The sequence below is a fragment of the Microtus pennsylvanicus genome, chromosome 7, assembly GCF_037038515.1.
Source record: "Microtus pennsylvanicus isolate mMicPen1 chromosome 7, mMicPen1.hap1, whole genome shotgun sequence".
NCBI classification, from domain to species: Eukaryota; Metazoa; Chordata; class Mammalia; order Rodentia; family Cricetidae; genus Microtus; species Microtus pennsylvanicus.
In genome coordinates, this window is record NC_134585.1 from 95,331,747 (window position 1) to 95,583,179 (window position 251,433).

General features: G+C 46.0%; 5 protein-coding genes and 1 non-coding gene across 6 annotated transcripts; 3 read left to right on the plus strand and 3 right to left on the minus strand.

The window, feature by feature from the left end:
* The first annotated feature begins 8,915 nt into the window (after positions 1-8,915).
* LOC142854033 (uncharacterized) lies at positions 8,916-20,096 on the plus strand. The gene is made up of 5 exons (XM_075979170.1): positions 8,916-9,008; positions 15,877-15,958; positions 16,228-16,847; positions 17,343-17,479; positions 19,390-20,096. The coding sequence occupies exons 1-5, from the start codon at positions 8,916-8,918 to the stop codon at positions 19,478-19,480; spliced, it is 1,023 nt and encodes a 340-aa protein (XP_075835285.1). The 3' UTR covers positions 19,481-20,096.
* On the plus strand, positions 17,164-17,248 carry Trnar-ucu (transfer RNA arginine (anticodon UCU)). The gene is given in 2 exon segments: positions 17,164-17,200; positions 17,213-17,248. It is a non-coding gene; the product is annotated as a tRNA-Arg (tRNA).
* A 5,856-nt stretch (positions 20,097-25,952) lies between the features above and the next one.
* On the minus strand, positions 25,953-34,599 carry Dnttip2 (deoxynucleotidyltransferase terminal interacting protein 2). The gene is made up of 7 exons (XM_075981475.1): positions 34,391-34,599; positions 32,019-33,616; positions 29,643-29,781; positions 28,882-28,977; positions 28,535-28,699; positions 27,129-27,238; positions 25,953-26,223 (listed from the first exon to the last, which is right to left on the minus strand). The coding sequence occupies exons 1-7, from the start codon at positions 34,457-34,459 to the stop codon at positions 26,130-26,132; spliced, it is 2,271 nt and encodes a 756-aa protein (XP_075837590.1). The 5' UTR covers positions 34,460-34,599; the 3' UTR covers positions 25,953-26,129.
* A 6,741-nt stretch (positions 34,600-41,340) lies between these two features.
* On the minus strand, positions 41,341-59,445 carry Gclm (glutamate-cysteine ligase modifier subunit). The gene is made up of 7 exons (XM_075981476.1): positions 58,931-59,445; positions 49,921-49,986; positions 47,401-47,485; positions 46,117-46,176; positions 45,370-45,572; positions 43,288-43,402; positions 41,341-42,054 (listed from the first exon to the last, which is right to left on the minus strand). Exons 1-7 carry the CDS (start codon positions 59,054-59,056, stop codon positions 41,885-41,887), a joined length of 825 nt encoding a protein of 274 aa, XP_075837591.1. The 5' UTR covers positions 59,057-59,445; the 3' UTR covers positions 41,341-41,884.
* Positions 59,446-99,507: 40,062 nt separating this feature from the next.
* On the minus strand, positions 99,508-224,580 carry Abca4 (ATP binding cassette subfamily A member 4). Its single transcript, XM_075981478.1, has 50 exons — positions 224,450-224,580; positions 211,838-211,931; positions 210,339-210,480; positions 209,241-209,380; positions 205,657-205,784; positions 199,451-199,648; positions 186,904-186,993; positions 183,609-183,849; positions 182,197-182,336; positions 181,228-181,344; positions 180,371-180,568; positions 164,586-164,791; positions 163,858-164,034; positions 161,966-162,188; positions 157,793-158,014; positions 155,821-156,025; positions 152,107-152,172; positions 149,286-149,375; positions 147,568-147,742; positions 145,134-145,265; positions 143,192-143,331; positions 142,513-142,650; positions 141,861-142,054; positions 140,689-140,773; positions 137,128-137,333; positions 136,746-136,794; positions 134,320-134,582; positions 133,254-133,378; positions 132,700-132,798; positions 131,713-131,899; positions 128,648-128,742; positions 127,268-127,300; positions 125,045-125,150; positions 124,843-124,917; positions 124,442-124,611; positions 122,893-123,070; positions 119,346-119,461; positions 118,266-118,413; positions 117,229-117,352; positions 116,728-116,857; positions 114,372-114,492; positions 113,904-113,966; positions 113,330-113,436; positions 111,231-111,372; positions 109,052-109,186; positions 108,135-108,238; positions 107,964-108,056; positions 105,622-105,871; positions 102,998-103,084; positions 99,508-99,866 (listed from the first exon to the last, which is right to left on the minus strand). Exons 1-50 carry the CDS (start codon positions 224,513-224,515, stop codon positions 99,744-99,746), a joined length of 6,936 nt encoding a protein of 2,311 aa, XP_075837593.1. The 5' UTR covers positions 224,516-224,580; the 3' UTR covers positions 99,508-99,743.
* A 6,351-nt stretch (positions 224,581-230,931) lies between these two features.
* On the plus strand, positions 230,932-231,617 carry LOC142853840 (glutathione S-transferase P-like). Its single transcript, XM_075979003.1, has one exon. The coding sequence runs from the start codon at positions 230,997-230,999 to the stop codon at positions 231,588-231,590; it is 594 nt and encodes a 197-aa protein (XP_075835118.1). The 5' UTR covers positions 230,932-230,996; the 3' UTR covers positions 231,591-231,617.
* The last annotated feature ends 19,816 nt before the right edge of the window (positions 231,618-251,433 follow it).

Genomic DNA, 251,433 nt, shown 5'->3' on the forward strand with positions numbered 1-251,433 from the left:
TTCTTATCTATACTCATGGATTCCGAAAGCCACTTGGCTGCTCGGGTGAAGGCCTGTTAAAATAGGTGATATTAATTCCTGTGACTTTTAACCGTCTGTCCACTGTTTATCCCAGCCGGCGTTGGTTCTACACGGGAGGAATTTTCTAGTGGCAGAGTACAAAAGTCCTCCCCATCCAGTTTACGTTCCAGTGTGGAGTCCGAGACAAGCCATGAAGTAAGCATGTAGTGTGTTTGATGTTGCTAAGTGCTGTGGAGGATAACCAAGTGGTTGGGCAAGAAACTACAGTTTTAAATAGCGCAGGGACCCTGGGAAACAGGTCGCAGCATTCTGTAATGGTTAAATCAGCCTCTAAGTGTTAGCACTTACAACGGTACCTGGAATTCACTAAGTGCGAGAGAATGATTGCCTATTGGGCACTGACAATGGATACGAGATGTTTTTGTAAAGAGAAAAGCAGGGTCTGGAGAGATGGCTGCTCTTCCAGAGAGCCGGGGTTCAAGTCCCAGAAAACAATTGCAACTTCAATTCCAGGGGATCCCTGTGCCTTCTCCTGGCCTCTTTGAGCATGAGGCATATGTGGCACACAGACATACCCACAGTCAAAACACCCACCCACACACATAATAAAGAAGAATACGAACTAAATCTTACAATATTTTTAAGTCAAAAAGGACCAATTAAGCCGGGCGATGGTGGCACACGCCTTTAATCCCAGAACTCGGGAGGCAGAGGCAGGTGGATCTCTGTGAGTTTGAGACCAGCCTGGTCTACAGAGCTAGTTCCAGGACAGGCTCCAAAGCCACAGAGAAACCCTGTCTCGAAAAACCAAAAAAAAAAAAAAAAAAAAAAAGGACCAATTGGCTTATTGTTATAACTGGATTTTTCTGCAGGTTGTCCATGGGAAAATGGCTTTGCTAATCAGTTCAAGCTAAGGACCGTTTTCCTTGGTCATCTCTCCCCATCTGCTATGAAGCCCATCTGCTTATAACTATTTAAATACATATGCCTAGTGAAGTGTGCAGTTTCTTTTATCATCCCATCGCTCAGAGACCTTAGTCCTTTACTAGTTCTTTCTTCCTTCCTTCCCTCCCTCCCTCTTTTCTTTCTTCTTTATTTTTTTCTTCCTTCCTTCCTTCCTTCCTTCCTTCCTTCCTTCCTTCCTTCCTTCCTTTCTTAAGATTAGGGGACTCCTTGAGAGGAGACGGACCCTTCAAACATAACCTGTGTTGCAGAATGAGCCTTTGCAGTGGATAGAGGAGATTCAGACATAGCTGACAAAGGTAGTTCCTTGAAACCTGAAAAAGTTGATCCCAACCCAGAACATCCTCACACACGTGAAGCTTACGGCGGCACAGGAGAACTGAAATTCCAGCACTTTCTGCAGAGATTGGTAAGAATCCCAAAATACACCTTTTTCTACACCCAGAAATTCTGCCATCAAATGCGGGCTTCCCCACAGAAGCAGTTCTGTAGGTCTCAGCTTGGTTTCCTACTATTTCAGTTTGTTCTGGCACAGCCCTCAGGTTGGAGGCTCAGCCTACACACACACACACACACACACACACACACACCCTGGTCACACATCCCAAGTGTCTCAACTCTTGGCTCACCAGGTCTAAATCAGGGTTTCCCACGTTCCCTTCCTCTGGCTCGGGGAAACACTTGGCCTACTATTAATTCAGTTACAATAGAGAGTACAGCTAATGAGCAGTCAATTGACAGAAGACAGACAGGGCAAGATATCTAGCTGGGCATCTACGCCCTCCTGGGCACATGCCCTCTGAGGCCAATAAGCCCAGATCAATGAGTCAGCTTATCTCCCAATGTTACGGTAGTTCTGTGATGCAGGCATGGCTAGATGACCTGGAGTTCACTGGTGATTGAGCTCAGTTCAAGTCCTACCTAAGAGTGTAGGGGACGGGGCTGAGTGTTGTAACCTCTAATCCTGTGATTGGTTCTTCTAGGGAGCATCTTAATGTACATTCAGTCATTCCTTCTCCAGTCACACCTCATTAACATATAGAAGATCCCAAGTGTCTTACAAGTGTCAGATACCAGGAACCAAGTGGCACAATAAAAGAAGCCTTTAGCACAAGGCTCATGCCGAAACCTATAAGAGTTTTAGGAACCCTAGGGGGTGGAATGAAGGCCAAACGGAATATTTGTTATGTCACAGTACCCACCAGGCGACTGAACCTTCTGATTGCCATCTGCTTTGTGGGGTTTTTTTCTCCTTCACTGAGGAGTCTTTGAGAATTCCCTAGACATCCTACTAATCTGGATCCTTCCAAGTTCAGAGATGAGAAGAGTCTATGTGTATCCTTCAAGGACCAAAAGCAGAGCCTCCTTGATTTCATCTAGTGACCAGAAAGGGAAGCATGGACAGGCATCTTTAATTTCTTTTTAGAGACAGCCCTTAGGTAGAGATGGAGGCCAAGAAGGCCGCAAACGGGTCTGCAGTGTCCGTCAGGCTGCCTGTCTATCCTGAAGGCCAGTGTCCTAAAGGTCACAGAGGAGGCTGTGGTGAGCTCAGTGGCAGAGTACTGGCCTAGCACGCTTGAGGGTTTGGGTTAAGTCCCCAACACTGGAAAGGTTTAAGTCCCCAAAAGCAAAAAAAAAAAAAAAAATTATAGGGTGTATCTTTCAGTACACAGATACAGAGTGGTGAAAATGTGAAATATTTACAAAGTGCTCAAAGGTCGTGGAGCCTCCTTCTGGAATGAGGCTGCTCTGTGCACGCGTCAACAACTGCCCCTCTGTGGGAATGCTAATCATAGCCAAAGATGTTGCGGTGCAATCCACTACATTATATGCTGAGTAAAGTAATTAAAAAAAACAGCAAAAATAAAACAATTAAGTTGGTCCTATTATTATTAATATACTCACTTTTATGGTCTTTCAGAAAAAATCAGTTTGCTGAGAGCATTTAAAAATTTGGCCTGAGGTCACCTCACTAGTGGGTCTCAGAGCCAGAATTTCAAGCAGGGGATTCATTTCTGACCGTGTCTCACTACCACCTTCCCTCACTACCGTTGGGAAGGCGCCACATGCCTGACTGGACATCACAGGTGGGTGCTGTTGATGAGGCTGAGGCTGGAGCCGCAGGCAGGCACCTGGGGTGCCTTTGATGTCTTGTCACAAAGTGAGATTTCTGGTGCGGACACCTGTAGCGGACACCTGTGATGGCCTCACCGTTGACTTCCTGGCCAACAGAACTTTTTTTTTTTTACTAATTTATTTTTATTTTTATGCGCGTCAGTGTTTTTGTCTGTACGGGTGTCTGTACAGATCCCTCAGAACTAAAGTGACAGACAGTTGTGAGCTGAGTCCTCTCTCCAGCCCCCCACCCCCGCCATGGTTTTTAAAACAGGAAATATACACTGTTCTTGTCCCTTGCTTCGCTGAGGCCGTCATAGAGAACCTGTCCCCTTGCCAGTGATTTAGGAAGGTTTTAGGGAGCATAGCTTGTGCTAAAACCCCTCCTCGGTGGTGGGGGGGGGGAGCAAGCAATGCCTGCCCCGCCTCCCACCGACAAAGTTTCACCTGGGGGAACCAATGAGATGGTTAGGGTTACTTCCGTTAGGGTTACTTACAGAGCAGTGGTGAGAAGATACAGGCAGGAGCATGGCTATCCTTAAAATAGTCGCCCTGGAGTCTGCACCCAAGCGGTGATGGCTCCCTGGCGGCTGCAGACTAAGCCCCTTTCCTTTGCCCTTCCCCACCTGCAACCTTTAGCCCCTCCCACAACCGTGCGCAATTAGGGCAGAACTGTGGACTACTGGTTGGGAGATGTGGTTGGATATTCAGAGGAGGCATCCTCCGCTCTTCTTTCTTCTATGAGGAAAGTCCAAAGCAGGACCAGCGGGTCTCCCAAAGACGGTGGCAGTTTGACTCACAGGCCAGTACTGTCATACAGGCAATTTCCTGAGTACACGGGGACAAACTACCCAACCTCCTGCTAGGCCCTGTGACATCGGGATACAGTGACTACCTGGTAAGTGACAAAGTCCAGCCTAGGAATGCCAGAGCCAGAAGCAGGAAGGGCTTGGACTCCTGGCTGTGAAATCACGGATCGCCCGCCTCCTGGGGGTCATTTTCTTCAGGCTACATCAAGAGCAATGGTAAGTGTCTTCATGATGGGGCCAACTACTGGAGCTTTCTGTTTCTTGTGTTTTAACACATTCTGATCAATTCTTCATCCAAACATTTTTAATCAGAGAGTTCCGGGCTGAGTTTAGCCTGTTCTAAAGCTTAATCCACAGAGAGACAGTAAAACAACGGAAGAAGCTGCCGGAAGGAATAAGGTTAGGAGGCAGTCCTGGGTGGACAGACAGACATCTGAGCTCTTTCCTTCATCCTGGGGGATTTGCGTCTGGGAAAGGGTAAGAGCAATGCACACAAAAGTGATGGGCTAACCCTAGCTAGTCCTGCCATGCCAAGTCCTGACTGTATTTCTGCCCAATTCTTTGCCATCCAGACTGAGCAGACCTGGTTCCAGGCAGCTTTGATCAGTTTGGGGGGATGAAGAAAAACAAGCAGCTGATTGAAGATGCAGAAAAAGTGTCCATCACCCCTCCTTGGAGGGTGACCAGGACTACAAACTTGGGGCTGCGGTGTGGCTCAGTGGCTGAGCACTGACCCAGCATTTGTGAGGTTTGACCTAGATTTGATCACCAGCACTATTTACATAAAAATAAGAATCTCGGCAGTAACGTTTGCCCAGCGCGCAAGTGGGCTTGCCCCACCTCCAGCGGTCCCCCTCAACACCATAGTAAATACATACATACATCTACACATACATACATCAGAGAGATGGGGCCTTGTCTGCTCCATTCCTAGTACTCAGTCAATGGATGCTTGCTGAATGAACAGATAGTCACTGTACCATCACCCCAAGCTTAGTCTTTGCCCTCCCTCCTACCTCTCAGCTGAAGAAACCTTGCGCTTGTGGGCTGTTTAGCGCACAGCCAGGACTCCCAAACAAGCTCTGTGGAGGAACCAATTTCCCTCCTGGCCCCTCCTCATCTCCCTGCTGTTGGCATCAATCGCTAAGGTGCCCTGTGGCAGTTCTTCCTGAGGCCTTGATGGTGCCCCCTCGACACACTTCCATGATCCTCTCTCCCTTTGTTTGCCCACTTCCTCCTGGCACAGGCCCTTCTTTCTTCAGACCTGCGCGATCCCACCTACCTCCCCCCCCTCCCCGCTTCCTGACTATTCCTCCCAGGCTTCTGTCACACTAACCTCATTGTCTTCTGAACTCACCCCCCTGTGCGCTCTGAGAGCCCAGAGTGCCTCCCAAGGCCCTTCCTCCTCCTCCTCATTTCTTCTGTTTCATTCCCCACCCCCAAAAATGCACCTAGTCCAGAGTCAAACATGTTTCCCTGGCACTTGGTTCTGTGTGCCCAGGTAGTCTGTGGGCAACCTCTTTCCACAGGAGAACCCTCCAAAGCAAAGCTCTCTGCTTTGTGGGCTTAACTGTGGGCCACATACCTGGGTGTGCTCCCAGCCATCAACTCCCTCAGTTCCCAGCATCCATCAAAGCTCTTAAGAGCCCTGCGATCCCTCTGGGGTCTAGCCAGCTCTGGCACAGAGTCTCTCCGGGAAAAACGAATGCATGACTTTGTCTCCACACACAAGAGCTGCAATTATGGCTCCTGCTAACCTCAGGACTAGTCTCACTTCCAGGGATGCCACCCTTGAGTGTCCACCTTAGACAGCAACCCTGGCATTGGAGTCAGCCTAGAGGGCCTTGACCACACAAGGCCATGAGAATCCAGTCCATCCCACCATGCTCTGCTATCAGGAGCTGTAGGGCTTCAGTTTCCCTCCCCTCCTTCCCTCCTTCCTTTCTGAAAGAATTAGTGAGCACCGGAAGCTCTTTTCTCCCTGGTAGAGAGAAGCAGCACATTTAAAGATTAGGCCTGGGGCTGGAGATGCAGCTAAGTGGTGGAACACTTGCTGAGCAAGCACAAGGCCCTGGTAGAGCCTCAGTACTTTGCAGGCAGAAAGGATGATACATCAAGTCTCTGCAGAGAGAAAACCGGGGATTCGCCAGCATGTTTCTTGCACGGAAATGGAATGCTAACAAGGTCTTGCTTCTCTGGCTCTGCCTTCTCTGCTTACCCTTTACCATGAGAGTCAAGATGTTCCTTCCGTGAGTCTGAGCCAAGCCTCCACACTCTTCCCCATGCCCAAACCTTTAGAGGCAGTACCCACCAGATGGCACTTTGCCAAACAATTTCAGGGCATGAAAGCAGGGAGTCACCTCAGGGTACAACCTTGTTCTATCCTTTCTTTGTCATATTTCTGCTCAGTTATCCTGGCCTCTCTTCATCTGAGCCTATTTGGGGTTCCATATCCCACCCAGGAGCCAGAACCTGGAACTAAACAGCCAGCATTCAGCTGGGTCCTTGTCATCATGTCATCTCCCAGGCTCTTTCCTCCTCTCTAGGACCAGAACTCCTGACTTAGCTGGGCAAATAGCTGCCTGGAATGATGGTTACGTTTCCAAGGCTGTTGCCTCTGTGGCTAAGTTCTAATCTGCAGTCTGTGTCACAGAGGGATCACAGGCAGCCTCGGAGAATCAGCTAACAGTGTTGATTCTCAAACCATCCATCCAGTAGGCACTTTTGCTTGGCACATAGGGGAAGTGGGAGTTATGCTGACATTGTGTGTCCTACAATGTACAGGACAGCTTGTCCAAGGGGACAGGAGACACATATCTTTCTCCTTCCTCTGTACTATTTATTCAGTGTGGATATGATGGTTGGAATCTGAGCTGCTATCTGGGACCATGAGCTAGAAGTCACATGTTAGCAATGGGTAGGGGTCTAGGTGTCTGACGGCCCTGAACTTCCACACCAGTGATGAATGGCTTACTTCCAGACTACGTACCCTAATCTAGAATAAAGGTCTAGTTTACATATAGCTGAATCCCATACATCGCTCTTCCTCTCACTCTGTCTCCAGCCTCTTGCCTACTCCACTCTGGCTAGTAGTCTCTTCTTCCTTTGCAATACATGCAGGTTTTGTTGATGAACTACATTAATCTGTTTTCAGTCTGATCTACCTTGAGTTCTTATTCTTGTCCCAAGACCCATCTTACTGCATCTCTGAGATTCCTGTGTTCCAACCCTTCAAGATTCACAGCCAATCAAACTCTTCCCCTTCTCCCTTAGCGAATCCTATATCAGTAAGCCAGATCAGATTGGTTTCAAACATTTCTTTGTAGTCTGTCTTGCAATGAGGACCCGCATGAGGGTCAGCCCAGCAACACAGAAGCCTGTGCAATACCCACCAAAACAGCTTACCTGAGCTAATGGGAGCTCACCAACTCCAGCAGGACAGGGGAGGAACCAGCATAGGACCAAACTAGACCCTCTGTATGTGAGTGACAATTGTATGGCTGGGGCAGACTGTGGGGTCACTGGCAGGCAGGGGCAACAGGATTTATCCCTACTGCTTGTACTGGCTTTTTGGGGAACCCATTCTCTTTGGATGGATACCTTGCTCAGCCTAGATATGGTAGGGAGGGCCTTGGACCTTCCCCAAAGCAATGTGCCTTACCCTCTCTGAGGACTGACTGGGGAAAGGGGGAAGGAATGGGAGGAGGTGAGGGAGTGGGAACTGGGATTGGTATATAAAATGAAAAATGAAAAAAGATAGTTTTTTTAAAAAAAAATAAGATAAGAAAAGGAAGCCTGTCCAATAGAAACTGATCCTAGCCCCTGTTTTATATGAGTATCCTGCCAGCTAGGTATCAGCCTGGGTTCCTTTGTACTTAAACTAATGAATCCATCCATTTGGTCAATCCATCATCATCTGCATGAGTCAGATGTAGTAGTACTTTCTCATTAGGACCGCCAGCCCCCAAATAATGACACGGAGACTTATTATTAATTATGAAAGCTTGGCCCTAGCTTAGGCTTGTCCCACTAGCTCTTATAACTTAAATTAACCTGTTTATTAATTTATGTTCTGCCACATGGTTTTTACCTCTCTCCCATCCTGTATATCCAACTTGCTCCAAGGCTTTCTGGTGTCTCTAGTGTATCTAGATTCATGCCCCTGAGCTCCTCTCTCTCTCTCTCTCTCTCTCTCTCTCTCTCTCTCTCTCTCTCTATCTCTATCTCTATCTCTATCTCTCTCTCTCCAGGAAGTCCCACCTGATCTCTTCCTGCCTAGCTACTGGCTATTCAGCTCTTTATTAAACCAATCAGAAGGCACCTTGTCAAAGACACATCTTCACAGTGTACAAAAAGATTATCTCACAACAGTCATGTTTAGGCTGGAACAGGGAATGTGTTAGGATGGTATCCTGGAAGTCTTTCCACTTTTGTTACCCTTGGCTACTGTGAAAGATCTCAGGACAGCAGGGGAAAGGTTGGTCCTTCCATTGCTGTCCTGGAGAATTTGATAGCAGACAGCTTTTTTCTTCCTGGGCCTTTTACACCTACTCCTGTGAGGAAGAGTAAAGAGGAGGCCTCTGTCTACAAATGAAGTCAGTGATGCAGCCATATCAGAAGGAATTGAATAAACCATTGTACTCAAGTATGACATTCTAGAACACAGAAGGCAACTTCAGCCAGCATGTCTGCTACTGGTTGTGACGGTCTAAACTGATATCTTAAAGAAATAATAAAAATGTAAATGGAGGGGCTGGAGAGATGGCTCAGAGGTTAAGAGCATTGCCTGCTCTTCCAAAGGTCCTGAGTTCAATCCCCAGCAACCACATGGTGGCTCACAACCATCTGTAATGGGGTCTGGTGCCCTCTTCTGGCCTGTAGGCATATACACAGACAGAATATGGTATACATAATATATAAATAAATATTTTTAAAAAATGTAAATGGATTATTTTAAGAAGAAAGTGAGAAAGTCCCGATTAAACAAGGAACATCCCAGTACGTTCCATGTCCTTCAAAGCAACTGAGATAAATGCTAAGTCTATGCCCAAAGTCCGAATCATGACTATGCCTGATATGAAGATGGATGCTTCCAGCTCAGTAAAGTAATTAAGTGTGGGGAAAAAAATAATCACTTCAACTATCTTCCTTTTCTGTGTGGGTATGGATTGGAGAGAAGGGAGAAGCATGGAAATGCCGTGTTCTAGAAGGGCAGGGGCTGAGCTAGGAGTGATGGCGCATGCTTGTCACACAGCACTGAGGCCCGAGTCTTAGGCAGTAGAACTGTGAGGCTGATACTAGGGGGATACATAGTGAGACCTATCACACACACACACACACACTCACACACACAGAGGTAGGATCTAACATTATAAATACTGAGGAACTCGACCTCCAAGATTGACCCTAATCCTGCACCTGCTGGCATTCACAGCTTCTGTGATGCCCCCGCCATACAGTGTAGGTAAGAGGGAGGATTTATGACTTCTGAGGCTGTCAGAGTATAGTGCACTCCCTCACTCATCACCCGCCCCCACGTGTGTGTGTGTGTGTGTGTGTGTGTGTGTGTGTTCTGTGTCCCCACATCCCTCTAGCAGGTAAATCTCTCTCCTAGACCCAGCCCCTACAGTACATTTCATATGACAAGGAGCTGAGGCCCCCTCCCTACAGCACTGAAAATCATCCTGGGAGCAGATCCCCAGCTCTAGACAAATCTTCAGATAATTACAGTCCCAGACAGTTTCCCAAGGTCCCCTGAGCCAGAACCCCTCAGCCAAGCTGCTCTCTGACCCGTAGTGATGAGGATGACACATTTTTATTGTTTTAAGCTGCTAGGGCCTGGGATAATCTGTGAACCAACAATAAATCACTATTAGTAGATCTAGTGTGTCAGCATTTCAAGTTCAGCCTCCTGACAGCCCTGAGGAACAGAAATGATTTTCTGTACCCAAGCATGGCAACACGAACCTGTCATCCGGGTATTTGAGAAGCTGAGACAGGAGCATAAAAAGTTCAAGGCTAGCTTGGGCTACATGGTGAAATCCAGGCCAACTTCTGCAACAAAGAAACCCTGTCTCAGAAAACAAAGCAGGGCAGACAAGATGGCAGTGGACAAAGGTGCTTGCTGAGCAAACCTGAGGAACTCAGTTTGATCCCCAGTGGGAGGGAGAGAGGAAGAGAGGACAAGGTTTCTCTCAGAGGTGTGAAAAAAAAGTTAATGTCCCAGCGTCATGTGACCGCTTCCAAACCCACCACTTCCGGTCCACACCCAGTCCCTGCCCCCAGCCGTGCATGTCTCTCTGAAACATCCTCTGCCTCTCCTCCCTCTCTCAGAGACCAGCCAGCCTACCCCACCAGCAGCTGGTCTCAAATTTAATGATAAGATGCTGTGATCAAAAAAGAAGATGCTATGATCACAGGGTGCGGAATGAATGAGGTTATGAAAACTGACACTGCCTGCAGTTCTCCCATAACTTGCTGGAACTTGGTGGAGACAAGGGAAAGCAAATGGCATTTGGAAGCTAAGGCAAATGCGGGCTGAGGGTGTGGCTTAGCTGCTCAAATGCTACTTGCCCAGCACACGCACAACACTGGGTTCATCCTCAGCACCAAGTACAAACGGGCCTGGTGGTGCAAGCGCAGCCTGTCTGTCATTCTAGCACTTAGACGGTGGAGGCAGGCGCAAGGCCATCTTTGTCTACCTAGCCAGTTTGAGACGGGCACAGGAAACTATTAAAGACACATAAATAAACCAGAGAACAGATTCTTATAAAGCAATAGCAAATGCAAGAAGGAATTAAAAATAGATGCTATTTCCAGTGAGATCAAGAAACCTAATGACAAATAAAGAACCTGTACTGGGACGAGGGCTTGCTGGAGTCATCTGTGGGGTCGATGACAGAAACGTGGCATAGGGAAACAACTAAGGCCCTGAGAAAACAGACACTTCCGGCTCTAGGGGCATCTTTATCCATCACCTTGCGAGCCCGGGTATGGTCATAGTCTGGTTGACTCATAATGGAGCTGCTGTTTCCCTGGACCAGTACACTAACGATGGACTGAAAGGTTCTGGTGAATATCATTAGTGATACACTTTATACCTCCCTGTCAGGGTCCAGCCTCAATGGGGTTCTCATGTTCCAGGGCAGCGGCAGGTGGATTACAAACAGCAGGCAGACAGAGCAGATATACAAAAGAAACAGAGACACAGAATAGAACCAGGAGGACAATCCAGTGGACACTGGATTCGCCCATATTTACTTTCCATATGCTTATATATCCCAACCTAAAAGGGGGGAGGCTGGGAGAGAGAGGTCAAAAGACTGCTTTAACATAATACAAAGAATACACAGAGCAATTGCCTTTTTAATACCTGAAGCATCAAGCAACTATACCCTGAGTTAAGTGTTCTGTGGTTTAGGCAGGACGTGCGGCAACCACACCTCAGGCCAAGCCTGCTGTAGGCAGTCACTCCCTGGGTCAAACCTCCTTGAAGGAGCAGGAATATGCCTGAACTCTCTGACCTTTAGCCAAGGTGGAACGGACAGACACACTTCTGTGGTCTCCCACACTTCCCCAGCACACAACCTCCCTCCAATACACAGCAGGCCACAATTACTCTAACGCCATGGAGGGGCAGCAGGGAAGATAATCAGATTAATTCTGAGATTGGGGATGGAATCTTGGGATCTGCTTAATACGGATTTAAAGCAAAGAAGAGAAACCCTAGTGAAGTAATGAGTTTTAACACCTAAACCCCCGAAGCCGTTTCCTGTGCTTATCTATGCTCTTTTGTCTGACTTTGCTAGTTCGCAAGGCTGGGGAGAACAAGGAGAGTACTTGTCTCTTTCATCAGTGTTCCAGAAGACCGTGCCTTGTGTAGTGGCAGTATACCGTCTCCAGTGAACTTTGTTCCTGGCAGGATTACTGTTAATTGAAATCCTTTCCCAGGGACCAGTGGACATATGTGCCCTCTGGTTTGTTTGAGTACGATGTTTGCCCAGCCTGGAGGACCTAGGTCAGTCTGGGCCTTTGTCCAACCTTCTTGGCAGCAGAGAGGCAATTACCACTTACAGCCTGGCCCTGCGTCTCTTCTGAGCTCTGCTAGACTCTGAAGCCTGGTTAGCAGCCATAGAGTGCTAGCCGTGAGGTCGGAGACTGGTACGCTGCCCGATTCAGAGGGGCTATATTCTACACTTGCCTCAGTTTCTCTTTGTGATGAGACCCGATCTATCTGAGACATCCAAGGAGTTCTTCCCCAACCCTTCCCTTTGTGGACTGGATGCCACCCTCTTTATCCTTAGCTTTTTAAAAAATAAACTGATGGCACAGAACCAGGGAAGTCATCCATCCCACCTTTGTTATGACAACTCTAAACCTTCATGACCTTCTCTGCCAGCTGCAACCAGGGATAAGTCCATAGCACCCTTCCCACACTGTGCCTTCAACGCACAGCCTCTCCCATTTCCCTGGCTGTGTGCCCTCATCTTCATCACAGCCCTGAGTCTGTGAACCACACCCCACCCAGCATGCCCTGCATATAGATCTGTCCTGAGCTCGGTGGCTCATTTCAAATCAGCCTCCGTTCCTAGTCCCCCTTGTCAGGATGCCATCCACAACCCCAGATCTTGTATAACCACACCGGTACCTCATTTGAAGACCATTACCTTTCTTCACTGCTGCCCATGTGGCTGCCATCCCTTCTTTTAGATATAAACCAAGCACATAGCTTCTCCATCTTTGTGTGCCCCTGACGTCACTAATGTGCCAACTAGATGCCCTATCACTGTTTGCTGAAGGAATGAAGAAATTATAGACAAACACTAACTATAATAAATGGAGTATACAGCCTCACTGGCCCTCTGGCCACACCCTACTCAGCTCACGCTTCACCTCCTATACTATTCCCTCTAAAGGACAGAATTTCCAGTCGTTCCCGCTGCCTATTGCATTAAGTGCACATCTCATCTGACCCAAGCCTGCTCCAACTCCTCTGCCGGGCCTGGCCTGTACTCTGCCAACAATATCTTCCTCCTCCTAATTTCCTCTAACTCCTACCCAATACCTTTCACAAGGATCCATTCACCTCCATTTTTTCTGCTCCTTTTATTTTTCTGTCTTGATGTCTAAATTTCTTTGAAAATTTATTTTTGCATGGTGTGTTGTGTGTGTGTGGGGGGGGAGTCAGGGGTCAGAGGACCACTTTCAGAAGTCAGTTTTCTCTTTCTAGCGTAGCGTGTGGATCTTGGTGGTTGAACTCGGGTCTTCAGGCTTGACAACAGACACCTTTACAAGGTGAACATTCCCTCTGTCCCGGGTCTACTTTCTTCTCCTTTGAAACTTGTGCCCTCCTTCACTCCTATCTTGGTGCTGAGCATAGTCGAGTTATCTACCTGGCTGGAACTCAGCACCTAAATACTTTGGGGTAAAAAGTCCTGTTCCTTAAATGTTGCTCCAGATTTTATCTGGCAAGACATTTGTCTTCAGAAGTCCTTTCGGGGTGGTCTACACACGTGTTTGTGTCAAGCGTGTAGTTGAACAAATAAAAACAATCAGCTGTCCAGACTTCCTGTGGGAAAACCGTGGGAAACCTCGAGGTTCAGTGCTGAGGAGACAAGTGATACCAAGCATGGCACATGGTGTCCGTGCTGTGTAGGGCAGGGTAGGGAGGTGAGGAATGTTGCTAGAGTTGTAGCAAATCCACTGTTTGTCTCCAGGACTGAGAGTTCTTTATTTCTTTGTTGAGAGACGTTTGCTAATAACAAAAGCCGGTTGTCATCTTTACCTCATGCCAGGACTGAGATAAATCCTCACAAGCATTACTCTTCAGAGCACTGAACGGTTTCTCAGATCAGGAAAAGGCGGCTCAGAGAAACTAGGAATCTGGTCTTGACACTAAGAGGCAGAGCCGAGATTTGAACATCAATCCAACTCCATCGCCCCTAATCTCAAACCACTACTGGATATTTTGTTTATTTCTGTTTTCTATTTTTTGTTAGTTTGTTTTATTGAGACGTCTATTTTCTAAAAATCTATCCTTTGCAAATTTCTCTTGTGGTATATTTTACAATCAGTACAGTAGTCTGTTTATTATTTGGGGGCGTCAGACAAAAAGACGTTTTACTGCAGATACCCAATTGCAACTTGCCACTTTTTCATATGTTACCTTGCATTACGTTCATATTGCTTCATATCCATAGGCCACAAATTTCTCAAGAAATTTTCAGTGTCCTTGAATATGAAAATTATGTTTTAAATTTATACTCTACCTCCCACAGTGGGCCTAACTGTATTATACAACAATACTCACCAACATTACACTCTAGAGTAAAGCCAAGCTAATAAAAATGGTTAGGAATATAGAATCTTAGTTTCTGAGCAGTGCACATAGCAACTTGGAAATAATCCTGTGGAGCAAACATGGAAAGTTTTGCTACAGACCCCTAAAGATCCAAACTGGCTTTGAACGCCCAAGCAATGTCCTATATGCTAGAGCATTCTTGTCTGGGGAGCTCTAGGGAAGGACAGAGTAGGGCTCTGTGGAAGGTGATGATAACACATGCATTGGCGCCCTCTGCTGGCAGAAGAGGTTGTTTGCGTCTTTGCGGGAATTCTTGGTTCAGGTGTGTAATTGCTTATAGTATCCAGCCCCAGTCAGTTCTTAGTCTATAAAGGAGAACAACCCCCCACCCCTGAATCTTTCTCCTTTTGAAGCAACCAAATACACATCCCGTTCTTGTTCGAGGGCAGCACATGTGTCCCCGAAGCCAGGCTCTCTGTACACTGCTGTCAGAGAAGCTCCACATACCTGACACACATTCTTGCCACAAGTACAGCCTTGATTGTCCGCAGCACTGCACAAAGCCTGGTTTGCCACGGACTCCGCTAATGCTGGATCGGTATTGTTTGTCACAGATTAGAATTTTTAAGTCTCAACCTGTGAAAGGAATCAAATATCTACAATTCTTTGGCTTGTTCAGTTGAACTAATTACTGGCACATATTTCTTAGCATGTGGTCTTCTCTATTTCTCTTTCTCAGAACTTTAAGAATATGAGTCATAATTGTTAATCATGTCAATGCCTCCTCAAAATCTGAGATTTGTGCCAATGCCGCCAGGCAAAATTCTTCTGCGCGGTTTTCCCACAGAGCACTGAGCATCTCTTTCCCTGCTTGAGTTGTGAATCACTAGAGAACTTAAAATGTCACCCTCGCATGACACACAGCAACCCTTATAAAGATACTACTTATAAATGGCTGGTTTTATTTTATTATTCTATTTTAAGGGGCATCGCCGGTTTTCAGAGGCATAACAACATTTAAAGTCCTTGTTGTTAAATTGTCCATATGGAATGGAATGGGCCTGGCATCGGGCAGGACTCCGTCACTTACTGTTTGTGAAGACAATTCACCAGCAGTGCCCGTGCACGCTCTCGTTGGTGTGCCAAGAATGTAAGATTGATCACTCTTTCTTTGGGTCTTTTTTTTCGGAGTTGTGTTTGCAAGGAGCAATTTTGAGAGATGAGGTAATGTCTCTCTGTGGAACAAAGAACAGGCTTGCCTACTGCTTGCTATAAAACATAGTAGTTTCCGAGCTCAGCATTCCACGCCTATAATGAAAACCGTTTTGTGTTCAAGCATGCATCTGCAGCCCATATGCTTTGTTCAGAGAAAATCCGAGTTCAGAGAGCCAACATGAACATGCTGACCCTCTGGCTACTGCTTTTGTTGTCAATAGTCCACTCGTGTTCTGTCAATATCGATAAAGCTGCGAAAGATAAGATATTTAGCCTGCAAGGTAGAATAAAATCTGATTCTCCACACTTCGCCTCACTAGCTGGGGCCCCAATGTGTATGATTTAACTTAAGCTGCGGTTTTTCTTTCTCGAACGAAGATGCTGGTACTTGTCCTTTAATAGAAAAATGCCCTCCCCCACTTGAAGCTTCCAGAGAATTCCCTCTCCCTTTAGTGCACCGCGCTAGGCAAGGACCTGTCCCTTGATGCCTGCTTCTGCCTGGCAGGGACCACCCTGTGGCCGCAGACTGATGCGGGTTTGGTGTAAAGGTGTCAGCGTCAGGTCGCGCCACGAGAGTCCTACGCAGGCGGGGCCCGGAGAGCCGCACGCTGATTGGAGCCCAAGCCGGGGCTTTTGTCTGGCAGCGGCCGTTGCCTAGCAACCGGGGATTTATTTAGCTAGTTCTCTCCGCGTGGCGTCGGGGTCGCTGTGATGGAGATTTGGGTGGGTGGGGGGCACTGGAGACCCACTCCTGCCCACGCCGCAGCTCCGATTCACGGTGAATCCCAGTCCTTCTGAGCAAAGGTGCCAGGTCGTCCGCTGTCCGCGGCGCCCGGGAGGGAGACACCTCCACCACGCTTGGCCGCGCTCCCTGCAGCCGCGGCGCCCGCACCCGCGCGCTCCCACGCGCGCTCCCACGCTCCCTGTCGGCCTCCGGAGGCCGCCCACTCCGACGCGCGTGGGGAGCGCGCGGGCATCGGCGGCTGCGCGGAAGCTCCTCCGCGGAGGCAGAGCGGACCAGATCCCGGGAGGATGCTTCGGTGCGGGGCGCGTCGCCCCCCTCAGGCCACCAGAGCCCGGATACCTCAGAAATTCGGCTCTGGGTCTGTGGGGAGCGAAATGCAACCCAAACCCCGTTTTCCCCGAAGCCCCGCGCAGATAAACACGCACAAGCACGCACACAGACGTCGCCGCGGCCCGCACTCGCAGCCGCGAGGTCCCGGCGTCAGGGAAGGAAAGAGCCCGGGGCCCGGAGGGGTCGCCGGCTTCTCCTGGCAGCCCCGGGCGCGGCCGCTCGCCCTCACCGCTCGCAGGGGCGACGGAAGCGCCCGGCGTCACCGGCCCGGAGCAACGGCGCAACGGCCGGTCTGGGCCCGCAGCCGCGGCGGCCTGGGCGGGGCGGGAGCAGCCGCGGGACACAGCTGGTAGGCGGGGGCGCGGGGAGGGCGGGGAGCCGGGGAGGGACGGGCGCCACCGGCCTGGAAGGGCGGGCTCCCGCTGCGCTCTCCGGACCCGCGGCCTGCAGCCGCCCTTCAGCCGCCGCGAATCCCGGGAGGTCGGGCGCCCCCCGCCCTCGCCTGGCTTCGCCGGTACTGCTGGGGACACGTTGGCGCGGCAGCCCGGCTCCGGAGACAACCGAGACTGCGGTGGGCCGGGCGTGGGGCCGTTGCCTCTGGTTGAATAGGGCAGAGGCCGTTGCCTCTGGTTGAATAGGGCAGATGCGCGGAAACTCCAACAGGTGGCTCCGTGGCGCAATGGATAGCGCATTGGACTTCTAGAGGTTGAAGGCATTCAAAGGTTCCGGGTTCGAGTCCCGGCGGAGTCGGAGTGTTTTTAAAACGCTCGGGAAATTGTTTTTGATTTCTGCTTTTATTCTTTTTCGGCTGTACAAACAACTTCTGCTCCCTGCCCGGACACAGGACCCTGCGTGCTGCAACGACAACCTCGAGCTGCAGTTCCCGCGGTCACCCTTCCTCATTGCAGGCCGAGTCGATCTCAATCGGAAAAATGGGAAAAAGGGGGACGATAAAGAAGCGGGCGCTCGCTGTGGGCCTCGGTGAACGTGGGGCAGGCTTGGGTCTCGCGTGACATCCCACGTGTGGAGCTAGACAGTGCCTACCAGCGGGGTAGAGGAAGCGCGCTGCCCAGGCTAGGCGGAAGGCATTCTAAATACACGCCTCGCTCCCCCTCCCCCGAATCTCGAGGGGACCTTGTAAAAATATATATATACCTCAGCCGTCACTTCAGGATGCCATTTCGGTGGATGTGGAAAGAGGCCCAGAAATCTGCATTTCTGGGGTTGACTGCTTTCTTAGTCCACGATTTTGGTGCAAAGCAAAGGGTTGGAGTGGTCACGTTCTGCCTGCCAATTCGAAAGGGGAGTAAAAGTCTTGTCCCCTAGTGACAGGTCTAACTTTGCACAGGGTTAGCGTTCCACTTCGCCAAATACAAATAAGCATAGGAATGAAGGGAGTTTAAAAAATGTATTGTGCCGACAAAACCGTAATAGATGCAAAACATAGGAAATTCAAAACAGTCGGTTAAGGTCCAAGGAAGAGCACACACCCTTGTTATTCCTGTATCTGAGGTTTGAAATTCTCACAAGCCAGTAGTAATCATGTTTTCAAAATTTTTTTGAACGCAGAAGTTAGCACTTTGTGTACATTGCTTAGTATTGCTGGCCATGTGTAATATTATAAAACACACTGCAACATATTCCACCTGTCTGAGCTGATACAGGTAGAACTGCCTTGTGCCATTGTATCCTGTTGATTTAATAGCCCCTAATTCTTAGACATTTAGATGTCCATTATATCCCGTGACGATGCTTCAGTGAACTGCCTGTTCTCTGTGCACAGTGTATCTTTAAGGTAGTTCCCTAGGAAGCTGTATCGCTGGCTCAAGGGTTGTTCCAGGATTCCTAATCTGTGCTTTCACTGACAAGGTTTGGCAGTGAAACCCCTTCCTAGGCTCTTCACTTTACTCTCCCAGCCATTTGCGAGAAAGCTAGTTTTTCTGCAGGCCATGCTACCAAACACGTGGGAACTAATCGTAGCTTTAAACTCAGTTTTTATTGTTATGCATGACTCTGAGCACTTTTCCATAAACAAGGTAACCTGTTTTCCTTCTCTGCGCTTTACCTGTCCTTGTAGTGAGCTCACTCACCTTCCTATTGTGTCGTTCACACCTGCCTAGGATGGCTATAATATAAAAAAAAAATGTTTTATTTGTTTGTAGTTCTTTACCTGTAAGAGAAAACAGCTCTATATTTTCAATCAATGCTATTTTCCAGTCCACTTGTGCTGGTTTTATTTATAAACTCTTATTTTTCTCTCAAAGAAATTCATCTATTGTGATCTATCAATGTTTGCTAGCTTCTAGATTGTTAAATAATTCCCTTTAATGGTTTCATTTTTAATCCTCTGCTCCATCTGGAATGTCTTTTGTAATGGAAGTTCTGGCCCAGCCTTGCTGGTGATGAGCCCACTGTCTCTTCCATACTAATTTGAAATGACACCTTTATTATTGTCTAAATTCCTGCATACACTTTGGTTTCTGGATTTTCTAGTTTGCTGCATTGGTCTGAAATTTTTACGTGCTATTTTATAGTCTAGTAAGGTCAGATGTTTGCTATTGTTTTAAGAGATTTCCCCTTCCTAATCATAAATTATTCATTAATGTAATACTTACTAATGAAGCTGGGGCTACACCTCCTGTGGTTTACAATTATAAACTGTCCACATGTTTGATAGCACATGAGCTGTGGGGAAACAGGCCTTCTCACACATTGCTGGGGAGACTAAAACCATAGTCTCTAGTTGGGACGTCAGAGATCTTTTTGTTTCTGTGACAAAATATGATAGATTTAAATTTATTTTGACTCAGTGATTTTGAAAAGGATCCACCAACTTGTCTGTCCAAGGACAAGAGGCAAAGGCTGGTGCCTTACCTTTGTGTTCATTACAGGCATGCTCTCAACAGCTTCTTCATAAAACACCAAACTACAAAGGTCAGAATGTTTGCGGAGCTAGAGCTTCCTTATGACCTCATCAGCTGAGAACTAGCCGGAACTGAGGAGCTTCCATGTGAGGAAGACAAGGAGAAACTGTTACTAAGGTAAAATCTTCATCCCCAAGACTCCTTCAGGAAGCCTTCAGATCGCCTTGGCTGCCAGCAGGTGGCTTCATTTACCCCTAGTTGACAAACTCTGGGAATCGCATGGCTGAGCAGTATGTATTAGCTAGCTTCCTGTGAGCTTATGAGAAATATCACCTCCAGCATGTGGGTCATGGTAACAGCTGCCTGGGCTACTTTGCGGAAACTTGAACTTTTGCTAAGACGGATTCTTCACTAGAGTCCACAGTACCAGATGGAGAAACGTGATAAAAGGCTTGGCACGGGATTTCCTACAGTGTCTGTCCATTTTGCCGTCTTAACTTCCGGGTCAGCTCTATGTAAATGTTCATCGTTTGAAAAAAATGTTTTGTCCAAGACTAGTATAACTTGACCTGTTACCAGTGTAGCTGGTGTTTGTTCTACCCCACCCTCGTGCTTTCGAGACAGCTTACACACCTACAGCCCCTATAAACCATGACACTAGACTGTTTCACAAGAAACTCAGCACTTTCTGAGCAAAGCTGACTACTCATTAGCCCACCAAATAAAAGGATTTTGTGTGTGTGTGTGTGTGTGTGTGTGTGTGTGTGTGTGTGTGTCTTCTGCAACCATGTTAGAGCTAATGAACAATGACCAAACAATAGCCCATCCGAGAGGAATCAAAGTCTGCTGTTTCATCTTGTGAAGTGAACAGCCCAATCAGTATTAGCTTCCCTCTATTCTTAGGCGGAAGAGCCAGTAAATGGAGCCTGGAGACACAGGTTTAGAATCTGAATTACTCTGTATTATATATATTTTATAAAGAACTTCTGAAAACCAGCTGCTCATTCTAAAGTCTTCTCTGCTAAGTTCCTACAACATCAGAGCATGTACACTGCCCAGAAATCCCAAAAGCAAATATCACAGCTTGGTCTCATTTCTGTTGTTCCTAAGCCATAAATCCTGCTATCCAATCTCAATTTTAGTCCGTAGTTCCTTGACTTGATTGCTTTGGTGTCTGTATTGAGACAGAGCATCATGATAGGTGCACACGTGAAACAAAACAGGACACACCAGCAGATGGAAGGCAGGGTAGGGGTAGCAGACGCAAGATAACAGACTTCCTAAAGACATGTTCTCAACAAGGTCCTAAGTTTCCACCGCCTTCTAATAGCCCATCAAAGAATTACCCATAGATGCATCAAAGCCCTCTATATGCAGGCCTCAGTGATAAATTGGCCCTTTGGAAGCCTGTCTGTGAATTACTAAGCTATAAGGGCCCACCCGATGCGCACCTGTAGGAGCCCCTGTTATTAAGAACTGGAGACGCAGCTGGGTGTGGTGGAGTACTTTGATCCCAGACTTGGAAGGCAGAGCCTGGGTGGTTCTCGGATCTTGAGGACAGCTTAATCTGTCTAGTGAATTCCAGGACAGTAGCGACTGCATCATGAGACCCCATCCAAAACAAACATGAACGAACAAAGCCCCAAACGTTACGAGTCCACCCAGGACCATATTCCAAATGTCGAGCGTGGACTTGACGGCCATGGGGAAGCGCTGGACAGTTAGCTGGGAAGCGGTATCATGGGTTTTAGATCATTCCTCTGCTGCAGGGTGGACTGGACTAAGGCTACTGATGACACCAAAGTAAGAAGGTTTTGAGAGCTGGGATGGGGAGGTGGTTGAAGAGGAGGCCGAGAATGGAACTGGACCTGTTTCCCAGGACAAGCAGGGATGCAGGAGAGAGCAGAAGCCGCTGGAGTGCCAGAGCGTGACTGTTTGTACGTGGGCCAGTGGATGCATGCTGACGTAATTGAGACAAAAAAGAAAAACGCAGGAGAGAGAGTATGAGGATAAGTTTGGGTATGTGTTGACTCTGAGGTCTTTGGGACACCCTGGGGATTTACTGTTGCTACTTAGACACAATGCTAAGCCCCAACAAGTTCCCTGTGAATGTCTACGTGGAAGGGCGTGGCAAGACCAAGCTGAAGGCATGAAGTGACGGGAAAGCTAGGACTAAGGAGACGGATGCAGGGTTTGGACAACCTTAACTGATCTACTTCACACCCAGCTGTAGCAGCCCGACTTTGGTAGTCATTGAGCCTAAACTAATAATTGTTGAGTATAAATTAAATTCCGTGTATGCTCACCAAACCAAGATAGTTTCGTCCACTATTCAAACACCGATGGTCCCTGACAAGTCCGCCTCAGAACCGACTACAATGGAGAGAAAGCCACTTGTATTGAGCAGAAACTACTTTTCCTGGGCTAGTGATGATTCTCGACATGCTTGGCCGATGAGATAATCAAGGTATCAGATTGTGCAACTGCAGACTAAGGCATTTGTCTGAAATGTTCTGAGCATTTCAGGGAAACTAGGTAAGGGCTGTATTTGGTACATTAGATCGAATGCATCTTCAACTTAGACTACTTTCACCTTAAGCTCCGTGAACCCGATCCTAAATCGAAGTATGCAAGTATTTCTAAGTTAAGATGACAGAAACCAAAAGCAGAAGTTCCAGGCAGATAAGATGTGTGGTGACATTTTGTGTCTTAACAAGTAAAGTCTGCCTGCAAATCAGAGCGCAGAGCTAAGCCACTAGAGGCCAGGCATTGGTGGCATGCACCTTTAGCACCTTTAATATCAGGACTCGGGAGACCAGGCAGATGGATCTCTGTTCAAGGTTGCCATGAGCTACAAAAGACTGAATCTGCCCAAGAGAGAAGCAGAGCTCACACAAAGGTGGTCCCAGCACTTGGGATCCCACGCCTTTAATCCCAGCTCTAGGGAGGTGGGGACAGAAGTGACATGGCTGGACAGAGAGGATATAAGGTGGGAGGAGCTCAGAGCAGTCCGGACCAGCAGTCTGACGACAGGATGGCCCCTTTGCTTTAAGCATGGTAGAGGTAAGAACTCTAATGTCTGGCCACTCCCCTCTGATCCTTCAGCTTTCACCCCCTGACAGCTGACTCTGAGTTGTTATTAAGAACAATTAGAATTCGTGCTACAAGATGGGTTAGTAAATAAAGCCTGTGGCTGGATTTGGTCCCTGGGACCCACGTGGTGAAAGGGGACCTCGCAATTGTCCTCTGACCATCGTACAAGTATATGCACATGCCCGGCACACATACACAAACAAAGAGGTAATAAAAAATCAGCAGTTCCTACCTTTGTAACAGGACCCCAGACTTAACACAACTGACGCCATGATGGAAGCGCCATCCACACCTTAGAATCCAGCATGGAAGTCGGCAGCAACACCTGCCAAAACGAGAACAAAGACCATAGTTCTGGGAAGTCCCTAAATGGACTATCCCTGCCTTTTGGCTTCTGTAGTTCCACATCTGACCAACTGAGCTGTGTCAACCCAGGGTGTGGTTTTTATGCTTAAAACCCCAGTCTGAGAAAGGCTCAGGACCGCACTGGGTCCCAAACACCAGTGTGGTCACCAGTCGGCTAATACAGGCTTTCTGTTGGCTTCAACCTTCGGTGTTATGCTTTACAGTTGGGAAGGTATTTGTTTATTGGGACATTGCATATAAAACAAATTATGTAGTTGAAGCAATTTTCAATGTCTGATGCCCCTGCCTCCACTTCCAAGGTGCTGGGATTTCAGGCTTGTACCATTATTCTGCTTTGAAAGAATGAATGTTAGGTGATTTCAGATTATTTTTAGTTAATTTCAGTTTACTTGATGGAAGTAATTATTTTGTTAAACATTCCCTACTTTATACAAATGAAGTGGAAAGGGGGCTAGAGAGATGGCTCAACGGTTAACAGAATTGCGTGCTCTTCCAAAGGACCCGAGTTCGATTCCCAGCAACCACATGGTGGCTCACAACCATCTGTAATGAGGTCTGGTGTTCTCTTCTAGCCTGCAGGCATATATGCAAACATAATATTGTATCCATAATAAATAAATAAATATTTAAAAAAACCAAATGCAGTGGAAATGAAACTTTCCATGTGGTAACAGAATTCCTGGTGTCAATGTGAGTTTGTTTTACAGGTTGTCATCTGTGGTCACTTTGGTGTTGTAGCAAATCATTTTAAGGTGTGTGACTTTTGTTTATGCTGCATTTGTTTAACTCTGTGAAGCTGTGATTCTTTGTCTAAAACACCTGATGACGGTCTAATAAAGAGCTGAATGGCCAATAGCAGAGCAGGAGAAAAGATAGGCGGGGCTGGCAGGCAAAGCATATAAATAGAAAGACAAATTGGGAAGAAGGAGCAAGAGAGAACAAGGAGAGTGAGATGTCGGGGCCAGCCAGCCACAGAGTAAGAGTGAAAGCAAGATAATACACAAGTAAGGAAAGGAAAAAGCCCTGAGGCAAAAGGTGGTCAGGATAATTTAAGAAAAGAAGGTAAGAAACAAGCCAAGACCAGGCATTTATAAGTAATAAATAAGCCTCTATGTGATTTATTTGGGAGCTAGGTGGTGGGACCTCCAAAATACAAAAGAGCAAGGAGCCAAGGAGTAAGGAGTAAAAAACACCACTTTAGGCCCATGGCAAGGAAGTCCATAGCAGGACAGCAATGGTAGGACAGCCACCCATCTCATAGCTGCAAATAAAACGTAAAGTAGTCGGGTCCAATCCCCATTTACCTTCACTAGGGCCCGCCTCCTAAAGGACCTCCCAAAAGTACCATAGGCCTTTGAGGAATATTTAAGACAAACTACAAGTTGCTTATAAAAAGTCAGGTGGTGGTGGTACACGCCTTTAATCCCAGCACTCGGGAGGCAGAGGCTGGGGGGGGGGGTATCTGAGTTCAAGGTCAGCTTGATTTACAGCTCAGGACAGCTAGGGCTGTTACACCGAGAAACCCTGTCTTGAAAAACAAAAAGTTAAACCAATGGAGACAAAACAAAAAGAGCACGTATCAATGGAAATGTAACTATGAATAAATACTGAAAAATACTGTTTGGAAGCAGAGAATTGCTCAGTCTGTTCTAGCATTCACGGGACAGATCAAGCAGCAGTTGCTCCTTGAGCCTTAGTCGTGAAATGTTTACTAAGAGTCTCCTGGAGGGTGGGTAAAGAAACTCTTAATCCTCCTTACTTCTCCCACATGCAATCATTTTATCACACAGAGGACACATATATTATTGAAATAGGTTGTCTTGCTTTTTTTTTTAAATAAAAGGAAGCATAGAAGCTAGGTTGCTTGATCCCAATATAAAATGTAAGATTTTATAGTTACTCAAATAGGGGTTCAGTAAATAATCTAAAGGAGCTATAACCAACAAGCTCTAATAGGAATGATCAACACTCTTGGTTAGGCTAGGTGCTAGCTGAACCAGTGGATGAGGAAAACTGGGTAATTTGATCTACTGGCCAAGTGAAAATCCTGTTTAATCCTGTTTTGCTTAGAACTAACCTTAGAAGGAATCAATCCTCCCTTCTCAGTTGCTAAGAAAAAACTCGAGCCCTTGCATCTTCCAGTTTTGTCCCAGACTTTCCAGAGAGGCTTCTGTATCGCTTCTGACATATTGAAGCTCCCGACATATTGAAGCTCCCTGAGCTGTTTCTGCGCAATTTCATGACTGCTCCTGTAACATGAGGCCTGCTTGTTGGGGTTTCTGTCCTGTCCAGTTCCCACAGACCTTAGGTTCCAAAGAATCAGAAGTCTACATAAGTTATAAAACTTATTGGCCCCTTAACTCAGGTTTCTTATTAACTCTTATAGCTTACATTAACCCATTATTCTAGTATATGTTAGCCACATAGCCCGGTACCTTTTTCAGCAGGGCAGCACATCCTGCTTCTTCAGTGTCTGGACAGGACTCAGGGAAGAGCTTCCTTCTTCCCAGAATACTCTTGTTCTCATTGTCCCGCCTCTACTTCCTGTCTGGTTGTTCTGCCTATACTTCCTGCCTGGCTACTGGCCAACCAGTGTTTATTTAAAACATAACTGACAGAATACAGAATTGTCCTGCACCAGCACCACTTCTCCGGGAACACTTTTCTTACCCCCACACTGTAGTTGTACGCTGGGAGATGCAGGGAAGCAGAAGCCTTGTCTACACCTTCCACACACCACAGAAGCAGGTAAGCAGAAGCCATGTCTACGTCTACACCTTCCACACACACCACAGAAGCAGGGAAGCAGAAGCCTTGTCTACACCCTCCACACACCACAGAAGCAGGTAAGCAGAAGCCGTGTCTACACCCTCCACACACACCACAGAAGCAGGTAAGCAGAAGCTGTGTCTACGTCTACACCTTCCACACACACCACAGAAGCAGCCACACACACAACGGTAGTTTTCACATTAAAACAGTTTTGATCACTTCAAAAAATACTCTGAACATAACAGAACACACTGCCTATTTATGTTCTAATTACATTTTCCTTAAATAACCAATACCAAAACCTGGACAAACATAGTGAAATAGTTGATTTTCCCTTGAACAATTACAATCAGATGTATCATTATACACACACCTATTTTTATTCCAAGAGGCACATGACTGATTTTGTCAAAATAAAGTCAGCTTTATTTCCAAAAAGAAATCACTAAATATTTATACATTATTTATATAAATTATGTGATGACCTTCAGCAAATAAAGGGGACCTATAAAATGTTACGGCTTGCATTGTAGATTTTAATTGCGAAATTTCTTCTTTTTCCGGAACTTCTTTCCTGCTGCATTTGCTGCTTTTTCAGCCATGATTTCTGAATACTTCCTTCGGTTAAATCTGAAAAGAAAAAACAAACTTTATCTCTAATGCACAATAATTTAAGAGGTATATCAAGTATGAGCAGTTAATATAGCCTTAGGGAGGCACTAACTCTCACAACGCTCTGCGCATTGTGTAAATTGTCTTGTGTAAATCACATTGCTACCAAATGTCAGGAGGCTGAGGACAGCAATGGTCTCTGCCCTCAGGTGTGTGTGTGTGTGTTTTAAGGTTTTGAGATGGTGTCTTGCAGTGGCTGGCCTTGAACTTCCTAAGCATCCTAGGCTGATCACGAACTCACAACCTTCCTTTCTCAGTTTCCTATGCATTGGACTTACAGATGTACACTGAACTTCTCAACCAGTTTGTATTTACCAGGTGGTGTTGGATCTGGGTATAAATGTGGCATAAAACCACAAAAAAGACAAAGCAGAATAATTTCTACTTAATGAAAGCAGTATTAACGACTTTTTAGAAGCTCAAAGCCAGGTGTACAGGCACACTTGGGAGGCAAAGGCAGGTGATTTCTGATCCAGAACAGCCACAACTACACAGTGAGAGACCCTGTCTTAACTGCCTCCCACCCCCCCATAGGAAAAAAAAAACACCTTGGAAAACAAAGAGTTATGACTTTCAAAGTCTGCTCTCCAGATCAGAGGTCTGCTAGGTAAGAAGTATTTTCACAGGAACACTAAGGCATTAATTATCCCACCCACCTCATTCTCATGAGGCTACATGTGCAGTTTAAAGGATACAGGACATATGGTTTGGCAGAAATAGATGAGAATCTAACTTTAACTATTCCAGACACTAAATTATTTTTGCTTTGTTATTCTCATAAAAACAGTCACCAAAATGTAATCTGAAAACCTATAAACTTACCTGTATTTTAAAAAGGCACACATAAAGTAAACTGTTATTACCTTCTGAACTCAGAATCAGCCAGCAGTTCTTCCACAATAGTCTTTTTCCTTTGTTTCTTGGGAATTCTTGAATGGTAGAAGTCAGCTGGATTATCAGCGATGGTTCCAACCTAAGAAAATTGAGAAATAATGTAGCATGTGGATGTTAAGTCGCTTCATATGTCACTGTAGGTCTAAAGGTTTTCTGTGAAAGGATCAGACAGCACAAGCCCCCATCACGCATGTCTTCGTCATGTAGACCACCCAGGAGCCAGTACACTGGTGCTACGATGGCATTTCCCATCAGAGCACGGTAGGTCCAGTACTTCAGTGCTCAACAGTGAATTCATGATGAATAGCACAATGTAATATAAATTGTGCTTTTTAATTCAATAACGTACATATAAATCCTATATGCCTATTTTAGAGGTTAGCATAAACACTGCCAACCTAGAACCTGGTTAGTAAAGGTTCTCCATTTATTCTCAACTGACTGACGTTTACAGGACTACTATGTGCAGGCACTGTGCTTAGGTGATGGGAAAACAAGGCCTGAGACCGTCTAGTCCATGCCAGTAAGGAACCACAATCTTAAGGCAGAAACTAAAAATCATTACAGTGCAAACAATACACACAGACAAAAGACTATACTCTGGAGACCTAGTGACCAGTTTTACCGAAGGAGGTAAGAATGACAAAGACAGTACTTTAGCTTGGCTCTCTACAGGTAGAGTCAAGTCGGAGAACAGTGAAAGCTGGTTCATGTTCTGAGAAGGCTGAGCTTAAGAGGGCTCAATAACGTAGGGGTGGCAAGCTAGTTTGTGTGCAGAGTAGCTAGTGTTATAGTCTGTGATTTCCTTACATATTTGTTTTCATGTTATACTTGAGAAACTTGAGTAATTCCTGGTGACCTTTGGGTAGTCTGTATCACTTCCTTTGGACCTTCTTACTCTGCATCCACACTAGCTACATGGGGCCAGAGGGAAAGAGACTGGGAAACGTATAAGGAGCCACATGAGCAGAAAGGGCTGAAGAGTGGAAAGATGACCAAATTGCTCACTCATTGGGAGACACGGAAAAGCAACTTTTGAATGACTTTTACCATCTGTCTGGGGAAAAGGAAAGGAACGGAACACAGAATTTCCTTCTTGTCTACATGCTGCATGAACTCTTGCACTTAGGTTAGTACTAGCAATACATCCAGATACAAAAATTGGGTGAGTTTAAGAGAACTACCCTTGATCCCAGCTACCATTTTAACCCTGTCCCTTTTGAGGACCCATTATAGAACGGTGGCTGGCTGAGCTGCGTTGGCTTCATGATAAAGCCTAAGCAGACGCGACCACCGGCCTGCTGTGCATATGTAAGCTCTCGTTTACTTTGCTGTGCTGTTCCCACACAACATAACCAGTACTCTGTCTGTATACCTGGAAGTACTTAGGGAAGCCATCTCTGTCATTTTTCTTGTAAAACCTTTTTGGGTCCATGCTTGCTCTCATCTTCAGCGCTTTGAGATCATTTTTTAGTTCATCTGTCAGTTCTGGAGCTTTCATGCCAAACCAACCATCACCGGCTGTCTTCTGTCGCTCTTTCTGAAATACAAGTTTTAAAAATAAAAACCACATTTGATGGCCCTTAGTATCTAAGAACTCTGGTCCTTTCTATAATAGATGAATACATAGCCAGAGCTTAACTGCACGATCACAGCATTACACACCCTGGAAACAGAGGGGCAAAGCACGCATGAGCAATCCAAACAGTGAGTCCTACTTACCCTGCGCTGTTTCTGAATCTGATGCTTCGATTCACTATATGGTGGCACACAATAGTTTTTTTCAAAGTCAGGTGTAATGACAGATTTCTGCAGAAGCTAAGAAAATACAAAACTATTTTTTATCTTTCTTTCCCATTTAAACGTTTAAAATTTAGGCTTTTAAATTTTGTGTAGGCAAATCTACTACTATATTTCTGAATGTTTTTTGCACTTTAAAGAGGTACTTGTTGCCAAACCTCCTGGCCTTGCTCTTGCTCCCTGGAACCCACAGGGTAGGGACACACAGCTACAGCAGATTGTCCTCTAATCTTCCTCTGTATACCACAGCATAAATGTGTCTACACATACATGCACACAAAACAAAAAAATAAATGTTTAAAAAAAATACAGCAAGAAAATAGGACCCTAAGTCCTTAAATGGTGAGTGCAAATAATAATAATACACTGATCATAAATTATTATTTCAAGTATCCTCCCCCTCTCCCTCTCTTTCTCTTTTGTTTTGTTTTTTCAAGACAGGGTTTCTCTGTAGCTTTTGGAGCCTGTCCTGAAACTAGCTCTTGTAGACCAGGCTAGCCTCAAACTCACAGAGATCCGCCTGCCTCTGCCTCCTGAGTGCTGGGATTAAAGGCGTGCGCCACCACCGCCCAGCTCAAGTATCCTCTCTTACAGATAAAACTTCTTCCATAAAAAAACAACTATTTTAACAAGATGGAAAAAGAGCACAACAGACAATAAAGTTTGACATTTCATAAGCTTACCTCGTTTTTCTTTTTCTCCTTGATCTGTGTTAGGGTTTTCTTTTGAGGCTGCAGTTTGTCTACATTGAAATTAATATACAAGCCACCCAACTGCTTGATATTTAGTCCAGGGTCTATGCTGCTACTCGTCAACTTCAGACTGAAAGAGAAAGTATCACTTAAAAGATCAAGTAAGACAAAATGGGAATGAGAATGCATGGTAAAATCACACATGTACACAGAGTTCCTTATTTACAGTGCAGTTCCTGAAACACTCAATAAACGTGTATCTCATACATTCACTCAGAATAAAGTCAAGAATGAATAATAAATCAACACCATTAGAGAAGATGCCCAGATTTTCTAAGAGGATTAAGCAAATAACATGTACACAGATTTCATAAAGAACTCGAAGAAAAGCCGTTCAGTTGACTTCACACACGGGAGGACACAGCTCAGAAAGACACAGTGTCTCTACGAAGAAAGACTAGCTCTGACTCTAAAATTAACAGAAATTAATTCCCAATTCTAGATTCTTTCCTAGGCAGACCAAGTGTGGTACAGGACTATAATCTCAGCCTTCAAAGGACTGAGACAGGAGGATTGCACATTCTGGTCTACAGTAAGCTACAGAGAGATCATGGGTGAAAGAAAATCGACTCCCTTGCTGGATGAGTTAATGGCAGTTTCTAACTACATCTCAGGTGGCAATGAGCACCAAGCCTGGAGAAGCAGAAAAAAAAGACGGCATACTCCAGACCCGCCCCTTCCACATCTGGTCTCGGCTCCTATCCTATTTTTAAAGTGAGAATTTTTACCTTATATAACCAAGAGTCCTTTTTATAAGCCAGTTTCTTCTCTGATCATTCCCATAAACCATGTAGTATAGTTCAAAGTACACAAGCCTCCCCTGAAAAGTGGAGTCTTCCTATTACAGTGTCTTGACAGTGGTTCTTATCATGAATGCATATTGAGTTTAATGTGGGAAGGAGTATGTTTTTTTAAAAACAAACAAAAAGAGCCAAGCAAACAAATTAACCAGGCATGGTGTTGCACACCCTAAGGTCCCTTAAAACAAGAGGCTATCACCACGATTCTTGATGGCCTCCCACGAACTAGATGTTAAGACTCTACTGCTGGTGGTGACACAAACCACTAACCCAGCACCTGGGAGGCAGAGGCAGGCAAATCTCTGTGAGTTCGAGGCCAGTCTGGTCTACAGAGCTAGTTCCAGGACAGCCAGGCACACAAAGAAACCCTATCTTGAAAAATCAAAAGACCCTACTGCTGTAAGATCTCACAGGCTTTGGCTATAGGACACAGAAATCAATCTGAAACTGAACTGGAATCCTGTTGGCTAACTTCTATAGTGTTGGAAGACCATACAGGTTGGGGGAAGTTATCAATGGTCTGACCCAGCTGGGGACTGTACTGCTGACTTGCCAGAAAAGCTATGCCTGCCTACTGGAGCACTGTTAAAGGGGTAACCAACCACTTCTAACTGAATTTGAGGCCCACTTACAGGAATTTATACTTGGTTCTGTACACCTCATCAAAAAGAAGCCTGTGATTGGTCACAGGCGCTAGTGAGAAAGCTACTACTTTTTTTTCTAGACATGCTTAATTCATTAAAAAAAAAACCTTCTAAATATCTAGGTTTATGTTCAGGTATGGTGAGATGCATTTATTTATTTATTTATTGTAGTGGGTAGCAGTTACTACTAAGATTTGGAACTGTTCAAAGTGCTAAGAATCTCAAGGTGCTCATTTCTACATGGGACATCTATACCTCCCCTTCCAAAGCTCAGGGAACACTGCAGAAGAGGGGCATGGAGCATCAACATGGAATACTGTTCTCTGGGTATGACATGGTAGTTGCACCAGGAACTGATAGCAACTCTTGATCACCTATGGAACACGACTGGACCAGTCAACACTCTGAATGGAGGGTCCAGGAACTCATGATGCCCCACCTCTCCCTGAGGACCTCTAGGCAGTAATGATTACAGGCGGAGGAAGAGGCATTTTTTTCAATGGTACAGCACTAGTAAGCTTCCCACAATCCTTTAAAGAACCCCTCACCTATACTATTAATTATAAGCAATTAAACTCATTGGGTCACCTATGTCCCCAAAAGTCACTAAAGCAGAAAGAGACTAGCTGGGAAAAGGGGTATCAGTGGGAATGAAAGGGGGATGAAGAGTACAAGGGGTAAATTACACTTCAAAACTCACTGTATACACACAAGAATGAAAACATCATAATGAAACATTATATATAATATATACTAATAAAAATTATCTTGGGGGTTGGGTATAGCTCAGAGGCAAAGGGCTGCGGCCACAGGTTTAATCCTCAGCATGCCCTTGCCTATTTACTTTTAAAGGCAGTACTTACAGCTTTGACTTTGTGTTATTTAATAAATCTTCCTCATCACTAGACTCATCTTTATTTTCATCGCTGTCTGATGATCCTTCGCTATTTTCACCTTCTTCTTCCTCCTCCTCTTCTTCCTCAACAGCAACTTCACTCGGGGCCTTGTCTTCCAGGTAAAATTGTTTGTCAGCACTCAACCCTGGAGTTCTATCAATTACAAAGAGGGAACTACCACATGCGGTGTCTTCCAAGTCTTCGCTTGAAGACTCCTTCTGGCCACTGTTTCCAACGGAACACACAGAGTCCTTCTCGTTCTCGCTGTTTTCAGACTGCTGGCTTTCATCACTGCTAAGAAATAACAGAACAGAACTACCTACATCCTGCGACACGCTGAGTTCAGACCTGCAGGGTCTGGTATCAGATTCAAGACCCACGTCACTTTGGCTGTCCTTGTTCTCGCAGTCACCTGCACTTGTGGACTTGTCGTTACCATCCCCGTGATCACTGGATTGGGCCATGTCACTCATTTTTAGGCTGCCCACTCTGCCTTCATTCAGTCTCGCTACTTTCACAACTGCAAACTTGTGCTCTAATGATTTCATTAGAGTCTCACGTTGGGGACTTGAAGGCTGTGGTGTGGCTTTATTGCTTGGGGTGCTTGAATGATTCTGAGAAACTGACTGCCGAACGCTGGTGTCTTGAACTTCAGAAAGAGTCAACTGGGAATGCTTCTCAGTAATTTCTTTGTCTTCCATTATTTTGGCGTCCTCTTCATCCAGACTCTTAGCATTCTCCTTCCTAATTTCTGTAAGAGATGCAACACTGGCTTTTTCTTTTTGTATATGCAAACGTTGGTGATTTTGTGGTGTTAGCTTTTTTTCTGAATCTCTGGGGATGGAATCATCAGTCTCATTATTAGAGAAATTTGGCCTATCAATCTGAGAATGTGTTCTCGCTGGCAACTGAGAGGCCTGTCTAGTGTCCGAGTCCTCTGAGTTCACAGAGGTACCCATGCTTTGCTTTTTATTTCCTGGTATAAGCTCAGCACCTTCCTTCTCAGCTTGGGCCTGTAATTTCCTCTGCGTGCTCCTGGCTGTTGTCCTGGGTGCGATCCCAGATGATGAAATGCCTGAGCATGACGACTCAGCATCAGAAATGGCTTCTGCCTGTGACTGTGGGCTTGAATCTCGCTGAGATTTAGCCTTATTTCTTCTGCTGCTTCTTTCTGTGGAAGGCACAACCATGGAAACTCCTGAAACGTGAGATTCTGCTTCAGAAACCACTCCTTCATCGAGAGATTCATGCTGAGGGGTTATTTTCTGCCTTTTCTTAACACTGGACTTTGGCGTGGGTGCACTTATGACCTGCCTCTTCCTAGTTATTCTTATAATGGGCTCCTCGACCTCAAACACAGAAGTAACCCCCGAAGCATGAGACTCTGCTTCAGAGACCTCTGTATCAGTAGCCGGCTCTGTTATCTCTCCTGGGGGGCCCGGACTTCGACTTTTCCTCTTTCTGGAGAGGACTGAACTTTGTTTCTCAGCTGTCTCTGAATCAGCAATACTTCTGTCATGTTTCTTGCTTTCTGGATGCGTCTTGATTCCTTGAGGAGTAGAACCCTGCAAACCAAAAACAAACACAGTATAATTCAGATACGGCAGGGACAAGAGCAGACAAATGTAGCAGGACCTCAAAAGGCAATACTTAATAAGGCACGAAACAAAGCTAAACTCATGATGAAATCATTTTTTCCTTTACTTGCCTCATCCTAGACTTCAGAAAGCAAAACTGAAGAGAATTTTCTCCACTCTGAGGGGGAAAAGAACCCAAATCACTTATAGAGGCCCAGGGGGCAGGGGAGTTAAGTACTAATTGCACAGATATAGTGTATATACACTTAGGAGTGTATAAGGGAATTCTGTTTGCCTGGGTTTTTATGTACAGGAAAGACTGCGTTACATCCTTTACCACACGATCTAAAGAGTGTGGCAGCAGGAGACAGCCAGAGGCCCTCAGAGACGCCACAGCCGCCCTGAAATACCAGAGGAGTTGGTGCGGGGCCACTGCCAGTCTCCCCACGTGAAAAAGATGCTCCCTCCCATCCCCAATGAGGCACGGGAGCGGGGGCAGGAATTAATCTTCCCAGGTATTGTCTCAACAGGAAGCTTAAGAGGACTCAGGTGCGCGCAAGGCAAGCAACCCACACGCTCGTAAGTGCCTTGAAAGACCCCGAGGCGCAACCCGGTTCCAGGCTGGCACAGCGCAGCGTTTTGCGCACAAGGCTCGTGCCACCCTCACCCTCCTCCGCCCCGCCGAGACTCCTCGCTCTCCTCCACCCGGCAGAGCCCCTCCTGCCCAGCGGTGAGGAGACCCGGGGAACATGGGGTCCTCACCTTGTGGTGGGAGCTTCCTGACGCGACTGGGAGCCAAGTCCGACACCGCCCAGACCTGGTGACTACCATGCTTCCGACTCTGTATTCCCGGCAGCCAGCGCGGCTTCCTCGGCTCCGACGCTTCGGAAGTGCGTCAGACCCAAGGGTCTCGCTTACGCGTCCCCGCGGAAACTGCGGCTCGGGAGAATGGTTCCTATCGGTCTCCCGTGCCGTTCCTGTCTAGATCGCCGCCGCCGGCCTCTGGTTCCGCGCGTCCTCCACCATGCTCTCCGCGGCGGTAGAGGCTTGCGTTTTACACAAAATAGGAAGTTGCATTCTTTACCCTGCTTTCCATCGGTCATTGTAAGATCTTTGGCATGAGTCTCGACTGAAGCCAAAGGGAGACTTCATTTAGTACTTTTAGAAAACACTTAGCATTTGTGAAGTTAAATAGAAATGAGACTTCGAGATTTGATTGGGATATAAGGATGTGTGTCAAGTGAACCCTGGATCTCGGAGAATAATTAGAAAGCTCGGGATTAGCTAAGATGTCTCCGGATTTGAAGTAATCCTTTAAAAAAAAAAAGAAAAGAAAAAAAGAGAGATAAAACTTTTTTCCCCCCCAACGGAAAGAAGAGACTGACTGCCCCAGATCGAAAGGGTTTTAGTTTAGTTTGTTTGTTTCTTTGTTTGTTTTGCAAGGTCTCTCCACACAGCCCTGGCTGTCCTGAAAGTCACTATGTAGACCAGGCTGATCTCGAACTCAAAGATCTACCTGCCCCTGCCTCCCAAGTACTGGGATCAACGGCATGCGTCTTCACACTCGATTGAGGTGTTCAATTTTGTTTTGCAGATGAAAGATGGAGAACTAGAATATATTGAGAGGCTACAAAAGCAATTGAGGAAGGGGTAAAGGAATTAATGTTGGGAGCAAGAAGAGATGTGGTTCCTCAAATCTATTTTCCTTTACTTTTTAAACACAAAGTAATTTTTCTTAAAAACATGCATTTCAGTGGGTACGTTGCTTCTGAGTTAAGTAGCTCCTCTTCCTGCTCCTTGGAGGCAGGTATGCATAGTGACCAAGTTTGTTTTGTTTTTTGCAGCCCTGGGTATCCTGAACTCGCTCTGCAAACCAGGCTGACTTCAAACTCACACAGATCACCTCTGTCTCCCGGGTGCTGGGATTAAAGACTTGTGCCACCACCGCCCAGCCATGACCAAGTTTTGATTGCCATGAGGATGCAGCCTGTGCTTTGGGAGTCACATACATGTAAAGAACAAGAACATGTGTTTCTCTAACTGGGACTTGAGTCAATCTCCTGTCTTCACACTCTTTAAGACAGGCGAGGCTTAGTGAAAACACTGGCAACAATGAGAGCTGTTACTTTTCAGTTTAGGTTTAAAAGAGTTCTGTCTTGTTCTCTGAGCCATCTGGGGACAGCTCACAGCACCATGTGAGCTGTGCTAGGGTGAGGCCTATGAGGGAAGGAAGTTTCTGGCCAAAATATCCAGTGAGACCTTCAGTTTGATAAACTAAGAGTGGAATGGTGTCATATGCTAAGTGTACACTTGATTTCATAGGAAATGCCGAAGTCAGGGATGGTGGTACATGGCTTACAACCTCAGCACATATGAGTCTTAGACAGGAGGACCCAGGCCAGTCTGAACTACCTAGCATGGTCGTGTCTCGAAAACAAAAACAAAATGAAGAAACGCCTGAGTATTTTCCATAGTGGTGGTTTCGGTCTCACCGACATCTGAGAGCTACATCTGCATCGTGTTCTCACCAGCACTTGCTGTTGTAGGTCTTTCATCATTAGTGACATCTCATTATAGTTTAATCTGCACTTTCCTGATGATAATGGCCAACATGTTTTAACAGTTGCAGGGCCCTGGGTTCAATCTCCATCACCATTGAAAACGAAGACAGAATATGAAATACATTTTCAGAGAAAGAACCACGAAGTTTACTGCATGTGCTAGTCGGCTGTCCGTTGCTATGTCAAAATTTCTGGCTTAAACAACTTCAGAGATTTATTTGGGCTCAGTTCAGAGGTTGTAGTCCATGTCTCTTTTCTCTGTCCTTTTAGACTGAAGGCAGGACAGAAATATGGTGGACACTATGTGACAGCAAAGTTGTTCACCACATGGTGGCTGAGCTGCATAGAGTGGAGGGGCAGGGCCCTCTTCCCTTTTCAAGAATTCCAATGACCTAACTTCTGCCAGACCCCACCTCCCTAAAGTTCCTCCCAAGTCCCTGCAGCACTGCTGGTCAAAGGCCAGGCAGCTAATATATGACCCTTTGCGGGGTCTTTAAGACAAAGATGTTGGTGAAAATTACTAAGGATATAAGAGAAAAGGTGAATCTGATGAGTATAGTACAGGAATCAGGACTGAGCAAAGACAGGGAAAAGAGCTGACTCAAAGTAATAAGACATGGGTCATCTTAAAATGATGAGAGTTGGACATACCGAATCCATATATGAAATACATGAAATATGAAAAACACATTCTTTTAATTTTCTGGCAATGGATATATAACCATACACTAACTGGAGGGGAGGCGGTGACAAGCTTTATTCTCTTTTATACAATGTGACTTTTCCAATACACATGCATTCACAGACCAGAGCACAACAAGTCTTTTGTATGTGTGACTGGGGGTTTCCGTACTTGTGTGCTTACAGCCCAGACATCTACTTCACCGGGTAACTTTCTCTAGTACATACATTCCACCTTATCTGAGATAGACCTGAGTGTGCCAGAGCTTGCTGATTGGTGGAGCTGATGGATGCTCCCAGTGCTGGGATTACCAGGCCACAGCCATGCTGGGGACCCAAACTCATGCCATTTGATAAAATATTTACAAATCAGGCAGAGAAAGATCTGCCCACAATGCTAAGTACACTTTGTTTCGACCTGACCCTCAAAGTTAATTCCTTTAGTTATGTCTTTCTTGTTCTGACCCTCTACCCACAGCCACTTTCTTCCACATTCCCCAACCTTGTCCCCGATTCTCTGCCAACCAAGACAGCTCTTTCTCTTCTTCATTGCCTGATTGCCTCCCTGGGAATATATTGTAAGCTCTTTATAGGTGAGATTGTTTATCTGTGTCCATCTGTAGCATCTGGTGTAGCACACAGCATACATCTCTGCTGAGTGAATGAATAGCTTTATGGTTTAGGTCTTTGTCAAGTAATTCACAATTTATTTTCAAATCATACTGTTGGAATTCAAATGGTTCAAAAATCAATGTGATGTTTTCAGATGTTCCCATTTTCAAACAACTCAAGTAAAAAACAAAACTCACATTAATATAAGCAAAATAAAAATTACCTTTAACAATGCCTTATATTTGCTTTAGTACACTACAGGTGCATACTAGTTATTTCCATTTTCTGTTTCATTCAATCCAAAAACTATAAAAATATTGTTACATATTTTTGCAAAAAGTCAAATTCTGACATATTCCTTCATCAATTTTATGATGAAAAGAGAGGTAATTAATTTTGGAACATTGGACATTAGGGTTGGAAAAATAGGTTTAGAATCAAAAGCTGGTGTGCTTGAGTATAAGAACAGACTGCACAAGTGATTTAAATTCTTTGAAAAACTTCACCATTCTCTCTCCACACATCTGGCAGAAGGATGAGCTGCCAGCTGCCCACATACACCAGTGACTGGGTGCTTACACCTCAGAGATCAGAGTACTTGCTGGATGACCTAGGAGGAAACACTTAGACATAATTAAGATGAGCCTTACAACTTTTGTCCCTCAAAAGCAAGATCCTAATTTTGGTTACTACTTGGTCCTGGTATAGGAAAGTAGGATCTATTCATGTGAAATAGACAAAATAGCTTTATGGTTTTCACAGAAAACCTGAACTGCTTGTGCAATACAGAATAACTTAGGTTTTCGTCTTACATTTATATATTTTTAAATAATTATCAAATCACACTTTAAGTTCAAATAGTTCAATGCTTTAGGTCCAAGATGGTCCCATCATTGACACAACCAAAACAAAGTATACAGCTCACATGTCCAGATGACCATTCTTCAGAACTGAAACTCTATTAGCTACTTGTAACTCATGTTCCATCAATGGTCCCTTTAAAAGGATACTGTATCAGTATTCTATCTTTTTTTTGTTTTTGTTTTTCAAGACAGGGTTTCTCTGTAGCTTTGGTGCCTGTCCTGGAACTAGCTCTTGTAGACCAGGCTGGCCTCGAACTCCCAGAGATCCGCCTGCCTCTGCCTCCCTCCCGAGTGCTGGGATTAAAGGCGTGCGCCACCACCGCCCGGCTTGTATCAGTATTCTAGCATCTATATGGTCTTCAGGGGCAGGGCATGATGGCACACACCTTTAGTCCCAGCACTTCGGAGAAGTAGAGGCAGGCAAATCTCTTTTGAGTTTGAGACCAACCTGGCCTATTTAGCAAGCCCCAGGACAACCAGGACTACAAAGACACTGTCTCAAAAAAACCAAAAAGGGTCTTTAGAATATATAGCACATTAATCTAACTTACAAGAGACCTTGGTTCTTCAGTGTCTAGAGTCTCCTGGATGGAAATTTAAGGTAATCTCATGGAATAAACCCCACGTAAAAGACTGCTGCTGAAAAGGGTGCCTGTTGATTTTGGAAATGTAATAAGCTAAAAATCTTTGTGTTTACTTTATAAGAAATTACATGCAAAATCTCTCTACCTTGGCTCACTGCATTCAAATATATCTGTACACACTACTGATAACAGCTTTCCATTTTTAGCGGCTATTTGGGGAGTATTTTTGAGATTTGTGTGTACCATGTGTGTGACTGGTGCCTCCAGGTCAGAAGAGGACACTGGATCTCCTGAAATTGGGGTTACAGGTGTTTGTGAGTCACCTTGTTGGTGCTGGAACCTGAACCTGGATCTTCTGCAAGAGCAGCACATGCTCTTAGCCACTGAGCCATCTCTTCAGCCCCCAGAAGACTCATTTTTAAAGGTTATCCAATAACTTAAAGATTTGGAGTAAATGAATGTTGTGGAATATTTTAACTGGGCAAAGATGTGTTACATATGTTTATGCTGTGGAATATTACTTTAACTGCATAAAGGTGTGTTCCTTTGATTATGCTGCATTTGTTTAATTATTTAAAGATGTATTGCTTTTGTTTCACCTTGCCTGCCTAAGGCACCTGACTGGTCTAATAAAAAGGTGAATGACCAATAGCCAGGAAGGAGAAAGGACAGGCAGGGCTGGCAGGGAGACAGAATAAATAGGAGGAGAAATCTAGGCTCAACAGGAAGAATGAAAAGAGGAGAGAACAAGGGGCATGCCCAGGGCACAAAGTCAGGCAGATGCCAGTCAAACATAGAGAAAATAAGATATACAGAAGCAAGGTAATAAGCCACGAGGCAAAAAGGTAGATAAAGAGAAACAGGTTAATTTAAGTTAAAATAGCTAGCCAATATGTGCCTAAGCTAGGCTGAGCATTCAAAACTAGTAGTAAGTCTCCAGGTCATGATTTGGGAGCTGGCTGGTGAACCAAAAGAAAAAGCCTGGTACAAAAGAACAATGGAATCACGTAACGATTCCATCCATGAATATTTTCTTCTGCACATGATCCCTTCACAAAGTGAACCCATAATTTGTGCTTTATTTCCTGTTGGGAGTAGAACAGAAGAGCACAAACAAGCTCTGGCTAACATCTGGATACATCAGCAAAGAAAGGTTTCTCACATTGTCAAACTCTTCAAAAATCTAGGTTTTAAAAACAATAAAGGTGATACCAAGTTCCCCTCAGAGTAATTTGGCCAACTCACTGCACAAACTTAAAAACAACATGTTGTGGGATGTCCTTCTGTATATATGTTGCTTTTATTGGTTGATGAATAAAGCTGTTTGGGCCAATGGCTTAGCAGAGTAAAGCCAGGCAGGAAATATAAACAGAGATATATAGAGAGTAGGCAGAGTCAGGGAGTCGCCATGTAGCTGCCGAAGGAGACAGATGCCAGAACCTTAGTGATAGGCCACAGCCTTGTGATTATACACATATTAATAGAAATGGGTTAATTTAAGATATAAGAGTTAGCTAGGAATACGCCTAAGCTATTGACCAAACAGTGTTGTAATTAATACAGTTCTGTGTGATTATTTGGGTCTGGGCAGCTGGGAACAAAAGAGCAGCCTCTGCTTACAACATTATAAATGTGATTTATGCCATATGAAAACACATACATTTCCAAATTTAAGTTACCTATATATTTAGCATTATGTACAATCAGTGTAATTATAGGCTTTTAGTTTGAATTCTATTTAAGTTTTAGCAGGCAACTCAGTTGGTTTCACATAATTCTAATTGAGAAAGTCATCCAGTTACCATAAAGACTTACGTAGGATAAAGGTCTACTGTGTTGACTTAACATAGACAATAGTTTTAAGTTGAAAATCTCTGAGCAAAATGTTTTACAAGGCCTATGTTTAAGAATACTGACATACAAGATCTCTTTTAAAGAAAAACCAAGACTGGGTAACAAGCACAGATTTGCAGCCTAAGACCCTTTGGTGTGCTACAGGTAAGCAGCATGGCTTCTTTGCAAACTTTCAGTTTTTACACTAGTATAAAATTAAACTGAATGACTCCCCTCAGTCTTTCCTGGCTTTATTCTCTCCTCGTCAGTAATAGGTACAGACAACATGCTTTATTTAGCTGACTCTCATCGTCTCTCCAGGGCCACAGTGTCAAGTACAATGGAACTAGTGAACGTTCTTGAATGCGCAGCGACACAGAAAGAATGCACTAAGAGCCCCAAAGAATCTGAAGATGACAGTGGTTCTTTTTCTAAACTCCCTAACAATACTGCCAAAGCATCAAGCCTCTTTCTCAGATACACTTTGGCTTGCCTTTGTAAATAATAGGTGAAAAGAACATGACACAGAGCACATGGTCAAATCCCAGTTAGTATGAACACACAGATTAAGTTTCCACTCATGGATCAAAGAATGAATTTTATTTACATTACTAGTAGATTGCAGCTGCTGTAGTTACTCTGAGATAGATTATTTTGCCAATGACAGGAAAAAATATCTTCCAGTATCTTGTTTAACAACTGTAATTTAATTGCTTAGTTATAGAGTATAGAGTAAGAAGCAATTAATGAATCTTGGAAATAAAAAATATGTATATATCACCCTGATGCCCAAGCCAAAATATATCTAAAAACAAATTTTCTTGATTTCTATTACTCATAAAAATAAAGGAAATATATTGCAAGTACTTTTCTTTATAGACAATTTCAGTTAGAAAACAATAGTTTAATGAAAACAATACAGTGGTTCCCGTGAGTGCTGAGGCAAAGGCAGAAGTATTCAAACCTTGACAACACACTGCCAGACAACTGAAGATAATGCCTCAACGACACCTGTTATAGGCAAGAGCTAGATTTTTTTACACATCTCAATTTTCTCTTACGAATTTTTTATCTTATGTCTGAGATAAATACAGGTCAATAAGTTTTGAGCTTGAGTTGTAGTTAAGAACCCCTTCTTTTGGCTTGCAAAATGTAACCTTTTGACTTGATAATTCCTCTGCTTTTCACAATGACGGAGTATCTCAGCAGCCACAATGGCACCCACTCCTGGGCTTCGATGTCGGGGATGCTTTCCTGAAGAGCTTCTTGGAAACTCGCCTCAGAAAGCAGTTCTAAAACAGCAATCCCAACAAGTCAGGTCTGAAGACAAAAGCTCTTGACTATGTAAGTAAGCATTTCAACAACAAAACTGAGTACAGGGTCAGAAAGTTAGCTGCTGGCAGCATGCTTGCCGAGAGTGCACCTGGTATTGTTTGCCCCACCCACATAAACCAGCTCTGATGGCACAGAGCTGAAACTAAGCACTTGGGGGTGGAGGCAGGAGGATCAGAAGTTCAGGTCATTCTTGGCTTTATAGTGGCCTCCAGGCCAGCATGGCTGCAGGAGACCCAGTCTCAAAAGACGAACAACAAAACTGAATATAAAATACACGTATCCTCTAAGCTGAACTACAATATTAAATGCCATCAGTTCTTTTAAAACACATCCCTGCACCCCAGTTTCTTTAGTTCATAACTTTTGGTTAGGGAATCTGGAGTCTGCAATTTTTGAAGATCTCCAGGAGATTCTAATGTACAACCAGGGAAAATACAAGAGAGTCCAAAGGGAAAAAAAATCAATCCTAACCCTATTAATAGCATTTCTATTACTGTATATTTCATCAGGATTTTTTTCTAGTATGTGCTCATCTACACACACACACACACACACACACACAGAGAGAGAGAGAGAGAGAGAGAGAGAGAGAGAGAGAGAGAGAGAGAGAGAGAGAGGATGATTCGCACAATATTATATTTAATTACATGGGAAAATAATAACACAAGCACAAAAAGGTATAACTACAGAAGAATTTAACTCCCCATTAGTATATCTGGTATATATCATAACATAGTCTTCAGCACTGGCAAAAAGAAATCAGTTTTACTCTGACCTTTTGCTTTGGCCACAGCACAATATCTAAGTACATTCATCAGAGCATTACTCCCATTGCTTAGGAAAAAAAAGAGAAAACAAGTGGTGTCTAGAGAAATGGTTTAGTTCATTCCCATGCTCTGGCATAGGATCCTGCCAATTGATTTACAACTCCACCACGGCAGAGACAAAACTAACACTGTATGTTTTAAATTAACAATAATATTTACATTTAACAACACTGTACACTTATCATAGCACATACTTAAGATTTCAACATTTGTTTTCTTTTTGTGTTTCTAAAATTTGTGTGCACAATGTTGGGATCAAACCCAGGCTGTGTGCATTCTAGGCAAACATTCCATCATTGGCCTGAACCCCCAGCCCCCAAACAAACAGCTTTTGTTCTCCATAAGAGAAAACATCAGGCTTACCTTTTGGGTCATTATGAGTCAGTAGCTGTATGTCAAACTGTTTAGCAAATGCCGTTAAATCTGGTGGCATCACACAGCAGGAGGCAAGATTAACTTGATTACTATTTGGTTTTACCTAAAAGTGGAAATAAAATGAACTGTATTAAATTATGTCATATAGAACACAGAAAGCAGAAAACTAATATTCACAGTAGCTAAGAAACAGAACCAGTCTACATGTCCATCAACAGAATGCATACAGAAAACATGATCCACAAACACCATGAGTTCCAGTCACCAGAGAGGAAAGGAAACTGTGACACTGGCTGGGCAATAACCAGAAGCAATCACGTGACTGAAGTAGGCTGGGCACAGAAGAGTCCTCTGCACGTTCCCTCATGTCAGGCTCTGTGGACACCTGTGTATGCGTCTAGGGCATTACTTAGAAAGTGGAGGGAGAGCTCTTGACAGGGTGAAAGAGAAGAATGGACTTCAGGGAGGAGGAAAGGAAGGAGCCCCCCAACGAAGTATGGTGAGAGGGGAATTAATTAGAACTTAGTATACTGACATATATATATGAAAATGCTATCATGCTAGCCTATTGCTTTGCATGCTTAGTTACACAATTTTGTGTCTTCGTCTGCACATGTGTGTAGAATGGTGCATGTGGAAGTCAGAGGTTAGTATCAGGCAATTTCCTCAGTCACTCTCCTCCATATTTTTGGAGACAGGGTCTCTCACTGAACCTGGAGCTCACTAGTTCAGCCAGACTGGCTAGCCATCCATCGATCTCCAGGGAATCTTCCTGTCTCTGCCTTCTCCAGGAGCTGGTATCACAGGTAGATGTTACCTCGATAGATATTTTTAATGTGTGCTTTTTTGGGGTGCTAGGAATTGAACTTAGGTCCTCATGCTAATATAGCAAGTATCTAACTAAGTCACTTCCCTAGCCTCCACTTTTTAAAAAAGAAAGCAATAAATTTTAGAACATAAAACCATATTTGACAATTCTTCACTAATAGAATACTTTTGCATGACTACCTGTATTAATATATGCATTCCTAATCCATGTTAGTGATAATGAGGAAAACAGTTCCAGGTTGAGGGAAAAACGAAAACATAATTATACTTACCAGTAAGATTCAAATTAAAGCCTGCTGGAATAATTAATAGTCCAGTACATCTGACTCTGAAGCAGTGATTCTAAGTGTAATGGTTTTAGCAACAGGGAATCTCAAGATATAAACTGTGGCTACTATGGCTACTACTCAGGCATTTAAGGAAACTCCTAACTTCCAGCAGCTGTACTGGCTAGCTGTTATATCCTTCCTAGATCACTTAGTCCCCAGCTGTATCTTGGCCACATACTGCTACCAAGTCAACAAGAGAAGGAACAATGCAATCATCCTGCTTGTCATCAACTCTGAGGAAGCAGCTGAGAATGAAATAAAAGAAATAGAGACAAGATATAGGAAATAAACGTAGGGTGTGGGTAACCTCCCTCATAACTTTGTAGGTTCACAGAGTGGAGAGATGGCTTTATGATTTCTTCCCCAAATCAGGTTCTATAGACTAAGTCTAATACCTCTTACTTAATAGGAAAATACTGGCCGGGCGGTGGTGGCACACGCCTTTAATCCCAGCACTCGGGAGGCAGAGGCAGGCGGATCTCTGTGAGTTCGAGACCAGCCTGGTCTACAGAGCTAGTTCCAGGACAGGCTCCAAAACCACAGAGAAACCCTGTCTCGAAAAACTGCAAAAAAAAAAAAACAAAAACAAAAACAAAATACTGTTACATTTATTTCCTTACCTAAGAAATCAGAGCCATAATGCCCACAGTGTAATATTTTCACCACATGTAAAACTGACTGAATGGTTTAATTCACTTGCTCTGAACACTTAGCATTTAGTGTTTCCTTCTTCCATTTTAAGCAGGATGAATACTCAGTTCAACAAGACATACCCAACTCCAAACCTAAGCTCCTACTGCCTTAGATAAAGCCCGTCTCCGAGCTCCCACGTGTAGAGTCAGCCACAGTGAACATGCACTAATGCACGCTGCTCCACAGCTGTAGCAGGTGTTGGCATGCAGACGCCCTCTACCTGTGCCCACTGGTACAGCTGCTCCAGCTGTGTTTTGTCGAGGTCAGAGGTGCCGATAGCAACAATTTTCTTGCTCTGCACTAAGTTTTCTAGCTCCTCCCAGTAAGGCTGCAGATGCTCCAAGGAAAGGTTCACTCCATCTTCAATGGGAGGCGAAGCAATGATGACAGAGTCCAGCTGCGCAACTCCAAGGACTGAGCACGCTGACGGGAAGGAAGACATGGACAGGACAACTGTGTGTTACAGGCTAGAAACAAGTATTACCGTCTTCAGCAAAGTCCGCTGAATTCCACGTCATGAACTAGTTTTCTGTACAGTAGATTATTGCACAATTTACCTGTCATTTACAACAGGTCTCTAAGTGCCCATTCACCTACTTCTCTGTGCAGCAGACAAGAAGTCTCTGACCTGCCCTCTTCCTTGTAGTTTTCCTTCTTTACTTTTATCTAACCAGGTGCTGGAAATGAATCCACAGTATTTGTACTCTGATTTTAGTATTTTATCTATAGTATAATATTTAAAGGCCTAATGATGATTACAAAGAAATTTCATCCTCAAGCAGAGAACATTAATACATCTTTTACACTTCTATCAAAATATCACTGTATGTAATTAAAAATTAGTCCTATGCAAGTCTTTAAAGTTTGGCTAGAAGTTTAAATGGTAAAATTGAAATCATCTTATCTTCTTTATCTAGATTAAAATAATTAAAGTCCATTTTTATGAGAGGGATAAATTTTTGCTTACCCATGTCAACAGCACTTCTAGTTGATGATGAAGAATTTGATCCTACAATGAACAGCTTTGCTGGGTAACAAAGAAAAAGTCGATCACCCCATGTATCCACACCTCATTATTACTTATGTGTCCGCATCCTACTGTGCTCTCCCATGGCTTGAGCATGTCTGAGACCTCAAAGCCCACCTCCACAGTGCCACACTTGCTCTGACAAGGCCACACCTACTCCAACAAAGCCACACCTCTTAATGGTGCCACTCCCTATGAGCTTATGGGGCAAATTACATTCAAACTACTACAGCACTTATACAGTGACTGGCGTTCAACATATGCAACAAGTGTCCTTGTGCACTTGTTTATCTGTCCCCTCTTTTCTACTACCAGATCTTCCTAAAACATCTAGGTCCTGTTGCTTCTCCTGGCAAGCAGCCATTGGAGCTCCCTTAGCAGAGAAGTCCAGCGTTAGAGTCCACGATACACGCTGAAAAACTTTCCCTGGTTGAGGTTCAGCTTGATGGTAATGCATTTGTATCACGTGGTATTATGATTGGAACGAAAAGGCCATTCCTATTTTATAATCCCGTCATACGTGTCCCTGTCAATGTTAGTAATAACAGTTATTCTTTACTACTTTGTGGCAAGCACTGCCCTAGCTATGAGCCTCTTTTGTTCTTTCATCCATACTATAAAGAAGCCTGTAAAACAATTGAATCCCATTGTAGAGATAAACAAACTGAGGCTCAGAGAGGCTGAACACTTGCTAACCCTAGACTATTCTAGTCAGTAACCTATACATCCAGGAACTTGAATCTAGGCAAGCTCAGGAGTTACTGAGCTCTGCTACGCTGCCTGTAAGCTGAGGGCAGAAAGTGTTAGCTTCCCACCGCTGACTCAGCAGGCACGGACACTGCTGGATGTACGCATACATCACTCTCTCCACAGAGCTGGCTGCCCAGATTTCCTTCTGGACTCCAGGCAGTGTCTGCACTGCTCACCAACACCCAGGAAGGGGAGATCTGTTCGCTCTGCAGACACTGTTCCTAACCATCCCCTCTCCTTTCCATTTTCTACTTGAACCTTTCCACTGCTGAGTACACATAAATCACAAGAAATAGAAACATCAGCACTCCATGGTCCTCAGCTCTGACTTCCTATAACCCACTCCTCAGAGCTGACATTAGACTGGCCTTCGTCTGGTTTCCTCACTAATGACCTGGCTGTCAGGAGGAAGGATTCGCTCTCATGTCCCTCAGTTCACAGCATGGGAGAGTGACCGGTAAAGGGGGCGCTTACCAGACACTTTCATTTCTTCTCTTTCATCAGGGTTTATCTTCTCAACTGCATGGGACACGGTGCATTCCAAGACATCTGGAAACTCCTGCAGGAAACACAAGTTCAATGGACATAAAGCTAGTCCTACTGGTGGTAAAGTCTCTGATTGTCCTAAGCATTTCAGACGCAAAGATCTTTTTGAGGTCTAATGAACTTTCTAAGCATAAAGTGCAGATGTTGAGAGAGAGAATTTCTATTTTCTGGAGAAAACAGAAGAGTGTAGAGTTATGTGAGGTGTTAGAAGAGAATTTTACTTTAAAATCAATGAAAATTACCTATTTTGAATAATGGCATGTTAAAATCTTTTAAAAATCTTTGATATACAAAGTGTCTTAGTTGCTATTTCTCATTTGTAGTAGACCAGTCTGATGTTTTGTGTGAGAGAGATCAGGATTCCTTCTAACTAAGTTATGCAGAGGACTGGAGAGTTGGATTTGTAAAGGTATACTGTCAACTGAAAGCACATGCTCCTGGTGGTTCTTGCAGACAGCTACTGAGAAAAGGCATTTGCTGGATCCATAGCTGCACATCACTAGGAGATGTGTCAGTCCGCTCAAGTAAGGCTACCGAACCTTTGGATTAGGAGGTGTGGCCTTGTTGGATGAGGTGTGTCACTGGGAGTGGGCATGGAGGTTTCACAGGCCCATGCCAGGCACAGTCTCTTGCTCTGCCTGCAGCCTGTGGATCAGGATGTAAAGCTCTCAGCTACTGCTCCAGTGCCACGCCTGCCAGCTTCCTGCCATGATAGCCATGGATTACCTCTCTAAAACCGTAAGCAGCCCCCAATTAAATGCTTTCTCTTGGTCATTGTGTCTCTTCACAGCAATAGAATAGCAACTAAGACACTTTGTATATCAAAGATTTTTAAAAGATTTTAACATGCCATTATTCAAAATAGGTATTGTGCAGATACCAAAGCATAGACTGTAGGACAATAGTATATTCAGTTTTGTAACTGCAAATATTTTAAGTTAAAATAGTTATTTTCTGATATGGGATTCCCTTATGTTTGCTATGAATATGTTTTATTACCACTAGTTAATAAAGAAGCTTTTTTTGGCCTATGGCAGAGCAGAAAGTAGGTAGGCGGAAAAACTAAACTGAATGCAGGGAGAAAGAAGGTAGAGTCAGAGAGACACCATGTAACCACCGAAGGAGTAACATGCCCACATCAGTAAGCAACAGCCTACTGGCAATACACAGATTAATAGAAACGGGTTAACTTAAGATGTAAGAGCTATCTAGGAATACGGTTGAGCCATTGGTCAAACAGTATTGTAATGAATATAGTTTTTGTGTGATTATTCGGGTCTGGGTGGCTGCAAAATGAAAGAACAGTCTCTGTTTACAGTCTTCTTCAGTATAATTTTTTAAATGGCAAGGACCACTCCAATACATCACAATGAATAATCTATTAAGATAACAATAAAAAGATAGCATCTATCAGTCAGAAACATACTGCCTAAGATTTAACAAAACAAATAATGCCTTCCTTGTGGCTCCTGCACACATTATGATATCCATCACAAATCAGTACAAAGCATTGACAAAGACAGACACAGATAGCAATGGTTATTTCAGATAAACAGACATTAACCATTTCTGTACAGCACTTAGATGGTTAAAAAAAAAGAATGTCCAAAAGGAACCACTATATATATTTGTTTAAAATAGTTTTGCTATAGCCCACACTGGCTTCAAACTCAATTCTCTTGAATGGAGTTTCTCAAGGACTGGAGTCATAGACATGTGCCTGGTTGCTCTTCCATGCTTCTAACTAGTGCATGACTAAACACAAGTCTTTGTCTCAGCTGGATTTTAGAGCAGATGTAGATACTTACCGGGACTGGTAACTTCTTTGGAAATGGCCAGGTACACTTAATGAAATATAGTTCCTTACTGTTTCATGAGAAACTGACATTTAAAAAGTTGTTCCTAGGGGCAGGAGAGATGGCTCAATGGTAAGAGCATTGCCTGCTCTAAGGTCCTGAGTTTAATTACCAGCAACCACATGGTGACTCACAACCATTTATAATGAGATCTGAGGTCCTCTTCTGGCCTACATGCAGGCAGAAAACTGTACAAATAATAAGTAAATAAATCTTTAAAAAGAGTAGGTTCCAAGACAGCAAAGGCCACACAGAGAAACTCTGCCCCAGAAATAAAAAGTTGTTCCTAGCTATATTATTGGGGTGACATTCTACCAAAGCAACCTACCAGCCAAGGTGGGCTGTCATTCTTATACTAGACCGAGACACTGGTGGGTGAGGAACTAAGCAGGAAAAACCAAATGGGGAAGCAACTGTAGACCAGACTTCTGCTGGATGCTCGGCCCCGTGGCCGCTTCAGCAGAAGAGCACAAAGGGCTGGCTTTATGGCGAACTGCCTACTGGACTTCACTCACCAAACTGAGAAAGTCAACTTCCTGCTTACACCACATCTGCTTAGGCCTGCAGATTTCTGCATTCACATTCCACTTACCCGGATCAAATCGGGGCTGATTTGGGAACTCCACTCATTCAAGGTCTTTTGGATACAGTCTCGAAGCTGCAAAAAGCATCATTTTCAAGGTTAATCAACAGCTCTCCATACCCAGTACTCAGTAAAGATGCATTAGTAAGTGAAGGAGGGGAGGAGGTGTTAATAGAAAACGCTAAGCAACCCAGGCTTAGTCCTCTAAGATTTTTGTCTCCTACACTATAAAGTCAAACCTTGCTCTTATTTAGTCATTCATTCATTCATTTATTTTTGAAGCAGAGTCCACATGGCCCTGGCTATCCTGGAACTCACTCTGTAGACCAGGCTGGCCTCAAACTCACAGAGATCCTCCTGCCTCTGTTCCCGAATACTGTATTAAAGCATGTGCCACCACACCTGGACCTTGATTCGCTCCTGGCTGAAAGTAATAATCTCATTATTTTGATGGTGATTTTGTACCAGTGAAACTTTAAGACATTAAAGTATTTATAAGTAAACTACGACTTTATTTCAAGAATAAAGTTATAAAAAGACGTGGGCCAGGTTGCAGAGCACAAAACTCTAATTCCAGCATGTAGGAGGTGGAAGCAGGACAAGCTCTGCATTAAATAACTGAGCCTTTGGATCTAAGCGTGGAGTGTGAACAGAAATCACGTAAGTCCCTGTCCCTACGCTACGCTCCTCAAAAACAAATACTGTGCTGCCCTGAAGGCTCAGCAGTTACGAGCACTTGTCGGTTCCCAGCACCTACATCAGGCAGCTCACAACCAGCAGTAAGTCCAGTAGCAGGGAACTAATGCCTGCTTCTGGCCTGTGGACAACTGCGTACATGTGCATACACAGACAAGCAGCACAAAAACACACATACACATAAATAAAAATAAAATTTTAAAAAGTAACAAAGAGTAAGTATGGCCAGAGGAACTTCTAAATTAGATTTACCTGAGTTAGATTATTATAAATTCAAACCTAGGGCTGGAGAAAAGGCTCAGTGGCTAACAGCACTGGCTATTCTTCAGAGGATCCAGGCTCAATTCCCAGGACCCATTCTGCAGCTCTCGAGTGTCTGTTACCCTCAGTTTCAGAAGAACCAACACCCTCTTCTGGCCTCCACAGTATCAGGCACCAAAGTGGTGCACTGACATATATACAGGTGAAACACACATATACTTTTTTTAAAATCAATCTTGGTTCAGGGACACAGTGCAGTAACAGAGCAGCTGCCCAGCATCCCTGAGGCCAGCCTTTGATTCAGTCTCCAGTACCAAAACATGTAAACATTCAGACTCCGAGCTCAATCATGGATCTGCCAAAGAGTCTTAGAACAACCAGAACTTTCATTTTAACATTCCAATTGCTACATAATTCTACAGCCTGAAAAGCTGTCAGCATGAATCACCTCGCATCATGACAATGTGTAAATCATCTCCCAACACACAGGACACTTCTTACCTTATCTCCAGTGTTTTTATAATTTTTATACTAAATTAAAATATGCATTTGTATTTACCTCAAGGTCAGTGATAGTGGTCTCATATAAGATGTATATTTATTTAATGAGCAAAGACCTAGATATACATAACAGAAAAAATTAGAAAATGCTATTTATTACTATATTCTAAGCATGTTAGTGACATCTATTAAAAAAATATGCCATTTCATTATTCACTAAACTTACTTTTTTTTTTTTCAAGACAGGGTTTTTCTGTGGCTTTGGAGCCTGTCCTGGAACTAGCTCTGTAGACCAGGCTGGTCTCAAACTCACAGAGATCCACCTGCCTCTGCCTCCCGAGTGCTGGGATTAAAGAAAGGCGTGCGCCACCACCGCCCAGCTCACTAAACTTACTTTTAAGTTTTTATTAGATTTACTAATTTTATTTTATGTGTGTTTTGCCTGCATATATGTATGTATACCATGTGTGTGCATGGTGCCCGTGGAGATCAGAAGGCATTGGGTCCCCTGGAACTGGAGTTACAATGGTTGTGAACCACCAAGTGGGTGCTGGAAATCAAGCCCCAGTCCTCTGCAAGAACAAGTGCTCCCAGCTGCTGAGCCATCTCTGTAACCCCTCACCTAACTCATTTTTAAAATGTATTATATTGTTTTATTGTGTATTGACAGGCAGGTCTCTCCTACAGATGTGTGTCAGGAGTAGGTCTCAGGCTGTCCTGCCTGGAGGCAAGCACTGCTGAGCCACCGCATGGCCTGGCCCTGAACTTACTTCTGATCACTCATTAACCAACTCCGCAGCGAAAAGTCACCACTTTAAAGCCAGCCGAGGGTACAGAGGTTCTGAAGCCATGGCGATCAATGGAAAGGGAAATCAGTAACTAAAAGCCCGAGTTGCAAAAGCATTTTCTGAATGGCAATAGGGACCAAACTTTGGAACTCACTATTTCACCTATGACTGCTTACGATAAAGATTAATATGACATGCATTTTACCACTTAGTACAGATAATTACAAGAGGCAAGAGGGTACCATTCAAGGTAACAGAGCCACTTAGGTTAATATTTGTGCCACCCACAATAACTCATCTAGATTCAAGTTACAAGATCTGTATTGTTATGCAAAGCATAATTAAAGTCAGATGAAAACTATCTGATAATCTTTCCCACACAATTACTATATATATTTCTTTTTTTTAAGTTTTGGAGGCTTTTATTTTGTTTTTTAGCTTACAAAGAATTAAGTTTCATTTCTGTGTTTTTCAGAACAGAATTTGCTGTTCCTTTCCTCCTTATTCCCATTCCTCCCCTTCCCTCACACCCTCCTTCCTCAATTCCTCTCCACTTCTTGCTACACACGACCTCTGCCGTCTTCAGCACCTCCTGTCCTCCTCATGGCTGTCTCATTTTAGCCTATCTTCTCTTGCAGCTCCTTATTTACACAGCGTATGTATAGAAGAAGTCAATGTCCTCTTATAAACCAGTGAGCGCCGACACAGCAGGACGGATTAGAGGTGAACAACCGATGCGCAGCGCTTTAGCTCCCATCTTGAAGTATTTTAAGGTCCTTCCCTCTGGGAAGACGACTGGTTCATACAGTAAGGCCCTGCTGATGAATCCCCCAACCAAACAAGACAAACTCACCTTTAAAGAAGTGGCCTCTTTTCTGAAAGCATATTTGCAACAAGTATTTAGTAAATGGACACCAGGCCCAGATACAATACTAAAACCTCCTGCGCTTTGAGTTGTCATTCTAGAAGTGACAAGAGTTAAAAGAAATAAATTGTGGGCAGTGTGGGAAAATTCAGAAGAGCATAAGGAGTGTCCGGAGGGCAGGAACTCTAACTTAAGAGAGTGCACAAAGACTTGACTGTGAAGAAAGACCTCGGAGCGGAAGTAAGTGAGCAGAGAAGTGATGTGGAAGAAACTCGGGTAGATGAGCAGTAAGACCGAGTACTGAGGTATAGTCTACGCGGGGAAGCAGTGTGGGCTGCACTTGACCGGCGCACAGTGGTCACAGGAGTGGGAGCAGGCAGACAGAGAAATCTGCCTGTGATTCCTTGTGGCTCCTGGAAGCTTGGTGTATTTTTAGGGGGAAAGTAGTATCTCTCTGACTTAAGCTGAAAGAGATCTATCTGGCTGTTCTATTACAATCCACTGGAATTGTCCAAGATAAAGTAGGAATTCCCACCAGTAACAGCAATTCAAAAATAGTGATGGCTTCCCCAAGAGCCATAGCAGTGGAGGGAAGCAGGAAGTCCCGGAAGTGCATTCATGGCATCAGTAGGGAGTTGAAAAGTGACTCCAATTACCTAGTCCAGGTGACACAAGCCTGTAATCGTGGGGAGTCTGAGACAGGAATGTCATGATTTTGAGACCAGCCTGGGCAACGTATTTGAAGACTCTGTTTCAAAGAATGAATGACGAAATGAGTAAGTAAACAAACAAAAGGGAAAGGAGGGTGTAGGGGAGGAAAGGAGAGATGGAAGAAAGCAAAGCAGAAAGAAAAGGAGGAAGGGAGGGGAGAGAAGAAAGGAAGGAGTAGAGACAGATTATATTGCTTTTAGCCACAGCTGCTAGGTGACAAGTACCACCGAGATGGGAATAAAGCATGAAAAAGAATTGCAGAAGTGAGTTTTGGATATATGAGGCTGGTGGTACCTATGGTTCAATCCCACTCAGAACTCAGACAGCTCAGGCAGGGCGTGCTGGCGCGTGGAAGATAGTGGCAGCAGATCTCTAAGAATCTGAAGTCAGCAAGCTCTGTATAGTGAGTTTCAGGCCAGTCGGGTACACAGTGATTCCTTGTCTCAAAAACAAACAGAAAGTTACTGCCGATGCCCTGAGTAAAGAGTGGAAGGGTAATAAGGTGTGATCAGTGGTGGGGATGGCAAATGAGGTCTCTTCATGAAGCAGGCTGTCTTGATCTTCATCAGTGTGGACATGCTGTTGAGCAAGGGGCATTCTTACTATAGACCGAGGAGAACTGCAGCAAGAAAGCGCATGTTTGGGGTGCATTCTGGATGCCAATTTGAGCGTTCTCAACTTGGATATTGGAGAGAGAGAGAGAGAGAGAGAGAGAGAGAGAGAGAGAGAGAGAGAGAGATATTCCCCGACTGCCAGATCCTACTGTGCTGCGGCAGTTGAGGCCCAAAGAGCTAGCAGAGCCCTCAGCCTTCTCAAGCCCTGTGAAGATGAGGTCCACTAACGCTGCCATAAAGCCCTTAAACAAAGAAGGCGAGAAGCACCCACGGTTCGCTATCTTGTCATTCTACCTGGAACACAATCACCAACTGCTCTGAAGAAACGATAACTAGGAAAAATGAGGCTGCAGAATACACTAAGCTTTTGGACAAGAGAATGAAGAATGTCAAGGAATAACATCAGGGACAGACTGCCAAGACATGCAGGCTGTCCTCGCTGAGAGCCTCTACTTCTGAGTCTGGACAAAATAACAATCTCTGAGCCTTCCTTCCTAGCCCATCTCCTTTGTGCCCACCTCTCCTGCAAGAGGCCCTGAGAAAAGGAATTTAGTTGAAGCACAAGACAAAGACTTGAAAATAGCAACTGTTCAAGGACCTTAAAGAGGACGTGAGTAAATGTCTTAAAATGAAGAAGACTGTTAATACACAGCTGAATATGAAAACAGTACAGAATATTAAAGTAGTAAATGTCTGAATGAAGAAGATGGTTACTACACAGCTGAATATGAAAACAGCACAGAACATTAAAGTAGAACTGAACAAAGAAGTAGAATCACTAATGACAACCCAGACTAAAATAAAACTCAAAATGAAAAATGAAGGCTATCACACAAAGCTCTTGGCGATGAGCGCCTCGTTCAGCTTACCTCAGAGCAGCCACTTCTGAGAGCAGATGGGAAGTAACAGACCAAACAGGACAATGTTTACAGAGTACAGACTTGGAACCAGAGCCCTAAGTGATGACTTCACCTTCTCAGAGCTCAGGGATCTGGGCAGAGGTGGAGAGACTGGAGGAGCCAGAGGGACGGGCGACTCCAAGCACACACAGTGTCTTCCAGGCACACACATATAAACACTCAGACCGTGGCAGCACACAAGACCTGTACAGGTCCAAGCCAGACGGGTTCCCAGCACTAGGAGAGGGAGTGGACCTTGAAGCTATGTGCAGTTGATACCAACTGGCAAAGAGAAAAACATCCATCAACCCAACTCCAGGGCAGGCCCCACAACTCCTCGGCTTTTTTTTTTTTTTTGTGAACTGTTTTGCTTTGTCTTGTTATGTTTTGTCTTACTGGTCTTTTGTTTGTTCATTTTGAGGTTTGGTGGGCTTTTCTGTTTTTTGAAAAGAGAAAACAAAGTTGGATGGGTAGGGAGATGGGGAGGATCTAGGAGCAATCACAGAGGGGAAATATGATCAAAATACATTGTTTGAAAAAATAAATAAAAAATATTAAAAAATTCAAAAAAAAATAAGAATCTTTAAAAGTGAAAAAAAAATTATCAGGCCTTGAAAACAATAGTGGTTCTTTATTGTTTTCCAATTTCCTTAATCTCATCAGTGAAGCAGAACTGTTTCAAACAACACATTCTTTATGCCAAGCCTGAGGAGACGGCTCTGGAGGTAAATACCTGCTGCACAAGCGTGAGGACCTGAACTCACATCCCAGCACCTAGGCGAAAGCCAGGCGTGGTGGTGGGGGCCATAACCTGTCGGGGGGGGGGGGGCATGATGGAGTGAGACAGCCTAGTCTAACCAATCTGTGAGCTCTGGGCTCAGTGTGACACCCTGTCTAAAAATCAAGATTGAAAGTAATAGAGGAAATTATCAGGCACCAGCCTCTGAGCTCACACACAGGAGAGAATTCTGTGTAGAAACAAAACACATCCACCGCATTCTAACGAATCTGCTATGACTTCCTCACAACATGCTGACCTTCTAGGGGCTTCTCCTCAACATGTTCAAGTTTTAGCTTCTGTCCGACTCTTCTGAAACATCCTGAGTAAAACACTATAGACCATGACAAATCCCTCTGAATAGTGCTTTTCACACTGCACATGACTGCACTTAAGTCTCCATCTTTAAAGAGCTGGAGGGATGGCTTGGTGGTTATGAGCACCTACCGCTCTTGCAGATGGCTCAGATTTGATTCTCCACACCCATAAGGCGGTTCCCAATCACCTGTGATTCCACAGGGATCTGACACACCCACATGCACAAACACAGAACATAATTTAAAAGTCAATAATATTTTTATAAATGGCAAATAATGTTGAGGAATAAGAGTCATTGAATTAGCTGGGTCACTTTAGCCCAGGTTATTTATTTATTTGCTTATTTGTTTTTGTTTCTTTGAGACAGCGTTTCTCTGTGTAGCCCTGGCTGTCCTGGAACTCAATCTATAGATCAGGATGGCCTCAAACTCAGAGATCCCTGCCTCCAAGTTCTGGAATTAAAGGCATGTGCCACCATGCCTGGCTTAAAAAAAAAAATCAAGTTTTATAAAGTTCAACAGGATTGAAAAAACATCTACTATACAGTATGCAGGGATTAATAATCTTTTGTGCAACCTGTTCCTAATGTGGGGATAAACACACATATTGTATAATGTTTTATTCTTTTGTCTTTTTGAGGGGCCCACCGCCCAGCTCCCAAATAAATCACACACAGAGGCTTATTCGTAGTTATGAATGCCTGACCTTAGCTTCTTTCTTGCCAGCTCTTCTTAACTTATGTTATCCTGACTACCTTCTGCCTCTGGGTTTTTATCTTTCTATATTTCTGTATACCTTTCTTTACTTCTTTCTCCCTGGCTTGCTGTGTAGCTGGGTGACTGGCCCCTGATGTCCTCCCCTCCTTGTTCTCTTATGCCTTCTCTTTCTCAGTTCTCCTATTTATTCTCTGCCTGGCAGCCCCACGCCTTCTTACTCCTGCCTGGCTATTGGCTGTTCAGCTCTTTATTAGGACCATCAGGTGTTTTAGACAGGCAAAGAATCACAGAGTTAAACAAATGCGGCAAAAACAAAAGTCACAAACCTTAAAATATTCCCCAATGCACATAGAAATAGAAACCTATGAACTGAATAGATAAAATTACTTATTATTCTCAGTCAAAAATTTTTTGAAAGTCTCTCTGATGATGATTGAGAGAGGTACTGAAATTCTCGCAGAATAAAACATTAAAAAAATTGAAAGTCACTAGTGTGTTATGGTCAGATAAGGTAAGAGAATGTTTCACCCAGTACATTGGCACTCATGGCAAAATGCCCTACTGAACTCTGGGCAGGGAGAAATGAGGGCGCTCTATACCAAAGTGCAGTAATACCTTCCGGAGAAATAGGTAAAGTGGGCAGCTTAAACAAAACATACAAACTTTCCTGGAACCTGAACACACACGGCCTAGGCAAGGGTCTCAGGTTCCTAAATCTGACTGTGCAGGCTCTCAGCTTACAGCAAGAAGGATGCCAGGTGCCGCTGTATACTCTGTCTCATTAGAAGATCCGGGGCTTGTCTCCCATCACAGACACTAAGGTTACAGTATGACATCACTTCGGAAATGTATTCTTTCCTCAGGATGTGTTTGTCTTTCTGATGGTGTGGTTGATTAACCGTCTGAGGATTTGCATATACCATCTTTCACTTCCCACAACTCGATGACAGGATATTACTCAGGGTTAAAGTTACAGACAGGAAGACGCTCTCAAAATCTACAGCTCCTAAATGTCAATGTTTTGTTTTTAAAGCATTCCTATTTATCTTATTTAGTTTCTGAGACAGGGTCTCACATCGTAGCCCAGGCTGGCCTCTTGCCTCAGCCCATTAGTCTGGGTATCAGAGCAGCGCACCATTCCCAGCTTATTACTTCCAACACATAACTGCACATCGATTTTGTTTTAAGTGCAAACGTGTTCCATATGCAATATGCCTCTGCAATTAGTTGCATGGTCCATGGAGAACTTCTACATTAAACTGTCACTTCCAGTAATCAGGGTTTACTGGGGGAGGGGGTTAAGACAGGATTAGCCCTGAAACTCGCTTATGACCAGGTTGGCCTCGAACTAAGAAACCCTCCTGCCTCTGCCTCCCCAGGGCTGGGATTTAAGGCGTGTGCCATCGTGCTGTTAGTTCTGAAGTAAATAAAATGTTAACTTCCAGTAAGTACCCCAAATCCTAACTCAGCACAATAGATAAAGAAACTAATGTCAATGATGTCAAAGTCCAGAGTACTTGTTGGTTCATCTATCGGCTAAATATTCCTTTAGCTGGCTAGGGGAGAGGGAAGGACGATGAGGATGCGGGGCTGCAGTGGCTCTGTCCAACTTCCCCAGCCAGGCAAGGGACTCTGTGAGCTGGCGAGTTGGGAGATGAACCAAGAGATTGGCGAAGGTGTCCCTCGCCTCTCGCCAAAGTGCAGTGGCACCTGCTACCGCGGGCTAGCACCCAGCTCACCGCGGACCCCCACCCCCACCCCGGGGACAGGCTCCGGGGCGGGCCGAGCCCGTCCCCACCTGCCCGAGGCCCGTGGGACGTCCCGCAGCCCCCGCAGCCCCCACTCCCCGGGGCCCGGCCCCACCGCGCTCACCTCCTCGCTGTGCGTGGACGGGCACTTTTTCCGCAGGCGGCCCCAGTTGAGCAGGTTCCCCGTCTGCAGGTGCAGAGTGCTGGCCCGCGCCAGGAGCGCCCCGGCCGCGCGGCTGTCGGTGCCCATGGCAGCTGCCGCCTTGAAGGGGGTGGTGGGGGAGACCGGAGAGCGACTGGGCCGCGGAGGGGGCGGGCTGGGAAGACTGAGGCCACGCAGGGCGCGGTGTCCCAGGCCCGAGAGGCGAGCGCGAGGCTGCCGATTCCGCGCGGCCACAGCCCGGTGTGTGAGCTCGGGCCCGAGGAGGCCGGGCGGCGACCGAGAGGCGGTCCCGGAGGGAGGCGCTGGCGCGGACGGCCGCTGCGGCTTCGGCGGCCACCGCCGCCAGGAGGGAGCTGTTTCCTGGAAGACAATGACTAAGCAGAAACCGAAGCCGAGAAAGTGCTTCGTAACCGTTACTCGTCCCGCGGCGGCCCAGGGGCGGGGCGCGGAGGGCCGGCGGGGCGCAGGCCCGCGGGTGACTGGCCCTCGGCCTGCGGCGGGCGTGGCGCCAGGCGAGCGGGGCGCGGGCGGGAGGCGCCGCGGGGAGCGCAGCGCGCGGAAGGGCGCCCCCTGCCGGCCAGAGCGCGGCGCGCGGCCTACGGCGCCGGCGCCTCCGGAGAGTTCATGGCCCCCGGGAAGCGCTCCCCAGCCAATGGCTGCCGCGCTGCCGCTCTGGGCACGGCCTCTTGATTAGACAGCCCGAGATCCATCTTAGAGGGCCCGCTTGGTTTTATGTCTCCTAGGCGGGTGGGCACGTGCCGGCGTCCCCCTCCCCGCGCCCTGCTATGGTTTTGTTTTGCTTTGCTCAAGAATCTTTCTCCCGAACTGGTGACTCTATTTGCTGGTACTGTATGAAGTCAGAGAATACACTAGCTTTCCCTTTCAGAAGCCTATAGGCCTAAGCCCACAAAACGTTAAATAATAAGACTACCAAAGGGCGGTTAGTTTCCAGATAAGCAAAAAGAGCAGATGATGACAGAGAAAACTTTATCACCCACACTCTTACAGGCTGTGATTCTTCTCCATCCCCTTGGGGTGTAGACTGGATATCCTATCAAATGGACCGTTTATAAAGCTTCATTCAAGAAACGTTCACTTCTGTTGACACGGGTCAGGTATGTTAGAACCACTTGAGGTTTTCATTGTAAGGGGGCAAAATCTTCTAAAGGGAAAAACGGATCGGAGTTGGTAAACTTGTAAGAAATAGGGAAGACAAGATTAGACGATCCAGAGAAGGTGAGGCTGAAGTGGATTAAATATTTGTGAGCCCAATGAACAAGAATCCGTGGATGAAAACAGGGTTATGTCGGAAGCCAGGCCTAACATGACCTACTTCATACATAGAAACACCTGCCTCTTCTGCTGAATTTGCTGAGATATCGTATTTCACTTTTTATGTATTCTCTTAAGTCTGTGTAAATAATACTTGGTTAAAATTTAGTAGTCATATTCCCTAAACTGTTAGTTCTCTCTCTTTCCTAGGATCTTTTTTTATTTATTTTTTAAAATCTCTATGGTTTATTTAACTTTATTTTATGTGCATTGGTGTAAGGGTGTCAGATCGCTGGAACTGGATTTTCAGACAGTTGTGAACTGCCATGTGGGTGCTAAGAATTGAACCCGGGTCCTCGGGAAGAACAGTCAAGTGTTCTTAACCGCTGAGCCATTTCTCCAGCCCCTAGGATCTTTTTTAAAAAATCTGATTAACTTATGTCTTTGAGGCCAGCACTTTGGAGCCAGAGGCAGATAGATCTCTGTGAATTTAAGGCCAGCCTAGCGCATATATATATATATATGAGTTCCAGGACAGCCAGAGCTGTGTAGAGAGACTCTGTCTCAAAAGAAGAGAAAAAGGCCCAAATAAAAAATGTTTCTTTATGCTTGTGTATGTTTGCCTCCATGAGTTTGTGCGCACCATATGTGTTCAGGGCCTCTGGGGGCCAGAAGAGAGATCCTCCACGTGGGTGCTGGGAACTGAATCCCGGTCCTCTGCAAGAGTAGTGAGCTCTCTTAACCACAGAGCCATCTCTGCAGCCACTTTTCTCCACCAGTTTATATTAATACAGCATGCTGTTCAGAAATATCGGCTTCTAAATCTCGCATCAAGTACCATCTGTGTTATTTTACCTGAATTTCAGTTTCACTTTCTCCAAAGCAGGAAGATGGTAACTTCAACTATCACAGGACTGTCGATAGCTGTAATAGATCTATGCTTCTCCCATTTTCCCAAATAATATTTCCTGCATCGGGTAGGTGTGATGAGTTAATAAGGGAAGGTCTAGGGAATTCTTAGTTCAACACTTGGCTTACAGGAAATTCTTAGGAAGTGGGAATTATTCTTTGTGGCACTGGGACACAAACCAGGACCTTACCCTCATTCCTACACCTCTAGCTCGAGAGTGGTGTGGTGTATTTAGTGAATCAGGCAAAGATGTGTTACATTTGTTTCCACTGTGGACTCTTACTTTAACTGTGCAAAGGTGTGTCCCATTTGTGCCTGCTGCATTTGTTAACTGTGTAAAGACAGGGTGTATCTATTTTGCCTTGCCTGCCTAAGGCACCTGGTTGGTCTAATGAAGAGCTGAAAGACGAATAGCTAGGCAGAGAAAGGATAGGCAGGGTTGGTGGGCAGAGAGAAAGAGAAGAGAGAACGGGGAGGACAAGGGCATGCCCAGGGTCAGCCAGGCAGCTGCCAACCAGACACAAGAAGCAGTAAAATATATGGCATGCAGAAGGAAGAAAGGTAAAAGGCAGAAGGCAGATAAAGAGAAACAGGTTAATAAATTAAAAGAGCAAGCTAGAAAGGAGCCCAAGCTGGACCAAGCATTCTAATAAGTCTCTGTATCATGGTTTGTAACTGGTTGGTGGCCCAAGAGAAAACGCCTGGTAGACACACACACAAAGTCTGTTCTCCTGCCACAGCCTGGCTACCACAGGTTGGTAGGTTCAGAACATGAGCACACAGCAGCCATCCCACTGTTGTAGCAAGACTTCCTTTGGACCACCAGTCCCCAAGTGACGACACGGAGACTTATTATTAATTGTGAAAGCTTGTCCTTTTGTTTAGGCTTGTTCCCAACTAGCTCCTATAACTTAAATTAACCTGCCTCTATTAATCTACCTTCTGCCACGTGGCTTTTTAACCCGCCCTCCATTCTGGATGGGTGTCTCTCTGGCTTCTCTTGCTGAACCAGATACTAACAGTCAGTCTCTCTCTCTCCCTCCTCCCAGGCCCAGCCTCTTCTCTCCTGCCTATCTATTGGTCATTTAGCTCTTTAGTAAATCAACCACGATACACATCTTCACACAGTGTACAAATATCCCATAACACATTATGTTCCTGAGAGGTACGTGTTTAAACTCATAGCAACTCTTAGAAACTCAGTTAAGTGACTTGTTGAAAATTCCCAGTGAGCCCTGATCCAAACCTAGACCCTTTGACCAGATGTGGCAGCACACACCTACAATCCCGCCACTCAGCAGGTCGAAGCAAGGAGGATCAGGAATTCAGTGGTAGCCTGAGCTACATAATGAGACACCTATTTCAAAACAAACAACGACGAGGTTGAGGGGAGAACCAGGATGCTGCCTTTTAAATTCTTTACTCTTCCATATTACAGGTAATTTAAATTCTTTTATGTGTTTGTGCATGATTTATATGCTTTAAATGCCTTACATATTTTACTTAATGATACTGTTGCTGTAACACCACAGCTTGGGGTGGAATGGGGGGAAAGAGAAATGTAATCTTCTAAATTTATTCTGCATGCAAAGGAAGGAATACAAACTGGAAGAACTTGGTTGCTTGGTCATTGTGAATCTTTCTTTTGTCTTGGGGGGGGGGTTGTGCTCACCATACGTCCTCCAGCAGGTGCACCACAAGCTTCGTTTTCAGGTTAACAGGGGCTGCTCCACCAGCAGAGCTGAGTAAGCAGGAGTCACTAACACCCAGGGCTGTTCAGCGCTTACGTTTTATTTTCCTTGACATTGGTAGAGCCTGGTAGCATTGTTTGCGGTTTCCTTTCAAACCTCTTCCTTTTTTCTGGGCCTGTAACAATCTCTACCACATCCACAATGCGTGGAAGATGGAGCTCTTTGGGAAGTCCAACAAACTCCCAAGTTCTAAGTATTTAGATCAAAGGAGACAAGAAGAGAAGTTCATGGTGAATGCTTTGCTGGAGAAAGAGATAACGTTTTCATCTCTAGTTTTTTGTTTGCTGATTTTGTTTGCGGGGTTTTTTTTTGTTTTTTGTTTTGCTATATAGGAGAATAAAGAACATCTGAAAATTAAATTTCTTTTGTCAAACTGGTATAAAATTCAAGTGAGAATCTTTTCTATCTTGCAAACGTGGAACGGTGGTCACCTTTTTTGTGACCCTCCAACTTACTTCTTGCATTAGAAGCTACCTGATGTGTTTACTCTTTTTTTTTTTAAGATTTAATGTTATGTATATAGTATGTCTTCCCACCAGAAGAGGACATCAGATCTCATTATAGATGGTTGTGAGCCACCCTGTGGGTGCTGGGAATTGAACTCAAGACCTCTGGAAGAGCAGTCAGTGCTCTTAACGGCAGAGCCATCTCTCCAACCGATGTATTTATTCTTATAAAGTAAAGTAGATTTAAATTCTCAATTTTTATTTTAACTCCCTCAGTGACCTTGTGTTTATTTATCGTGCTCAGGAGTCACCGAGTGACACCGCCTTCAGGATGCGGTCTGTGACAGAGCTAGATGAGTGCCAAGGAGTCGGTCTGGACTGAAGATGGGAGGGGTTGCCATTCCCTTCATCAGTGTGAACTAGAGTATGGCTAACAGGGGAGCTTATGAAAAGGAGGCTTTGGGTTTGGTGTTTGAAGCACTGGGGAGCCTGTTACACTTGAGGAAAGCAGAGCTGACAGAAATCAATCAGCAGACAAAGCATCTCTATTTAAAAACACTACTCAGTAGCTGTGTCTCAAGTGTCCAGAACTGGTCAGTATGAGGCTAGTAGGCAAAGGCTGCGTGAGCATGCACTGGTCCCTCTTCTTTTGTAATGTGCAACCCTTTAGAGGAGCCTGGTGCTAGTAACAGACTAGAAGCAAGGCAAAATTACACAGTGGTTGCTGCTACAGAGAAAGGCGCAAACATATTAAACCCACAAGTGACTTGTAAAATTATAGGAGGGAATGCTGAGCTGGAGCCCTGCAAGAAGACTTTGGCCATTATCTAACGTGGCTTAACCAGAACCATGGTGATACAAAAGCTAAGACGATGCACCAAAACAGTGTGTGTGCCTTCACTTTGCCCTAGTTAGAAAGGAGAAAGTAACGTTGCCATGACGGGGCTGAAAAGCACTATGATTTAGACCAAGCAAGAGAGAAGACAGTCTATTTTCCCAAGGATCACAGCTTCAAAGGGGGAACGATCCAAGAGCACAATGTGAGAGTTGGGATTAAAGAGGAAAATTTGTTGATAATCCCATATGTTTGAGTATAATAAAAGTCATACCAGTAATAAATGAATCCATTGTCAAGTATGGTCTTGTAAGATTGACTGGAGAGCTGCTATGTTGTAATAGTTGGCAGCATTAAGGTGGTGGTAGCTGATAAAGGAAGGGAATAAATCTATTGTTTTTGTTTGGAGCTGCACCAATATTTTGGCTCCAAGATCAACACTTTCCTCTAAAGGCGGTATGGACACATTGTTATAAATGGAGGTATGGTCTTAGCAGTTCTTATATACTTTCTTGGCCAGTTAATTCGGAATTGTAAGCTTTTATTATTGGACTCACAAAGAAATGCTTACTTAAAGTTATATTTATGGCACGTAAATCTTTAAATAATTTTGGCATCAATTGATAGGAGGTGGATGCATGACCATCGGAGTGTTTTCCAGTGTGAAGGATGCCTCGATGTTATTAAGGTCATAGGTGAATACTTTTTATGGTGTGGCTAACATGTAGTGGAGATAGAGGGTCATAACTAGTATATTAAGTTCTGCTAGGATAATAGTGAAGCTAGATCATCACATTGCTATTGAAGGATGTAATCTGTAATAGACAAGCTGGTAAGTACAGCCTGACTATGGATTTGTTCACAGTTTGAGTTTATGAGACAAAGCAATGAGAGCTCATGACCATGGGCTATCAGGACTGAGGCACCATAAAACCTTAATGATGTTTGACTAAGAATGACTGCAATTACCTCTACATGACTTGGCAAACTCATGACTGGGGATTTTCAGTCTGTTTGGTGGGAAAGAGGAGAGCTTGATATTTGTAGAGCCCGAGGACCCTTCATTGGGATGCTTTAAGAATGAATACGCTGTATGTTCTGTCGGTGTTTGGAATGATGGTGATTTTTACTAGGCTGTAGCCTCCTGTCTTTACTAGTGATGCGGCTGCAAGAATCGAAGAGGGAGTAACTGGGGCTTGTATGGGTGCTAGCCAGAGCAGAGGCCGTGCAGGGTGTTTTCACTGTGACTGTTATTGTACTTATTGATCATAGGAGACTTAGATGAGGAGCTTGGTAACTCAGGAGTAGCTTGTCAAACAATGTGGAGAGTGTTCTGTATAGATTAAACCCCGAGTAGTCAATCGGTGTACAAGATAGGAAATGAAAATCCTGTCTAATCATCCAGTTTGGCTTCCTCAGTGAGTGATAATAATTAAATTAGAATTAGTGTTGCCTCAAAGAGAATATAGAATAGGGTTAGATTAGGGGGTTTTTTCGGCAATAAATGCCATGATTAAAAATATGTAGAGAAAAAAATTGTGGCGATCTCTTGGTGGGCAGTGGTGCTACACGTCTTTAATCCCACCACTTAGGAGGCAGAGGCAGGCAGATCTTTGTGAGTTCAAAACCAGCCTGGTCTAGAAAGGGTGTACCAGGGTAGCCAGGGCAGTTACACAGAGAAATCCTGTCTCAAAAAACAAACAAACAAACAAATATTTGTAGAGAACTCTTCACAAATTGATAGGAATGCTGGTATGTAGCTCTGTGCAGTTGATGGCTCTGGGCAGGGGTGGGAACAAACTCAGTCTTCTTTCAGAGGCTGGCCACTGGGAGTTTGAGCATGCCCCAGTAAAAGTGTACGGGAAACACAAATTGGACTTGGTATATTTTTCTTCTTCTTTTCTGGGGAAATCACAAGGTTGAGGTTGGACCTGGGAGGACTGGCAAGTGAGGGTGATCAGAGTGTATTATGTGAAATTCTCAAATAACCAATAAAAATATTATGTTGGAAAAGTTAGTTGTAGATGTTGGATGTGGTGGTGCATGCCTGTAATCCTAGCATTTAGGAGATGAAGGCAGGAAGATGAGGAGTTCAAGATCATCTTGTCTCTGTAGATGGTTTGAGGCCACTGTGAGAAACAAGAGAAACGTGAAACTCACTTTCAAAACAAACAAGCCAGGCATGGTGACCCGTGCCTTTAATCCCAGAACTCTGGAGGTTGAGTTCAAGGCTAGCCTGGTCTACAGATTGATTTCCAGGAAAACTGGGGCTACAGAGAGAAACGCTGTCTCAAAAAACAAACAAACAAATTGAAGAATATTTGCAGAGTAATTAATGTCAATTAATAATCAATATTGAGTATTTTTGTCTTTCATTGCTATAGAGAAGAGAAAGATTTCTGGGTATAGTGGTGTATCCCTTTAATCCCAGCACGAGGGAGACAAAGGCACTCAGATCTCTGTGAGTTCAAGGCCAGGCTGGTCTACACAGTGAGTTCTAAGCTAGTCGGGGGTACCCAGTAGGAATCGGGGAAAGACAGAAGGAGGGCGGGAGTGATTATTACCATTGACCATTCGAAATTGGTCAAGGAATATGGAAACCTGGATTCTCTATTGATCGTTCCTAAATAGGACTTCCCCTCAAGATGAATATAAAGCCAGAAAATATATTTGCCATTAAACAAAGAATCATCATCATCCATCAAAGAGAACCCCAGGCTGCGGGGACCAGAATCCAGAGTCACAGCAGGGGCAGAAGTGGCAGATAGCAGACGAAGCTCAGGCAGGCCGGGAATGTTCAGAGTCTCATTTGTGAAGTGAAGAAGCTGGATACTACTTTCCATGGCTAGCTTACTTTCCCCAAAGAATCTTCTCAATAAGTGGCAATTGAGAAAACAAAATTTATAAAGGGGCTATTTTCAAAAGAAGATTAAAATATATAAGTTGTATCCCAATATTTAGAGGTAAAATGAGAAATTGTTCCCATTAGAAGGTTGAGTTGAGATATTAATATTCACATATTGAACTAATCCTGATGTGGATTATCAAGTATAATCTGAACTATTAGAAACAGACATTGGCAGAATCTAGGTGGATTGTTTTAGCTTTTGGAAAACAAAGATTAAAAATCTACTTTTAAAACAAGTCTGCTGGTGTCTCTTATAATCTCTGTAATTTGAGAACCATTGATCTTGCGTATATATAGTTTTTTCCTTTGACACCCAGTCACAGATTTGTTAAGGAGTCTAATTGTCTTGCCCAACATTTCTCCTTAAATACATACATATATATCTTCTGAGTCAGGTGTGGCAGTACACGCCTATAATCCTAGCTATTTGAGAAGCAAGAGGACCACTCGCATTACAGACAAGCTTAGGCAACATAACAAGACACTAACTGAGAAAATTTAACTTTTAAAATTTAGTGTGGGGGGGGGGCGTTCCACTGCACATGTGGAGGTCAGTGGAAGTCAGCGGACACAGCTTTCACGGACCAGTTCTTTCTTCCACACTTCACACGGGTCCTGGGGATCAAACTCATGTCACCAGGCTTAGGTGGTAAATGCTTTACTTGCTGCGCCATCTGGCCTGCCCCATGTTCCAGTTACAAAATAATCTAATTTTATTGTAACATCTGGAATGTGCAAAATAGAAAGAAAACCCATCAACACATTTCCAAGACAGCCACATTTTAAAAATACCTATTTTTCTGACAACTGTCCACAGTCTTGGCAACTGCATTTCTTCTTTTTAAAGTTTAACATCTTGACAAATCATTTCTCATACACTATTAAAATTATTCTTCAGTAACGTTTTTCTTTGGGACAAGGTCTTACCGGGTTCTCCATGTTGCCCGGGCTGACTTTGACCTCACAATTCTCCTGTCTTGGCTTCCCAGGCATGAGGGACTGTGCTGGAGATATGCCTCATGGGAGAGCGCTTGCCTGCTATGCTCCAGGCCCCAGTTTGAACCCCAGAACTGAGTGGCTGGGATGAGCAGCATCTGGCTTTACATTAGTAACTGTTAAAGAGTAGTCTCCACAGACTACTCTGAGGGGATGATGACTGGGTAATACCTCGACCTCTATCTGCCTGCTAAGATTTCTGAAGGATCCACTTTTCTTAGGAGAAAACTAAGGTCTATTCTCTACAGAAAATATGAAGATGAAGGCAAGACCGAGAAAGTAGAGCAGAACTCTACCCTAAGTGCCTTTCCCTGGAGCCTGGGTTTTGCTGATTAGACTGACTGGCCAGTGACCTGTCCGAGAGGACAAGTGCCTGTCACTACACCTGACACTTTACATGGGTGTCCAGGATTGAACTCAGTGTTTGCTTTCATGATCCCTTTGCTAAATGAATTATCTCCCTTGCTCCTCCTTGAGTTCTTAGCAGGTTAAAATGAAAGCTTAGATGTACTTAAGGGATTGGGAGGCAGCCCTGGCCCTGCTTTCAGTCAGAGCAAGTGGTGTTTTTGCTTGTTTACACATCTCGGTAATGGTTTAAACAAAGGATTCCTCAGCCAAAATGTGTTTGAAAATCATGGGTTCAGATGGATTACAAAACCCCTTTCCTCCTATTATCCCGAAATAATAATCTCCTGGGCTTTTTTTTTTAAGGAGTTTTATTGGCCTTCTAAGAAGAGCTATTACATGCTGGGAAATTTTCTTCCCCTTCAGTTTCTTTAAAAACTGACATTTAATCACAGGTCTGGTGGGTTCCCTGAGGTCTCTTGACATGGACTCTGGATGTGCACAATCCAGTTTGTTTATTGTCCATCTCACACTGGCTCTTTTCACGCTGAGTTTGCTGGCTGATCCTACAATACAACCCCGTGGTGAGCTCAGCTTGAAGATCAGCAGACTGTTGGAGGTTGGAGCCAGGCCCAAACTTGCCTTTGGTGAGTTTCATGGACGGAGAGGAGCCAGGGAGGGTTGGCAGGACCCATCTGAACATCGGCCATAAAAGCGGTGTTCTTTAAAGAATAAAAAAATTAGGGTGCAAACTGAAACTTACTACATTTAGGTATAAATGAGAAAACAATTATGAGCAGGTTTTTGTGTGTAAAGCACTGTGGTGGGAGAAAAACAACAGCCACACTGTGTCTCAGGGAGCCTGGAGTGAAAATCTTCCAAGGAACAGGGGAATTAACCTGCTGTTTGAGAACCATATGTGCCTGCTTGCCACTGAAGACTAAAGAGAATGTGTGAGCCATTTGGACCTTGCTGGAGATGAATGAAGTTTAGACTTGTTCTTTGACCCCTAAATCTGAATTCTCTGTGGATTATGCATTAGTGGTTCAATGGATATAGTTAGTGTCCTGGTTTGAATATGAAGTGTCTTCTACAGGCTCGTGACCTTGCTTGGTCCCCTGTTGGGCATGCTGTTTTAGGAGGTTGTGGTCATTTGTGGGGGGTGGGGACTAGCTAGAGAATGTAGGTCATCAGGGGCAGGCCTTTGTAGGCATCTTCGTCCCTTGGACTGAACCTTCTGGAATCATGACATAAAGGGAATCTTTCCTCATTTTCAGCTGTTTTCTAAGGCGTTTTAGACGCAATGACAAACAGAACAGAAAGCACATTACAAACTTGTAGTCGGGGTTCCTAGTGACTTGCGATTAGTACAGACACACCATAGAAAGCAAGCATTCTTTCTTCAATGTCTTTGCAAGCAATCTAGAACATTCTTCTCCCTATCATTGCAGACCCTTCCTATTATTAACTGATTTTTTAAAACCTTGTTTAGGATGAGAATCTTTGGCAAGCCTTCCTAATTCTAGGTGAAAAATGCCTCTTGTGTTCTCCTAAAACATCTATTTACTGTTGCCAGAAGTGTGTGTTCCTATTGTGTTAGTCTGCTCAGTACTGCTAATTTCTGCTATGTCACGGTGACCCCACAAATGACTCACTTGATCCTAACGGTAAACATTGATACGCTTTGCATATGTAAACGTAGGTGGTTCCTGTCACCAAGAGAAAGGGACTGCTGTCACCTCTGCAAAGACACAGAATGATATACCTAGGGCCATACATCTTAGCAAGCTGGAAAACCTAGCCAAAGTCTGCAGTGTCAAACCACATGGCTTTCCAAGGCAGAGCTGTCTTAGAGCACACACCCCAGTGGGGTGATTTGCTTGGCACTTAGTAGGCATTAGTGCATATTCACTGGAAGAGTGGATGGAGCCCAGGGCACCTTACGAGACTTCAGTATCACGGTTCTGTCACAGAGACCCAAGGTCTGCAATCAGGCGGAGGTTTGAGGAGGCCAGTTCCTGGGCTGATGGTCAGAGAGGAGCAGTAAAGTCCTGCTGTCTGGGGCTCAATGTTCCCCCACAAGACTTCATGGTTGGAACATTTGGTTGACATTGAACCAATTTCGATGCATCTTTTTTTGGATCTTGAACAAGATACTCAAAAGACGGTGCTTTTAAGAAACTATATATTTGATTTGTAGAAGTTTATTTTTAAAAATTGCCAGATGGTGGTGGCAGTGCACATCTTTAATCCCAGCACTCCAGAGGCAGAGGGGGGAGGGGATCTCTGAGTTCAAAGTCAGTCTACCAAGTGGGAGTTCCGGGATAGCCAGGGTTACACGGAGAAACCACATCTTGAAAAATCAAAAGGGTTTTTCTTCAAGAGTGACAAAATGAAACTTGAAGCGTTACCTGAACAAAATGTTCTAAGTAGAAGAAAAGATCATTGTCTCTTTGAAAGAATATTTGAGTCTAAAGCTCTTGCATAGAGGAAGTATCAGGAACTGGCCCAGTTTCCCACGCCCCACACATCAGAAAGAAAGTGTAGAGGCTAAGAACACATGTGGGGACCACCTGCCTGCTCTGCCGCTCCCTCCCCTTCTCCCCGAGGCTGGGCCAGGATGCATCCAGGGCCTGCCTTCATACAAGCTGCACTAGGTCTGAACTTACACATTAGATACCTCACAGCCGAGATGTCAGAGTCTCTTTCTTTGCAGTCTCTTTCCCTGTCTGTAGGTTCCTGCCTTCTTCCCTTCCTGTGGTCCCTCTACATCCTTCTCCTTGACTTACTGAACTTCATGAAATCTCCACCACCCACTAATCTCCTCATTTGGGAAAAACGTAGTAGCCTTTATGATCTGCACTAACTCCTTCAAGGTAGTATTGTACAACATGCTCTGACATCAGGTCATGGGACTTGGGACCTCCGCTTCTGCGAATTTGCTTTTATTATCTCGCCCTTCTGAGCTCTAAGTTCCCTGCAGGTTATGGAGATCCCAACCAGCAATTTTGTGGCACGGGGTTGTTTGTCATGAGGGTAACTAAAGAAACCTATGTAAGACAGCAGGCATGGTGGTGGGTACAATGACAAACACACCAAGCCCCTCCTCCCAGCCAGTGGCACACAGCAGGGTTCTAGGAGTCTTCCCTTGCCTCTGAGTCTCCATGGAATTGCCCTGGTGACCTCGGATGGAGTTGAGAGTGACTTTGCCAGGCACCCTGTGCAGCAGCCACAGCCATGAGGCTGGCTGGAGACTGCAGTTACTAATCTAGTCTCTGTGTCTGCTGGCAATAAGGAAGATTCTTTCTGGGCTGCAGGATAGAATGTGCCAGAACAGCTTAATCACCGGCTTATTTATTAACCGAGTCAGGAAACTTGAGCTGAGGACCCTAACTTAACATTTGGGGCATTAATCTTCCTTACCCTGTTGCCAGCTCCATCTGGATCCTTTAGTTTATTTTTTTGTTTTGTTTTGTTTTTTTTCTAAATACAAAAAGACAAAGCCAAGTTCATTGGCCCCAGTGCTGGCATGGACAACTGAGGATCTGCCTCTTCATTCCAGATGCCACCCATTGTCACATGTCCTGATGCTGCTCCCAACTTCCTGATATTCATGCCCCAACCCCCAGGCTACAGGGACTTTTTTTAAACGAGATTAAAATGTAACCATTGCAAAGGTTCTGCTCTGAGTAAGCAAACACTTGCCAAGGCAGAGAGCAGACTTCAGCCAGGGCCTTGATGAGGGCAGCCTGATGGTTGAGCTTGCGCTCCAAGGGTGGAAAGAGACCATAGGGCTGTAGGGGACCTGGAACTTCCTGTCTGCCACAGTGGTCAGGGGATGGGCCAGTCTTTTTATTTTTAATTGTTTTTATTGAGCTATATATTTTTCTCTGCTCCCCACCTTGCCTCTCCCCTCCCCTCCTACCCTTTCCCATGGTCCCCATGCTCCCAGTTGACTTAGGAGATCCTGTCTTTTTCTATTTCCCATTACATGTACACTAGATCCGTGTATGTCTCTCTTAGGGTCCTCTTTGTTGTCTAGGTTCTCTGGGATTGTGAATTATAGGCTGCTTTTTTTTTTTGGCTTAATATCTAAAAGTTTCCCATTCTGTGGGATGCCATTTTGTCTTCTTGACTGTGTCCTTTGCTTTACAGAAGCTTCTCAGTTTCAGGAGGGCCCATTTATTAATTGTTTCTCTCAGTGTCTGTGCTTCTGGGGTTATGTTTAGGAAGTGGTCTCCTGTGCCAATGTGTTCAAGTGTACTTCCTACTTTCTCTCCAATGAGGTTCAGTATGGTTGGTTTTATGTTGAGGTCTTTGATCCATTTGGACTTGAGTTTTGTGCATGGATCTATTTTCATTCTTCTCCATGTTGATATCCACTTATGCCAGCACCATTTGCTTTCTTTTTTCCATGTTATATTTTTTGCTTCTTTGTCAAAAATCAGGTATTCATAGATATGTGGATTTATATCTGGGTCTTCAATTCAGTTCTAATAGTCCTCCTGTCTGTTTTTTTTTTAATATTTATTTATTATGTATACAGTATTCTATCTGTGTGTATGCCTGCAGGCCAGAAGAGGGCACCAGACCTCACTACAGATGGTTGTGAGCCACCATGTGGTTGCCGGGAATTGAACTCAGGACTTTGGAAGAGCAGGAAATGCTCTTAACCATTGAGCCATCTCTCCAGCCCCCCTCCTGTCTGTTGTTATGCCAATACCAGGCTGTTTTCAGTACTGTAGCTCTGTAGTAGAGTCTGAAGTCAGGGATTGTGATGGGGATGGGCCAGTCTTCGCAGAGGGCTCTATGTCACCCTTTTGTAACTGAATTCTTTGTTATCTACTAAAGGTAGTTAGAACTGTGAGGAGGGAAGGGTGACATGAAAAGACCTGAATCCTGCACTGTGTGACCAAGTCTGGATAAATCCTGAGTGGCAAAGGTACATGAGAAAAGTCTTCTGAAAATAGACCTAGTGGTCTCAGGCAAGAACTTCAGGATGTTGGGGGTGAGGCAGTATTCAGTCAAGAAGTAAATGAGCAGTAAAGGTAAATACAGGCAGAAAAGAAACACCCCACACGCCCTCTCCTTCACTTGCTGAGAGAAGTCAGAGCTAATAAATGCCTTAGCAGTCAAAAGCGTGCTGACTCCAGTGTCTTAGGCAAGAAGTGAGGGTTTCCTCCAATGTAGAAATCCCAGGGACTCGGTCTCTAGGCTACTGACATAGTCCAGTACCTGGTGCGGGTTATTATTTGATCTTGGGAGAAACATGGCCCAAGTAAGGTCTAAACTTCAGCCAATGAGGTCAGGGGGAAGCATGGTTCCCTTTCCTTCACATTTTAGAGGAAAGTGGTTCCTACACGACCTAGAATTGATCATTTATAAAAAGCACCAACTGCAAGGACCTTTGTGAGATTTTGCACTGTAACCCAGAACGTGACTGATTCAGAGAGCTTGTTTCAGGCAGGGGTATTTGGATTGGGCTGCACCCATGACTGAGCCGAGGGTTCAGCGCAGGGCCCTGTGTACTATTTAGATAAGTCAGTTTTCTTCTGCCTCCCCTCTTCCCAGGGTCTTAGCCAGCTAGTCACCCAGCCCTGAACCTTACACTGGGGACATTCAGGCTTGCAAGGTAGCAGGATTTTCACGGTTGCAGACAAGAACCTCAGTCCCCAAACCTATTTAGCTGGGTTGTGTAACCCTTATCCAGCTCTGGTAGACTGACTCTCCAGTCTCAGGACCCCAGCCAGCGTCTACTCTTCCCGTGTGCAAGTTTTCAGAAAAAGTCAATTGAGTAAGTGTGCACTTGTAGGTGGAGAGGCAGGGAGGCGAGTGCTATAGCCATGGCGGTTCTGCTCCAGACTTGACAAGGATGCCGAGAGCAGCTAACTCACTCAGTACACATTTTCTGAGTCTTTTGCCCAGAACCAGAGGCAATGGTGGTAAACACTACAGCCCTCCTCAATAGCAAGGCAGCAGTCTATTAGGGGTCATGGCAAGCAGTCAGGGAACCATTCCATAGGAATGTTTCCCACCATAACCCCCGTGGGTGCGGGGAGGAGAGCTGAGGGTATTTAACTCAGAGGCTATCCAGGGAGAGGACTCTGCAAAGGGCAATGACACAGAGGTAGTAGGAAAATGAGGCACAGGATAGGTGTGGATCAAGGAACTCCAGATTGCAAAATGTTTACTCCTCGGTTAGTGGTTGACCCGAGAGCTGGGAAGGAGCACAGGAGGGGTAGGGAGGAAAGTGGAACAGACCACATTAGCCACGGTCAAGACCGGATGCTTTCATGACAGCAGTAGGGCACAAGCCTGCATTCCATCTCTTGCAGCCTAAGTATACGTGAGTGAGAAACTTGAAATCGCATGGGGGCTACTGTGTGAGGGTGTCTGCTCAGAGTTCTGGAAGCAGGTGTCTATGCTAGAGATGACAGCTCTCAGCATGGCACCTCGCCATGGTCACCAAACTAATTTTTGTGCTTGGGTATGATTGCATTTAAGACCCTGGAGCTAGGGGAGCTTGGGAGCCTCCTGCTGCTTTGAGCTTCATTCCTCTTCAAGGGTCTGCCATGCCCTACATGGCACAACTGTGGGCTCCTACTTGAGCCTTGCTGCAGGGAAAGGCTCAGACCCAGGGAGCAGAAGCTGTAGCCTGAGTAACTTTTGCCTTCTAAATGAGACTACCTTCTTACGCGTTATATGAAAATCATACAAATTCCTTATACAAACTCAGGCAGGGGGATTGTGAGTTCCAGGCCAGTCAGGGCTACATAGCCCCTATCTCAGGGGGGAAAGGAGGGAGGCCATTTTCCTAGGTCCCTACAGCTGTTACATTGAAACATCTCCTTACGGCTATGTAAAACACCTGAATGTTTCCTTTTTCATTTTATTCCTACAGCTCCTCAAGTCCATGCACATCTAGGTACATGTGGCTCAATACACACACGCACATACGTGCATACATCACACTAGCACCTCCACACACAGACAGTCCATATCAAGGCATTCCAACCAATCAGGATCCAGCTGGTGGAGGGGCAAACCTTTTAAGCACAAGAGTAAAAAGGAATCCTGAGGAGTGTTTAGAAAGCAAATGGATAAATCTGGAGAGATGGCTCCATGGCTAACAGCATTTGCCGCTCTTCTTAGAGGACCTGGGTTTGGTTCCCGGCACCCATATTAGTCAGCTCACATTGCCTGCAACACCAGTTCCTGGAGACCCAACGTCCTTTTCAGGCCTTCGTGGACACTGCATGCAAGTGGTATGGAAGCATATACCTGGGCACATGCACTTGCACATCAATAAATAAATAAGTGGTTTTTCGAGACAGGGTCTCTCTCTGTGTAGCTCTGGCTCTTCTGGAACTCACTATGTAGACCAGGCTGGTCTCAAACTCACAGAGATGCTCCTGCCTCTGCCTCCTGAGTATTGGTAGCAAAGTCGTGGGTTACTACCCAGGCTCAAATAAATAAATAAATCCTAAATCAAGAAAGAGAAAAGAAAACAAAGGGTCTCAGCACAGCCTCTGGCTTATTTCAGCCCTACTCACCTGAGTACAAGGCGATAGAGTGGGTCGGTCATAAGACAGGATTCTTACAAGATTACAGGTGATCTACCCTGCTCTGTGAACCTAGGACCGACTATCTATTTAGACAGTGTGGCTTGCTTTCAGCAAACAGCTTTAGGAAGGAGAGAAACTTGGATTAGAGACTTCAGGAGAGAAATGTGTTGCAACAGTTGCATTCCTAAACCTCACCTCACCCCTATAAAGGATCACAACCGGCTTTTTCTGTTGACAGATCCCTCAGCTTCTGAAGGGGCAGAGACTGGCCCTCACTGTAAGCATTAATAAACACAGTCCCGCTTGTTGAAGGTCAGACGCCTGCCCTTCTCACCTTCTGTCTCTTTACACTGTCTTAGAGATCTAATATGGGGAGCCAGAAAAGAAGGCTCTCATGACATGACTCCTGCCTTTTGAGACTGTAGAATGTGACTTTCACAAGTGCCCAGCTTCAGTTGAATCATACGAAGTTGGGCTGTGAGCACTGTCAGACCTGGAACTTGAAGGGAGTGAAGGCGGAAAGAATCTAGCAAGATGACCTTCACCTGCCTTCTATGCCATCAATTGGTGTCAAGTGGCCTGGGTTTCTCACAGGGGAGTGATCAGCTTAAAAGAAGGCCCATTTTGTGAAAATCTAACTCCATGGCGTAGGCATGCAGACTGTGGCCCATGGGCTGCTATGAATGTAGCCCAACACAAAACTGTAACTTACTTAAAACATTATGAGATTTTTTTTTTGCCTTCTATTTTATAACTTGATCACATGGCTCTCTAGTGTAAAATTCAAAGATAAGTCATGTGGCAAAAGGTTGAAAACTCCTGGGATGTAGTTTCAAGGAGTAGACACACAGGCTCTTGGTTGGAAAGCCATTATTGAAGCCAACACAAAACATTCATCAGTATATTCAGTCATCATAAGCAGCAAGAAACGAGACTATGTTAATCCAAGTGGGTTCAGCTCTCTAACATGACATAGTTGGTATTTCAGGTTAATAGCTACATGGCCTGTGCCCAAATCCCCCCTGGACCTGCATTAACAAACACAGGTTCTGTCCTGCCAGGAGTTCCTACAGCCCAGACTAGACCAAACAGGGATCCATGCACCCCATGCTCTGTGCTCCAGTATGTCCCATCCTTCAGAATCCAGAATCCCTTCAGAGAACAATCCCATCCCAAAGCTTTCACAACCAGTACCTTCCGCTGTCTATGTATTATATTTATACTTGGAATATAAAAGTTCTAAATAAAAAAAAACCAGTTCAAGACTGCTCAGACATGGTCTTCTGAGAGGCCTCTTAATAGCAGATTTACGTTCAGAACCCACTCTGAGCTTTGCAGCCCCTGGGTCACAGAGGGTTACTGGAGGACTATCAAAGGATTAGGGGCTTTGTTGAGTGAGCAGGGACAGGGGAACTGTCTGCTAGTGCCTGTTCTGAAACGGAGTTGATCCTGCTACTCTTTGAGGACTCCATGTCTCCTCCAGCTGTGCTTGGAAAGTTAGCACCCAGCCATCTTCTGCATCACCCTGAGGAGGGAGGGGCTGCGAGAAATGCAGATTCTTGGCTTCTCTCTGACCGGCCGAATCTGGACTTCTACATGCAGAGTTCAGGGATCTACTGCTGGAGATTGCAAACTCCCCTGTGTAGTGTTCCCCTCAGTACAGCTTAAGAAGCACAGCACCGGGGGCTGGAGAGATGGCTCAGAGGTTAAGAGCAGTGCCTGCTCTTCCAAAGGTCCTGAGTTCAAGTCCCAGCAATCACATGGTGGCTCACAACCATCTGTAATGAGGTCTAGTGCCCTCTTCTGGCCAGCAGGCATACACACAGACAGAACATTGTATACATAATAAAAAAAATAAATAAATATTTTAAAAAAAAAAAGAAGCACAGCACCCCGTGGGATAGAGCCCAGCTATGGAACACGGCATTCAAAGCCCAGCAGGATGTGCTTCTATTTGTGGGTCTATCTTGTTGGGTTTGCTGGAAACATCTATGAAACCCACATCTGTGTCTAGCCACACTGATGCAACTCATAAAACCTGTCCGAGAGTCTTACTCACCCTTGTGGTTTTAATGCCCTCTGTGCCACTCCCCAGTTCCTACCTTCCTTTTGGTTCTTAATAACCAGCTTAACTATCATTTCCTTTGGATTAGGTGTATCTTCTCCTCTTATCTCTTGGTGGCACACACATGGAATCATAACCATTTGGTCCTCCCTCTTCCTCCCTCCCTCCTTTCCTTCCTTTCTCCTTTTGGACTATAAACCCCACAGAATGGAAACCATGTCTTATGCTTGGCTGCATCTTGGTCCTGAGTTGGATCTCAGAGACAGGTGGGGATGAATCAGATCTTGTTAGAGGCCCCAGAGCTTTGTGTCTAGTTGGGTTGGTTATGTCTCCTCGGTAAAATATTTATAACAGTGATTTCAAACTCTGGTCTTTAAAAGACAAGGTACCGTTAAACAAAAAAATAAACACAAGCTAGGAGAAAAACCATGCACAGTTTACTAGAAATGAAGCTGGGCATAGTATATGGCATAAGTGACAAAGAGGGCTGTGGTTGGCGATAAAGCCATACTCAGGGCCAGTATGGCACTGGTGGAGATGGTGAGTGGGCTCTTCCCATTATACTGGGAAGTGGGATTGAAACTAAGAGAGCCATCCTACCCTAGGACCTCCAAGAAAAGAGGAGGCAAAGGGCGGAGGTCTGGGTCAGCGTCGGTAGAGGCAATGCCAATTAAAGTTTGCGGGGGTCGGGGGACACAAAAGGATTCTCCTAGGTTGTATGACTGAACTTCTTTATCATGGAGAGGTGTAGAGCCAACCACAAGCCAGGTTTCCATCCTGTGGGCTTGTAGTCCTATGGGGGGGGGGGGAGAGAGAATGCCAAATGGCTATGGTTCTGTGTGAGTACCATCTTGAGGTCAATATAAAGCAAGTCTAATCCAAAGGAAATGGTAACTAAACCAGTTGTTAAGAACAAACGAATAATAGCAAGAGGGAGGAGGGGAGGAGAGAAAGGTAGAGGGGTGTCGTAAGCAATGGGAGAGACAGGTTTTATGAGAGAGGGGCAGGTTTTATGAGGTGTATCGGCTTGGCTAGAAGTGGAGAGATGCAGGTTTCATATATGAGGTTCAGGTGAATGAGAAAAAAAAAGAAAGGGAAGGAAGGATATGGCTGCTCCTAGGGATGGCGGAGGAGAGAGTTTACTGTAGACGTGAGGGAGAGCACAGCCAGAGGCAGGAACTTCTGGGAGAATCAAGAGTGGTCATGGCCCTGAGCCATGAAGAGGGGAGAGGGGAGAGCTGGATCAAGAAGCCAGGAAGGGAAAGATAGATGAAAGAGCCAGGTAACCAAAATGGTTGGATTGTGTAGGGAAGGGCAGCCGGGGGAGGGAAGCCCAGCCTAATACCTAGGCTGGAGAACTTGAGGGGACGGGAGGGGGTGTGCCAGCCAGGAAGACCCTGTAACAGGTAGGGACTGAGGGATGCTGGGAGAACCTGGCAGCCAGGTCAGCTTTGGTTTGTTAGTAGGCACCTCAGCCAGTTGACCAGATTTGAGATCTAACAGCAGGTCAAAGCCAGTGTCTTAGGCCACTCTGAATCCTTCTGAAAGTCTTCCAATGTCCACCACCATATCAGACTTAACATCCTTGTGACTACCAACATCTTTAAAATGCGTTCTAAGGAAGCCACCGTTTTCCACAGTTTTGCTGTAAACCACCTACTGTGCCTCCCACCCGTGTATTCCCCAGATCACTTGATCTATGACTTTGCCTTGTTAACTAGTGAAATCTCTCATGAAACCTCTCCACTGTGAGCGTGGTGTCTAGGGAACTGGAATCCTGGGCCACGATCACTTCTGTTTGGCTCCAGAATAAAATCTTTTATTCCCTACAAGGTGTGAGTTGTGAGTTTTTGTTAGTTTATTTATGTATTTGCCTAAATAGTGTCAAGGGGCTGTGCTTCTAAGACCATTAATTGTACCAAGTCCTAAAGCAGAGAGTAGATTCACAGTTACATAAAACAGCGTTGCCAAGGGTCGGGAATCAAACAAAAATCGTGCCAAAAACAGTGAAGAATTGGACAAGGCAGGACTAGCACTGCTCGGCAGGGGCACCTGGGCCAACTTAACACACCTCATTGTGAGGCTTTGGAATGAAGGCCTTGTTTGGGGCTGTCAATAATGGACCGATCTGGGTGTGCGTTCCTGGCAACACACACCTTTGGGAGGCAAGGCGTAGAGGTTAAGAAGCTCTTGAAGAAACCCACCAGGAGCTAGAAAACATCATACTGAGTGAAGTAACCCAGACCCAGAAAGACAGTTATCATATGTGCTCACTCATAAGTGGTTTTTAAACATAAAGCAAAGAAAACCAGCCCATAAATCACAATCCCAGAGAACCTAGACAACAATGAGGACCCTAAGAGAGACATACATGGATCTAATCTACATGGGAAGTAGAAAAAGACAAGATCGCCTGAGTAAATTGGGAGCATGGGGACCATAAGAGAGGGTTGAAGGGGAGGGGAGAAGCAGGGAGGGGAGCAGAGAAAAATATAGAGCTCACAAAAATCAATTTAAAAAAAAAAGAAAAAACCCATCCAGTCCCCACTCTCTGATCTGCTATTGGTCAAGGTCTGTTATAATTTACAAAATGGTCGCCACCCCTCTAGCTGCTCTTACTGACCATAAACAGCCATTTCTTTATCTAGGGCTTTCTCGAAATGAAGTCGGCCCGTGCTGTGTAATGATGGCCCAATGAGTTTCTTACGTGAGGTCTTAGTAACACTTCTAAAGCTATGAGCCTTCTGGATGTTTGCAGGAGAGAAAATATCCCAATGATCTTCCCAGAAGGCCGCCTCCTTCTTTGTTTTTCAGGCTTTTCAGTCTTAGCTAGACAAAGAGCCTCTGCCCGCCCTTTCCAAGCAGGCCTATCTGTTCCCAGAGGCACGGGCAGCCACGGTTTACACCAAATGTCTCACTTCTCCTTATAGCTTTTGTAAATCCATGGGTCTTGTTTCTGCACCTTGGCCTGTATCTACAGGTCTTTTCACCCCACGGAAAGGTCGATCGAAACAATACTGACTCCTTGGATTACTCGTGGAATTATGAAGTTGGAGAACGCAGCAAAGGCCTGGGCTCTGGTCCCGCCTACTCTCAGAAGCAGGCGCCTGCGCCCTTGGTGCCGGGTTCTGCATTGTATCCTCTCCATGGAGGCTGCTTCCGCCTTGTTTCAGTTTAGTTATCCATGCCACCCTAACCTTCCCGTCCCAAAGTTTGTCTGCTCCCAGCTTTGCAGGCCCTGCCGCCCTACTGGCTCACCTTCCAGCTCGCGCTGCTGTAGAATTGCCATGCTTTCTTGAAGCACTTGATTAGTACACACAGGTAGTGTTGGCCCGGCTCACTTCCGGCCTGTGTCTGCCTCTCTTTCTCCTGAAAGGAGAGCAGGGTGTGAATGCAGGCTGGAGACAGGACTGGGGCTGTTAGGACCTGAGTCCAACCATGGCTCTGGTATTTAAGTTTCCTGATGCCCTCAGGTTAGCTCTGCAAACATTTATTTATTTATTTACTTTTACTGGCTCTAATTAGTAGCTTAGGTTGTTTCTTGAGAACATGTTAAATATTGCCGAAAATGCTAAATATTGGAAATATCTCCTTAGCTCCACAGATGTGCTCTTTGTCAATTTCCAAATTCCTTTCTTCATCTGGTTTTGTAACATCCAGGGCCACAGACCCCCATCTGCCATGGTGTGAGTGCCTTCAATCAGCCAATTCACCTTTCCATAGCGAAATAGGATCATCGGACACGGGCTTTCATTTGTTGTGGCTGTTAAAAAAAAAAATCACAAGCAAATCCAAGAATGTGGTTACGAAAGCTGAGGCCTGTTGCCAAAGGATGATTGTGTATGTGTGTGTGCTGCCGGTAGGTCATGTGCTCTGTTATGCAATATCTGACCGTTGATCCCTGGATGTCGTCCAGTGAGTAGTTAGACGCCTAGGAAACTGCTTGTAGCCTCGGTGGGAGCCGGATGGATGGCTCTTTGGAGTTTTGATCCTGTTTGCAAACACTCTCTCTGCTGGTACAATCTGACAAGGCCCAGTTCCAAACTGGGCAACAGGATTCTGGACATTCCCAAAGATCTCTGTGATATGCTATAGCGCAATGTGTTTTCAGCGTGGCACCTTCCAGCTTGCTCTGCTGAACTTCAACAAATTAGGCCGCTCATTAAAGAAAAAAAAAAACCTTAGGCACATTGTATTATAGCACCATGTTGAGCAGAACAATAGATTCCTTTATATCAGATATTGCTCTGAATAAAGCAGTTTGGGGAGTTCTACTCCACAGTTTGGGGGGAAAACAAAAGCGGGTACAGGGAGGCAGCCTGCTCGGATACAGGTTAGCATTTGCTCTATTTGGACATGTTCACTGCTTGGCAGTCTATGGTTGACTAAAAACTCCTCTACTATGATTGGCAAAGACTTGGCTACTTGTTAAAGAATATAGTTTCAATTAGGTTGTGGCTTGTCTGCATATTGCAGAGTTATATTTTGCTACATAAGAAGGCATTTTGGGCTAAATGTAATGTATCATTTGTCCCTCAGTTTTGAGAGAAGGGTCAAGACCCTGCGCTCCAACACCGTTTTCCCTCACTGTCCTGATGGACTCATTTTGTTTCAGTATGGAGTAAATGTGAATTTATAATACCAAATTACTGGAACAATCCTGTATGTTTTCTTCGTAATTTTATGATTCTAATCATAGACATCATTGTTGAAAAAGGATGGTGGCAGAGAAATCTCCAGGATTCTCAAGCTTGAGTATGACACATCAGGGACACTAAGGCAGGAGGGATGCCTGAAGTTTGAGGCCAGCTGGGTTATATGGTGTGTTCCAGGACAGCCTGACATGCACAGTAAGATCCTATCTAAGGAACAACTAAAAAGAGGGGGGAAGCCCCTGGGAACTCTATGAGAGTATTTCCCTGCTAAAGGAATCTAACATGCTTTCTTCTCTTCCAGGCTTGGCTATGGACAGTGGTGGGCTCTGGTTATAGAAGTATAATGAGCCTCACCTTCTGACCCTTCAGTCAATGATAGGCCGTGTATACGATGGCCCCGTAGATTAGACTGGAGCTGTAGAATTCTTGGCACCCAGTGACCTCATAGTGATGGTAAGATTGCCACAAATATACATGACTCACATATTTGTGGTGATGCTAGTTCAAACACCTCCACCGTGTACCCGTCAAATGAAAGCAGAGCACCATACTTATGTAACGTACATAATACTTGACAATGATAATAAAGGACTATGCTACTGTTTTATGCATTTGGTATAATATCCTTTATACTGTTGTTTTTACATGTGCTGTTTCTATATTGGAGGGGAAAAAAGCTCCCTGTAAAACAAGTGGGCCATGTTAACTCAGCAACAGCATCCCGTGTCTCCTCTGATCTGTATCTCTGCACTGCTGTAGTGTCCACTGTGCTTGATTTAATCTTGTATTGTTCATCGGGACTCCATGATCCACTGCTAATTTCACCAACAAGAGACCAACAGGGAATGGTAGTCTTGGAAACAGAATTAGAAGCAGTAAGGATGACGTAGGTGGGAAAGCAGTAATGGTTACTGAGTGCCCAGTCAGTTATGTGCCATCAATCCCAGTTACCATCCAGATGAACAGAAATAAGAGCAATGGAAGCAGTTATGTAATCTGCTTCATAGAAGGCCATGAGACTAAGAAAATTTTCAGCCGGGCCTCTATGGCTTATGGAGAAACTCCAATGATCTGGACTAAAGACCAGGCACAGAAGCATATCCCTGTCAGCACTGTAGCAATCAAAACCAAGGCACAAAGGTTGATCTCATTGAAAGAAAAGGCTGAACCAAGCAATGATGTTGGGTTTGCTATTAGTCCTAGGTGAGAAAAGTGGTTAAGAAAAGATTCACTTTGTGATGTGTAAAGAATGCCAAGTCTCGGAATACCAATGTGAAGACAGCTAATGAAATTCTGGAAACTCTGGGTGAGTTCACTTCGGGGGAAAACTACTTATTAGAGCCAATGTTCAATGTATAAAATTCCCCTGTTCTGTGATGAATGCCTAAGGGGACTCTCACCTTTAGGAGGGCAACTCAATGCTGGATTTAAGGTTTCCACAGACAGATCGTGGCTTGAGGGTGCTGATGCAGGCTACAAGTTGAAACCCTTTGTGACCTGGCAGAGCGAGATCCCCCAAGACTTTCCAGTGTGCCACTGTGCCTACACGGCCAGCATGCAACAGAAACAGTAAGTCATGGTAACAGCTTGGGAGCATGCATGTAAGCCAGCTCTCTCATGATGCTGTCTTGAGTGGCTGTGGCAGCAGAGCAGAGAAACACTGCTTGGAGAGAGATCTTTAAGGATTTCTGTACTGTTACTGATGTTACACCCATCAGCCCTTTTGCTGGCCTTGCAGTCACGTCCCCAATACTGAAGTGACGTCTTCCCTCCAGCCACCGTTCTCTGCTTTGCCCAAGCCATTGCTGCAGCAGAAAGACACAGATGTAGTTCTTTGGGGATGAAAACACCCATGACTGTGTCAAGACCCTAGCTTGGATTTGAGGTGATATCACTAAGGAGTGTCAGGGTGGCGACTGAAAGAAGACAAAGGTGTTTGCCAAGGATGCGGGACTTGCAGAATTCCACAAGGCTAAGCTGAGCTGGCAACGAACTTGACCTGGGTGTGGCTGAGGATGATATCTAGGAGCTCCTGAGGAAGTGACTAATAAAGAGTCGTCAGCCCAAAAAGAGAGGACATAGCTGGAGGAGAGAGAGGAAAAAAGAAACCGAAGAAGTTCAAGGAGAAGGCCAAGAAGAGCCACAGAATTTAGCAGAAGTTTCTAGAGCCTTCAGTAATCCTCAAAAGCTTGAAAGCATGACCCCAAGAGCAAACATTTTCATGAATATAGGAATATCTGAGGCGAGCTGCCTGTTTACAAGCACATCTGTGATGAAAGGGGTCCAGCCAAGCAAAGCATCATGGGCTGCAGTGATGTCATTTTTCTGTTACCACAGTCGCTTGGGCAGAGCAGAGAGTGGCCTCTGGAGGGAAAATACCACTTTGATATTGTGATGTGAGCACACTGTCAGCAAAGGGCCAATGCATGGGCACATGAGCAACAGTAAGCAAAAGCTTGAACAATCATTCTCAAGCATGCTTCTCAACTCAAGTTGGCACACAACTCGAGAGTATATCTTGGGAGAAGAGCTGAGTCACCATGACATACGGTTCCGGCTGCACACTGAAAGGTCTAATGTCCCTCGATAAGTGTCAAGGCCTTCCTGAGAGAGTCCAGCAGAAGACACTGTTGGCATAGGGGGTGACAGCTCCGGGTGAGTTATTCCACTGAAAGCCTTCTAATGAGAAGAACGGAGCAGGTCAGGACACTGCGGTTTATTCCATGTAAGCTTGTGTTTTGATCACTAACCAAAAAGTTTTCGAAGAAAAACAGTTAAAGAATAAAAAGTTTAGTCGGATATGGTAGTTTATGCCAGTAATTCCAGTGCTCAGGAGATGGAGGCAAAAGGATCAGGAGTTCAAGGACATAAACTACATAAGAGCCTGGCTCAATTTTCTTAATAGAAAAAAGTTTAGCTAATAAGAGTGTAAAGAAACTATTTTTATGCAACTATATGAGTTTGTGCTTTTAGTAGTGTTCTGAAAAGTTTAAAAAATAGTTTGGTGGCAAAAAGCTACAGTATGCTGAGATGAAACTTATTGAAGAAAGAAAAACAATAATAAAGTAAATCTAGTGTAAACCATATGTATGGTGTCTATAAAGTCCACATGGGTGCAGAATTCCTGGGTCTCCACATTCATCCACCACTCAGTCACCAACACTGAAGGTTTGGCAGCCCTGTAGGGACTCTGGCCCACTCACTCGATTGGTAGGCATGGCTCCGGCAGTCCTTGCCCGTCTCTCCCATTCACTCTGCCTTGCTAAAAACCATTAGATTACATTCCTAAAGCTAGCCACCAAGGTCTATTCCCTTATTTGGTCACTTCCTCCTCCTGAGGTTGATCACATGGGTCCAGCTATCAAAGTATTGAAGTCTAACAATCAAAAGCCCCCTTTGATTCACCAATTACTGTGCCACCACTGCCCGCCTTCACACCCAATTAAAATCAAACACCTCATCCTAACACAGGTTTTCTCCTTATACCTTGATAACCTGCCATTTTCCTATGTGACACATCTCTGGCCTCTCTATCCAGAGACAGTCCTTTGTCCCCCACCCCAAGACAAATACCCCTGTCCCCTTTCTTTTTTCCCTCTTCCTCTATACCCTGTCTTTGCCCCTTGTCCTTGTCCTCTGTCCTTCTGGGGCAAATAAATATGCTTTGTGCTGAGAACTTGGTCTTGGGGGTCCTGAGATAATACTTTTCCTTCCAGCCTCTATGACTGTTTGTTGTAAAATGGTGTGAGAGGGACCCGAGGGCTGTGTGGTGGGTGAGGGCCGGAGGCCTCACTGCAGGCAGGAGACAAAACACTATACAGGCAGAGCTTTAAAAACAGAGTTTAGTGAGAGAAGGGTAAAGGGGAGGGGAGAGGGAAAGAGAAATCCAGAGAGGAAGAGGAAGAAGAGGCAAGGACCAGCCTGCCTCTTCAGAAGAGCAGTGGGGAAGATAAGGAGAGGGTGGAGCTTGACTCTTTAGGGACCTTTATACTTGCATAGTGACACAGCAACCATAGGACCCTGGGCTGGCAGGAGTACTGCCTGGCTTCACCCTGCCAGGTGACAGGGGTCAGCACAGTTCCTGAATCCTAACACTGCTGAGTTCCTTCAAGTTTTAAATAGTTTCCTCAGTGCCTTTTCTGTTTGTATAAACAGACCCTCCTCCTGTGTTACATTTGCCTGTGGTAGTGATATAGTAACACGCTGCACATTTTATAGCCGTGAAAAGAGAGGCTAGCCCATGTTTTCTTTATAGGCTATACTATGTAGGTCTATGTAAACATGCTCTATGGTATTCATACAGTAATATTGTCTACTGATGCATTTCTCAGACGCTATTCCATTTAATACCCGACAAAACACTTCAGGGAAAGTAACGGGAGAGGCAGGAGATGCGGTGTGGAGGCAGGATAGGGGAGAGAATGTTTGATCAGAGATAGGTTAAAAATTGTTTACCTAGGACTCCACAAAGCTCCTGGGCAAAGTCCAGTGAGAAAAACCACTTTCCCATAGCCCCTGTATGCTGCAAGGGATCAGAACCACATCTAGTGAGAAAAACCAAAAAAAAAAAAAAAAAAAAAAAAAAAAAAAAACCAAAAAAAAACAAACAAAAAAAAAAAACAAAACCCAAAACACGAAAATAGACTTAGTTCAGTGCACAAGAGATCCACCCCCACCCCCCCAATATCCCAGCTGTGGGCTGGGCTGTGGCTCAGTAGGAACCATTTGTCTAGAATGTGCTATGCTCTGGATTGGATCCCCAGCACTGAGAAAGAATAATCAAATAAAACCCCAACATAATTACTACCAAATATAGAAAACCTATCCATGATACATCTATAAAAGATATATTGAATCCAGGTGGTGGTGGCATACACCTTTAATCCCAGTCCTCAAGAGGCAGAGGCAGGTGGATCTCTGAGTTTCAGGCCAGGCCAGTCTATAGAGTGAGTTCCAGGACAGCTGGGGTTATGCAGAGAAACACTGTCAGGAAAAAAAAAATCGAAAAACAAAACAAAAATAACAACAACAGCAGAAAAAAAAACCCAAAAGATACATTGTGCTTCCCAGCAGTATATAACCAAGACCTGAGAGCCGCTGTTGATAGTTGAGTAATTGCTTATGTAATCACTGGACTGATTTGGTTCTTTCTCATTATGTGAGCTTATGCACCATCATCCTGACAAAGGCAACAAAGAGGCAGTCTCAAACCCAACATTTTAGATGGAGATGGAAGGTGGCAGGGGAAGAGTTTCAGGGGTTGCTAGTCTACTGACTGAAAAGGGCTGTTTGGGTTTTAGTGAACTTCCCACAGAAAGCAAGGATTTGTTAATAAATCTTTACTGTTCTGGTTCCCTGTTGACCTTTCCAAGCAAAGGCAAACAAGACTGACTTCTTCAGAGATTCTCTCTTTGTAACCCTGGTTGTCCTGGAACTCAGAGACATCAGCCTGCCTCTGCCTCCAGAGGGCTGGAATTAAAGATGAACACCGCCATTTCTGGCCCATGATGATACTTTTAGCATGATTCAATCTCTAAATGAGCAAGACATCTATTACATAAGTCCTGGTCTATAATTTTTATGCATAAAGTTAATCCCAGAAGACTGTTTTGATTAGATAAACCTATTATCAAAATGTACCTAGCAGAGGCGTCTGATGGATCTGAACTGGCTAGATATTGGATGTAGTTCATTCTGTACCCAGTCGAATTTAAGAGTTGCTTAATTCAATCCAAAGAACTCAAGACACTGATTTGAGCCACTGCTCTGAGGTATGCTGTGTTTGTGTTTCTGAGCATGTCTGTTCCACATACACCATGCCACCCAGAGACACAGGGCCCTTCCAACTGTGCTCTGGCATGCTGAGTCTTTCAGGATGTTTTTATGGCTGAAGCTGGGCTACTGGGTTACAGAACTGGGAAGGTGGATCTGAGGGGCTTTTCTGCTCAGATCTTGCACTCATTTTTTTGACTGGTCAGCCTAGAGGGAACGCGTAGTGCAAGTTTCAGAAATGTAGCTCTTATGTGGGCAACTGTGCAACAAATCGTACCCTATTCTAGGAGGAAAATGGCTGGGCATCACACGGTAGCAGCCTTCCCACATCCTAGCCTTTTAGATCACTTTCTTCTGAGTTGTGACCTCAAAAGCAGCCACTGAGGAGGGGTGGGGCTGCAGGAATGTGTGGCTGTGGAGAGACAAAGGACTCAGAAGACCCTGTACTGAAATTGATGCCCCTCTATCACCATCTTCAAACCCTAGATAACTGCTCTCATAGTGTCCCTTTGCACCACGTCCAACCAATTATGCATCCAATTCTGCTCGCTGGTTTCCCCATTAACATTTTCATGCTACCCACTTACTATTTACTGAAAATCTATTATGTAATCAAAACATCAGAAAAGAGATATAAACAGTGGAGGCTACAAAGATGAGTAAGATTCAAGGTCTAGGATCTTGCAATCTAGTAGTGGAATGAGAGCAGTTGTGGAATATTCCACCTCTACACTGTGTGAATAGATATCACTCTGATTGGTTTAATAAAAAAACTAAATAGCCAGTAGCTAGGCAGGATTGGGAGGCGGGGCAGAGAGACTGCTGGGGAGAAGGGTGGCGTCTGGGGTAGTCACCAGCCAGACTCGGAAGCAGCAGCAGGAAAAGTACACAGATGGTGTAAAAGAACCTTGGGACAGCACACGGATTAACATAAACGGGTTAGTTTAAGTTATAAGAGCTAGCTAGAAACAAGCCTAAGCTATTGGTGAACTTTCATAATTGATAAGAGTCATTGCGTGGTTATTTGAGAGCCAGCGGTCCAGATGAAAAACTCCACTGACAAGAACTGGAATAAATTGTCACTCAGAATAGTTTACAGAGTGTTTACGATGGCTCAGTGGATGCTTACTACCCAGCCTCATGACCCAGATTTGATTCCTTGGATTTGCATGGCAGAAGAGTGTTGCGGGAGGTCCTCCCACTCCTCCAGCCTATCGCCGCTGAGATACCAGCCCCTTGGGGCGTGGTCTCTCTCCCTTTAAAAAAGCGGCCACTTCCCTCTCCTCTTCTCTTCACTTCCTGCTCCACCGGCGACTAGACTCCTGGTTGCGTTGCGTAGAGGGCCGTTGCCTGGGACAGTGATCTGTAAGTTTTTTCCCCTTTAAATAAATATCACCCTATTAATCATAATCCCACATTGGTGTGGCATTGTTTGTGACTTACGCCTTCATTTTGGCACCCAACGTTTGGTTTTAGAACCTCTCACGGCTCGCAGCCGCGAGTTCGGCTTGGCGGCCGCAAGTTCGGCTTGGCGGCCGCAAGTTCGGCTTGGCAGCCGCAAGTTCGGCTTGGCGGGAGCCCTTGCTTCCTCAGCCGCTGCCTGTGCCTTGCAGCGGCGGCCTTGGCCTCCCGTGGTTTGCTCTTTTCTGAGTTGTTTTTAAATCTCCCTTGCAAGCACAGCTCTTAAAGTGGCTCGAACCAGAGCACGCGGTTGCTGAAAGCTGCAACCCCTCAGGGTGACTCTGTCACATGGAGGCATAAGCAGCTTCCAGATTGCTCTTCTCTACCCCTGGATTCTGGGTTTCTGGTTCCATCTCTGGAATTGATTTAATTACATTTACTTTGTTGAGAAACTTGCGTTTTCCAGTTTTTAACATCTACTAAGGCACTGAAACAGGACCATGTTTTCATCGCGATTCTGCAACAGCGCCACCTGCTGGACAATAGGTAATATGGCAATTTTCGTTTCTAACGCAAATTTTACTGCTTTGTTTTCACTAATACAATGGATTAGTAATTTTGTATTTACTAATACAATGAATTACATCATACAAGGTCTATATGATTATGGGATTACCTTAATTTGCTTGTTACTAGGCTTCAGTTTTCTTTTCCATATTCTATCATTAAGGAAGAATATGGCACTCCTAAGAATGATAGAATCTTTACGAACTAATAATGAACAACTAATTGACAGGATTAAAATTATTGAAAATCAGAGGTTATCTGAACAAGTGGATACTATGACAGACAAAATTGATTCCATATCCAAGGGTATTAGAAAGTTACCTGAAAGGGTTCAGGCTATTGAATTTGACCTTCAGAGTTTATCACAAAGTTTTGATAAGGTAACAGACAGAATGTACCTCCAAGATGGGAATCTACATGATATACAAGAAAAGTTTAAGGAGGACATGTTATCTTTGAAGGAAAAAATTAAAGCTTTGGAATCACAGGTGCAGAATGGGGACCAAAAAATTGATACCTCAGTGAAATCACTGGAAATATATACAGGTCAAGAGATTCAGGATTTAAGAGAGACAATGATAAAAAGATTTGAAAAGATTGGAGAAATTATTGCAGCTGGTGAACAGAGTAAGGAGGCACAAGGACAGGATACAATGCCTCCACCAGCTATTAGAACTGGCTTACCCAGGGTTCTAGCGACATACCCTATACTTGATTCTGACAAAGCCTCAACTTCTAAAGGCTCAAAGGGAGTCAGAGAAGCTAGATGGACACCAATAGCAATGAATGATCTGAAAGAAATTAAGCAAGCTGTTGTTAATTTTGGCTTGCACAATGCATATGTAAAGGAAATGATAAAGACTTGGGCTTCTAATGCTAGAGCTATCCCCCATGATTTCCATCAGTTAGTGTCTGCAGTTTTAGATAAGGGACCTTCCTTGATGTTTGGAATTTATTTCAGAGAAGAATCCAAACATATGGAACAGCAAGGAAGAGCAAAAGGTATTGAGGTTTCCCAAGATCAAATTCTTGGTGCAGGAGAATATGCTGATCCACAGGTCCAAGCTCTTTATGACGATGAAGTACTGTGTCTATGTCACCAAGCAGCTTTAAATGCTTTGAATAGGATACAAGATCCAGCAAAAAGGGTTGAATCATATACCAGAATTAGGCAGGGACAGAGAGAACCCTTTATTGACTTTTTGCAAAGATTGATTAAGGCTCTGGACATAGGGGTAACAGACCCAGAATCTAGACGAATACTTCTTGAATCTCTAGCTTTTGAGAATGCAAACATAGAATGCAAAAAGATAATTGGGCCTTTAAAGTCTAGATCAGCACCTATGGATGAATGGATTCAGCATACGATGAATGTTGAAACGTTTAGCTATAATGATGAATCTTGGGTAGGAGAAGTGATTTCCAAAGCAATGAGGAGACACCAAACTGCCAGGTGTTTTAATTGTGGTAAATTAGGACATTTACAAAGGGATTGCAGGCAAAGAATTTCTAGGAATAATATCTCTTCTGGGAATGACAAAAATAGGAGACCTCGACCTTCAGGTATATGTAGGAGATGTGGTAAAGGCAGGCATTGGTCCAACGAATGTAGGTCAACAACAGATAGACGGGGCAATCCGATATCATCGGGAAACTCCATGGGGGGCCTCTCGCAGGCCCCCAAGCCAACAGTGGCCCAGTCATTCCCAGTCACAGTGGAGAACGTGCCTCACCAAGAAAATTAAAAGCTCCAATTTCTGCTGTAAAAAGTAATACTGGTCTAAATGATGAATTACGTGTGGAGGATGAGTCAAAAAACCCAGTAGGACAGAGTAAACGTATATTTTGGCAGACTTCTATTAATGATCAAAGACCAAAGCTAAGAGTCTGTATAAATGGCACTTTTATTGAAGGCTTATTAGACACAGGTGCGGATGTAAGTATCATTACCCCAGAATCTTGGCATCCGAACTGGCCTCTTCAAGAGGTAGATGTTCAGTTCCTAGGAATTGGAACCCTATCTCGTGTAAAACAAAGCACAAGATGGGTTGAATGCATAGGGCCCGAAGGGCAAATAGGAAGACTAAGGCCATATATAGCCAATATTGCCATAAATTTATGGGGCCGTGACCTGCTACAGCAATGGAATACCCAGATTAACATTCCTGTATTTCCAGGAATTCATAATTCGGGGAAGGATATGATGAGGTATTATGGAAAAAGGTCACCAGCCATTCAGGCTGTACAAGAACATACAGCAAATACCAAACCTTTAGAGGTACCAACAGCCCTACCTTTAAAATGGCTAACTGAGAAGCCAATATGGATCAAACAGTGGCCTCTAGCTGAAGATAAACTACAGGCATTGGAACAGCTGGTACAAGAGCAACTAGATGCTCACCATATTGAAGAATCAACCAGCCCTTGGAATTCTCCTGTGTTTGTTGTAAAAAAGAAATCTGGTAAATGGAGAATGGTGACAGATCTAAGAGCTGTCAACAAAGTAATTCAACCTATGGGCCCACTACAGTCTGGAATTCCTTTGCCTTCTCTGTTACCAAAAGGATGGCCTCTTATAGTTATTGATTTGAAAGATTGTTTTTTCACTATACCATTACAAGAAAAGGATAGAGAAAAATTTGCCTTCACAGTGCCTACTTATAATAATTCTCAGCCTAATAAGAGATATCAGTGGACTGTCCTCCCACAGGGTATGCTCAATAGTCCTACACTGTGCCAATATTTTGTAAGTAAGCCATTGGAAATAATTCGTAAACAATTCCCCAAGTCCATCATTTATCATTACATGGATGACATCTTGTTATCTGATTCAAATAAAGATACTTTAGAAAGGATGTTTGAAGAAGTAAAGAAAGTCTTGCCTAGGTGGGGATTACAAATTGCCCCTGAAAAGATTCAAAGAGGAAATTCTATTAATTACCTAGGTTACAGAATAGGGTTAGAGAAAATTAAAACGCAAAAGGCACAAATTAGAAGAGACCGCTTAAAGACTCTTAATGACTTCCAAAGATTGTTAGGAGACATTTCCAGTCTACGACCATCTGTTGGGATAACACCTGATCTAATAGTTCATTTAAACAAAACCTTAGATGGTGATAAAGATTTGAATAGTCCAAGAGAACTGACAGCTGAAGCAGAAAAGGAACTGACAATGATTGAGGAAAAATTACAGGAGGCACATGTGGATAGGGTGAACCCAAATCTTAGATGCATCCTAGTCATATTGCCTTCCAGAATTTCTCCTACAGGGATTCTAATGCAGAGGGAAGATATTATTTTAGAGTGGATATTTATACCTAATAAACCAAGTAAAAAATTAAAAACTTATGTGGAAAAAGTCTCTGAATTAATTATAAAAGGTAAGCTGAGACTTCGTCAACTAGCAGGTATAGACCCAGCAGAAATTATAGTGCCTTTTACTACTGAAGAAATAAAAAAGTTATGGGAAGACAATGAACCGTGGCAAAGAGCTTGTGCTAATTTTTTGGGAGAAATTAATAGCAACTATCCCAAAAGTGGTAGACTTAACCTCATAAAAAGAACTTCTTGGATTCTTCCTAGAATTGTACGTGATGCTCCAATAACTGGAGCCCGTACTTTCTATACTGATGCAAATAAATCAGGGAAAGCAGGTTACAAGTCAGATGAATTGAGTAAGGTGGAACAAAGCCCTTATAATTCTGTCCAGAAGGCAGAATTATATGCCATCCTTATGGTGCTAAGGGATTTTAAAGAACCTCTTAATATAGTTACAGATTCACAATATGCAGAAAGAGTTATCTTGCATATTGAGACAGCTGAATTTATACCAGATGACACAGAGTTGACTTCATTGTTTATCCAGGTACAAGACATAATCAGGAACAGGCTTTGTCCGATGTACATAACACACATCCGGTCCCATACAGGTCTGCCTGGTCCTCTAGCCCAAGGCAATGCTGAGATTGATCAATTATTGATTGGAAGTGTGTTGCAGGCCTCAGAATTTCATAAGAAGCATCATGTCAATAGTAAAGGCCTAAAGAAAGAATTTTCCATTACTTGGCAACAAGCTAAGGACATTATAAAGAGATGTCCTACTTGTTCTTTCTATAATCAAACACCGTTGCCTGCAGGGAGTAACCCAAAGGGCACTAAGAGAAATGAAATCTGGCAGATGGATGTGTTCCACTTTATAGAATTTGGTAAATTAAAATATGTACACCACACCATAGACACGTATTCAGGTTTTCAATGGGCTACTGCCCTGAGCTCAGAAAAGGCTGATTCAGTAATCACACATTTATTGGAAGTTATGGCCATCATGGGTATACCTGCGCAAATAAAGACAGATAATGGTCCAGCATATGTATCTAAGAAAATGAAATGCTTTTTTGATTATTATAATATAAAACACATTACAGGTATACCAAACAATCCTACAGGTCAGGCAGTTATAGAAAGATCAAATCGTACTATAAAGGATATGCTGAACAAACAGAAAGGGACTGAAAATACCCCCAGAAATAGATTACATAATGCTTTATTAACCTTGAATTTTCTTAACGCTAATGAGAAAGGAACGACAGCAGCAGAGAGACATTGGATAATGGAAAAGTCTGCTGAACTAAATCAACCGATTTATTTCAAAGATGTGCTGACCTCTCAATGGAAGCCAGGAGATGTGCTACGTTGGGGAAGGGGTTTTGCTCTTGTTTCCACAGGAGAAGAAAAATTGTGGATACCATCAAAATTAATAAAGTTTCGATTTGAAGAGGAGAAACCTCTTGGAAAGGAGAAATGACAACTTATCTACAATGATGATATTCATACAGATGGTAAGAAAAACATATAGAATGGGGGCAGGGTTCTGTTCTTATCTCCACAGGAAAACACTCATCTTTGAAAAATTCAAGGGACCCTGGATATTTGGATGCTGACAGATGGAAAAATACCTGCCCAATAGGAAATATCAAGAAAACTGAAAGGGTTGTGTAAGTAATATTAAACCATATTTCTAAATTTATAAAGCTGGTTTTGAAGTTGGACTCTGGCTCAGTCCTTCTCCAATTCCAAGCCTGTTAGTAAGAGAAAAACCCAGAGTTTCTGGAGTTTCTGTCTCATGTCAAGAGCCATGATATGGGACAGAAAGAAATATGAGTTTAGAAAACATCTTTGCTTTTCTTCATATCTATCATACTTTTCATCGAATATATCTATCATGTCTTTCATTGAATATACATATATATATGTCTATATGATTAATGCTTAAGTTTTTCATAATGAACAATGAGTTTTTCCTGAAGTGACATTTGAAGTTTCCAGGAAGAAGATGGGGCCCCATAACAACAACTCCACCTGGTTGATATGACGTCATGATACTGATAGCGCTACAACAAGACCTGCTTTGGATACCAGCTGCACAAGACAGTTCCAACTTGGTTAGCTGAAATGGTGCACATCTTATACAACATTTTGGCCAGACCTGCACAAAATACTCAGAGACTATTGGCAATTTTAAAAGACATTGATCTTGAAATTTAACCATCATTTTACTTTCACAGGATCCCCCAGAAAGAACGTCGCCCCTATGACAGCTGGAAGTAATTTTAGAGGACGACATCCCCTCTCCCAGTAAAGTTTGCCCTTGGGTTTAGGGACATCATTTAGGGGTTGATTATAATTAGTATACGATTGAGGGTTAGGGGAGGAATTTTATAAGCTCAGGGATCATTTTGGAAAAAAAAAAAAGAGGGATGATGGGATAATAGATTTGTAATTGTGAGTTACTGTTGTTAGACAAATATATTGATATAGATTCTTGTATATTGATACAAAGTTAAACTGTATTGACTATTGTATGCATTCATGTTTCTACCTCTGTTTAAAACATTTTTTATGTATTGACATATATTGTATTGATATATATATATATTGTATATATTTACCATATTGCAGTGTACATTTCTACCTCTGATTAAGATACTTATATAATGTTTGTGTATTGATATATATTTACCTACTGCAATGTATATTTGTACATTGTTTATATTTGGAGGTCATTGTCCTCATTTGTTTCACAGTCGTTTATTGTCTTAGTCTTTAAGTTAGATAGATATTGAGAACTATATAGACTAATAGTCATCTAAGTTTGTCATTTATAATTAGACTAATCAGGTTCTTTAGATATATAGAGATTATACTCAGTATAGATAGATAATCTTCAACTTCTTCAAAGAGCTGTAGAAAATGGCCTTTAATCTAACTCAGAGTTTTGTGGTAGTGAGACACAATTGCTCCTGGCAACACCACACTATTCCCGAGAGAATGTTGAGCACCAAAGACACTCCACCTGGAGCATTTCTTTTTGGCAGAACTGGCCTTGGGGCAAAGAAATGCCCATACCTCAACCACTGACAAAGATACAGAGCGTGCATCAATGGATAAAACAGGGCTGTCTTATCCTGCCAAGACAGGGTAAGATAGTTTTGAAAAGTTGCTTGCCTTCGAAAATGGTGTGTCAGTTATGTTAGGCCTTAGCCAAAGTTGGTTGCTTCAACGCTGCTAATGTGACTTTGGGTGATTGCCTAGGTAGCTAGTTGTCTCTGTGATTTGTTGCATGTTTTGGAAGTTGTTTTATTGAACTTCCTAATTAACCAGGTAACATTATTTCCCTTCTCAGATCTTTGATGGGGTTGAAGACTATATAAATGTAGTTACTTTCTCTCATGACTTGGCCAAGTTATTTATTATACAAGACCTAAGCTAGTTAGAATAGGATATTTGTACTTATTGTATATAATTTCATAGTAGGTTTAGAACTCTCTTATTTAAACAGAAGGGGGAGGTGTTGCGGGAGGTCCTCCCACTCCTCCAGCCTATCGCCGCTGAGATACCAGCCCCTTGGGGCGTGGTCTCTCTCCCTTTAAAAAAGCGGCCACTTCCCTCTCCTCTTCTCTTCACTTCCTGCTCCGCCGGCGACTAGACTCCTGGTTGCGTTGCGTAGAGGGCCGTTGCCTGGGACAGTGATCTGTAAGTTTTTTCCCCTTTAAATAAATATCACCCTATTAATCATAATCCCACATTGGTGTGGCATTGTTTGTGACTTACGCCTTCAGAAGAGAACCGACTCCATGCTTCCCTGAAACCCTCATACAGTAAATGACTCCTCCCGTCTCCTCCTTGGGTAGTCTTCTCTTGCATGATCTCAGAGTTGTTAACCCACCTCTAGCCAGGGTGAACTAGAGACTTGGCCAACAGTGCTCACTATATCCCGTGTCTCTTGTCAGCGGCAATTACTGGGCCTCAGCGTCTCTCCCCCCCAAGCCCTCCAGGGCTCTGGAGAACAGCCACACCATGATGTAACCTGAGAAGCACTTCTGCAGAGAGGGTTTAAACAAACACCATCTGTAGCTCTGACAGGGAGACCATCTTGGAAGAAATCTGCTCCCTTTCTTCATCCTGGTGTTTCAAAGTTTGGATTAAAAGAATTAGCTTTGCCCAGTGGTGGTGGCGCACACCTTTAATCCCAGCACTTAGGAGGCAGAGGCAGGTGAATCTCAATGAGTTCGAGGTCAGCCTGGTCTACGAAGCGAGTTCCAGGACTGTTAGAGAAACCCTGCCTCAAAAAGCAAAAAAAAAAAAAAAAAAAAAAAAAAACCTATAAAGAAAAGGATTAGTTTCTAATTCCTGATGCTTTGTTAGCCATTGTCTTCTAATACCCCTGCGGCAGATACACTCACCAGCACCAAACGTGGTCCACGACGGAAGCTGAGGGAGGAGATTTCTGAGACCTTGTGAGAAAACGCCAAGGGAACGAGAGTCTTGTGATCTGTTTCTCCTCAACACGGGTTGTTCTTGAGTGTGCTTTCGTGCCCCTCGCAGGTGGAGCGGGCAGGAGTGAGTTCACTTCAGATGATTCCTTACAACTGTCTACCGTTACTTGTTTAGGTGCCTCCACGGACAGACATGTTTCTGCCATGTGTGGCTCGTCCTTATGATTGCACAGAGATTGAACTCATGAGAACTTTTCTCAGGTGACCCTTCTTAACCCTCAGACTTTAATGGTCTCATGCTCTGACTAGAGTTGGCGGGCCGTTACATGAGACTATAGTCCCCTTCATTTTCAGGCCCCCTCCCCCAGGTTCACACTGCCAACTAGAGCAGTGAACAGAGGAGACCCAGCATTTTACAAGGACATGTTGTTAGGATTATGCTGGCCTGCCCCGTCATCTGACAGGATGTGCCCAGGCAGTGCCCTGGCCAGCCCAGGGTCCTAGATGCTAAGACCCCTTTCGGCTTCTTCCCTCCAAGGAAAGCAGGTGTTGTCTTTTTGCTTCTCTCTCTCTCTCTCTCTCTCTCTCTCTCTCTCTCTCTCTCTCTCTCTCGCTCGCTCGCTCGCTCGCTCGCTCTCTCTCTCTCTCTCTCTCTCTCTCTCTCGCTCTCTCTCGCTCTCTCTCGCTCTCTCGCTCTCTCGCTCTCCCTTCCTCCCCTCTAGACCCTCTTTTTAATAGAACTTCGCACTCAGTCTGCATGACATATTCGTGTGTCCCCTACCCATTGCGGTTTGAACCTCACCCACACGCCATGGGACCTGCAAAGCTTTCACTACCACCGAATCTTTCACATGGGAGGTCTAATAATCCTTAAAAGATTCGGCCCTGCTCATTCACGTCCCTTTGTGCCCTGTCCTAATTGTACCTGATGAGAAGGCACGCAGATGTGCTGATCAAAACAAAACAAAACAAACAAAAAAAACCCCAAAAAACAGAAAACAAAACAAACTTTACATTCGGATAGTGCACACTTGCGCTATCCAGTGGGTGTTTTTCTTAAACCCTGTGAAGACTTTGGATGTGACATTACAATGAGCCCTTTCACTTCCACGCCAGTGTTGCAAGATTTTGCCATGGCTAGTGTGGCTGTGTCACCGACTCTCGTGGGGCTCACAGTGGTTGAGGTACACTTACCCTCTGAGAAAGGTTGAAACTATATAGCATATGCTGAACATTGGTGAGGTCGGGGTTTAGGGGGCGATTAACGAGTAGTTCACAAGGAGAGCGCAGTTTATTCCTCCTTTCTATCACCCCCACACACCCACTCTCCTCCCACCTTACAAAAGCAGAGCCCCTCAGAGTGAAAGTGGCCCTAAACAAAGTCACTGGGCAGGGGACTGCTCTGATGGATTGGATGGAAAGGCGACTGCCTTCGGGGAGGTCAGCTTTGCCAGCAAGGATTCCGGTGAGTCGGTGAGTTTGGGGTTCTTTCTGGAAGAGCCTCCTTGAGTTCACTGTGGGCGTATTGTGTGTTTGCCTTCTGCTGCCGCAGGGCTGTTTTCGTTAACCAGTTGTTCAGTTGTTCCCGTGGGCAAAGGCTCCAGAGTTTCCGGCTGCCCAGTTTTCCCTTCAAGCTATAGGAAACAACGTAAGAAGAATCAGCCTGAGGAAGGTCAGCGGGACACTTCTCGTCCTGGCTTTCTGGAGCAACGGAGTTTTAGGTTTCAAGGTGCTGCCTTGGCAGTCTCTGGAGGAAGCTCAGCTGTAGGGACTAGGAAGGTGTCTATTTGACTGCCGAGGTTCTGGGCTGCCTTTAGGTCTTAGCTGTGGAGTGAGCAGACCGGATGCGGTCTAAGGTCCACATTTCTTATAGAGATTTACATAAGCTATCCCTAGGTGTTCTTTCTAGTGGTTGTTTTGGAGACTACGTTCCCTACTCCCATGCTGGGGTCCAAACCTCTATCCTTATAGTATAGGACAAGGACTTCTATCATTGAGCTAAATTCCCAACCCTAGGCGTTTTTTTTTAAATAATTTAGTTTTATTTTATGTGCATTGGTATTTGGCTTACATGTATGTCTGTGTGAGGGATTTAGATGCACTGGAACTTAAGTTAAAGACAGTTGTGAATTCCCTGATGTGGGTGCTGGCAATTGAACTCCGGCCTTCTGGAAGAGCAACCAGTGCTCTTAACCACTGAGTCATCTCTCTAGCAACCCCTGGGCATTTTTTTTTTAACCCAAGAAAGTCACCATCACCTTGCTGACTTAAAAGCTAAGAAGCTATCATTTAAGCTCAGCCCTGAGTCTAGACTTCTCTTTGTCCAGTCCATACAGACATGGCTCCTGGGAAGAAAGATCCTTTGACTGGTATATATCTCAAGTGAGAGAGATTCCAGGGGAGTTCATGGTGATGCATCCAGATCAAACTTGTGTACTAAATTCAAGGTCCTGGAGAAAGAGACATTTTTCTAACTCAACCTTTCTAACTAGAGGTACATAATCTCTAATCACAAATGCAGGCTGTCTTCATGATCCAATACCAGCTGTGGGGTAGGGGTAGGAGGTGGGGGGAAGGAGAGGGTTGGAGGTAGGCCTTTCTAGTCTATGTAAATTTTGACTTGTTCAATTATCTGGTTGAAACACAGATCTCTTAAGAAGTAGACAATGAGATGTAGGGATGAGAACAGGCCCTGAGATGGTACCAGTATAGTGTAGATAAGAACTCAATTACTATATGTTTTATGACAGATTTATATATAATACCATATAAAGAATTTCTATAAACTTTTATTGAAGATGGCATGTCATAGATCAGAGTTAGATTTTTGAGTAAAATATTACAATAGTAATAATGTAGCCAACCTATTACAGCAGGTTCAAGTGACAAACACAATAGTACCATGATCTTAACCAGTCCAAATCACAGATCATGGGCACCCTGGCCTGGTCCTAATGAAGCTGGTGTTAGCCCTGTGTGAGGGACTGTGCTGCTGGCAATGGCAGCCCACTCTTGCAATTCCAGCACTTGGGAAGCTGAGTCGGGAAGACTACGGCTTTGGAGCCAGCCCGGACCACACAGTGAGATCCAGTCAACAAACAAGATAAGGAGTATGTTGTGGTATGTGGAAGGGGCTGTAGTTGTAAGTCACAAACAATGCCACACCAGTTTGGAATTATGATTAATAGGGTGGTATTTATTTAAAGGGGAAAAAACTTACAGATCACTGTCCCAGACAACAGCCCTTTGCACAACCAGGAAGGGAGTCTAGTCGCCCTCGGAGCAGGAAGTGAAGAGAGAGAGGAGAGGGAAGTGGCTGCTTTTTTAAAGGGAGAGAGACCACATCCCAATGGGCTGGTATCTCAGCGGCTATAGGCTGGAGGAGCGGAAGGACCTCCCGCAACAAGGTGCCACAGGTAGTTCTTAAAAATAATTTTGCTAACTATGTGTTCTCTGTGATAACAGGGACTCGTGACCGTAAATGATTCTCAAAGAATATTTTTAGCCTCTATCAACAGCAACTGCGAGATCTAAAACTGAGAGACAGTAGTCAGAAGATTGGTAAAAGGAAGCTGCCCTGGACAGGCACCTTTACTTGGGCATTCTGGGCCCTCTGGAGGGTGACAGATGGGGAGACAAAGTTAACCTTTGCCAAGTAACCATGGGGTGGAGAATTCTTCATTCCAAGTACGGCCTTGGAAAGACATGCCCTGCTTGCTCGTCAGTTGTGTTTGACTTTTATTGCAATCAAGAGATTTTTGGGAGGAATGAGAAGTCTATGGAAAATAAGGCTTTTCACATGTTTTTCGTTTGTTTGGTTTGGGGTTTTTTATTTTGTTAGAAATACTTTGAGTTGATTTGATTTGCTGTCCAGTGGTCCAGACAGAATGGCGGGGTTTTTTATCCTTGTAAAGAAAGTCTCAGGCTTATGCCATCTGGCCGCTGGCATGGAGCCCACTCCTTTCTCTAGATTTCTGTCCTCCTGGGAAACCAGGACGGGTGGGTGTGCTCCTGACGCAGGCAGGCGCTGTGCTAGGGCAGGACTGGAAGTCCACCCCAGGCATATCTTGGTCCAGAATTTGCACTTTCTATCATTTCTTCCTTCACTATCTTGATACTTCTGTGAAGAACCCTCCCCAAACTGGTCCAAGCCGACTCTAACCAGACATGTCTACCATTGAAAAAGAATGCCAGCTAGTCCCCATCTCTTTAAGATCAAGGGTGTGACCAGGAAGTGTTGTCAAGATCCCAACGATGAAGATATTTCAGTATTCTCTCTTTTCCTGTTTATTCCTAAAGCTTGAAGTTTGGAGATTTTTTTGTTTGTTATGCTGCTAGCAAGAACATTCAGGCAAGTTCCTTTCAGCATAACCCTCGGGCCTGTGAGGTGGCATCACTGGGTGAAGGCATGCACCTCAAGCCTGACAACCTGAGCTGGACACAGACACATGCACACTCATGAATAAATGCCTTTAAAATGGGATTTACCCACACCGTCCAAATGGTTTTCAGATTACAGAAGGAGCCACTCAGCTCCTGGGTAAAGTCTTCAGCGGAGAACTGCTCTTAGTGGAGAGTGGCCGGGATCAAGCCAGGAGGGAGGCATGTACGATATGGACCGTGGAGGTATGGCTTGGGTGCTTTCTGCAGAGACTCATCTGAACCTCGGAGCCCTCAAGCCCAGTGGGTCAGCGAGGCCCCTGCACTGAGGCCCCTGCGCTGAGGCCCTGTCTAAGCAGTGACTAGGAAAGGGCGCAGGACGTACCTTGGCTTGCCAGCTGGCTCCAGCAGCTCGAGGGTGTAGAGGGAGGTCATAAGTCTCAGTCTGCTGTTTAGCAAAGCTCACAAATACCTGCGGGCAAGAGAAGAGAACGTGGATGTTTCCAGAAAGATGGGACTCCATATCGTCTTCCTGCTTTGCTTCGTTTCCCACAGTTGACGGGCAGCCCTGCAGGTAGAGTTTGTTTCCTTCTCTAGCTTGCCGCAAGCCCACACAGCAGTGCCCTGGACCAGGCTTGCTTCTTAGACTCCTGAGCCAAGGGAGTTCTTGCTAGAGGATTCCAAGGGCCGTGGACGTGAGAAATTGGGATAACTAAGGCAGTTGGCAGAGTCCTGGCTCTCCAAAAACAGAAAGCAAGCAAGGGCAGCTGCTTTCTGCTGTGTTCTTTGTTCCGCAGGCAGTGTGGCCTCAGTTCCTGCGGAAGGAGTCCGCTGTGTCTGTCACCTGCCTAAGGGTGGCGAGAAAGGGCAGATAAGCAGGTGAGTGAGCTTGTCTAGAGGTAGACACTCACTTAATTTCGCTGCTTTATCAAATGGTCTTTAAGGGTGTTTATGAAAAACAAGAAATTGAAATAATAAAAAAAAGAAACCAACCCCCAACAAATCAGGAAAAACTCAAAAGTTCACTGATGAATGAATGGGTAGGTGAGTAAAATACAGGAATACTTGGATATTACTCAGTCTTAAAAGGGAAGGCAATTCTGACACACGATATGGTGTGTGACTGAGCCTTTGGGGACATGAGGCCAGTAACAAAATGACAAGTGCCATTTGATTACACTTAAATGAAGTATCCAGAGTAGTTGGTGTCATAGGAAGCAGAAGGACCCAAACAAGGACGCCAGCAGTAGACATGGCGGATGGTGGGGGAGCTCCAGAGACCTGGCCCTACCCAAAGAACGCAGATACTTATAGATTTAGGAATGTGCATCTATATCTATCTATCATTTATAGTTGGTTTTTTAAAACTCTTTTGGGGGGGCCTGCAACCCAGTTCCCAAATAATCACATGGAGGCTTATTCTTACTTATGAATGCCTGGCCTCAGCTTGGCTTATTTCTAGCCATTCTGTCTACTTTTTGCCTCTGGGATTTTATCTTTCTCTAGTTCTGGATACCATTCTTTACTTCTTACTCCATGGCTTGCTATGTGGTTGGGTGGCTGGCTCCTCGAGCCTTCCTCTCCTCCTCTTTCTCACTCCTTGATCTTTTCTCTTCTCAGATTTCTCCTCCTATTTATTCTCTCTGCCTACCAGTCCCGCCTATCCTTTCTCCTGATTAGTTATTGGTTATTCCTGTCTTTATTAGATCAATCAGGTGTTTCGGACAGCTTCACAGACGTAACATAAAAGAATACAACCTGTCTTTGCATCATTAAATGAATGTTTCATAGCCTAGACAAATGTAACACATCTTAAAATAATATTCTACAACAATCATCTATCTATCCATCTAGTGATTGGTTAATCCATAGAGATAGATGGATATTAACAGTTTTAAAGAAAGAAAGTAGAAGGCGCCAGACATGGTGGCACAAGGCTGTTGTCCCAGCATTTGGAAGCACACAGTCCTGGGTTACATATAACAGACCCTCAAAATAAACTGAGATGGCACTTGCCAGGCACTGCCAGGGGAGAGAAGAGTGGAAATGTGGAGTTTGGTAGAAAGCGTTTCAGGGACACACGATGGGAAGAGTAAAGATGGGCTATGGAGACAGCTCGGCCATTAAAGTATTTAAAATGCTCATTGCGCAAGAGTGAAGAGCAGAGTTGAGATCTTCAGCACCCACATAAATGCCTGGTATGTGCGGTCCACTACAGTTCCAGCCTTGGAAGGTGGACCCAGGAGATCCCTGGAGCACACTGGTTTGCAAGAGTAGCCAGATTATTGGAAAGCTCTGGGTTTGACTGAGACACCCTGCCTTGAAGAATAGGAAGGAAGAACAATCAAGGAAGATTCTGACATCAGTCTCAGGCCTAAACATGCATATTCACACATGTTCGTGTGTACCTGCAGACATGCAAATACACACACATGAACCTCACATTCATAACCAATAAATAAACACCTACATAAAGAATAAATATAAAGACTCCTTGAGCCATACAATTAAAGATGTCTATTTTGTTCTTTGTAAATTATACATGAAATAGTTGATTTGGAAAGAAGGAAAAAGCCAGCCACCACCATTCACCAGCAAACATAAAATAACTCATAAGAAAAGAAGGAAGGCCAGGTGGTGGTGGTGCATGCCTTTAATCCCAGCACTCAGGAGGCAGAGGCAGGCGGATCTCTGTGAGTTCAAGGCCAGCCTGGTCTACAAGAGCTAGTTCCAGGACAGGAACCAAAAGCTACAGAGAAACCCTGTCTTGAAAAAAAAAAAAGAAAAGAAAAGAAAAAAACGAAGTAAAAATAGTCAGTGAAGTTTGTGGATGACGAGAAATTGTTAGAACATTATCTGTGAGATGCCAGATTTGCTCTAAGGGACAGAGACCAACAGTGTGTAAGAACTGAAGACACCTGTCTGTTTCCATGTCACCCATTACTCATGTCAGGTGCTGGAGTGCAGCGGGCACAACCTCCTGCCACTCAGTGCCCTGGGTGGACTTGCCTGGTCCAGCGTGGTCTGAGTGACGGAGTACTCCTCGATGAGGAGGCTGTCCTTGTGCGACAGGAGCAGCTGGAAGATCCTGGCTAGGGAGGAGGAGGAGACCTGGAACTGGAGCATGCTGTGGTGTCTCTCCCTCTGCACGCTGCCTGGGAAGTTGCCCTGGAAGAACTGCTCCACTGGATTCAAATCGGGAAGCAAGTCGTCCTTTGGGGATTTAATTTTCATTGTGACAATGTAGCCGTCTCCAAACCTAGCAGGTGCACACAGTGTACAATACTGTTAGAGCTAAGACAATCCCCAAAGAGTACTCTCATAGGGCATAACAGGGATTCAATGCCCACAGCCTTGACTTTCCACGCACATTTAAAACTAGGAGTGAAAAAAATGTTTGACATGTTTCTGGAGGTCTAAATAGCCATGTGGCAAAGTTGGATAGACATATTTGCTGAAGTTCAAGGTGGTTTTAGCCCCTTGTAGAGATCCTAGCCCTCCTTCCCCGCAAAAGGACATGGCTGGAGCGCTCAGATGTGGGGAAGACTGGATGACTTTTATAAGACTTGCCAGGGAGAGGCAGTAGCTTAGGAAGGCTCTACTCCCTAAGAAAAGTTCCTGAAGGAAGTGGAGCATGTGGTTTGGCTATATCTCCTGGAGACTCGTGTATTAAAGGCTTGGTCCTCAATGCAACACTGAATAGAGGTGGGACCTTAGGGGTGACATGATCAGGAGGGGCTCTCACTCCATCCTTGGATGATTTCATTAGAGGTGGGGCCTAGTTGGAGGAAGAAGGTCATGGGGACCCGTGGTTGAAAAAGGTCTCTCTTTCTCCACCTCACCCCCGCTGGCATCTACTGAGGTATGCCAGATCTCTGGCACATATTACCACCACCACCACCACCACCACGATAGTCTGCCCCAGGCCCACAGCCATGCCCTGACCAGCCTTTGCTCCTTGGTGTGGGTTATTCTCAAGTATCTTGTTACAATGATACACAGCAGGTGAACAGTGCTGCTTCTCCCTTCTCCTTCTAGATCTGCTGGTCACCCTGTGTGGGTCAAGATGGTCCACCAGAAAGAGTATGCGTCCTAGGCTGGTGATTGTGATGACCTCCGTGGGGGGGTACATCATGTCACTTCAAGTTACTGTCAGAATTCCTCTATGAACCAGAGCTGTCTCTGCCTGTAAGATGCTATTAGCCTTCCAGTACCAGGAAATCAGCCATCTCTTTACATGGGAGCATCTTCCTCGTTGTCTCCACTATCATGAGGAGATTGAGGAATGAGAGGGAAAGTGGGGGGGGGTGTCCTTTAGCATTTGGGCATGGGGCATTGGTGACAGGGGTCTGGTGACCTCACAGGATGATATCCTCAGAGCTGTCTATGTAGTCTCCACAAGGTGGCTACTGAAGAAGTCAGGGCCAAGTGCCCTTTTGTCAAATGCCCCTTACATATTAGATCATCCCACTCTGACGCACGTAAAGGATAATGCTTTCCATGTAACATGCTTCCATGAACTCCCCAAGATTTGGGTCTCAGATAAGCTAGGTTCTCTGTCCTTTTCACTGGCTGGCTTCATAGCTTATATCCTGGGCTCTTAATAAGCATGTGAAATACCCAAGTGAGAACTATAAATCAGGCTTTCCCAGGCATATCAGGATTCAAGGAAAAATAGCAATGTTACAATAATCTCATTTTAATGAATTCTTAGCTTTATCCCACGAGCTATAAATAACAAGGAATTATCTTTAACCATCTATATGTTTATGGATACAAGATCATCTTGCTCAAGATTACTGGTATTAGTTTGTCATACAACAACATATGGTCATTTGTTTTTAAACAACCAGATACAATATTCTAGAAAAGAAAATTGGTTCTCAAGCTGTTTGGTCTCTTGTTTGTTTGTCTTTGAGACAAGGTTTCTCTGTGTAGCCCTGACTGTCCTGGAACTCACACTGTAGATTAGGCTGATCTTGAACTCACAGAGATCCACCTGCCTAAAAGCTGTTTGGTCTCTTAATCACCTCTGCATTGGTTGTGGGCTCTCATAAAACAGGTCATGGGTCCTGGATTTGCAGGGAAATGTGGGTTGAGACTAGATCAGTGACAGTGGCCTTCCTGCTTTCCAGCTAGGCTCTGCCCCAGTAAATGCCCCAGTAAGGACTCTCCCATCCAGAGACTCCTATGAACTTCTATAGTCCAGTATAGAACATCCATATCTGGCCCAGCCATCGTTGGCCAATGCCTGTGGAATGAAGAGGCAATTTTACCATATGTCCATGATGAACTGAAGGCCTGGTTGAACCCACAGAATGTAGTGAAAGGCATGCCCCTCCATTGCTTACTTGTACTTGAGGTGTTGAATGGTGCCCAGACACTGAAAGGTGCCCTTCACCATGATGGCCAGTCGTGTACACAGGGCTTCACATTCTTCCATGCTGTCGAGCAGGAGAGAGGAAGTGAGAACGAAAGTAAGGGGTGCTCCCACTCCCTCCACCTCCCTGGGGATCTCTTGCCTGTGGGAGGTGAGGACCACAGCTCTCCCATCTCTGATTATGCTGATGATGGTGTTCCACAGCATGCGGCGTGCCTGCGGATCCATCCCTGTTGTGGGCTCATCCTGGAGAGTAGGAGAGAAAACAGGGAGATACGGACTCGGAGCTGGTCTTTCTCCATTGCTGCATCCTTCCTGGGCTAACGGACATGTGTATAATCACTTCCCAGCAAGAAGGAAGACAGAGCCACGAGCTGTTGGACATAAAGACAGGAGGGAAATTGGAGAGTACAGAAACATGGTGTACACCTATAGATCTATGTCAGCTGTGAGTAAATTATAGTTAAGACCACAGGAATAAAGAAACTGTATAATGATGATGATGATGATGATGGAGGAGGAGGAGGAGGAAGGAGGAAGAGGTGGAGGAGGAGGGAAGGTAAGAAGGAAGGGAGAGAGAGAGAGAAAGAAAGACAGACAGACAGACTATAGAATTAGAAGGGGTCAGGGGAGGGAGATAGCCCAGGTAACTATTCCAGTCCTCTCTATGTCTTGTGTCCTCTTAAAACTTAGACTGTGTGGACTCAGGGACTGAGGTCAGCTCATAATTCATGCAAGGGTCACCGGAGCCCCTGACTCAGGTCAATGCTCCTGCCCACACAGACCTTCTCACCCTGATTTCTAACCAGATATCAACACTCCCTGGAGCTGACAGAGCTTTCCCATTCTTAGCTGCTGACTCTCAAGAGCTTTCCTGGGCATTGAAGGACAAACTGTGCTGTAACCAAACACTGGGCTAATTTGCTCCAAGGGGGTAATATGTGAGCAAGTCCAACCAAAGCTAACTGTTATCTTTTCTAAAGCTGCAAGCCCTGAGCTAATTTCTCCAACCCAGAACGTGCAGCAATGGTTCAACTCTTCAGGGTAGGATGCCCTCACCAGCAGCAGCAGGGGTGGGCAGCCGATGAGCGCTATGGCCGTGGAGAGTTTCCGCTTGTTGCCTCCGCTGTAGGTGCCTACCAGGCGGTCGGCATAGAGAGACAAACCCAGGCTCTGGATACCCCAGTTGGCAACCTAGGAAAGGGAAAGAAATTTCAGGGGGCGGATGATGGACAAGCAGATGCCCCAGGCGCCAGCACAGGGCAAATCTGTGTTCTCAGAGTTCATCCTGCCAGCCCCAGATCTGCGGCAGCAGGGCCACCTGCTGGATGGTGTGCAGGGATGTTTCAAGGCAAGGTCACTTGATCTAGTCTTGATCTTTGGTTTCACCAGTGTGGCTTCCTCCATTCTGTAACCCCCTGAGAAACAGCCTGCAGCCTTCCAAGGTCTGCATTTCTCACCAAGAGCTCTAAGGTCTCTTTGAGAATACAGTGTACTCCCAAACCACTGGCTCTAACCCCAAACAGTCCCATCTATAAGCTTCTTGTGCGTCTAACACCAGGGAAAGTGCTCCGAGGCAAGCTCTGGCTCACTTCCCTCCTCCAACGCTATACTTAGACATCACTTGCTGTGAGCTTTGGCCTGGGCTGGCCTCTCTGCCGACAAGCACGATCCTCATCCCAACAATTGTCCCCTGCTTAATTTTCCTCTCAGCACTTGCTTCTCTCTAACTCAACTCACCGGATATTTTACTTAATCTGTTTCCTATTCTCCCACAGGCGCCATTTCAAACCTGTTGTTTGGAAATATAGTTTCAAGCTCTCTGCCCCCACGCCACCCCCCAGGGTGTGTATGTGGGGTGGTTGTGCACATTTGCCTCAGCACACACGTGGTGGACAGTAGATGACCCCCAGCGCTGCTCCCCACCCCCTCCCACCTTGTTGAGACAGGGTCTCTTTGTTCACCGCTATGTATGCCAGGCTAGGTGGCCGTGAGCTTTGAGGATTCTCCTGTCTCTCATCTTGCTGGTAGGAGCCCTGGGGGTTACAGACATGCTTCACCACATTGAACCTTACTGGGGCTTCAAACTCAGGTCCTCTCAACTGCACAAGGGCTCTACCCATGTGGTCATCTTTATAGCCCTCATTGAGTCCCGTTAGCCTCCTGTGAGCAGTAACATGTGATATTAAAGACATATATAGTCCTTCCTTCTCACCTTCTTTTAAAATGAATATTATTTCCTTAGAATTTATCTTATGTTTTTTTTAATGATAAGATTCAGGTTGTACATTGTCCACCAGGAGTCTACGTAAGTGAAGCTGGATCTAGGTATGATACTAGAGTATCTTATCTGGGAGCATTCTACATGACATTAATTTTCACCATCCAATTAACATGTTGTTTAACTTATTTTCTTTTCCCCCTTTTTATTGTTTTTATTGATTTATATATTTTTCTCTGCTCCTCTCCCTTCCTTGCCCCTTTCCCCTTTTCCCTCTCCCATGATCCTCACACTTCCAATTTTCTCAGGAGATCTTGTCTTTTTCTAATTCCCGTGTAGATTAGATCCATGTAAGTCTCTCTTAGGGTCCTCTTTGTTGTCTAGGTTCTCTGAGATTGTGAATTGTATACTTGTTTTCCTTTGCTTTATGTCTAAAAGTTACGTATGATTGAGTACATATTATATTTGTCTTTCTGGGTTACTTCACTCAATATGATGTTTTCTAGATCTATTCATTTGCCTGCAAATTTCAAGATGTCATAATTTTTTCTGCTGTATAGTAATCCATTGTGTAAATGTACCACATCTTTTTTATCCATTCTTTGGTCAAGGGACATGTAAGTTGTTTTTAGGTTCTGGCTATGACAAATAATGCTGCTATGAACATAGTTGAGCATATGTCCTTGTGGTATGATTGAGCATTCTTTGGGTATATGCTTAAAAGTGGAATTGTTGGGTCTTGAGGAAAGTTATTTCCTAATTTTCTGAGAAATCGTCATATTGATATCCAAAGGGGCTGTACCAGCTTGCAATCTCAAAGTTGTTTTGATTTGCATTTCTCTAATGGCTAAGGATGTTGAGCATTTCCTTAAGTGTCTTTCAGCTATTTTAGATTCCTCTGTTGAGAGTTCTCTGTTTAGGTCTGTACCCCCCTTTTTTTGGATTATTTGTTTTTTTGATATAGAGTTTCTTGAGTTCTTTGTATATTTTGGAAAGTCACAACAAACTGTTTTTCACCTTCTCAATGTCCTCTGCTGGCACACCCCGCAGCCTGGCATAGAGGTAAAGATGTTCTCGGCCTGTGAGTAGGTCATCAATTGCATCAAACTGAGGACAGTAGCCCATGTTTTGATGGACGTCAGACATACTGGTTAAGATGCTGCAAGAAGAAAGAACAATTAGTGAGTGTCCTTCCTAGAGGAGGTGACCAGGGAGCAGGAGCCAGGAAGTCTGCTGCCATTGGGCCAAAACCTCCATCTTAAAAACACACATGGAATTCGAAAATCCAAGTGGGGATACTTTAGTTGGAAACACAAACTTCATCAGGAGTCCTGAGCTTTAAAACTAGTCAAATCCTCCTGAGTTTCAGGTCTAAGACAAACGGCCACTCGAATGGTTAGGTTGGATCATCTGTCTTGAGGCCTTAAAAACAAAGGTTAAGAAATGATCAATGGATCATCAATGGATTCTGATCCCTTTCAGATATCTAGGGAGTAGCTTGGAAAAGGTGGCTACCTCCCAGTGGAAGTAAACTTCTTCCTCTGTGTTTATTGGCAGACAAAGAGAGACGATCAATAACCACCGGAGCAGGAGGCTGGCCAGCGGCAGAATAGGGTTCTCTCTTCCCCATCTGATGAATCCATTTAGATACCCCACTAGGAATGTATTGACTTAAGCAACAACAAAAAACTCTACATAGATGATTTTGTCAAATCACCTTTGCCCAACCCTTACAGCTTAGGGCTTATTAATAAAGGGTGGCTAGACTAGGGTGGGACATAGGGAGTCCATTGCAATTCCTCACTGTGAAAAAGGTTATTCAAGGTATAGGTAGGTCAGTTGAAAACACACGGGGGAAACAAGGAAGCAACCATGGCAAATTCACAGGTGTTAATCCCACCCAAGCCACCCCCTTTAAACCCTGGCTTTCTTTCTAACTTGCAGCTCAGTTTTACCTTAGACCATCAGGCCGTGTCTCACCTTTACTAAAACTGGTGTCACCTAATAACTTGCTATCACATCCCCCCTCCCCCACTGAACCTTTTCTCCATAACTCCTATTGTTACCACTTTGAAGTCACTTGCCTGGTGACAGCTAGCTGGGTGGAAGATGAGATACACTCAGCCATAACCTGGCTCTATCTTTGTAGTCTGTTTGCTTCAGATCCACCGGGCACAACCATGTAAGGCTGGGACCCCAGATTCATCTTATTCGAGTCCCAGAGATGTGCTCAGGACTCTGGCTGCCCATTGGGCTGGGTTGAACACTACTTTTGAGTAAAGGAGGGGGGTGGTCTTTGTCAAGCAGATGTTGGAGAGTTGTCAGCAGTGTCTGTATCCACTTACAAACCGGGGCAGAGTGCTGTGAACCCTCTCACTGAGTGACAACATTGCTGTTCAGGAGCAGCCAGCAATGAGGAGGCCATTCATCCTCCTCCCTGCCCTGCCTCGTAGAGGCCAAGTCTGTTTAAAACCACAATATTACAGAGGCCGACAGTGACTCTCCAGAAGCCAGGGCTACAGGCCAGCTTTCTCCTTCCCAGCTTTCCTTAGTCTGATGAGAGCTAGGATGGGCACACAAACAGCCAATGCCGAGAAAGTCCTCCTGTGGTCCCTTGGATGAGGACTTCTATTCTGAAATTCAACCCAGAGACAGGACGTATCATCCCAGCAGTTCTTAGCCTGGGATTTAGAGGCTACGGGGGATCATGGGTGTACCCCAGGGCTCAGTGAATTCCTTGAACCTTTATAAACTGTCAGGAAGGAGATAATGGGAGGCCACAGAATATTCTTACAGAGGAAGAGGACACAGGGCTCCTGGGTTGCTGGAAGCAGTCTGTAGCCCAAAGAGATGAAGAAGCCTTGGCTTGGTGATTCCCAGAACTTTCTAGGAATCCATACTATAAGCACTCTTTTCAATACAGTTTAGCTTGGTTTCCCAGCGTGCCTCTGTCTGGTGTATTTGTAAATGACATTCTGTGGGAGAGCTCCCTCCTGCACAGGTCTTTCTGGGTCTCAGAGTTGCCCTGGCATATGACTGAGAACGACTCTCCTTATGTTAGCCCAAGGATGTGACCCCTGGGGAGCACCCTGCAACAGGAAGGACAGAGCGCTCACCTCTTGCCTGCTATGGTAGCATCACCCGATGTCACTGTGGTGTCCCCAGTGAGCATCTTGAATGTGGTTGTTTTGCCAGCACCATTCACTCCCAGGAGACCAAAGCACTAGGAGGAAACAGAGAACAGGTACTGCCCTAGGGACTAAGGAGGTCTTCACTGCCAGACCCCAGGCCAGTGTAAGATCTGGGAGTCATTTTACACATAGACTGCTGTTATAGAGATTAATGGCTATGTGTTGGCTATGACTACCAACACAAAACACATCTAATCTTAACTGACTTGGCCACTAAGTATGTAACACTGGCTTTGAAGACTTAGAATAAGAACAACAAAGAAAAATGAAAAAAATGTCTCAGTAATGTTTTATATTAATTGCACATTGAAATAATATTTTAGATATATTGGGCAAAATAAAAACAGTAAATTTAATCTGTTTTTCCTCCCTGCATCTTACTAGAAAGTTTGGCTTTCATTCATTTTCTACTGTCCTGCTTTGCTCAGAGGGAGAAGATTCATGGTTAAGGGCTGGTCTTTCTCAAGAGTTATTTCATGGTAGTCTGTATGGTACCCACCTCTCCAGGACGGACTCCGACACACAGCCTGTCTACTGCTGGACTGGAAGAGCCCGAATAAACCTGTAAGATTCAAAGAAACTGGGTTGAAGACCAAGATAGGGGTAGGGCAGGCAGTGGAGCCTGAGTCGAAGGCAGCAAAGAGAGCTTTGGGAGAAAGACACCAACATGAGGAGGTAACACATTAACACGGCAGCAGACAAACACAGTGGTGTCGGGACTGAACCGCACCGTGCACCGTGCACCGTGCACCGTGCACCCGCAGAACAGAGAGCAGATGCTGACGCTCAGTTGGAGAAGCTCTTCTGGGGGCCCTGCAGTACCCAGGATGACCAGCAGGGGCAGTACCATGGGAAATGGCTGCTCCGGGAAGGCAAGTGACTTTACGGAGGTGGCATACATGGTCCTGCGCCATGTGTGCGCTCAGCTCGCACCGCCAAGATAGTATTGCCCACTTGTGCCCCTCACCTTGGTTAGTTCATTTAGCCATAAGATGTCGGTTTTACTTCCCCCACTAGTGATTCTTTGTCTTTCTTCAGCCACATCGTCATCTTCATCAAAAATGGGCTCTCTAGCCGGCTCAGCGACCCTAGAGGAAGGGATGTGGTCAAGATGGGGCTTGGTGTTCAGTAACTGTCACACGGTTTCCTTCCACCTAACTGCTATCCATTCCCCCACTTTTACTCCCCTGGGCTTCTTTCCTCTAAGTCCTGACGGGAGGGGTACTAGGCAAGAGGTCAAAGGCCTCTGCTCAAATCAGCCCTGCCTCTTAATGCACAACCTTGTGCTTGCTGACGAACCTCTCTAAGCCTTGCCTTCCTCAACCACGTAAAGGGGAAAGAAGAAGGTCGTCTCGGGGATGTGTGAGGATGAACTCTGGATGATGTCTGGTACAGAGTGAAGGCTCGGGATCTGGGAGCTAGTATTATACTGTTAAAATCTTTCCACTCGGGGCTGGAGAGACAGCTCAGTGGTTAAGAGCACTGGTTGCTCTTCCAGAGGTCCTGAGTTCAATTCCCACCAACCACATGGTGGCTCACAACCATCTGTAATGAGATTTGGCGCCCTCTTCTGGTCTGCAGGCATAAATGGAGGCAGAAAGTTGTATACATACATACATACATAATCTTAAAAAAAAAAAATAAAATCTTTCCACTCTGGCAGATGAAATGTCAGTGGGTTATTATCTTCTGCTTTTCTCTATCACCGCCCGATGCCTCCGTCCCTATCCAGCTCACTTCATATCCAGCTCTTTGCATATCATCACGGACTCCTATCTCACCTCTCAGCCATGGTAAGATCATGAAGATCATGGTTAGAATACCCCAGGGATTTCACGCTGCTTGTAGCCTTGAATCCCAAGTCATCCAGATAAGGAGTATTTCATGACCCTACCCTGTCTTCCCCTTTGCACCCCTTCATCTTCCTGTCCCATGGCTACCTGGAAGTCCTTTTGTTCCACTTATCACTTACTCTCTGGGGCTGCTGCACTTTGGTGTGGGCTGTGTCCCCTACCAAGAGGATATCTTTTCTCCCTTCCACTCCCTTTGCTTGCTAATTACCCGCATGAGTGTAGTTGTTGAGTGTCTGGAACCAGGCCAGTCTGATCCTCTTTTAGGACTCATTCAGTTCTATTGGTATCAGAGTTTAAAGCTAAGGACTTAGTTTGGGCAATCAACTCTCTTCCCCTCTTCTCTTTTAAACTGTACGGACAGCACTTCCGAGGGGTCTGCGGACAGCTGAGAGACCCGCCAAGAGCTTCTCACAGTCTGGCCCATAACTAGAAGCACTATTGACTGTTTACTTTACATGTGTTGATTTTTTTTCTCAGCCCTCTCAACCCTGAGATTAGGGAAGCAGATCATTTGTAATGTGTCAGGCCCTGGAGTCCTTTTATTTACATCTTATCAAACTCACCCTGAGAGGAGGAACAATAACAAAAAAAATGTCATAAAAATCCTTAGGGAGGGCCTGGGTGATTGGGATGCATGGCCCTGGGTGTGGCCCTCTGAAGGGGTTATACTTCAGAAACCAAGCTGGGGTCAGCATGAGGCAGGCAGGGCTGGGGAAGTATGGCTGGGCAGGAGCATAAGCTGGTTGAGCTGCCCCTTGAGATGTCCTGGGAAGTCTAGGGTTGGCAGAGAGATAGCTTGGCTATGGGCATGGAGGTAGGGCTGCTTTCTTTCACCTCTCCCTAGGCCCCTGGCTGCCCTCACCCAGCACAAGGTCCCAAGGTTACTCCTGCACTTGGTGTTAAAGACAGCAAGGGTGTTTGTTCTGTCTCTCCCTTCTCATAGATCAAAACCCTGGTTCCTTGTATTTTAGATAGTCCATAATTATTTTTATTTACAGTGCTAGCACTCAGCTTAAGATAAGTATGTGGTAACTACACAGAAATTTAAATATTAGTAACTGAAATGGAAAAAAAATGTATTTCTAAAAGTTTGAAGCTAAGACTTGCCTCAAGTTCTAACAGGCCTACTTTAAGCCTTCTCTCTATAGCAGAACAAGCTGGGCCTTAAGAGTGAAGAAAAAGATCAATGAGGCATGAAGTTTCTGAACCACGCTGATACAAAGGCCAGGGCTAGAAACACTTGTGACCAGATGGCACCTCGGAGTGCAGTAAGACACACCACCAGGTGCCAGGCGGTGGTGGCACATGCTTTTAATCCCAGTACTTGGGAGGCAGAGGCTGGCAGATCACTGTGATTTTAAAGCCAGCCTGGTCTACAGAGTGAGTTCCAGGCCAGCCAGGACTGTTTCAGAGAGAAAAACCAAAACCAACCAAACAAACAAAAACAAAAAGCCCAAAACAAGAACATACCACCGGGTGAAGAAAAAGTGGTACTGAATGAGGAGTGTCAGAAGGAAGTAGACCACCCCTTCTATTGCCATAGCAACCAGATTCTTCCCAATCAGGTCCCACTGGAAGGGGTTGGAGGAATATTCCTCCCCTGGGGATGGAAGCAACAGTACATTAGGAGGCATAGTCTGCTTTAGGGTTCCCAGGCTCACCCACAAAGACCCGACTATGACCCAGATGCCCAGGTCTGGGGGAGAGGCTAAATGAGACCCCAAATCAAGTTCCTCTTGGCTCCCCATGTCAGAGTGTAGGAGTGTAAGATCCGGCCCTTTGCCCCACCTGTGGCTCCCAGCCATAGAAACAGAGGCACCTTAATTCCTTCTAAATGGCAGCGTAATTCCTGACCAGAATTTAGGTCCCCCGCTCCAACCGCTAGGCTGGAGGTCTGACGTAGAACCCTTGTAACTTTCCCAGTCTGGATAGGTCCACGGTTGTGACCTACAGACCTAGGATGTTACCCACCAAATTGGGCATAGACGTCTGTCACAGCTTGGCTCAGTGCCAGGTCGACGAGGCCTCTGCCCAGGCAGAAGTGCGGAAAGACCAGGAGCAGCTTCCTCAACATAGCATTGAGCCTGAGCAGCGGCTAAGAATGAGAAGGGAGGCGGTTGAGGGTGGAAGCTGAGGCCAACTGTCCCCTTGTGAGCAGGTAGGCTCCAGTGCCTTCACAGAGCAAGGCCGGGCATGCTGGTCCTCTGGCAGCGCCCAGTGGCCACCCTCTGAACTGAGAAGAACTAGTGAGAAAGGGCAGGCTAAGGAGACACTTGAGGACACAGACCCCGCCCCCCAGGGAGCTGGATTGCTGGGAGGACGGTCAGAGCATGGGGTAGCCTGAGCAGGACGTAACCAAAAGGAGTGAGGGATAAAGACAGACCTGCGGCCACATACTCTCCTCCTTTTAAGGGTTCTGTCTGGCCACCCCCTCTGGAGAGGGAGAAGTCAGGGGGTGGGCCTACTAACTTGTAAGATGGAGTCATTCAGCACCAGGATTTCCTAATCCTGTACTCAGGATTTCTTTGGGAGCAGGGAAGTGTATGCTAGTATGTTGTCATTTGTGTATATGTAAAAGTTGGAGGAAAACTATGTGTTTGTGTGTCTTCAGAAAATGTTAGGAACCACAATAAGTGGGGTCTGGATAAGGGAACTGGGGGAACCAAAGTGGGGAGGGAGCTTTTTCATTATGGCAATCTTTTTGTTTCTTTTAGATTTGGGAGTCACATGAACAGAAGCTCCTGGGGCCCATTCAGTTAGTGTGTGGTCCTTATATGAAGTCACCTGAATATGTCATCGTGGTGTGTGTGTGTGTGTGTGTGCTAGTGCTCAGAGCACATAAATCAAGAGGCAAGAGTAGGGAGCAATGTTGAGTGAGGGTAGGGGAGGCATCCTGCTCACCTGTGCACACGAATCTGCACGCACAGTGTTTGCCATGGCTCTGGGGACTGGTACATCTGCTCTACCATCCTACCGATTAAACCAAGAAGCTAGAAAGTTCTGCTCACCTGGTTATTCTCAAATAGTTCCAGGATGAAGGTGATGGCAGTGCTGTTGATGCCGATGAACAGGTTCGCACAAGACAAAGCCACATAGGCGGTGCTGGGGACGTCAAACAGGAAGGATGCTGGGTACATCATGGGGATGACTGCCCATCTGTGAGAGATGACAGAGCTCAGGGAGAGAGTTCCAAGATTCATCCCATCAACTCTGTATCTAGATACGAGGTGACATATCTGAACTGGCTGGGGTCCCAGGGAGAGCAAGGAGACACTCCATTCCTTGGCTTTCGTGCCTCATCTTCAAAAGGAGATCACGATGCCTGCCCTGACCATCGCATGGGTTTTATGAGGAGCAAATGAGGCAGGAGCTATGTGTGAACTTTATGAGCCCTAAAGCCTGGAGGCCACCCACAGTAATGCTCTCTGCTCCGGGTAAAGCAGAACTGAAGGTCCCAAGAGTTCATCTTCATTATTTCATCGTTCACAGTCAAGCCGGTTTCTGAGTCCATTTTCAAGAGGGATTAATGGAGGCCATTGTTCTGGGATGAATGGAGGCTGTTGTTCTACTAAGACTCTCCTCTCTTTACAAGGACGGGCCAGGCATCATTCTTTTTTATGGATGAGGAGTCTGAGGTCCAGTAAAATGAATTATTTGTCCACAGTTAATAGGCCTGGGATACAATGCTGCATGCTGTACTCCATAATTTGACTGGATTTCGTCTCTATGTCATCTTCTAGCCTGATGTGGGAGTGGTGTTATGGCTTGGAATTGGTGTTATTGGCAAGCTCAGAAGGAGACACTACACTGCACAGTTTGCCCACAGAGGGGATAGACATCAGAGTAGAGAGTGACCGAGTCCCAGGCTTTTTTCAAGGCCACAGTTGGAAGTGAAGAAGATTTAGACTATGTGGCATTCATCTCTGTACCGACTAGGGCTCGGACTTCAAGGGCTGGAGTGAGCCAGACAGGTTTCTGATTAGCTACCGTGGAAGTGTCTGTGGCTAAACCTGCACATGCTCCCACTACAAGAGGAGCCAAGTTTGGTACCAGAAAATCTACCTCCTCCCCTGGCCCGGATGACTTACCCATACAGCATGAGCAGAGCCACGAGAGCAGGAAGGTGATCGGGGGATGTGTAGGCTTTCTTCTGAAACCCAGCAAAGATGCCCGCCACCAGTCCTGCACTCACAGCATAGTTCATCTTAGAGAGAGGAGACAAAAGTCACTGAAGCTCTATGACCCGGGGACCAGGCTCCTCCAGCTCTTATGGTCTGGGATTGAGCCCGCTTGTCCAAACTGGTTTTTCTTAACGTACAGAGTTAAGATATCAGTTAAGCTGTCCATAGTTCTCTTACAACCTCTTTTCTACCCCTGTTCAAAGACTATCAGTCTGGATCTTTGAAACGACAGATATAAAATTCTATGTCATCTCTTTCTCTCTCACTAATTGGTCATAAAGCCCTGGAGGTTATTCTTTCTATACATGTTTCCAGAATTTGGAAAAACTTAAAATATAGTCCTTGGTCTTGAAAAGGTCACATGGTGGGGGTAACTCTTCTAAACAGTGTGGTTCTGAAGACATTAGGTTAGGCTTGGAAAAATAGACAGCTTGGTAAGATTAGATCTCCACCACGGTGAACCCTGGTAAGAGTGAGGAGGGCATTGGAAAGCACGCCAAAGGCCCTGTTGAGACAGACAGGCATAGGGAATAGCTTAGCAGACTGGGCTATACACACATCTATCTCCAAACAACACACCCACAAACTTGTGAGCAACTAAGGGCTCCCCTCTAAACCAAGTGCATGCACATCTGTTTGAAACAATAGAATAAGTTACTCCTTTTAGCAATCCCTTGATATGCCCCATTCAGATTGCAGACTCCCTGGAACACAGTCTGGGAATTAGGTAATGGACCTATTCAGCCTAGACAGGGTAGGGGTACAGGTACCATAAGGCAAAACTGTATCCCCAAGTAAACTTTTAGGGGAGATTCCCTATCTACCATCTTCTGCCTATGTAAAAGTAGGTATGCGTATGGTTAAGAGCAGGAGGGGCCTTACAGAGAGAGAGAGAGAGAGAGAGAGAGAGAGAGAGAGAGAGAGCGGGAGGGAGGGAGGGAGGGAGGGAGGGAGAGAGAGAGAGAGAGAGAGAGAGAGAGAGAGAGAGAGAGACTTTCAACTAACTCAAAAGGTTTTAAGCTGTGCTTGCCACGTCTATGGGTCTAAGACAGCCTCAACATTTAAAAGAAAAGCAGATGACACATACAGGACAGGAATTTCTAATGCCACAGGTGCCCTGAGTATATGATATAAACAGCTAACTGTTAGTTCAACAACGACTTCCCAGGCATGCATTGTCTTTTTGCCACGGACTAACTAGAGTAATGAGCTCTTTAATTCTAGACTACAGAGCTCAGAGTTCCAGCAAGCTATACATTTCTGCAAGGCTGTAGCCAGCATCTTCCGGCCCTTGAAAGAATGGGCTGCTGTCTACCTTGCTAGTGCCACTTCTACCTGAGATGCCCACCCCCTCCTTGTAGCCATGCCTTTCTACAGGCTCCAAGACCTCTCCTTGTACAAATATATGCACAGGCCAGTCCCAAATGTAAATTATGTACCTCATCTTTAAAACAGTAACAGCTAGAGTAACAGCTCAACAGTCAACAACATTTGCTGCTCTTGCAGAGGACTCAGGTTGGGTCCCCAACACCTATACAGTGGCTATCAGCTGACTGTAACTGCAGTTCAGGGGATCTGATGCTCTCTTCTGGGCATCAGGCATGCATGTGGTGCATGTATACACATCAGCAAACATACATACCTAAACACACACAGAATAAAAATATATCTAAAAAAAAGATCCCAGGCTCATTTCAGCTGGGTGATAGCAGTGGCAGTAGCCACCACCGCCCATCAATGGGAGCAGAGTCAGGCAGATCTGTGTTTGAGGTTTGTTGAGGCCAACCTGGTCTACAGAGTCGGTCCAGGACAGCTAGGATTGTTCCACAGAGAAACCCTGTCTCAAAAAACAAACAAACAAACAAACAAACAAAAAAACCCAAATAAACTAAAACTAAAAAAAAAATTAATTAAAAAAAAAGAAAGTGAACACTTTTTAACAGTTAGCTTTTTAACTCCTTTCCTGCTGAAAATCACAGCACGAAGAGAAGCCGGTAGCCCCCCAAGTGCCCCTTGCACCTGAAGGTGAACTTTTATGCAAGCAGAAGAGAAAGGAGATAATTCAGTTTTCCAGTTTTATATTGTTAAGTGATAGCTATATAATAAGTTGAGTGAGTTCAAAGGAACTGTGGCATGGAGAATCTTTGTAGTCAGATTCATTAGTAAAAGACACACGGAGAGGGAGGGTCATTTGTGCTGGTCTCCATGAGCCAACATGTTTTTATCATCATGAGAGAAGCCTCATTTCGTTCTTGTAATGTTGAGATAAAACAAAGATCTCATGGACCAGGTGTGGTGGTGCATGCCTTTAATCCCAGAACGTGGGTGGCAGAAGCAGGTGGATCTCTGTGAGTTCGAGGCCAACCTGGTCTACATATCCAGTTACAAGCCAGCCAGGGCAACATAGTGAGATCCTGTTTCAAAAAAAAAAAAATACTCATTATTCAAGACACCAAGAAAAGATAAGTTGGTGTCACAGTGACCCCGTCCTATCATAAGTAGACTCTGTTAACAGTTCCTTTGATCCTGTGACCAGTAGTAACACACACAGCATTGTGATCCCTCTCTGCCCTCATCAACATGGATTGCTGTTTGCTGTTGATCTGATTTTTTTTCTTAATTTTCCCTAACATGGTAGCGGATCTAATACATAATAAATATGGTCATTCATTTAAAATAATTACCGTGTGAGTGTGTGTGCATGATACATGTGGGTGTACACGCTACAACCACACACATGTGTGAAGGCAGAGAACACGTTTCTGCGGTTGCTCCTCTCCTTCTACCTTTATATTTGTGCCAGGGATCGAACTCAGGTCGTCAGGCTTGTGCGGCAAGCTCCTTTACCCGCTGAGCCATCTCTCTGGCCCCTGGTTACTTTGAAGAAGTAAAATAAGGCTTCTGGATAATATTCCCAGATTTGGCAAGCTATAATATGGGACGCCCAATTAAATGTGAATTTCTGATAAGCTGCTAATAACTTTCACTATAAATATGTGCCATGCAATAATTGAGGTGGCATATACTAAATATTTATGCTACAAATTGTTCATTGTTTATCCTGAGACTCGGAGTTGGTGATTAGACTGTATTTTTCTGATGACCCTATCACAAGGAAGTTCTACCTTCCCCTTTGGGGAGGTTGAGGCAAGACTTAAGACAGAGACGATGGATGGAGAGTCCTTTTGGTATTACCTAATCAGACCCCCGCTACTCACTCATCTCTGGCATGTAGAGATCCTGGGGTGCATTGAAGCCTTCTTGGTGACAGGCACAGAGCGCCCCTACTCAGTGGCTATTAATTGTGCTCTGTGGTCTTCCCAAGGTTTAGTTCCCACCTGCTTTTTTAAGAAGGTGCCAAGGGGTAGCAGCCACAAGACCATTTTCCCAGCAGCCATCCCCACTGCCAGTCCCTCTCTGGGCCCCGGGAAGTGAGCGAAGGCCTGGCACTCACAATGTCCCAGAGGAAGTTGGTCAGCCAGTAGGTGGTAGGGCTCACGCCACTGATAAGCTGCAGGTGCTTGGCTTTCGTCACCCTCTCCTGGATCAAATAAAGGACAAAGCTGGCTGGAATGAAGGACATGGCGAAAATCACACATATGGCAATGACGACATCGACGGAAGTGGTCAGCCTGCAGCAGGACCAGAGAGAGGGAACATCAGAAACCAGGGAAGGCACACCGGAGGCTCCGGCAGTCCTTACCTTTAGACCCACATCCCCAGCATGAAGCTCATCGTCTCACAGGATTGTCCTAATCGAGGCAAAGTGGATATTTTTATATGTTGCTTCTCTGAAGCATGAGAACATTCCAGACAGCCTTTCTTTTTATTTCACTCCTACTTATTTATTATGGTGTATACAAATGAATGTTTGTAGCAATTCCAAATTCTACTTAGCTCTGAATTTTTCTATAGACTCTTGAGTTTCCTGCAGGCACAGACAGACTTCTATTCTCTGAAATCACATATCTCAGAAATGGTCACGGGGCTAGAGCTCAGTGTTTGAGAGCACTGGCTGCTCTTCCAAAGGTCCTGAGTTCAATTCCCAGCAACCACATAGTGGCTCACAATCATCTGTAATGAGATCTGGTGCCCCCTTCTGGCGTATGGGCATACATGGAGGCAGAATGTTGTGTACATAATAAATAAATAAATCTAAAAAAAAAGAAACGGTCACATGTAAACTCAAAGGATATGAAGCTAGTTATGTAAGGTTGGTCTCTGGAGCCACATGGAAGGCTTTTGGCTTGGGAGTAGACACTGAATCTTTCCTAAACCCTAGGAGGTTCCAGTAGCTTCCCAGAAGTTTGCACTTACAAAATGCTCTTCCTAGCCAGGCAGTGGTGATGCATGCCTTTGACCCGAGCACTTGGGAAACAGAGGCAAGCAGATCTCTAGCTCAAGGCCAGCCCGATCTACAGAGAGAGTTTTAGAACAACCAGGGCTACACAGAGAAACCCTGTCTTGAAAAACTTAAAAAAGAAAACCCTTCTCCTAAGTTCTTCTCTCTGTAGGCCTCAAATAGAGCAAATGGTGCCTCACACATGCAAGACCCAATCAATGTTCTTCCTGCCTGAGGCTCAGATATGAGAGTCCAATCCTGAGGAACGCAAACATGGCTATCCAAAGCAGGGCTATCTGCGGGAATTACCAGAATCCACAACTCTGCCAGGGAAGTGAAGGAGGCTCCCTGAACCTTCCAGGTCCTGGCAGGTTCTTCGTGTCCTGGCAAGGAGGTTAGTGGTGTAATTCAGGAGGAACTTGTTATCAAGGGCCCCAAGGGAACAGCATAAAGTGTTCATTTACTTCCAAATAAATGGAGATGGGCAAGAACAGCCAAGCAATTTCGTGCAGGAAGCATTTGAAGCTGGTACATTCCTATGAGCCCAATTAAACGTTACTGCTCGGGCCTGCGCCTCACAACACTAAAAAGATTCTCTTTGGTTTCCAGTGAGAGAATAAGACAGGGAGGGGGCTGAGAGCCTGGGGTGGTGGCTGCTCACATTGTGATCTCTGAGAGCTGCTCCTTGGTCAGGTTCAAGGGCTGGCTGATGACCGTGATTCCGTATTCCTCAGGGTCCTTGTCCTTGGGCAGGCTGGCCCGTAAGATGGCGTTGTGGGCCACGTTCAGAAAGCTGACCAGGGCATGCCAGCCCTTGTTGTTAAACCATACCTAGGAGGGGCAGACAGAGACAGTCTTGACTGGACGGGTTGAGCTACAACCCAGGCTCCAGAGAGGGGACACAGACAGGTTGCTACCAGCAGCAAAGTGAATGTGGCCAAGAAGGAAGAACTCGGCAGCCATTTCTCGCTTGGTTTTAGCAAGTGCAATGGAATTTAATTGAACAGGGTGAAAGCAGTCAAATTATGAGCCCACAGGAGTTTTTAGCTTCGGATCAGTTACCTTAATGTTGTCTTTGGTTTCAAGATGTTTGAGGAAATCTAACATTTCTTTAGAGGCCTCCCTGGTGACAGGACCCTAGAACAGCATAACAAAGAAAGAAATGTTTCTTCTTCCCCGCTTCTCTAGTATGTAGGATAACTTCCTTCTCTTCATATTCAAGTAAGTCAAAAATTCGACTCTGAACTCCAGTCTGTTTACCTACCCCGCTCACATTCATCATCTGGCCAAGGTCACTTAAAAAACCAACAAGTGCTTCCCCTGTGACGGGGATGGCAGGGAGCTTCCCTCCGATGGAGATGCCACCATACCTGCAAGGCAGCAAGAGAGCCTCCTGTCAGTGCCAAGATGCTTATGCTTGCCAGACTCATGCCCACCAGGGTGATGTCAGCTTCTGCAGGGTGTGCATATGGGGGAATTGCCTGGTCTATTGAGCAACACTGTCCAACTTTACACACCTTTTCCCTCCTATCTCTAGACCTAAAAGCTAATAAATCCACGCCCTAGATTCCACATCTGAGATTAAGTATACATTTGACTTTCTAACTCCGAGCGATTTTGATCTCTGGTTTCATGCCTTTTCCCGAGAATGGCATGATTTCATTCTTCTCTATGGAACATATAAAACCACACACGGCATTTTCTTCGGTGGGCCCCTAGGCGGATTCCTTCGCTTGGCTGTCGCACACAATGCTGCGGTAAACTTAGGTGTGCAAGCATGTATCTGTTGTATATTAATTTACGTTCCTTTGGAAAGACGTCAGGTGTGGAATAGATTGAACATCGCTCTGCTTTTAGTTTTAGGAAGAACCTCTGTACTGGTTTCCATGGTGACCAAATGTACAGTCCCATATATGGTGCTTACAGGGTCCTCTCCCCTCTGTATCCTCAACAGCACTTGTTCTTCCTTACCTTCTTCTTGTCAGTTCTTCTGACCGGGGAGAGACGGAATTCCCATGTAGTTTTGATTTATATTTCCCTGGTAGCTAAACATGGTGAGTATCTTTCATGTATTTATTGGTCACTTGTATTTCTTTTAAGAAAGGTCTTTTCACTTCATTATTCATTTATTGGTTTGTTCTTTTGGTATTTAACTTTATGAGTTCCTTATATATTGTGGATATTAGTCCCTTGTTGAATGGTTATCTGGTAAAGATTTTCTTCCATTCTTGTGGCCATCTCTTTCCTTAGGTAATGACTTTTTCTGTTTTAAAGAACCTCCAATCTGCTCTTATTTCCTGAGCTGTTAGAAGCCCTGCACCTGTGCTTATATCTTGATGTTTCCCGTTGGTAGTTACAAAGTTGCACGCCTTCCCTTAAGATCTTGGATCAATTTTGATCAATTTTGTTCAGAGTGAGAAAGGGGGAATCTAGTTTCCGCTGTCTACATGTGGATAACTAGTTTCCTGGCATCATGTATTGCAGAGGGTATCTTCTTTCCAGTAGTTGTTTTTGGCACCGTTGTCAAGAACCAGGTGGCTGTAACTGTGTGGGTTGATGTGTGAGTCCTGTCCTTTACTCCATTGGTCTATGTGTCTATATTTTAATTTTTTTATTTTTGAGATTATAATATAATTACATCATTTCCTTCTTCCCTTTCCTCTCTCTAAAACCTCCCAGGTGCCCTCCTTTCTCTCAAATGCACAGCCTCTTTTTTCACGCATATGTGTGTATGTGTGTGTGTGTGTGTATATATATATATGTGTGTGTGTGTGTGTATATGTGTGTGTATATATATATATATATATATATATATATATATATATATATATTTGAGCCAGTATACAGACTTTGAAATCTGAAGTCAGATGTTGTGATATCTTCAGGTTTGCCTGTTTTGAACCAACCATACACCAAATGCCTACAGAAGCACAAGGTGCCGGACAGCTGAAACCTCCAGGATGCTCTAGGAACAGGGTGGATACAGGAGCTGGATCATCTCCCTTGAAACTTAAATGAAACAGGCCAGGGAACATCTACACTTAGAATCTAAGATTTGAATTCGTCATAAAATAGTACCTTTCCAGGCATGGTGATGCATGCCTTTAATCCCAACACTCGAGAGGGAGAGGCAGGCAGATATATCTGTGAGTTTGAGGCCAGCCTGGTCTACAGAGTGAGTTCCAGGACCATAAATTTCTGGTGTCTGCTTCTCTTGAAAGGCAGGACCTCCTACAACACTGCTTTTTGAAAACTTTTCAGGCCACTGTAAAAACCGACCCTGAGGAAAGAGTGCCACCTACTGAACTGAACGTCCCAGCCTCAGTCAGCACTGCCCTGACATGGTTAATGCTTTAAAAAAAATAGTAAGATTGCGGTATAGTGCGTGAAATCATTATCTTTTCCTTAGCACGAACCATTTTAATGATCTAGCAGCCATGTCTATAAATTAACTATTTCAATCGCCCCTCCCCCAGGAGTTTCTTACCTCTGCTCATTGACCCAGAATTTGCTCTTTAAGCTGGAAGTCAAAATAAAAGCGAGTGATAAATACCATCAGGATGGCAGTCATGTTAACTTTCCTTCCTACTCACTGGGGTGTCTCAGAGTGAGAAAGGGGGTGTTCCTGCATGTCCTGATATCTAAGCAATGTAGTATTTGCCAGGTGAATCTGCACGCAGAGAAAGGGCTACTTCGTTCCGACTCCGGCTCTCCCAGTTGTCTCCTGCACACTGGACTTTCTGACTAGCCCTTTAGACAGACCTCATGCTAGACCTAGAAACCATGGCAACAATCATGAAGTGAAGCTTGAAGCCCTCCTTCTTTCACAGTCTAAGAAATTCTAATAATCACCTGTGTCCTTGGGAGACGTTCTGACTTACTCCTCTGCGTTTGATAAGACAGACTTTTGAGCATTTGGAGGTAAGATAACATGATGGGGAAACTCTAGTCCCCAGAGTTCAGGCTGACTCTGAACTGTCCTTGTCATCAGCCATCAAGTAAAATTCAAAAATCCCATTATGCAAATATGCTACTGAGTCAGGTTTAGGGTGGTTTTGTTTATTGGATTAATGAACAAACTCACCCCCGCCCCCGTTTCTGTCTTTGGATTGGGCGGTGCTCTTGTCCTCACTACCAGACTGGCGCTGCCCTCCCAGCAGCTGTTCTGCCTTCTGCGGTGCACTCCAGCCCGTAAGGTCTATTCATCATTTGCTCGGACTCTACTATGGAAGGCCGCCTTAAGTACTGTTAAAAACTAGGCAGCGTGTGTCATTTGAAAGCCGTAGAGCACCTGGAGACTGGCTCACACTTCCTTAAGGGCCTTTCTGGCAGAATGCTTTTGTCAAGCTGCTGAAGGCCTTCCCTCACAATCTGCAATCCGGGCTTGATAAGGACAGCCACAGAGCTGAGAGACATCAAAGTGTCTGCGGACGTGTTCGAGGGTGGCGGTAACAGGTGATAACGAGTGTAGCAACAACAGCCCCAGCCAGTGCCTGACCTGGCTTGTACCCAGACGCTGTCCCTGCCTTCCCCTTCTCAATCTCCTTTTGTTTCTCCTTCACTCTTCCTCCACTTTCGCTCCTCAACTTCCCCCACTTGTCCCCCCCACGCCCTACAAACTGTGTCTCTCTTTCATAACTCCTTAAGAGATGCATTTTTTTCTGACACTTGCAATAGTGCCTGGGATAAACACCCGCTGCTCATCTTAAACAGAGGAACAAGCAAGAAAACTGACCTCAAGATGCCCCTTATGCGTATACATCTCAGTTACTTTTTCTGCTGCCCCCCTCCCACAGTTAACGATGGGAAACTGACTTTCTGCTGTGGTTAGTGTTGTCGACAGGCAGCCAGTGACAGGATCGCCTACCTGCTTCTTATGAGAGCAGGATACGTTTTCACCAAGTAGTCGGAGATGTTCCTGCCCGTGAGGTCTTGCAGGACTTCCATGCTGCGCTGTGTCCTCTAGGGCGAAGTGACAGTCAAGATTTCGGGATTGAGATGTTAGGGTTCACGGAACTGCTCTTCCTCTCCAAAAGTTATTCAGATGCTGGGAAACACTGACCACGACCCTGACAGCGCTCCAGTTGCTACATCGTGATGTGGGAGTCATCCTGGATTCCCACCCCCCTTTGTCTCACTCCATCCATGACTTAACTACGAAGCAAATCTCCAGTGGATCTGTGTCTCCCATTCTGAGCTTGCCACCCCAATCTAAGCCACCACTTAGACCTCGCCTATGCCTCTACAGAAACTTCCATACTGTTTCCATGGCTCCACTGCCCTTGGGTCTCTGCACTCTGCTCTCCACCCCCCGTCAGACTGATTTTAAAGATGAAAAGCATCCGTCAGTCACTTTGTGTACCTTGACAGCACTCATCTCACAGGAAACATGCCTTTGCCTGCATCCACTCCCTGCCTCTACGCTGTCCCGTGTACAGCATCATTCTGGGAAAGCAGAGGTCTTCTCTGGCTTGTTGGCTTTTCCATCCCCAGTACCCAGCATGAAGTTGTCAGATAATATATTGGGAATGCAAATTAAATCATTTGAATAGTACTTTATAGCTTACAAATCACTTTCAAAATATATCTAGGAGTGGAAGGTCAAGAGATCCAGAGGATCTCAAAAGTGCTAGACCTTGGCCACCAGGGGGCAATGTCACACAGAGCTGAGTTTCCAGGATCAGTTAGCGTATAGAGTGCCACACAGCAGAGGCTGCCGGGATTCAAGGTGGCAGTAACCACCATCAGAACACATTTATTTTTCATGTTTTCCACATCCCTCCCTTCCCCCACCGGATTCCTCCCTTAGTTCATTCTTCACCATCCTCCCTCCCTGCTAGGTGAAGCAGCAGCCCCTGGCAGGGACAGTGCGACAGACAGCGTGCCGGGGACCGTGGTGAATGTCCTGTATACACGATCCCACCCCGCTGCTCTCACTAGAGAGAACTTTACTACGGAGAAAGGGAGGTTAGGAAAAGAGGGCCAGCTTGCGTGTGGTTGGCCTAGGATCACCTGCGTCTGACTCCCCTGCTGTCTGTCACCTGTTCCTCGACATGACCCCAGTACCTAACCAAACAACCCTGGTCGCAGGCTGGGACAACCGCTGAATGCATGAGGCAAGGTTGAGACAAACGTTTTCTAAAACTTCTGTCATCGACAACATTTCTACTTTATCTCTGCATAGAGTAGAAGTCAGGGATGGGGCGCATCCGTCTCAAGGCCCGCCACCATCGGAGCAAGGCCAGAGCAGGAAGGGATGCTCCAGGGCATGGCCTCTGCTGCCCTGGTGATCCAGACACTGCTGTCCCCACCTTCTCTTCGCCGCCTCTGAACCAGGGCCCTCCTTCTGCTCTCATCCCTCGCTGAATGGGAAGGTGCAATGTGAGGGTGAGTGGATGTGGATGCACACACAGGTATGTGTACATACATGTGCACACATGTACTTGTGTGTAGGAGATGGGGGCTCTATTGAAGTGCGACATTCAGTTCTGCTCCTAAGGAGATGTGAGTGCTAACGAGGACACTTGGGGAAACTAAAGGACTTCAAATGTCTCCCCATGGGCCGAGGGCCATGCTACACTGAAGGTAAGCGTCTGAGTTAGACAGGCAGCCTCCCGCTCATTTAGGAAATGAACTCCTGTGTATCAAGGCTCGACTTTTTCTTTTCCCAGCCCAAATCTTAAGGAGCCGGGGATACCTGCAATGCTGCAGTATCGATGTCGCCTGAAGAGAGAATATTTTGCTTGAGAAATATAAAGGCATATGCTTTAGAATTTTTAAAAAAGAAAAAGATTGACACTGGAGCAGTTGCGAGCCAGCAGCCGTGACAGACGCGACGGAAACACATAACACATTTATTTGTCCCGTTACGTCTTCTTCCTGCTGCTATTGTTGTGGCTTTTCCCATGGGCACAGGCTGTGCAGAATTAAAGTGACAGTCCCTGATCTCTCTCGATGCTGGGTCCCGTCCAGTGACAGGGAAGTGGAGGGGCTATGCAGTAGCTTCTAGAAGTCTTCCGTGCACACACTTAAAACGTGCGTTGTTATCTTTTTCTTAATCTCATCTACCCGACTGCCTAACAAAATAGTTCCTAACACTCTGACTGGAGAGCCAGAGGTCTGGGCAGCTCAGAGGAACAAGAGAAAAGAACACGGTAGGCCATCCATGCTATCTTTCGCACAGGCAAGAGGCAAGCAGTATCTCATTTTAGCCACTGTTAGGTCAGGGCTGCCATCCCTTGAGCTGATAGTAATCCTAAATAGTTCGTATCTCACATGTTTCTGTAAATCCTCAAAATGCTGAAAGCTAAGTGTAGTTTTCCTCACCCCCCAGAAGAGAAAATGAAGACAGTTCAGAGGCCGAGAGACCAGACCATGCCTCCCCGACTCCCGTGCCTGACCCCTGCTCCTGCAACACCCTGCCTCTTTGAGAATCATCCGCTCCTTGAGAAATAATGAAAGATCATCTGTCCAAGCCACCTGGCAGGCTGTTATCACCCAGAGAAAAGGTGGGGCTCTCCCGCCCTGGAAGGCACTACCGAAAACCTCCAGGAGGGCTTGCTATGGTCAAGAGCACACAGCTCTAGACAAGGCTGAGAGTCTTGCAAAAGATAAGTTGCTAGGTGTGTGTGTATGGATGTTAAATACACGGTGCACAGGCACATAGATTATCCCTGCCCCCTTCTTCCTTTCTTGTAATGAATATCAAACCCAGGGCCTTCCAGCATGCTAGACAGCCTACCGCTGAGTTCCACTCTCGGTCCCCTAGTAGGCTCAATTAAAACTGTTAATCAGTATGTAAACATAGAAACACTTGAATACACAGCAGCACGACATTATGTAGAATGGAGAATCTAAATGATCAACCATGGGAAATGATTTAGAATCGACCGACACACAGGAATAGTATGCAGTTGTTAAAAAGGGCGGTACCTGCGGGGGTGGGAGCCCTCCAGCGCCCTCGGGGCACTCGGGCAGCATGGTGAGCTTCTCTCGGGTGCTGCACTTGCAGGACGGGGAGGGATGGGCCGTCGTCCATTTCTGCTTCTGGAACAGGTGAGTGATGTTTGGGGACACGGACGGGGTCTTCCAGGAGGTTGAATTGCCACAGGGGTACTCCCTTATGGAAAAATGAGAAAATATTCCACAGTCAATCCCACTGCTAGTATGTATGTATGTATGTATGTATGTATGTATGTATGTATATATATTTCCTAGAAAAGAGGAATCATGACTGGCTCTCTTCTTCTCTGCTTTTCTCTTCCTTGGAGTCAGAAAATTTCCCTGCTGGGGATTAGAGTCTGCTTAAGGAATATCAGAACTGGGGTCCTGCTCGTGACAAAGTATAAACTAGAGAATAACCATCTAGTTTGCAGACTGTTTTTTTGGGGGGGGGGGCTGTGTGGTTGTTTGGCTTTTTTGTTTGTTTGCTTTTGTTTCTGTCTGGCAGTTTTTGTTGTTAAGAGATGAAAAAAAACCAGAAGAATCTGAAATGTGTCCGTTTTGCTCTTAAGCAATAGCTTTGGGGAAGACGGATGAGAGAAGATGCTACAATTACGCTGAACTCTAAAGATACCTGGTGGATCAACTATGGTCTACAACTCTGTTTTCTATAATTACAACAGTGAGTGAGAGCCAGCTGGCCATAGAAATAATTCTTGTCATTCAAGGTCCAATTATACAACAACATATCCTTTGTCTTCTTCCATACATAGATATCGAATGTACAAAATTTCTAGATGGGGACATAGAGCTGTTCATGATGGAGCTTTCTAAAATACAAGTTTTGCTTAAAGAAGAAGTTGGGTCGAGTGCTGCTTAGAGACATGGGTGTGATCCATATAAGAGGGCAGGATCGAGGGGTCTTTCCCAACACTTCCAGGCTGGTTTGGGGGTCTCCTGTGTTAGTGCAGGACTTACAGAAGCCACTCTTTCTTTAGACAACGGTTGCCAAAGCCCGGCTTGTTCAGGAGGACGTCTGCCAGCACTGTGAGGTGTTCATTGCTGGGCTCATCCATGCTAGAGAGAGAGAGAAAGATATGCTCACGGGATAGACTAGATCAAAAACGACAATGGTCACTAACATGCAGATATAAGTGTTTACTGAATTCCATGACATGCATGCATATGAGGCCCTGAACCCTGCCTGACTTGGAATGGTTGTGGGGCTTCTGGAAGTAGAGTACCCTACCATACACACCTAGAGCTCTGATGATTGATTATCTACGCCTCAAAAATTGGAATTTTGATGCCCTTTTACAAGTTTCATATCCTCTTTCCTTATGGACCTTCCACTGGGTATCACATTGCTAAGCAGTGACCGCTACATTAGCTTCCCTTCTAAGAACAATCCCAGGACCCCTTTGACCTTGGTGATGATTCCAGGGAAGCGGGAAGGTCATGTAGCAATCATGTGGCCCAGGAATGTCACATGTCAGAGGATAATGGTGTCCCACAGGGATGAACCTACATACCTGAAGAAGGTGTATTGATGCCCGTACATCCAGGGCTGAAGGGTCAAAGCTGGAAAGTCACCAAACGGAGGCACAACAACGGAAAGCAACAGAGCCAAAAACACGAAAGTGGCAGGAAGAACAATCTGTAGGAGAGTAGCCACAGAGGCACGGGCTGAAGTGCGAGATGACACGCATGCACAGGAAGGCAGTCAAGGCATGAGTGTGTACCCATAACGTGCACACATGAGACACACACATTCTTTAAAGCCTTTATTCCCATTTCACAATCCCATGCTGGTAGTGAAGGACAGGCTTCTGGGGGAACATTACAGGCAAGTGTACATGTAGAAGGAAGCCGAATGTTCCTGCAGTCACAGAAAAATCTGAATGTCTGCCATGCTCAGCCAGAGCCTAAAGGGACGTTTAAAGAACAACCACGCTACTTGCTTCTCCTTGAACCAGAGTTCTTTTTTCTGAATGAAGAACATAGAAAGGGGGTTGGGCACATAGCTGAGCTGGTGTAGAGTGTTTGCCCGGCATGCATGAAGACCCGAGTCCAATCTGTATCATTGTATAATATAGAGCTTAATGGCACATGGCTTTAATCCCAATCCTCAGGAGATGGAGGCAGGAGGACCAGATGTTCCAGGTCATTCTTAGCTACATAACAAGTTTGAGGCCAGCCTGGAGTACATGAGGCCCTGTCTCAAAATAGGACAATGGCTTTGAAAAGCGAATGAATTCATTAGAGAAATTAATGAAATACATAACTTTACCTTTCGTTATGAGAATGGAAACAATATGGACCAATGTGGTACTATCCTATTTTTTACTCTAAATGAGGCCCAAACCTTTCAAGAAGGTTTGCAAAACTCAGAATCAAAATAAAGGTTTGACAAGGGAGGAGTAGAGCCAATAGGAGCTGAAGAAAGGGTTTCTGGGTAGCGGTTGAACCCATTCCCAGAGATGCACCCAAGTAGACCGAAAAGCAGGACCAGTCCTAACGAGCCGGGGGTGGGGTGAGGGGGGGCGGGAGTGGGGAGGGGTGGGAGCCAAATCAAGCCCAAGCTGGCCACAGCAGTACCTGAGCCAGAAAGTCCTTGTGGCTGCGGACAGCGTGGTGGAATCTCTTGATTAGCAGCGCCTGCACGTGTTGAAGAATCAGCCGAGCGCCTGTGTAGAATGGGGGGCCCAGTTCCTCTGGCCTTGGGGGAGATTGGCCCTTGGAAGGATCCACTTGTCCTGGGGAGCAGGTGTGAGAGCCCTGGGCAGGTTGCCTGACTTTCTCAGTGAGAGCAGAACGAGGGTGCCGGAGATCGACATGTTCTCTTTTTTGCTGCGTGCTACCTAAGGGATCAAGAAATTGAAAAATATAAACATAGGAGATTATTATATACATTTCCCCCCCCCCACACACAACATCAGTTACTCTTCATTTAGAAAACCACGGGGCATGGAGGTTAATAATATTTTTGTCATTGTTTGGGGTCAAGCCTCACTCTAGCCCATCCATACTTGGTCACCTGTTCTGTGGGAGATGGGGAGGAATGGAGGCTCAGAGCCGGGAGAATAAGATCTATTAGTGTCTGTGTGGCTTTAGGTCGTGTCTCAGGCTCAGTGAACTCAGGTTCCCCAGATGGGTCAGGTCCCTGTCCTATCTGCCTCATGAGGTTATCCTGCTATTAAGTAATACAATGCTATCAGGTGCTTTGTCGAGTATAAAGACCATGTGAGCCTGAAGCAAGAGGATTTGGAAGCGTTGCCTTGAGGCTCTTGCTAAATCTCGAGTACAGATCACATGCTGTGTAGACTTGGCATGTATTTATTTAAGTCTCTCAATGACTTTAAAAAAGTATGCCGGGGCGGGGGGGGGGGGTGTTGGCGCACACCTTTAATCCCAGCACTTGGGAGGCAGAGGCAGGTGGATCTCTGTGAGTTCGAGGCCAGCCTGGTCTACAAGAGGCTAGTTTCAGGACAGACTCCGAAGCTACAGAGAAACCTAACTCAAAAAAACAAAAACAAACAAAAAAAAACCCAACGAACAACAACAACAAAAACCCCACCACCACCACCAACAAAATCCTAGAATATTATTATTGTTATTATTATTATTTTCATTCTCCACATGGGGAAACTGACATATGAAGAGACTCAGTACCTTGCCCAGAGTCACTTAGGTATCAAATGATGGAGCTCAGGTTTGATAGTTGTCTACTGCACTCTATGGTTAAATTCTGTACAACCTGCTCTTGATTGCCTCTGAAATGCCCACCGCTATGCCCCTGCTGACCCTTCTTCAATGTCTGACAGGCTAATTACTAAAAAGGAGCATGCTATCCAGGTACAGGTCTCTAACTTCTAATTCTAGCACAACTTGTGCTCTAATTTAAGTGCTTTCGTTCTCGTCTCGGTTGATGTGAATCTTTGGCGTTGAAGGAATTGAGAAAATTCAATTGCTCTCTGCAAAAAATTTAAAAGAGAACCTGGGTCCCCTGAAGAGATCTCATCCCTTCCCCTTCTGCAAGGATGACGGCCTCAGTGGTCTACCACATGACCTGTACGGGTGAGCAGGAGCGCACATGGACCGGCATACATGGTCATTGGCAATTCTAGGCCCGACTGATATGTTTGATCCCTTAGAAGCTGGGGGAGATACACATTATCTTAGGAGGTGGGAGAAGTAGCAGAAATGCCACAGGAAGGAAACACTGCATAGGAAGACAGACATTGCAAGGTGCCATACTGGGCAGGAGTGGGGGACGAGGGACACAAGACAGCAAAAGAGAACTGCCACCATCTTTGCCTCTGAGCAGGAGAGAGGGTGCCTTGGGTCTATTTCAGCAGAGTGGGGACAAACCTCTTGTTCTATCAGAAGTGATTTGTGCTATGGAGACAAGTTACCGTCCCGATACTTTACATTCCCTCTGCAGTAAGTACACAATACTCATAATGCTTCTTGTGGCCATGAAGAATCAAGCAAAGGACCCAGGCTAACACATACAGACATGAGAAGGCCAGAATTCACAGGAATTTCTGTGCCCGCCATTTCACAGTCCACAGGTTCCTAACTGAGAGTTTGAGAGTTTTTATCTTGATCTCAAAGGGGCCAGGAGACTGCAGCAGGCATCTGGGTTATACTAACTGTCATTATTATCTCTAAGGACTCTCTGGAAGCTATCACTCCCGCAGACAAGAGTGGACCAGAAGCCTGGTGGAGAGGAGAGGAGATGGAGATACAGCAGAAAAAAAAAAGACCAGAGGTGACATTTGAAGGGGGGGGGGGATCTACCAATCTGACAGTGGTAAGAATCCCCATTCATCCAGAATGTCCCTACCCAGCCAAATTCAGTTTCTCGATCCTGTCACCCAGTGGCATGAAGAACACAAAATGCATTACTTGGGGCTGTGGCACTAGGAAGGGAGGAATGGCTGCTTTGTTACTCTCTCTGTAGATTTTTCAAGACCAAATCTGGAGAAATATGGAATAGGTCACAGGGTCCAGCACCATACCTGCAAACATAGAGCTGGAGTCGGAGTCCTCCGTGACCTTCAGAAAAATCTGTTGAAACAAGAAGAGAGAATTTGGTTCAGGCTATTCCTACTTTCGGGAGAATCTAAACCTCCATTGTGTTGGGCACTGTTACACCAGGGGAAGAAATACGCGTTAACTGCCTTAAGAACATGGTCTATGAATGAAACGTGTAAGCAGATGGTGACCACAGCTGCAGAAAGTATGCAGGCACTGGGACTGAGGTAGCAGGAAGCCAGCTAACGATGGAGACGGCTGTACACTGGGTGGGAAATACTGGCCTTTTACTTTGGTAGGATTTTGTTTTAGTGTTAGACTTTTGCAAGAACTGCTGAGATTAACTGTGACCTCTCTCCGTCTTACCTCTTCCAGGGGAGTGTCAGAAATTCCAAAGCTGCTGAGCCCCAGGTCAGACAGCGTCTCCTCCAGCTCTCGGAAGAGGCTAGCATATGCTCTCTGCTTGAAATCCTTGTTTGGAAGGAGGAAGATAAGTTCTTGACCAATGCATTCCACCAGCTTTGCCTCTGGAACATGGTGGTACACCAAATCCGTCAGCTCCTTCACATCCCCTAGGACAAGGAGAAGGACTGATATCAATTCCACCCAACCTTTCTAGAACCTGAAAGACCTGGGCCTCCTAGCCTATTCCACCCCTGCCTCTCCCCCTCCCCCTCCCTCTCTTATTTGAGAAAGGGGTAAGGAGCTGCCACCATCCTCTGCCTCTCTCCCTCCCCACTTCTCTCTTGTGTGTGTGTGTGTGTGTGTGTGTGTGTGTGTGTGTGTGTTGAAAGAGGGTCTCACGCATCACAGACTGGCCTCAAATCCTTTATGTAATTAAATCTGATCTTGAACTCCTGATCCTGCCACCTCTATCCTCAAGTGATGGATTATAGAGATGTACAAATCTATCATCTTTAGCAGGGCACACATCTTTATCCCAGCAGTCTGGAGACAGAGCCAGGTAGATATCTTTGAACTTGAGGACAGCCCACCTGTGATTTAGTTTGGTACAGGCTGGCCTTCCTGAGTGCTGGGATTAGAGGCATAAACCGCACACTTGGCTCTTGGCGTCATGACATTTCTTTTAGACTTGACAATCAGTGAGTCTGTTTTTGGCTTAGTGGACTCTGGGACAAAGGTCCTCCAGGTGGCTAGCTGTTCAACCTGAGGGAGGGCGTGTCCTCCATTGTTCAGTCAAAGGTGCTATCGCCTCAAGGAATGCTAAACTCCCTGGTTCCTCATTTGTGAAAGGGGAAAAGAACTGGGCCCACTTCAAGACTGTTTGTGGGGACGGGGAGTTAATGTACGCACGGTGCTTGGGGTAGTGCCTGGCACAGGCTGGCTGGCACCTAGCGGCTGTTGCATTCCTGAACATCAGCCCAGGGAAGAAAGCCCATCGTCATTACCACTTATTCTCATGCGTTGGAAAGTTAGGAGTTAAGTCAGGGTTGTTTTCTTTCTCTCCCGCCTGGCCCAAGCAAGCTGTAGGGGACTTATCCACACACAACGCCTAGAAAGGAGGCTATCCTTCCTAAATCACACCCATGTGGGTTTGTTTCTTGGAGGGTCACACCATTTTCCCCTGGGCTGTACCCGTCCTCTCATATAGGACAAGATTCACTAACCAGTGGCCGCAGGAGGAGGTTGAGAGAGGATGAGGACGGCGTCGGAGGCAGGAAGCATGGTAGCATGATAACTTTGAACAGCCAGAACTGGATTTTATGGACAAGCACATATTACTTTGAAATTGAAAGCCTAACTTGATAATTAAAAAAAAAAAGGTGGGTCTTGCTTTGTAATTCAAACTGGCCTTGAACTCATAATTCTTGTACAGTCTTCTCCTGAGTGCCGGGATGATAGATACGTGATACTCTAATCCCGGTGAGTGTTGATATTCAAGCCGCTTTTCTTAAAGGGTCAGCATCGCTAAGGAAAGTCTCAACTTTTTTTTTTTTTTTTTAAGAAAAATGACATGGTCCGAATATTTCCCAGCTCGCCATTAAGATCCTGTGCTGAGCCTGAGCTTGGGTGTCACACCTGCAAGCAGCGTGATTGTCTTCAGTCCTGGATGAGCTCATACTGGGACCGGGGAGTTCTTTACTGGAGGAAATAGCTCTGCCCCAGTAACTTGTAGGGGTCACGCTCATTGTTCTCCGTAGGAAGGAAGTGAGAGCCAGTCACTGGATTCCCAGGGACTGTGTCTTAGATGTGTGTGTGTCAGCCTCTCAGAAGGCTCCATCTGGCAGGGAGGTCTGTGAGTGTGTGTGTGTGGTATGTGGAGCGGGTGGGGGGGGTGAGTGAGAAGCCAGCCAAAGAGGTAACTGGGGATTAAGGGATCGCTCCTCCCTAATTGGCCGCATCCCCACCCACTGCACTTGCCACCATTACAGCATACCACGCTATACAAAGAAAGTCTTTTCATGGACATGGAGCCATACTTTAAACGTCATGCCAGCCACAGACGTACACATTCCAACTTGATTTTGAGGGACTGTAACAACTAAACACGGTTAATATGGATTTGTTTAAAGAAAGCATCAATGTCTGGACCAAGATTCCAAGGAGAGACTTTCAGCAGCACAGGGGATGCCCACTACGAGATGAGCAAAGGTCCAGAGAGGCAACACCGAAGAAATGCTTCTGTCCGGCACAGTCTCTGCCAGCACGGCGAGGAGGGGAGCAAACCCCGGTGATGGGACCCCAAGCATTGCCTCACAGGCTTTTGTTGTCTCACTATGTTACCCTGGATGGCCTAGACTCCCTATTTAGATCAGGCTGGCCTAGAAACCACAGAGATCTACCTACTTCTGCCTGTGCTGGGATCAAAGGCGCATGCCAGTGCACCTGGCCTTCCCCCAGCCCAGGTTTTAAGCAGAGCACATCAATGTTGTCAAGCGTCCTTGTTCCGCCAGATTTCACTTAATGTTTGGGGGACTGTTAAATAGGAAACTTGGTCTTTGACAAGCACACACTTTCCTCTGTTCATAAAGCAAGGTCAGCACCTAAGTTTAGTTTTGCTTTTTCACTGGATTTTAGGGTCTGGGGCACTCCACTTGCAAAGTCATCCTCACGAGAGGCACGAAGACGGGCAGTCGCTGAGAATGGAAAGAATTGCTGGCAAGCTCTGGGATCCTGAGCTTAGACCTGACAGGAGAACAGTTGCATGTAGAGTGAGCCTATTTACTGCACCTCTCTGCAGACGGGGAGAGACCTCTGAGAGATAATCCACCCTGAAATTAAAGGGAGGCTCACTGGGAACTTAGGGATGTGGGATATTGTGCAAGGATGTCATGTACCCTCTCCACATACAAGCTCAGATTCTCCAAAAGTTCCCTGGAAGAGAGGTGCAGGGACGGAGTGATGGCTCCGCAGTTAAGAGCACTCGCTGCTCTTATAGGGACCGTGGGCTCAGTCCATGGCCCTCCATGATGGCTCACAACTGTCTGTAACTCTGGTTTCAGAGGCTCCAATGCCCTCTTCTAGCTTCTGCAGGCACTGCACATACATGGTTCACTATCATACATGCAGGCAGTCATACGCATAAAATAAAAATAATAAATAAAATGCTAAAAGGAGAGAGAACCAGAGGGTACCTTGGCACACTTTTAGGAGTGGATGTGCCCACATTCTGTTAAAGGGCAGGAGGACACCAAGGACCAAGGCTTAATATGAGCAGGGGTGGAAAGTGAACAAACACTGGACTCCTTATTAAAGAGAGAGCTCTTGGCTGCACGACTTTAAAATCACGTTAGGAATCATGTTGGGAGGAGAAACAGACTCAAGAAAGAGACGAGCAATCATAAGACATTGGGGTTCCAGTACACCGTGCGTCCTCTTTGCTCGAGGGCATCGCAACAGAGCACAGCCAAGAACGTGGAATACGGTCATGAACCAGGACCAACGTTCAGCCTGCCGGGCTCTTACCATCCAACACTTGTTCTTCGGTTATCTCATCCACTCGGGCTGGACACCTGGTGGGGAAAGCCTTTGATGTACAGCTGCAGGCCCCCTGCAACCGAGAGACAGAGATGACTGATGGGGCGCACCTCATCCCACGATAGCATCTTTGCGGTGCCAGCTGCTGTCACCACTGTTCTGTCTCTCGTCACCAACCGGGGCCAACCTTTTCTTCTTCTTCTTCATCGCTGTTTAATCTGTTAATTCATCTGAGCGTTTTGAAGGTGTAGCTGGCTTGATTTTTATCCCAGAGGGGATGTGAGTCAGGCAGAGAGAGAGAGAGAGAGAGAGAGAGAGAGAGAGAGAGAGAGAGAGAGAGAGAGAGAGCCTCAAAGCATCCCTTTGGATTGTCATTGCTTGTGTGGCAGCTGGAGACATTCTGCTCCCCTCCCAACCCCTGTGGACACCGGGCTGTGGAAATCTATGTAGGACAGGAACACCCACTACAGCCACTTACACTGGAGGTGTAAATGACACAACAGTAGAACACTTGCAGCAATTTGAATACGAGGGACGCCTGTTCTCAAGGAGCCCAGGCAACACTCACAACCCTTTATCTCATTTGTCTCTTCTCTGTCCCTACAAGGCCGAAGCCAACATCATCATCTTCATTTTCCGTGTAAAGAGAGGTAACAGGAAAGAATAAAAGTCACCTGCTCAGAGTGACATAGTAGACTCGCCAGTCCCCCTGGTCCTAAGGGCGTGCTCAGTGCTCTCTGCTGGCTTCTCCGTCCCCGCATCATTGGTGATAGTTCCCAAGGATGTCTTTCCTTAGGTCTCATTTACTACCGGAATTCAGACTTAGGGAACATGAATGTTGGGATGAAGGAAAGATGCTTAAACAAAACAGTCTAACCTTGAAGGGCAAGGTGTTCCCATGGTACACCGTACTACATGTGTAGTGTGGGACACTGGTGTATAGTATTTCTGGTTGTTTAAAATAGTTGTGTCTGAGTGCCTGTTTGGGGCATCTCTGCAGGGCATGTTAGAACGTGATTACTAAAATCTACAAATAGACCCAGAAATAAACTGATTCTGACAGCTAATGGCCGAGAGGGTAGAAATAGCTAGAACGGCAGCCCCCCCGCTGCTTGTCCCTTCCCACCCAAGCTGGGCCCCTTCCCTGCGCAGACACGGACCTCACAGCCACCTCTTTGGTTCTGGATGTTTTTCATCTTGCGAACCAAGGTCAAGTAGAAGCCTGTGCCAAAGCAGTTCTTGAGGAAGAGTGGTGTTCCACAGCAGTAGAGCCTTCCCTGGAAGAGGATGGCGATACGGTCGCCAAGGAGGTCAGCCTCATCCATGTGGTGAGTGGACATGATGATGGTTCTGCCTGTGAGGAAGCCGTCGGGGTTGTCACCAGACAAGCCCTGGAGAGGATGCACAGCAACCTCCAGGTGATGTGGTCCCCAGAACCAGAAGTTAATAAATAAAAACAAAGTAGCTAATTCTCCAGCAGGTGTAGTGATGTTATAGCGACTGATTATAAGCATGTACTACCAGGCCTGGTTTGTGTGGTGCTGGGGTTGAACGTGGCGTTTTGTGCAGGCTTTGTAAACACTGTACCAAATGAGCTCCCCTCCAACCTAGCCTTCTAGACTATTTCAGCCTGTTTGTGTTTATGTAAATACCTCAGGAGGCTCTCACTTGAACTTGGACTTCACTAACAGTCTCAAGGGAGCACAGTTACGGCTGTTAGTGGACTTTGCTATAAACTACTAGGTGTGAGAAAAACGGGATTCCAGGAAGAACCTCAATGAGATCACAGGGTGCTGAGCACGGAGTATTCACCGGATCGATATTTCAGGAGCAGGTCCCAGATGGAGCGCCTGGAGTAGGGGTCTACCCCAGAGGTGGGTTCGTCCAGGACCACCACCTTGGAATCTCCCACAAAAGCAATGGCCACAGACAGTTTCCTCTGCATACCACCTGGAGGCAGAAGGAAGACGATGGTGGCTTATCACAGATACCTTGACACAGGGACAAGAAAAGCCCAGGACTGGTGGCATGTGGAGGCTCTTCAAATCCGACAGTTTGATAACTGCCACCTTAGATATCCCTGCACTGTCCAAAGTCAAAGCGGCATTGAGGCTTCATCAGTGCAGAAAGGCCACCCTTGTGTCCTGGCACCTGCTCATCTGAAGACTGGATCTTTAACTTCACAGAATTATTAGGAGCTCACCCCGGTACAAGGCCCTGCCCAGTGGTTCCCAACCTTCCTAATGCTGCGACCCTTTAATACAGTTCCTCGTGTTTTGGAGACCCCCCCCTGAACCATAAAATTATTTCGTTGCTACTTCATAACTGTAATTTTGATACTGTAAAGAATTGCAATGTAAATATCTGCTATGTAGGGTTGTGACCCACAGGTTGAGAACCACTGCCCCACCCCACTCCTCTTCTGAGGTGCACCAGGAGGGAAGCGATGGCTGCTTTAGATGAAGACCTGTCTCTTTCCAGTACCAAGCACCTGAAAGGTCCTGTGCCTCCTCGTTTCTCTTGTGGTGAAGGCCAGTGTCTTCTAACATGGCTTCCATCTCCAGCTGGGCCTCCTCCCAGGACTTCCCTTTCAGCTGGGCATAGAACAGGATATGTTCAGCCACTGTGAGACTGTGGGGACAGGACAAGGAGAAGGGCAATGAGCTGAGCAATTCCATTTCTAGCAATTTAGCTTAAAAAATAAAGATGAAATCGGGTGGTGTTGGGAGGCAGAGGCAGGCTGATCTCCGAGTTCAAGGCTGGCCCTGTCTCAAAAGAAAGAAAGGATGAATATAAAGAAATAGCAATCAAAAATTTCATTCTGGTATTATTTATGATACAAAAGTAAAACAACATTGGGATCGTATATTTGTACTTATAAACATTAGAAATTCCTTCTTAAAGAAATATGTAATCACATGAAGAGACATTCATAACACCTTAAGTTCAAAAAAAGCAATTACGGAACTGGAGAGATGACTCAGTGGTTAAGAGCATGGGCTGCTCTTACAGAGGAGTTGGGTTCAAGTCCTAGCACCCACATGGCATCTCACAACTGTTTGTAACTCTAGTTCCAGGAAATCTGGTGCCCTCTTCTCAGGCGCTGGGCACACATAAAGTGCACAGATATACAGTCAGGCAAAGCATCCATGTACATAGTAAGATAATTAAAGAGCAAGCGCCCTGTCAAAAAGTCAGGTGACAAAACTGTACATATAATTTTACTCTCCTTCATAACCTGCAAGTCTGCAGACACGTCTGCGCGTGCAGAGGAATTTCTCAAGAACCATATCTAGAGGTGTTGACAGCGATCGCCTCTTGGGTGGTGGAATGACTCGTGACAGTTTTGTTTGGTTGTGTTTTTCTTTGTATTTGACTGTCTTCTCTCCTTCAACCCCTACCTTCCTTCTACAATGACTAGAGTCAGGACATAAAATAAGTTTCGGTTGGAAAGAAAGAGAATGGGGTGAAAGAGAATGGGGTAAAAGAGAGATAAGGAGGACGGGGGGGGGGGAGAGGGGAAGGAGAAGGAAGAAGGTGGAAGTAGAAAAGGAGAAAAGAAAGAAACTCAAGCCAGCCAGCATGAAGGCCCTCTGAAAGGGCAATCCTTGGCACCAGGGCTCAGTGTGGAGAAGGAACGATGCTCCTTTTTCTGGCTCCTGCCCAGAAGAATTCAGGGCACGCACTGGGGTGGGCGTCAGAAAGAAGCTGCTGTGACTCCTCTAGCAGGGACATCACAGCTCTGAGCACTAGAAGCACAGTCTCACATCTGGAGAGACAATTCTTACCCCAGCAGGACAAGGGCTTTGAAGGTGGGGACCAGACTATAAAGCATTGGGCTGGAGAGAAGATGTGAGCTGGGGGCAGGAGAGGAAAAGATACCGGTAGCTTAGGGTTCCTGTCGCTGTGATGAAACATCATGACCAAAGCAACATAGGGAGGAGTGGGTTTGTTTGGCTTACACTTCCACATCACTGTTCATCATCAAAGGAAGTCAGAACAAGAAAGTCAGGGCAGGAACCAGGAGGCAGGAACTAATGAAGAGGCCATGGCGGAGTGTTGCCTACTGGCTTGCTCATCACGGCTTTGCTCCGCCTTGGCTTATGGAATCCAGGACCACCAGCCCAGGGGTGGCACCATGCAAAATGGGCTGGGCCCTCCCCCTCCCCCAGCAATTGCTAATTAAGAAAATGTCCCACAGGCTTGCCTACAGCCCCACCTTATTGGGGCATTTTCTCAATTGAGGATCCCTGCTTTCCAGTTTCTCTCCCTGTGTCAAGTTGACATAAAAGTGGCCAGCACTGCAGGGGGCGTTTCCAATAGACTTTCTCCTAGTGCCGGACATGGAACCCAGGGACGATGGACATGCCAGGCAAGTACCCTACCACAAAGCCCACCCCTGCCCTGGAGAATCTCAACTCCAATTCACTTACTGGTGGAATAGGATGTTATGCTGGGGACACATGCCCAGGCTCTGGCGTACTGACTCAAGGCTGGTTTCAATGTCTTTCCCCCCAATGAGCACAGTCCCTGATGTTGGTGGCAACAGACCTGTCAAGATGGACCTGCCAAACAGAGGGTTAGGTGTCAGAAGGAAAGGGCTTTAGGACTCACCAGGGGAGGATGGCAACCCCACTCCAGGGTCAGAAGGATGCCTGTAGTGATTCCTGCCTTAGCTCACTATTAAACTCAAACCTACGTCAGCTGAGGGGCCTTGACATTTTCTATACAAGGCTTACTTAGCACCAGTGCCTACATTCAGGTCCTGGTACCCAGAACCACAAGGGCCTTCTTTTTCTACTCTTTATTTCCTGTGCTTCCAGACCAGTTTTAAGAGCTTTGGGGATTCCCAGCCTCAGACACGACATCATTCACCCATCACTATAGTGGTCAGTTGTACTGCCCACTGGGATGGTCAACCATAGTGGTCACTGTCATGGTCAGTCATGTGGTCACTGTGATATTCACTGATACGGTCAGCCATAGTGGTCACTGTTACGGTCAGTCATGTGGTCACTGTGGTTGTTGTTCACTGATAGGGTCAGCCATAGTGGTCACTGGTGTAGTGTCCACTGTAAAGGTCTGTCATAGTGGTCATCCGGTGGCTAGCCCTTGAGGTCACTGTCGTGTTGTGGTCAGTTAAAGGGGTTGAGAACACAGCCCACTGCTTTGCCTGGGTAAGCAACCCTGACTGTGGAGAAACTGGCTGTTGCCTTTACAAAGCCCAGGGAAGACGGCAATGCCGGTAGGAAGCTGAGCCCACCTGTGCGTTCACTGTGTGTCTGCTGATGCACTGACCCTGACCGCAGTCAGGCACAGGAATTAACCACTCACAACTTCAGTTTTGGATCCCTAACATAAAAAGCCCATAACTATGTTGTGATGTTTCCCCCCTTTCTTTAATAAAACAAGACATATTGACTCCTGCCTGCTTAGGTAGATGTCTGGGTTTAGTGAGTCAAAAGGTACTTTAGAATAGAACCAGTATGAAGTGAAACTTTAAGGTGTTATATTATTCCCGGTGTTGGGCAGTGTCGTGTTTCAACTCCAGGGGAAGTTGAATCTCTGCACTTAGTGAAGTAATGTGTTTGTCTTCAAGAGGTCCTGGGGTCTTGGCTGGAGCTTCCTGTTCCCGGACTACGGGAGTTCGGGAGTTCGCCAGGGAGATAGACCTAGACTGCCACACCCAGCCCCGATAAAATCGCAGGCTCTCAGAGCCCGTATTTAGAAGCCGAAATCTTTGTTGATCAACCACTAGAGGGAAACAGTCCCAAGCACAATGGCCCGGGCCCCACATTCCGTTCGCACTGAAAGCCCCAAGAGCACATTCCAGAACAGGGAGTTCACCGCTGTTCCTTCCCGGGGCCCTGGAAGCCAAGGATTTGACGGCAGCCGTCAGGCGGCTTGGTGACCCCCCCCACCCTACCCCTCCTCCACCGCCCCCCCAGCGGAGCTCTGCCTAGGAACCTCAGCAGAAGGCGCTCAGGCCGCGGCGCTCAGGCCCCTGAAGAACTGTAGGACCGAGAAGTCTACCCAGAGATCCAGATTTTCCTGCACCTGGCCTTCTGCCAGGCATGTACTCCGCCACTGGTCTCTCTACACTTCCTTAGAAATGTAACCAACCCCCAACAGAGGTCCCATGCCAACTGAAGCACCCTGGTAATTGGTAGGAAAAGGAGTGCTCCTTAAAAACAGAGGTGTTCTACAGACCCTGGACATAGACAGCCAGGGCTTTATCCTCACTGTGGATGACAGGGATGGGGATTAAGGAGGGGACTAAGGGTGTTAGGGACAGGAGGCGACTGTGGCAAGAGGATCTGGCTAATGCACCTACTGAGCCCATCAACTCAAAGGCGTCAGGAAAAAAATCACTCAAACTCTGTGAACGTCCATTTCTGTGACAGGAAGGGGGCTATACACTTACTCCCCATTCTCTCCCTGCTTCTTAACGAATATTACATGTACTCGAGTGGGCTTTGAATACTGCAGCATTCTTAGGAGACTTTTTTAAACTTTTATTTATTACTTAATTTTATTTTGCAGTGTTTGGGAGGGGGTTGCATTCAAGACAGGATCTCACTATGTAGCTCTGGCTGTCCTGGAACTCACTCTGTAGACCAGGATAGCCTTGAACTCACAGAATTTACCAGCCTCTGCCTCCCAGGTGCTGAGATTAAAGGCATTTAGGCCACCACACCCAGTTTGCTTTGCAAATTCTTGGGACCACAACAAGGGTGTTTTATTTATTTGTTCATTTGTTTCTAGCACAGTTCAATAGGGAACCACAGGCTGAGGATATTGGGGAGAGGGAAGCCGGGGATGATGGACGGGATGGGATGAGGACAGCCTCTTTGCTAGAGAACTCACAAGGTGGTGGTTTTCCCTGCTCCGTTGTGACCGAGGAATGCCGTGATCTGGCTCTCATAGAAAGTGATGGTAAGGCGGTCCACAGCAGGCCGACTTCCGGGTTCGAAAACCTTTACCAGGCTCTTCACGCACACTCCCGGCACCAACCCTGGAAGCTCGCGTTCGAAGAAGGAGTCTTGGAAGGAAAAGCACATTGTAGAAAGGGCAACACTCTAATGACCGTGCTCACTGAACACAGTGCCTTCTTCAATCCTGTGTTCTGCCTGTAACTTCGCCTGCCCGCACGCCTATAGCTTTGTAAAGAGGATCAAAATAGTCATGGTAATAATGGCGTTGGCCATCGCTTTAACACTTATTGTGAGTTGGGTACTGTTTCCGGTGTTTTCCAAGCATGACCTCATTTCACACTCTTTTCAATCGGTTAGAAAGTCCAGGACTGAGAGGCAGTGAGTGTTCTGTTGAGGTTACACGGCTTGTAAGTGTGGGTGTGAGCCCAGAGTCCATTCTCATCTGAAACAGTCCCTGCCTGCATATTGAGTTAACCCCAAGCTCCATCTTTGTGCTCAGGCTCAGTCTCTAGGATTCTTCGTGGGTTTCTGGCACCAGCTCTCACCCCTCAGCGCTCCTGGACAGCCCACTCTTCCTCATCGTGGCTCCTCCCTCCCTATGCTTCCTGTCCCCTTCATGTGGACCCACCGACTCTCTCCCTCCCCTGACCCCTACCATATCTTCTCTGCAGGACACTCTACAGGGCCAGATTAATTATCATCAATTAATTCCAAATATCTGCTCTCTGGCTCTGTCCCTAAATCTGTTGCTTTGTCTCTCTGTCTGTCTCTCTGTCTGTGCCTCCCAGTCTGGCCTAAAGCTGAACCAGAAGCCCATCCTCAGTTTCACTGCCTGTCATTTCAGCTTGGTCAAACCACTCCAGGAGGAGGGTCTTCCAGAGGCATCCCCATCTGCAAACCAACTCCATGAGGATCCGGGTCTCCAGCGTCAGCTTTGCCAAGCGGTACCTGAGGGGCACCTGGAGGCTGGACCTTCTCACGCCAACATCAGGCTAAATTAGAGCCCAGGCACCTCCCTAAACCCAAGAAATACATACGCTCCAGGATGAGAACCCTTACAAGAATTAGATCAAGAGGAAGATGGAGCAACAAAAGCCAGGGACCCAAGTCTTATGTAGCCTGCCCATCAGCCCAGGAACGATTAGGTAACCTCCACAGCCAGGAAAGCCTTCTGGTGGTGCTAGTGAATGGACTCAGGGTTTATAAACCTTGAAGTGCAGGCAGTCAGCTCTGCTAGACTCTTTCCCCTGACAGCACTTATTTTTGTCTTTCCTTATAGCTCATATCCGCTTCAAGTCCCAGTGACCCAAGTCATTGTTCTGGCTAAATCCTCGGAAGTCAGCACATTCGCACAATTCACTTGGGATTTGCCTAACAAGGGCACAAACACACTACAGTCTTGGGATTTGCTTTCTCCAGGAAACATGCACTAATGTCTGGGTTGGACCATTCATGCCCGTCATGCGCAGCTGGACATCAGATTTAACATCAGTCAAGAGAGGGAGGCAGCTTCCTGGCCTTCTTCATTCCACCCATCTTGTGGTTTTGCTCGGGCACTGCTAGTGCTACCTAAGCTTCCTAGCTTTTTGCCTAGGCTCCGCTCTGCCCTTTTCGGGGGCTGGGGAGTGGGGGAGGGGTGGCGGGCGTTACCACTCATTCCTTCCGGGTGCTCCGGATCCTCCATTTCCTCTGTTAAAGGTTCAGTCTTTTCCAGGGCCCTTTCTTCTCTGGTCGAACAACCTGAACCAATCAGAAGCCTATGTGACTCTTCAGTAAAGACAGGCGAGGAGAGGAAGGGTAGAGGGAACAAGAGAGTTCCCCACCACTAGGGGAAGACAGCTCCCTCAACAGCCAGCATTGCTCTGAAACCAGCCTGCTGCATGGCCTCAAGCTCTGACCTGCTGCCAGGCCACGAGATTCTCAAATCTGGTTGCACCATCTTCATCAGGCCCAAAGGGACTTTTGTAATTGGAGCCTTGGAGCTGAAAGAGTTTCTATTTACTCTGGTGTTTGTTTTCAGGGGGAGCTGGGACTCAAACTCAGAATTTCATGCATGCTAGGCAAGCGCTCTCCCACCCGCATCATTCCCAGCCCTCACCTCTTCCAGTTAATACGCTAGGCTTCCCCTGTCCGAAATCGTGACTGAAAAACCCAAACCAAAAACAGACATATAAAAAAAATCTGCCCAAGAGTTAAATTTAGAATGGGTTAATTTTCTTTAGCTTACCACCTGGTCCTTTTTGGCTCCAACCTACAACATGTCAGTCACAGAAACCTTGAGCAAAAATTCATCTATAGTGATAAGATAGGTAGCCAGCGTAAATCTAAGTTTGAGAAGTAGCTCCCTTGAGAAAACCACCTATTTGGGCATTTAAGAATTCTGAGGTTAACACCAGAGTGGAGCCTGGTATATTCAGGATTGTGAAGGGTGATATCACTCACACACACACACCACGGTTTCTTTTTTGTGTGTGTGTTTGGGGGGGGGGGCTTTTGTTTTGTTTTGTTTTTAATCGGCATTTGGTCTAAAAGGGTGTCAAGGACATCCTGGAAAGGGAAGAAGCAGAAAGGCCTCCAGCCAGAGAGGAAGCAGGAACCAGAGGAAGCCACCAGCACCAAGCCCTTAGGGCTCTGGTTCAAGTGCAGATGGGCCAGCATCTGCGCTGTTCTCAGTGTCTGCTCACCAGGGCCTCTCCGCCCTCAAGATGGGAGGGAGCAGCAGGCTGAGGCTGAGTAGTAGCGTTGTGCTGCCTGCTGCAGTCTGACTCCACTTCCTGGAGCAGTTTCGAGTTCATTCTCCAGAATTCCTGAGGTCAACATTCGGGCTAGCACACTGTCCTCAGGTGGAATAAACCAGCCAGAACAAATGTCTTTCTAGATAACCACTGCGGTGGCTGACTTCCTCGCCGGGAGATGTTCTAGTTTCTGTCGCTGGTGTCCACTGGGATTTCTGTAACAAATGGATGTCCTAGAACTCCGTTTCTGTGTCTATGACAAGAGGAGCTGGGGAGTGACTCCTCTGCCTTCTGATCCAGATAGAGCGAGAGATTGAATTTTGTTCAGTTTACGAGACAGGTGAAAAATATTTCCCTTCTGTCAGCAAAAGTGTATGTGTCTCGTTTTCAAGAACACATTTCTCGAGATTTTTTTTGTTCTTTGTCTTGAATGGCAGAGCACCTCTTGGGATAACAGAGGGGGGCAGGTGAGCAAGAGCGCTGGCGTTCACTGACATTGAGAACACTCCAGGGGCACCCCTGTGTTAGACACTCCCATTTATGATGGGTCAATAACTTGATCACAGGAGACACTTGAAAGTTTGTAGATACACACGACACACAAAACAATGGAATGGAAAAACACTGGGCTGTCAAAACACTGCTGCTTGAGCTATTAAAAATGTATATAGAGAAAAATACTTGGGAGGGGGGACCCTCAAAACGTCAAACAAACAAAGATCTATACCAGCCTTTTAAAGACTCAGATTAAGCCTTAGAAAACTAAACACCGCATCAGTGCTTAAAGGCTAGAACCCGGCCCCGGTGTGGTCATCCACATTGAAGCATGGGTAGGTAGAGGTGAGGTCGAATATTCGAAAACATTTTTTTCCTTCCTGAACCTCCCAGTTCTAGGGGAGACTATAGCTCATAGCTCTAGAGTTCCTCTGCCGCCCCAGAACTCAAAATGATCTAAGGGGTTCTTATGATTTCCAGAAATCACTTGGCCTCCTGTTTGTTTAGGAAGAAAGATAAATTGTGTTTATGAGGCATTGTCAGCAAACGTCCATTTGACTTTCTTCTCCGGCTGCAGAGCTGCATTAGTGTTTGCCTTGGGGGTCCACAGCGCAGTTTCTGCCTCATCTTCAGAGAGTCAATTACTGTGCCTTTCCAGACTGTGGAGAATAAGGACAGAGGAGAGGGGAGGCAGCGGAGCCTGACAGCAAAGCTCCCTTCATGATTCCTGGATCTCTGCTTTAAAAGCAGGAAGAAGATATTTGACTCCTGAAATGGTGCGACCCCTTTTCAACAAGTGTTTAATCCCCAGACACAAACTGTCAATTTTCTGCCTTTCGATCTGGCTCTGTGATTCACCAGAGGTAAGCTTGTGCAGGCTGTGATGCTGGGCGGGCTGCTGGCCAACCGCAGGCAGCAGGAATCGTGACTTGACATAAAGGGCCACCTTGGCACCTTCCACACCTCTTGCACAAACCCCAAGGAATTAGTTTCAATCCTGAAGTGTTTCTGGTGTTATTATTTTGTTTTAATTTTTTTTTTGAAGATAGAGTTTCTTTGTGTAGCCCTGGTTGTCTTGGAGCTCACCCTGTAGACCAGGCTGGCCTGGAGCTCACTCTGTAGACCAGGCTGGCCTCGAATTCACAGAGCCTCTGCCTCCTGAGAGCTGGAATTAAAGACGTGTGCCACCACCACTTGGCTGTTTTAATTAAACAAACAAACAAACAAAACACCCAATTTACCTTCACCTCCAAGCCAGTAAGACTCTTGTAGAAGGAAGTACCAGGGGAGTGGCGTTCCATAGTCTCCTGAGAACAGGAAAGTAAAGAAAGAGAAAACGGTGAGCGTCCCCCTCCCCCATCACACAAGCTCTACAGTATACTCAGTGTAAATCTCAGATTATAGCAACTGTTGATAATCACAAGCCATTGTGTAGTTACCCACAGGTTATCAGGCAGAGTACTTCTTTCAGTAAGTTTGTAATCAAAATGCCATGGGATTTTTTGGGGGGGTGTTACCAGCAACACTGGCAATGAGGATCTTTGATGACATCAGTTTCCCAAGAAATAAGTGTTATCAAAGAATTAAATCATGCCATTTTTTTTAGCAGTTAATCAGAAAGCAATAACATTGGAGATCACAACTATTTGCTGGACTCTATTTATATACCAGGCGTATTACATACTTCCCATGTGTGACAGCAGTGTATTCTGAAAACCCTAGGAACCGGGAAGTAATATGAGTCTGAAGGATGCAGACATGGAGGTGCACTAACTTGGAGCCACCTGCCCCATGAAATGAACATGCGAGAATCCTAATGCAGGCAATCTGGTTCTAACATCACCAATTCTCAACTCCCCACATTCGACTGGATTCAGCTGTATTTTAAGGGGGTAAAAAAGGTCCCAACTTTCTGGTTCAGTTCTCTTTGCAGGTCCCAACTTTCTGGTTCAGTTCCCTTTGCAACTTCACATCTGGGTATTGCTCACCAGAAAAAAGAGATGTGCAAAGAGCGATCTTTCAGCCCAACCTCTGCTCTCCAGGAAGAGTAAGGGGCTGCAGACCATTCCAAACCTCAGGAAGAGGATTTAAAGAGATTCTGGGCTAGCAACCACCTTTCAGTGCTGGGAGGGGATGACCTGGAGAAGGCAAGGAAGCTCCAGGCCATTCCATTCCCTCACCTTATGACAGTCCTTGAGTCACAGCCATTGCAATAAAGCCGCAATCGAAAAGAGAGCGCTCTGGTAGTGTTAGGTTCGAATGGAGGTCTTACAGGATTGTCCCTAACTGGATAGTCTCAGAGTGGAAATAAATGGTAGTGACAGGGAAGGGGACAGTGTTTGAGAAAACACACCTCTAGTGTCCTAACCAGAGTCCCAACCTCATGTCTCAAAATGTGGCATTATTTAGAAGGTAAATGTGCTTAGTTAAGTTAGGTGGGGTCATACTGGAGTAGGGTGACCACACACAGGCCTCATGAGATAGTCACATGAAGACCGGCACCCAGGGAAGAAGCCACATGAGGTGGAGGATTGGAGCAATGTGCCTGCAAGCCAAAGCATCAAACCCCTCCAGAAGCTTGGTTTCATAGGCAGCATGACTTTCCCAACAGCTTCATTTTTGATTTCTAGCTTTTTAAAAAAAATCTCTATTATTTTAAGCCATTGTGATAACAACTCTGGAAAACACATTGTCCTTCAGGAGGGACACGGACCCAGGCTGCTGGACTCGGCCATCTTTTCCCATTTGCCGTTGCTGCACACCTGTTGCTGTTTGATTGACTTGGTTCTTTGTTTGTGACAGGATCTCACTGTAACTCAGGCTGCCCTTGAACTCACAGCCTTCCGTACCTGGTCCCAGCTGCTTATTTCTGAGGACCATGAGCTTGGTCTCCCAGGCCCATCCTCACCCCTCCCTCTCTGCTTTGGCCAGGGCATCATGAGCTAGACCCAGATGTCACTGTACAGCGAAGGCTGACATGGAAGCCATCCACGTGAAGAGGGGACTGCTCCAGCTATAGGAAATGCTAATTTGAAGGAAAATCTACGTTTCTGCAAAGTGGATTATAAAACTTCGTAAACAGCTAGTTTTGACCCAGTAGCTGATTTTCTAGGTTGCAGGTGTATTAGATAGTGATTCGGTGCCCATGAAATACTAAGTTCTAGTCGGGGCTTCCAGGCTGTTGCTGCGAAATAAACAGATCATAATTCTGCTCGCGTGGGGCTCTCCTGGGAAAGATGGTAAGTCAATAAATGCATACATAAGGTTGCATCACTATTGTGAAATATTAGAAGGTGTTATGTTTGTTTATGCTTGTTTAATGATGCAAAGATGTGTTGTATTCTTTTATGTTGCATTTGTCCAACTCTGTGAAGCTGTGCTACTTTGCCTGTCTAAAACACCGTTTGGTCTAATAAAGACGTGAATGGTCAATAGCGAGGCGGAAGAAAGGATAGGTGGGGTTGGCAGGCAGACAGAATAAAAAGACAAAAAAAAAGGAGGAAGAAGCGAGAAAAGGAGGAGAGGAAGATACTAGGGGCCTGCCACCCAGCCACACATCCAGACATGAAACAAGAAGGGGCAGGGGGAGGGAGACATACAAAAATAAAAAAAGGTAAAAGCCCAGAGGCAAAAGACAGATAATTTAAGTTAAAAAAAGCTGGCTAGAAACAAGCCAAACTAAAACCAGGCATTCATAAGATAAAATAAACCTCAGTTTGTGATTTATTTGGGAGCTGGGTGATGGCCCCCCCAAAAAATAAGAGTGAAAAACAAAACAAACAAACAAAAAAAAACAACTCCACATCATGTCAGACGGTAATGAGCACTTAAAAAAAATTAAAAAAAGTAGGGTAAAGGTTAGGGCCACACAGGGAATATTGGTCATACAAAGACAAAGATCTAGTACTCTTCAGTCTAGAAAGATCTCTGCGATAAAGTGACATTTGAACAGAGACCTGAGCAGAGTGAGGAGCCGAGTCAGCAGATCGGAGGCATGGCCCGGGAAGAAAGGCATTGCTAGTGAAAACAGCAGGTGTGAGGGTCAGCCCAGGAAGTGTGCTAGTGTGTTGAACATCAGTGGGGAAGAGTGTGGTGGCCTCAGCTCAGAGACTTAGTGTGGAAGGGAAGGCAGGGGGTGAAGCCTGAGTCGGGACACTGGGTTTTACTCTGAATGAGGAGAAAGGACCATGAAGGGGTTGGAACAGAGTGTTGACACCATCTGGCCTAGATTGCCAAGGCTCCGCCTGCATACCGCGAGTATGGGACCTGGCTGTAGGAAGTGTCGGTGGAAGGAGGCTTGGAATGGGAAGATGGATCGGTGGTGGCAGGAAAGCCAATTCTAGACCTATTTCCCAGTATCCTCTCTCCCTGTCCCTGCCATGTGTGTATTTACATGTGTGTGTTTACATGTGTCCCTGTCATGTGCGCACGCATGTGTATATGTACACATAGGTACACATGTATGTGGGTAGACATACTCCTGAGCATGCTTGCCAAGGCTAGAGGAGGTGCCTTCCTCTGCTGCATCCACCGAGTCCTTTGAGGCAGGGTCATTTGCTGAACTGGCAGCTTGTTGTGCTGGCCAGGTTGGCTGGTTAAAGGGTTCCTGGGATCCCCTCGTCTCTACTTCCCAACACTAGGGTTACAGTCTCTTGCCGACATGCCCGGGTTTTATGTGGGTTGTGGGGATTCGAACTCAGGTCCTCACACTTGCATAGCAAGTACTTTTGCCAACCAAGCCACCTCCCCATCTCCAAGTCTAGACCTGCTTCTAAAGTGGAGACAATAATTGGTTGGTGGAGTTTTAACTTCTAGTTGTAAATTCAGATGCTGGCCCTGTGAGCTTATGTTCAAATAGCTTAGGGAGCGATCAAGTTTAAACTAGAAGACTGGGCCAGACAAATCTCATTCCCTTGACCATGGGAGATAAAGTAGCCTGAGTCTTCCTTGCTGACCTGGAAAAACCTGGTCGAGATACCAGGCGAGCAAGCCGTAGAGAGCCGCATCAAGAAGCATCATCTTCATGGCCAGCAGAAAGCTGAACTCGTCCCCTTCCACAGGACTCTTGCCAATGTTGTCCCACTGCAGCCCCAGGCCTTGCTCTTCAAAGCGGACCAGGTACTCGGTGCCAAAGCCAAACGCCACAGGGGAAAGCAGGCTCTGCAGAGCGGAGAAGGGGCAGCGATGGAGACAGAGGACAACGGAACCCAGAGGGCCACAAGACAGGGAAGGGAGGGGGGCCAAAGAGGGTTTGTGTCGTGTCTGAGTGTCAGGCTACTCAGGGAGGGCTTACGGTGGTCCTCTCAAGGAAAGAGAGTTCTGGAAATGCTTGGCAGGCCTCAAAAATTTCCACCTAATGCCTAGTGAGCCTCCTCTCGCCTGCTCAATAGGATAAGCTAGACTGTAAAGGGGTGTAAGGAAGGGGCACATAGTAAAGGCTCCAAAGGAAGGAAAGTTCCCCTGGTGTCCTCCTCCCTCCCCTCGGCTTCCACTCTCAGAAGACCACACAGTTCTGGGCAGAACAAACATGCCAAATGAAGCCACTTTGTGAGACTCCCACAAGAAGGGGGCTTGAAGTCACCATTTTCCTGTGGTCAGCAAGGATGCTAGGTGGCATCTTAAGTCCTCTGTGCCAAAACTAGCCCACTGACTAGAAAATGTGGAGCAGGCATTTTAGAAAGTGACCCGCCAAGTCACCACGGGTGGTCCCTGACACATCAGAGCACACTTGCCTTTGCCAGGGGTTCCCTGTAATTTGGAGGATCCTGGACAGAGTTCAGACTATCTCTCCCCAAAGCAAGAAACCCTTTTGCTATATGTACACACACACACACACACACACACACACACACACACACACACGCATACATGCACACACGCATGCTTAAAATGAACTCAACCCGGCTCCTATCCGTAGTTGCCAAATCTGAAGCTTCCCGGTAGGTCCAAGAAGCTGTGGCTTCCCAGTACCACATAACAACCCGACGATTACCAAAATTGCCCAGCTCTGCCCACAGCCTGAGTCACTACAGTTTCTTACTATTACCCATTGTGACTGTCTTAGAAAACTAAGTGCTATAAATAGTGGCAATTAACTTCTTATTTAACATGTGAAATAATAAAATGCAGATGCTCCAGAGCTGGAGTCCCGAGAACAGGTTCTTCTGGTGGAGAGGCAGGCAGGAGTCCTGGGACTACTACAGAGACTGGGAGGCTCTGGAGGGCCAGAAAACTGCGCCCTTTGGGGCTGAGGCTGATTAGCGCTGGCTAATGAGAGGGTAGAAATGGCCCACTTGAGAACAATTAATAAAAAGACCTATATTTATTTGGGAATCCCGAGCTAAGAGGTCTCTCAAGCCATCAAAAGACAACTTCTAGAGTCTTCTCTTGGCCAAAGAGCCTAGTGGTAAGGGCTCATTTCTGCATCCTTTTCTTTTCTTTTCTTTCTTTCTTTTTTTTTTTTTTTTTGCAAGTGCTGTTAGAGCACAGGCAAGACAGGGTGTCACTGATCCAATTTCTTTTGGAAAAATGAGCCCCATTTGAACTGATGCCACCCTCTTTCTGAGCAGACAGATAGTAACGGGGAGGGGCCAAGATTCCTCTCATCTGACTCTTTTCAAGCAGGAAGAAAAGAAGGGTGAAGGAATGGGTCGGCAGGTTCTCCTCTCATGCAGAAACAAAGGAAGCTAGCTTGGCTCTCCAGTCCTTTCCTAGGGCGCATTCATCAAGCCTGTCTGCATTGCTGGTGTGTGTGGAGGGTTGCTTTCACTCTGACTCCCGAACCTTTGAGCTTGGTATTAGTCTTTCAATCATACAAACTCTCAAGTCAAAAGGTAAAGGGGAACCTTCTTAGAGAGCAGGCCAAGAGGCCACCAAGTCATCAGAGGAAATCTCTATCACAGGCTAGAGGGAAGCCCTAAGGCTCACCACGACCGTCTTCAGGTCAGATGTCATCCGGTCCTGCCAGGCAAAGCACAGAACGTGAGGTAGGTAGAGGGTGAAGTAGATGACCCCACTGCAGGCAGCTGCGAGGCTGGCCTTGGAGAAGAAAGTACTAAGCAGGAAGCATTGCATGATGGTTGCCGTGGAGAAGGCCAGCAGAAACAGGAAGAGGATGAAGGGATCGCTGTAATGGAGGATTCTCCCATGCTGAAACCAAAGAGAGTGTGTATCAGTAATTCCCAGCCATGCCCAGAGACAGGGTCCTGTGTGTAGTGATGCCTTCTGAAGCCTTCTGCTGTCTTAGAAGGGGCCCCTGCAGCCGGTTGCTAGTGCTTAGACTTCCACATGCACACTCAAATGTGCAGAGTTCTGTCTTCCCCATGCCCATTAGGCAACACTAATGTTTTATTTTTAAAAACTTAACTGGGAAACCACTAGACTGAGCCAAAAATTCCAGCGATCTGGACTCCTATACCAGTAAACCAAAACCCAACTGCCAAGTAATTTAACCCAGTCAGCAACTGCCTACTAAGCTCTAAGTGGGGACTTTAAGCAATCAGGATTTTCTTTGTCACGTTTCCTCACTCCTTCGGTGGAGTCCTGAGCCACTTGTGGTCTGGCTCATGAGCCATTGATGGTCCTAGAAAGCTGGTCAAAAGCCCATGATGGGGTGATAATAAGCCCCATGGTAAGAAGCTACTATCACTTTCCTAAGACGTCATTTTTATCAAACTGCGTTTGAAATACTTCTGTTTGTACCCATAGATGTGTTGCCTTCAACTTTGTGGTCTGAGAAGCTTCCTTCGCTGAGGGTAGCGGTTAACACAGCAACTCAGAACTGGTCAAAGTGCCAAGGATAAATAGCTCTGAGTTCTCAGCTGTGAGTGAGTCAGCTCTTAATCTCCCACCTTCTGAGGTGCAGGGAACTTCATGGTTGAGGACATGTGAGGGACGGAAGAGCTGGCAGATGGAGAGAACTGTGGCGTGTCCTCTAGACATGTGGTTGTGGCACACACAGCAACTGTGGATACCTATATAAGGCCCAGGCAGCCAGTGTTCCAGCATGGACGGAAGGGGACCCAGAGAAGAGCTATTGGCAGTTGAGGGATACTGAGGGACCCCATCAGAAGATACATGCGCATGGATGTGTGAACATCCACTGGAACATGAACAACCCACGAGCAGTCAGATCCCTAAAGGATGGTGACTGTCCTTCCCCTAGTATCCCTCAACTTCCCATAGCTCTTCTGATGGGGTCCCTCAGTATCCCTCAATTGCCAATAGCTCTATGGGTCAACTCAGCAAGTTCACAGTAGGAAGGACATTGTGTTCGGGCAAGGGAGGAAGACCTGTGTGTTAGGCCTTGCAGTACCACCAGCACCCTGCAACCACAAAGAAGGGGAGGCCACCCAAACAAGCCTGGCTCTTTGCCTGGGGCTCAGCCTGCTGACTGACCATCAGCACTGGCTTCCTGAGGCTCGTCACTCACACAGGTGGGAGTATCAGTAATGGATCCAGAGTGTTTGGAAGCAGATTGGTACTCCTCATCCATGAACGCTGTGCTTCTCATAGAACCTACGTAATGTACAAGACTTAGTATCTTCCGTTGTCTATATATAAAATAGGAACAAACTAATGACGCTTTCTGAACAGCTGCTGCCCGATTACACTGTAGGACAGACTGAGATGTTCAACTGCATTAGACCTTCCTTATCTCCATCACTACAAGCCCCATAAAGAGGCCAGCATCTTTGTTCCATCCAAATTCTGCATCCCCAAATACTTATAGGTTAGCCCATTCTTTCCTCAGGAACACAAAGGTACAAGTAGTAGATATTGGGAGAATGTCTCAGGCTTCAGAGTTGGTACTCATGTGGCCACCTCCATATATTCAATGGGACATAGTTGAGTTCTCGTGTAATGGGGAACACAGACATGTCACACAGCACAGCGTTCCCGAGACCAGAAGTCCTCATGCTCTCCTTTCTGCCTTTTTCTCCGCGTTCCCCCATCCTTTGGAACTGCCTCAATTCATGAATGGGCTCTCTACAGGTAGGGGCTCCCTGAATCACTGCTTTTCTCTCAGTAGAAAAGAGAGAGGCTAATTAATGACATCTGTTTTGCACCGGTGAGAACCAAGTGGAACTAATGGGCTCCTTATCTGCTCCAGCCACCGTTTCTCCTGCATGCTCTCGTGCCTGTTGGGCATTGAAGGAACAGATTGAAAAACAGATGAGGGGGAACTACGCAAAAGGGAGGGATAGACGGGAGCCACTTAAAGTCAACCTATGTCTGAGGAAATCTAAATAAAGGTCACAACTGGAGAGTTGTTACTGTTCTCTGTAGAATGAATTCACGTCTTATCTGAGCCCAGAGCAAAGTCCTGCGAACATCTAGACTGTGGGCTTTCTGGTGGCTTTCAAACAGGGTTGCCAGTCATTCAGCCAGCCTCACCACTTCCCGGACCCAGCTTCCTCCACTGGCCACTTTCCTTTCTGCTCCTTGTAGACTGAAGAACAATGGAACCTTCCCATTGTCCCTGCTCCCAGCTTCTTTCCTGCACAGTGGTGCTGGGGAGGAAGGGCCATGCGAAAAAAGGGGAGTCATTCAAAGGAAGACCTTATTTTGGTGTGGAAAAGCTCTGTTTCCGTCATTATTGGAACAGTGTCCTGGTTCCCACAAGGAGAAGCTTCCCTGGACTAGGAGCTCTCGGTGAACATTCCTTACCTCACATCCTAAAAGCTTTGAAGTCCTAAAAACCCATTCTTAGGGAGGCAGATCTCAGGGCCACTTATCAGTAAGAAGTGAGGGCAAGCCGAGGCCATTCATCCTCATGTTTACTCACTGAGTCTTTTAATTCTAAGGGTCCAAAACACCGACTGGGAAAAGGCACAGGCTGAGGGATGGGCAGAGCAGAGGGCGCCTGGTGGATAAGGAGGGAGTTGGCGGCTCCTCTTACCTCGGCAGAGCTTTGGTATCCTTTGTAAACATCAAGCTGGGTGGGGTGAGGTTGTTTGGGTAGAGTGACCTCCACCTCAACGTTGTTTTGGAGGGGATTCTAACATGGTGTTTGTGCCCCACTATAGCTCACCGGGTCATAGTATAACAACAGCAAAGATAGGATTCACTAGGTTGAGAGGTGGAGGATATTTTAGTAGAAAATAAAGGCAGGATTTGGATTAAGTGGATATGTGCCTGTTGGTTTGGATATATGATGGGACAGTCTTAGATCAGGTAGCCATGATCTGGTAGCCATGATCCATCAAGGGATGGGAGACACTCATGTCGTCTGGCCCACTGCACACGTTGCTTCATGCACAGTGGTACCCGATATGGTGGCAGTGACAAAGTTGAACAAGCTTGCTGAACTGATATCAGAAACCGACTTCCATCCATAAAACACCAAAAAATATCAAATGTGTGTATTCATATTTCAACAAGTCCAAAAAAAAAAGCTTCTTCTGTGATGGGACTAAAAATATTTAGGCTAGCAGTAAATTGTGAAACATGTTTCATTTTCAGTTCTGGCTTGCAGAGGAGTCACAGACTTGCAGAAGATTGAATGACTTGCTCTATGGCAATAAAAACTCCTTATCACTGAGAAAGGTCAGGCTCCAAATTCCATCCTTTAAAACAGAGTCCTTGGAGATCTTTGCAGGCAGAAGGTTGTCACTTGGGGAAGCTAATGCTCTGGTCATAGGAATGGTTGATAATTTGTCCAGATCTCTTCCCCTCATACCATTGGCAGTGTTCGCTCATCCTAACTCTAGCTGGATATTGGAATGGAAATTTTAAGAAACACTCTTTAGACTCATGTCTGTCTCTGAAAGAAGAGGCAACCTTTGAACACACAACAGTCCCATAATGGGCTTTGGTAATAGCAACCTATCTACGTGGTCATGAAATGAACTGGAAAATCTTTATAGGCAGTGAGTGAGTTCCCTTGGGCTAGTAGGGGAAGATGGGAGGATGTCACCACAGAACGGCTCTTTTAGGGAGGTTGGGGGTGCTGGCTTTCCAAGTGTCCTGCCTGGCTTGAAAAGCTGGGGTGCTACCTTTTGTGCTCAGATAACTAGCCCAGGCACACAAACATTAACAGGAGGAGACCAGGAACAATGGAACCCTTAAAAATGTCAGGGTCTGCTCCACCTGGCTTACCATGATGAAGAGCGTCAGGAGGAAGATGCTCATTGACATGATGGAGAAGCTGTCCAGGAACCAGGTACACCAAATCACAGCATTAGAGACACCCTGGTTCTTCAAGGTCTCCTTCAGCCTCAGCTCCTTCTCCAAGACAATGCCCTTGACAGTCATGGAAACAGAATAGATCCACGCCAGCACCATGAAGATGGGGAAACAGCGGTTCAAGATGATCATAAAGCTAAAAGGGGGGAGGGGAAACAGAACAGAACATTCTGTACCTGGGAGAGATGAAGGAAATACTTATCCAACGAAGAGTTGAGAATGAAGTCCAAAGGAAAGGAAAGCAGAAAAATAAATCATGGGACCTATGCTAGGTTGAACTTTTAAAAATACCTTTCACACTTGCCACCTTGTCTTTCCAGACCACCCAGATGAACGCTCCCTAAGTGCAGGAATAAAACTATACCACCTCTGTCGTATAGGATAGACCGTGACTGCAAAGGATTGTGGGAAAGACTGCAAACCGGTTGCCACAGGTTGTGACTGGAAGAAATCAGTGATTCCATCGTCACTGCTTCCATCAGCCGGGCACAAGTGGAGCAGCTCCATCCTGGGATCCGATCCCAGCAAGCGAGATGCATTTGACACGAAGAACTCAAGTTAGGGTGAGCTTTACAGGTTTTCCCTGGGAATGGCGCACTAGTAAAGCCCTTGGGATTATTATCTATTGAAACTGTTGGGTGTTGTCACAGGAAGGGCCCAGTGCCAGCGTGGGAGGATAGTTTCACTCAAAATGGCCCTAGGGAAAGAGCCAAACAACCGAAAAGCATGCACTTCTGGGGTTAGCCGCCAGAGGACTCTCCCGTACTGAATGACCCCGAGTCCCACCCACTGCCTCTCCACACCTACCCGGTTCCCTGCCAGCCCCTCCCTCTGTGACCTGAAAGTGGACCTGGGTTTTTGCCCTTGGCTCCACTTCTCATCTCTGCTTCTTATCCAAAGGAAAGCTCACGGCAGAACAGCCACTGTTATCTCGGCCGTCTTCCGCCGTCGAGCTGGAGAACTGATGGGGCCACAGCGTTGAGAGCGGCTTTCCTGTGCTCATGCTGGCCTTTATTTTCTTTCCGACCTCGCCATCTGGTAACTGGACTCTCCTTCATGTTCGGCTGTCTCTGCTTCCTGAACCCCACAGCCACACGCACGGGCTACAGTGACTTTCCCAGTTTTCCCAACACCCCAGGACCTAAATCCCTAAACATACTATAGCTGAGGGAGTGTTTCTGATTCATCTATCATGGTGATAAGCCTCTGAGCACCTCTTCTTTTCTGTCTTTTTCTCCAGCACTCCGAAAATCCATTTTCAACAAAACAGTGGGCTGTTTGCTGCTTAGCATGCTACTAGCCAACAGAAGGCCCCGCTTTAGGATGGGGGCGGTCAGAGAAGGTGGCCAGAGCTCATCTGACACATTCCTCTACCTTTCCCCCAAACATACATCATAGGAATGTTAATTAGGGAAGGAGCCGTGTGATTCTGAGGCTCCTAGGAACCAGACCTACTGGCCATGTAGCCCAAATGTGCCGATCTGGCAGTCAGTGGGCAAACGCTCCAACCAGAACCTTCCACATAGCAAACATACCGCAAAGAGGAAATTTAAACAGTGGGCATCTCCTCCTCCAACTTCACTCCTAATGCTCTAATCTCTGAAGTCCCTTTTGTACCCCCACACCCTCCCATTTTACTTTCTCCTCTGCTTTTGTCTGGAGCTTGGAGCCAGCAGCTTCTCCAGTCAGAAACCTAGTCTCCCCTGTCTGGTCCCAGTCCCCGCCATTCCTTTGGGAGACACTGAAGCCTGGAGAGCATCCTGGTTTATTCAGCTCAGGGAGGAAGATAGGGGCCTGGGACTCACGAGTCATCCACGAAGCAGGGATAAGGCATCTGCTGGAGATAGACTCCAATTGGAACGTCTGCCTGGGTCTGGCTCCTGGTGATTCCTTGTTCAACCATGTCCTGTAGGTAGGCAAAGCCTCCCCAGATGTACCGCAGGTCTTCGACAGGATCAGCCCTAGGACCAGAATCCCAGTACCTGAAAAGGTGTAGGAGGAAGGGAGGAAGGATGTAAGTGCGGATGGGCAACCCACTCATTTTACAAGCAAAACTTACCCTAGAGCTCAATCTCTTGAAACATTCTCCTCAATCAATGGTTCTTGGCCTTCCTAATGCTGCGACCCTTTAACACAGTTCCTCAGGTGGTGACCCCCAACCATACAATTATTTTTGCTACTACTTCTTAACTATAATTTTACTACTGTTGCAAATCATAGCTGATATCCAGAATATCTGACCTGCAGCCCCTGTGAAAGAGTTGTTGTGCTCGCGACCCACAGGTTGAGAACCACTGTCCTCAATGTTCCCAGATTATCCAGTTTGGATCACAGGAATAACTCCAGCAATGTCTGGGAATCACAAGGTGATTGCTCCATCTACTTGGGTCTTCTCAAATCAATCAGCCCTCCTCCCATTCAGCTTATCTTCATTGATTTATGGGCTGCGTTCATCCTTAATCCTTCCGTCTCTACTGAACACAGTTCACTGTGGATGGGGAAGAAACCCCTTGAGCCCTGACTGAACCATCACCTGTCTTTGATCTTATTGGTCTTCTCCACCACATCTATGTCCATCCGAATCTTGTACTTCACGTGGGGAGGCAGGGAGCTGGTCCAGGGGTACATGTCAGGGAATACCACTCCAGCCCAGAACCTGTTTTCCTCCAGGAGAGACAGGGCTCGCTGGATGAGCTGAACTTCATCATCATAGCTTTCAAACTTATCCAGAACCAGGCACTGCGGAAAATCACACAGGTGGAGAGAGTATGAGGCTTAATTGCAGACAACGAGACAGAAGAAACGCTACTGGCCAAGAGATAGGTTCCCCACAAAAAGAACTATGTAGCTAATATTTGTGTAACTCCAGGGTCTGGCATTAATTTCTTCATGAGCCTAGGTTCAGGGGTGCAAGGGTCCTGGAAATGATGGCAGGCCCTTATCCCTGAAGAGTTAACAGAGACCGTGCTACCCAGCTGGCCAAGGCGGTCCAAATATGCAAGGCCTCAAAATGACACAAATCCTCAAGGCTCTCACTCCCCAGCGTGGGGAGGCAAGGGAGTGGGGTCACGGTGGACACTGGCTGCTTTGAAGATCAGAACGCCTGAGGATAAAAGAGCTTTAAAGAGAGAAACATTCCTGGTGTTGAACCTTCCTGGCTCTCTCCAAACACACACAGGCTAGCCAGCTGAGGGACGAACCAGGAAGAAGAAAGCAAAGAAGCAGGCGGCCAAAAGGATTTCATCTGAGAAATTACTGCCATTTATAACTTTATGATGAGAGCGGAATTATCCCAATGTCCTTTTTCTCTTCTTGGGAGAAAGAGAGAGAGAGAGAGAGAGAGAGAGAGAGAGAGAGAGAGAGAGAGAGAGAGAACTATAAAAGAACAAAATTAAGAATTTCTTTTAGATGGATTTGGGGTCCCCACTTGTAGAGACTTACTGAAGTAATTATATTGTACTGGTATTTGTTTTACACTGGGGGTTTTGTGCCCATGATTCTTAGAATGTAACTCACAAGAGGTCAGATGGCCTTGTCTTGATTAATTTGTTCAACGAATATTTACCGAGTGTATGCAACATGCCAGAGCCTGCCTGGCTCCACGGGTACAAGGAGAAAAGATAACAATCTCTTCCTGAAACAAACTCAAACCTGATGAGGGAGAGATTGTCGTAAACCAAGAAGTGCAGGGTGGAATGACAGGGAGGGTAGCCTGAAAGACTCAGGACTTCAAGAGGAGGACCAGGTCTGGGAGGGACCCAGGAAGGCTGCCTGGAGGAAGAGGCCTGAGGAGGAAGCAGATAGAAAACAGGCAGAGGAAAGGAAATGGAGGCCAGCTTGACCACAGGGAGCAGTACTGGGATCTCTGGGGACCTGCAAGAGCAGAGCAGTGGTTGCCGTCCTCTTTCAAGTTTTGGAGCACTGGCTAGCTTTAAAAAGATGCCAAAAGCTCTATTTCAGAATCTTGAGAGGCAAGGCCAGGGCACCAACATTTTGATAAAACCCCAAACCAAAAACAACAAAACAAAAACAAAAAGAAAAACCCTCCCCAGATAGTCGCAAAACACAGAGAAGAGCACTGGGCAAGAAGTGGCGAGTGCTTGGGTCCAGATCCTTTACTCTGCTGGATTTTGGGATGTTGCTGGCCAACTGAGGGGTTTCTCAGGACAGGGACTGAAGGCTAAAACCAGGAGCACTCCAGACAATCCCTAGAATACCATAAGGCCGCTGTGGGGTTTTAAGCAGAAATAGATCAGAAAACAATCGGGACACGTCAGGGAACACTAGGTTACACCGCTGAGTGCATTCAGACTCAGTTAATTCCAGGGGAGCCGGAAGTCAGATGGAACCTTTCCCGTGCTGTGGAAGAAGCTGCAGAGATGCTGAGTTAAGGGTAGAACCACGGTCCAGCTCCAGCCCAGAGTGCCTCCCTGAACACCAGGGCCCAGAGCCTACACTGCACATCCAGCATGGTGTGGCTTATGGAGGGAGTCTTCCAGGTGCTCACAAGAGTCCTATAAGTGGAACAATGAATATTGTTTATCCTCACCTGGTAGCCCAGGAAAGTTAGGCTCTAGAGCATTGGTTCTCAACCTGTGGGTCACAATCCCCTTGGGATTGCATATCAGATATCTTGCAAATCAGATATTACAATTCATAACAGTAGTAAAATTATAGTTAAGAAGCAGCAATGAAATAATTTTATGGTGGGGGGGGTCACCACAACATGGGGAGCTGTATTAAAGGGTTGACGCATTAGGAAAGTTGAGAACCCCTGCTCTAGAGCACTAAAAACTTCCCAGAAGTGGTAGGGTGAAGCATCAAACCCCTGTTTATTTGATTAAGGAGAAATTAAGAAACCAGAAACACAAAGAGCTTGTAGCAGAGAACCAAGCTCTACTGCGTTGGCAAGGAGCAAGCAGACTCCGTTCACTCCTTGTAACCCCTCCTATCCAAAGCCTACCCCAGAATATGAGAGCACAGCACAGAAGTCTCTTATGAGGGGGGTGTATCTGAACCCCAAGGTGTTACAAACCTACCATCCCTGGGTTTTCTGAACTCCTTGTCCTGCCTAGGCTCAGTGCCCTGGGAGAGGCTCCCATGGGATCGTCTCAGTGTTCTTGATAAAAGTGAAGAAAACAAAACAATCTATTTTCTAACTGATAAGGGCCTGGAGAAACCTGGGTGGGTGAGAATATCAACAGGGCCAAGGCTTAAAGAACTCACGTGACTGAAAAGGAAATTGGATTGGTGTTTCTTTAAGAAATACAAGTAAGAATAGATACATCACAGAGCTAAAGGAAATAGGTTTTCTTCAGTCAATCATTGCCTTGCAAACAGGACTTAATTGCTAAGATTAACACTGGCCAGTCCTAAAACAAGACAAAGGACTTCAGTAGATCACACACCAAGGAGTCTTCGTTTCTTCCGGGCAGAAACAGCTTATATTATTCAGTTTTGTGTGTGCGTGTGTGGTGTCTAGTGCATAAACTCTCTGGCAGCGGGAGAAGCCAGTCTGCAGCCATTGGTCAGTAATTAACCCAGCAGCACCACTATGGGAGACAGGTTTGGCAATTGCTGTTTGAGCAAGGAGGCTTCGGGACTGAGTTAATAGAATATAAGTGTTTACTAGCTTGGCAGTGGTGACACACTTTAATCCCAGCACTCAGTAGTCAGAGGTAGGTGGATCTCTATGAGTTCGAGGCCAGCCTGGTCTATAGGGTGGATTCCACGAGAGCCAGAGCTACACAGAGAAACCCTGTCTCAAAAATACAAACAACAACAAAAAACAAAACCAAACCCCGGAACACATGTTTAAATTTGACATGTTTGACAAAGATAAGCAATAAATAATCCCATTCTGGCTGTTTGTCAAGTTAACAACTGGCGTGTGTTTAAATAAGATAAACTAGACACAGGCAAATGTCACATCTTCACACTCACTGAGGGGACTAGTAAGTCAGACCTGCATAAAAATAAAATAGTGTTTGCTAGAGACTAGGAGCGCGGGGGGGGGGGGGGGGGGGGCTGGTGTAGGAGAAATTAGGTACAGAAAGAAATTCAATATGGAGTGCCAAAACAGAGTGGAGGATTTACTTTGGGCTTTCTTTCAGCACAGTAGAGTAATTATTGGTTAAGGCAACCTGTGATGTTTCTCACAGTGACTAGGGGAGAATGGCATTTCCAACAGAGCAAAGAATAGTGGTTGAAAAGGGAGAAATGTTCTTTCTTATTATGGTTCTTATACATTGTAGACTATGTTACTACCATAAAAATTTAAAAATATCATCTTAATAAAACAAACAAACAAGCCAGGCAGCGGTGGTGCACACCTCTAATCCCAGAACTCGGAAGGCAAAGGCAGGCGGATCTCCGTGAGTTCGAGGTGAGGCCAGCCTGGTCTATGAGGGCTAGTTCCAGGACAGCTAGGACGTTATACAGAGAAACCCTGTCTCCAAAAACCAACCAAACAAACAAATGGCAATTAGAATCATCTTGAAATTAAATTTCTAAAATAAAATCAAAATGATTTGGGGAGATGAAAGCTGTTCTAAGCATTTTTTTTTTGTTTTTGTTTTTGTTTTTTAGCAGTGGATATTACCCCGAGAATGTTCTTAGCAATTCACTAGCTTCACAAAGCCCTGGGATGAAATGTCTTCAGTCTTATGGTCCTCTGTCCTTGCTTTATCAGAAACAGATGGGACCAGAAGTGTGGAGAACCTTGCCTTACATCCAACAGAAGTCAGAAGCAAATCTATGCATGTCCTCAGGGTGGAGTTTGCAAGTTCCCGCGCAGGCATGGCTGTGCCCCACGGTTCTTTGAGAGTATGCCATAGGCCGTCCACAAAGTCCTGACGTTAGTGGAGGACTCCTGCCCGAGAGCCACACAGCCTAGAGAAATTTTCTGCAGACTTGTTCTCTGTCTGCCCTGCCCAGCATGGTGGACAGTGATCTCACATAGCTATGGAATACTAAAGATATCACGAATGCATTGTAAGCACAAGTTTTAAATTTTATGGAGCTGCTGGTAGCTATGGGGGCCAACAGAGCTCTAGTGGTAATAAGTCCTTTGAGGTTAGGGCCGTGCTGTGTTGGACGTGGTGTCCGGTACAGTACTTTCTCCTGCTAGGGAGTCAAGAAGAATTTTCTGAATTGGTTTAGATGTCAAAGCCCCGATGGGCAGATCTAGCTCTATGCTTTGAACAAGATTCTATACATCATGAAAAACTAGCAGCAAGTTATAAAACGACTTCGTTGTGATGCACTTTGGGAATAATTCTTGGTGTGTGTGGGGGCTGATATAATTAAACACATGACTAATAACGTGACTTCCAAGGTTATCTAGCACATTCTCTTTGAACCTCATGTCTTTATATACTGGAATAAACAGCTGATGTTTTCAATGACATTGTTGAATCCTGTGATGACGTGGGCTCCATCCTGGCTGTTTTATCAGGCAGCTGATTCATGGTCATGTTTCCTGTCATGTTTCCCTAGATGGGGACCTTGGTACTCTGGAGTACACAAAATTTAGCAGGTTCTCAAATGCTCGCTTCTATTCTAAAACATCTGATCCATTTTCTTCCTCATCATCACTTTGGGAGGGGGCACAGTGGAGTGTGGGGCAGTCCTCTCTGCCATTCTCTCTTCCTGTTTCCTACCCGTGGCTTCTGATGTTCTTACTGGAATTTGAGCTGTGCCCAATCTCAGAGGTTTGTTCTAAGGGCTCATAAACACATGAGACAGTGTCTGTAAAGGCCTTAGTCGGTGCCTCACTGAAAGACTAGAAAGCCAGGGGTGTAGCTCAATGGTAGAATGTCTACCTAGCACGTACAAGGTCCTGGGTTTATTTTCCAACATTGCAAAAACATAACAAAAAAATAAACACCAACTACAAATACTGATGGTTTACTTCATGCCCCAAACTGGTCTAAGGGGCATGTGTATATAATATATATATGTATATATATATTCATTTTTGTATATATGTTCATCTTCACACCACATGAAGGTTTGTTACAGTGGTCCTTCCAAGCCCAGTTACAAGATTCACTGAAACAAACTTCCTCCGGGCAGAATCCATTTTCAGCCTCTAGAGCACACTGCGTTGTCCGATGACTAGAGAAGCCCTTATAAATACCATTTTACTGTTGCTTTTGTAAAATATCTCGGACATCAATAATCAAACGACTTTCAAGTTCCCGCCAGGTTAGTCTTCATTCACGACAGTTGTTCATCAGGGGAGAAGCACAGTCATTTGCTTCCTTCAAAGAGTCTCTTTGAGGACACAAACTGTCCTGAGTTGATCCATAGTTCTCCACCTGGCCAGGACAATGCTATGGACAGAAGCCAAAGCCGCCTGGGCCCTGGGAGCTGGAGAGATGGTGAGTTTTAATTACTGTCTATTAGCTGTTCACTGGCCGGTAGTTCAGATGACGTGGCATAGAGGAAGGTCTTATAAAACCAAACATGAATGTCAAGTACCCCTCACCTCAACTTTCTTACTGAGGTGAAGAAGGAGAAACTGCTTCAAATGTGAGCCAAAGGCCCCCAAGGGACCATCTGAGGTGTGGTTCACAGTATAGCTTTGTCTTCTCATGGGGAGGCCATTTACCTCACAGCAAGTGACCTCCTTCCCCCTGATACTTACACTAATCCTGGAGTTAAAATCCTGGCTGATGGGCATGTATATTGGAGCACGTATGTGTGTAAGAGGCAGAGCTAATGACAGAACCCCCTGCCGAGGGCCTGGGTTGGATGTTTTTAGCCTATTGTGACAAGCCTGTCAGTTACAACATACTGGGTTCTAAGAAGGTCACGAAGCCTATTTTTAAATGCTATCTTGTTCTACGATTCTGTGCCATCCTGGGGGTTAGGGAAGAATGTAGGGCAACAAGATTGTCAAGTGTAAAATGCTGAACTGTAAACCCAGCACAGCTATTGGGAAAGAATAAAGCCAGCGTCTTAAGCCCTCAGAGGTCAGTTTCCAAGCAAATGTCACAGCAGGAGTTCAGAATCTCAGGAAGAACCACAATGCTCTCTGACAGCCAAGAAAGCAGTTACAAGCCTACAAAGGGGCCTCAAGGTCCTTCCTGTGTCTTGTGTGTGTGTGTGTGTGTGTGTGTGTGTGTGTGTGTGGTCACTGCCAGAGTCTGTCTCCCACCCCCACCCCATCTTCCTGAATAGCCAAGCCACCACATACAGGCCCTCGGTTCCTTCCCCGCTGTCTTCCCAGCTCTGGAAACAGCCCACCGTGGCGGAAGGGAGAGCTGCTGGAACCCTCTCCCGCACAGGCAGCTGTGCCCCAACCCTGAACAGGAGACACTCAGTCGCTGACACAGCTACACAAAACACCTCGGAGGAGACGCTGCCGGGCTAGCAGGCTCCCTTCTTCAGCTGTGACCGCTCCAGCTCATACACATTAAGTCATAGATTCGTAGGATCATCTATTAGGTGGTAAACTGTGGCTAGAGGAGGCAGTAGGGAAACATTCTTCTTTCCATTTGAACTCAATATCAAAGGGCTCTGGTGCACCGTGCTGACAGCTATGCACTAATAGACATAGTTTTGACCACGAAACCCCAAAGGCATCCAGGTCAGGTCTTGGGAGATAAGGGAGGCGTTGAGGATTTCTAATCCTGCCTCCCATCTTTTCAAAAACAGCCGATAAACGCTAGCGGAGGCCTCCTGTGGTCCCGATGGTATTCATGCAGACACCTGGGCTTCTTATTTTTTTTAAAAAAGCCAAACAAAACACCAGGGGATGTGGGCAAACATCCCAGAATTAATTTCCTGGCAGATGTAAACTGCAACCTTCAAGATTTATTTCCAGCTCCATGGAAAAGCCAGGGCATAAAAACCACTTTGGGCTGTTTGGGTTGTTTGGGATGGTGAATTAGAGGCAGGGTGTTGTAATAAATAGTATTGTGTGCACCGGCACTGTGAACAGACTTCTGACACCTTCACTCCCAAAGAGAGAAAACACAGTGCCTGGGTGATGAAGAGGTGGGAAATGCATGTCAGTAAAGAATAAAGGTAAGGGGCTGGAGAGATGGCTCAGCGGTTAAGAGCACTGAGTGCTCTTCTAGGGGACCTGGGTTCAATTCCCAGCACCCAAATGGCAGCTCACAACTGTCTGAAAATGCAGTTCCACAAGATCTGACACCTTCACACCAATGCACATAAAATAAAGTTCAATAAATCATTAAAAAAGTTAAAAAAAACTTAAAGAAAAAGAATAAAGGTGTTTCTAAAATAAATAAATAATAAACGCAGTACTGAAACAAATAAAAAGGCCAAGTTGGAACAAAGACTCATAAGGGGTCAACGTTTTCTAGTCGGCTAGTTCCAGTGAAAGTTACCGTTATGTGGGTAACAACCTAGGGCACTTGACTCCCCCGGTGTCCTGTTCCATTGTTTCAACAACACCTGGAGGTGAGGGCTACTGTACTGGATAATAACAGGGCTGTGTATCAACCTGTAAGACCCCTCTATGTCACAGGCCCTCGGCTCGGCCTCACCAGTAGCTGTCACCCAGACAGCCTGGGTTAGCCTCATTTTTCAGATAGAGGTTTAGCTCTGCTGTCCCAAGTAGCAGAGTCCATACAGAGATGCTGAAGAGCATCTTGCTGCCCACAGTGTGAAGCTCTCACCACCCTTGCTGGCTGACTCCAGACACACCAGTTCTGTTACAGCCACCCTTTGTCCACTAGGTCCATACCTCTGTGACTCATTTAAACTTTGCTCTCTGCCCTAAATTGTCTTTCCGATTTTCTGAACCAGTGGATCTGACCCTTAAGACTCAACACAAGCATTAATTTCTGCTGAGATTTAGCCCTTTTTGGTATCTGCTTGACGTCGCTACAGATCTACTCAGGAAAGCTGAGAATGCAAAAAGAAAAACGTGTTCAAGTTTTAGCCCTTGATGTGGTCAGGTCAACGAAGGCAGGGAGAGGGCTTGGACAAGCTGTGATAGGGCTCCCATGGAGGGAATACAGTGTGGAGAAAAAGACTTGGAACTGCTGGGTCCTGACGTGTAGATGTGGGCGTAACCAGCCAGTGGAGCAGAGCGAGTGTGAGAAGGAGACACTGTCCATGCTGGGAGGTCTGGGGCCGTCTCCTAGGACGTGAAAGAACTGTGGAGGCTGCTTACCTTCTTGGGGATGAGAAATTCTGGAGGAGCGGTGAGCCTTATGTCAGTGTGGGCTTGGGTTTTAGAACTGTCTCATTGGAGAGGATATGGGAACTGAACAGAAGCAGCAAGAACCTGAAAGCCTAGTGAGGGGCTAGGAGAGACAGAGCAGGCCTCTGGAAGCATTTACGAATGAGAAAGAAGAAAGCGAGAAGGTGGAAGGACTGGCAGAACTCAGATGACTTGTAAATTTGATTTTGTATCTGTAGAGGGTGAGGTTATGGGGAGTCAAGGGTTAGCAGTAACTAATTGATATCTCAAGCTCAGTTCATGCAAAGACATACACAAAAGAATGAACTCCAACCTTTATGAGTTCTCATTTTCATCTGATTATTTTTAAGCAAAAAAAAAAAAGAGACCAACTCATATCATTATCTCGAGTACTATAAAGCGATTACTTCCTTTATTGGGCTCAGTATGTAATGAAGCAGATGACACTTGCAGAGCCTCTGCAATCACCTTGCACCTCACAGGGAAAAGAGCTTTTTCACTGGAGACAGTACAGACCTGTGTTAGATTCTAGAGTCCCAGCCTGGAGGAGAGATTTCAATCCCAGCACTCCAGAGACAGAGGCAAGGGGATCTCTGCAAGTCTGAAGCCAGTCTGGTCTACAGAATGAGTTCCAGGACAGCCAGGGCTACCCAGAGAGACCCCGTCTCAAAAAATAAATAAAATAAGTAAAAATAAAGAGCAAATTCTGAAGCCCACTTATCTTCTGTGCCCCACTGGGAAGTCGAGCCTCTTAGACTCTTTGCTTTAAAGTGAAGACAATGATGGCCATGATGGCCAGCAGGCAGATGGGACAGAGTGCAGGAAGGGATGGCAAGTGAAAGTATCCAACACAGCAAGGCTGGCTCCCCAAGGCAGCAGAATCCATCACCCATGTCCCCAGCCTACCTTCCACCTGTTTTCTCTGGCTGAGTTCTAGATTGCCAAGAGCTCAAAGAGGCATAAAATACAGCGATTGCCCGTAAGTTGCTTAGGATCTAGTTCACAGCCCTTGAAATAATAATTGCTCTTGTGGTGTAGACTTCTGTACTCAATCCAACTCTTCTAATGATACCGTCTTGAGTATCTGGGGTCATTGTATGAACAGAAGAGAGCAACATGGGTAACCAGCCAATAGCTCCACAGCTAACTCCACGACACGTTACACAATCCAACCTCATCTTTCCTTCTTATTTCCTCCCTATGTGAGCCTGAAAAATATATTTCCTGAGAACATCATGGTTGGATGGCGGTGGCACACAGCCAGAAGTACTAAACATACCAAAGAAAAGTGGTTTAAGAAAACGGACACTGATAACTCAAGAAAATAACCGCCATCTAGTTCATATAGCGTTATGTCCACACACTAGCTGAGCTGATAGCCGAGGAAAGGCAGTTAAGGAATGTGTGTTTTCTCAAGCCTTAGCAAAAGGTAGCTGTTACTGGTGAAAGTATAATTTTATGCTCTGATTAGTGGTATTTTCATATTAACGTTTGGCTGAATTCAGCTTCCTGATATGAAACTCGAGGCCTGAAATTCAAATGTGCTAAGCGATTCAAATCCAGTGTGAACTGTAAATAGTGTTTGATTTATTCCAGGCCAAACCTTTGGCTGCTCAAAAATTTGAAGAGGAGAGGAATCTATGTTTTTTTCAACTAGGAGGTAAAGAGAGGGATAATTAGCTAACTTTTATAACTGTCTTTTTCTACAGAAAACATGTGTATAGAGACAAATATAGGTTATGAATAAAATGTATGTGCATAAGAATTTAAGATATTTACTTAAATATGGGCCAGCAAGATGGCTCAGAAGGTAAAGTCACTGGATATCAAGTCTGAAAACCTGCATTCAAGCCAATGAGCCCACATGGCAGGAGAGAAATCACTCTACAAGTTGTCTTCTGGCTTCCAGACTTGCCATGGCACACCCTACACTACCCTCCACCACACACACAAAGTAAGTAAATAAACCAACACCTCCCCCCACACATACATACATAAGTGTTTACCTATGAAGTCCTGGCTCACCTTCAGGTTCCCTAGGTTTAGAGAAGCGGATGGTGAGACAATGTCTGGGGATAACTTTTCCACATGTGGGAGGGGTGGAGGTTCTCAAATGTCACTAGCATCCCTGTCCCAAACCATGGTTCTAACCGAGAGGCCTGTCTCACTTTTACCCTTATTTCTCAGGAACCTTAGCTATGCGGTGAGGGATACTACAAAGAAAGCTGTATTTGACGGATCGTCTGAGGATAAGAAAGGCTCTCAGCCTCGGAGTCACTGTCCGCTCAAGTCCGGCACCCCAGAGCTATCCTCCTAGCCTTTGGGATTAGACTCTAAGCCTGTTCACTAAAGCTAACCCAGAGTTCAGCATGACACGCCTTGACTAATAATGTTCAGGCAGTCTCTGAGTGTGAGAAGAGGTGCACTCTTGACTTGGCACATGGTCCAGGGCAGCAGCTGCCACGTGTGCATGTTCTCAAGTGAGCCCAGAGTGGCCATGTCATCCCCACCCTCTAGATGAAAAGTCCCCCTGTCTAGCATTTACACATAGGTCTGGCGAATGTGTTAAGCGCTCTGTGCCTCTATGCTTGTCTCTCATTCTGTCCTTGTATTGTTACTTAGAATTGTACAGATTTTGTACAGAAATCAAGCCATAGACGGTCACATCTCTCAGAATGACTAATAAGAAGCAGAGGTTGTAGCCCTTGTGGTGCAGGTGGGACGGTCCCATACACGGCTGGTTAACCTGGACCCACAAGGAAATACAGGAGAATGGACACCCTTCAGGTTGTCCTAGGGCCTCACCCTAAACCGGAAGGAAGAAATTTAGCACTTCTAGTTAATCCCAGCACTCAGGAGGCAGAGGCAGATGGATCTCTGTGAGTTCGAGGCCAGCCTTGTCTACAAGAACTAGTTCCAGGACAGACTCCAAGGCTACAGCGAAACCCTGTCTTGAAAAACAAAACAAAAGCAGAAGAAGGAGGAGGAAGAAGAAGAGGAAGAAGATGAAGAGGAGGAAAGGAGAAGGAGGAGAAAGAGAAGGAGGAGAAGGAAGAAGAAAATCTACTTAATCATTCTCACTTTCCATTGTGAGGAATTGTTCTTAGAGCTTCTGTTGTTTTCCAGTCTCACAACTAAGTGTCCAATTGTTATGGGTAGCAGAATTCATTTGCCTAATTTTCCTTAAGTGTTTTGTTTGGTTTCTGTTTTTAGAGTAGACATAGACGTGGGCACCTAGATTGGCTCATGAGGAACTTTTCCAGTCTCCCCATTATTGGAAAGGAGGTACCAAGCTGGCCTTCTTAAGTAAGGCAGAGGTGGTAACAAACTCACTGGCTTCCCTGACCAAGAGAAACCTTTAGAACCACCAGAGAGGGGTCCATGGCAAATGCACTACTCAGACATTCTGGAGTGGGGTGGGGGAATTTTTCAAGGCTCCTGCAGATGGCCCAAGACACAAGAGCAGATGCAGAAAACTCAGGATGGCCTGTAGGGGCTCTGCCCTTCACTGCCTGTCTTCCCCTACTGAACCTCCTCCTTCCTGTCCCCAAACTACTTGTTTCCCCCATTCCCAGGAGCGAGATGATAAGAAACTGAGTCATCACTGCTGCTGGTGTTCAAAGCCTCATGGGGCTCCCCATGGGGTGGCCACTGACCCTTGGCCACAGTGGTCTGCTCTTCAAAGCCCTGGGGAAGTCCCAGTGTCTGAGGAGCTAGCTATATGGTCAGTAACTTCATGAGCTTGACAGGGGCACCAGTTGGGGGTTTGCTTCGACTTAGACCAGGTTTATTTGTGTTTTGATTAACATTTAATATTGATTAATGCTTCTTATATGATAGCGGGTTGCACAAATTGGTTCATTTAATTCTCAGAACAAGCCAAATATTAGGTAAATGCTCCTCAAATCCACATTTCACAGATGGAGACAGAGGAACAAGCAGTAGAGAATTGAGTCTAGGAAAGTCTCAGCCTGTAGGCTTAATTCTTTATATTGTTTTGTTTTGTTTTTGTTTTGCTTTGTTTTGTTTTGTTTTGTTTTGAGGTAGGGTTTCTCTGTGTAATTTTGGAGCTTATCCTGGGACTCGCTTTATAGACCAGGCTGGCCTCGAACTCACAGACATCCACCTGCCTCTGCCTCCTGAGTTCTGGAATTAAAGGCGTGCGCCACCACCACCCGGCTTTAATTCTTAACTGTATAAGAGACTAATACCCATTAAGCATCTATTGCTACTATGTTAAACACAAGACACTTAGGAAAAATAACTCTTTTAGGGCTGGGGATATAGCTCAGTTGGTAGAGTGCAGAAGGAAGGGAGCAAGGGAAGAAGAAAGGAAGAAAGTTTTCATATCATGATACATCATGATACAAATGTCAAGTCAAACAAAGACAAGAGTTAGTCTTCATACACCTCACAAAAACATCGTGAGAACCACTATTAGAAAAAAAAATACCCCTGTGTCCACACACGCCCATGCACAGGCCCTGTACGTAGTAAGATTAAGACAGCAGTGGGGGCGGGGGTGGGCCTAGCCAGGGATGTGAGATCAGTTGGGAGCTGTACGTGAGAGCAGCAAGCCTCTTCGGCCTAGTCTAATAGATCTGTAAATATGCATGGGACACCAGGGCTCTTCTTTGGAAATTCTGAGTCAGCTGGTCTGGGTTGATCCTCAGAATGGTTTCTAAAAAGCACTTGAGGTCATTGTTGTCTCCTGGTAAGACAGGAATCGCTTCAGCTCTGGTCCTGCCGCCACCAATTTTGTACTTCCGGCGAAGCTACATCAGAGCGTGGGTAGGGATGCCAATGTCTAGGATTCAGGAGAAGGAGCTTCACATACTCTAGAGAAATGCTGGGGGCTCTAGGGCAGCAGTGATCCTCAAGAACACATACAGCCAGGCCGCTTCTCGCTAGTGAGTTATTATGATTCGCCATCTGGGATGGGAGAACGCTCTCCTGTGGACCTCAGATTAACCTCCCTTCCTATTTCTAGGAGCACCTTCAAACTTTGTTGTTGTTGTTGTTGTTTTGCTTTTTGAGATAAAATTTCTCTGTGTAACAGCTCTAGTGTTCCAGGAACTGATTCTAGACCAGGCTGCCCGCGAATTCACGGAGATCTGCCTGCCTCTGCCTCCTGAGTGCTGATATTAAAGGCGTGTGCCCAGCGACCTTAAACCTTCCAATGGCCCTAGATTTTTGAAGGTTGAGGCCCAGCCCATTGGGTGTGATTGGCCTTTAGAGGCAAAAGTCCCTGGGGCTGAGGTTGAGAATCTGAAGATAACTAAGATGTGCCCACGGATGCCAGATAGCTGTTCAAGCCGGAAATGGAAACACAGTACTTAAACAAGAGCCTGAGGTGTATGAAGAGAGGGCAGCAGACCACGGGAGGGTGAACTTTCCAAGCTTATGTGAAAGTAGAGTGAATCCTTGAGGGTCAAGCATCAAGGAACGGATGATTATGTCTGGGGAGTTGCATCTCCATGGTAGCACCTGCCTGGCATGCATGAGACCCTGGGTTCTATCCCCAGAACCACAAAGAAAACAAACAGAGAATTAACAGGTAAATGGTGGCAAAATGAAAAGCCCCTTCAGGCTTGAGCAGATACATACACATTTCTCCTTTTGAGGAAATTCTCCCTCACTTCATAGGAATCTTGCTTAGAGTAAAGTCCCCCATGGCGGCCGTGTGTGTTCCAGGCCTCCCGGTTAGAATCACTCCCTTCCTGAGGCACTAAGGCCCCCAAAGCCTGGTGGAGCAAGGGTCCTTTGGGGAGTATTGTTTATGCTGTGAGAAAGGCGTTTGTACCCTCCTTCCGTGAAATCTGTGGTGGAAGGATGACCAGTGAGGGCTGCCAGCAGCTGGGGCACTACCAACGGAGAGCAACAGGCCAGATGCTTTCTGCTTGAGTCACTGAGACTCGAAGCATTTGAGTGATGCAAACAGATGTGTGCTTGGAATGTGAGGCCGGTGTCTGTGTAGAGGAATGCCCGGATTAGCAGAGACTGAACCCTGGAATCCAGGGAGAAAGCTGCTCAGACAGGCTGGTACAAGGCCTCTGGCCCTCACAGAGCCTGGCGAGCGAGCAAAGGCAGACTTGAGGGATTATTGAGGAGTTGGAAAAGAGAGACACTTTGACTGGGTGGGGCAGGGGGGAGAAGGAGGTCATCAGGGCTGGCTTTGAATTCGGGCACACCCATGTTTGGACTCTGCTTGGTACTCCTAATAGCCGGGATCTTATTCAACTTCTTTAAGCCTTGGCCTCTGCATCTACATACAGACAGTGATAACGCTGTACACTTCATGGCATTGCTGGAGGATGAGATAAGGCAGGGAGAGACAAAAACATGCAGCCCAGACATGGGCACCAAGCAACAGTGTAGAATCACTCTTTCACTGAGAGCGGAGAAGAAAGAGAAGTTAAAGATAACCCCGATGTTCTCAGCTTGAGAATCTGAGCAAAGGCTATATGGGATTAATTGGTTTAAGAAGTGCAGGGGTTGGGGGCTGGAGAGATGGCTCAATGGTTAAGAGCGCTGATTGCTCTTCCAAAGAACCTGGGTTCAATTCCCAGCACCCACATGGCAGCTCACAACTGTCAGAAGATCCAGTTCCAGGGGATCTGACACCTTCACACCAATGACCATAAAATAAAGTTAAATAAACCATAAAAATATTTTTTTTAAAAAAAAGTGAAGGGGTTTATTAGGAAAACAGGGTGTAAGTTTGTTTTGAGACTCATTGAGTCTTATAGGCCCTTAAGACTTTGGGGGGAGGTATGCCTGGCAATACCTGAGGCTCACACTCAAGGTTTGGGGGACACTAGCCAATAGAAGGTCATAGGAACAATGACTACAATGGCAGGTGGGAGAAAGTTGAAGATGGGTGTGCCCTGAAAGGGAGGAGGAAAGAACCAGAGGAGTCAAGAAGCTAGCGAGATGTGAGGAAACCTTCATCAAGTATAGAGGAGCCCTCCCGAGAAGAGGACGTGTTAGACGGCCATGGTACTCTTACTTTTTTCATGGGAAAGATGAAAGACCAAAGCCAACACCAGCTGAGTGGCTAACAGATCTCTAGCCTTACCCATGAGATTATCGTTAAGAGGCTCACTGTGGCCCTCGAGTGGATTGATGCCACTTACCTCCAGGTATTGGCTAGCCAGGTGTAAGACGTGATCTGTGATGTTAAATACATCCCTCCAGTCAAAGTCGGGCATGCCCTCAGCTTGGGTCTCTCTGGCACCGCTAGGGAAGAAGTTTAATATGGCTTCAGTGGTAACACCTTCTTCTCCAAACTGCTGATTTATAAAGTCTTTCACTGCTGGGTGTTCCAGGGTATCCTTGGGAAGAAGAAACATAATCACAGAAATTAAGAATTCCATAGGCTCTTTGGTCTTATTCTTAGAGCATTTCCAATTTTTCATGATTAATGACGGAGAAAATAGGCTCACTGAACAAGCTGACAGGGTTTCCTCCCATGACAAGGTATATGCACTTCTGCCACTTTGAGGAGAGACAAGATGGAGGGTGGGAAGGGTATTCCTGAGCATGGAAAATGATATGGAACATTTTCTTTTTATGGCTCTCTGTTTTGTTCCCATTTTAATTTCCCTGCTATTGCGAACTCTTGCCTCTTGGCTTTACAACGTTGCGAATGAGGCCATATAGACCTATGTGACCGTCTTGGTAGTATAGAGCGGGCCTCTTCAGAAGACACGCTTTTGAACCTGAGACCTTCAAGTGAATTCATGGGAAAGAAACTGATCTTGTGATAACTTTTAAATCCCCCTCCCCCTAGAGATTAGGACACAGATTTCCCACCTAATGCCAGTGACTCCACTTGGTGACAGTTTACAGACTGGTGCTATGGGTTCTGTTTGTTGTGATCTGACTCCAGTAGTCTCTATGGCCCTTCTCCTTCTAACCCATCCTATGTTGTGCTGAACTATCTCTATGGCCCCGCTCCTTCTCATCCATCCTCTATTGTGAGCATCCTTACTCTGATCATGGTCATTTGCGTGCTCTTATCAAAGAAGTACCAGATCTGGGACCCCACTTCTTCCCAGGCTTTGACCAGCTTCCTAACTCGGTCCAGTTCTTCAAAAGTTGAGTTGGCCTAAAAATAGACACACACAGAAAAAACATAAGAAAAAGTGAGAAATAACCTTTAGTTCTATCTTCTGCCTTTGCTAGAAACATTTAATGGTTGGGCAAGGTTCCTCCTCCTCCTCTTCTTTTTAGCTTATTGTATTTTTATTTTAAGTATATGGGTGTTTTGTCTGCATGTATGTCTGTGTACCACATGCATGCCGTGTACCCATGTAAGCTAGAAGGGAGGATCGGATCCCTGGGAAATGAAGTTAGAGACAGCTGTGAGCTGTCATGTGGATGCTGAGGATCAAACCCTGATCCTCTGGAAGAGTTCTCTTAACAGCCAAGCCATCTTCCCAGCCCACAAGATTCTTCTTGGAAATGCCTCCCCCCCCCCCCCACTCAGACACTGGCATTTCTCTGACTCCAGGATTGACAGAATCTGATTTGCTAGTTATCTCAGAGGTACATGTAACACGATGCTATTGTTTCCAAGTCTCAGGAAGTTATATTTGGGATTCTCGTGAGCAAATATTCATCCTCCCCATCTTTGCCTGTTCTGGGAAGCCAGGGATCAGAGAATGGTGAACATTTCCATTAGGGATGTAAGTCACAGAGTGAGAAAGAAGCTCCATTGCAGGCTGCTTCGAAGAGGGTGGGCCCAAGCAGGGGCACCAGAGGGAGGCATTCCTACCATGACTGTGCATGGAGGAGGAAACCCAGCAGTCCATTTAGGGGGAAACAGCAGGGGAGTCACTGGCAAGAGCATATTTAAACACACAGATAGACACAGACAGACAGACAGACACACACACACACACACACACATACACACACACACCACTGTTTTAAGGGACTAGACCATCTGGGACCTCACATTCTTTAGTAGCCTTCGCACAGCAGGGGAATCTGGAGTAAAGAGGATTTTCCCCATCAGCAGTGGCTTTGCCGCCCTCCAGGCTATTTTGGTTAAAGGGTTTGACTCCAGGCTCTGGATCAAGGCATTACAAAAGGATGCTGTCAAGAGAGAAGGGACACATTTTTCAAAACTCCCCATTGCTCATAGCTAAACATAGTCATTAGTACATCAAATCACATGTTTAACTCTCATTCAGTCCCACACTGGAGGGTTTGAGAAATAATTTAAATTATTAGGCTGGACCCCCCCCCCCCAATAACAAGCTCATCATTAGTGACAGAAGGCCACAGTGCCCCCTGATAATAGCCTCCACAGTGCCACAAAGAATGGGGTCTGCCTTGTGGTTTATTTGCTTAAAAGAAAGAGTTGAGAAGCCTGCTTGTGATTTTTGCAAGGGACCAAAGGGAGTGAAAGACCCTACAAGCCTCCCCACACTGGAATCTCAGTTTCAGTCTCAACTAATTCCAAGTCTCCTAACTTGCTTCTCTTCTCTGTGTATGTAGCTGTCTCAGAGCCCAACTCCTTTTGCTGTGTCTCTTGCTGTCTTTTTGTGATTTCAGAACCCACCCTACCCCAAAATAGTGAAAGTGAAGCAGACGAACTGCCGGGGGCTTGCCAGCCCTGTTGATTTGTGGGGGTGGGGTGGGGGGTGAGGGGTAAAAGGTGGGGGGGGGCTTGCCAGCCCTGTTGACTTGCCAGGACCCTATTGCCTTGAGCTTTGTTGTAACCAACTCCCCGTGGCCTCCATATCTATTGCTCTTCTCTTCCTCTAGAACTTAACCCCAGTTCCATTACTCAGTGGGAAATGTCCAAGTGGGCTTGGGTGCTTTCCATGGCTCCACGCTCCTCTACTAGGGGAAAGAGAAGTTCTGGGAGAAATCCCCTTGCCCAAGGCCACTTAGCAGGAGCAAGGAGAATCAACCCCAAGACTGCTACCCCACCCATCACTTTTCATATTAGTGCTTGTAGGTATGCGTGTGTAAGGATATGTATGGAGGCCATAGGACAGCCTAAGGTGTGCCATCCACCTTGTTGTATCACTAGCTTAGAACTTGGTAAGTAGGCTAGGTCAGCTGACCAGCAAAGCCCCAATGTCTTCTTGTCTCAGTCCTCTGGTGCTGTGATTACAAGTGGGCACCATCATGTCTGGTTCACTCTTCCTTCTTTCCTTCCTTCCTTCCTTCCTTCCTTCCTTCCTTCCTTCCTTCCTTCCTTCGTTTTTCCTTTTTCATTTTGGTGGATTCCAGGGATTGAACTTGGGTCTTGTGTCGCATAGCAACTGAGCCATCTGCCCAGCTTTCCCCCATCCCCAACCCACCATCTTAACCCACACCAGAGGCCAGTTTGCATACAGAACTCCAAAAACTTACTTGTTCTTTTGTCGTAAGAATAGGTGGGGTCTTTCCTTGTGAAATCAATCCCCAGGAAGGCTTTATAGTTATTGTCTTCATACCAGTTAAAGGAGAACACGCGAGAGCCTCCTCCTTCTGGGTAGCCACACAGGAGGTCAGACAAGATGCTCATCAGCTGGGTGAAGGTCTCAGGACCACTGTTCTGTAGGACAGGTCTGGTTACCCATAGCAAGTCTTGAACACTTGGCAGGTGAATAAACTAGGAAAAGGGAAAGACTTTGAATAATCCTTTTTAAAAAAAATTATTTTATTTCATGTACATTGGTAGGGGTTTTGTTTTAATTTTTATTTTATTTTATCCATTGGTATTTTGCCTGCATGTCTGTCTGTGTGAAGGTATTAGATCCCCTGGAACTAGAGTTACAGAAAGTTGTGAGCTGCTACGCAGGTGATGGGAATTGAACCTGGGTCCTCTGGAAGAACAGCCAGTGCTCTTGAATGCTGACCCTTCTCTGCAGCCCCGACTCTGAGTAATCTTAAAACAGACAGAACCAAAGCTTCCTCATGTGTGTGTTTGATGTCCACATTTAAAGGAAACATATATATTCTCAGCAATTCTTAATCCGCCTGCAGTAAGCAAAATGTGTTGTCATTTATCTGGGGACAAACATGAACACAAAATATATTAATATGTCTGCTTTCCTTTGTTTGGGTTTCTTGGAATTGTGTCCTTGGGGAAAATGCAGAGACTATATCAGCATAAGTTAGTTGTTATCCCATCAAGATGGAAATGCTGGGGAAAAAAACCTGGAAAATAAAATAATAGAGAAACCTTTGTTTCTGGAAATGAAAGACCATGGCAAATTCCTGTGGTCAAAAGTTTAGAATTTGGTGTTCTATATTTGTAAATTTTTTTAAGATTTATTTTTCCTTGTGTGTATGTGTATGTCTGTGTCTGCGTCTGCATGTTGTGTGCATGCAGATGACCGTGAAGACTAGAAGGCCGTGTCGAGTCTCCTGGAGCTGGGGTCACAGATGACCGGGAGCTACTATGTGAAGCTTGTTTCAGCTACGTGGATGCTGGGAACTGATCTCGAGTCCTCTGCGAGAGCAGCCAGTGCTCCTAACCACTGAGCCACTTCTTCAGCTCCTCAAAACATCTTACTAAGTTTATTTTATCACATGTGAGTTCTTCCATTCAACTGAACAGTGTGGCTTGTTCTCCCCGCATCTGCACCCTCCTGCCGTGTGCGTGTGTGAGAGAGAGTATGTTTTAAGATTCAAGCAAAGAGCTGGGCGTGGTGGTGCACGCCTTTATTTCCAACACTTGGGAGCCAGCCTGTTCTAGGAATTGAGTTCCAGGACAGCCAGGGCCACACAGAGAAAACCTGTCTCGGAAAACAAAAACAAAAAAGCAAACAAACAAAAGAGACTTAAGCAAAGAACAGAAAATGTCTCCCTTATGGAAGAAAGTTCCAAATTCTGTGTCAACTAAGAGGGGCCTGGTGTCCCTTGCCCTTTCTATGGTGTCATCGTACCCACGGCTTCATCCTGAAAAGGTAGATCTGTGATGCTGAGGACTAGACCAAGAGACACCGGCAAAATGTCCCAGGGACTTGGTCCCATGAGGCCACTTGGCTTTATTCTAGGGAAAATATAAAATAAAAACAATGCTATGTTTATTCCCTGACCACACCTTACTATTCACATTCTAAGGAACTTGGAAATTAAAAAACAAAAAAACCCAAAGCCATTAGGATCCAGCCAGGCGTGACGGAAAACATTCTCCCACTTCTGTCAGCGATGTCGACCTGTGCTCTCTCTCTTTGTACACATGCCAACACTTGCTTTCCGAAACTGATGAGCACCGTGTGGAATCCACACAGTGAGTCACGTTTATAATCACCGTCTATGCCTCAGTGAGAAAGTCAGAGCCTTAAACCGCTTCAGCAACCGCGGTCTTATGACCAGAAGGGGTTATTATTGTTATTATGTTGCTCATTTAATCAAAGCGCTCAGAAATGAAGGGCTGCGTTGGGGGTCAAACAGTCTGATATCAGTTAATGTAAGCTGGGCCGTCTGCTTTAACCTAGTTCACAAGCGCTTAGACCTCTTATCTAAACAGGCAGAAAATATTCCGGGAGGTCCACACAGAATCCAAAGGGTTGATCTGCTTCAGGAAGGTATTTACATTCTCTGTCGACTTCACCGCCGTCATACGAACTTGAGTTCTTAAAATGCTGTGAGGAGAAATATGCCGGAGACTCGGCGCTGCAGCAGGTGGCCAGCAGGACGACGGGCCCTTCTCTTGCTCTGCCTGCCAATCAGGGCTCCTGCTTTGCCCCGATTGAATTTAATTTTATAAATACAGACTCCAAGCATGTTATTTTCCAAGTTGGCTGAGCCTATGGTGGCTGGGAAAAATCAAAGGGGAAAAGCCCAGAGAAAATCACCTTTTCCATTTCGCTTCGCCTTCCATAAAAACTCATCACACTTAAAGAGAGTTGGCTGTTTCGTGCTTCTCATCTTGGTTGGCTGTGTATTCAAAAGGGCTCGTGGCCGTGGCTGTCTGTTCTCTCCCTTTCTCCATTATCAACCAGCTCTTAAGTGGAGGAAGCAATTTCTGTATTTGAGAAGTCTTATATAAGCAGATGTTAATTCAATTGTGTAAATATTTCATAAGACAACAGAAAAAAAGTCACCCTGGAGGGGTGAGGCGACTCCATGGAGGTAAAGCACTGAGAATTGTACCTGTTAGTATCATGTATGTGTTTGCTATTGTTGCAGGCCCTAGGAAGCCCTACATGACTTTACAAGTCCACAACGAGCCATGCTACTGCAGACAAGCTGTTGGTTCCAGAGATCCTTAGGTCTTGATGTAGCATCTCAAAGATGGTTATTATTATTATTATTACATTATTATTATTATTTGATGGTCATTTTATTTTCGCCTTCTACCTAGGAACACAGATGGTTTGGAAGATGAGCAGATGCCTTTAAGTTGCTAGACTGGAAGAATAAATGAGTTTCTCCTTAACAGGTGAGAGGTACGATTAAAGTCCTTGTATAAGTGTGATTGAAACGGTGTAAAGGCATGATAAGGGCTGGAGAGTTGGCTCATAGGTTAAGAGCACTGGCTGCTCTTCCAGAGGACCCAGGTTCAATTCCCAGCAACCACATGGTGGCTCACAGCCATCTATAATGAGATCTGGTGTGCTCTTCTGGCATACAGGCATACATAATAAATAAATAAATCTTTTTTTTTAAAAAAAGGCATAATAAAAGCTATAGTTAATGACATCGGGCCGCTTACCTTCTGCAATCTTGGTGACATATCAGATAATACTCCTGCCCAAAATCGCAAGTTGATACCTTGAGAACTGCTGTCTAGGAGTGTGGGAAGCTGGAATCAACAGAAAAAAAAAATGTTTTTAATGTAGCTACAGCGTCGAGGAAATGGCTTAGTCCGTCACACAAGCATGAGGACATGAGTCTGACCCCAGCACCCACATAAAATCTTGGCTTGATGACACAGACTTGTAACCCCAGGGCTGGGGAGCTAGATACTGGGGAATCCTCGGGACTTGCTGCACAGCCAGTGCAGACAAATCCAGAGAGGTGTGTCTCCAAACACAAGACGAAGAGCAGCTGAGGAAGACGTGGGATGTCAGCCTCCAGCTGTACACGTATGTGCACACAGACACATCTATACATACACACACACACATACACACACTATCTGGTTTTGTGCATACTGGTAAGCCATTTTTTCCCTCCCTAATTGTACTTCTGCAATGTTGCCTTCAGAAACAAAATTCTTTTATTCAAGCTCCTATTCCAAGTTTCCCTGCTGAGCTAGTCAATCACAAATAGTCTCCTGGTGACAGCAAATACACCAAAGTGACTCTGATTGCTGTTTTAATGACACCAAACAGGGCTCCCAGGGGAGGCAAACCAGCACAGCTGGTGGAGTGTGAAGACAGGCAGTGTGGAGGGCACACATCTGTTCACCTCCAGACTCTGCAGGCCCTGCTAGGTTTTCTTCACCACTTATGACCCCTTTGTGACCTTTCTGGACAGGTTGTCACCCTTCCTCTGTTCACAAATACTCTCTCATGGAAGATTCCACCAATTCCACCACTTTTCTTACAAAGCTAGTGCACACGAGTGAGAAGTTCCCCGGTCAAGTTCTCTAGCTGAGAGCCACATCTGGCTAGGGCTTGCCCGTGGGATAGCTCAGAACAGTTTCAGTATTTTCCACCTTGATTGGGAACACTAAAGTCCTCAGTTTTGTTGCTGGCAAGTCTTAGAGCCTGAAGCAAACCCCTTGATCACCAAGTTCAAGTCCTAGTTGACCTTATTCGCCAAGGTTTCAGAATGGAATTGACTCACAGACAGCCCGAACAGTCTTTCAGGACTGAGTTCTAAATGTTAAGACAATGGGTTTCAAGTTCAAGGGAGCACCTTGAGCGGCCTAGAGAGAGGCCCCGACAAAGCTTGAATTGCATCCTCCTTCAGGTATGTGTAGATCACCAGCCAAGAGCCTCAGCACTTTCATTTTGTAGGGTGGGTCTCCTGAGTGATGGTTGGACTGGTCTGGCTTGCATCAAAAGTTGAGAAGCAGGTAGTTAAACGTGAACCATTGAGTTCTTATCTCTGCCCTGTATCCTTGCCTTTCTTCCCATGGGAGGCAGGCTTTTTCTGCTCTGCTCTGACCACTGGGATGAGACACCCATCCTGCTGGGACTTCTTTTCAAATTGCTTGTAAATAACTTTGATGGTAACAGATGCTGGGCAAGTCACTTTAGTCCCTGTTTTTGCAATGGGCTGGTGGGATTGAGTTTAGTGGGTAGGAAGGGAGTAAGGATGTGAATAGGTCAAATCACATGTCAACAAATCCTGTCACTAATCTTGTCCATCTTCTCTCCTAAAAACCATGAGAGATAAGAAGGGACACACTTTTATTATTATTATCATCATCATCATCATTATCATCATCATCATTATTGACGTTTTTTTTTTTCTTAAGACAAGGTTTATTTTGTTTCTTAAGACAAGGTCTATATAGCCCTGACTGTCATGGGACTCACTACATAGACCAGGCTCCCCTGCCTCTGCCTCTCGAGTGCTGGGATTAAAGGCGTGCGTCACCACACCCAGCTGTCTTCCATTATTTCTAATGTATCTGTCTTTCCATTAGATCAGTGGTCTGCAACCTGCAGGTCATGACCCCCCCTTGGGAGGTCACACATCAGATATTTACATTATGGATTCATTACAGTGTGGCAAAATGACAGCGATGAAGTAGCAATGGAAATAATGTTATGGCTGGGGTCACCACAACATGAGGGACTGCATTAAAGGGTCGCAGCATCAGGAGGGCTGAGAACCAGTCACTGCCCTAGATTATGAACTCCTTAAACATAGCAACAGGCTTTAGTTTTACATCTTCAGCTCGGGTACACATGACCCAAGGATATGTGTTGCATTAATGAACAGTAAACTAATCTTGCAGTGGAGAGACAGAATCTCCTGGGTTTTAGGTTCCAGGCATGGTGTCTCTGCCAGGGAAGGAGAAATTGGTTCCACTACTGGTGGCTGGGAAGGTGACACTTGAGCTGATAAAGGGGTGCAGTGATTGTGGGGATGCAGGAGGTATCTGTGCACTGAAGGGTGTGGGGAGTCTGGGATTCCAGGTGGAGCAACGAATGTGAAGCCAGACTCCGAGAGTCAGCCTGGATCTCTAGCCAGATAAAAACAAGAGTAGGAATCTGGGGGAGAGGACGCCTAGGGCCAGGGCATGAGATGCATTTGTGTGTGTGTGTGTGTCTGTATCTGGTCAACACTTTCTTTTTTGATCTTGCTAATAATTGGATAATATCTATCTACCTCACATTTGCTAAGCCCTAGTGTGCATGGTGTCCTAGCTGTGTTTTCTTTCCTAGTTCTTTTCTATAGGGATGATAAATAACGAGGAACTTGTGTTTTGGAGAAGCATTTACATCCCAGAATGATGCCTGGCTCCCAGGCAGCCCCACTCTGTATCTGTTCACCAACTTTTTAATTGATGTTGCTATAAATTATAAAATAATTTCCCCAGGGCTCACTTCTTCCTTGAATTCTTTTCCCATTATCAATACCAATTCGTAAGACCTGTTCTTGCCAAAAGAGCCAGAAGAGGCTGCAACTTTATTTGAATGGAAGTGTGGAAACATTTCTAGGGAAACGGGTCAGGAACCAAAATGGCAAATAATACTAATACTATGCCGCACATCCCAGACTCCTGTAGCACCAAGTTCTCTTAATATTTTCATTAAATAGAGAAGGAAAGAGAGAGGGAGGGCCGGGTGGTGGTGGCGCACGCCTTTAATCCCAGCACTTGGGAGGCAGAGGCAGGCGGATCTCTGTGAGTTCGAGACCAGCCTGGTCTACAAGAGCTAGTTCCAGGACAGGCTCCAAAACCACAGAGAAACCCTGTCTCGAAAAACCAAAAAAAAAAAAAAATATTTTCAATAACAAATAACTTCATGTCATAATTGGGTTTGGGACTGATAAATTGAGGTCAAGGCCAAATTAGACTTGTTAAGGAAGACTGGTTATGCAGATAGGGTTTGTGGCAGTGCGTGTCTTTGTTAATTGTGGTCCCTGATCAGTGAACCCTTACTTAAGCGATATAAGGTCCTCATCAGGGGCTCCTGAGACCTCTCTGTTAAGATTTTAGGAGGACAGGGGCTGGAGAGATGGTTCAGTGGTTAAGAGCACTGATTCCTCTTCCAGAGGACCCAGGTTCAATTCTCACATGACAGCTCACAGTTAACTGTCTGCAATTCTAGTTCCAGGAGACCCAACACTATGGCAAAAACACCAAAGTACATAAAATATAAAAATAAATATTTTTTAAAAAAGATTCTAGGAGGACAGGGGCAGGAGAGGTGGCTCAGCAGTTAAGAACACTACCCTTCCAAAGGTCCTGAGTTCAATTCTCAGCAACCACATGGTGGCTCACAACCATCTGTAATGAGATCTGGTCCCCTCTTCTGGCCTGCAGGCCTATATGTAGGCAAAACACTGTATACATAGATAAATAAATCTTTATTTAAACAAAAGATTCTAGGAGGACAAAATACATTCCTTTCCCTTAGAATATGCAATCTGTGTACCAGTATAAAATAAAAGCATTATCAACTCCCTAAACATCCTGATGATATTTACTGACTCAGTAGCAGTAACTCCACCAGCACAGGAGAGGAGTGACCCCTATGGTTGACGGGGTTTTCCTAACCCAAAGGAGCCAATCTGGAAACAATATTCATTTCGAAGTTGAAGATATACTCAACACACGAGTAGATTTTAAAAATGCCATTATGAGAATAACATGGTTTCTGGGAGCCACCGAACGATTCTGAAGTCAGGGGTGGGTAGCCTGTCTTGAAAGCATCTAGACCAGAAGCTAAGGGCAAGTAAAGCCATGGACAGACAGCCCCGGGCTGTTAGGTTCCTTTTCCCAGCAGCTGCTACAGGAAGCCCAGATTTATCCTGGAGGGAAGTTGTTGCTGGGCAACTGGAAGACTGTGGATTTAAAGCATGTTTGTTGCAGCCTGACAGTTGTTAAGCATGGGATAAAAAGAGAGGAAGCTGCTTTGGTGCTGAGGGGGCAACCAGGAGAGGCGCCCTGCGTGCTAGGAAATGCGTCATGAGTGGAGAATTCGGACTCAGTCACAGGAGGGTGGTGGACATGCCAAACTGTCTCTACTGGGAGAGGTCATCCAGACGTGCTGTCTCCCGGCACTGGAAGGAATGGTGTCTAAAGGTCTGAGGCAGAGGGTGGGCTCTGGGGTACGCGAACAAACGAGTTAGGGAACTTCCTCGTTATACATCAGAAACTAGGCCTCGTCCCCTCCTGATGACTTCTGACTTCTGTTCTAGTGTCTGTTTCTGAGGAAAGCAGAGCTGAGCTTGGAATCCAGGGGGCAGTGAAAGGTCATTTTGTGAGACAGAGCTTCCTTTGGGGTCAGAGGAAGGAGCGGAGGGACCACTGCAGAGCAGATTGTATTGTCTTCCGCCACCCTCCCATTCTGTGTGTGTGTGTGTGTGTGTGTGTGTGCGCACGCGCATGCATGCATGCATGTATGTACAGGCCAGAGTACAACCTTAGGGGTCATTCCTCAGGCACCCTTTCATTAATTAATTAATTTTAGAATTTGAGACAGGGTCTTGAACGGGTTTGGAGCTTGCTAAGTATGCTAAGCTGTCTGGCCAGGGAGCCCTAGGAATACACTTTTCTCTGTCTCCCTAGTGCAGGGATTTATAAGCATGCATCATCATATACGGCTCTTTTACACAGGTTCTAGGTATAGAACACAAGCCGTCATATTTGTGGGCTAAACACATCACTGACCGACCTAGCTCCGCAGCCCATGACTTCACTGTGGTATAAGCAAAATGTGTTTGGTTTCAGAGTCTATTTCCTAACTTTTCTCTAATACAAATTTCATCCAACCTACATGAATAAGAAAGGGTTCTCTATAAAAATCAGCAAGTTGGGTGTCAACCCATAGCCAGAAATCAGTCTCTGGGCCACTAGAGGATGCTTGTGTGTGCCAGCAGGTTGCTACAGTCAAGAGCCAATGCTGAGGCGTTATGAAAAGAGCCAAGGTCAATGCCAGCGACCAGCATAGCTTTTTACAACCGTGCCTCCACCCAGGAGAGAGACACACGTGGCTGGGGCTGAGGCCAGACTGCAGGCAACAGGGCAGGGTCCTGGGAGTCAGCCAGAGGGAGGAGGCTGCCTTGGTGCTGAGATGCTCATGACACAGCTAAAAACTGTCCTGGACCCCAGATGGGAGGGTCACATCTGCTGGGATTATCTATCTGACACCCCTGACATGGGGTCTACCTTATGACTGAATTCTGTAGGCGTTCTAATTTTGTAACGTGGAAGTGAGTTTTCTGCCTCGTGCAGCTGGGTTTTAACTGTAAGTCCCTCCTGTGCCCAAACACAGACAGTGTCACTACAGCTCGGTGTCTGCCCAGTCTGAGCCGTGACGCGTGTATGTCGTGTGGTCCTGTCACTGTCCTGAGGGATCTTGGCCGGTGTGTAATAGATTCGGTGTGCATATGCATCCATGTAAGTGCTTCTGGGAGAAACAGACTTCTGTCATCCATGTTCCCATTTCAAATTTTAGCATGCCTTTAACTCATTGCATATGAGACCCACTGGGGTATTTTTGTATTAGTGGTAGGTAGGAAGACATTTTAACCTGGGGTCTGGCTTCAGTGGTTCCATGAGTCCCCATACCCTCACATCTGTGGGAACTTACACTCCCTAGGGAAAGGCTTAGAGCTGGTGTCAGATTCCCAAACATGATCCTAATCCATAAAAACAGTTCAGAGTCTCTTCTGTGCAGAACGATGAAGTATCAGGAGCCAAACTCCTTCTGAGAGTCCATCTACACTGGAGAAAACCTGTTATCTAACATGTGGGTAACATATATTGTAAGTACGTGACCTATACCGACTGAACACAGGCACGGACGCCAGGGCCGTCATCTGAACTAGCACCCTTCCCAGGGGCTGGCTTCTGTCCTGGGTCACTTTATCTTTGACCAGTTACAAATTCTTTCTTCCTCAATCAATAAAGTTGCATCTGGCCTGTCCAAGAAAACAAGTTCTAGCCTACTGTATACAGCTGGAGCCTAGAAGAAATCAAGACAGACCAATGATGAGACAATCAGCCTAGTGTGTGTGTGTGTGTGTGTGAGTGTTTAAAAAAGAGCAAAAAGGCCTCTGTTCTTCTTTATTGAAATCTGTTTGCCAAGGGGACTGCCCAATAATCACTGACTTGGTAGATGTAGACAAACGCTGTAAACCAGATAGACCTAGTGTGACTTCATGGTTTTAAAACCCCATTTCTGGATGAGTTTTGTTTCTGCCTGCCACCCCCCCCCCCACACACACACACAGTTGCCTGCACTGTGCTTCGATTTCTTTCTTCCTAAAGAAGTAGAAAGTTATAGGAACACAGCAGTGTGTGGAGGGGAACATGGAGGTAAAGTCACTCAATGAGACGTTACTGTAAAACCCAGGAGACATGGGGTTTTCTCAGAAAGTTGTAGGTAGCAAAAAGCCACTTGAAAATTGGAACACTTAGTTGAAATTTAACAACTGCAGCCAGTGACCCCAGGGAGCAGAAAGCAGGGCCAGCTCTCACCAGGGGATAGGCAGTCCACCCCTGTTTATTCCCGGTGACTCAGGAATTCAGCGAGCAGAGCCAAGAGTGAAGCGGACACGGACAGGAGCATGTAGTCAGGACCCCCAAGACTGGGTCTTTTCTTCTCAGGAATGCAGTGTTCAGCCAGGACACAGTCACAGGGACACGAGTACAATGGAGTCAGAAAAGTCACAGCGGCATAGAGGGCGAGGGAGAGGGGAGAAAAAGCCAAATTGTGCTACAGCAGGAACATTTACAGAGGGGAAACCGTGAACCCCAAAGCCAGCTTTCCTCCTCCGCACACAGCCATGGAGAAGGGGGAAGGGAGGAAACTCAGATTTCCCGGCCAGCCGGCTGAATGGCAGGTCTTAGTGCCCACCTCAGTTCCACAAATAAACATTCAAAGCTGCCGGGACAGACTTGCTTCTCAGCAAGATTTCAAAGCAGCGCATCAGAGCGGGAGAGAAAACAGGAAGGCTGGGGGTTGGGGCCAGAAAACGGGATGGAGGTAGGAGAGACGGAAGGGGCATGCGCAACCTGGGCCAGATCAGATGGGAAAGCGCCCAACCCCTCACCCGAAACTGACTGGAGTACTAAAGTGACGCGGGAGGTTTTTTTTTTTTTTTTTTTTTTTAATGAGGTGCGAACATTTCAGGTATGCTGGCAGTAACGATGCCCTGGGCCCAGCTCAGCTCTGAGCTTTTGGGTTTCAAGTTGCCAGCTGTTAGCCTGAAAAAGCCCCAGGTGAAGATGAAGAAAGTCTTCAGGCTTCAGAGTTGGGGGTGAAACCAAGAGAGGCTACACCTTGGAGAAAATCCAACCCCCTGATTTGTTATGTTATTCCTCGCCCACCTAGGTCACCAGCCATGTGTGCGTGCATGGGTTCATGAAAGAGAACGCGTGCAAACTGTGTGTGTGTGTGTGTGTGAGAGAGAGAGAGAGAGAGAGAGAGAGAGAGACTCTGGGAGTGGGTCGGGTGGAGAACTACATTCGAATTATTTGAAGATGACAACATTTAGTTCTGACCTCCAAAGGACAGAGGAAAAACACAGCTGGTCCCAGTTGGTGCTAACTCCCACTAGGTTCCCTTGGCTCCGCAGATTCCCAGGTCTGGAGGTTGCTCCCACCTTCCCCCACCCTCGCTCTGTACCCAGCAGGGGCAGGTGCCTTCACAGTGGTTTACTGAAATTTTTCCTCTTTCTTTGTTAATGAGAACTGACTTGGCATTTAATAAAACCTTATTTATATAAGGGCTACGTGTGCACAAGAAACAGGCCAGCAAAGGGGCCGGCCCAGCACTCCCACGCCAGAACACCAGTGGCTGGGCGCCAACCAGCTGCAATAACAGCCAGGCCACAGAGGCTAGCCATGCTCCTCCAGGGGGCCGCTGGGGGCTGCCCAGGCCACCCTGTGCCTGCCTGGGGATCATTTTCCTAAAACCACTCCCAGGATGGGTACAGGAAGCAATGAAAGCCAAATCTCATTTAATGCTTGCTATTTCTTTTAAGTTTTTTATTAGTAATTTATTTGCTTTTAATGTTTAGCTGCCCTGGTCATTTGTCCCGGGAAAGGCACACTTCAAGGGCACCAGATGACTGCCGAGGTGTTTGCTCTCTGCTAGGAGGTCACGTGCTCTGTTTCAGTCAGTTCATTCCTCACTAGGGCCAGAGCAGGGATGAGGAGAACGGCTGAGCAAGGAGGTCTTTGAGGCGGCCTGATGCTGCCCACTGGGGTGTGCTCCTTCGGCCTCTGCAGCTCTCTTTAAGAGAAAGAGCAGACAGAACATCTCTACAGCGCTCTGTTCCTGAAACCCAGAGGTGTTTGGGGTACGAGGATTACTGTTTGGTCTACAGAAACAGAGATTGTAAGGCCAAACTCTTTTGTTCAAGGTTATAATTTTTGACCCTGACCGGACTTTGGAATTATCTGGGAAGTTCTGGAAAATACTGAAGCACGCAGGTTGTACTCTGTGCTAACTGACTCAGGATCTCTGGGCTCGGAATTGGGGGCTAGTTTGAGATAGTAGCCTTTAGTCTAGGCTGGCCTTAAACACCTCTTGGAGCCAAGGGTGATCTTAGATTTCTAATCCTCCTACCTTCACCTCCCCAAACACTGGGATTATAGGTGTACCCTACCATGGCCAGTTTTATGCCATGATGGGAATCAAACCTGGGGCCTAATTAGGCTTGTTAGCTGAGAACTCTACAACTGAACCACATGTGTAGCTGTTGAAGCCTTCCCAGTGGTTCGACGTACAGCTAGGCCAAGGACTGCTGTTCTCAGGGACAAATACTTTGTAGCTGGGCTTTCTAAGATGAGCGGCCATGAATAGGTTTGTTGGGTTGTTTGTGGGTCGAGAGTAGGAGGCTCAATGTTGGCACCGTAGCCTCAGCCCAGCGCCTGTCCCCTGTAGGTACCTGTTGCAGCCGTGGGCACATGGGCAAAGGGTAAACGAGTCCCTTGAGTCCATCTAAGTCAGTGAGGGCAACTGGTGAAACTTCTCATTTCCAAACTTAATATAAGGCAGAATGAAGACTTCCTGGTCTTTCTCGTTTGATAAGTAAACACTCAGGTCAGTGGCCCCAGCTCGGGGTGAACTACAGCTTGCATCTTGAGTGTCACACAAAGGCCCATCTATTAAAGGCATGGTCTCCATCTTGACACTGGTAGGAGGTGGTGGAAACCTGCAAGGGACAGGGCCTAGCGGGAGGTCTTTAGGCTACTGGGAGGTCTGGCATAGAAGGGGAGAGTGGGAACCCCAAGCCCTTCCCCGTGTTCTCCTGTGCTTCCTGGCCAAGAAATGAGTGGGTTGTTACAACGTGTGTTCTGCCGCAATACACGGTTTCAATACAGGACCAAAGTGATGAGGTCTATCAGCAACAGACTGGAGTCTCTGAAACTGTGAGCCAAGGGGGACCGTTCTCTGTGTGATTGAGGTATGTGTTACTGTAATGCAGAACTAACAGAAGGTCTAGTCACTAAAGGATAATTTTAACCAGATGCAAAATCTTATCTGGCTGTACCCAGGACGAGCTGAATTGAAGACCATGCCCCAGTGCAGACCAAGTGTTGCCTTGTAGTCTGCTGTAGGACAGAGATGATCAGGCCACAGGCTCTTAATTCTCCCCACAGTGTGGGAAGCATCAAGACCATCTCTGGGATCCTAGACATTTTGTGATAATTCTTCAGGTCCTGACACCTTTTATCTACTTTGGAGACCCACCCTCAATGAGCTGGGAAAACTGCAGAATAACTTCCAAGGGAAACTCAAAATAAACTCTGCCAGAAACAACAAGGCCTATTTTATTTTAACTCTGTTACAGGAAGGGCCCACTTGTTCATCCCAGCCATCTGGATAGTTTAGCCCCAAAATAACCACACAGAAATTGTATTAATTAAAACACTGCTTGGCCCATTTGCTGTAGCCTCTTATTAGCTAACTCTCACATCTTGATTTAACCCATTTCTATTAATCTGTATATCGCCACATGGCAGTGGCTTACCAGGAAAGATTCAGTATGTCCGACTCTGGCGGCTCCATGGTGGCTCTCTCTGTCTCTGCTGTCTTCCTCCCAGCATTCAGTTATATTTTCCCCGCCTACCTAAGTTCTGCACTATCAAAAGGCCAAGGCAGTTTCTTTATTCATTAACCAATGAAAGCAACACATAAATAGAAGGCCCTCCTACACCATGACTCATTTTAGAGAATTCATCTGGCTCTTTTTCTTCTCCTTTCTTTCCTTCCTTTTCTGTGTATCCTGACCCCCGACCCCAAGACAAGGTCTCTTGCATCCTAGGCTAGCTGAAGATGACTATGGACCTCTGGTATTCCAGCTCCCACCTCCAGAGTGCTGGGATTACAGATGTTTACATGTGCTAAGGATCCAGCCCTGGCTTTGTGCATGGAAGGCAAGTACTCTTATCAACTTGGCAACAACCCTGTCTCAATCTAAAAGACAAGCTGAGAACAAGAGAGACCAAGAACAAGAGTGAGAGACGGAGAGAGAGTGAGGAGTGAGAAAGAGAGAGAGAGAGAGAGAGAGAGAGAGAGAGAGAGAGAGAGACTTTTCTGGGATTTGAGAAAGCCACCATAAAGACAGACAAAATGTGAACTCTGAAATCAATAACTAATTCCAGAATATCTCAAAAATAAACTTAGTGATTCACATTCCTCGTGGCACAGTTCCAGAAATTAAAATATAGGCCAAAAGAAATACATAATTAGGTGCTAAAAGCAGTCCGTCTTTTCCAAAGGACTCTAATGAATATTCCTAAAAGTGTGGCCTCTGGGGACCCCCATCAAAATCTCCTGAGCAATGACGCAGCTCCCTACTAGCAAGACTGGAGGCTTGGACTTGCATGCTTCAGCAACCTCTGATGACATCATGCGTCCTAAAGTTTGACCCCTCTGTGCCCCACCACATCCTTCCAGCAAGGGAGGAGGAGACCCTCGTGGGCTCTGGGAGTCTGGACTACAGTTCTAGAGCAGAAATCTGGGTTTAGTGATCCAGTCTTTCCAAAATGTTGAGATGACAAATTTCCTATCTTTTTTTCTATCTACAAAGAACATCTTTAGGGGCAAGTACAGGTCCATAGGAAGGAGCTCGACCCACCCATTCGCTGAAATTTATGAACGCTTTGCACAGTGTTTTTCTCTCCATCTTTTCCTATTATTTTAGACATAGATGTGTTCAACCTGTGGCTCACGGGTGGCAGGTTCTCCAAGACGGCTATGAAGGACCTCCAATCCACCTGCAGATGACAATGCCATGTCACCGTGTCTAGACACCCCTGGAAGCAACATCCTTATTGTACACATGAACATGAGGACCAGTGTGAAGTTAGTGTCTTTTGTCTGTAACCATGGGCAAGGAATTCCCTGGTCTACAGGTAATGGAGAACACATGTTTTACAGCTGGACAAACACCTCCCACATTGCATGCTGAGGGGTGAACCAGTGTGGGATATATATCTGTACACTGTAAATATGCTTTATTGCCACTGGATAATAAAGAAGCTGCTTTCAGCCAATGGCTTGACAGAATATAGCCAGGCTGGAAAAGATATAGAGAGAGAGTAGATGGAGTCAGAGAGAAACCATGTAGCTGCCAGAGGAGAAAGATGCGAGCTGTTAGCTGGAATCTTGCTGCTAGGCCATGAGCCTCATGGTAAAATATAAAATAATAGGAATGGGTTAATTTAAGGTGTAGGAGCTTGTTAGGAATACGCTAGAGTCATTGGCCAAGCCGTGTTGCAATTGATACAGTTTCTGTGTGAATATTATTAATTCTGGCCAGGGTGGCCAGGAACGAATGAACAGCCTCCGTCTACAAATGGGCACCACAAGAGCTAGCTAGTAATATGCTTACACCATTGGCCAAACAGTATTGCAATAACATAGTTTCTGAGTGATTATTTGGGTCTGAATGACTGGGAGATGAACCAACATCCTCCAACAAAAGTGAACTTATCTCCTTTCCCTTGCTACTGCTCCAGAAGGACAGTTGTTTTCTCTTGGGTGCTAGGATTTTGAAGCATCCCCAAGGTTTGTCATAGCATCAAGCTCGCACCTTCTCCAGTGCCAGTTCCCCAGTGGCCTGCCTGCTCCCGGAATCCTCTACAAGTTGGGAGCACGTAACCCTTTCCTTACCACACGGAAGAGTTTGAAGAAGTCCACGTTGGCATACAGAGTGTCTTCTATCCACTGTAGGGTCATCTGGGAGAGGGGACACAGGGCATCCCTCACGGTCTGTGCCCCCCAACGCTGGTTGAAGATGATGAACCGCTGCAAGAGGGCCTCATTGCAGGCAATGTTCTTCAGTTCCAAGTCTGGGACTCCATAGGCAAACTGTAGGGAGGAGAAAAGATGCTGGAAAACTCCTTGTAGGGAAATATTACCACCCTTCTGAACAAAGATGCCACATCCTGACCCACAGGCCAATCACATTTCACGACAAATAGGAAGGGCAGATATGTCTGCTGGCTAGTTGGTTTAAAACACACAGACTAGCCAGGCCATGGTGGCACGTGCCTTTAATCTCAGCACTTGGAAGGCAAAGGCAGCCTAATCCTTGAATTCGAGGCCAACCTGGTCTGCAGAGTTCCAGGACCACCAGGGCTATACAGAGAAACCCTGTCTTGAAAAATCAAAAACAAAACAAAAAGACACAGAGATTATTTGAATCCTCCAGGTGGGTTTATCATCACACAGGGACTTGGAAGCATGAGAAGGCAGAAGAAACAGGACCAGAGTGCTATGGCGGGCGGGAGAAAGCCTTGACAGGCCACTTCTCGTCTTGCAAGTGGAGGGGACCTCATCCAAGGAATGTGCACCCTTTGTAGAAGATGAGTAGGGTGAGAAAACAGGCTTTCCTTCAGACAGCCCAGTAGAGAATGTGACTTGATGGCCCCTTGACATTCAGACTTCTGACCTCGAGAATCATAAGATAATAAAACTGTGCTGTCCTAAGCCTTTAAGTCTGTGATCATTTGTAACAGCGGTAATAAAAATCCAAACCCTCCCTCAAACCTCGCTTTATCAGAAAACTTTTCCAAATCGAGAGATCACTTTGAAAGGGATGCTAAAGTGCCATCGAGACCGTCTCCCGGTGGCAGAAGTGGAGGAGTGGTGAAAACCCATTTATAACGACCTTGGCCAGCTTCCTCTCCTCACTAGATTTACCACGTAAGAATATCAGAGGCCCAGCTCAGTTTGGTTTTGGTTTTGTTATTGCTTTTCGTTTGCTTGATTATTTGAGGCAGAGTCTCGCTCTAACCCAGGCTGACCTGAACTCACTCTGTAGCCTAGGCAATTTTTCTATTTCAGTATCCTGACATTACAGGAGTAAGCCACCTCACCTGACACAGATAAAATTAATTTTGAATTTCAAATAAAGAACAAGTAACTTTTTGTTTGTCTCAATCAATCCCAAAAAAGAGCATAATTACGCTGAATTTTTTGTTTATCTGAAATTCAGAATCAAATATATAACCTGCATTTTACCACAGCCCTAGGCCTAGATAGCCCACATCCCACACCTCCTAGAAGCTCACAGACAATGACTTGGAACATCATAGCTATGGTGGCCTTCATGGTTCAGACGGAAAAGAAGAGGTCCCAACCCTGGCCAGGGCCTCTTGGTTGCCTGGAGTGTTCCTGAGCATCCTAGACTTCCAGGCTCTGTACCGTGAATAAATTCATAAGACTGGGCCCTGAAGACACCAGGAGGCTTTCAGTCACACAGATCTCCACACTGACAGACAGAACAGACATGGGCTCTCTTATTCCCGTGGAAATGTTAAGACCACACTGTCCCTCCATAAGGTGCAGGATCAGCTGTAGAGTCAGTCTCAGGGCCTGTAGTGGGGGCGTCCTCACAGATCATTCTGCCTTTGCCCCACCTCACTTCCTCTCTAAACAGAGGCTGAAACCCTTCTCTTATGTCTGTCTGATCCTCTCACAGGGACCAGACAACAACATACAGAAGTATTAGCTCATGTCTTAGTTTGCTTTTAACGGCTGCGATAGGAAACCATGACCAAAAGCATCCTGGGGAGGGAAAGGTTTATTTGATTTTATAGTTCACAGTCCATCATGAGCGGAAGTCAGGACAGGAACTCGAGGCAGGAAGTTGGAGAGGGGAAATGAAGCAGAGGTCATGGAACAGTGCCACTTACTAGCTTGTTCTACAGCTTGTTCAGCTTGCTTTCCTATACACCCAGGACCACCGGCCCAAGATGACATTGCCCACAGTAGACAGGGCCCTTCCACATCAATCAGCAATGAAGAAAACGCTCCACAGACTTTCTTACACGCCAATATGACAGGGACTGTCTAAGTTAGGGTTACTACTGCTTGATAAAACACCGTGATGAAAGTGACTTGGGGAGGAAAGGGAAGGATTTGTTTGGCTTACACTTCCACATCACAGTCCATTATAGAAGAAGTCAGGACAAGAGTTCAAACAGAGCTGGAACCTGGAGGCAGGAACTGATGCAAGGGCCATGGAGGGGCACTGCTTACTGACTTGCTCTTCATGGCTTGCTCAGCCTGCTCTCTTAGAACCCAGGATCACCAGCCCAGGGATGGCAGCACCCACAATAGGCTGGGCCCTCCTCCATTGATAACTAATTTAAAAAAATGCCCTACACAGAACAGCTAACAAATAGGGTTGCCCCAAAGCCCCCACTCAATTCTCTCAACGTCATTCACTGGATTTCTAGTGTTCAGGGACCAAGAGAGTGACCGGAGCTTTAGAGGTGAGTAATACAGGCACTTCCGTCCTTTGAAGAGCTCCCTAACTAGCTGGAAATATGGGCATTTTGATAGCTTAAGTGTACGATCAAATAGAGCAAAGCTAGACCACCAAAGGAGAATCAGAAATGTCAGTCAGGGCTGAGATAAAGCACAGAGACATAATACCCACCAAGTTGTGTGGCACTCTGGGTTCAAGCCTACTATAGAAGAAAGATAGAGAGAAACACAGAGGGGGAGAGGGAGAGAAAGTAGGGAAGAGAGAGCAAGAGGATAGCCCATGAAAGTTTCTAAAATTTACAGGGCAGGGTGTGCATATCTGGCCTATAATCCCAGCACTCAGGAGGTGGAAGCAGAAAGATCAGACATTCAAGGTCATCCTCAGCTAATAGTGAACTTGAGGTCAACATGGCTCTATGGCAGCTTGTCACAAAACCAACAACGACAAAGTACTGGGTGCTTATTAAGTATTTATTTTGGGTCTGGCAACATTCTAAGTGCTTTACTTTTATTAGCTTTTTTCACTCTCTCCTTATAACCACCGTATGTAGTAGATATTTTTGAGTGAGGAGACAGGCTCAGAGCGATTCTGATGCCACAGTGTGTGGCCGAGCCTTGAGGCTCTTAGATACTCACACTTACTAACTCTTTGGTGAGTAAGGAAGAGTGAGGACTGGACAAAAAATGAGTCTTGTGAGCATGTGGATTGAGGAAGCCACATCTGAACTGGGTCCTGAAGCGTGTGTAGGAATTTTCGAGGTCGGGCAGATGGGAGTGAGACAGAATGATGAAATGACTTCCCCAGATGGAAAGAAATGCTGTGGAACAATCTGTGTATGTTGTAGATATGTATTGCGAGAAGCCGATTGGCGGATAGCTGGGCAGGAAGAGAACAGGTGAGACAGCCTGACACAGAGAGAATGCTGGGAGGAAAAAGGGCGGAGTCTGGAGTTGCCAGCCAGACTCAGAAGGAGCATGAATGTACCATGCTAATAAAGGTACCACATGTGGCAGAGTGTAAATAAGGAATATGGGTTAACTTAAAATGTAAGAGCTAGTTAGTAATATGCCTGAGCTACCGGCTGAGCATTTATAATTAATATAAGCCTCAGTGTGTTTATCTGAGAGTGACAGCAGGACAGGAAAACTCCACCTACAGAACAAGGTGTTGAGATGCCTTCCAGAGCTGTGCTCATATGCCAAGAAGAAAGGGCCAGAAGGAAAACCCACTGATTGTGAAGAACAAGGTGTTCCTGATTAATAAGGATGACCAACTGTAGTTTCCATGGGGGACACCAAAAAGGCATATTGGCATTGTGGCTGCAAGTACTAACGGTCACGTTGGCTAAAGGTCACAGAACTAGATGGGGTGAAAGCCATTATGTGTAAAGACAGCTGACCAGCTGAGAAGCAAGGAGGCCTGGGAGATAGAAAGGGAGCTGGGTGGGGGCCTGACTGGCCTCGTTGTCATGAGAGGGGGGTTGTGGAACTTGCTGATCTGAAAGCATTGGCTACTCCAGTGCAGCATCCCCTAGAGCCTGGTGACCCTGGCCCCTTGTCCATGAAGAGCCTCTGTCCTGGTGCCCAAAGGGCAGCTACTTGAATTCCGAAGGTCATGGCTGTACAAAGTGGGAGGAAATTTCCCCTAAATTCCAACCCTTATCTCTGCCTCCCTTTTATTACCAACTGGAAACGGTCACAGGCATTGCCGGGACTGGAGATTTATGAGCCGAGGAAAAAGCAAACGGGAAAAATGAGCCATCACTGCTGATGACACTTCCCTGCAGTGAAGACAGAAGCCAGGCGGTGCCAGGCAGCCAGGTCCGTTTCTCTGAGCCTCATCAGGAGCAGACTCTGCTCTGCTCGTCCGTCTCCAGGCATTACTGTCAGGTCTGGACCATTAGAAAGCCGGCAAGCATGGGCTCCTTCGTGTGATACAGGGAAGCAATCTAAAAACTCCTTCAGCAGCTGTCCCCACCAGGTGGGGAGGGGGTCTCCTCTCTTTCTGGGCTCCAACAGCAACGCCCTGTGCAGACCTTCATCTCAGGACTGGCTCATGCTCTGAAATTCTCAGCTGAGGTTTTGGTCTCCCCTGGAGTCATGTCTAGCCAGGACAAGAGCGCACACCCGAGCTGGTCAGTCTCCCAGAAAGCTTCTAACACAGCCAGCTGAGCTCTATACCTAACACTAAGGACTCAGCTGAGCTGGCAGGTGTTGAGAACTTGCGTTTCTAACAGGTACTCCCACGTCACTGATGCTAATGACGGCGGGACGACAAGAACCTGTCCAGTGGCTCTCAAGCCCTGAATTCCATTTAGTTCTTTGCTTGTTTGTTTGTTTATTTTGTTTTGGTTTGTGTCTTGAGAGAGAGTTTCTGTCTGTAACAGCTCCAGTTGTCCTTTAGCTCTTCTGTAGACTAGACTGGCCTAAAACTCACGGAGATCTGCCTAGATCTGCCTCCTAAGTGCTGGGATTAAAGGCGTGCACCACCTGTCTTTACGCAGCTCTTCTTTTAAGAGTTATTTTAATTATAGGCAGGTGTGTGCATCTGTCTGCGAATAGATGTGAGTGTAGGGATTCCTTCGCACAAGGAAGCCAGAGGAGTTGGATCCACAGGAGGCTGTGAGCCTACTGACATGGGTCCTGTCTTAGACACCGTTCCATTGCTGTGCAGAGACATCATGACCAAGGAAACTTTTATAAAAGAAAACATTTAATTGGGGGGGGGGGTTGTTTAAAGTTTCAGAGATTAGTCCATTATCATCATGGCAGGAACATGGTGGCACACGCGGACCTGGAGCAGGAACTGAGAGCTACATCCTGATCTGTGGGCAGGCAGACAGAGATTGAGCCTGGCATGAGCTTTTGAAACCTCCAAACAGTGGGCGCACTGTGACACATTTCCTTCAACAAGGCCACAGGTATCCCAACAAGACCACACCTAATCCTTCTAATCCCTTCAAACAGTTCCACATTCTGGTGACTAAGCATTCAAACACGTGAGTCTATGAAGGCCATTCTTATTCAAACCACCACAGGTCCTCTGAAAAGCAGTGTGTGTTCTTATTCACTAGGCCATTTCTCTAGCCACAAACGCACACACACACATACATACATACACTTACACACACATAGAGTTCTAGCTGGAGCCTTTCCCCCAAGTGCTTGGAGGTCAGCTTTTTACTGAGTAAGGGTACTTTTGCCTTCACACAATGACTCCTGACATCCAGGAAACAGAGCAGAAGTTTCTGTTTACATCAACCCTCCTCTGGGATGTAAGTCCCACACTGCTGCAGTAGCTATAGCTGTCCCTAAAGATTTGATTAGTAAGTAAATGGTGAGGTTTCTCCACACTACAGGGTAAGCTCAGTCTCGTGATTTTTCTGCCTTCCTTCAAGTTCCAAAAACCTGGGGAGTCTGATGGTACCAGAGGTACCAGAGCTGTTTCAGAGTCCTGGGATCGGATGCTCCTTGACTCAATGACCCCCAGGCTTGTCCACCATATGCAGCATAAGCCATGGAGTCTGAATATGGGAGCCAAAGGGAAAAGAAGTCTTCCTCAGGCTTGGTGCCTCCCCTCCTCTCCAATGGTCCTCACCTACCTGTTCCACACGAACTTGGGAGCTGATCAAAAGATGGGCAACTGAGTCAGACAGGCCAATGTTTCTTGTGAGAAATAGCGTCAGTGTATCCTCATCTTTTAGGATGTCTCGGATTTGTAATCCTCTTCCTGAATACGAATGGAAGAAAGAACAGGGGGTGAATCAAAATAAGAACAGCATGTAGTATCAATTCGAAATATTTCTGCTTGACTCTTAGAAGGGGGCTGTGTTCTTGACTTCCTGGGGAACTCTTGGAGACCGCGGCTGCTAGAGCCTGAGCACAGTACAGTGGAAGGCACAGAAGGAGGGAAAGTTAACCCAGGGTGAGCAGGGTGTCAGGCACTTCTTAGAGTTGATCTGAGAGAGTGACTTTCAAGAGAGTAAAGGCTGGACGGTGGTGGCACACTCCTTTAATCCCAGCACTTGGGATGCAAAGGCAGGTGGATTTCTGTGAGTTCGAGGTCAGCCTGGGCTACAAGAGCTAGTTCCAGGACAGGCTCCAAAGCTACAGAGAAACCTGTCGCAAAAAAAAAAAAAAATCAAGAGAGCGAAGGTCAAGGAGTTACAGCAGAAGAATTTGGGCTCTTGAGTATTTGCCAATATCTGGAGACATCTTTGGGCAGTATTATTGGGGAGAGGCCAATGATATTGCTAAACATTCACAGTGTACAGAAGAAGGCTTCCTCCCTAAAGAATGTCCTGCCCCTACAAAGGTCAGTGGTATTGCAGAGAGCAGCCTTTAGACACAGCTCTACAAGCTCTCACTGTAGTGGTCCATGGACACACACAAACATGCAAACACAGTTGTCTAAGGGTTGAGGACTATGGTCCTGCTCTTTTTGCATCCTTTATCCCACCTAGCCATGTTGGGTACACAGAGGTAAAACTGCAAGGTCATTCTGTCTGTCCTCTGTCTCTGTCTCTGTCTCTCTCTCTCTCCCAGTATGGATGCCTGATATAGTATCAAAGCCTCAATAAATGTGACCCTAGGTACGCAATAAATACCTGTGCTCCTGTCTTAAGAGTGAAGCCCCATTTGGCTGTTTATTTTTTAGTTATTCTTTAACATCCTCAGCTCATATTTCATATGAATGCCTCAGGAGAAGGGGCAAGACAGAGAGTCATCTGGCGTGGGTATCATACCACTGTGGCCTGGCTGTGGCAGGGGTGGGGTGGGAGAAGAAGGGCAGGGACATGGTAAAGCACACACCCGAGCTGGGGGCTGAGGGTCACCCTGCCTGCAGAGCATGGGGCCCAGGGTCTGAGCAGCAGGGTGATACCAGACAGGCTCTCCATTAGATTCCTGAGTGGGGCCGTGTGAATGGGGTGGGGTGGGGGTGGTGGGTGTCTGGGGAAAGACAACTACATTTCTTCTAAAATGTGGTTCTACTTGTTCTCTTTGCTGGGAAGACTGGAGGCTAGGAGTGGGGGGCAGAAGGTAGCTGCGGGTGAGGCTGTGGGAAGAGGGGTTTAGAGATGATTGAGACCACAGAGCTGACTGGGCACAGGGGGTATGTCTGCAACTGGGGTGTCCCCATTAGTCCTCCCCTGCAGAGAATGTAGCCCTACAGGTTCGCTGCAGAGAAGAACGTTGCTGCCTGGGTCAGCACGGGTATACTTTCCCAGGTACCTGGGAACCCCACAGGCAAAAGCCGCAGCAGCTGCAACAGTCCACCCCATTCTGCATGACTGAGTTCCTAATGACCTCAGACTTCACGCCTTGACCAACACCCTGCAACCTCTCCCTGACATCTTGACTAGACTTTAGTGCCTGGCCCAACATTCCACCAGAGACCATGTCATTTACTCGGGTGTGGGCTCTGGACCCTCTCAGTTTCTGTCCCTAGCTTGTGGGGAGCCTTGGAAGGCTATCCTGACCCCTTGACCCCTAGCCATGCTCTCCTTTAGGAGATTCCCTTATAGATGGAGAACCTGCAGAAAAAACCACCTGCGCCCTCGTTCACCCTCAAGTCCTGTTTTGGGTTTAGAGTCGTGATTTCAGTTCTCCTAGACACTTGCAGCAACCACAGAGACTTCTGCATGGGGTGAATCTCTTCCACTCCCTGCAGCCAGACTTAATTTCATGGTCAGACCCACCAATGCAAAGGCCACTTCATGGCAGACCCTTCGGAACAAAGGGAAGAAGGAAAGTCGTCTTGAGATCAAGACAGTGGCTGTCTAGTGCATCTGCTTGCTTAGCCTTGACCAAAACATCTTCTCGGCTGGCTGAGCTCCCCCGCATTGGTTTTTTTACTATTTAAAAGGCAAGTAGTGAACCAGTCATAATGGCTCATGTTTAAAATCCCAATACTTCGGAGGCTGGGGCAGAAATATTGTTATAATTTCCAGACAAGTCTGAGCTACGTGAGTTCTAGGCTGGCTAAGCTAAGTAAGAACCTGTCTCAATAAACAGGCAAATAAATAAAATGCTCATTGTGTCTCTGCCGTCTATAACCCTTCATATTTGAGCTGACGCTATCAGCACTTCTCCATCAGAGTGAAGAATGGAGCATTCGCAGTCTGGGCTGCAGAAATCATGACCAGCAGTGTGTGCTCTGCAGTTTGGAAGCAGTGCGAATGTAGCTAAGCAATCCTAACCCGGCAGTCTGGATGTTCTGTGCTCTTGTCCCTCCAGGAAGCAAAGGCAGAAAGTGGATAGATGGGAGGGCACCAGACCCTGTTTCCAGTCTTTCCCCTTCCTGACTCCCATGTTCTCAACGCCCTCTGCTTCCCCATATGGTGAGGGACAGCATGGCCTACCCTATTTTTGTTCTCTAGGTGCCCTGCGGGCAGGCACTCATCCATCTCTCTATTTTGGCCTGCCAACCATGAAGGTGTTCCGTCCAAGGCTAGACAAGCGGGTGAACTAGACAGCCACTGTGTGTATGCCTCACAGTAGGTACCAACCGTGTGCTGAGCATAGAGGGGCTGTGTCACATACAGTGAGGAGGGCTGGCCGGTCACATCACCATCTTAACTTTAGTGTTGGTAACTCGGATACAAGCTGCCCTATCCAGCCACTCTCGACCCCTTGGCGTCTCTTGGTAGTCCTTTCCTATGGCTGTCTCCTCTTAGGGTGATCTTTACAGCCACACACCTTTGTCTTAGGAGCACACGTCTTTCCCCAGCAGTAGCCTCTGACCTCCATCCTTGCTGTCTCCTCATTCACCATCTCTCCACGTTACATCCTGTTCTCCACGGACCCACCTGCATCATTCTGGATGCTAAACGTGACTGGAAATGTCCATTAGGAGGAGTCTTTGTCTCTGTATGCAAGTGAGCGTGTGTGTGTGCATGTGTGTATGTGTGTGCGTCGATGGAGGTGCACACATGCCACAGCATGCATGTAGAGGTCAAAGGACAACCTCTTTGCGTTCACTGCTGTGTGAGACAGGCTAGCTGGCCTCCAAACTTCTGGAGAATTCTCCTGTCTCGACCTCCCGCCTCACCCCAGGAGCGCTGGGGTTACCCGCCTCTGGCATCGTTTCGTGGAATCGCCCGCTCTTTACTAGGTCTTCAGCGTCTGGTGTGTCAGGCTAACTCTAGCGGCAAGTACAGAATGGGGGCATGGGCACCCAGGTTACCTGCGAATCTCTCAGGGTGAGTCCGTAGAGTGTCCATGAGCTGGGACAAGGTGCGGAGCTCAGCCCAAACCTGGCCAAGCTGCTGGACCTCTGGTGTGTCCACGAAGAGCTCCTGGAAATCTCGATACACTCTTGCCAAGCTGTTGAGAGAGCGCCTTATAAATAAAGAGCTGTCATTTTCATAACCATACAGTTAGCAGCTTTGTGCTTCTTTTAAATTGACTTAGCATGGCCTCCATTGGATGGCTAGTTATAATTTTAACCCTGACAAAAACTATGAGTGTTTTGCTCAATATTTGAATTGCAGCAGGGCAAGCTGACCTTAAACCCCATTCTCTGAGCCTGTTGTTCTGAGGCTGTTGGAAGATATTACCAGTGAGTCTTCCCAGCCTTCACCCAGTTCTCTGAGTTCTCCTTCACCACCCACTCTTAGGGGTGGGACCTGACGCCACAGTTCATCCACACAGTCCTCCCTGCGCCTACCCATCCAGGCTGACTGGACCGGGAGAATGGAGATGGGCAATTGGATGTTCGGTTTTGTGTTAAAAACCACACTGTGGGAGCCACATCCCAAGATCCTTGTGCTGCAGGTCACTAATGACAGTTTCAGTCATTAAAGGTTTGGAATTCATTATTTTCCTCTAAGAAGGAAACCTCACGTTGTAAACTTGACTTCGGGTTTCCTTGCACTGGTGCTCCTTGGCATTTCTCCCAGGCCTTGTCTAAAGAAGCCTGTGGAGGAGACAGAGAGGGCTACGGGCAGCCTGTGGCTGAGGTGAAGGAAGTTAGTTAATTGTTCCACCTAAGAAGACAAGTGACCACAAAGTAGTGGGCACATCGCAGCCTGGGCTGCTATTAGATTTTAGGTCCCCTCTTGGACATACAGATGAACAAATCATGTCCATGTGACTGAAGTTTGAAGACTCCCCCCCCCCCAGGTGCCTTGCCATTAATAGGCTATTAGGTAGGAAGCTGCCCTCCCCACACTCTTTCAGAGTTCCTCATCAGCCTGTGGGAGCAGCACACACTCCTGCATGGGGGGAGGGATGGGCAGGGGGCGCAAGTTCCTCCCTGTAGGTGGGAAATCTCAGCACTTACATGGAGTTGTTATAGTTTGACACAATTCCAGGAGTTTCTCCTGGGGTGGGGTTTTGAAAACAAGGGTTATTCATGTTGCAGAAAATCCCCTGGAGCCATGGTAACATTCCTGCCGAAGGCATCGCCTTGTTGGGAAAATGGCCTTTAAGACAGAAAAGGAAAACGAGAAGGAGTGAGTCACAGAAGCTAAGCAGGCCAGGAGCACAGACTCTCTGGGACTCTGCTTCTCCCTCGGTTATGAAGCGGGAATGTCTAAAGCAGGTTACTCCCTGTGCTGTGTCCCAGAGTTCGTGGTACATAGGGAGACAGATGAAGGTCACAGGGCAACAGCTCTCAACCTATAGGTTGCGAACCCTTTGATGTCAAACAACCCATTTGCAGGGGTCACTTAAGTTCATAGGAAAACACAGATATTTACATTACGATTCATAACAGTAGCAAAATGACAGTTATGAAGTAGCAACTTTATGGTTGGGGGTCACCACAACCTGAGGAGCTGTATTAAAGGGTCACAGCATTAGGAAGGTTGAGAAGCACTGGCCTAGAGACTTACATGGCCATGTGGAGTGGAATTGAGGCTAGAAAAGAAGTTTCTGGAGGAGGGCAAATAGGGAGTTGGCTTGGGGAGGCTGGTGATCACAGAGGTTCTTTCCATGACAGGCGCGGAGGCTGTGCACTTCTGGGGGTGACGGAAAGAAGCAAGGGTTTGCTGGACAGGAGGTTGGCAGAGCAATGGAAGTTAGAAACTCAAGAGAAGGGAACTTGTCAGCTTTCACAACTCTTGGGGTGTCCGTGTCACCTGCCTAGAAGAAAAGACACCATCCTGGCCAGAACCCACAGGAAACCTTCTGAGAAGGCTGCTATACATACAAACAGGCCCACACGAGGCCTGTAGATGCCTTGAAGCTCCAGGGTGTAATATTTATTAAGTGTGATCTGTACTGTCCCTTCTTATTTCTCCCCTGGTACCATGTAAAACAAATTCCCTAAAGCAGTCAAGCTAAAAAATAAACTGGGCGGTGGTGGCACACACCTTGAATCCCAGCAATCAGGAGGCAGAGGCAGACAGATCTCTGTGAGTTTGAGGTCAGCCTGGTCTAAAGAGTGAATATCAGGACAGCCAGGAATACACAGAGAAACCCTGTCTTGAAAAACCAAGAAAAAAAAAGAGCTAAAGTTGTAACATAACAGCTAAATTTAGAAAAACAACAACAAAGTAATAAAAAATTATATGCATAAAAATATACAAATATATACACAGGGCTATGTTTGACTCTCAGAAGCACAGAACAAAAGAAATGAACTAGCAAACAGTACATTCTTTCAATACACCATGATAACCAAGACTGCACATGTTTTAAGAAACTAGAATTTGTTCAGCATTGATGAACCTGGTTCACATACCACAGCCTCTGAAATGCCAACAGATGTGATACCCCCAACACCCAGAAGAGCTTCCTAAAGGGAAGGCCAGCCGGGGCTTCTGGGCTCATACTCACATTGATGGTGACTGTAGAGGGGATTGGCATTCCTCAGCCAGATTAACACCAGAAACAAAGACAGAGGCCACACGAGTTCCACCACAAAGCGAATCTGGAAAAAGAGAATCAAAAGATAAAGATCAAGGGTGCTAAGAGACTTGGGGAGATGATACGCCCAGAGGAGAAAGGCCTTCGTGGTGCACGGTAGGAGCGGCAGGACTGGGCTGTGGTACAACGGTAAGCCATGTAACACTCTGGGCACCAGGGATCACATATCCCACAGCAGCCGGAAGCTCCCCGTCACTGTCTTAACATCCCAGTGTCTGTGCTGATGTCGCATCACCTAAAGCCAGAGCACGTATGTACAGCAATGATGTTCAGAGATGACCATGTGACCGTTACAGGTATTCACTGCGTTCAAGTCATTCACCGAGAGACAATGTCTATTCATAAAAACCAAACTAACAAAAACCGTAAGCTGGAAGCAAAGCGTGATGCCACGTGGTGTCTATAATGGCAGCACTTGGGAGGCTGAAGCGTGAGTTCAAGGCCAGCCCCGATGATGTAGCAACTTTAAGACTATCCTGTCTCAGAAACGATTTGCTGCCAGGAGTTGACGGCTGTAAAAGCAGCACCAGCCCTATGCATACCATGCTTGTCTCCTGGTTGCGTCTTTTGTCTTGCTCTTGATTTAATCTTGTGTTTATTATGGCTCTAGGAGCAATAGACTACACTATGCATAGATAAACATATATACTGTAGAGCTACGTTGTCCAGATGCGCAGTGGGCGCTGCTGGGGAGGTCTTCCAGTCCACTTTACAGTCTGCAAAAGGTGATGAAATTACCTAACCAGGCGCTGCCCAGAATCAGCCCCATTGGTAAGAGGAGCCTGACTATTTACCTGAAGAACTTCCTTCAACCTTACTCCTACACCACCTCTTGCCTGATTTCATTGTATCAGTCAGATTCTGTGTCCTTCTGCATTCTCTCTGCATCTAGTCCTAAAATAGCACAGACACAAGACCGAGATGAAGGAGCTCAGGGCTCAGCAAATATGACTGTATATGGGGATGCAGATTCCTTTTTTTTTTAAATTTTTTTTTTTTTGAGACAGAGTTTCTCTGTGTAGTTTTGGAGCCTTTCCTGGAACTCACTCTGTAGACCAGGCTGGCCTCGAACTAAGAGATCCACCTGCTTCTGCCTCCCAACTGCTGGGATTAAAGGCATGTGCCACCGCCACCTGGCTATGTATGAAGATTGTAATAAAGTCCTGTGTAATGCTGGTGCCTCAGACTGGAAAGATCTCATAATTCTCATTCTGTGGATGAGTGAAGAGACCTACAGAGGCAGGTGATTTGTACAGTATCACAACAGGAAGCAAAATCCAGCCTTCTGTCTCCAGGGCCAATGCTCCTCCTACCCCCTTCCCATTGCTTTGCCTTCTGGTGCAGTGGTAGACCTCACCTGAAGGTGGTCATTGAATTAATGAATGAACTAGTGATCAAATGACTCTGTGATACGGTGCCCCAAAGCAAAGTCAACAGAGATCCAGCTAGTCAACATTTTTTTCCTTCAACAAGATCTATTGTTTAGGGGAAGCAGACAGACTACTGTGGTTTCTTCCCTCTCCCCACAACCAGAAGAGGTGGCTGATCTCAACCTATCACAGAAGATCAAGGGAGGCTTGGTTTGGAGTCAGAATTCTCCTGATTCCAAAAGAAGAGGCGCTTGATGGTGGTGCTCACATTCCAGCCCTGGACACAGTGGAAGGAGGAGAGGGAGAGGGTACTGTGAGTTAGGGATTAGACATCCTAGGACAAACCATGTGCTGCTTAAAACAAAACAAAAAACAAACAAAAAAAAATCAGAAGTTGGCTGGCAGCCAAGTCCTAACATATCTGAAAACTCATAGTAGAAAACAGACCACACATTAAAAGAAAACAAAAATGTTTACAGGTAGATGGTAACTTTCTAGAAAGACTACTTGACGCTGAGAGGAAACAGACATACAAAGACAGCAAGAAGATAGAACAATACATTTTTCTTAATGGGTCCAGTTTCCAGGACTTTCCTAGATACATACTTTTCTACAACGCGACGAAATACCAATATTGGGTTGGGCAATTCCCACCTGGGGTTTAAGGAAACAGCCCCAGGAATATTTGCTAGCAATTAGAATTGCTGATAATCGTCCACAGGGCTTGCGCAGCCTGAGTCCCCCTGGCCTAATACCCTGCCAGCCCCCAGCACTCTTACTATCTCTCTTGGTCCCTAGAGCAACACTCACAGCTGCACCTGTCCTCCACTGTGAATCCAGCACCCTATACAAGGCAGGGTTCGTAGACATTCCCATCAGACATGTATGGAATGAGTAAATCTTAATCAAGGGCCTTGGGGGCCTCTCTGGGGAACTGGAGTTGACACAGGGGCTCAGGCCATCAACAGTTGGAAGACAATACACTTCACCCCACCAAGGCGTGTACACCAGCTTCTCTCTCACCTCTATTCTGGACCATCCTGTAAGGATGGTGGGGAAACAGGTTCAACAAGATAGCCATGTGACAGGTGCTAGTGGTGACACAGGAAGTTGCTCTGGGTGTCTTCGCCGAGGAAATGAGACAATCAGTACAGAGTCATCGCACTTGACTCCTGGGACAACTGATTGCCACGTTGGCTCTCTACCAAAGAGTGTCAACCTGTGAGTCATGTGGGATGCTAACCGCCACTCAGGGAATGTGAAGATTTGGGTTTCAACCACTCGCAGGCTTGCTTAATTTCCGAGTCTCAGTTTTCTCCCCTACGAAACAGGGATGATTTTTCTATCCTGTAGTATAATGAGAATTAAGAACAGACTGCTCTGGGACCAAGGACTGGGGTTCATGACACGGGGTAACCTGTGGGTGGTGATTCCTTTGGGGGTCACATATCAGATCTCCTGCACAGCAGATATTCACATTATGATTCATAACAGTAGCAACATTACAGTGATGAAGTACCAAAGAAATAATCATATGGTCGGAGGTCACCACAACACGAGGAACTGCATTAAGAGCAGAAGCATTAGGAAGGTTGAGAACAGAAGGTTCAGTTTGGAAGCATGGGGTAGGTCTTCTCCTCCATACTTAAGAAAGGCATGGATGTACAAGGTCCTGGTTATGGGGGACAGGCCGATCTTGCCTTCCTGTCTCAGAAAAGAAGTTTCTAGACTCACACTAGTACGTTCAGTCTGTCTAGGTAATGCTACTTACAAGTTTTGGGTTTTGTTTTGCTTTTATTTTGGAAATGCTTCCTTGTTTGTAACTGCTGTGCCGTGCTATTTTACTTGGACCTTTTATTCATTTATTTTTACTGTTTGCATATGTGTGAGTGAGTGGTATGTGCATGTGTTTGTATGTTCCTGTATGTGTGCTAGCATATTTCTGTGTATGAGTACGTGTGTGCAGGTGTGTGTTAGCATATTTCTCTCTCTCTCTCTCTGTGTGTGTGTGTGTGTGTGTTTAAGCCCCAGGCTGACATTGGGTGTCTTCCCATTGTTCTCCATTTTAGTTCCTGAGACCAAGGTTTTCACTTTCTGACTCAGGGTCTCTGGTTTCAGTGAGTCTGACCAGGCCAGCTTGCTCCAAGGATCTCTGTCTCCACCTCCCTTGAGATGAGATCATGGGCAAAAATTACCACTGCACTTGGTTTTCAGTGTGTTCTAGGGCCCTGAACTCTGGTCCCCACACTCGTGTGACAAGTACTTCAACTGTGGAGCCAGCTCCCCACCTCGATTTTATTTGTATTAATTTTTTAACTTAGCATACAAAATACTGGGCGTTATTATGTCATTGTCACATGCCTCATTGTCCTTCCTTCTAATTTGTCCCCATTCCACACGATCTTGCAGGCCTGCCCCTGAGGGTTCCCTTCCTTTCTCCAGACAGCACCCCTTTTTGATTGCTTCTGTCCTCTCCCTTTTCCCTTAGGATCTTTCCCCATTCTGTATTTGGCATGCCTGCTCTGTGAAGGCGCCAGGACTTAAAGTCCTCTATGAGGGAAGTGGGACCCACCTTGTGCCTGCGCTCTTCCTCATCATGTCTCTAAATCCAGGCTGCTGTTTTCTTCAGATACCTCAGGGCCCTCCAACGACCTGTCTCCATCAGCAGTCCTTACATATCTGTCAAGCTGGACGGACGCACACAGGCATCTCAGGGAAGTCAGCATCTCCCCCAACTGTTTTAGGTAACTCCAGTACACAGCCAAGGCTGAGCAGAGCTGGCCGTCTTTTTTTTTTTTTTAAGATTTATTTATTTAATATGTATACAACATTCTGCCTCCATGTATGTCCACACGCCAGAGGAGGGCGCCAGATCTCATTACAGATGGTTGTAAGCTACCATGTGGTTGCTGGGAATTGAACTCAGGGCCTCTGGAAGAGCAGACGGTGCTCTAAACCACTGAGCCATCTCTCCAGCCCCCAGAGCTGGCCATCTTTAAGAAGCACTGGGGAAAAGAATGTTTCCCTCTGTATGGGATCTGGGGCCGCAGCCCCTGCGGGCCACTCTCTGTACAAAGACCACCTGTCATTCTTTCTTCACCTGGCAGAGGCAGGTGAGTCCTCCCAGCAGCCTCTTCCCCTCCCCCAGAATCAGTCCAGTTAGCCCAGATGAGCATTGTGGCCCTTGGAACTCAAGTGTACACAGGCATGCCCTAGGGAGAAATTCCACGTTATAATAAAAACAAGTCTCCAGAGCCCGCCCCCTGTACCCCCCCACCCCGCCTTAAGCATGTCTGTAACTTTAATTAAGCCCAGTCTAAGCTCAGAAGCCACCCCCCTCCATGGAATTTTTTCTAACTATACTGGTATTTCCTTGTTCCCTCTCCCTTCCCCCTCTTTACCGTACAGCCTATGTGGAGGAGGGAAGGGTTCCTGGTCAGGGCAGAGTCCTGCTTGTTGTTTTAAAACAGCCAGTTAGGTTTTCTCCCTTCCCTCTCTGTTTTCAATTTAAAAGGGAGGTAGTCAGAGCTTGAGAGCAACCACGCTGATCCTCCCCCTTCTGGGCTGAGCATCCAGACTGGACTCAAACCTGGCTCAAGGCCACCCAGAGTCTGGCGTTCTTTGGAGCTGGTGCCTAGGGTCCCTGTACCCCATGTTCTCATCCCCTAATGCTGCACCCAGCTTTAACGGTCACAGTCATACCAGAAGCATACCTCTAGAGTTTAGGAAGTGAACTCCTACTTTTATGAGTCCTCAGGCCTTCACCAAACATCCTGTCCTTCCCTGGAAGTGGGGCCCCGGGAACACCAAAGGGTTCTAGGAGCTGCAGCTGAAGGGCAAGCAAAAGCTGCACTAATGGCTTTACAGCCCTCTTGAGCTGCAAGGGCAGGCGTGACCTTGGGCTGTGTCTTTGGGAGGAAAGGGGTGTGAGGGTTAAGCTCCCTAGAAATCTCCTCTGAGTCCCTGGGCCCCTTCCCCCACCTCATGCTGCTTCCTCCGACTCCACTACTGTGTCTCCATTCTGCTCAGGAATCATGTGTGGTAGCCTCCTTCTGCCTGACTCCAAATTCCATCAGGGCAAGGGCTGTATTCAGTTTTCCTCCATGCAGGTCGGACATACATTCAGGCTATAGATCCGTATGAGTTCACACCTACTGTCCCGGTGGGTGATAAATTACCCAGTCACTCTCTCTTGTGACATCTGTGTCTTGTCTGCTAGTCAGGGCAGTGGAGCGTAATAACCATATCTGCTATCCTGAAGTCACACATGGTTTAATCCCGGGTCTAGGTTCAGCTCATCCTGAGCCTTCTGTCACCTCATTGGTACCCACAGGAGCAACTGAAGCCTCCTGTCCTTGCCCCGCTGTGAGGGTTAAATGACGAAATGTATTTAGAACTATGCCAGGTACTTTGTGACGTCAAACAAGCGTTTCCAGAGGATGGGAAATGAAGGGAGGGGAGAGGGCACCTGAGGATTTTTACGCTACATCTTGAGGGGGTGAAAGAGGAGGATGGAGAACCTTGGTATCTCTCTATCTGTTCTCACTCGTGATCTGCTTGCAATAGAAAACCCCTAAAATATAAAAGTCTGAAGAATGGCCGTGTCACGGTCTGCCACGCTGCACTTTCTGCAGAGTCAGCATTGTCTAGAGGTGGATCTTTCCAGAAGATCCCAAAACCTTGAAAGGAGCCACAGACCCTTTCATAGAGCTACCAGGGGCTTAGGAAAATGCACTCAGCTTACCTAGACATCCTGGATACACTGGCTCTCTCGAGGCTCAGTTTCCAGGCCACGCAGGTGATAGCAAATACAGGCAGGGCCCAGGCTAACGTGAGACAGGGTTCACAGCATGAATGGCTCCATCCCTTGGGGAGCACACAGTGAAGAAGAAAGTCCCCATCCAACAGCAATGCATTTAGAATGCCAGGGAGAGGGGTAGAGACTGTGAACCTTCCGGAGCCAAGCCTGTCTCTGGAAAACCATGTTGGCTTGCCACAGCAATGGGAGCATTGATGGCCAGCAGTCATGGGGCTAGGGAGGGGAGGGGTGGACAGAAGATGGGGGTGGGCAGTGGCGGCATATTGAATTTCCCTGGCAATCTGTCGAGTATTTGCACCCTGGGAGAAGAGATTGAATTGTCCCATTTATCATTGTGAACTTAGCACCTGGCACGCTGCCTGGGGACTATTATTTCTTGACTGAATGAATGAGTGGACACCATGAAGTTAACAATGAGTCTTGCTCAGATGTTGACAGCATTCTCATTCATTCAGGAAGGGACATTTCTGGGAGGGAATGAGCCTTGGGTTACTGTTAGCACTTGGTCCCTGGGGGGCCCAAATAACCTCATGGCTAATTTGAAATGACACCAGCCTTGACAAGAAGAAGCAGAAGTAGGACAATGGTGTCCCCACCGGTGAGCTTGGCTTCTCCTTTCGGCATCCCTGTGTACTGTCCGAGCCACATTTAGGCCTTTGAGCCATCTCTGTGGTATCTCCTGCTTCTTCATATGTCCCTCAACCCTAAGGTTAGTCAGGCTTCCTTCTTCATGGGTCTGGACCTGAGGAGCCTCAGAGGCCCTGATTTCAGCTCCACACACACTACCCTTAGTTTTCCTCTCCTTTTTGCTGCTAGCTTTCTTCTTAGCTGACACATGTCCGTGCTCATCTCTCTCTGACCAAATCTGCCTGAGGCAGACACGCAGGTCTTCCTGCGCCCCACCACCTGGTCCCTCTTCTTCCCAATAGCCAGGAAGGCCCTGTTCTACCCATAGAAACTCACCCCAAACCATCCTCTTTGCCACAGCCTGCCTCCTTCACTGTCCTCTTCATGAGGTCCAGCTTTCTTTTCTTTCTGTGCAAGTGTTAAATGCATGCTTATTTGTGTGTGCACATGTGTGTTAGGGTGCCTGTGTGTGTGTGAAGGCCAGAGTTCAATAAGGGGTGACATCTTCAATTCTTGGCCCCACCATTTAATCTCAGCTTTCCTCACTGTAATTATTCAGCCACAGATAAGGCTGCACTTCCAGGTTCTAAAGACAAGCGCATGCAGACGGGCCCTCGGATGCAGAGATGCATATGTGTGGTTCCATTCACGTATAACTCAGATAAACCCTTGCACGCATGCGTGAGCCTGTCATTTGCGTCTGACATGATCATGCCAACCCCCTGTGAGTATGCATTAGGCAGCTTTTAAAAGCTGGACGTGCCATCTTTCTCCCTCTGCACACCGATTCCCAGGCCTGCATGCACCCCCTCTAATAAACTCCTAAGCGGGTTTGTTGCTTGCTCTGTGTTTCCTTCTCACTCATGCCCAGGTAATTTCATTGGTGCCGTGACTTGGAGTTCAACCGTGGTTGCTCTCCTTGCCCACCATTTACACGAGGCAGCTCTTGGCTCTCTGCATGAGCCCCTTCTCCATCCCATTACTAACCCCTTCCAGAGACTCCAACAAGCTCTTGTCCAGGCTCCAGCTCTTCATCTCCCAGATTTAACTCGTCCTTTTTTCCTCTATGTGACACAGAAGGAGAGATATGGCCTTGGAGTCCTAAGACATCAGCTGGGACCTTCTTTTACACCTGTAGCATACCTGTCAAAGAAGATGGACCTCACCACTCAGGACTGGGCACCCTGCATACGTGCTTTGTGCTTTAGCGGCAGCTGAACTTCTCATTCGTGAGCCAAAGAAACTAACTTTTTGGGTCACCCACCACTGTCTTCTCCCACCACAATCTGTCCCATCTCTTTACTTACAAAGGCTTACAAACTTTACCCCCTTCCCGAGTCCTTTCCCTCCAGGCGGCACTAGTAGAAGATGCCACATTCACTTTCCAATGCTGCCCACCCCTTAATATCTCAAATCTCCTACCTCAACCTAATATTAATTATTCCCCATCTCACTCCTGCATAGAGACCTTAGAGAATCTACTGCCCCACCCCTCACATATACAGGAGGGCAAACTGTCCCAGGCCTCTTATACCTGGTACACAGATGGCAGCTCCTCTTTATGTGATGGGACCCGTGGCGGCAGCTCTTCTTTATGCGATGGGCTATGCCATAGTATCAGATACTGGGGTAGTGGAGGCACAGGCACTCCCAGCCCATACCACTAATCAGCAGGCTGAGTTAATAGCCCTTACCTGTGCCTTCCAGTTAGCAAAGGGGCAATCTTTAAATGTTTACACGGACTCCAAATGTCTCTTTCATATCCTCCTGTCCCATGCAGCTATCTGGAAGGAGCATGGGCTTCTTACAACAAAAGAAGGATCCATAACTAACTCAGGTTACATTATGGATGTATTAAAAGCCTCCCATCTCCTCAAAACTATAGGAATTATTCACTGTCGATCTCATCAGACTGACAGTTCCATTATTTCCAAGCAGCCAGAACAGCAGCATTCCAGAGCCCAAACCTACCTCAATCACCTCAGGGGGTTCATATAGTACAGCCCGCATTCTCGAGACACCCCCTGACACCCGGCAAATTCTGTCCTACCTACATCAGCTCTTTTATCCTAATAGCAAAGTTCTATTTCATTTTGTCAAGGCTCACCTCCAACCCACCCCCGAGGACTTAGAGTTCTTAAAAGCTATCACTGCCTCTTGTAAAATCTGTCAAAAGTCAGATCCCAAGACCGAATATCGTAGCTTCCCTTTTCCCACCCACCAGAACAAGGGGTTCCCTTCCAGGAACTAAATGGCAGCTGGATTTTACTCATATGCCCATGGTCAGAAGAGCTAAATATCTCCTGGTCTTAGTGGACAAAATGTCTGGGTGGATTGAAGTGTTTCCCACCACTAATAAAAGGGCTCAGACAGTTTCCAATGTTCTCTGAGAAATCATCCCCTGGTTTGAAATCCCAACCTCTCTTCAGTCGGATAATGGCCCAGCGTTCACTTCCCAGATTTCCCAAAATTTGTCTAAAGTTCTTAACATTCCCTGGCATTTTCATATCCCATACCACCCTCAGTCTTCAGGGAAGGTAGAATAAACTAACCGTTCCTTAAAAAATATGCTTGTTAAGATGTCACAGGAGCTTCACCTCAACTGGGTAAAACTTTTTGCCTGTGGCCCTTCTAAGGCTTAGGGATCTCCCCAAAGGTCACCTTTTCATCTCACCCTTTGAACTCATGTATGGGGGGCCAGTTTTAACCCCTGGCCTCTCACCTAAAACCTCTCCTCTTCCTGATCATATGCTTACTCCACTGTTATCCCATCTACACTCCCTATTATGGGATTTTACCTACTACTCATTACCTCAACCATGTGCTAATTCATGCCCACCACCAATTAAAATAGGAGATCAGGTACTATTCTCTCCCCCAGACCAATGCCCCTCACCCCTTTCCCCTAAATGGCAGGGCCCCTTTAAAGTAATTCTTGTAACTCCCACAGCTGCCAAGCTCTAGGGATCTCTCATTGGATCCACCTGTCCCATTTTAAACCTTTTACTCTTCCAGCTCAAGATACTCCCTCATAAACAGTAACTCACACACGTCCCTGCTCCCTTAAGTTCCAGAGGGCACCGAGATCAGCCACTCGTTCTCCAGTTTCAGAAAAATAAGCCTCATCCTTACTCAATTCTTCTGTGCCAAAAACTCCATATACTCTCCCTCTTCCTCTTTCTCCTGTCTGCTTTACCAGCTTCTCTGTATCTCCAATGTCATGCTTAAATTTCCAGTTAACCACTCAGCTGTTATTACAGGGACCATCATTAAACATAGAGTTGGAGGTACAAGGACCGTCAAAAGCCCAGGTGGTAAGAAACAATAACGAATTTTCAGCCCCAAACTCCAAAAAACTCACAAAACAGACTTTAACATAACAGGTTTATCACTGACTGAAGCAGTGTCTCCTGGATGTTAAGGTAATACCGCGATGCTAGGAATTAAGGATTTACTTCAGGTAAAACATTAAAGGGTCTAATTATTATCCTTTTCAATAATTTCCCCCTTCTTCCCCCACCGTCTTCCATTCTATCACTGAATCATAAACTTATTATGTCTAAAATTTATTTCTTTTCAAACATTTTTTAGAAGCTCCAGAGAGTGAACTGGACCTACCTAAATGGACCAGACTCGCCCAGAATAAGTATCATTGAATTCTTCCCTTATCATTCCTGGTCTTGGGAACCCCTGGGAAAGTCCCTCCTCCCTCCCAAAAGAACCCCCCTCTATCTTCCATCTTGTGACTCTCCTCTCTTAATCACCAGGATCTTAAATTTTTTCCAGACATAATTTTCTGCCTTTCCAGCATCTTGCAAGGCCCAAGCTGCCAGCCAGCCAGTTCCTCAGAGCCCAAAAAAACAACAGTAATCAGCCACCCCAGGGCATGGTCAAGCATCTCAACTCGATGCCCACTAAATCAGCAACGACACCCACATAGTTAGCATGAAGCAGTCATGAGAGACCTTACAACACCCCAATCCCACCCATTAAGACCCTAAAACCCCCAAATTCTTATAACAAACAAAAGGATGGGATATAATTATTCAGCCACAAATAAGGCTGCACTTTAGGGTTCTAGAACCATGCACATGCAGACGGGCCCTCGGGCTCGGAGATGCCTGAAGGGCCCCCCATGACCCATGCGCGCGTATGGTTCCATCCACATATGAGTCAGCTAAACCTTTGTGCACATGCGTGAGCCTGTCATCTGCATCATCTTCATATGATGTGGTCACACCAACCCCCTGTGTGTATGCGCTAGGCAGCTTTTAAAAGCTGGACGCTCCATCTTTCTCTCTCTCCGTGCACACCGAGTCCAGGCCTGTATGTGCCCCCTCTAATAAACTCCCAAGCGGGTTTGTTGCATGTTCCGTGTTTCCTTCTCACTCGCACCCAGGTAATTTCACTCACCTCTCACAACAACTCCCCCCCCCCACCAGCTTCTTAAGTCATTCCATATTTCTAGGACTCTGCAGGGTACTGGCACAGCCCTTCCTTCCTTCCTTCCTTCCTTCCTTCCTTCCTTCCTTCCTTCCTCCTTCTTCTCTTCCTCCTCCTCCTTCTTTTCTTCTTCTTCTTCTTCTTCTTCTTCTTCTTCTTCTTCTTCTCCTTCTCCTTCTCCTCCTCCTCCTCCTCCTCCTCCTCCTCCTCCTCCTCCTCCTCCTCCTCCTCCTCCTCTTCTTCTTCTTCTTCTTCTTCTTCTTCTTCCTCTCTCTCTCTCTCTCTCTCTCTCTGAACAGGATCTCATTCGTTTATCCCAGACTGGCTTGAACTCACTCACTATATAACCAAGGATGACCTTGAATTTCTGATCCTTTTGCCAGGTCTGTACCAACAGGCCCAGTTTATGTAGTACTGGGGAGCAAGTCTAGGACCTGGTGTGTGCTCAGCAAGCATGCTACCAGCTGAACCAGCTGAGGTCCATCCTCAGCGCCATTTCTTTAGAGATACACATTTGTCTCTCGTCCCTTCAGATGAGGGATAAGAAGCTGTTTGCAGCAACTCTGGAGGGGCTCGGGTCTCCTGAAGCTCTCACCTACATCTCTCCTGGAATATTCAACCTACATTACTTACTATTACTCTGGGTTCTCAAAATATACTTCAAGTTTCTCCAGCCATCATAGAAACCAAGTCAGAGGGAATATGCATCTTATGCCTTTAAATCCTTAGTCTGGCCCACTAAAGGGGTTTGGGAAAACCCATGGTTAGTTGTACTTTCCGGACCTCAACAGCAACTAGAAGATACAAGGTTATTTTTCTGCAGCACGGAGACAGAAACAATGTGTTCAACGAAATTGGGACTGCTCTGGGAAATGCATCCCGATTCCAGGAATGTTCATTCCACTCCCGAGCGTCAAGGAAATTGCTCTCACTGTGCTGTGAAGCTAGTCAAAGCCTTCTTGCCTTCCTCTGGCTGTGTTTTTCAGGGCTTAGAATGCTTCCATGGTGTGGTGAGAACTGGACTAGCAGATGTCAAAGCAGGAGGGGTTGGGGTCACAATGGATTCCTCTGCTGGGCAGGGGACAGAATATTTTTCTATAGTCAAGGCCAAGAGAAGCATGGTATTCTGCAGGAGGGCACTTGGTCGGAGAGGCTCACTGAGCAGCGAAAGGCAGCCCCAGAGCTAAAAGGCAGTAAGGTTTCAGCCCCTCCTCCCTTCTTCCTCCTCACACCCCACCTCCACCCACTGCTCCATGCTGTTACCTTTTGTCTTTTTCTCAGAGTCCAGTTCTTCCAAAGCAAAAGCTGTATCTGCCTGGGGAAGCCCATGCTGGTGACCACCCAGGTCCAGGGGATCACTCTGAGCTGGGGCTCAGGCAGGCAAAGGACACAAAGACCACGGGGACTGCCTCCAGCTCAGGCTGCTGTGTCCTTCTGGTGATTAAAGGCTCCCTGCTTTTCCCCTTCAAACATAATCCCTTCTAATTACCTGTAAGCCCTTTGTCAGGGAAAGGGGGCAGCTAAGACTCCTTTCTAGAGGGGAAAAAAAGCCTAAATACACACGTGCGGAGCACTGAGGGCACAGAGATGGGGCATTCAACGGGAAACCAAGTGCCTCAGGTGCCCTCGGCCATCAGACAACAGAGGGCCTCTGGGGGATTCTGACAAAGATGCCTCGGCTCTCTCTGCCTGTTAAGTTTGGGACAATTCCCTTTGCACATCCAGAGGCTGGACAGTCACCTCCCGGTGATCTAACACGGGCCAGCAATCTGGATTAGACTGTTTGCCCCTTAACGAGTTGGAGCTAAAGTGAACCCTCTTTTTCAGCCCTTTGTTCTGCACTATAATAGCTTCAAGTCTGATCAACTGGCCCTGGCTGCCTGGGATAATCCAGACTCAGCAGGACAGGAACAGTGTCTGTCCCCGGGGTTGGACACAGTACTTACCACCATTCAGGGGGGGGGTGGTGGTGATGGACCCCCCCCCCAAACATCTCTCTCTCTCTCTCTCTCTCTCTCTCTCTCTCTCTCTCTCTCTGTGTGTGTGTATGCCTGTCTGTCTGTCTCTGTCTCATTTTTGGCTTTTTGAGACAGGGCTTCTCTTTGTAATAGTCCTAGCTGTCCTGGAACTAGCCCTGTAGACTAGGCTGGCCTTGAACTCATAGAGATCCGCTTGCTTCTGCCTCCCAAGTGCTGGGATTAAAAGCGTGCGCCACCACCGCCCGGCCCAAACGTGTCTCTCAAGTTCTTCTCCACGGAAGTTTTGTCTCTGATCCCTCAAATCTCAGGAATATTTTTCCTTTGAAAAGTGGTGTACACTAAGACCTCAGGAAGGAGGACCATGAATTAGGATAGACACTGACTTGGCAGAATTCATGGTCTGTCTGTAAATGTGGTACGTGAACTTGGATAACCTAAGAATGTATGAGGGCAGCCGTGAAGTCAAGCACAGCTAACTTCCCATAAAAGAGAAGGTTTGTGCTTTGAGTGTTGAAAGGTTCCTTGGAGGTAGTGGCATTTAATATAAGGCTCTGGTCACTGCAATATAGCATTTTACGTGGAGTAATTCAGGATGCGGTATAACGGTAAACTGCCTTTACGTATCTTGTTTTTACCATCGTTACTGTCTTGTAGCTGCCTGCTTTGTTTTACAGAGAAGCAATCTGAAGCCTCATGAAATGAAGGGCTTTGCTGGTTGTTACACATGATAATACTGGGCTATTGGACCAAGTAGCTCACTAACATTCCCTGGAAAGACAGGGAGGTGAAAATTGCTTATCCTGATCAGGAAACCATGAGGAAGAAGGATGGCTCCGGCGGGCCACGGGGGAGAGATACTGGAAGAAGAGGCCATAAAAGGGAGACAGAGACCAGACTCAGATTCTCACACCCATGATGATTCCATTGAGATGAAACAAGCAAACATGAAGTGGCTCCCAAGTGCAGGGCACCCCTAAACAGAAACAAGCTCTGGACAGGATCATTGTTCACGACTTACGTGTGAACGTGTGTGCTTTTGATCACGCGGGAAGAGAGAAAATACTCGAAGCCAGTGCCTCCCAGAGACAGCTCTGTGGGCCAGACTGCCTGTGGGCAAGCAAGGAGGTGACAGCAGTCACATCAGAGGACGGGAGGGATGGGAGGCCAAGTGACTCAGCAGGTGAGTGGCGAAGAAGACAGAGAGGTCTGCTAGAATGACTGGGGCTTGGAGCCTGACTGGCTGGATAGTGACAGGGTAGCCCTCCAAGAGAGAAATGGCAATGGAGAGCCAACTGGGGGGGGAGGGTAGGAGGGATTTGCATTTAAATCCATTTTATTTTTAAGTTGGTGGACAGTTCTAGGCTGCCTGGAACTGGATATATAACTGAGAATGACCTTGAGCTCCTGCATCTCTCAAGTGCTGGCATTTCAGGTCTGAACTAACCCATCTAGGTACATTTCGGTAAAGCCAAAGTCCCTGTGACGTGTGCTGCCCCGAGATGTTCAGCAGGCAGCAAACACCTGGCTCTGGAGTCCTGAACCAACTTCTAGGATGGAGAGAGTGATCTGAGACTCATCAGCACGTGGATGGATGACGAAGTCCTAGACTTCTGCCAATGGCAGATACCGGGAGAGTACGTGAGTTATAGTGGGTCAGGGTCACCCGGTGAAGGAATAGGTTTTCTTCCAAGTCAAGGATGGGAGAAGTTACAGTTATTGGATTGTCGGCTATGTGAACGATCTATTATAATTTAAATAGGCCACTTTTAACTGAGCTAGAAGAGGACCTGTGTGACTAACGGCAAACACTTTGCTATAATTCAGTTGATAACCATCAAGGAGCGTTGTTTCTCTCTGACTGGAGCGCCTCTGGCCTGAACTAGTGTAGGCTGAAATAGACTGTTCCTCTTTTTCATTGGGAAATAAACACAACGTGAAAACACCATTCTAGTCAGTTGAAATTATATAGTTCCTATAGATTCAATGCAATCCCCATCAAAATTCTTCTCCGATCTGAAGAAGACAATAATCAACTTTATATGGAAAAACAAAAAACCCAGGATAGCCAAAACAATCTTATACAACAAAGGATCGTCTGGAGGCATTACCATCCCTGACTTCAAACTCTACTACAGAGCTACAGTATTGAAAACAGCTTGGTATTGGCATAAAAACAGAGAAGTCGAAGAATGGAATCGAATAGAAGATCCGGACTTTAACCCACAAACCTATGAACACCTGATTTTCGATAAAGGAGCTAAAAGTATACAATGGAAGAAAGAGAGCATCTTCAACAAATTGTGCTGGCAAAACTGGATGTCAACCTGTAGAAGAATGAAAATAGATTCATATCTATCACCATGCACAAAACTCAAGTCCAAATGGATTAAAGACCTCAATATCAGTCCAAACACACTGAACCTGATAGAAGAGAAAGTGGGAAGTACTCTACAACACATGGGCACAGGAGATCACTTCCTACGTATAACCCCAGTAGCACAGACATTAAGGACCTCATTGAATAAATGGGACCTCCTGAGACTGAGAAGCTTCTGTAAAGCAAAGGACACTGTCGCTAAGACACAAAGGCAACCCACTGACTGAGAGAAGATCTTCACCAACCCCGCAACTGACAAAGGTCTGATATCCAAAATATATAAAGAACTCAAGAAACTAGACCGTAAAAGGCTAATCAACCCAATTATAAAATGGGGCACGGAGCTGAACAGAGAATTCTCAACAAAGAAGTCCAAATGGCCAAAAGACACTTAAGGTCATGCTCAACTTCCTTAGCGATCAGGGAAATGCAAATCAAGACAACTTTAAGATACCATCTTACACCTGTCAGAATGGCTAAAATAAAAAACACCAATGATAGCCTTTGCTGGAGAGGCTGTGGAGAAAGGGGTACACTCATCCATTGCTGGTGGGAATGCAAACTTGTGCAACCACTTTGGAAAGCAGTGTGGCGGTTTATCAGGAAATTCGGGATCAACTTACCCCTGGACCCAGCAATACCACTCTTGGGAATATACCCAAGAGAGGCCTTATCATACAACAAAAATATATGCTCTACTATGTTCATAGCAGCATTGTTTATAATAGCCAGAACCTGGAAACAACCTAGATGCCCTTCAATAGAAGAATGGATGAAGAAAGTATGGAACATATACATATTAGAGTACTACTCAGCAGTAAAAAACAAGGACTTCTTGAATTTTGCATGCAAATGGATGGAAATAGAAAACACTATCCTGAGTGAGGTAAGCCAGACCCAAAAAGAGGAACATGGGATGTACTCACTCATATTTGGTTTCTAGCCATAAACAAAGGACATTGAGCCTACAGTTAGTGATCCTAGAGAATCTAAATAAGGAGAACCCAAAGAAAAACATATAGGCATCCTCCTGAATATTAACCTTCATCAGGCGATGAAAGGAGACAGAGACAAAGACCCACATTGGAGCACCGGACAGAAATCTCAAGGTCCAAATCAGGAGCAGAAGGAGAGAGAGCACGAGCAAGGAACTCAGGACTGCGAGGGGTGCACCCACACACTGAGACAATGGGGATGTTCTATTGGGAACTCACCAAGGCCAGCTGGCCTGGGCCTGAAAAAGCCTGGGATAAAACCGGACTCGCTGAACATAGCGGACAATGAGAACTACTGAGAACTCAAGAACAATGGCAATGGGTTTCTGATCCTACTGCACATACTGGCTTTGTAGGAGCCTAGGCAGTTTGGATACTCACCTTACTAGACCTGCATGGAGGTGTGTGGTCCTTGGACTTCCCACAGGGCAGGGAACCCTGATTGCTCTTCGGGCTGAGGAGGGAGGGGGACTTGATTGGGGGAGGGGGAGGGAAATGGGAGGCGGTGGTGGGGAAGAGACAGAAATCTTTAACAAATAAATAAATTAAAAAAAAAAAGACTCAAAAAAAAACCCAAACAAACAAAAAAAGAAATTATATAGTTCCGGGGTCTTCAGAACAAGCCCCCTGTTCAGCCATCGCCACCACCCATCTCCACAAGCTGTTTCTTACCTTACAATATTAAAACCCTGTGCCTATTAAATAATAACTTCTCATTCTCTACTTCCCAGGCCATGGAGACCACCATTCCTGTTTCTGTCCATTCAATGGAATCACATGTTAATCTGTCTTTTTTATGTCTGACTCATTGGGTTAAGGGTTATCTATGTTGTAGTATGTTGTCTTAATCACTCCAGCCTTCTCTGACAAAAATACTATAAACTAGGTACCAGATAAAAATAGATAGTTTTCCCAGTTCCTGGGAGATACTGATCGGTGTGATGCCTGGTGCGGCCCCACATCTGTGTGTGCGCTCCCACAAGGAGCTCTCTTCGGCCTTCTGTAAGCACCCCGCCCCACCCACCCGGCCTCTGTTGTCATGACTAATCCCTCCCAAAGGCTCCGACACCACTGCTATCATACCAGGGGGTAAGACTCCAATTTGTGGCCTTTCAGAGGCCACATCCACTCAAGCCATAGGACAAAGTCCAAATTTCTTTCCTTAAAGCCAGGTGGTATTTGATTGCATGTATATACCATTTTATTTACCCTTCCACACTTTGACTATTATTGGGTAAGGATGCTATTTTACATTCTACATTTTGACTATTATTGAGCAGCGACACCCAGGCCAGCTGTCATTGGACTCTGCTGTGCTTCTGTATCTCAGGCAGTTTAGCTGTATGGCATCCCAGGGCTAAATGTCACTTCCCTTCGCCTAAATGAGTTAAGTTTGGCTCCTATCCCTTGGAACTTAAAAATTCTTGTTTGTTTGTTTGTTTTTGAAATAGGTTTCTCTGTGTAGCCCTCACAGTCCTAGAGCTCACTCCGTAGACCAGGCTGGCCTCGAACTCACAGAGATCCGCTTGCCTCTGCCTCCCCAGTGCTGGGATGAACGGCGTCTGTCACCACCACCCAGTTAAAGATTCTTGACTAATGTAAGTTATCTTAACTATGAAGGACATACATATCTTCCACACAGATTACACACACACACACACACACACACACACACACACATGCACACACACGCACGTGCTGTAGGGCTGTAATCCTGGGTAGGTCCATGATCATGTAAGGGAAATTCTATGGAGGTGTATAAAGTGTCAAGGAGAAGAGCCTTGCTGTCTGGCGTGTATATCATTTAAGAACTTAAGGGAATCCATGGGTATGAAATTCTCGTTAGGAGCAAGTTCCAGGTGCTATTTATTACAGTCCAGTGCCCACAAATAGCAATGATGAACTGCGTATTTCAGAAAGGCAGAAAAGATTTCGCATATTTTCACCATCAAGAAATGATGGGGGTGGACTGGACTGTTGTTTAACTTGTGGCGTGACTGCCTGACATTCACAGAGCCCTGGGCTTAACCCTCAGCACAGTAGGGAGCCGAATACCTTGGAGAATGACTGTAATCCCAGCAAAGGGGAGGTAGAGGTAGGAATAACAAGTTATTGATGTCTGTCTAGTAAGTTCAAGGCCAGTCTAGGTTACAGAAAATGCTGTCTTGGAGGAGGAGGAGGAGGAGGAAGCAAAGGGGGAGAAGTAGTGGTGTAAGAAATGGTAGTTGTGGGACTGGGAAGATGGTTGGTTTGTTAAATTCACTGACTGCTTTCCCATAGGACCCAGGTTCAAATCCCAGCATCCGCATGGCAGCTAACAATTGTCTGTAACTCCAAGCTCTGACACTATCACACAGACTTAACTGCAGGCAAAATACCAAAACACAGCTGGCTTCCACACCCAAGATCCGTTACCGTCTACGCAGCTCGGAATTCGTGCCTCCGTCTACGCAGCAGCCATGCCGCCGTACACCATTGTCTACTTCCCAGTTCGAGGGCGCTGTGAGGCCATGCACATACTACTGGCTGACCAGGACCAGAGCTGGAAGGAGGAGGTGGTGTCCATAGATACTTGGGTGAAAGGCTTGCTCAAATCCACCTGTCTGTATGGGCAGCTCCCCAAGTTTCAGGATGGAGACTTTACCCTGTACCAATCTAATGCCATCTTGAGGCACCTGGGCCGATCCCTTGGGCTTTATGGAAAAGATCAGAAGGAGGCTGCCCTGGTGGATATGGTGAATGATGGGGTGGAAGACCTTCGCCTGAAATACATCACCCTCATCTACACCAAATATGAGGAAGGGAAGGATGACTATGTGAAGGCCCTGCCTGGACACCTGAAACCTTTCGAGACCCTGCTGTCCCAGAACCAAGGAGGCAAAGCCTTCATTGTGAGTGACCAGATCTCCTTCGCCAATTACAACTTGCTAGATCTGCTGCTGATCCACCAGGTCCTGGCACCTGGCTGCCTGGACAACTTTCCCCTGCTCAGTGCCTATGTAGCATGCCTCAGTGCCCGGGCCCAAGATCAAGGCCTTCCTGTCCTCCCCTGACCATGTGAACCGTCCCATCAATGGCAACGGCAAGCAGTAATGTACGGGAGAGACCAGAGCTGCCTGTCCTCCTTTCCCCAGCACTAATAAAGTTTGTAAGACAGAAAAAAAAATACCAAAGCACATAAAAGTAAATAAATTAAAAAAAAAAGAAACGGTAGATGTTTGAGGAGACAGATATGTAGCTGTTTAATGTGACTTAAATATTATATGGTAAATACCTTTATAGAAAGATAGTGTGCTTCTTCAAATATACACCCAATGTTTATGTTCTTATATTACATTTGGAAAAATGGAAAGATAAATTAATTTTAAAGCAGGAAGTAGAACTCCAAACAACCAATACTTTCAACTCCTGCACATAACACGAAAAGGCCGAGGAAACCAGTTAAGCCAGCTGACGGCACAATGCATAGAGGGTGGCAGCCTTACAGCCCTTGTCAGTCACTGCACATTGGCCCAGGGCTGAAGCAGCTTCACAGATCGTCCAAACATAGAAAGCCTTCGGGTTGAGGTCTGGTGAGGCCACTATGTGGGAACAAGCTCTCGTCATGCACGTCTGCTGAACCGTGTCTGATCCCAGCATCCCAGAGTGGCAGGAGAGACTGGTTCCAACACTGTCCCCTGACCTCCACACAGGCACTCATTACACACACACACACACACACACACACACACACACACACACACACACACCTGCTAACACGAAATCTTAAAAATCTTTTAAATTATACTAAATGACTCTTTCAAGACATTGGTGGCTGATGACTAAGCAAGTGTGATATTTGTTTCCAACTTGGATTTTGTTTGAGATGCACTTATCAGTCCCTGAGCGCTACCAGAATGCCTTGCGAGAGTCCCAGAGCGAAGGTATAAACAGACTTTCCCTTTGTGTTTAGAAGTGGACGCAATAGCACATAGTTTATCACCAAAGAGAAGCCATGAATGCTTCAGAACCATTTGGCATAGTGGAGAGGATTTTTCTCTAAAAACATAATCTCCAAAAGTCCCATAAGTGACTTTGGAGAATAAAAAAAAAGCATAAAAATGTGGAATTGCCCCCATTTTCTTGGGGACGCATCACTTCGGTTTCCTAACTATGTTATTCACCTAAACATTTGAATATTTATACTAAATTAAAGTGACTGCTGTGTTATCAAGTACAGGAAGGGCGGGACACCTGAGCAGTTCTGCAGGGATGTCATACGGATGCAGTCCCGGAACTCAACACTAACCTACATCCGTGTAGCTCAGTTTCATCTTTTAACCAACATTGTCTGTCCTCTTACCCAACATGGTCTGTGTGTGTGTTAAGTGTAGTGTATGCATGTGTTTGTGTAGGTGTGTGTATGTATGTGTGAGAATGGACACATATGTGTTCATATACAAGGAGGCCATCGGGTGTGTTCCTCAGTTGCTCTCCGCCTTCCTTTTTGGAGACAGGGTCTCACTGACTTGGCTATGACGTATTTATAATGAGCCTTGCAGCTTGGAGCCATTGCAGATCTCTTTGATTTGACCCATCGTCGAAACAAGAATAGCGGGTCCATTTCCTACTTCGTCTTACTAAGAACATTTACAGTGTCATTGGAAAGGTCCAGGCGCCACTACTCATTGTCATGAAGCAGAAAGGAATGACAGGGTTTTCCACGCAAGCACAAGAATCTGTTTAGTCCCCAGAACCCACTCTAGAAAAGCCAAATACGGTGGCATGAGGTCATTATCCCAGCACTGGGGAAGAGAAGAGAGACAGACAGACAGACAGACCCCTGGGGTCTGTTGGCCAGCCTATCCTACTTGCTGAGGCCCACAGAAACAATGTCTCAAAAAACAAAGCAGACAGTGACCAAGAAATGGCCTGAACTTTTCTTTGACCTCCATCAGCATGCACAAACATGTGAACCTACTCTGAAACATACACGCACACACAAGAAATTAGTGAGCAAACGTATTTAATTTCAAGTCTCTAGTCATTGTACAAAATCACTGGTCCTCAGCAGAAAAACAAAAAGGTATTTTGCTAACTAAATCACTCTGATCAGAATTTTGTACATCAGCTGGCAATAACATACTCTTGCCTGAAAAGATTTTGGACTTCCAGATTTTTGCTATTGTTGGGTTGAAGTGCAGATATAAAAATTCAGTTTATAAGCCTGATGTGGTGGTGGCGCATGCCTTTAATACCAGCACTCAGGAGGCGGAGGCAGGCGGATCCCTGTGAATTCAAGGCTGGCCTGGTCAGTAAGTGAGTTCCAGAACAGCCAGGGCTACACAGAGAAACCCTGTCTTGAAAAACAAAAACACAAACAAAAATTAACTTATAAAAATTGTGCTTGAAAAAAATATGAACCTGAACATTCCTCGAGTTTCTTTCTTATCGGGAGAGAAGAAACATTTACTGTTTTTACATCTAAATGGTCTTTGGCTTACTCATCCTCCAAATTCCCAGACTCCTCTGGGCAACACCACAGGGGCATCAGAAGGGGCAGCTCTTCTAAAACTCAGGCACGCATTTCTTCACCACGGTCTTCCTTTTCAAAAGTAAAATCCAGAGATTTTACAAATGTCCATCACAGAAGAATGAACTAACGCCCATTCTTTTTCTGTTGCTGTTGTTTAGTGTGTGTGAGAGACAATGTGTATATGTATATATGCGTGTGTAGTGTTTATGTGTGTGTGTGTATGTGCACGCATGAGCTCACGCTCCACGTGCCACAGCATGCGTGACGAGGTCAGAGAACAATTCCCAAGAGTTGGTTCTCCCCTTCCATTCCTTCCACCACGTCGGTCCCAGGGATCAACTTGAGGCCATCAGACTTGACAGCAGCCACCTTTCCCTGCCAAACCATCTTGCCTGCCCTTAACTGCGTTCTAGTCTTTCCATCAACTCTCTTACAGCAGGGGGAACAAGATCTCACTTTAAACCCATGGACACTCTTCCCCACACAAATGCTAGGCCAACAAAGCTCAAAACAAAGTCTTCACCGCCTAGGTTCGCATAGAGTTTAAGCTCAGGCAGCAATGACGTACGGAAGCGCGGTGGCAACTCTTAAGATACTGACTGGAAAGGATACCTGCTGTGTTTCTAGGCAGGTTAGGCACAGTCTGCCCTCTGTCCTGGGTACCTGTCACATGGGCATGCTCAGTTTGTGACTATCTTGAGGACTTGTATGCATGAATGTGATGTTTCAACAATCTGGTTAAACACAGGTGAAGGAAGAAAACCCAGTAAGGGCAGCTGAGCAGGGGGGGCGACAGACGGTGAGGAGTCCGGAAAGAGGAATTCTTTCAACACCATGGAAAGAGAAACATGTCAAGGAGGAGGAAGTAGATCATGGAACCAAGTGACTCAATAAATAAATAAATAAATAAAAAAGTTAAGTGGGGAAAAGTCTGAAAACCGCACATCGGGTCTTACTGCTGACCAGGAAGAGAATAGTTTTAACAGGAGGCAGAAACCAGACCTCAGAGGGTCACAGAATGGGAGAGGTAAACTGACATAGTAGCTACTCTTTCATACAATTGGACTGAGACGGGGAAGAGTGGGGGACACAGTAGTTAGGGGGCACGTCAGGTCAGGGGGCCTTCATTCCCCTTAGGACAGGGGAGACTGGCCTTTCTCATACATGGGAAAGCCAGTTGAAAGAAAGATGCTGAACATCACTGCCGGGTGATTGATGGGTCCCGAGGAAGGCAGCGGGGAGGAATTAGCCTTGGGCAAGGGAAGGGTATCTCACATTCCACGGACACGGCGGGGAAAGGAGGCCAACCGAGCACAGGTGCAGCTTCGGGAAGGAAGCAGGGCAGGGTCCCACAGGGCTCGCTCCGCAGCCCTTGCCTTCAGTATGAGGTAAACGGGGCACTAGATGAGATCCGTGGAAATCCTGGTCACAGACGTGAGGAATTAGCTTGTCGTTCTTTCAACTTCTTTGGTTTTCTTCTCAAAGGGTTTGTTTAGCCATCTGATGAAGAGCTGTTTCTCCACAGCGTGCCAGAGTCGAGGGGAAAATGCTTCAGCCCACCGGCTCTCTTTCCCCACCCCTATATTCGTGTCGTTTGTTGGACGATTACAGAGAACAGTTGTAGTTGATCAGTTCATCTTCATCTTTTAACCCAATAATCAGAGCCAACAGCAGTCTCTTCCCATCTGCCATTCTTTCTGGTCCGAGATTGCTGGACCCTTTGCAGAGAGACCTGCTGACCCTTGGGACGTGAGGCCTCGCTGTAGGTCAGATTGTGACCTCTGCTATCTGGCGCTGGCCCCAGAGGCACCGGGTGCACTTTGGCCAGTTTCCTCCAGACCCTCTTATTTCTCTGTAATTGGTCCAACTTTTGTGTCCATCGAAACAGGTAGCATGAGGGGTTCTCCTGTCACCCAAGCTCTAGTGGATCAGACTAAGCGGAGGAAATGATCCAGACCTCGCACGGCTTCCGGGATTTCAGGAGTCGGGAAGGCAGACATATTCCCCTATGTGAAGAACTCTGCTTTGGCAGAGAAGCTAAACCAAGGGTTATCACAAAGCAGGAGGCGGCTTGACAGCCCCAGTGGTTTTCATTTGTTCATTCCAGAAGTATTTAGAGTTTTGCTGGCTTGACGCTCAGAAAAGACTCGGAGCCTGGAGGTCTTCCATTTTCTGGGTATTACGCACATGATGTAGAACTTGCCAGATAAGCAGTTTAAGGGCGTGTGGGGGAGCAACTCACAGGAGAACATCAGTCTGCCCTGTTATCACTCACCATGGGGGCTCTTGAGCAGCTCACTGAGCCCCGCCTGGAAACCCAGAGAAACCACAATTCTAGGGTCAACCCCAAAGCTCTGAACCCTGTGTGGGGGTGGGGAGTGGGGCTAAACTCAGCTGTCAGTGTGCACCAGGGTTCACATGTTCTAAAGCTAGTGACACCACCCACGGACACTTGAAAGAATTTTTAAGAAGCAGAGCCCCCCCACTAGTTCAGACCAATTTCTTTTTAATGATCCGTTTAATATGAATGAGTTAAAGAAGCTGAGCTTAGGAGTGTGAGCCTCACAGGCAAAGGCAGCCTCTGTTCTAGGAAATTTGTGTTCGGGAGGTCAGAAAGGGACTTCTCCAAAAACTCTGGACTTGCAGGTGCCCGCATGACTTTCAACAGCAGCTTCAAACATGGCTCCCACCGCCTCACAACAAACAAGTGGCAAGAAACGCTAGTCTCCGCTTCCCCACTAATGACAAACTGACTACAAGCGCTGTCTGTTTTTACAGAAACCATTTGCCATTTGACCTGGGTCTTGGCAACAACAGAAGGAAAACGGAAAGTACCGAGGCAGCATTTTGCGAGGCGGTGCAAACGCAGTGAGAAACTATGTTTCTAATTCCTGTCTGCTCAGCCTGACAAAGAAAGCCTGAAATTTGTCCTCAGGTTCTGTCCATTAAATGTGTCAGAGGGAGAAACCCTCTCCCTAGAGAGAGAACTTGATTTCAGCGCAGCCTTCCCCTCCCTCCCTCTCTAGTGACTCAGACTAGCCCCCATGAATCTGTCTCTTTCTCGAATATTCCGAGAGGCCAGCAAGCAGAAGAGAGAAGAGTGTTAAAAGCTGAGCTACAGGCTGTGTTGGCCTTGTCCTCAGCATGGTCTCATTTCCAGCTCCGCCCCAGTGGGAGTGTCACATGGTCATTTTAACACATGCAAAAACAATCATGGAAGCATCAACAGGAGGCTCAGGTAGACTTGGCCCCTGCCGTTTATCCCAGGAAACCCCACGGATAACAGCGTGGAAGATGCTTCTGTGCTTATGGATGAAGGAAATTCTAGCCTCTATTTCTTTGTTAGCTTATCTTAAAAGTGTTATTTTCGGGGGCTGGAGAGATGGCTCAGAGATTGGATGAACTTACTCCTCTTGCCGAGGACCTAGGTTCCATTCCCAGCACCCACATGGGGCTCACAAATGCTTGCAATTCAAGTTCCAGGGGATAGGACACTGCTGCTGACTTATTTGGGCCCCTGAATGCATGTGGTGCATATAAACGTACTCAGGCACACACAGAAGGAATATATATACATATGTATATATGCATATGTATATATATTCTTTGTGATCCAGTGAGTTTTCTGGGATTATTTACAGGAGCTTGGGAGAGGGGGTAGTTTACAGGCGCAGAAATGACTCGCAGACTGACGGGCATCACCAAGCCCAACCCAGGATGGGTGACAGCTCAGGAAAGCTGGAGACCTGAGGCTCACTGCACAGCTTGGCTTAGAGACTGTCTCCTCCAGATAACTTAATGGGACTGAGCCTCCTCCAGGCATCAACAGTTGTCGTGTGTGGAATATTCCTTTACACTGTGTGGATATGTGTCACTGTGATTGGGTTAAAAAAGAAGCTGACTGGCCAATAGCTGGGTGGGTACAGGTTAGGTGGGACTTGCAGAAAAAGAGAGAGAGCATGAAGAAGAGGAGGAGGAGTCGTCTTAGGAGGAGGAGGAGATGCAGAGGAAGCAGGAGACTGACTTGCAGTACCGAGAAAAGGTATTGATTGAGCCATGTGGCAGAGCATAGATAAGAAATATGCGTTAATTTAAAATGTAAGAGTTAGTAACCAGCCTGAGCCATTGGTCAAGCATTTATAATTAATATTAAGCCTCTTTGTGGTTACTGGGGAGTGGGTTGATGGGACAGAAAAGTTCACCTACAGTTGTGAATATAAATCTATATTTTTAAAGTGCTATTCTTGGGGTGTAGTTCAGTGGATAGAGTTTTTGCTTAGTGGATTTGATGCCCAGCACCAAGTAAACCGGGTATGGTGGTAGCACAGCTTTAACCCCAGCACTTAGAAGGTGAAGGCAGAAGAATTACAAATTCAAGGTCATCCTCAGCTTTGTAGTAAGTTCCAGGCAAGCCCAGTATAGACAAGAGAGCCTGTCTTTAAAACAAAAAAAAAAGGTTTTTCAAGACACAACTTTGGCTGTCCTAGAACTAGCTCTGTAGACCAGGATGACCTTGAACTCAGAGATTCTCCTTCTGAATGTTGGGGTTAAAGGCGCACCCCACCACCGCCCGGCTAAAAATGTTATTCTTGATACTCCTATTTGTGTCTATTAAAACAAGGAGGGACAAGGTCTCCAGTAGACCAGAAAGGTTTTTGTTCTAACAGAAGATGCTTAATTTTCTCTGAAGTGCTGTCGAAGTTGCAAAATACATTTGGAGAAAGATGGGACAGTCCCTCAGAGTGAAAGACCACACAGTTCTTTGTCGTAGCCAGAGCAGGCCCCAGCAGCCTCCCAAAGATGTCCTAAGAGGCCTGAAGTGAAAGCCGTGCAATGGTGGATCAAGAACCCGAGCTGTAAAGCCAACAGCTACCATAATCACAGCAAACTGCTCAGCAGCCTCGTAGGAAATAGTGAAGGGCAGAGGGAGCCTAAACTGAGGGTTACAACACCAGGGCTAGACAGACAGGCCTCACAGTCCTTGGGCGTTTCCTCTGAAGGATAGGAGGTCAGGGATTTTAAAGGCAAACTTTGGCTTTTCAAAGTGACACTGTGTGAACAGTGTAGCAGATCGTGAAACTCAAGTTTCTTAAGTTCAAAAGCAAAGACTCCTTTGGTTCAAATTGCTTTCCATGTTCACTCAGCTAAAGTAAGGGGTGGGAGGGCAGAGTGAGCCTGGGGGAGATATCAACGGGCCTCAGGCCGTTACTGGAACAGCCAGCAGCAGCTTTGGGGCTCCTATGGGTCTCCAGTCTGCCCGCATCAACTCTCCGTGACTCTGTTTACCTTATCCGTGGAAGATCTGACTTTCCTGTATTTGATTTGAAGTGGATCCCCTTGTTATAAAGGTCTCTCTCTATGTAGTCCAGGCTGGTTTAGAACTCACAGCATACCCTAAGATGGCCTTGAACCTGTAGCACCCCTTCAACCTGACCCTCTCAGATTGTGGGATTACAGGTGTGTGCCACCAGGCCTACCTCAAGCTGATTCACTTACCACGGTTAGCTGGTCCTAAACAATAATCCTGGGAATAACGGGTCTGTGGTGCTGCCTGCCTCCTAGAATCCATCAGAGCATTGGGCTCTTGAAATGCAGTTCCCACCCCCACCCCAAGACAGGGTCTCTCTGTGTAGCACTGGCTGTCCTGGAATTCTGCAGACCAGGCTGGCCTCGAACTCATGGAGATCCACCTGCCTCTGCCTCCCGAGTGCTGGGATTAAAGGTGTGGGTTACCATGCCCAGGTTGTGAAATGTGCTTTTTCACGCACTCTAACCTCGTGTTCTAACAGGAGGCACAGCACTCTTTGGAAGACACTTCTCAGGCAGCACGGGAGTGATGGTAAAGTGGGCACCAAGGACTGCTGTTCTTTCTCGGTACTGTGGACGCCGGTACTGCCTAATGTCTTAAAATCAATGAAATATGTTTGGGCTTTTAAAGTGCAGGTTCAGCTTTGCAGATGTGAAAACACACCCACGTGTGTTAGGTTGGGTTTCTATTGCTATGAAGAGACACTGTGATCACGGCCCCTCTTATAAAGGAAAGCATTTGATTGGGGCTGGATCTACAGTTCCGAGGTTTAGCCCATTATCATCCTGGCGGGAAGCGTGGCAGCATGCAGGCAGAGGCAGACACGGTGCTGGAGAGGGAGCTGAGAGTTCTTCATCTTTCCTCACAGGCAATGAGAAGTGGTCTGAAACATTGGGTGTGGTTTGAGTGTGCACGGGACCTCAAAGCCTGCCTCCACAGTGACACACTTCCTCCAACAAGGCCACACTTAATAGTGCCACTCCTTCTGGTGGGCCATTTTCTTTCAAACTACCACACTGGGAAACCAAAAAACTCCATTCAGATTCTTACTACTTCCTCTCAAACTGCAAACACAAACACTTATATCGGCTTCATTTCTGTGATACAGTAGCCACCGCTGTTCCTCTAGTTACTTCACGGCAGCAAAAAGACTTTACAGTTTGTGTGTTTATGGTGTCTGTGTGAGAGATGAGTATATAGTGTGTATGTGTATAGTGTATGTGTAAGGTGTGTGTGTATGTGTATAGTGTGTGTATGTATATGGTGTGAGTGTATATGATGTGTGTGTGGTGTGTGAGTGTGGAACAGTAGTATCAGGCTGTATTTGTGGGAGGAGGCCAGCCTTGGGTGTTGGTCCTTGCCTTCTTCCTTGTCTGATACAAGTCGGTCAGTGCTAGCTGGCTCACGACCTTCCTGGTATAACAAACGCTGGCCGCCATGACTTGCTTTACAGAGGTTCTGAGGATCCGCACACCTGGTCCTCACATGGGATCAGAACCCATCTTTATCTACTGAGCCATCTCCCCGGGCCCCCTCACCCACATTCTCAAAGGTTTAAAATGTGCCTTAACTCAGGTACTCTAACTCAGCTGTCCTTCCCAAACGCCCTTCAGCGAGAGCAACTATTTGCATTTCAGAGATGAGGAAACACATTCCAAAGAGATTTGATGGCCACTGGAGGACAGCTGGTAGGGAAACGCAGCTTTCTCATCCTTTCCCACCACATGACCTGACCAAAGAGGGAAGGAAATGCAGGTTGACTCTTCCTCTGACTTGGGTCTCCCCTTCCTGGCCCATGACGTCACAGGTTTCTGCAGACAGCTCCCCTGTGTCTCAGTAAGAGCGAGCATATCCCGCACCCAGCACAGGGGACAGGGCGAGCTCCTCATCTGGGACCAGCATGGACCCGTCCTGGTTTAGGTCTCTTTATTCAAATAGGACAAGCAGTCAGCTGGCCCAGCTCATTCTCCAAGAGGGGAAACTGAGTCATTTGTTTTCCGCAGAGTTCCATCCTAAACCCCTCTCTGGCGGCGGATGACCAACTCCTCCGGACCTTCGGGTGACTCACTCACTTTGGCAACTTATCTGTGGTTTAAGTCAGTGCCAGCAGACCCAATTTCCTATGTTCTCCAAGTTCAGAAACTGTCACGATGAACTATGGTTAGCACACTGAGCATTCAGACAGAGGAAAAGGCTGGAATGGTTTTACAAACTGTCCGTGTGCTTGCAGTTCTCAAGATTTGAGCTCTAAACTGGGCCTATAGGCAAATGTGTCCCCCACCGTCTTTACTTATTTAGTTTTTGCTTTCTCATTTTTTAAAAGACATTGTCAAGTAGCCCAGGCTGGCCTCAAATTCACTATATAGCTGAGGCTAGCCTCCAATTCATAATCTTTTGGCCTGCTTGGTGACCGGTGTAATGTTCTTCCCTAGTCTGCAGTATTTCACATCAGTAAAACAACAGCAGAAAATAAAAAGAAAACAAAAACATGTAAATTAGTGTGAGGTTCAACTTGCAAGAAACTAACATGTCTATTTTTCTAAATGAAGGAGGACATGCAGTGTAGTGGTGCACACCTTTAATCTCAGCACTAGGGAGTCAGAGGCAGGAGGATCTTGGAGTTTGAGGCCAGCCTGGTCTACAAGATGAGTTTCAGGACAGTCAGGGCTGCATAGAGAAACCCTGTCTAGAAAAAGCAATAGATAGATAGATAAATAAAACATATGCAGGAGGCTGAGATCCATAGTAATAAAGACACAGACACTGGGCAGTGGAGCCTTCTCAGCATGGCTGTTTGAGTTTGGTTTTTTTTGAGATAGGTTTCTCTCTGTAGCTTTGGAGCCTGTCCTGGCACTTGCTCTGTAGGCCAGGCCTCAAACTCACATAGATCTGCCTGCCTCTGCCTCCAGAGTGCTGGGATTAAAGCTGTGCCACCCAGCATCACCACCCAGCAGCATGGCGGTGTCTTGTGGATAATCTCCTGGCACCTTCCTTTCCTTCATACAAAAGTCCTTTATGTCCCTAAATTCCCCAAGATACAGCTTTGAGGCTGATGGTCACTTCTGATCTGATTTGGGACCAACCTATTGAGTAAACCTGATTCCTTCCTATCAATGTCTCCCCTGAATCTTGGCCCTGCCAATGGTTAGTGGCTTCAACATTATGCCAACAACAAGGGCCTTGGTAACACTGGCTCCAAGAGTGAACGTCAACCAGGAGAAAACATATCCAAGGGATATATAAGGTTGTTTATTGAATAGATGTATTTTTTGAGCAAACAAACACAAGGTTTAAATAAAACCGTGTGAGACAATGCTTATCATGAATAAACTCCCATGATAGCCTCGGCTGTCAAGGCCTTGAGGCAGATGGGGTCCTTCAATTGCCAGGATTTATAAGCCAGAGCACACTTTCAGTAAGTTTCATCGTACCCAGATCAGAATCAACCAGCTGGGAAGCACACAGATTCCCGGGCAAGATGCCCAAGCTGTTCAGTGAGGCCTTTTGGTCTGTCTATGTCAACAGCTCTCCAGGTGACAGAGGCACATTTTCCCACACTGAGAAAGAGCCCAGAAGAAATCGGAAAGACAGGCCAGCCTTTCCCTGGGGTGCTAGCATCTGCCTCTAGGCTTGCTGGTGTGTTCAGGTAGCTAGCTCATGGGGCTTCAGAAATCTTGCAAGCTCATGGCTTGGTGTATGTAAAATGTATGCCACTGACACCCATTACCTCATCAGAGGGGACACCAAAACGAAGCTGTCACTCTGGGGGGAGCTTCTACTGAGTCTGGTGGCTCAGCTCTGCAACCTCTTACGTGAAGTTTTTATTTGAATATATAGTTACCCACTTTTAAAAGAAAAAAAATAGATTTACGTGTATGAGTGTTTGCCTGCCTCTCTGTTTGCATACCATGTGTATGCCCAGTGTCCATGGAGGTCAGAAGAAGGCACCAGATCCCGTGGAACTGAAGTGATGGATGGTATGAGACACTGTGTGGGTGCTGGGAACCAAACCTGGGTCCTCAGCAAGATCAACAAGTGATCTTAACCACTAAGCCATCTCTCCTGTCCCTACTTATCTGGTTTTAATCAAGGAAAGACTATAAAAATACAAGGAATGTTCTATGAAAACAAAGTATTTATTTTCTCTATGATCTTAATGACAAGAATCTCCTTACCAAAAAAAAAAAAATCTAATTACAAAAAGAGGTTAGGCCTGCCCGGGTTAAGTCAATAATTTCGTGGGCTCAAATGACAGAACTCCAAGATCCAGTTTGACGCTGCCAAGCTTGTTATTGACTCAGAACCATGGGGCTGGCTTGAAATAATGGCCATGCCAGGGAAGGACCACGTCTCATAGGGCAGGATCTAGTGAGTTTACCAGTTACAGAACCAGTTCAGAGGGATGTCTATGTGCCAGATGATTCTGCCGACCTCTAAAGAAATCAAGCGTACTAGTAACAGAATGTCTCAACTGCTTGACTCTTTTAGAACAGCTAAGGTGTTTTAGGTGTGGCTTTCTTCACACGCTTACTAAACGGAGCCTTTGGGGGAAGTACCCAGGCAAAATTATAAAGCTTCTCTTGTTTATCTTAATGAGAACCAAGATACAAACAAGCCAACCCCCTGTCCAATCCTCGGATGAGCCTCCCGCTTCTGAGAATGTTACTCTTGGAGCGGTGACATGTAGGAAGGACTCACCAGTGATAGGTAACAGAAGGTACTATGTGAGAGGGGCTGTACAGATGGAGAATAAATATAAGCTATGTAGCGGTTAGGGAAAGCACGGGCGGAGTCACCATTTCTGACTGGTGGGAGAAAACACAGGCTCCCCTGCTCAGTTTTCTGTTTTTCAATCAAAATCAAGACTTATTCTCAAGAAACCAGATTTGAGCTTAACAAGTATTGCTGTAACATCTTCATAATTCTCATGTTAAGTATTTGAAACTGTACAAAATAAGATGAAGAAATAGGTGGGGCCAGTGGGATGGCTCCATGCGTAAGAGCACTTGTGTAACCCGTCTGGACCTGAGTCCAATCCCTGGAACCCATGTAAAGGAAGAAGTGACACTCAAAGCTGTCCTCTGATCGCCACTGTGATGTCCTATGCCACGTACCAAGCCACAGCCCCCCTCCGCCAACTGTCCTGTCCTCTTTCTCCTTCCCCCCCAAACACACACACACACACACACACACACACACACACGAACAAATGCATGAATAAGTGGAAATTATGGGCTTACAATGTACAATAAACTTTATGACTTTTTTTTTAATTTTAGGATTATAGATACAAACAATGAAGTCCTGCATGACTGCACGTGTTGTCTGGCAAAACCGAAAACCTAAATTAATAGGCTGTGAACGTGTGTGAGTGTATGTTACATCTATGTTTACATGTCGAACAGAAATCAAAGGCTTGCAGCACGGCCAGCCAGAGGTTCTCTGAGGGACACGCTGTGGAGTGCACTGCTCTTGGCAGCCGTTCCGGTGGACACAATTCAGCTCTAAGCAGATTTCTTTAATCCTTGCCTGTAACTGGGTCAGAGCCGTCTGATTTTAAACGTTATTCAGGGGACACATGCTCAATGATTATTGAAGCATTTATAACCACCTTTCTTTGGAAGGTACTCTTTTTTTCTTGTTAATGCTCGGAAAACCCAACTTCGATGTTTTTGAAAAGTCACAAACACTTTTATTTTAAGGGAAGGGATAAACAGTGTAGCTGGTGGGACCTTAGATAGCAAACGTGCCAAAAATTCCACGGAGGATTTTTTTTCCCCCTAATAGGCTGCTTAGGAGAAATGCTCAATTAGCTTGCTGTAGTCTTTGTATCAGTTCAGGAAGCTTCTGATGAGTAATTTGAGGGCATGGTCTTGAGAGTTTTCAGAGTTGAAAGGATGAATGTATTTTAGAGCATATGGAAGATGGCCTGGAGAGATGATGGCTCAGCAGTTACACTAAGCAGTCCCAGAGTTCAGTTCCCAGACCTCAAGTCAGGCAGCTCACTCTGCCTTTCACTCCAGATCCAGGGGACTGACACTCTCTTCTGGCCTCTGTTGGCATACATGCGTGTGCACATGGATGCCCCTCCCCCCGCCAGACAAAGAAACACAGAGATATACGCACATAAAATTTAAAAGTCTTTAAAAGTCAGACTATCTCCACAGGACCAGTACCAAGAGTACCGGGTAACTGTTAGGTGCCATGAGTTAACCTAGGACCTCTGCAAGAACCACCAGCTCACCGCATTCTCATTTGTCCTGCCAAATGCTATGTTCCAAAGCTTGTGTGTATGAGAAAGCCCAGATTGGGTGGGGTGTCTTTAAGCCCCAACACCTAGGAGGCAGATGCAGCTGGATCTGAGATCAAGGCCAGCCTGGTCTACACAATGAGTTCCAGACCAGCCAGGGCTACAAAGAGAGACCATGTCTCAAAATAAAATAAAATAAGAAAGAAAGAAAAAGAAAACAAAAGGCAGCCTAAATTGACAGGTGGACTCACTTGCAATGATGAAGGCACTATATAATTTTTAGAGAAGATATTCTCAGGCTAAAACATACGAAGGAGTTAATAAAGATCTCTTCTTGTTTAGCAGTGAAAACCACCTGCTCTGCAGCGCTTCACATCCCCACTGCTTTATTCATTTCTGCAGTGGCATACACCTCTAGTCCGCACTCCTGCGAGCCTGGCACAGGACGATCACTTGAGCCCAGGAGTTTGAGACAAGGCTGGCCAACAAAGCGAGAATATTTTAAATGAAATTTTGGAAATATACAAGCCTGGACCCTAACGACCCAGATATGATCTGAGAAATAAATCCACACTTTGGTCATTATGCAAATATCATAGAGTTTACTTACACAACCCAGAATGGGCTCTGATGTCACCAGGTGATCTAATCATACAGAACTACCATCTCTGACCATTGCTCCACACACCACACAATGAATGACCATGCATGTGTGTTTATGTACATTAAAACAATAAAGAACTGCAACCTTTACTGGTTGTCAAAGAATGGCTTACTTCTATGAAATTTTTGATAGTGTTTCCATCAGATAAGTTTATCAACCTGAAATTGCTGAGTGACAGACTTGTCACGGTTTCAACAGGCAGGCATTGGTGAGTAAACTCAGAAAAACTCCACCACCACAGGCCAGCCAAATGCAGACACGCCCTCAATCCCAAAAACCCAGACACCTCCCTTGGTCTGTTTTTTGGTGACATTCAGTCCACAGTGAGAGGACAGTGCGTTATATGACTTGGGTGCTTGGCACAGCTGCCTGGCTAGGAAACTGTGACATCCACTTAGACTAACGTTGACCTAAGGTTCCCCCTGGGCTAGTCACCCCAGGATTTACTGTCTTCTCTCTCCACCAGCCTGGTGCTGTGCTCTGTGCTCTCACATGCTCACAATGGTCCACTGAAATACTTTCTATTACAGTTCATCATCAGTTACTAAATAAATCAAATCCCAAATAAATCTGTCAACACTGCCTACAGGTGTGTCCAAAGTCTCCTGAAACGATACATTCAAATGCTATAATTATACTCTAACTATAATTTTGGCCAAGGGTAACTTCAACATCATTCCAGCTGAGTCTGCTAAACACTGGAAAAAAACTTGGATAGAATCAAATGCATTATTTATCAGATAATATCTAAGCCCAAATAAGATAAGGCTGTAATTCAGTGGTAGAGCACTAACCTGTAATATATGTTGCCCTGGATTTAACACCCAGCACTGCAAATAATAAATAGGTAAGATTCACATAAAAACAATCTCCCTGTAATATAAAGTGTAGTTTAAAACAGTATGGTGGAGATGTGCAGGGCTTGGTGGTAAATACCTTTAATTTTAGTACTTGAAAGGCAGAGGCAGACAGATTTGTTGTGGAATATTAGTTTAAGATTATACCGTGGAATATTTGTTTAATGATGCAAAGGTATGTTGCATTTGCTTAACTCTGTGAAGCTGTGTTACTTTGCCTACCTAAAACACCTGATTGGTCTAAAGAAGTGCTGAACAGCCAATAGCAAGGCAGGCAAGAGAAACAGGCAGGGCTACCAGACAGAATAAATAGAAGAAGAACCAGAAGAGGAGGAGCAAGAAAGGAGGACAGGAGGATGCCAGGGGCTGGTCACCTGGCCACCCAGCCAGTCAACAAGTAAAAAGGGAAGGACATAGAATAAAGAAAGGTTAAAAGCCCAGAGGCAAAACATAGAAGAGAAATAGGCTAATTTAAATTTTAAAAAATGGCTAGAAATTAGCCAAGCTAAGGCTTGGCATTCATAAATAAGAATAAATCTCTGTGTATTTATTTAGAAGTTGGGGTGGCAGGCCCCAAGGAAGAAAAAAGCCCAGAACTTCTCAGTTTGAGACTAGCCTGGTCCAGAGTTAGTTCCAGGACAGCCAGGGCTACACAGAGAAACCCTGTCTGGAAAACCAGCAAACAAAAAGTATGGAATCATCGAGGAAAGAAAAGACATATTCCCCACACAGCCACTTTACGGCACAAAGTGTGGTTGCCACATGAGCCCTTCCAGGTCGCAAACAGTTCAGGACTTTCTCCGGACTGACCTTTACTTTGGAGAGCCAATTAGAACGATCTGCTAAATATTTATGTTCAAGCAGGAGCACACCTGAAATCCTGGGAGACTGCGGCTGCCTGGTAAAACCATCTCTTGTGTTCCTTGAACGGTCAATAGATGTAGACCAGGCTGGCCTCGAACTCACAGAGATCTGCCTGCCCCTGCCTTCTGAGTGCTGGGATTAAAAGTGTGCACCCCCTCACCATCCCCACCACCTGCGAATAGTCACAGTCTTAAAGGAGTGGCCAGGGTGCCTGCTGATGATCTGTCTACTTAACCTCAGAGCTATGTGGGAAAGTTTTCCTACCTTTAAAATCAAGAAATTTGTTTAAATGAATGACATCTCTGTAATATGCAGTGTGAAAACGGGTGTGTTGGGGGGGGGCTCTACTCTTGTCAGGCAAGCACTGGCTAACCGCTCCCTCTTAGCCCCTCTCTTGTCTCTCTGTTCCTCTCACTTGTTTTTCTCACCCTCTTGTTTGGCTACAAACTCTTGTATTGCATAATGCTGGATAAAGGCTGTGGTCACAGGAACCCCCGTGGAATTCCTGTTAACAGGGCTGAAACTTGCAACACCTGGGAAGGATTTGGCCCCAAACTGTCTTTGTCAAGTCAGGGTTAGGGTAGTTCAAGAGTTTGCTAATTTATTTTATTTTTATTTAATTATTATTATTTTTCCCTGTGTAACCCTGGCTGTCCTGAAACTCACTCTGTAGACCAGGCCTGCCTCTGTCTTTCCCTCTTTAATGCTGAAATTAAAAAGGTTTGTGCCATCACACCTGAGAGAAGTTTGCTAATTTTGAAAATCACAATGACTGAATTTAATCAAACCAGTGTGTGTGTGTGGGGGGGGGGCACAACTCTGGGTGTCTTCCTCAATCTCTTTCCACTTACACATTTTTTAAAATGTGTGTGAATGTTTTGCCTGCGTGTGTATGTGAACCATGTACGTGTCTGGTGTTTGCAGAGGTCAGAAGAGGGCACAGGGTCTGTAATTTGTGATCTGACAGGTCAGGGCTTGGAATGACTCAGGCCTTCTGCATGAACACGAAGTGTTCTTTTTTTTAATGAACAATTTACATTTATTTGCTGATAAGTCAAACAGACTTGGCACACACAAGTTAGAGCCGGCAGAGTGCAGCCTTTGCTTGCCGATGTATAGGTGGCCCATGACAAGTAACCTGAAACTCGTCTTTAGGCTGAGGCCCCAGCTTCAAGCAAACAGTTGATGGGTGGCCCTGTTCCTTCTGGCTCCTGGGGGAGGGGGGCAAAGGATTCCTCGCTGTTCTCACACTTGTGTGTTGCTGGAAGGAGCTTCTCATTCATTCCCCGGCAGCCCAGACCCGAAGCAATCACTCAGAAACTATATTATTTGCAGTACTGATTGGTCAATAGCTCAAGCGTATTTCTGGCTTACTCTTATATCTTAAACTAACCCATTTCTATTATTTTACATTTGACCAGGAGGCTTGTGGCCTACCGGCAAGGTTCCATCCAATGTCTGTCTCTGGCAGCTACATGGCGTCTTGCTACTCTGCCTCTTTCTCCCAGTTTAGCTTTTCCTGCCTAGCTCTACTCTGCCCTGTCATAGGTCAAGCCAGCTTCTTTATTCATTAACCAATAAAAGCAACACAGACACAGAAGGGCCTCCCACATCACTTGTGCCTTACCTGTTTCCACAGCTTCCCCTTGCTGGTGCGCTTGTAGATTGCAGATGGCGTCTGTGCGCGATCAAAGGCATGCTCAAGAACCAGGGCAAAGTGGAAGAGCAAGGCCCACCCAGTGAATGCTCTCAGCTGCCGAGCCATCTCTCCAGTCCCTTCAGGTTGTTTTTTTTTTTTTTTGAGACATGTTTTCTCACAAAACCTGATCGGGTTGGGCTGGCTGGTCACTGAGCTCCAGGAGTTCACCTGTCCTGGCCTCCCTGGATTCCAGATGCACAGGTGCACCTGGCTTTTTCCGTGGGTAGTGGGCACCTAACTCAGGTCCTCACATCTGTGGCAGGCACTGAACTGGATGGCTATCTTCCCAGGCCTCAACCTCTTTTTACAATTTGTGTATATTAAAGGAACTGTACTTTTCTCCCTTTCAGATAATGAGGTCAATTACATGGAACAGGTTTTCAAATTCTATGATAAACTGGATAAAGCCAGTGAGAATTCAAATGACCTTATCTCACTGGACAGTCACAAACTAAACTGTCCCTTTTCTGCTGTGCTAGTTTCTTTCCCAATAGGCAATATCTTTATAAAGTTTGTTATTGAGAGCCGGGTGGTGGTGGTGCACACCTTTAACCCCAGCACTCGGGAGGCAGAGGCAGGCAGATCTCTGTGAGTTCGAGGCCAGCCTGGTCTACAAGAGCTAGTTCCAGGACAGGCTCCAAAGCTTACAGAGAAACCCTGTCTCGAGAAAACAAAATAAAAACAAAAACAAAACAAAAAAGTTTGTTATTGAGATAATAATTTATGAGATTTGGAAATATTCTTTTGTGGTCTCCTGGAAGAATCTGCGTATAATTTTATTTTGAGACAGGATTTTTCTGTGTACCCCTGGCTGTCCTGGAACTCACTCTGGCAGGTGATTTTATTTTTAAAGTTTTAAACACAGACTTCACTAGCAGATGGGGACTCCGCAGATCTTTTACAATCGCTCGAGTTGCGTGGGAGCGAGCATGCAGACGTAGAGTCCAGAGCAGGACTGGGATGTGGTCGGCTGCTGCTTTCTCGCTGTTGAGATGGAGTTTCTCGGGGAACTGGGGGCTTGGCTTTCGCTAGGCTGGCCGGCCAATGAGCTCTCGGAAGGTGCCTGTCTCCAACCCCAGTGCTGGGGTTGATTACAAGCAAGTGCAGCCAGGCCCAGGTTTGTACATGGGCACCAGGGATCCGCACTCAGATCTTCAGGCCGGCAGAACAAGTGCTCTTAGCCGCCAAGCCGTCTCCCTAGCTCATTTTCATTGACTTTGTCTGGATTTTTTTTTTTTTGGTCCTTAATTTTGTTCTTGTTCAAATACTCAAACTGAGGTTGCTCATTGAATCATATTTCGAATGTTCAATTTTCTAAGAAAAAAATTTCAATTAAGATACTATTTTTCCTTTTGCTCATTTATCTATTTTCTCACGCTTTTCAAAACTCAGCTTTGTATTAAAGTTTGTGCTTTGTCACACCAATTTTACTCTTTTGCTTCCTTTTCTACTGTTCTCTTCTGCCATGTTGGGCGTCTTTGGATTCACACATGCAAGGCAGGCACACCACCACTGAGCTGTCTCCGGTCTTTCTGCTTCTGGCGATGCAGTTTAGCTGATGAATGCAGCTGATGTCGTGAATGCAGAAGTTTCTAACCCTCTGACTTAGCTGCAGTCCCCAAACTTTAGCATGGCTCATTTTAGTATTTGGTTTAAAACACTTTATTTCTTCTTCGAGGAATTACTTATTTCGAGGTGTGTTCTGTTCCATTGCTAAACAGTTCAGGCAAATCTGAGGA

Bases quoted from the DNA above. Each gene is read 5' to 3' on its own strand.
- LOC142854033 (XM_075979170.1), top strand. From the start codon at position 8,916: ATGTCCTTCAAAGCAACTGAGATAAATGCTAAGTCTATGCCCAAAGTC. The intron at 15,959-16,227 runs GTTTGGTGTAAA...TTCTGAGCAAAG, and splicing joins GTGGCCGCAGACTGATGCGG to GTGCCAGGTCGTCCGCTGTC. The intron at 16,848-17,342 runs GTAGGCGGGGGC...GCCCGGACACAG, and splicing joins GCAGCCGCGGGACACAGCTG to GACCCTGCGTGCTGCAACGA.
- Dnttip2 (XM_075981475.1), bottom strand. From the start codon at position 34,459: ATGGTAGTCACCAGGTCTGGGCGGTGTCGGACTTGGCTCCCAGTCGCG. The intron at 28,700-28,881 runs GTAAGTAGGACT...CTTGTATTTCAG, and splicing joins AGATTCAGAAACAGCGCAGG to AAAGAGCGACAGAAGACAGC. The intron at 26,224-27,128 runs GTAATAACAGTT...TTTTCTTTTCAG, and splicing joins GCTGATTCTGAGTTCAGAAG to ATTTAACCGAAGGAAGTATT.
- Gclm (XM_075981476.1), bottom strand. From the start codon at position 59,056: ATGGGCACCGACAGCCGCGCGGCCGGGGCGCTCCTGGCGCGGGCCAGC. The intron at 47,486-49,920 runs GTAAGTGGAATG...TGTTTCCTGCAG, and splicing joins TCAGCCCCGATTTGATCCGG to GAGTTTCCAGATGTCTTGGA. The intron at 45,573-46,116 runs GTAAGCAAAAAT...CCTTCCCGTCAG, and splicing joins TAGAAGTGCTGTTGACATGG to CGTGCTCAGTCCTTGGAGTT.
- Abca4 (XM_075981478.1), bottom strand. From the start codon at position 224,515: ATGGGCTTCCCCAGGCAGATACAGCTTTTGCTTTGGAAGAACTGGACT. The intron at 209,381-210,338 runs GTAAGTGCTGAG...CTCTCTCAACAG, and splicing joins TCAAACTATAACAACTCCAT to CTTGGCAAGAGTGTATCGAG. The intron at 119,462-122,892 runs GTGAGTGCCAGG...CCTCTCTCTAAG, and splicing joins CCAACTTCCTCTGGGACATT to ATGAACTATGCTGTGAGTGC.
- LOC142853840 (XM_075979003.1), top strand. From the start codon at position 230,997: ATGCCGCCGTACACCATTGTCTACTTCCCAGTTCGAGGGCGCTGTGAG.